Genomic DNA, 288,358 nt, shown 5'->3' with positions numbered 1-288,358 from the left:
ATGGTCAGAATATTGGGGCACATTTACTTACATTCCCGCTGTAGTTCCCCGAAAGTGCATTGTTCAACGATAATGCACTGTGCCTAAGATCGTGCGCCCAATAACCTGCATGATATTAGTAAATGAGCCCCATTGTGTTTTCCTTTTTCATCTCCTGTGTTCAGTAAATAGTCAAAGGTTGCTGCGCCATTAATGACCTTATAAAAAAAAGTTATGTTATGCGCAAATGCCACAGATAAGTAGCCATTGATCTAGAACTGGATTTCTGTCAGTCTCCTGTCGGCTTACAAATCCCATAACTTGCGGCTGTCTGTCATTCCTGTGCAGCTTATATAAGTAAGAGAACATAAATAGCCACAGCGCACAATGTATTTTTCATTTGTTTCTGGTAAAAAAGGGCTTTATGCATCCAAGGAAGACAGACAGTATCCACATAATTCATAAAACGTGATAAGAAGGAACAGAGGAGCTGAATCGTCATTCATTGAATTTCTCTGTACTACTTTTGTCACTCACTACAGCACATCTTGTTCAGAACGGTGTATAAGCTGGTAAATTAAACTATAAAAAAGGCAAGTTATAATTGAATGTCCTGGAGCCGCATAGTAAGAATTTCAACACATTCTCTCTTATCCAAGGTATTTCCTTTACCGATGACAATTCCTATAAAAATCAGCAGCAGAATTTCTTTGCCTATCACTTTCTGTCACCATGGTTTCCAAGGATTCTGAGCCAATTATTGTCAAGAATAAGAATACAATGTAGCCAAAAAATTTATAGGAGCCAAATAGAAGAATTGAAAAGAAAAATATATTTTATCATTTATCCTACATATGGTACAATACACACACTGTAACTCTCCTGTGTACACTGTAGTGCTGCAATATGGATGCTGACCAATGATTAAATTAAAGGGGCAATTCTTGCATTATAAATAATAAATTGGGCACATGTGACATGTGGAAGGGCGATCTGCAATGCCAATTACTTGGTATATTTTTTCTGCAGCAGGAAAATGTTCTTAAACAGATATCACCATTGTGTCCATTCACTGGTATGAGAAATCAGTATCAGTGGTATAAGACAGGAGAATACTGGCTGGCTGAAGTAGTTGTATATTTAAACCCGTCTATTGCAACCATTTAACCCTTTGCCTCCGATGCCGCTTTTTCCATTTTGTGCATCATTGGGACACATTTACTAAGGGTCCGCGGACCGCATTTTCATCGGGTTTCCTGACTATTTCCGGATTGCGCTGCATGTAACAGGGGTTTTGGTGCACGCGATCGGATTTCATGTGACACAAATTGGGGGGCATGGCCGTTGGACAACCCGACTGATTCAGACTAAGCGCGGGACATGCACTCACATACACCGGGAAGAAGTAGGTGAACTCCGGTGGACCTCAGCGGGGAAGCAACACATGCAGGTTCTCAGGCACATGATCTTGGTGATTTGCGCCAGGCTTCATCCTCGTCGGACAATCCGGATCGGGGATCGTGACAGGACCGGGTAAGTAAATGTGCCCCATTTTGTTTTGCTCTCCTCCTTTTAAAAGACATAACCTTTCTATTTTCCCATGCATTATCTGTATGAGGGTTTGTTTTTTCCCCTATATGAGCGGTATGAGGGCTTGTTTTCTGTGTAATTAATTGTGCTTTTTAGTGGCATCATTGTACATTCCATATGGAAAATAAATCTAAATGCGGTTAAATTGGCAAGAAACACATTTGCATTATTTTCTTCAAGGCTCTGATTTTAAAGCTTTCACAGTGTGCTCCACATGACACTTCCCCTTTTATTGTTTGGGTTGGTACAATCACAAAAATACCACAGTTATATACTATTTATTATGTTTTAATAAATATTTAAACAAATGGAATCTTTAGTAAAAATAAAAAATTCCCAGTTTTAAAATATTAAAACCACTTTTATTTTGATAGATCAAGTATGTAGGGGCATGGAGATACCTTAAATGTTTGTTTGTTTTTTTTTAAATTTTTAGTTCAGCTCTAGGGCATGGGGGTTATTTCAACCTCTATGTTTTTACATTTCTGCTTCTATATTAAATTACTTTTTTTTATTTCAACCATGTGGGGTCTTATTGCTTACGACTTATCAGTAAGTATTCCTCCGGTAAAACATACATTTGAATGACTGGCCTAGGTAACCACTGTCACTCCTATCATTCGGCACCCCCTGATGATTCCAGGCCAGTGGTGTAGCTAGGGTTACAGCATAGGGGCCAAAAACATCATAGTGGGCCCCCAAACAAATGTTTTTAACTGCAAAGGCACATACTAACATACTACTATGTGAGTCCTGCTAGTAACCGGAAGGTCCAATCACTCTGTGTGTACTGTTAACTTTGCCCTTTTACAGCGACATAAACATGTGGCACATCATCTCTAGAGCTTTGGGAGCAATTTTTAAACTGGGAAAATGAATGAAAATAGTCTAGGAAACTGCCAATGACACTATTTTTATACTGGACTTTCTGTACAAATAATGCTAAACCATGAAATTGATGAATCAAAACACAACTATATTGAAACAAAAGGCATCCAAATACTAAAAGAAAGCCTCAAAATAAAAGTTATCAAGCAGTTAAGGTATGTTTGAACCACAGCGTAGTCGGGGAAACACCACAGGAGCAACTACTGTATCCTGCATTACCATCTAACCCTGACTTGTATATCCACAAGCTGGTTAATCCCTTTGAGATACCATTGGTTCTAAAATCTATTCAAGCCATTGGGTCTGAGAGTATATAAGTTTATAGGTGGTGAGCACTGTATCTATAAACAGTTCTGAAATTCCGATCTAACAAGTGACTGTAACTTTACCAACTTCTGATTCTCTTTGATGTCATAGTCAGTTTTAAAGAAACGATGATTAGGACACACAGATAAATGCAGAAAGAAAGAGAGAAAGGGCAATTTTACTAAATAAAATATATTAGTTTACTGTTGTCACCTGCACCTTTAGTTTATGATATTAGAATAATTCAATAGAATCATTTGTTATTCCTTTAAAATGGCAAGGACCAAATGACCATGTAGGTAAGTTAAAATTTGGACATTCATAGCTCAAGTCTCTCCCTTTTATAGTTTCTTGAGTAGTATAATTGGAGGTAGTAGTTTAAGGTAAAAATAATTGCTTACAAAGTGAAATATTAAGGTTGAAAAAATGCCATCAAGTCCATCCACTATTTCTAGTGTCTTGATTCAAAGGAAACCAAAAGCTTCCTATAGGTTTATTACCAATTACTCCAATTTCTCTAATCAAAGAAAATATTTCTTCCCAACACCAAGTCCAACTTCCACAGCTTATCATGAAAACAACAACAGATCTGTTGTGACCAACATTCATTCTTTTATTAGTTCTAAGCTTGAATAACAGTCATTTGAAACTCATCTAGACGGCCATAAATTCTGCCATTAATATCTTGGGAGTAAGGCATTTCATAGGTTAACTACTTTCCTATGTAGATTTCTTAACCTTCTTTCTTCAGTCTGCAATGTACGTCCCCTGGTCCTTTGCAGACTTCTCAGGTAGACCACACATATATTTGTATATGTAGATCAGATAATCTCTTAGAACTTATTATTTTTGAAGTGACAAAAATTGTGATATGGATTGGAAATAAATGAGAAACACTGCCCCAAATGGCTCTGCTGCCTTTATGTGGTCTAGATAATAAAGCACAACATATCTAAAGCCAACTCAAGTGAAAATAGAAGATGCCACCACCACAGCCACTTTCAACTTTGCATTGAAAGGAGAGTTTAGGCATGTCACCTGTGACCTTGGCAGAGGTGAGTTTGAAAGAAGGGGGAGAAGGTGAGCCATTTCTGTAATTATTGATATTGGGAAAAGAAATATTAAAATACAATGTACACCAAAATATTTTAAACATAAAAACAGGTAAAGTGTCCATGGATTATTTTCAGCTGGCCCTAAACTAAATTCAATACCACTGTAATGTATTCACAAGAAACCTATTAGCATTTTATTTCAGCTACTGAAGACAATACACATTTGTTATGCAGTGGCACAAGATGAAAGAAAATAACAATTTAATAATAACCTTGTCTGTAGACAAAGATAAGAATAGTTTTTAATAAAAATAATGTACAAGAATATACAATACATTAATGATTAAATATTAGCTTTCAGACAGAGGCACTGACTGTTAAATATAAAATTTGTGTTTATGTCACATAGTGACCATGTCTTGATTGTCCATCAACTGTAACCATGCCATACAGTGAGTGGAATAAGTACTGAACATGTTACTAATTTCTAAGTAAATTTTAGGTGCCAATAGATGAATATTTTAGAAAATATTTCTAGATGTCAGTAACAACCCACCCAATCCACGTTAGATAAAACAAACTTTTCATGTCCATAAATTAAGTTATCTATAATAATAAAATTATACAACATGAGTAATTAGACTGGAAAAAATCATGATAATAGCTGAAATTTCTCAGTAATTAGAAAGCAATTCCTTCACTAAATGAAATAGCTGATTCAAATGATGGATTGTAAAAATCTCATTACCAAAGTGCCAAACTTGAAATATTATTCCCTTGTTGCAAAACATACTGATAGCATTGCTTATAGAAGAATTTCTAAACTATGGAAGGATCCAGTGAGCAGTGGTGGATCCATAATCCTAATGTGGTTCCTTTCACCATACACTGACCACAGTCAGGTGTTCCCAGCAGAGTTTTTATGACATCTGGTTAGGATTTCATGTCAAATGCACCAATAGAAATATTCCCCTAGAAAACTGGTGAAGTGCTGAATATTTATTTCACCTTTTGAACATATTGTCTGCCAGAATAATGCTCTGGAAAACAGTACCTCAAAATACTCATGAAATAGTTTGAGTATAGCCATTTAAAGGAAACCTACTATCAGGAATCTTCTTTTACTAAGTACCTGCGCTGACAAGGTTATATATATATCATACAACTTTTAGGTGCAGAGAGCCTACTGTGTCGCAGTCTGAATGTATGGTTCATGTAGTGGACTAACCTCTGTTCGGCAGCACTTTCCAAATGTTGGAGTGATGTCCAAGCGTGCTCCTTATTGTGCTCCTATTGCGGCAGCCCTTTGTGTATGGACCATCAGGACTATCAGGAATCTACCTATTAAGGCAGTTCCAATGGTTGGCTCCTCCTAAATTCCTCAGCCCTAAACTATCTTTCTCTAATCCTTCAGTACTGGCAAACCTGGTCTGAATAGCAATCTTGAAAATACAAAAAAAAATAGACCAGCACTTCAAAAGTCAACATGAAAAATATAAAGGATATTACAATGATTGAAAGGTAGTTTGGAAAGTAAAAAAGAACGACGGCGCAAGAAGAAGCAGGAATAGAAAGTCCAATGTCCTGTTCACAATAAATATAAAGATACAAAAATGTTCCTCTTTCATCAACTTAATTGATTAAGAACAGTACTTCTAGACTGCTTCACTCCAAGCAGAAAGCTATCACATGGGGGATTTTCACAGTATGGCGTTCGTCCTCCTGGAGTAGCTCACCCGTTCCTCAGCTAGAGGAGTATTGCGGTGTACGTGTATAGTCTCCCGGATCAGGAACCTGGTAGCTACACCGTTAGTTTCAATTGTTCCTCCAGAGATGACGTTCTGCCAGTAGGGGAGGAAAGGTTTGCAAAAGTGTAACCAGGTTTTGTGCTATTAAAATTATTTTTAATCAATATACTCACACTCAATCAGTAAAATACAAGCTTTAAAGAGGTTTGTGCAGTCAGCACTGCTTGCCCGACTCGAGTTTCGCCTAGGAACGGCTTCTTCCGGGGCTTGTCCACGCTAACGTAATCCCAGTTTTTATAGGTTCCAACTCAAAAGTTCTTTTTTGATGTTTCTAGAATGTTCACTGATTCGAGTTTTTAATTTTCTTATGGTCCTCCCCACGTATTTTAGACCACATGGGCAGATAACCATATATACAACTCTGCATTGTACACTATTGCAAACCTTTCCTCCCCCTACTGGCGGAACGTACGCTCTGGAGGAACAATTGGAACTAACGGTGGAGCAACCAGGTTCCTGATCCGGAAGACTGTACACCATGACACTCCTCAAGCTGAGGAACGGGTGAGCTACTCCAGGAGGACGAACGCCATACTGTGAAAATCCCCCATGTGATAGCTTTCTGCTTGGAGTGAAGCAGTCTATAGGTACTGTTCTTATCCAATTAAGTTGATGAAAGAGACGTTGAAGCAGAGGAACATTTTTGTATCTTTATATGAAAAATATAAAAACTACATTTTAATAAAAAGCATATAACAATAAAAATAATAATAATATATAATAATAGCAATAAAAAGAAATGACAATACAAAAAAGACATAAAACTGAGTGTGGAGTGGACAAAACCTGATCTAAACTTTATTTTAAAAATATGCAAATTATTGGCATTGAGTAGCCTCTCTGGACTGTGGGAGCAAAGGCTACTCCAGGGGTCCCAAAGCTACCGGACTGTTTCTATCTGGCCCCCACCGCATCCGACTAGGCTCTTGGAGCACCAGTGACGGCCCCCGTATCCGGATTTATTGGTTGGGGGCCCCCGGGCTGGCGCTCCTATAGTGCCAATGATTAGGCCCCTGCTGGGGCCCCCGGCAGGCCTTCGCCAGTCAGGCACGGGGCTCCGTCTGTCTGGACAGGAAATCTCCTGCCCGTCACTGTATAGTGCTTGATGCGGCCGAAAATTTCCGCTTGAGCACTATTACTGCAGGTGGAGCGACGTGACCAGAAGACAGCCCCACGCACATCGTTCTTTGAACCTGGACGAAAAAGCTACTGCGCATGTGCAGGGCTCCGAGGATGAGGCTGCAGTGTGAATACAGCTTGTGCGTAAGCATGAGGAGGCTGGCGGTGTGAATGCAGCTTGTGCACAAGCACAATCAGTATCAGCGGTATGCCAAGGATGTCACTTCCTTTTCTTCCATCCATGCCTCTGAGCCACCTCTGCTCAGGGAATCCCTGTGACTTCCTCGTTTATGTGACATAATCTTCCAATATTTAGATAAATGTGGAAACATCCCTACTGCATTCAGGTGCACTGCATTCCATATGAGCTATTTTTTTGGACACTGCTGTGATGGGATTATTGATATAGAGGATCCTACTGTGAGTGTCACAGCCTAACCCTGTTGGTGGCTCTGTGAGCATTAAGTAAATGAACAGACTACAGGCACAAAGACTAGTTCCCCATCCTATTAATTTACACAGTGTGGTGCAGAAAGTTATTAACCACTGTAGATATACCCTGTAATTGTGATACAGTAGATATTTCTGATGTTTCGTAGTTATTTCCCTGATGAAATTGCCTTTTCCTGCCATGATGTGAGCTAATGATAATGATAGAGTCAAGAACATTTGATTTTGTACTAATTTAATGTTAATCTGAAACAAATTCATTTTATTTTCCTTATATACAATCTGCCTGATCAGAATGTGCTGACATACAAATCAATTAACACAAAATCCAGAAAAAGTACTACAGGATAATTAGCAGTCAGTCCTCCCGAAACTGGCAGTCACTGGTGTGCAGCAGGATAGAACTGTACAAATAGTGTTTCATCAACAACACAGAGAAGTAGATTGATTTCTCTAACTTTAGTCATTTAAATACATATTCATATGCCTAGCGTAAAGTACAAATGAAGCACACAATGCCTTAATGTATAAAACCACCAATGCATAACTGTGCATAAAAACTGTCACCAATAATGGCCGATTGGATACTGGCTTTTAGGTTAGATCATAAAAGATCTTATTGGTGGGGACAATATCAGGTTGTGAGCACTCAATTCAAAGGGGGATTTTAGTATTCAGTTTTTCTGATCACTAGGGCAACCCCCAATAGCATATTTTTTTTTGCATATTATTCACATAACTTATTGATCATCAATTCACTCTAATGCAATGGATAAATACATAGGGGTAGGTTAAATACATAGGCTTAATGTTAACCCTGTCCGCAAGTCTCACTGGATATATTAAAAGTTTCCATATGATTATATCTGAAATGATATAAAATGATCATATGTTTACTGTGGGTACTAAAGGACTTTGGGATGGGTGCCATATTTTTATGGTGGCTTTACCAAAGCGTTGCACAGGTCTCACTTGCCGGGAACAGGATTTGCTCTACTGTATTCAGCAGCTGGAACCTGTTCTAAGACCTTAATAGGATGGGGACCCAATCCAGGCTGTTTAATATGGTAAATACTGATGAAATTCTCTTTGAAGGGGGATCCCTCTCTCTTCTCATTGTCCCCTGCAATTTGATTGCAGGTTATGAATAGTTAATAGTGCACCTGGAGTCCTTATTTTGGCTTCTGGATCCTGTAGATATGCCTATTCGGCCCCTGTAATAGGCTGCTTGTCAGTGTATAATACACTGCATTATAGAAGTATTGCAATATATTATACAAGTGATCATATGATTGGATGTCAAATAGAAACAAGTAAAAACTATCCAATTTCATTTTTTATGTAAATCTAATACATAAAGCTGAGTAAATGTATGTGTCTGTGTATGTATATCCACTAAAGGATCTGTACCGTTACGTTTATAATCGCCAAATTTTACACAGCCGCTCTCTGTGTCCGGGAACGTCATAGACCAGGTTTTGAGTCAAAACTTTCACCCAGCGCTTTCGAAAATACACTTATTAACCACCATGTACAGGAGCCATTGTCTACTTCTTCTGTGGCAGTTAGCAACCAATCACAGATCAGCTTCTATTTTGCCACAAGTTATTAATATGAGCTCTGAGCTTTGATTGGTTACTTTAGGCAATGAGTATAAAGCAACTTATATGTGAGGTAATACAGATAGAGATTGAGACAGTGACAGAGAGAGACACACACAGAGAGACAGACAAAGACAGAGAAAGACAGACAGAGAGACAGAGAGAAAGAGCCAATGCGAAATATCATTCTAGATACAACCAAATTTATTTTAGTAGTTTAATTTATATCATTTTATATTTCTAATTATTATACATTACTCAAAGGATATGTTATGGAGGTTTTATCTTAAGTTGAATTTGTATGTAAGTCAGAATGGGTATATTTTGTAAGTGTAACTCCAAAGTATTTTTTTTGTTGATGTGCTAAGTAAATTACCATAACTAGGAGTTGTCTGTTACTTGTAGTCATCTATAAGTTGGGAGTTCTTAAGTTGGGGACCGCGTGTACTATAGAAAGTCTTAAGTAAATTCTGTCCATTTTCTATTAGAAATGTATAATTTGAAATAATATAATTTTCGGCTTTCATATTAGGATACTTCCCATGTATTCTAAACAGATATTACACATGCACTAGGATCTTTCTTTTCTGTCTCACTTCTTTTTTTCCAAAAACTTAACTTTGATTTGCTATAGCATGAATTGTGTATTTAGAGAAGCTGCCTAAGGCAGACATCTGTGACTGATCTTATAATAACACAAATGAGATGTTGCTGCCAGTTAGTTATAAGGATTGTTCCTGTGTACTTATGACTCATGAAAATGTTCGGATACTGTGTGTACATTCTTTCGTTACATCTCATCATTTTTAATTTCATTGAAAAGGCAAATCGCAGATACTGGAATGAGACGAAATATGTTGATATGTCAGTAATATCTCAAGAATCAGGCATGATGTATTAATTCATGGCATTCTAAGAAGACTTTCGTATCCGGCAAGATAAAATGATAAAAGGTGTATTCTCATGAATTTATCTGAGAGAGGAGGCTCTAAATGCTACATATGGGGAGACATTTGGATTTCTTTAGCAGCCAATCAGATTTGTATTGATCACTGCTGAACATGCCAACCAAAGGAACGCCAAAAAGGGTTGGTATGTGATAAAAGAAATAGAGCAAATGACAAACCAAAAAAAGGGAACAATGAGTATTTACAGCGTAAATAAAGCAATCTTAAAACCATTAACGTTAAAGTGTAACTGTAACTGATTCCCCCTTTAAAAACAAACAGAACAATGCCTACTTTGTGCTGCTCACCCTTTTATTATCAAAGAAAAATGTTAAACTAAATGTTTAACAACAATCTTTCTCATCAGAGGTGAATGGGCGAAGACTAATGTCTGTCTGTCTGTCTATGCCCTCAAGTAAAGGCCAGTTAGCTTGCCCACATATCTCATGATGCCTTATATGCTCTCTCCTTATATGCTCTCTCAAAGTGATTTAGCATGAAATCCATTTCGTTTCCCACAAGTAAATCCACTGAACACTGCACAGTGTACATACAGGATATATATGGTGACTTGCCTGGCAGCTTCCATCACATGGAGGAGCAGGAAACATGCAATAAGTGGAAGAAATCAAAGTACACCAGTTACATGGAGTCTATAGCCTGTGGTGTGTGACCACTAAAGGTTATCTGCCCAGAGCTGATACTGTTGATGACAAGGTGGGGGAAGGGAGCAGCATGAGGTGCAGAGGGAGACGGACAAAGTTCTGTAGAATCACAATGGATAGACTGATAGGGAATAGGGGACATGTTGTACCTCACTATTCTGTGCAGGAGACATCTGTATCCACAGATCTGAACAAAATCAGCTGTGCTTCGTACACAGAGAGAGCTCTGTCACATGACCTCCTCCTCTGCGACAGAGAGCAGCAGCCCCTTCCCTCCCATGAAACCGACAGATAAACAAACTACGGGCTCCAGGGGTTATCAACACAGGGAGAGGAAGCAGCTCCTGCAGCAATGAGGTAATCTGAGGAGTATAGCAAAGAAACTGCTGTATTTAATTAACAAAGATAATTGGCAAAGTTGTTTTACATCCCAAGAGCTATCGATTTGTAAAAAAAAAAACCTTACTGTTTAACCTAAGGAAAAATTTCAACAGAGATTCCTTAATCATTTACCTACTTTACTCTATATACTTCTCTGCTTTTCCTATAGATAAAGCCCTTACCAAAGGGGGCTTTGTAGTAAATAGCCATGAGGGGGCTGTTTGGTATGATAAACTAGGGAATATTTTAGGAAAGTGGAGACTGTTTTAGTTTCTGAATGCAGTAATGTGACTTCACTGCATAGTGACCCACTGTGGCTCTGTTGCCCAGGGACCTACTAAAACCTGGATCCAACCCTGTTAGGAGACCTCTGCAATTGTGGAGCTGGAGATTTTCCAGGATTTCTGAAATAACCCTGAAGTAGATAGGTGCTTCAGTTGATGGGAAGGAAGAGTCAGAGAGTCACATGAAGAGCATGAGACTAAATTGTGTTTGTATAAAAATCTAGGGCCATGGATACATTTTGATCTCTGTACACACAAAATAGCTTAAAATCCAAGGTTAGAAAGGTATAACCAATATTGAGATTTTATGAAAAGAAGGGGAGTTGGCCTTTAACTCCATATGATAGGAATAAAATATGAGAACCAGCACTGCTGATTTTAAATTGGCAGATACAAAAGCCTTAACAGGCTGCCGCACATAATATAAAGCAAGCGGCCTCGAAGGTACGGTCTGTGTCTTAAGGTAATGGAATGTTCTATTCTGCTTCACACTTAGGTTTAAGAACTTGAAAAGAGGAGAATAAATACCTCTCCCATTTACAAAAATAATCAGAAAATCTTCTTACAATTTTACTGAAGTCTTGCCTGAAAAAGACACTTCTTTGATCTCCCTTACTAATGAAGGATTAAGTTACTTTATAGGTCAAGATACCTTTTTGATCCTAATGACTATGTGCACATCTGAAATAAATCATGCATTTATACATAGATTAAAAAATACTTTGCTATCAATAAAAGATTTTATTAAAGTTTTCCATTACTTAAAGGGGTGTGAAGACAATATTCTTAAATATACTCAGGATAAGAAAATAGCCCATTCTCTGATTCACTGTTATTAACAAAAATACAGCATTTCACACCAATCTCTATTTATTATTCCTGTTGTATACAATTTTAGATGTTCCTGGATACGACTGTAAATCTTATGACTATGGTTGGATTCTTCTCCTGAATAGCTTCTCTTGTCTGCACAATATAGCATTCTCTGCCTCCTAAATCACCCCCTGCATTACACTACCAGCTCAGACAAAGGTACTTCCTGCCGGCAAGCTACAGTGTGCTAAAACTTACTTTACAAGCTACAGACAGATAAGGTCTTTATAGCAGAGCTGACTGTGTAGTTTATTGATATCATGAGGGAGCAGAGCTGACTGTGTGTTATAGGTGAGTTAGGAGAGCTGAGAATGTCATTGTGTTTCATATCCTATAGATCTCATCATCTCTCACCTTTGATCTGTCTCATCTCTCTTTCTATGTGTCAGATGCCAGTAGAATGTTCAGAAGCTAAATGAAAGTGTAGATAAACTTTGTACCCTAATAATCTAAGTACATTGTCAGCACACAGCTCATAGAACAGATGAATCATGAAATGACTGCTTAGAAAGTCTCCTCCCACACTCTGGACTCTTACACTGAGCTGTCTATGGAGAAATAATACTAAAAACAGCAAGAAGGGGTAAAAAGTTTAAACATTGCTAGGAGATACAAATGTATAATAGGAAAACCCCTTTAATACACTCTTCTGTTACACTTCTACTTTTTGACGTATGGAGGACTAATATAGCAGTAGTATTGTTTATCCTCCTACAAGATAACTCCACCCAAAATACAAAATCCCATATATCGGTTTCAGTATGTATCAGTCTCTCTTGGATATGCATACTGTGAGGTTGGGGACCCTTATCCTGGATATCTAGTTATTAATGACAATATGAACTTGTTTCCACAAATTGTAATCAGTGGTGGTCCAATAACTGGGACCCTTACAGATCACAAGAAAAGGGGCTTCTAACGTATTAATGAAACAAAGTGTTGCTTGCACTTCATTACGCCACACAGGCTTGGCCACCCCTGGCCACTGTCATCAAGGACCATGTTCAAGTTTGTCTGGGACTCTAAGACTGACAAAGTGAAATAAATTATCATGTACATGGAGCCTAGTAAAGGGAGCGTTGGAATTACAGACATTTCCACCTTGTTATTGGATTTCTTTTGTTTATAACTGTTTGTAGGACTCTGAAGACTGCTAAATCCATGTCTCGCTTCTTCCTCCTGCCCCTTTGCAGCGGGACTGCTCCTTCCCTAAGAGTTGGGATGTCCCATGGTATAGCAAGGTTGCTCAGTTTGGGAAGAATATCATCTGGAGGGACTTAAAGGGAACCTGTCACCTACTTTTAGCTCACAAACTAGTAGCACTCTCAGGTAGGATATGCTTTTACCTTTCTAGCATTCTCTCTTTTATGTAAATTTTGACCAGTTTAACTATAGAATATTTCCCCGAAAGTCATGTGAAACTGAGCAGAAACGTTTCATCTTTTGAGTCAGGCTCATAGCCAGAAGGGACAACATCAATATGAATTTTTGTATCTTGGGCTCTACATCTACAACCATGGTTCTGGTTTCATATTAAACATGAAAATTTCAGGTTTGTAATTCTGTGAGAAAAAGAACTAGAGATATGGACAAGTAGAGTCATAGTCGGGAATGCAAGCTGCCTTTAAAGATCCAGCTCTAAACTATGGCCCAGATTTCCTAAAGCCCCTGCGCCAGTTTTCTGACGAACTTTGCATATTCTTTCATTTGCAAACTGCTTGCACATGTATTTAACAAGTGTCCGAGACACATTTCTGGCACACATGACGCAGTTGCAGTGCACGCTGCAGTATACCTGACGTGACACAAATTGAAATGGGTGTTTCCGTGCTTAATTTGGCCCAACACCCCATGGTAAAGCTGCAGCATCTGTCAGGGAGGGCCAGATTCAAGAAGAACATGCGCCATAAATCATAAATCTGGCGCCCCCTGCACACTACACAGGCAAACTGCACTTTTATTAGTAAATGCCCCCCCCAATGTCTTTGTTTCTCTGTCTTAGAGAAGGGTCTCCCAGAACCTGAGGCCTGATATGATTAAAAAGATAAGATACTCTTATTTAGTATGATACCAAAACTATGGTTTTTATGTTATGTCAGGCAAAGATGAGTCAGACTGACAGCGGGAGCTGCTATTGGTCCAAAGATAAAGGCATCTAATTTGACTCTCCCTCTTCAACCTCCCTCTTTGACTCGTCTCAGTCAAAATAACACTCCTCCCTGCTCATTTTCACATAAATATGAAGGAGATATTTTCCAGGTACACAGGTGAGATTTCACATAAAAGATGGAGCTGCTAGTTTAATGACATAAAAGTAGGTGACAGGTTCCCTTTAAGGCAGATTTGTGGACAAGACTATCTACAAAGTCATCAGAACCAAAGATGTTTTGAGTCTATTCCAGGGCTCACTGGTAGCACAATGGACATGCTTGCCTTTCTGGTAGTTCATGCATGTACTTGTATATGATACAGTACAGCTCCGGGTGCCCCTATAAGGATGAGACTTCTCGGCACCTCTTTTGGGATTCTCCTTTTGCCCAGGATTAGTTGGATGCTCTGGATTATGATATCAGAGATTCTGCATCCCGGAACACCATGACACGCTATGCTGTGCTTTATTGTCTGTTCCACTGGACAAATAATATTGAAGCTATACTGAAAATCTGGTGATTTAACCCCTTAAGGGCACAGGGTTTTTTTTCTCTCATTTCTCGCTCTCCACCTTCAAAAATCCATAACTTTTTCATTTTTCCATGTAAAGAGCTGTGTGAGGGCTTTATTCTGCATAACAAATTTTACTTCTCTGTGACATTATTTATTATTCCATGTCATGTACTGGGAAGCTGAAAAAAAATTCCAAATGTGAAATTGGAAAAAAATGCATTTGCATCACTTTCTTGTTTTTATTATAGTTTTTATATAGGCTTTATGGGGTTTTAATACACATTCAAAAATTAAACAAATGTGTGTGAAAAATCGTAAAAATTGCCATCTTCTGGTGCTAATAACTTTTTCATACTACGGAGTGCACAGAGCTGTTTGAGGTGTCATTTTTCGGCAAAATAAGCTGACGTTTTCATTTCTACCATTTTGAGGACTGTGTGACCTTTTGATCACTTTTTATTATATGTTTTATGTTTTTTTTATTTTTAAAGGCATAGACCTACCAAAAGAATAAAGGGGATGGGTAAGTTTGATTACACAGTGAAAAATGTAAAGACGAAGCCTGAAAGAAAATGGAAGCAGAGTGGCATTGGCACAAACTTTACAGGAATATAAACTGAGCCAAGAATGCTTCAGAGTGGATGAGTGGGTTCCAACAAACCAACCAGCAGTGGTGCTCAGTACTAAGCGGTATATTAAGCCACAATGGAGAAGCAGTACAGCACTCATGAGCAAGGACGGATTACGACTGCATTGGGTCCTGGGCTGTATCAATATTATAGCCCCCAAAAGTCTGGACTATACTTCCTACATATGGTACTAGAATCAGTTTCTTGGGGAATGAAGGATGAGTCCCTTCTGCCTGCTTTCAATCAGCGGTTTCAGGACCTTTGGAGATGCTTCAAAGGTCCTGAAATGGCTCTTATTTACATGTGTATTGAGAGCAGGAACAGATGTATGAGGATTTCATGGGTGAAGGTCCTTCTCAGTATACAGTTTGGTGGGTGGTTTGGGTAGCCATTGGCTCCCTAGAAGGCTTGGGCCCCGGTTTGGTGCCCAAACCACCATATTATAATCCACTTCTGCTCATGGGAGTGTGTTGGATACACTTTATTGAACATTGCAAAACTTTAGGGTATGAACTTTATGAGGTACATACCATGAGAACATGATTTCAATGCATGATATTGATTTTTTCAAGCTTATGATGCCACCTGTCTACGTTGCAGAGCTGAAATGCCTGTTTGCAGATGGGTGTAACCAAAATAACAGTAGACAGTGGGAGCTGTAACTTCCTCCAGAGTTACATACCTGTGTGAATATGTTCCAACGTGGGTTAAAATAAATATCCATGTTCCATTTTCCTGTATCTAATAAAAACAGAAGGCAAATTTTAAAAATGTTGTGCTTGATAGACCTCATTAAATAACAAATGTTACAAGGAATAGAGAAAAGAATCTGCATAGTCATATATAACATGACAGATAGATAGATAGATAGATAGATAGATAGATAGATAGATAGATAGAAAGTTAGAAGAATTAGAGAATATATTAGACTATATATTATGGACTGAAAATAGAGCTCTTCTGAGCAGTAGGTACTGTAAAACTGTATAACAAGTTAAGCGTGATTTCACACATTGGTCACACTCAGCAAGTGAGCACAATTGCAAGGATTTGGGTTTCATTTGAATCAAAATCTTGAAGTGTAAATTTGAAGCTGGGAATGGCGTTAATTTTTGACATCACGATGTGTCACCTTACCATAGGTGTTTAATATGACTTATTTTAAAGCAGATATTTCATGTTTAATTAAAATTCGAGCCATTTTAATGCTATGTGATCTGCTTTAAAATTATGCGCAACAAGCTATCTGTCCTTTATAAAGTACTGTTGTTGCTGTACTTTATCTTGTTTTAGCACATTTTAGTTAATGAAGGGAATCATCAAGTCATCCATTTTCATCCCACTTACAGTGAATACAGAAAGTATTCAGACCCCTTCAAATGGTTGACTCTTTGTTTAATTGCAGCCAATTGGTTATATGAAATAAGTTCTTTTTTTGCACATTAATGTACATTATGCACCTCATCTTGACAGAAAAAAACTGAAAAGTAGATATTATTGCTAATTTATTAAACAAACAAAACAAATATTACATGGTCATAAGAATTCAGACCCTTTAATGTGACACTCATATTTAACTCACATTCTGTCCATTTCTTTCTGATACTCCTTGAGGGTGCGCTCACACGTTGCAGCTTTGAGGTGGTTTTAGGTGCAGTTTTGTAAATTGAACAGGTGAAAGACATGAAATGAGCGAGTGAATGACATTTGTGGAGCAGCTTTCCCCTTCAAAATCAAATTCACTCATTCAGTTCATGTCTTTCACCTGTTCAATTGACAAAACTGCACTAAAACCACCTCAAAGCTGATTGCGATGCAGTTTTAACTGCAATGTGTGAACGCATCCTGAGGTGATTCTACTCCTTTCTTTGGATGCACCAAAAAAGGAATACAATGTACTGAGTATACTGCAATAACCTTTATTATACACATATAAAAATGTAAAACTTATGCCCCTATAGACATGCATGGGAACGAGTGGTAGACAATACAGGAACAACAAACAGACAAAAGCAAAGCTCTCTACCTTAATCAAAGATGCTGATAAATCCCTATGTACATACAGACATTAAATCAATACCAGTACATCCACATAAGACAATACAGTATATAGGGCCTGGGTAGTGGTAAAGTAAACAATGCCCAGGAAAAGCAAGGGAGGGTAGTAGGTACAAACCACAGGTAGGAGCAGAGACCCCTCCTTTGTTTGGAGTCCAGCTGTTCTTAATTTAACTGATTAGATTTCATTAGGAGAGACATACACCTGTCTATATAAGACCACACAGTGCATGCCAGAGTAGATGAGAATCAGAAGGTCTAAAGAACTGCCCAAGGAGCTCAGGAGCCCTCCACCAGTTTGGTCTTTATGGCAGAGATTGCAGACATAAGACATATGAAAGCCTGCATAGAATTTGCAAAAAACCCCAAAACGGACTCCCAGACTATAAGAAATAAGATTCTCTGGTCCGTTGAGACAAACTTTTTGGTGTTAATTCTAAGCGGTATGTGTGGATAAATCCAGCCAATGCTCATCATCTGCCAAATAAAATCCCAACAATGACACATGGTGGTGGCAGCATCATGCTATGGGGGTGTTTTTCAGCTGCAGGGGCAGGACGACTGGTTGCAATTGAAGTAATGATGAGTACAGAGATAACATGGATGAAACCTCTTCCAGAGTGCCCTGGACCTCAGATTGGGCCAAAGCTTCACCTTCCAACAATGACCCTAAGCACACAGCTAAAATAACAAAGTGGCAGCTTCAGAAAAACTGTGACTATTCCTGACTGGCCCAGCCAGAGCACTGACCTAAACCTGTCTCTGGAGAGACATGAAAATGGTGTCCACCAACATTCACATCCAACCTGAGGGAACTGGAGAGGATCAGCAAGGAAGAATCACAGAGGATCCCCAGGTGTGAAATATTTGCTGCATCATTCCCAAGATGACTTATGGCTAGAGATGGGTGAATTGATTCTAATGATTCTAACTTCGGTTAGAATTTCGGGAAAAATTTGATTCGTCACGAAGCTGATTCGCCGGAACGAAGTTGTTTTTTTCCCCTCATGTTTCTGCTAAATGGGCGCGAGAACAAGATGTTACATGGGGCAGAGAACTCTGGGAAGGAGAAAGGAACACCCCCGATGACATCTGCAGACCTGTAAGCCAATCTCCGCTCCCAGCTCCTCGGTCTCCGCTCCCAGCTCCCCGGTTTCCGCTCCTGAACTCCGCTCCCAGCTCCCTGGTCTCCGCTCCCCGCTCTCCACTCCCAGCACTCTTTTCCCCGGTCTCTGCTCTCCACTCCCAGAACCACGCTCTCTGCACCATGGTCTCCGCTCCCCAGTCTTCACTCCACGTTCCTCGGTCTTCACTCCACGATCCTCGGTCTCGGCTCCCAGCTCCCCGGTCTCCGCTCTCCACTCCTAGCACTCTGCTCCCCGGTCTCCGCTCCCTGGTCTTCGCTCCCCGCTCCTCAGTCTCTGCTCCCAGATCCCAGGTCTCCGCACTCGGTCACTGCTCCCGCTCCCTGGTCTCTGCTGTCCGCTCCCCAGTCACCGTTCCCAGCTCCCTGGTCTCCGCTCCCAGCTCCTCGGTCTCCGCTCCCAGCTCCTCGGTCTCTGCTCCCTGTATAGATGCTCTCTATGTATAGATGTGTATATATGTGTGTGTATAGGTAGGTGTGTGTATGTATGTATAGGTGTGTGTGTGCATGTATGGATATATATATATATATATATATATATATATATATATATATATATATATATATACATATGTGTGTGTGTATATATATATATATATATATATATATATATATATATATATATGTGTGTGTGTGTGTATATATATATATATATATATATATATATATGCATCGTGCCGCAGTATTTTAGTCCACCTTGGCAACGAGCATGTACCGCAACCCCCTTGGCAATGAGCATGTACCTCACTTCCTATGGCAAAGAGGATGTACCTCACTCCCCTTTGCAACGAGCATGCACCTCACTCCCCTTGGCAACGAGCATGTACCTCACTCCCCTTGGCAACGAGCATGCACCTCACTACCCTTGGCAACGAGGATGTACCTCACTCCCCTTGGCAACGAGCATGCACCTCATTCCCCTTGGCAACGAGCATGCACCTCACTCCCCTTGGCAACGAGCATGCACCTCACTCCCCTTGGCAACGAGCATGTACCTCACTTCCCTTGGCAACGAATATGTACCTCACTCCCCTTGGCAACGAGCCCTTTTTTTGTGTATGTGTTTGTTTTTTTGTCTTCCAGGACCATGCATGCAGTGGACTACTTCGGATTCAAAGGATTATGTCGATGACCAGTATGTTTTTTTTTACAAATAAAATGGTCAACGAGGGTGTGTGTGCTTTTTCAATAATTTTTTTTTTTGTTATTAAAAATGTGTGGGTTTTTTGTGTCACTTCGTATAATTTGCCATAGTAGTGGGGCTGTTTAGTTGACGGTGCTCATTACTAAGGGCTGGCCTCAGTGTTTGCCCTTTTTTTGGACAAATTTACACTAATGCCAATACTATTACCTCGGTACCCACCGCCACCAGGGGTGCAGGGAAGAGCCGGGTACAAACCAGTACCTGACCGTCTATAGATGGTCAGGTAGTGGGACGGCTGCAGGCTGTTATTGTTGCGCTGGAATAGCCCCCTAACAGTGGGCTATCCCAGCTCAGTAATGGCAGGCTGCTGCTGTTTCGGACAGGCTGATTCGGACAATAAGGGGTACCCCACGTAATTTTTTTGACCAATATATGAAAAAAAAGAATATGGATTTCCCCCTATTAGTAAGGGGAATCCCATGTCATTTTTCCCCCATTTTTGGCCAAAATATGAAAAAACTGTGGGTGTCCCCCTATTAAAAAGGGGAACCCCACGTAATTTTTTCCCCATTTTTTGGCCAAAAATTAAGAAAAAGAGAATGTGGGGTCCCCATTAATTAATTAGGGGAAACCCAGATGATTTTTTTTTAGTTCTGGCCAAAAAAAACGTGGGGCCCCTAGAATTGTCCAAATCAGCCTGATACAAAAAAAATAGCTGTAGCCTGCCATTACTGAGCAGGGATAGCCCACTGTTAGGGGACTATTCCAGCGTAACAATAACAGCCTGTAGCCGCCCCGGCACCCGGCACCCCTGGTGGTGGTGGGTACCAAGTTAATAGTATTGGTGTTAGTGTAAATTTTCCTAAAAAGGGCAAACACTAAGGCCAGCCCTTAGTAATGAGCACCGTCAATTAGCACCACTGCTATGGCAAATTAGACAAAGTGACACCGAAAAAACCCACACTTTTAATAACAAAAAGAAAGCTTTATTGAAACAGGGGGTGAAAGTGAACACCTGACAACAAATTACAGTTGTTTTTATGGATTTATGGATATCATTGTGCCACTCTGCAGGCACCTGCTGCTTCTGATGCCACCTTCACACTATATAATTATGCCACTCTGTGGCTTTCCCTGTTGCTGCCACCATGTTGCTGACAACTGTGGACTCCTGCTGCTGCTTCTTCCGTCGCCACCTCCACACTCTTATCATTGTGCCACTTTGTGGCCTCCTGTTGCTGCTGCTGCTGCCACCTCAACACTATATAATTGTGCCGCTCTGTGGCTTTCTCTGTTACAGCCACCATGTTGCTGCCACCTGTGGGATCCTGCTGCTGATGGCACCTCCACACTAAATCATTGTGCCACTCTGTGGCTATCCCTGTTGCTGCCACCATGTTGCTACCACCTGTGGGATCCTGCTGCTGCTTCTGCTGCCGCCACCTCCACACTCATAACATTGTGAACTTTGTGGTCTACCATGTTTCCGCCACCTCCATAATTTGTCATTGTGCCACTCTACAGCCTACTCATGTTGCTGCCACTGACCGCTGTCTCCCTGGAACACCCTGTGATTTCCATAATGCTGTTTTCACCCTCCATCACTCTATGACGTTGCCACTATGTTTGGTTTTCCCCTTCATTTCATCTGTCAGAAGGATGAAAAGCTTCAGGATTGATAGCCAAAAGCAGAAGTGGATACAGAACACAGAGGACATGCAAGTATCCCATTTGCTGCTCATCTCTATTCTGGATCAACTCCTGTTTGTTTTTGGCTTTAGCAATACTGATGGATTATTGACCAATTGAAAGAGGACACTGACGCGTGAAAAGAAGGGCAAAATGATCAGTGACGTTAATGCAAAATTACTGCTGAGATCCTCTGCACTCTTTTGGGGGGCTTTCCACATGTATCCGCGTTTAACAGAACAGGTTCTGTCGTAATCTATGGAATCATCTGATGTCAGTGTAAAAAGAGTGCACTCTTTGATGTTATAGTGGGATCTTGACCCTCTGCTTGGTCCTTTGGAGCTGGCACAGACGTTACCTTGTCAGGCTGCGTTCCCGCTTCGCTTATTTGGGGAAGTTGGCCTATGTAAGTGCACATGGAAGTGAAGAGTGAAGCGAAGCGATTCTAAGAGCCGCGGCTGTCATGTGTGTGTCATACTAAAACGCAGCATTGTTTGAAGACCAAACCACGCTCCCTATGCATATTTAACCCCTTAAGGACCAGGCCCTTTTTTGTTTTTGCGTTTTTATTTTTCACTCCCCACCTTCAAAAATCTATAACTTTTTATTTTTCCATGTACAGACCTATGAATATGGATTTCCCCCTATTAGTAAGGGGAATCCCACGTCATTTTCCCCCCATTTTTGGCCAAAATATGAAAAAACTGTGGGTGTCCCCCTATTAAAAAGAGGAACCCCACATAATTTTTTCCCCATTTTTTGGCCAAAAATTAAGAAAAAGAGAATGTGGGGTCCCCATTAATTAATTAGGGGAAACCCAGATGATTTTTTTTTAGTTCTGGCCAAAAAAAACGTGGGGCCCCTAGAATTGTCCAAATCAGCCTGATACAAAAAAAACAGTGTAGCCTGCCATTACTGAGCAGGGATAGCCCACTGTTAGGGGACTATTCCAGCGTAACAATAGCAGCCTGTAGCCGCCCCGGCACCCGGCACCCCTGATGGTGGTGGGTTCCAAGTTAATAGTATTGGTGTTAGTGTAAATTTTCCCAAAAAGGGCAAACACTAAGGCCAGCCCTTAGTAATGAGCACCGTCAATTAGCACCACTGCTATGGCAAATTATACAAAGTGACACCGAAAAAACCCACACTTTTAATAACAAAAAGAAAGCTTTATTGAAACAGGGGGTGAAAGTGAACACCTGACAACAAAGTACAGTTGTTTTTATGGATTTATGGATATCATTGTGCCACTCTGCAGGCACCTGCTGCTTCTGATGCCACCTTCACACTATATCATTATGCCACTCTGTGGCTTTCCCTGTTGCTGCCACCATGTTGCTGACAACTGTGGACTCCTGCTGATGCTTCTTCCGTCGCTACCTCCACACTCTTATCATTGTGCCACTTTGTGGCCTCCTGTTGCTGCTGCTGCTGCCACCTCAACACTATATAATTGTGCCACTCTGTGGCTTTCTCTGTTACAGCCACCATGTTGCTGCCACCTGTCGGATCCTGCTGCTGATGGCACCTCCACACTAAATCATTGTGCCACTCTGTGGCTATCCCTGTTGCTGCCACCATGTTGCTGCCACCTGTGGGATCCTGCTGCTGCTTCTGCTGCCGCCACCTCCACACTCTTAACATTGTGCCTCTTTGTGGTCTACCATGTTTCCGCCACCTCCATAATTTGTCATTGTGCCACTCTACAGCCTACTCATGCTGCTGCCACTGACCGCTGTCTCCCTGGAACATCCTCTGATTTCCATAATGCTGTTTTCACCCTCCATCACTCTATGACGTTGCCACTATGTTTGGTTTTCCCCTTCATTTCATCTGTCAGAAGGATGAAAAGCTTCAGGATTGATAGCCAAAAGCAGAAGTGGGTACAGAACACAGAGGACATGCAAGTATCCCATTTGCTGCTCATCTCCATTCTGGATCAACTCCTGTTTGTTTTTGGCTTTAGCAATACTGATGGATTATTGACTGATTGAAAGTGGACACTGACGCGTGAAAAGAAGGGCAAAATGATCAGTGACGTTAATGCAAAATTACTGCCGACATCCTCTGCACTCTTTTGGGGGGCTTTCCACATGTATCCGCGTTTAACAGAACAGGTTCTGTCGTAATCTATGGAATCATCTGATGTCAGTGTAAAAAGAGTGCACTCTTTGATGTTATAGTGGGATCTTGACCCTCTGCTTGGTCCTTTGGAGCTGGCACAGACGTTACCTTGTCAGGCTGCGTTCCCGCTTCGCTTATTTGGGGAAGTTGGCCTATGTAAGTGCACATGGAAGTGAAGAGTGAAGCGATTCTAAGAGCCGCGGCTGTCATGTGCGTGTCATACTAAAACACAGCATTGTTTGAAGACCAAACCACGCTCCCTATGCATATTTAACCCCTTAAGGACCAGGCCCTTTTTTGTTTTTGCGTTTTTATTTTTCACTCCCCACCTTCAAAAATCTATAACTTTTTATTTTTCCATGCACAGAGCTATGTGATGGCTTATTTTCTGTGTAACAAATTGCACTTCGTAGTGATGGTATTAAATCTTCCATGCCGAGTACTGGGAAGCAGGAAAAAAATCCTAAATGCAGTGAAAATGATGAAAAAACACATTTGCGCCATTTCTTGTGTGCTTGGTTTTTACAGCTTTCAATATGCACCCCAAATGACAGGTCTATTTCATTCATTGGGTCAATTCGATCATGGGGATAACAAATTTGTATAGGTTTTATAATGTTTTCATACATTTACAAAAATTAAAACCTCCTGTACAGAAAAAATTTCTTCATTTTGCCGTGTTCTTGCGCTAATAACTTTTTCATACTTTAGTATACGGAGCTGTGGGTGGTGTCATTTTTTGAGACTTCTGATGATGTTTTCAATGCTTCTATTTTTAGGACTGTGCAACCTTTTGATCACTTTTTATAGAATTTTTTCTATTTTTCAAAATGTCAAAAAGATGCCATCGGGCGCTATTTTCCGCTACGGGGTTTAATGCAGTGAAAAACAATTATTATATTTTGATAGATCGGGCATTTTCGGACATGGCGATACCTAATGTGTTTATGATTTTTACAGTTTATTTATATTTATACCAGTTCTAGGGAAAGGGGGGTGATTAGAATTTTTATGTTTTTTTAATATCATTTTTTTTTTTACTATTTTTCAGACTCCCTAGGGTCTGATTGATCCTACCCTATGCTGCCATACTACAGTATGGCAGTATATGGGGATTTTGCATACCATCTATTACAATGTACAGATCGCACGTTGTTAATAGATAGCCTCGATCATGATAGCCTTGGATCTTTGTGTGATCCGAGGCTGTCATGACAACGGATCGCCGCTCCCCGGTGACGTCATGTGGAATGACGATCGGAGCCAAGATGGCGGCGCCCACGCACCACCGGCTCTTTAATGCAAGCACCGATCGCGGGTATTAGCGACGGGCGTATTCTTCATTATGAAGCAAATGCCTGGTGAGTATGAAGAGCCCGTGAGCCCTCTTCATACTCCCCCATGCACAGCCAGACGTAAGGGTACGTCTTATTGCGCTATGGGGTTAAGCATGGCACAACGTTCTAAAACATCCTACAGGCTCTCTGCAGCCAGGAAATGCCTGTTTTTTAACGTGATTCGCTTTGATTCGATTCGGGTCGAAACCAATTTTTTCTGAAAATTGGGCGAATCAGGACCAAATGAATTTTAACAAATTCGCCCATCTCTACTCATGGCTGTACGAGCTCAGAAGCTGCTTCTACTCAATACTGAGCAAAGGGGCTGAATATTTATGACCATGTGATATTTCAGATTTTCTTGTTTAATAAGTTAAGCAAAATATCTAAATTTCTGTTTTTTTGCTGGGGTGCAGAGTGTACATTAATGAGCAAATGAAGAACTTTTTTGATCTTACCAAATGGCTGAAATGAAATAAAGAGTGAAAAATGTAAAGGGGTATGAATATTTTCCGTACCCACTGTATAATAAAAGAAGTCCTGAGGAAAATTATTTCTCAGGAACTTCTTAGTAGGACAACTCTAGCATCAGTAAACCAATGGTAGATGTGCTTCAAGACATATCACTGATGTTATACAGGTGATCTGGTGAACCTTGCCCCATCATCCGACTGATCAGACACATTTTTCCATATTACTGTATCTCTCCCTCTATATATCAGAATATTATATATGTATTTAAAGGAGATCTACCATAAAAAATAAACCAGGGGCACTTACTCATAGATCCATGCACCGTGACTTTAGTAATCTTCTTATATTTCTTATCCATGGCCTCCTTCCTTCTAAAATCAACTGTTAAATGTTAATTTTTTTTTTAAATCTAACATAGTATCAACATCTGGTACAGCATGACACAATTATTTTATCATTCCTTTTTAATGTTAAAACTTATTTGACTATAAAAATAGGGTTTGGTAGTAAATCTACTTTATAGCATTTGTACCTATAAAAAAATTAACTTAAAATCTTTTGGAAATGTGTCACTTTTAGAGATTGGAATGTGAGCGTCACTTCAGACACTTCAGACACCATAAGGTACCAAAGAGATATGCAATTGAAATTATGCACCCCAACCAGCTTCTAAAGGTCAACCACCCAACCACCCAGCCAGTAATGCACACAATAGGAGCTGGCACTGATCGGGGGTGTTAAATGTTCAAATGTCGCCGACCTTTAAAGTGATCTGGCACATACGCTCTGCCATTTTGGTTGGATTGGTGCTCCCTAACAACTGCATTAAAATGTTATCTGTTATGCTATGGGGGCACCAATCATGATTGTTACAGGGGGGGGGGGTTACCTTTTTACATCATAAACAGGATCATAATAAAATATTTAAGGCTTTATTGAAAACCTCATTATTGCATACACTTTTGACAGCAGATAATGTCACAACTTCACAGAAGACCCCGTTCTATAGAAAACAAATCCATGCTTCTACCAAGTTATAACCAAAGTTATATGGTTATAACTTCTCAGGACAGAAGCATTTTTAAGTTGACCCCCATTGATTCCTACTTTTTAAAACATTGGGATTGTCCATAGCACAACCTGTTCAGATGAGCATAAAACTTTGAGCGTTCTCCACACATGGTGGGTGTGTGCTCCATTATGCACCAAACACCTGCTGCTAACAACTGCATCGGCACTGTTTTAGTGTGTTATTTTTTTTAAGTCCATTGTATGAAATAAATAGGGGGACATCAATGGCGACACCACATGCTGCCATCTGGGATTCAATTGGTATCCCCATGACGTCATCAGGGGGCACTCATCGGTTGCTTTGATGGGTGGGACCAGAACCAAGAATCCCATGGCTATCATAGCAGGATCTTCCTCCGTTGGAGTTCGCTATAGATCTAGTAAACCTAGGGAAATCTATGGAACCAAGAATCCGATGGCTATCATTGCAGGAGATGCCTCTGTTGGGGTCTGGTTACTGCTTTAGTGTGTTACTTTTTTTTTAGTCTAACATATGAACTATGTCTCAGAATAAACCGATGTCAATTGCCGTTTAGAATTTTAAACAATTTTTCACTGAGCAAAACGGGTTATATGGATAAAACTTAGCTTTTATTGTGGCGTCTAAAACAAAATTGGAAGGGACAAAACCAATTTAAAATTCAGCCAAAGTCACATACTTCTCTTGACCTGGCTCTACAGAGTTAGTGGAATCCACGCTAGGTGTAGAACAATATAGAGACATCACCTTTATTTTCAATATAACAGAGTTGATAATACAACCAACCACTGTGCTAGACTTCCACTGCTCCTAGGAATGTGTTTGGTTAGGCAGAGAACATAAACAATGTGCATACATTCCCCAGCCCCAATGCTGGTGAGTACTTGGTTGGGAGTGTCAATTGTAATGTTAGTCTTGTCTGGTTACAAAACCAACACTGGGTGAATAGATAAGCTCGATTCGATTCCCTAACATATGAACTAAACAGAGGGACATCAATGGCGGCACCACATGCTGCCCTCTGGGATTCAATCAGTACCCCCCAGGACATCAACAGGGGGCACTCATTGTTTGACGGGAAGGACCAGAACCAAGAATTCCATGGCTATCATAGCAGGATATTCCTCCATTGGGGTTTGCTATAGATCTAGTAAACCTCCAATATATTGCAACATTGTACTCTAACTAAGTAACAGAAATAAAAAGTAAACATGTTAGGTATCCTCTTGTCCCAAAATTACCAATCACAATAGAAAATTGATTATTCACAGCAGTGAACCAGTTAACAGAAGAAATGGGGGCTTATTCACTAAGGGTCCCGCGGCAGACAATCTGACGGATTCGGACTAAATGCGGGATTTAACATTTAAATTTGTGTCGCAAGCCAAGCACTTACATGCACCGGGAAGAAGAAGGTGAACTCCGGCGGAACTGAGCGGGGAAGCAACACATGCAGGATACCGGGCACAGGATCTACATGGATCATCGGAGAGTCCGGATGAAAGATTGTAACTCGGACGGGTAAGCAAATGGTGTTTTTTGCCATTTTGCCATACATTATGTCACGGGCACCACCGCGATCCATACCACGGATCGTGGGTGCACCCGTGCCTCCGTTGCGGGCACCCCCGCGATCCATATCGCGGATCGCGGGTGCACCCGTGCCTCCCTCCGCTGCCCCGGTCCCGCTCCGGTGCACTCACCTCTCCTGGCTCCCGCTCCCGTCCGGACTAGGTCTCGCGCGCGGCCCCGCTCCCTAGGGCGCGCGCGCGGCACTGTCTCAAGATTTAAAGGGCCAGCGCACAGGTGATTAGTATTGGTAATTTCCTGTTTTGTATATAACCCTTTGTTTCCCATCATTCCCTGCCGGATCTTTGTGCCTCTTAGCCTTAGAGAAAGCTTCCTAGCGAGTATTCCTGTGTTCCTGCGTATTCCTGTATTCCTGCGTTCTAGTGTATTCCTGTGTGTTCCCGTTCCTGAGTCCTGTGTTGCCGTGTTACCTGTGTTCCTCACTGTTGCTGTGTGCCTGTGTTCCCGTTCCCACCTGCCTGGACCTCCTGTTGCTGACCCCGGACTTGAACCTGACGTTACATCTCTGCCGCCTGCCCTGACCCTGTGCCTGGACCCGACTACGAGTTTGTCATCCGCTAAGGTACCTCGACCTCGGCTGCCACCGTGGGCTGGTCACACCTGGGAACGTCCTAGTGGTATCCTGCCGCAGCAAGTCCAACCCGCTTTGCGGCGGGCTCTGGTGAAAACCAGGTGCTGCTAGGCTCCGGTTCCGGGTGTTGGCTAGTTACATCTCCCGCGGTGGTCCAGAGGATCCACTGATCCTAACACATTACAATTTGAATAAAAAGTTGCTAAAAAGCTGTATTGTTCCCAAAATGTGGAAATGTAAAGGTCAGCTGAACCCACAAAAAGTATGGTACACATTACACATTACACAAAGAAGTTTGAAAAAGTTATTGGCTTCAGAATATGGTGATACAGCAAAATTGACTTTCCTGAAAATTTTTATTTTTTTATAGGACAAAACTTTATGGCTTTTGTAAAACACAAAAACTAGAAAGGGCAAGGTCATTAAGGGGTTAATACTAACAAAACAAAATAGTTGATACAGTCCCTTTTAAAAGTATGGTTTAACTCCTTTTGAAAAAAGCATGTGATAGAGCCTTGACCTTACAATCTTATACTGCACCTGAGGTGCATTACCATACATCATGTCTTTAGGCCTTTTGGAGGTCATGCTTGATGTCAAGGGAGCTGCCTACAAGGAAGCTAAAAGAGGTGTGGTTTCCTTATCCTATCCTTGAAAACATATTTGCATATTTTCCCAGAATCCCCTAGTGGAGCGTCAATGGCTATAAGTCTCCACATGCCTACAAGGCAGCCTTAATTGGCAAAGTTTCTTTAAGGAGAACTCTTACTTCCCGATCCTAGGCAAAAGGCTCTCACTCAGCCAAACCCGTTTCCTACGAAGGCTCTCACTCAGCCAAACCCGTTCCCTACGCTGTACTGGAGAGATGCTACCACATCAGAGTAGTGCTGTCTACAGTTGGGAATCTTTTCCTCCTGGAATAGATATACTGATTTGGTTTTAATCGCACATCATGTCATTAGGTTTCCTGAAGGTCATGCTTGATGTCAAGGTTGCCACCTTACAAGTTAGCTAAAAGAGGCATAGGTTTCCTTATCCCATCCCGGAAAACATGTTTGCATATTTTCCCTAAATATTTCAAACACATTCAATACTTCTTATGATAAAACTACATGTATGGAATCAAAAAAATTGTGAGCAGCACCCGAAATGTTTTTTTATTATAGATAACATTACTACTTATCTAAGTATGTTGCTTATTGTATTATAGAGCTTGATATATCCAGTTATTTCTATAAGTAAGGTGGCAAGTAGCAACCAGCCCAGGAAATCCTTCTGGTTCTCTTAATAAGAATTACAAATAAAATATTGAGTTCTCTGAAAATCATTTTGGCTGTAACAAGTTTTCAACAAATAAATCTCCATGGGTATAACCCAAACAAGAACATTTTCAGCATGAGTCTGCTATCATTCATTTGAGTAAAAATTAAAGATTTGTGATTATAGTTACAAGCCAAGCCATGTACCAAATTTGAAGTATTTTACTTGTACTTATTGTTCGGAAACACAGTCTTCTTTTAGACTTTACCAACTGTGCACTTCCTCTCATACTTATCCCACATATATTCTGCACCTACTTCATGCATACAAAAAGTACAGGGCTTAAAATTCATTCAAATGTAACAAAAACTGTATTATTAACCAAGCTTTGTGATAGCAATAATTTGTTTCCTGAAATGACCAGTGCAGTCGGTTGTGCATTTTCAGACTGCCCCGTTCATCTGTATGGACCTGATGGAGTTGCTGAGTGCAGGGCTCTGCATCTCAGCTCCATAGAGATGAACAGGGCAGCCCTACCATGTGTGGCCAGCTGCTCCGGTCATCTTGGGTAGATTGGACCCCATCGGACTCCCGTTCTTGTGATGTGTGGAGTCCCATCACTGAGACCTATCGGCAAGTTAGGCCCTCTTCTGTAGGTCGGACTTGTTTCTTGTGAAAATCCCTCTAATGCTTTATATGCAATGTTAGAGGCTTACATTCACTAAGATGCTATGTAACTGGTGAATAAACATGAAAAGGAGACACATCTTGAGTGCCTGGACTGTTACTTATTTAGGTGGCCTAAATTAGTCATTTTGCTTCTGTGGGATTTGTAGTTTTTCTTTAGTCTATATGTATTCTAGAAAATATACATTAGATTTTTTGAAGTTTCTACATACTTTGCTGTCTGCTTTTGGATCTGTATTTTCGAGCATAGTCTAGAAGCAGCCATAAGCCTGTTCCCTATGTCTGATAAACTTGCTCCACTTGCTTGCTGGATTTCCTAGGCTGCACTTCTAATTACTGGACTTAACTTGCATGCTGAGTTCAATCCAGTCATTAGAGGTTCTGTCCCAGAAATCCCACATGATCACAGAGCAAGTTTCAATCATAGGCAATCTGCTTTATTTTGAGGTCTTTAAAGACCAGCGTTCAGAACACCAGTCTTAAAATTACCTGTGCTAGCAGTCCTGCAATCCAGCCTCTTAGTGGATACAGGGGCAGACTCGGCCGGTTCTGTCCTGTAGACCAGGTCGGAATTGGCTGAGTTTTCTACTATAGTCTCCGATTTAATCAAAAGAATGGATGCAGGTAATAGGGTTTTAGAGAGGATTGGGAACATCCCTCAATGTAAACCGGGGCCTAATGTGTAGCTCTATGTTCGGTCACCCTATGTAGTAACACACTTAGTCTTATTGATCCACAATAATCATATTGAACACAAACATACCCCTCAAACTGAGGGGAAAGAAAGGTAACACAGAAGGTGGGACACAGAAAGAAAAAGTCTCCGCCGGTTCACATCCTTGCCCGGCCTCTGCCCGACCCACTTCCTGCCTGCTCTCCATTCCAACATGCCAAAAGTGGCATGCGGGTTGAAGAATCCAGAAAACTGACAAGGAAGGGGGATATAAGCAGTTACTCTGCCAGAAAACTGGTAAAGAAGCCATAATGAATATCCAGCATTGTTTGGGGCCAAGGGCATGCAATTTTTTTTAGAGTTTATTTCCCTGTCATTTATACAGTATGTCCTTTACAAGTGACATATAAAAGTCTGCTGCCTCATAGAGAAAAAATGGCCACAAATAACCTCTAGAACAATACAAAAAAACTTCCATTATATTTCATTTTATGTTTCATTAGACTGGTGTTTGGCAAAAATTGCAATAAAAGTGCTTGCACTGGTTTTACTAAGTTACTACGTAATGATCTAGAATGTGTACAGTAGGTGAGTGACTAATAATAGCAATCACCTTCTGCATCCACTAAGATGTGATTGTGCACTACGCAATTAACATTGGGACCAAAATCATCCACACCTACAAGTTATAATAGTCTGTATATTTTTTTTTAATAGTTGGTCTTTTCCAGAAGTAACACATCAACAGCGCTTAATGTGTCCGCGCTTGATATTTACCCTGTCCCGGAAGTCACAACGAGTATATTAAGAGGCTCCAGGCTCTAAGTATATTCAGCACACAATTACATAGCCGGATAATTGTGCTATAACATGAACCAGGAACTGGGGCAGGCTATAGTCAATGCACTGCTACAAGGTGTCCACACTCTATCTCCTCCACAACCACATTTTATGAAGGTGGCCTAAGTGGCCATTCCTGGCCATACTACCCATGTGTCTCCAACCAATATAAAACATGTACACAGTTGTAGATAAGGTATGTCTTCTGCTGGACCCTTAGGTTTCAGGCTATGTCTTGTATATGTAATATATCAAAATAATTCATAAAAATAATAATACTGACAATACACATCATTTAATATTTTTATTTTCATCATTTTGTATTGACCATTTTGATAACCTTTTCTCCAAAACCAACCATCTCCCTTTAGCATTTATTATTGCTTCACAAAACTGAACATGAATTCACACCTTAAAGGGGTATTCTTGTCTGGGCATTCACATTCAGTTTCAATAATCTGCCATTAATAAACATTTCTTCAATTGGATGTTATTAAAAAAAATGTTCCTGTGTGAAGGTAATTTCTCATAAATGTAGTCATGTTGCCCCGGATACGGCCACCTCTGCTGGAGGGATTGCATAAAGAAACAAAAGGTTATTGTATATGAAATGTCCGCGAGTTACTACATGTCGCACAGCCGTCCTGTGGTAATGATTGCTGATGCAAGGAGGTCCGGCAGGACTCTATAGCATGTCTGGCCACCGCAGCCAAAGCGAGACGTGGTCGTATCCGAGGACGCTATCTGGTTTCTAAGGGACAACATGGCTACATTTATGAGAAATTATCTTCACACAGGAACATTTTTTAAATGAACATCCAATTGAATAAATGTTTACAAGTGGCAAATGAATTTAATTAAATGTAAATACCCAGATGAGAATACTCCTTTAAGGAAGAGGCCTATTTTGGCCTACAGGGCAGAGCACTTTTTTCCGTTTTTCATCCTTGAATTTGAAAAGACATAACTTTTGTTTCCAATCTAACATAGGCATAAGAGGGCTTATGAGCCCTCTTCATACAGAGATGAGCTTTGCTGCATATTGGTGTTAACCTCTTGTATACCGCCGGTAAAGACACATGGGCGCCGCCATCTTTATTTAGATGGCCACTCCCCCAAATGCATGGGGGGGGGGGCAGCGATCAGTTGCCATGACAGCCTCAGGTCTGCATGGTTTCTGAAGATTCATTACAGTGAGCCAGATCTCTGTGTCAGGGAGAAGCAGCAGGAAAAAGACAGCCTCCTGCTGCATGTCAAGATGCCACTCTTACAGTGAGATCCCGATCATCAGGACGAGAATGCACATCCTTTTGATGCAATGGGCTGTTAATAAGGACAAGCATTCTCGTCCTATGCTTTTAACCTGTTAAGTGTTCTTCATTATATTCTGAACATCTTTATTTTGAACTTGCATTGTATAATTGGCCATGATACCTGTAGCACTGCAGGGGTTAATGAGCAGGTCAGCTGATAAATGATAAATGAACCTGATAGGCTTCTAAAAGACAGAGAGACAACACAAAATACATCAGCATTGATAGGTCAGCAAGTTCTGCCCTCCTCTGTCAGGTCTCCATTTAGCCATTTTCATGAGTTTGTATGATGCACAAGTAAAGTGTTTTTCTAAAAGCTTATTCAAGCATGAAGATACTGTACAAATAAACAGAATGTGAACAATATATCTTATACTAGAAAGGGCATTTCGAGGGTATGAGTAAATCTATTTTGCTTGTCTGTAGATCCTATCAAGTAAGCAAAAGCTGGCTGAATAAAGCCCACAAATTTCTGATGGTGATACCAGCACTTAATGAAAAAAATAAACAAAAAAACATATATTTGTAATTTTAGTGAATAAAAAGTTTATTAAAGCAGTAAAGTATTTTTTTCTATGGATCCATACTAGAATTTAGAAGGGGGAACACATTTTTATGGGATAGTATTACTTAAAAGGTAACACCAACTTATAACAGCACAGCATGGACTACAAATTGTGAGAGGAAGAGATATACAACATATTGTTTCACATGTTGAATCTCACTCTGGAATAGAGTGCTGTGGCGCTGTAGTAGAAACTGAGCAGTATGCTAATCTGTATGTTTCTAACTGAATGTTAAACAATCTCTGGTGTTGAATTGGAGTACCTTAGGATGACCCTTCATCTTCCATCAGGAAAGAAACCCTAAAGGCTCTAAAATAGGCTGTATCTCTTGGGTGTTAGGTTAGCGCTTTTGCCTGCTGGTGCTCAGGTGGGACAACCTGACATTAGAAAGCTCTATGGTATACAGAGAGGGAAGGAAGGCACCATACAGCTATGTAGGTAGTGGTGTCCGATTATGAGTGATTACACTGGGATCCTGAATCTGCTTACAACTACCAATTTCACACTGCTCCACACATCCTCCTTCTATAAAGTGTTCATTGCCATATGTCCTTTTTTTCTTTTCATTTTGTCCCTGGTGTCCTTAGACAACTCTTTGGTGTTGCCCATGATGGAGAGGTTAGAGTGTGAGTAATTGACTGTGTGGACAGGTGTCTATTATACACTTGACAGGGTCAAAGAGGTGCAATGAATACAAGTAATGAGTGCAGAGTAGAAGGAGCTTTAGGAAAAACTAACAGGTCTGAGAGACAGGAGTGTTGCTGATTGTTGGGAGATCATATAGTTATTTCATGCAATAAAATTAATTCTTTAAAAATAATACTGTCACCAGTGCTCCTCCGACCCATCTCCCGGGTCGCAGGTGCACCCGTGTCCCTCTCTGTGCCCCCTCTCCCCTGCAGCAATCCTGCTTACCTCTCCTCGTTTCTGGTGGTCTACTCACTCCGGTGTAGCACTCAGCATCCGATATATCAGATGTAGGCGCTTCCTCCTTCAGCGATGACACTCTCACGACAGGGTGATGGCCTGGTGCTATGCATCAAGAACAATAGGGGACATCCCCCCTATGTAATCACAGGACCATTCTGCATCACACCACCATTCTGCATTTGGTGCTGTTGGGGAGCAGATGTTTACTGTTACAAAACACTATTACCCCCCTCCCCCCTCCCCCCTCCATTATCCATTTTTTTCCTTGTGTTACCCCGAGAACTATCCATTTTTCCTAGTATTATGCTCCCATCACCCCCCCAACAAGTGTGTTGTGATAGTAATAGTAAGAGAAGTGCACGCTGTGTGTGAAGTAGGTAGTAGTGCATGCCGTGTGTGGAGGAAGTAGTAGTGTGGAGGAGGTAGTAGTGCATGCTGTTTGTGAAGGAAGTAGTAGTGCATGTGTGTTTTTATGATGTAGTAGTGCATGCAATTTGAGAAATTGCTATAAAAAGTATAAACCTAAGATTCGTAATAAAATAAGTAAACATTTAAAAAAAACTATGGAAATAGAAAGGAGACAAATGGCAAAAGTTTTCTAAAAAAACCCATTGTGGTATGACTTTTTGTCTTAAAAATAGAACATTTGAAGCTTTGAAAATTGTAATTCTTTTAAAAATGTTCCTATGAGAAAACAATCTTAAAATCAGTTTGAAAAGTTATAGTGTTGAAAAATTATTACCACAGGAAGATACACTGGTCAGATGTGTTTTGAAAAAGGGCTTAAAGGGTTAAATAATAGTCCGGTACCCTAAATGGAAGAATACATTTTTTAATTTTCTAAGATCATTAAAAAATGAGACAGAAAGATTTATATTTTAAAAATGATTTTCGCTGTAAATTATTGTTGAGGGGACAGCATGGTATAAAGAATGACTTGAGATACAGTATTACTTATGTCTGACTTGGTGTGTGAAATAGTCCTAGCCTGAGGCTACATGTCTATAATCGCTGTCCATTTTACTACCAGAGTATTTCATATGTAGCACCTCAGCTTTAGAATCCTCACCATACAAATTCAATACAATATTAGGACATTGTAGGAAAACCGCCCTCACTCCTATTGTTCCATATGACTTTTTGTACTCTGTAATGTAATATTATATTTGTATATGTCCCCTATGATTTGTAAAGCACAATGGAATTTGATGGCGCTATATAAATAAAGATTATTATTATTATTAACCATTGACAGACTATAGTTCACATGATAACCAGTAGACAAGTGTGATAATATTACCACTCTACAGTTTGTTTGTTTTTTATTTTTCTTTCTTTTGTGTTGTTTCATTATGTGCTGTTATGAGTCATTAGGCTCCATTTGGCCAGAGCAAATGGCTGAAGGGGAACTTTGCTTTACAACCAGCCAGGAAGAGGGGCTGGGCATTGAGTCTCTGAACCCCAGGGAGTCTCTTACATGCTCTTCAATAAGTGGGGAAATTGACACCTTGGGCTAGACTGTGGTGGAGGAAGGTGGATGAAAAAAACAGCAGACTATGTGGTTTTTTCCCTCCAAAATTCAGACAATGGGAAATATCATAGCTGTCCATAACTGGGGCATAATTCATAATTATCGGTCCCCAGTTACACTGGACAGCTATTTGATCTAGATACGCTCCTGGATCGAGAATCAGAAGCCTATTTTCAGCCAATAGCAGAACACCCCTAAAATTAGGCTTAGATAACTCGAGTGTGGTATGGGGTGAATGGTAATAAGGTACCCAGTTGATTGGAAGAAATGGCACAATTGTGCCATCTTCCAATCAAAATGTATGGGATTTTAATAAAACCTATAACCCAGAAAGTACCTCTCTGATGGGAGGGGGATAGAAAAACTCCCCCTCACAGTGACATCACAGCCAGGGGTGGGGGTCGAAAATCCTCTGGGTTTGAATTAGTGAAGCGGCCACATGGATTTTGTTCAGTTTGAGGATTCAATTCACTAGAAGACTGGATCACTGTCTATGCCCTGTCCTCGGGCCAAAGAACTTCTACCTATTTCAATAGCAAGAGTTTTTTGTTTTCGTTTCCCTAACTGTTTGTAAGTATCGTGTGTGTATTGTTTTTACCTCTTTTGTATTTTTATCTGACAATATTGTTTTGAGTGTACTGTATTTTTTTATGTATATTAAAGTGTTAACTTTAGTAAACCTCTGCTTGTAGCCTTAAAGAATCCGAGTCTCCAAAAATAATTACGTTACCAGAGGTCATTTTTAGCATAGACTATGTAGTAAGCGATTGCATATTCTGTGTGAATTTATCATTTTAATGTAGTATTGAGTGTGTGTGTGCTGTGTAAATCATCAGTGTGCATTGTTTGTTTGGTTGATGTGTGACTCGGTGCCGAGATTGCGTGGAGTAAATTAAGTGTTAGGACGCTATTTTGAGGAAGTGGGGGGAGCTTAAGGGATAAAGGTGCCCCGCGTGTGTAAACTCCGGTGAGTGGGGTTTGTGACAACAAGTGTAGAGCATATGTTTACAAATACTTTCATCAAATTCCATTGTTGAAGCTGAAGGGTAAGATACCCTTGAGATTTTTATCTAAAACTTTTTATAATACCCTGTAACATTAGCAATGATATTGTCACCTTCATTTCTCATACATGGCTTAGGCTGTGATGAACATTTATGAATGAACATGAATATGTAACAGCCCCTTCACTACTAGCTAGTATGGGATGTGATTGCACTTGGCAGCGCTCAGCTTTCTTTTCCATCATACACTGAACCCCTAATGTCGTCTGGCTCCGAATATCTAGCATACTCTGGAGCAATGACAGCGAGATAGATTGCATTTTTTGTGCACCATTTCATTTTTCAAGAATCCAACATCCCTAAGAAAACATTCATCTGCAATCAGCACTTTCCTGCGGAGGATGATGCATGCAAAAGAAAGTATATTTAATATCAAAGTTCATCCAACGGAGGCAGAAAGCATTCTGTATACACTGGAGCATTAAAATGACTGCAGATAAACTAGGAATGATTCGCTTTCTAAAAGGTTCACCTGAAATAGAAATACCAATTAGGATATAGATTAGGACAGGCGTCAGTATTGGCCTTGAATGTCGCCACAGAAAAATTGATCAGCAGTCCGACCTTCAGCTTTAGCAAAAAGCTTCTCCCCAAAATGAATATTTGCCTTACTTTAGTTGTGCTAAATGGAATGGTTGTTTAGTTTCTTTTCTTCAAGTCTCCACAATCTAAGAGGCATGTAAGAGACAATACTATGCTGAATAAATGAATAAATTATATATTATAATTAGTCTTCATAGAGGCAGACGTGTTCAATTCAGTTCATTGTGTTCAAACCAGATATGTCGCCCAAATCTGCTACCCTGCAGCATATTATAGGGAATGGTCTGTTCTGCTGTTAGTTCGAGCAACATTAAAAAGTTATACATATTATGAGTCCCCTGAATGTCACAATCCAAGTTTAACCTAAAGTTGTGCAACACCCCTGCCAATAAACACACAAACAATAGATGAAATTGTGTGTAAACAAACAATTGCAAATAAAAAATATCTGTAAAACTTTGTATATGCATAAAATGAGCGTATATAGGTAAAATAAACTATATATTAAGTATTATATATGTAGTATATACATAACATTAAAGATGACAGATAAAGAGCATCTGTTAGTTAATAAACATATAAAATATTCAAAGATAGTATTAAAGTGGTATTCAGGGTAAATGAACGCCTCATACAAAAACCCACAATGCTAAATATAAATGAATATAACAAAACTCACTGTCATTAATCACAAATGGAGCTTAAATAGTTTGACTTTATGATTCACAAAATTTTATGGGCTTTCTAAAGTATGAGGAGTTATCACCAAGATGGCCACCAGAAACTACAAGTCCCATGATCCTTTAGTTCTCAGTAACTCCTCCTCCCTCTTATGCTCTGCTCCCAGTGATGATGTAACAGACTGTCCTGCTCTGATACCATAGTAATGATGTGTAACTGCCATCACCAAAACACTGGCCAAACTACAACCAAATATAGTGATGATCACATGACCTGCCCATGTGATGTAGACATGTGACCAGCAGTCATCTTCTGTGCTGTGTCTGCTCTGGGATGAGAAAATGGGACAGATTAAAAGCCAAGTAGCTTTTTAATTAAATTTATTGCAAATAATTTTTTTATACTAAGAAAAACCCTCATCTCCCTCTCCCCTGTTGTTAAGCTCGCTCTTATTTTGGTGTACAGCATGTCAATCTGTTAGGCTCCAATTTTTGCTCTCATATTTCTCTGATTATACACTGGATAGTTCCCAGCTGGGGTAGACACAGCAGCTCACCTCCTTTTTACATCTTCACTCCTTTCAGCTAAGTTTTTACGAACACACATACTCTGTGGAGAAATCTCTCTACATGGATACCCACACAGTCCTTTACACACACAATCCTTTACCCACACAATATGCTCTGGAGGCCTGTACCAATATGGCATCTGATCACTCCATATAGACCTGCTTGTTCTTTATACCTGTGCCTGCTATTGATTTTGTAACTCGCCGCCATCTTATTTTGGAACTCACCGCCATCTTATCCAGGTTAGGGACCAGTGTCCAGTTGCCGCCTGGGTTTTAGTACAGTGACGGCAAGTCACCAGGGAAAAAGGTTTTGGTAAGCTCAGGGTTGACAGTTCTTTCTTGTCTTGACAATTGAATTGGTTTAATGAGATTTTGGATTGAGTCCTTATCCCAATTTAACCTATGCTAAAAGCTGTCACGTGTATACATTTTTAGTGAGAGTAGAAAAATATTGTAAGATTATACATAGTTTACTATTCTTATAATGAAAGCAGTCCAACATTTCTTTAATTGGATTGTCTTGGATGAGAAGATAACAGATACGCTTGTTCTAAAAAGTGTCTATAGTATGGCAAAGTGGCAAAGTAACTTGGAATAAAAAGACAACGTGATTTTCAAAATCTTAACAATCGCTTCATGGAGTCTTGTCAAAGGGCAAAATTTCAAATCTGGTGAATGAACATCATACATCTTCAAGAATCTTAAATTTGATTATTAGTTGACAGACAAACCAGGTAAGAGCTCATAAATTCAGATTGCCTGTAACATATACACAAATGTGAGAATCATCACATTGGGGCACCTGCACCACATTGACCCTACAAGATAACCTAGTTCACAACTAGTCACTAGGCCAAATGTTTTCTCTACCCAACATCTGTGTTTCCTCCACCCCATGAATAGAATATGTTAAATAGAGTAGACTTAATGTCACTGAAGTATCCTTTCTCATAGGTTTGTATAAGTGTTTGTTTAGGATTATTTTAGGATCAAAACTATACTTCATAACCATCCTTGTCATAACTCATAGAATTTAACTCCTTGTGAATGAATCTATGACCAGCATTCTCCCATATTTCTAGGTTGTCAAACACCAAGGATTTCGGAGTCAGGAAGCCCACAAAATAGATTTTAGACAATTGGCTCAACGCGTCAAAATGATTTCCCTAACTCCACACCTTTGTACAGTTGTGTCCACAACCCTTTTACAACATTAGGGATTAGGGAGATAGTCTAAAAGAACCAGAGATGCAGAAACACTTTTCCAAAAATAAAAAACCTTTATTATCCTTTATTGAAAGTAAATACAAATATTATACATACATATCCCTCAAAGGGGAAAATCCAGTATGGTATGTAGGGGACACAAGTAGCCCCAGATAAATAGGACAGCACAGAAGACCACTGGCCACCCCTATTAGCCCAGGGTCAAAAAAATATGTCAACAATATTTTAAAATAGTCAGTCGAGAGGTAAGGGTAAAGTGGCAGTAGAGCAGTGAAAAGAATAATAAGTAAACCGGAGGTACCCTCCAGTATTTAAAAATTTCATTTTGCTATAGCACACTTACCCACAAACATGATGAAAGACTGACACTGGGCTATCAAAGGGAGGCCAGAGTACACCCTGACGCGTCTCGCACTGATGCTTTGTCAAAAAGAGTATACCAGCATCTAGACTGGGTCAGACTCAGGAGATGCAACACAGCTATGCAGATTATTGTTTTTTTTTCATTTTTTTGTAACAGTTTTCCTTCTCAAATTAAAATGTAATTTAATTGGTTTATTCCTTATGGCATTATAATTCAAATACCATTGCAGAGGCGAATTACCCAGTGAGAGTGTGTGTGCTAGAGATTTATAAGCAGTGTGTGTTCAGGTGATCTGTACGGCACCTAGAGTAGTGCGTATGTGTGTGGTCCTGATGTGGGCATCTCGTAGGACATAATCAGCAGGTATTGGCAGCAAAAAGTGTATGGAAAAACCCTGCAATATCGGTGAGCAGAGCGGCTCTTTGCACTTTAATTCCATAGACATGTCAGTAGTAGGTGGCTACGGAGTGTGGTTGTGTGCCCCCTGGGTTGTGTGGTGTGTAGTACAGGATAAGAAGAGATTCTCCTGCCATTCTTTTTACAGTCTTTTCAAATATACTGTACATTCAAGTGATAGTTACAAAAAATATTTTTTTTGTGTCCCAAATAATACTGACAACTACATGTACACAAAATTATTTTTTAGGGCAGATAGTGAAAAGGGTAGAATGGGCCAACACATCTGTCATTATTCTTTGCTACATTGTGTAAAACATTGAAGTAGCAATTATGATTTCCAACAACAATAACTAGATATCTTAGTCATTCTTTAAAGAATAATATTTTCTGTATGAAACAAGTGACTGCTTGGCAGTGCAGAGCTTATCACACTGTGTGACATTCAGGAGAAGCCTAGAGATGTTGATTTAATTGGAGCATTCTGTAGACTTTGTGGTTCCAGACCATTACTGAACAGTAAGCCAGTTTGCTCTCACAGTTGTCCACATTAAAGAAGAGCATCATTGTGTATGTTCTATGAACAGTGAGGAACATATAAGCTTTATAAGTCGTATGGAAAACAGAATATAGTAATAAAAGAAAACACAAAACTTTATATTTGTGTTGTTTTTATTGTGCATATTATGTTGCAGTATTTACCCATCATGTCTCACCAATTATGAATGACTAAGACAAATTAATTTGTACATGTCTAGAAGTTTACAGGTCTGAGAATTTTACGGACAATTCTTTCATATGCTCATGAGATTTATACAGAATTTGTGCCAAAATGGGTTTGCATTTTTCGCATTACATTTTTAACAGTTTCAAACTCTGGAACCATGGCTTATTGGGATAGTTGTGCAGCTGAGGAGGCCACACGAGAGTTTAAGATGTGGCAAAAAATAGATGATGTAAACTTACAAATAAGTGTCTATATATGCTCTAGGTTTTATAATCTTACATAAGACGAGGTAAAATGGTGCATTTTTAGACTGTGTAGCCTAAGTTACATAGTGGGGCACATTTACTTACGTTTCTGCTGGAGTTCACCAAAAGTATATTGTCCAATGATAATGCACTGTGCGGCGATTCACTAAGATTGTGCGCCCGATATCCTGCATGTGTCGCTTCTCCACTCAGGTCCGACAGAGTTCACCATCTTTTTAGTGGTGCACCTTAGAGCTAGTGCCTGCGTCACAATTTAAAAGTTAAATCCCGCACTCAGTCTGAATCAGTCAGTCGGACAACACCCCCCCAATTTGTGTCGCATGAAAGCCAGCGCAGCTGCACCAAAAAAAGGGTAACATGCGCCAAAATCCCAGCACAGACACTTCTTAAATACCTGTGCAAACCGTGTAATCCACGAAAAAGGTGCAGAGTACGACGAAAGTAAACAGCGTGACTTTAGTAAGTAAACAAGATTAATAAATCTGTACAAATATCCTTAAACCTAACAAGTCAGCTTTTTATACATCAAGAAATTAAAAAAGATTGACCCCTTCAATTACAAGAAATAAATAAAAGCAGCTAATCTGATAATCAGATAGTTGCTTATGGTCTCTTATGGAATATTTTTGCATTTTACAACACTCACTCTCCTAGCCTGTCTCTCATTCACTCTCCCTGCCGGTATCTCACTCACTCTCTCTACCTGTCTCTTTCTTTCTCACTCATCCTGCCTTTCTCCCTGTCTCTCACTCATTCACTCATTCATTCATTCACTCACTCACTCACTCACTCACTCACTCTCTTGCCTGTCTCTCACTCTCCCTGCCTATCTCTCTGTCTCTCACTCACTCTGTCTCTCACTCACTCTCTACCTCTCTCTCACTCACCTTCTCTGCCTTTCTTTCTGTCTCTCAATTAGTCTCCCTGCCTGGCTCTGTCTCTCACTGACTTTCTCTGCCTGTCTCTCTGCCCGTCTCTCACTCACTCTCCCTGTCTGTCTCTCACTCACTCTCCCTGCCTGTCTCTCTGTCACTCGCTCTCCCTGCCTTTCTCTCTGTCACTCGCTCTCCCTGCCTGTCTCTCTGTCACTCACTCTCCCTGCCTGTCTCTTATTCTCCCTACCTGTCTCTCTGTCATTCATTCACTTTCCTAGCTGCTCCATCTCTCACTCACTTACTCACTCTTCCTGCCTGTCTCTCTTTAACTCACTCTCCCTATCGGTCTCTTTGTCACCCACTCACTCTCTCTGCCTTTCTCTTACTTTCCCTGCCTGTCTATCTGTCTCTCACTCACTCTCCCTACTTGTCTCTATATCTCTATTCATATTGATCTTATCTCACACATAAGCTGTCTTATGCTCATTGCCTACAGTTACCAATGAAATCTCAGAGCTCATATTAATGACCTGTGGCAAAAGGTTAACCAACCACGGCTCAGTTGCCAACTGCCGCAGCAGACAATGACTCCTGTATATGGTGGTTAATAAGTGTATTTTGGAAAGTGTGGGGTGAAAACTTTGACTTAAAATCTAGTCTATGACATTCCCTGAGTCACAGAGAGAGACTATGCAAAATGTTGTGATTGTAAACGCAACAGTGCAGATACCTTAAACGGACATACACACAGCTTTATATATAAGATTTTTACATTTGACACATTTTTTAAATAAAACCAAAATTGTCTCTGTTGCCAGAACTGGTTGACGACTTATTTTTGTGAGAAGAGTTTTCCTTTATAGCATTATTTTTGTGAAGGGATTCGAAGAAAAATCATCATTCTTGTCAATTCTTTTCAATGACGTTCACTGTGCAGGCCCAGTAAAGGTTCAGCTTTTTTGTGCACAATGTTACATTGTTACACCAAATATGTGGAGTTTTTTTGTGTGATTTTATGTTTGATTTTTGTTTTTATTATTTTCTATTAAACAACTTCTTTCGGAGATGTTGGGAGGGGCGTTCAAAACACCATTCTTAATAGATTGTACTCCTGAATAAATTGTAATCCTTCAGTTTAGTCAATACAGTGTTTGGAATTTTGTTTTCACAGCTGAGAATCATTAGAAGATTTTTTATTTCTCTGAAAAGTTTTTGGGTCGTCCATTTCTATAGCTTGAAATGGTAATCAATTTTTTTTGTTTTGTTTTCTGGTCGAATGCAAAGAGACTTAGCGCAAGAGTGAACACTTTATTATTTTGTAACTGTAGTTATTGATCTGTTGCTTCACACTGTGCGGTCTCTACAAAATGAGCATCTTACATCACCTTAAATCTAGCCATCATTTCAAATTATTGATATAAAAAATAATGGCCTTTCACCTGTTTTGAAAAAGTACAATTACTGCCTCAATTTGTGTTGTTTTCTTTCTTAATTTTCTATGGCAAACAGACGGCAAAGAAGAATCTATAACTGATAAGCAAATCATGGAGCGATAGTCTACCGTTTATTAAATAAATGGCTGAATTTTTTTTTTACAGGACAATTTGACTAATTATTTCTTTTCCACGCCTTGAAGAATGTGTTTTGAAATGAATTCTGGAAACTTTCATTTTCTTGTTAACTAACTTCATCCGCCTACTGTTACTGCAAGCAGTCTAATTAAATTAATTCCATGGAATTACAGTATGGCCACACATTCAAAGCAATTAATGTTAATTCAATATGTAATCATCAGTAAAAGCCGGGTTGTAGAGCTTCATCCACAATTACAATTAGAAAATGAAAACTACATAGATAGCTTCATAACTAAATGAATTTGCTGTATCTTAGCCGGAACATGCAATCTAGAGGTTTTTCAATTAGCTTCTTCTGGACAGAAGACTAGTGGCAAGGAGTAAGTTAAACAGTGAACATTTTACGTTAGAACAAGGAACGCCATGTAAGTAAAATGATCCAAATTATTCGATATATGTATCCCATAACAGATGGTATTACAGACAGGAAGTCCCAGTATGTAAATATTCATTAACGGACCATTTCCTAAACCATAATAGCATAAAACATCTTAGGCAGATTATCATTTTACTTTCATATGTCCTCCATAAAGAGTCATTTGTCTGTGTCATTCCATCATCATCCCTTCTTGGACTGAATACTAAACCAGTCATGATGTCCTTGTGCGTATCTTAAGTCATATTCTACATATTTGTGGAACACAGAACCACACAATGGACTACACGGTCAAATATTGTTTTACAATGTTTGTTATGTATGTATGTATGCTGAATACATTATTCTACAAAATTTCGATGACAAATAATCAATATACCTAAGTTGTACTGAGAGAAATAAAATGTTAAAAGATCATTGTGGATACCAACCCAGAGGTCTCTACACCCTTACCCAGATATTCCAAGGACTCACACTAGGTCATAACTATGTAACAGCAGGACAGTCCTAAAAACAATGATACAAAGTATGTATCAACATAGCAGGAAATACAAGAAAAAGATACCTAAACAAAAGGTAACTTTAAAAGTAGGGTCATGATAAATTAGTGATGACTCAAACAAATAACAAATAATGGAGCAAACCTGTAACAAAAAATACAAGAATTGACCCTAATTATCAATTTGTAAATGCTGATCCAAAACCAGACACCACTGATACTTATAGTCATTAAAGGGGTTGGCCCCATGATTTTTGAAATGTGTGTGAGTGTGGAGGCAGGATATTAGGTAATTTACCAATACGCTACATTTATATATAGTTCTGCTCTACTTTTTTAATATGTAAAGTGAAGCCTCCTGTCTTTTACCTCATCAGCCAGACATTCCTGATCATAAAATGGCCGCAGATAGAGGGTCATGTGATCTCTAACAGGGGATTGCTCATGGACAGATCACATGACCCTCCATATGTGGCCATTTTATGGTCAGTAATGTCCGGCTGATGAGCTAAAAGATAGGAGGCTTCACTTTACATATCAAGAAAGAAGAGCAGAATTATTAATAGATGTATATTGGAAAATTACTTCATATCCTGCCCATCACATTTAGACACTACAAACCTGAGGTAAAGTGGCCAACCCCTTTAAAGATTACTCTAAATGGACATGCCCGTATTTATGAAATTCAAAGTTATGTGAATTCCAGGCCCGAGAAGCACATGTTTATGTTAGGTTAACTATAACAACACTTGAAATAGAACCAAGAAGTCAGATAAGGCAGATACAAAAAGGGAGAAAAAATAGACAACAACAAGACCCTAGACAAGGATTGCTGGTAGGGATTAGTGGACCTAGTTGAATTCTGGTTCTGTGAGTTCACGTAGTTGTATCATGTTGATGAGACTTGGTAAAATCTCGTTCTATATGTTACTGCTGTACAATACTGTGTTCAATTCATATGACCCCGGCCTTAGGGTACATTTAGAAGTCAGTACCACACATGTGTGCCGTACACAGGGAAAAGATAGAGAATGTGTACAGGCCATGCGCCGTTTTTTCTCTATGGAGGGCTGAGGAGTTGCCTGCTCCTCCTCTCCAGCGCACAGCGATATGCCCACCCAGCTGCGGCTGGGCGGGCATAATGCTGTGTGTATGTACCCTTAGATTCATTTTAAACTGCATTCGGGAATGATCACCCTCCATGTACATGTTCAATGAACGCCATTGATGCCTTAGGCTACATTGTAATACAAAAGACATATACTGTCGGACATTTCTTTAATGAATGTCTTTGTTTGGAATATTCTGTTTTATGATTCCATATTCCATACAACAACAAAAAAGACATTATACCCTGTAGTCCGGTCAAAGGAGCCCATAGCACCACTTGATGTAAACACTTGATGTCTATACCAGTTATCCATGCCTCCCCACAGAAAATTCTTGGAGAATATAGTTGTATAGAGTAATGTAGCCCATTAATAAGTTAATGAAGCATGGCTGTACAATATTCAAAGCCACTAGTAATACTTAGTTACCCTTCCATCCCTAGATTATATTATATACTGTATATATAATTGTAATCTACAGTACAGTAAATGAACTCTTTTTAAATAACAACTTAATTTACCGATGGATAAGTCTATGTCAAATATTTGATCCAATAAAACTTCTAATTTGATGAAAATTATCAATCATGATAAAATTAAGAGACCTCATGGATTTACACCAATATGTATTTTCTACTAAAATCACTTTAGTTAATATAATTTTGTAGGCATTTTTGATATAATTTTTCTTAGGAGGTCGCTCCTTTGGGTAATCAAAATTAGAAATGAATGTGAAATATTTTGTGCTAATTTTCACCACCTGTTTTATATGCATGAAGCAACCGGCTTACAACCAGGAGTGCTTTACTGAATATGCAATGATTGTGTAGCAAGAGCAAAAACAGATGTTTATTTCATATAGCTGCAAATTCCTACTATACATATATATATATAGTAAAAAACGGCAGCACTTCATATAATGAAAAACAAACGTGGTTTTTATTCCACCTCGTGCGACGTTTCGGCTGTATCCCAGCCTTTGTCAAGCCAAGTGTGTCATGATACATAGAGATATTTATAGTCACATTGTGATGACATCATAATCATAGTAAATAAACATAAGTGATCAGCATATAAATATAATACAGTGTGTGTTCTGTTGTGATCACATGCATATATAAAACATATAGATTCCACCTTAGTGCAGCAATATTTTACATAACCGATCATACAATCATTATAAATAAATTGCATATAATACAAAAAAGTGCTATAGTGGTTCACCTGTATAGGTACTTCCTCCTGGTATAATCAAACAAACAGACGCCGTTCGCGTCTCCAAAGCGCTCTGTGAAAAGTCAAGGAGAGCAGATGCTGTAGTGCACATGTCGCGCATGCGCATAAGCGTGCCCGGCATTGAAAGACGCCATCTTGGATAGGGGTATGTGTCAGCACAACCAATAGTTCTCATAAAGCGTATATAAATCCTGACTAGCTAAGAATAATGTCAGTGCTACTTGTTATCTTTATAGATAAAGTTGTGGCAGACTGTAAAAGGATGTAACGATACTGTTATATTATGTGTCCCAGCATACACAGTTAAATACACTAATCGTAGATCTACAGCTAAGTGTGTTCAATGAAAGGACGGTACCATAACACTAGTACCAGGCTAGTAACTTGCTAACCACCAAACGTGGGCTAAATAGAAATGTGAGAAATTGCTCAGAGGCTATAAAGGATACCACCAAAGAATGTGGGTCACAAAACTCAGGTACTACCCATTTATAGGCAGATCCTAAGTTTGTGAGGGGTATACGCAGGACTGCAGTGGAAATGTATCCATCTCCTACTCCGGACACTGCTATGACTCCCCCACTAGTGGATACAAAAAATGGAAAAAGACCTAGCGGTTTAACAAGTACCAATGCAAGAACAAATAGTCTTAGTCTAATAAATAATATTTTTCAATATAATTTTTGCGCTAAGTACATTGGAGAAGCAGACTTGAGAACTTCCTTCTTGGATATATTTTTCATGCCGCACAGGTTACTTATTCTCAGTGATAATACCCACTTACAGTAGTATTACAGCTTTGTTCTTGCATTGGTACTTGTTAAACCGCTTGTCTCCAATATATATAGTTATTTTGTTGACAGACTTGTCCTGTCTTTTGCTGTTTATTTTTCTCTTGGTTTGTATAAAAAACCAAAAGTTTAAAAATATGACCACAAATATCTGCTTCAAATTTAAAGGGAACCTGTCACCAGCCCCATTGCTTCTAAACCACCAAACATACCTTATACAGGCCTTCAACTGTTTTACGGCCATGTCTTTATAAACTGCCAATGCTGCCTTCATCTGGGAAAATAATGTTTTATTCTTGTACAGCTACCAGTCAGTGTCGTGGGTTGTGTGGAGCTGCAGTCAAGCAGGCAGCCACCCTCAATGCCACCTATTTGGTAGGCCCTGTCTCCTTCCTTCCATGTAGCTGTTTCGGGCCCTGCCCTCGATATTTGTCACCTCTCCGTCCTCCTGTGGTCACTTTTTAAATATCGCACATGGACAGTGCTGCTGTTATTTCCCTCCAGCTTTGATTGTACGTTGAGGAAGAAATCCACACCTCGCATGCGCCACTTGCTAGAGTGCACATTGTGGCAGCAGATCGGCCGGCTACCAGGTACGTGACACCGATGCCACTAGCAAGCAGCGCATGATTAGTTTATAAAGACATGGCCGTAAAACAGCTTACATATGGTATGCTTGGTGATTTAAAAGCCAACTACAGATATGCATGGAAAGAGAAATACGAACATGGTGGAATGTGGAAACACCTATGGGGATAAAAGCATGACCCCTTGGTGCTTAAGAATCTTCAAGAACCCTGCCCCCATGTATAAAGATGAATTCATGGAAGAGTTGAGTGACTCATCGAGCACATGGTCTAAATCACTCATGTGGTTAATAATCCAATATGAGCATATTGCTTTAAAAGAAGTTATCAAAGAAATTAGAGAAATTGAACAACAAATTAAGGATAATACCATTGATCTGAAGAAATTAGACTATGACATTAAAACTAAACTAAATGAGTTTGAGAGTGGCACAATGGACACTAAAAAACAGGAATACCAAAAGGAATTTCATGGATTATCTTAACAAACAAGTGTACAATTGGAAAGAAATTGGTGTTATTCTCTGTTCATACATGAGATGAAGATGCAGGCAACTATGCTGACAATGAGGATGGAAGAAGAAATAATCACCAGGGTGACGTGAGGAAAAAAATCTGCCTACAATAAAAAATATGTGTCAAAAAAGAGTAGGAGGTCTGGGAGGAAACATGGGAGAAGATTAAATGTTGACGAGACATTGACCTCCTCTGTTATCAATATGTCCGGACATGTATTATCCTTTTTTAGAAGGGTGATATTTTGATGCTATTTGAGTGTGCAGATCAATAGGTATGTGTCATGTAAATTAGCCCTTAAGGTCCACCCACTTACCAAAGCGTCTTACACTAATTTCTACTCCCAAGCACTCAGCATTTGACCAAAATGCACTTTTACAAAGTGTCATAACTAGCAGTGCTACCAACATATTTCAATCTCAGTGACATAAAAATGTTTATACAAAATCATAGATATTGATGGAAAACTTCCATTGACGTGCGCTATAAACATAGCTGGGCTGCGATTACTAAAATAATCAATTGCATCACGTTGTAGGCACTTTTACACCAAGCCATCGATGTTATCTCAAATGGAAGACGTGTTTCATTCCAATTTTATCTCTGTGAGTCACTTCTTTGCTTGGCAGTGCCCTAACAAGCCTAAATGTGATAAACAGGAGAACAAATCCAGCACTATACTATGCACTGATCCAATGCCAAAATGCTCGTATAATTAGCTTGGACTGCAACTACTGACATGCATCCAACATAGTATATATACTTAGCGAGTGTTGGGAAGGCTAGAATTTAAACTGAACGTCTAATTCAAGGAAAAGCAAGATACATTTAGATTCCTCTTATTCTAACTGTAATCATGTTAAACAAAAACTAAAATCCTGGTTTATGGTGCTTTCATTACAAATATGACTTATTTAATAACTTTAATTTATAATAAGTTCAGTTTGAGTAATGTTGGTTGCTTTAAATGAAATCTACAATTTGATTTCATGCATTATGAAGCAAACATACCTTGAGAATGCTTTAGCTACACTGATGCAGAAACATATCTTGTTTAATCTCTAAATTGAGTGTTTTTGCTGAAAAAATGATTACAAAATTGTGATAATGAGGCTCTGTTGCTCCTGTGGATGCTCTGGCACTCTCTTCACCCTAACTATGCTATGCTTCAGCCTTGTCCTGCCCAGCATAAGCCGAGAATACGTCATCACTGTATTGTCACTGACAGGCAGAAGTAATCAATTGCTGAACCATCCCCCAGCTGCTGTGTATGAGTCATCCAGCTCAGGTTGATTAGTCCTGTCTGGACAGTAGAGGCAGTTCCTGTGTATGTGGAAGTAATGTGTTTATGCACGGCAGCCAGTCTGCAGCCAGCTTTTCCAAAGTCCTGAATTTTATTACAGTTTTTTAGCAAAACCACTCAGTTTAGGGATTAAACAAGATATGTTTTTGAATCAGTGTAGCTACAGCATTCTCAAGGTATGTTTGGCTCACAATGCCTAAAAGTAAATGGTAGTTTTACTTTAAGCATAAGTAAACCTTTGAAGCAATTTTTTTTAGAAATGAAACTTTGCAATATACTTAATTTTATGATCCCTCTTTCTCCTGTAGTGAGCAATGCATTTATATCTTTACTGTCCAGTTCACTGTGCAGATCTATCTCTAGTAAAGATCATGAAAATAAAAGGGGAATATACCTTTTAGAGCAGAGGTCCCCAACCTTTTTTGCACCAGAAACCGGCTTTAAGCTAGACCAGTTCTCCATGGTCCGGTGGGGGTGGGAGCGGGGCTTTGGTCATATGGGGTGGGGTTATGGAGGGGTGGAGCTTAGTGCATACTTATCATATAATTATGACATTTATAGTGAGAATGCAATTCAACTTACCATAGGTTCAGAATGAGTGGGAGCACCAGGCTTGTTTCCCTGAATCAGTGGGAGCACTGGGCTTGTTTTCCTGCAATAAGACGGTCCCATCTAGGGGTGATGGGAGACAGTGAAACCCGAAGTGTGTTCCTTATGTCCAGTCTACTCCGTAATCTCGTTTTTGCTGTTGTCATGGCAGAAAACCCAGTTTCAGTGTACAGCACTGCTACTAGCACTGCTATATGCACCAGACAGCACTGTATTGGAAGGATACTGGCGGGACCTCTGTGTACAGCGCTGCTAAGTAGCAGCATTGTACATTGAGTGTCAGTGTATACAGCTGAACACACTGAACACCGGTACCGGGAGCCGCGTCACTGAAGCCAGTCTGCTGCCCCAGTACGCTCCACATAACATGTTCTGCCGGTGGTGTGTCAGTAAGGAGAGCCTGCCGCACCACCCGGTCAAGAACACACCATGCTGTGCAGGAGGACCGTGTCACTAAGACCCGCCCCGTGACGTACAACAGGTACCATGCTGTGCTGTGGAGGGCTGTGTCACTAAGACCCGCCCCACCCCGTCCTGCATAATGTTCTCTGCCGGGAGCTGCGAGCTGTCACGGCTATGGCAGAAAACATTATAAATCCACACAGAGCGAGCTCTGACCAGGCGCAGGGCCGCGGAACTAGCTGTCAGCGGCGCCGCGGACCGGCTGATAAACTCCAACGGCCTGGTCCTAGTCCGTGGACCGGCGGTTGGGGACCTCTGTTTTAGAGCATATAACAGTAAGATATCTGTCTCATTTGAGGTTTACTCATTTTAAGGACCATGTGTATCACTTTGTGACTCCTGATGACAGATCTTCCAAAGTATAGTAGGTGAATTGTATTAATATATAACATTAGCTTCTTCAGTGGTCACCATCCATATACATATGTTTACATACATATTATTCTCTTTTACATTACATAGAAGCACAAAAAGGAAATAAGAAAAAACACCTTCAATCTTTTCTAAATATGTTTACTTCCTCAGATTGTCTCTGCCCAATAAAAAACGGAAACTCTTACATCAATGTTAACTGACAACAGTGGATTTGACATTATACACTTAGTATCACTGATGAGTGAAAATGAAATTGTAAAAGCCGAAGGAGGTGATAACCACCATACACATTACTCACAGAAAATCAGAGAAATAAATAGAATATGCAACAGTATAAGAAGAATAGGAACTTTTTGCAAATTACTTTTTAAATTGAAGGTATATTTCCACTTATTTAACCCCTTCCCGTCGCAGCCCTTTTTCGTTTTTGCGTTTTTATTTTTCACTCCCCACCGTCAAAAATCTGTAACTTTTTTATTTTCCATGTACAGAGCTGTGTGACGGCTTATTTTCTGTGTAACAAATTACACTAAAAAATATTGGTATTTAATTTTCCATGCCATGTACTGGGAAGCGGGAAAAAAATTCGAAATGCAGTGAAATTGGTAAAAAAACGTATTTGTGCCGTATTCTTGTGGGCTTGGATTTTACTGATTTCACTGTACGCCCCAAATGACATGTCTACTTTATTCTTTGGGACGGTACAATTACGAGTATAACAAATTTGTATAGGTTTTATTATGTTTTCATACATTTAAAAAAATTAAAACCTCCTGTACAAAATGTTTTTGGGGGATTTTGCCGTCTTCTGGCGCTAATAACTTTTTTATACTTTGGTGTATGGAGCTATGGGTGGTGTCGTTTTTTGTGGATTTTGGTGACGTTTACAATGTTATTATTTTTCGGACTGTGCGACCTTTTGATCACTTTTTATAGAATTTTATATGTAATATAATATTTTTTTTTAAATGGCAAAAAAGTGCCATTTTTTACTTTTCCGTTACGGGGTTAACCGCAGTGAAAAACCGTTATCATATTTTGATAGATCTGGTATTTTCAGACGAGGCGAACGTGTTTATGATATACTTTTTTTTTATTTTTATTTTTACTATTTTCAGACTCCCTAGGGTACTTTAACCCTAGGTTGTCTGTAAGATCCTATTATATACTGCCATACTACAGTTTAGCAGTATATGGGGGGTTAACCTGAAGTATCCTCGGGTCTTCGTGAGACCCGAGGCTACCATGGCGACGGATCTCCGCTCCCCGATGCTGTCACAGGGAGCGACGATCCTCGGTGCATGGGCGGCGCCATGTTTTTGAAGCCGCCGGCAGCATTGGCACCCGCGATTGGTGCTGGCAATATGCAGCAAAGACTTACGGGCTATGGAGAGGGCTCTGCCCGCAAGCCTTCTTCATGCACCAGGACCCGCATGTGAAGTAATACTAAGTCACATGTCGGTAAGGGGTTAACAATATATTATGTTTGTATCTCAGGGTGCACTTTTTATTAATAACTGATATAGTTTACCATGTCTATGTCACATTTCTTTTATTTCAAAAAATGAAAAAAATGTTAATACAGAACTGTATACAGATTAGTTGTTTCATGTGGCATTTTAGTACAAACTGTTGTGTGGGTTCATTCTTAACCAAAACAGTATTTTTTCTAATTATTTATTGCTTCTGGCATGTATCATTAGTTTTATCCTCTTCAAGCTCTGCGGTCTCTATAAATTATTCCTTTAAAGCAGCTCTAAAGTGGATAGAGCCTATATACACAAAGAGAAGAGGTGACCCTGCTCTCCTATCACCTGCAGCAGCATGGGGGACATTATGCAGCAGTAGTGATTTAGAGCAGCTAATATAAACAGCAACAACTCTTTTAGCCCGTCTTTCTGTTTATAATGGCATTAGCTGTAACTATATCTTTTCTATGGTAAATCTCAGGATAAATAGCCTTTCTTATCCCTTTTTTGTACCTATTTTTTCCACCCTTCCATTATCATAGGTTGTAGCATAGCAGTAGACATCAATCATAGCAGTAATCATCTAATCATGGATTCAAATCTGTCACATGGGTTTAGTTAGCATTAGGGTTAGGGTACCAATTTTCAGAAGAATTGGAGTAACTACCGTTCGGACCCAAATCAAATCTTTTGAAAAATTCCCTGATGCTGTGGTCATACATTGGGGCACATTTACATACCCACTACTGGTACCTATTTATAATATAAATAATATAAATATTAATTTTCCCTCCATTTTTTTCCTTCATCTACTACCCTTTTTCTAGCATTGTTGTTATTTCAAGCTAAGTGTTTTACACCAAGGCTGTTTTCAGAGAGGAGACTGTGAGAGATATATCTCTCTACAGACGCCATTTTGGTCTAAACGGACGCCATTGTAGTATTAGCAGGGGGTCATGCTGACCACTGTCCAGCCATGTCATGATTTAACCTTCATTTTGTGTGAACTGTTTAGAAATTAGAATGCCCTTGCTGTTTACTTTAAATTTCTGAAGCTTCTCTGTTTGAAGGCCATGTTGTGACTTATGCAGAACTAACACAAGGACAATTAGTATAAACATTCTGTTTATATGAGCACAAGGCCTCTGAAAGAAATGGTGTATAGTTCATCTACATTTTGGAAGAATGTCTTGAAGGGGATGTTCTGGTATATTCAGCTGACCTATAGCATTGCAGTATTTTATAACCTTTTCACGCCTCTATGCAGATGATTTTCTGTGTTTTATATATGCAGCTGTGTGCTAATAAAGATTGTGAATCTGCATTTTCTAGGAGACTGGAGTGTGTCTTGGTGTGTGCTCTCATCCGGTACCGGCAGTCATTTTTGGCTGAAAGGGTTAATTCGAAAGTCACCTTACAACTGTAGGGCGGATTAAGCCCTAGATAATCTTTTACAGAGACAGTTATATCCATTTCTGATTTCTAGCATGTAATGTCCAACATTCAGCTTCCAGGCTACTAAATGAAACAGAAACCAATAGACCCAAGAAATTAATAAGGGCACATTTACTAGGCCAGTTTTCTGACACATTTTTAGGTGTCACCTGCACAGGTATTTAAGAAGTGTCAGGGCCATTATTGTGTCGCACACGACCCTGAGTGTTGGACTGAGTGTCGTATTTAACATGCAAAATCTGTCGCATGCTCTATGTTAAAGGTGCACCACAAAAAAGTTGGTATACTCTGTCGGGCCAGTGCAGGGAAGCGACAGATTCATGATTTCCAGCACACTTTCTTAATGAATCGGTCGCACCAAGCAAGATACATGGGCAGAGCACTTTTAGTGCAGTTTCCAACTTTCATATTAAATGTGCCCCATAATCTATAGTCCAAGCCACACTAGCTAAGACTAGCAAAGCTTGTGGTGTCACTTCTTGCTACTTATAGTGTTACTAGTAGACTACTCTAGCAGTTAATCCCAATGGCAATGAAACCAGCTTAAAATATAGTTTGTTTTTTCAAGATTTAGGATGCACATATTCTGCCAGAACATGTACCCTGTGTCCTATGCTTTCACCTTGTAATACCTTTAACGCTTAGTTAGAGCATTGAAGCATTTCTTTTATATTTAAGATAATAATTAATAGTTAGGATAAAATTGTAAACTGTATAATACTATACTATTTTGGAAAAAAAAAACTACCCAGTCCCATTAATAGACTTTTTTTAAACTTGTTTTATTGATATATCAATATATACCCATTAATAGTATTGGCAAGAAATATTGATTTCCAAAACATATATTTGTTCTTTGTAATATTAAGTACAATGTAAAGCTTGTGTTATATTTTGCCTCAGTGTTACCTAAACTATGCATCACGTTAACAATGGTCTAGAAATCTTTCTCTCCAATTGTTTTCACCTCTGGTCTCCTGAGATTTTTAATGAAACATGTTTAGAAATAATTGCTTCCATCCAGCAGAGTTTATGTGTGCTTCACATTACTTTCTAATTAACCTAACAATGCTTAGAGCTGGATATCCTGGGAGCCTAACCACTATATAGGAGAATAATAGCGATGGACAGAAGTTCTGACCTTCTGCTCCAGACCGCAAGTTATAAGTTGGTCTTTGAATATAAAGTTACATGTGAAGAGAATTAGGTTTGGGTATCCAAACCTAATGAAATAGAAAGATGGGCACCTCTCCCAACATGTACATTTTTGTATCTTCTGTATGGCGCTGGTTCTCTGTTTTTTTTTTCTAGAAATTAATGAATAAATTGACAACTAGATGTTACAAGCTGGCTGTCTAAGGCCTCATGCCTATGACCATGTTAGCGGCTAGCTCACGACCCCCATCGAGGTCTATTTTGCACAGACACTGTTCGTTGAGGGATGGTGCATGTACCATGTATCACTGATGAGTGGCTGCACTGCAAGATATAGAGCAGGTTCTATTCCTGCCCATATTGCGGCAACCCAGTTCATTTTGAAATGGGCATCCGGAGTGGAGCTCATCTGCCCATGTCCACTTGTGCAATATGGCCCACAAACTTTCCAACACGTATTACACATGCGTTCCTGTGCATGAGGCCTTATTGTGCGTTCATACATTGCTGATAAAACTGCATCCCAACTGAAACATAGGATACACTGGAACAAAGGATGCATCTAATTTTGATTCTTATTTTGGGTGCAGATTTTGTTTTTACCACTGAAACCTATTAAATAATAAGTTAAATGAAGGAACTGCGCAAAAAAAACTAATCAAAACGAAATGTTCTTTACCGTGCAGTTATGATGCATCATAGCCAATATCACACTTTGGAACAAAGGACATAATAGGTGTCAATTTATACACAAGGAATGCCACTTTGATTAAACATGTCTACTTTTTAAAGAACCATAGATGCTGAACATGTAGATTGAACCAGGAATGTGCTACCATCAGGGGTTCACCAATTCATTTTGGTGCCTGAGGCAAAAAGTTGTATGCCGACCACCAAAAAAATGCCAACAGCTGATTTTTGGAGAATCATAAAATCTGTTATTTATGGACAGACAGACAGACAGATAGACAAGATTCACATATCACATGCTTCACACTACCTGCATTGTATACACCTCCATCTATCACTTACATTAGTAATATCACAACGCGTTGAAGTCTCATTACTATATATATCAATTTTTGTTGCATTATAAATCGTATAAAGTATTTCAAGGCTAACCTCTATGGGGAGACATTCCTTTTTACGGCCCAATTCCCTTTGTGGCCCCCTCCCACACATACATAACCATTGCATGAGGTGGAAGAACTGAGGCCGGGGCACTGCTCCCTACACAATGAAACTAGGGTTCATAAGTTACTGCACTTTAGATTATGCAATTGCTACTTTACACACTTAAAGGACATCTACCACCAGGATGAAAAACTGTATGCAAATGAGCCTGATGGGCTCCTAGGCTCCATTAACACCCATGGAGCTTGGAGCCCCTCAGGCTAATTTGCATACAGTCTTTCATCCTGGTGATAGATGTCTTTTAAGTTTCTTATTGCATCTGTATAAGTAGCTGTTAAAGTGCTGCCCAAGAGACAAAAATTGTCCAGAGTTCGGAAGAGTTACTATCTTGTCAGTGAAAGTAACCTTTTATAGCAACTCTTACCTTACGCCTTCTGAAGTGCAGGTGTAGTAACCCAGAGGGTACCCCTATTGGCTGTTTATTATTACTACAGGCTGATGAGATCTTGATGGATGGGTACCACATCCTTATTGGTTTTGTTCAGAAAATGGGAGGAGTTTTTCCCATCACTATAACTGTTAGATATAGTCGTAGTGCAGTCTTATGTTAAGTTAGTCAGAGTGAGGTGATGTGAGAGGAACAGTTGAAGATGCAGTAAAGATGAGAGTGAGAGGAGAATTTTAGGAACAGTGGCAAGGTTATTGTGTGAGGGCACTGCCTAAGAAGACCCCATGTATATTTCTTTGAGTAGTTTTAAGGTTTAGTAAAAAGAGAGGAACCACAAGAGTTATTTGTCTGAATAGATCAACAACTCGCAGCTGGGAACTGTAGATGGTTAATTTTGGATGCCACAATTGCATTTTTGCAAGCTTAACAATACTATCACCACCATCATCTCCCTCCAGGTCTCAGCCAGCCATTTATTACCTTGTTACCAAGTATTGTGCCTTCATTTTATGGAAGAAGTTATTCCGTAAAGTTTACTACACGGACTCCTGCCTCCATCCATCCTTTCCCTGCTGCAATGCACTGCCCCAGCATATCAAGGGCCCTCTCATATATCATCAGGACAGAGATACAAAATACAGAGGGCCCCCTCGGGGTAACTACTACCACCACCCCCATCTAACACCAGTGCAGTCCGCTCATAACTGGCTTCTTCAGCACCCAGTGAGTTATAGAGGAGAGAGACCCTAGCTAGCCACCGTGATATACCAACAATATCCCAGCTGGGTACACTGGAAGAGCCTCCCTGTCACAAGTATAACCACCATCATCATCTCCTCATTCCTTCATTATACCATCTGCCCTATCTGGGCTGCTTGAGGCCTTGCTACTGCACAGGTGCCTGACGTCTAAGGAATTATTCTCAGGTTGCCTCACGGCTTGTACAGTCCTTGTTTATTCGGAAAATGTTCAGTAAAACATGTATCATATTTGTTTCCAGGCTAAAGAATCCATAGGGTGCTCCTAATCAATTATTGACAATCATCTCTTTTGGTGTAATCATAGCAAACATTTATTTTACCTTTATATGTGATGACTGAGGTGTTATTTAGAGAGAAAACCAACTTTTAACCCCCAATCCTCTGCAAGTGTAGTGTCCCCAATCATGGTACGAGTACATTACTCCCCACTATGTGCTCAGGGGCTTTAGTTATGTCCTGTGTGTGCACATCTTGAACTGGCCAATCAGGTCTTGAAGTTCTAACAATCGGGATGTAGGACTTATTTGCATGCTAGTTAAATGATGGTCTTCTCCCTGCATATTGGGTCCACATTAATAAATAGAAGGTATTTTCTACAGTGTTTCTCATCCCTTCCCAGTGCTGTAATTATCTTAATGGGGGCAACGACTCTAAGAGACTTCCTCTAATTTACTGACCATGAAACCAGATGGCTTTATCTTGAGAAACTTAGAAGGAAGCCTGACAACTTAGTAAACAGCAATGAATGCCATTGTTATGCGCAGAAACTGTATAATAAGGATGAATAAATTATAACCTCAGCCGCCAAGCGGTTTAGAGCATCTTCTCTTCCCATCTCTTACCAGCTGATTTTTACAAACAGCACAAACATTTTCATTCTAATCGGAACATAATTGCTTCTGCTTTTTGGCTTGGTTTAAGAAAGTATTAAAAGAGGGAGTCTGTTCAGTAACACTGAGGATGGAAGAATAAGAGATATAGCAAGCCGAGGGATTAAGCCAGGAAGAATTGGGGACATATCTTTCTAAATCAATAAATAGGGTGTAGGTGTAAAACACATTCAAATAACTCTTTTTTACCCCCTGTGTAATCCTCTGCATTTTTAACTGCATTGTTTCTATTTGTTAATAAACAAAATTGCCTTTTAATGCACATCAAACAAAGGAAATGTGCTGCTGGGAAACAACTTCTCAAATAGGAAAGTCAGCATTGAAATATTTCTCAAATATACTGCATTTCAGATGAAGGCGCTGTAGAGAACATATTTTATACTCTGAGCCTGAGGGTGCGTTCCCACGTTGCAGTTAAAAGAAATCTACCACTTGCGTGGTAGCCATTTAAAACAAATATACTTACCTGTCAGCCATATAGATCCTGGTTTACAGGATGACCAGGGCCCTAGACTGCATAGAAATTAATTAAAGAGGGACTCATTTTACTAGTATCAAGCTACTGGGGAAAGCAGGGGGTCCTTTTTGTCCACTTTTAGTTCTGCAGTTTGGGTACCTTTGGAGGAATTTGAAAGGTCCTGGAAAAAGCTTTGTATAGGTATGTTCAGTATCAAAGTTGCCGATAGGTTCAGGCGGTCAAGGGCCCTCTAGAAGCCTCAAACTCCAGGCTGCTGCCCAAACTGCCTATATTATAACCCACTACTGACGGTATGGGCGGTCCCCTACTTAAGGACACTCAACTTACAGATGAGCCCTAGTTATAGACGGACCCCTCTGCCCACTGTGACCTCTGGTGAAGTCTCTGGATGCTTTACTATAGTCCGAGGCTACAATGATCAGCTGTAAGGTGTCTGTAATGAAGCTTTATTGATAATCCTTGGTCCCAATTCATCCAAAAAATTTTGAAACTCCAATTTTTACTGGGGCAAAAGAAAATTTCGTCAGGAACTACAATTATAAAATATACAGTTTCGACTTCAACTTAAGAACAAACCTATGGAACCTATCTTGTACGTAACCCGGGGACTGCCTGTACATATCTTTTTTAGTCTTGAAGCGCAGGGATTCCTGGAAAAAAAAGTTAAAACAATGTTACTTAGCCTTGGCCACTCTGTGTATGTCACACAAGCACTGTTGACTAATAATTATGCACGCCTTCAGCGTGACATCACCAGACTCTCCAGCTAGGGAGAGGAGGCATGCATAACGCTCAAGGTTAAGTAACAGTTTAAAACTAATGAAGATATGTGACGATGTCTACATCCCGACAGGTAAGTATATTTAGTAGATTGCTAGTATACAAGTAATAGATTTTCTTTAAAAGTCCATCCCAGCTACATTGTAATCAGTTTTCATGTGGTTTTCATGTCTTTAACAAGTGAAAGACATGAACTGCACATGTGAATCCCATTTATTGAACAGGTTTACCCTTAAAAATCAAATTATTCTGTACAATTAATATCTTTCACCTTTTAAATTTAGAAACTGCACATAGAACCACATTGTGATGAAGATATAGAAAATACAGCCAGGGGGAGGGGGCACTTAGTTCAACAGTGCCAGTACACATGTCACTCACTTTCCCCTGTTGTGGTCTGGGCTTGTATCAAATGAGAGTTGGTGGCAGTCTACTGTACTGATAAACCACTCTCTCACTGAAGCTGGTGAAAGGGGACTTTAAGCTGTTTGAGCGAATGTTGTGCCTTACCTGAACAATAACTCACTAGCTGCAATGTGTGAACTCACCCTTAAGATGGCCATACGCTTTAGATTAATGTTAGGTAAACTGGCTTCTATATATTTGCCATTTTGCCAATTAGAGTGTATCTGTGCATTAGGGAAACACTAATTATTTTCCTTGAGGTCTTGTATAAGTCAAATGAACCCCATAGGGTACATATGCAAGCTAAAATTGGCTTATTTAACTTTGGAGCTCACCACAGGTCCTAGTGCACTATTGTTGTATACAGTCATCCCGTTTAGGGCAATCACATCTGTTATCAGGGACGGATTAGGCCCTGGGCTTTATTAATATGAATTCACTTACATATGGTACTAGAAACAAGCTTCTTAGGGAATGGAGGATGTGTCCCTAAGGACCTTCAAAGGACCTGAAATGGCTTATGTGAACATGTATATTGAGATCAGAAACAGAAGTACAAGGATGTCATGGTTGAAGATCCTCCTGAGTATGAAATTTGGTGGGTGGTATGGGTGGCCATGGGCCCCTTAGAAGGCTTTGGTGGAGAGGCTATTATAGGCTAGTGCACGAGCGCCGACCTATGATAACACCCACTCTCTGCAAAGTTTGCCCCCTCTATGATTGCATTTATATCTGATTAATCACATTAATACAACCACTATCCTAGTAACATTGGATGTTTCTAGTTTATATACATTGATACAGCATGACAAGGGCATTGCAGCAGTTAATACAATTCTCATAGAACGGAATATCCTAGGTCAGTGAAATCTGCATTTGCATTTTCTTGTCCTTGACACATTTTACCTATAAGTGAGAGGCACAGCATTGGGATCCAACCTATTATGCCAACTGTTACATGACAGATTTTGAAAAAAAAGTCAATAATTCCAACCAAGAATTCCAGGAACATGTCAATTGTTGGAAAAGGTATATCGACAATATCTGTTGCATGTGGGGAGGCATGATGAAATAATTGCTTAACTTCCACAAACGTTAACAACATTTGGTCTGAATTTAAATTCACCATTAACCATGATGGTCACAGTATACATTTTTTAGATACCACTGTCATAAAAAAATGAGACAGGATTAATATCTGCAAACCTTTTTGTCAAATATACTGACCGCAACAACTTGCTTCTGTAGTCAAACTGTTATTAACAGTCATGTAAGAAATCACTGCCTATTTCACAATTGGAATGGGTCAATCGTATCGTCTCTGACGACAAAGAAATGAGATTAAATTTGAACGTTAGATTACAAGAGAAGCACCAGTAGTTCAGAGACTGGTGTTATCCCAAAACTGTCCTCATGTTTGACAATACAGTGAAAAGCCGACACAACACCCAAAACAATAGAATTCATACATCAATACTATCCAAACATTTTTAGAATTTACAAATCTATACATTCCTAGCGGTTTACATAAGGGGTTCCCCAAAGGGTTCCCCAAAATGCCAGAGTTTAGACAATTTAGACAATTTTTTCTCCCATAAGACAAACACCCACTGAATTTGAAGGACAAGCTCATTAGAGAGGATGAAGGTCCCACCAAGCCTATCCTTAAACAATGCTTAGTACATCTAATAGAGGGACATTTCCCTGTCTCAGTTGTGTACAATGCAACAGTCTACAAAGGGGGGACCAGGTACAACACCGCCAAACAGCCAAACAAATTCTCATAAAAGGTTATTATACATGTGATAGTACTTGTGGTCTATCTAATTACATGTCCATGACCCCTGGCTTATGTTGGATAGACTATTCAACGTGTAAGAGATTGTATTTCCCAACACAAATCGGAAACATTATTGCCAGTTCCACATCATTTTCTTCAGGTCAAACACAAAATTTCCCAACTCAAATATCAGGTTTTGGATTCACAAATTGAATACATTAACCCCCTTAGGTCTTAGGATTATTATGTACAGAGTTTTGTATAATCACACTATTATTAGATGTCTTTTTTCATGTGACTTGTATACAGGCGACCCCCTACTTAAGAACACCCGACTTAACCCCTAGTTACAAACGGACTTATAACAGTGATCACAGGTGTCTGCAATTAAGTTTTATTGGTGATCCTGGTTCTGATGAGAATCCAACATTTTTAAAATCCAATTGTCACAGTCACCCAAAAAATTTTGGCTGGGGTTACAATTATAAAGTATATGGTTCCGACTTACATACAAATTCAACTTAAGAGCAAACCTACAGAATCTTGTACGTAACCTGGGCACCGCTTGTACTTTGTTTCCTCATATGTCTCACTTTTGTTTCTTTCATATGAAATAACATCGGATGATTGAATTTATCGGGTTATCCTTTTTAAAAATCTTTTCATATCTTCATTTTTCGCTTGTTTCCTTCCCTCTCCTCCTGGTCTCTCTTTTCTCTTCTTTTTCCAATATATCTCTACATACACTGCATTACATTTACCAAGTTCATCAAAGCACCTGTTTATTCCATCACAACATATTTTTCCTTTAACTGATAAGCCTTTTCCTGACTACTCCTAGATTTTACACATATCACTAACGTCCATTCACTAACATACAGTCCCAGCCCACTCATTATACCCAAGTGGGTTATGTAGATTCTTATGTATTTTTGTCAATGTATCGATTACAGGAATGTTAGGATTAGGTTTGTGAAGTAAGAGTTCTCCTTCTACAGACTTTCAATTAAGTCTGCCTTGTAGGCTTGTGGAGACTTATAGCCATTGATGCTCCTTTAAGGGATTCTGGGAAAAATGCAAATAGGTTTTCCAGGATGGGATAAGGAAAACCACACCTCTTTTAGCTACCTTGTTAAGGCAGCTCTCTTGACATCATCCATAGCCTTCAGGAATAATCTTGCATTGTGTCAAAAGGCTTCATGAAGGTCATGCTTGATGTCAAGGGAGCTGCCTTACAAGGTAGCTTAAAGAGGCATGGTTTTCCTTATCCCATAGTGGAAAACAAGTAAAGTAATACACAAGCAATTTTTGCTGTAAAAAGAAACTGTAAATACAAATAATCTACACAAAATGTGATAAAGACTGAATGGTTCTTAAAATGAAGAAATAGCTTCTTCCTTTAGGCCAGGGTCTGTAGTAAGATACAGGCTAGATAAACACAGAGACAAGTGCATGTAACGGCACACTCTGGTGTTCCCAGAGAACATCTTTATATATAATGCCTGTGCTTGGGGTCTGCCAGTGTAATGAATAGAAAGTCAGCCTCTTGGGCGACGTCCAGGAACTGGATAAATGACTTATCCCCAGTTTATCCATGGGTGCTTATACTTCCTCCTGTGACTTGTAGCACACGTTTGTATGTGTTGTGCTGGACCTGAAAACCTAAACCTGTATCTGAGCCTGTATCTAGCTTGAAACCCAGCCTTATCAGGAACCCCAGACCTATACCTGTACCTGGATCCTGCCTGAACTGGAACTTAAACCCCAAAAATGTAAAGTTAAAAGGCCCTTTTTTATTTTTAACTAGCCCTATGTGTCACGAAAAAAATGCTGCAAAATTAGGAACAAAAAAAGAAGGTTATACATTTTTAAAAAAATACCCCAGTAATTGAAGATCAGAAATGGGTTAAACCCAACCTTGCACCTTTTCTTTGCCAGATTATTGTACTCTCTGCCTGTAATCTAGCTTGTTCTACTGCTTATTGACAATCAGCTTCCTCTTGACTGTCCATTCCGCTGATACTGCTAAACTCTTCCTGTGTACTGACCTCTGGCTTCACTGTCCATGCTTCCTGCCTGCAATTACCCAAATAAGAGCAATACTTAGACTCCAAAACCTGATCCAGACCAATACACTAGGCTGCAGGAAGGGTGCAAGGCTGAATCAATCAAAAAAGCAAGGAAACCCATGTTCACTCTCAAATTGGCATACAAATGGCATTTGCTATGACTAAAATGAAAAATAAGAGTGCAAAAACTATGATTTCACTTAACCCCTTGTTGCCAAAGTCACTTTCACCATTGTGATAGAGCCCTATTTTTTAAAATCTTAAATAAGTCATTATAAGTGGTTATATCTTGGGAACGCCTCAACATATCCAAGAAATTTTAGACTGTTTTCCTGTGTACCATTGCACTTCATAATACTTGACCAATTTGGGTGATATTTAGAAAAAATTTTTTGAAAAAGATTGAGAATCTGTGAAGGTCCTTCACAAGTCTTTACAAGAATACACCAATGAATAAGCTGAATCTATAAATAATAATCTTTCTTTTATTTTTCTAAGTCCAACTTATACTTAAAAAATGAAAATGTGACCAAAGCTAAACACATGTAAGAGAGCTCAAAAGATACAATCATAAGTATAAGTGCATAATAATATATTTGATAAGAACTGGTTAAAAGATTATCTTTTTAATATTTTACATAGAATAATACCTTAGCTAATAAAGCAGCCTCTAAATTACAGCAAGTTTGGGCTTTGAAGTCAGACTCAAGTTTGACCCAAGTCAAACATATTTTGCAGTGTAACAGAAACAACTGCCATGGGAGAATACCAATGTCTTGAAGAGTATTTTGTAGTGTACAGTAAGAGATACAGTAACATCCACGAAAATGCCAGGATCCAAGGTTTCCCATGTCTCCCACTGCCTCCAGTGGTTTGTCTTCATCCTATACTGCATCCCGGTACCAAATCAGAGACATTAGAGCACGTCACCTTCTTCTAATACTATATATTATAGTACTGATCTGCACTTGCGATTGTAAGTGCTTCGAGTGACAGGTGTCAGAATGGGCACTTTAAATGGTCCTTGGCCATGCACTTCAATAATAATTGTTATATTTTCAGCTGGTATGTGATGGATAGTTTTGTTGTTGTAGCCGTCTGGATAATGGATGAATTATGAAACCAACAATTCATATGAACATTATTCAAATTAATGTAGAAATGACTTTGACCAAAAAAACCTTTCATAAAGGAAGTAATGAACATGTTTGTCTAAAACGGAAGCTTCCAAAAGTGTAAATTGAACAGATTAATATAATGGGAGCAGAGAAAGCATTTTAAAATACTTCAGCATGTGAGTTGTGAAACATTATTAAATAAACCAAAGTAAAGTTAGATTGCCTCAAATTATTTTGAAATGTTGATGTTCCCCATCGACCATCTATTACTAAGAAGGGAAATGCACAATGTTATTAAAGAGAAAAATCATTGAACCATTACTTGAATCCAGATGGATGTTATTATAAAGGTCTGTAATATAGAATTCTCAACATAGGAAATAAAAGGCCAATTATATGGTTAATATATGACTGATTTTTATCTGAATATATTGTTACATATTAGATGGGTTGTTTTTTTTAAACGGTATGACATCATGTCACATGATCAGCATTGGTTGGTTGAAAACTATTTCTTTTTGGTTGGGCTTAACTGTAATGTTGTATAAGATGTAGCAGGGTAGATAAAACAAATTTTGGCATGAAATGTACATTTGCTTAAAGGACATCTACCACAAGGATGAAAGATTGTATCAAATGAGCCTGAGGGGCTTCAAGCTCAATTAGTCCCTCAGGTTCATTTGCATACAGTCCTTCATCTCGGTGGTAAATGCCCTTTAAGGGAAAGCTGAGCAAAAGGCAGACCTGAGAAAGTTGGGTCTGTCTGAGTTTAATTAGCATCTATCTGGAAGTTCTGCATAAGAATCTGGTGCAAACCTCCCACAATGGCTCCACCCTGGGGGAGAGACTGGCCATGCCAAAGGCCTGTGGTGCCTTTGGCCTTTGGTAGTGAAGTGATATGCCATAAGTTTTTGTGGTGCCTGCAGTAGGCCAGTGCAGGAAATGTGCCCCTCTGCCCCAGGAGACAACAATCCCTTACATATGGTGCTATGGCAGAACTGTGTTGCAGCAGGATTTAAAGGGCCAGTAGCCCCATCTGAGAGACTGTCTCAAAAGCATGTGGTGTTTGCTGCTGGAAACACTACGGGTTGCAATAAGCCTAAAAAGAAGGTGTGCCTCTGAGGAGAGATGTAAGAATATTACCATAAATATTCTTTGAGGTTCTGGGATGATGTAGCAAAGAAATGAACACCACAAATTTATGGTTTTATAATTTATATAAAATAAAAGTTACTTTGAGTACAATAGGTAATAATAAACAGACACTTCTTTTCCCTACAACTACAACAAACAATTACTACATAAATTACAAACAATACACTTTATATCTCAGCCTTGTCCCTTGTAGATAAAGTTACATTTATACCTCTCCTTATTGGATCTTGTATGAAGCCAAAATGGTGCAAGATGACCTTCTCTTTGGATCTCTGGGTGATGGTCTTTCTGGTCTCCTCCTGATGGTATCCTTCTATCTTCCTCTCTGCTCTCCTTCCCTTTCTCTCTCTCTCTATATATATATATCCATGTTAAAATGTTCCAGAAAGTACTATCAGACTATTTGGCGGATTCCTATTGGTGCTTCATGTTTGGCTTCTAGTAACTTCCCGGTGGTTCCTCAGACGACAGGTAGAAACAAATGGAAATTACAGCTTCTAGTACCTTCTAGCACTTTCTCACAACTGGAGTCTTCATTAACTACAGACAGGGGCGCACCTGCCATGAGGCGAGTTGAGCATCTCGCCTCAGGCGGTGCGCTTCCTGCTTGGCCAAGGGGCAGCACCATGCTCCCACTCCCCGCCAGCCGGCATTGAGTTCCCCGCTGCTGCTGGACAGGACCGCGTTGCAGCCCTCCGTCCAGGACCATGCTCCCCGCTGGCACTGTGCGCTCACCCCCGCTGCTTCCGGCACTACAGTGCTCTGTCCAGCTCCGTGCTTCCGGCTGCTGGTCGACACTCCCACCCCCGCATACCTCCTTTCCCACCCCCACACTCTGCCGCTCCCCACACTGCTCTCGCTCCCACGGTCCCAGCTGCACTCCCCCCAATGAAAGCTCCCGCTCTGACCCCGCTCCCGCGGTCCTGGCTGCCCTCCCACCAGCCCAAGCTCCCAGCTCCGATCCTGCTCCCGCAGTCCCGGCTTCACTTCCCCCAACACAGGCTCCCGGCTCCAACCCCGCTCCCGCGGTCCTGGCTGCACTCCCCCCAAACTAAGCTCCCGGCTCTCAACCTCCAACCCTCACTGCTGGGCTGCTGGATCCCGGCTACGCCCCCCCCTTCCCCCCCTCCCGCGGTCCCGACTTACACCCCCCCCCCAACCCTCGCTCCTGGCCTGAAACCGCCACCGCTGGACAAGGCAGCAAACTTACCAAGACCCCAAGACTATAAAAGAAAGGTAATGGTATTTTATCTTTGCATATATATATATATATGTATGTATGTATGTGTGTGTATATATGTATGTATGTCTGTGTGTGTATATATGTATGTGTGTGTGTATATATGTATGTATGTGTGTGTATATATGTATGTGTGTGTTTATATATGTATGTATATGTGTGTATGTATATTTGTATATGCGTGTGTGTATATGTGTGTGTATATGCGTATATTTGTGTTTGTATGTGTATATGCTTGTGTATGTATATGTGTATATGTGTGTGTGTATATGTGTGTATATTTGCTATATGTATGTGCAGTGTGTGTATATGCTGTATCTACTGTTTGTATATGTGTATATATGCTGTGTTTGTAATATTTATCAGGACTTCTATTTTGTACTACATGGCGGCACGCTGTATGCATTTTATACTAAATGGGGGTGCACTGTATGCATTTTATACTACATATCGGTATGCTGTATCTATCTTATTCTACATGGCGGCAGGCTGTATGCATTTTATTCTACATGGTGGTACGCTGTATGCATTTTATACTACATGGCGGTACGCTGTATCTATCTTATACTACATGGCAGTATGCTGTATGCATTTTATACTACATGGTGGTACAATGTATGCATTTTATACTACATGGCAGTACTCTGTATGCATTTTATACTACATGGCTGTACGCTGTATGCATTTTATACTACATGGCGGTACTCTGTATGCATTTTATACTACATGGCGGTACACTGTATGCATTTTATACTACATGGCGGTACGCTGTATGCATTTTTTTCTACATGGTGGTACGCTGTATGCATTTTATACTGCATGGCGGTACAATATGCTTTATCTATCTTATACTACATGGCGGCACGCTGTATGAATTTTGAATTTCTTTATTTTTACACCAAACCAATATGATGGATCTGGTCCTGACGTTCCCTGATATATTACATATATATATATATATATATGTGGGGGGGGTGTCTCTCTATGGCTCGCTTCAGGCAGCAGACAGGCTTGGTACACTCCTGACTACAGGTACTACCAGCTATTGTTTCACTAAACAACAGACAACTGTTTACCCCCTTGAAGTGCTAATGAATTTGAGCCAGAAGAACTACATCTGAATAACTGTAGCTGTTGTGCTAATCAATGTAAATAGCAATCTATCCTTATCTAGAAGGCTCAAAGACTGAGATATTACAATAAGTACAATAAATCATGATATGATGGAATCATAACCAATCGCCATTTTAGGAAATCTAACAGAGAGACATACAGAAACTGTTGTTACCTCTGCTTGAATATTTGCAATGGGTCTAATGAAAAAATATGTGAGACACTTGTAGCAGATAAAGCAGGAGGAAGTCCTTGCAAAGCAGAAAGGTTATTCTGACTTTTGCCGAGGTTGAAGTTGAAGCATTAGACTGCATGGGCAAAACTACAGAGATCCCTGAATATACAGACTTCTAGCCAACATGGAAGTTTTACACATGCCCTACACTGCCTGATGCTGCTCGGAGGCCTGCCAAGCAGATGCCACTCTATTGTCCAAGGTGCCTGTAATATGTCTGCAAATCCAGTAAAAAACATGGTATATGCCGTTGCCAAGGACAACCAATTGGAACTGGTATGCAGATGCCTTAAAATGGACTATTGTGGGGCTGTATGTCCTGTAGCCAAGTGGCTGAGTGTGAAAAGTTATCTACTGGAGCACAAAGAGGTCTTTGCTAATGGCAACGAACACCATGTGACTGTGTCATGGAAAGGGTTGTGTTGGAGGTGCCAAAATATGGATGTATGTGCACCTCATTGTCCTCTAATCAGAAGGCTGGAAAACATGCCAAATAAAAGATGTGAGCTTTTGGTGGGTGGAAGTCCACTATTCATGTAGCTTAACTGTCTTTAGGATGTCTCAAGAGTGCATCCAGACATTTTGATGTTTTTGAAGACCGAACCGGGGACTTGTAAGACTGTACTGATTCAGTTTAAAACTGGTTCTGGGACTGTAGCATGTGCTCTTAAAATCTGAGCAGACCTGGAGATTGAGTTCATACTGGTCAAAGACTTTCTGGCAGCTGTGGGAAAGTATTCCAAATGATGGTAGAAGGTTCTTTTCCTGGAAACCCAAATTTCAAAATGGAAGTACAAAATCCTCTCAGCTTACACGACATAGGTGGACATGTATCACTTCTATTTGAGGAGCTCTACCGAAGCACATTCGCCTAATGCATCTAAAGCATACTTTTTGCATGGAAGGAGCAGCTGTACCATACAAACAAAGGTATGCATGGAGATAGCCTTACCTAACGAAGCTGCTATGTTATATAAGTAAATCATGGTGACCAATTCCCTTTAAAAAGTTTTCACTGTTTATTTCTTCTGCTTATTCCATGCTGCCTGTTCCTCCATGTAATGAAAGCTTCCACTTTATAGATTATGTGGAAGGAATTTATCAATTTAGTTGTGACGGTGTCCAAATGTCTTATGATTGCCTTAAATTCAGACTTTTGCAAAAATGTGTGACTTTTTTGTGACATTTGTCAACATACTTCCCTTTTCACTTTAGACTTCTTACGCCAGATTCACCAAGTGAACCCAGATGTGGTGGACAGATCTCTGAAATGCAACTTTTAAAAAAATCACAAATGCAGGTGCATATTAATTCCAGTCCCTTCCTAGAGTAGGAAGTAGTTGCATAAAAAGTTACAACTTTCTTTTGTGACCTTTCACGAAAAACGGCAAGTCCTGGTGTAGAAGTATCCGGCCGTGCATCAGTTATACTAAGAGTCTAGAGAGAATAACAAGCGATGTGCTATCGCTTGTTGAATTCCCCCTGTATGAGCATTGTTTCTTGTCCAAGCGGAAATCACATTTAACAATTTGTTAAAAATCATTAATCATTATGAAAGTAGCATAATACCAGCACATTACTTTTAACAGGATATGATAAAAACGCTTATAATAATGTAAAAGGGTGTGATCGAGATATACAGTAGCACCTGACTACTAATTGTACCCACAGGGAATGTCACATACAAAAATAGCAGGTATCTTGGCAGTCTGTAAGTCGTTTGGATTTGCATAAAGCTTTTAATTGCCTCAATGTAACATAATACTTGGTCTAGATTGCAGAATTAATTATGTGAGCAACTAGTTACATGTTTTTATTATGACCGTGCTTTCGAGGACTTCCATGATCTTCATCCCAACCACAATCACTTCATACTCTTCATTCTCTTCATTTGCTGTCTGACGCTGTGTGACTTTCCAACACATGGGGGCACATCTACTAAGGGTCCGCGGACCGCGATTCTGTCGGGTTTCCCAAATATTTCCTTTTTGTGCCAAAATTACCCTGGGGTAATTACTAGAGATGAGCGAACACTAAAATGCTCGGGTACTCGTTATTCGAGACGAACTTTTCCCGATGCTCGAGTGCTCGTCTCGAATAACGAACCCCATTGAAGTCAATGGGAGACTCGAGCATTTTTCAAGGGGACCAAGGCTCTGCACAGGGAAGCTTGGCCAAACACCTGGGAACCTCAGAAAAGGATGGAAACACCACGGAAATGGACAGGAAACAGCAGGGGCAGCATGCATGGATGCCTCTGAGGCTGCATAATCGCACCATTATGCCAAAATTATGGGCAACAGCATGGCCATGACAGAGTGACAGAATGAAGCTAGATAGCATCTAAAACATCCAATAATTGACCCTGACACTATAGGGGACGGCATGCAGAGGCAGCGGCAGCAGGCTAGAGAGTGGCATGGCGACATACCCTAAATGGACTCAGGCTTCAAACCAATGGGTGGCAGAGAGGAACCAAAGGAGGTGAGCAAGAAGCGCTCAAATAATATCGGTACATGATAAAAGTTTGCCAGTATATTTTGTGGATTACACAGCAGGGTGGCGACAAAGTTAACATGGAAGCCATGAAAACAACCCAAAATTCTGCCTGACACAGCTCGTTTGATAAGGGGACCATGTATGGAGGCAGTGAACTAGTAGTAGATTAAAGGTGCTGCAGTTAAAACTATGTTAGTTGGATCTTGGCATGGAGCTGGCGCTCCGCTGCCAGGCGAGCTTTCGCCAATCCAAGCCCCTGTCTCTAGGCTACTCCCCAAACAGCACTTCTAAGAACCTTTTGTATAAGATCAAGTGTAGTAGCGTTCTTATAAGTTTAGGATATGCCGGGTGAGGGGAATGTAAACAGATGCGCAAGAAGCGCTGAAATAATATCCCTAAATGGTAAAAGTTTGCAAGTATATTTTGGGGATTACACAGCAGGGTGGCGACAAAGTTAACAACTTTGATGTGGAATGCCCTGTAATAGCTCTTGGGCGGTGTGCCTTTTATCGCCTAGGCTCAGCAGTTTCAGCACCGCCTGCTGTCGCTTAGCGACGGCACTGCTGCTGTGCCTAGAGCTACCGACTGATGGCGCCATGCCCACGGATGGTAATTCGGAGGAGGAGGAGGTGGAGGAGGGGTGGGAGGAGGTATAGTAGGCCTTTGAGACCTGGACCGAGGTAGGCCCCGCAATTCTCTGCGTCGGCAGTATATGACCAGCCCCAGGGTCAGACTCGGTCCCAGCCTGCACCAAGTTAAGTGTAGTAGCGTTCTTATAAGTTTGGGATATGGCGGGTGAGGGGAATGTAAACAGATGCGCAAGAAGCGCATGATGCGCATGGAGCTGGCGTTCCGCTGCCAGGCGAGCTTTCGCCAATCCAAGCCCCTGTCTCTAGGCTACTCCCCAAACAGCACTTCTAAGAACCTTTTGTATAAGATCAAGTGTAGTAGCGTTCTTATAAGTTTAGGATATGCCGGGTGAGGGGAATGTAAACAGATGCGCAAGAAGCGCTGAAATAATATCCCTAAATGGTAAAAGTTTGCCAGTATATTTTGGGGATTACACAGCAGGGTGGTGACAAAGTTAACAACTTTGATGTGGAATCCATGAAAACAACCCAAATTTCTGCCTGACACACCTCGTTTGATAAAGGGACGATGTATGGAGGCAGCTATATGGACGACTTTTGGAGGTAGCAATGGAGACAACGTGTGGAGGCTGCTATGGAGACAATTTAATTTGGATAGTGCCTGTATGTGGCAGTCCCAAACATTTTTCAAACCAGAGGAGCAGGTAGGTGGCCCTCCAGTAAAATGGGATAGATTGAGTGCCTGTATGTGGCAGTCCCAAAAATGTTTCAAACCAGAGGAGCAGGTAGGTGGCCCTCCAGTAAAATGGAATAGATTGAGTGCCTGTATGTGGCAGTCCCAAAAATTGTTCAAACCAGAGGAGCAGGTAGGTGGCCCTGCAGTAAAATGGAATAGATTGAGTGCCTGTATGTGGCAGTCCCAAAAATTGTTCAAACCAGAGGAGCAGGTAGGTGGCCCTGCAGTAAAATGGAATAGATTGAGTGCCTGTATGTGGCAGTCCCAAAAATTGTTCAAACCAGAGGAGCAGGTAGGTGGCCCTGCAGTAAAATGGAATAGATTGAGTGCCTGTATGTGGCAGTCCCAAAAATTGTTCAAACCAGAGGAGCAGGTAGGTGGCCCTGCAGTAAAATGGAATAGATTGAGTGCCTGTATGTGGCAGTCCCAAAAATTGTTCAAACCAGACGAGCAGGTAGGTGGCCCTGCAGTAAAATGGAATAGATTGAGTGCCTGTATGTGGCAGTCCCAAAAATGTTTCAAACCAGAGGAGCAGGTAGGTGGCCCTCCAGTAAAATGGAATAGATTGAGTGCCTGTATGTGGCAGTCCCAAAAATTGTTCAAACCAGAGGAGCAGGTAGGTGGCCCTGCAGTAAAATGGAATAGATTGAGTGCCTGTATGTGGCAGTCCCAAAAATGTTTCAAACCAGAGGAGCAGGTAGGTGGCCCTCCAGTAAAATGGAATAGATTGAGTGCCTGTATGTGGCAGTCCCAAAAATTGTTCAAACCAGAGGAGCAGGTAGGTGGCCCTGCAGTAAAATGGAATAGATTGAGTGCCTGTATGTGGCAGTCCCAAAAATGTTTCAAACCAGAGGAGCAGGTAGGTGGCCCTCCAGTAAAATGGAATAGATTGAGTGCCTGTATGTGGCAGTCCCAAAAATTGTTCAAACCAGAGGAGCAGGTAGGTGGCCCTGCAGTAAAATGGAATAGATTGAGTGCCTGTATGTGGCAGTCCCAAAAATGTTTCAAACCAGAGGAGCAGGTAGGTGGCCCTCCAGTAAAATGGAATAGATTGAGTGCCTGTATGTGGCAGTCCCAAAAATTGTTCAAACCAGAGGAGCAGGTAGGTGGCCCTGCAGTAAAATGGAATAGATTGAGTGCCTGTATGTGGCAGTCCCAAAAATGTTTCAAACCAGAGGAGCAGGTAGGTGGCCCTCCAGTAAAATGGAATAGATTGAGTGCCTGTATGTGGCAGTCCCAAAAATTGTTCAAACCAGAGGAGCAGGTAGGTGGCCCTGCAGTAAAATGGAATAGATTGAGTGCCTGTATGTGGCAGTCCCAAAAATTTTTTAAAACAGAGGACCGGGTAGGTGGCCCTCCAGAAAAATGGAATAGATTGAGTGCCTGTATGTGGCACTCACAAAAATTGTTTCAAACAGAGGACCGGGTAGGTGGCCCTCCAGAAAAATTAAATGCATGAAGTACTATAGCAAGAGCCAGTGGGCCCTGTCAAAAAATAGCCATTTTCCTCTGCTTTACTGTACAAAGAGGAGGAGAAGGAGGAAAATGAGGAGGAGGAGGAGGAGTGGATCAATTATTCAGGTTGAGCTTCCTTCACCTGGTGGAGATTGGAAATTCTGAGAAATCCAGCCTTTATTCATTTTAATAAGCGTCAGCCTGTCAGCGCTGTCAGTCGACAGGCGTGTACGCTTATCGGTGATGATGCCACCAGCTGCACTGAAAACCCGCTCGGACAAGACGCTAGCGGCAGGGCAGGCAAGAACCTCCAAGGCGTACAGCGCCAGTTCGTGCCACATGTCCAGCTTTGAAACCCAGTAGTTGTAGGGAGCTGTGTGATCATTTAGGACGATGGTATGGTCAGCTACGTACTCCCTCACCATCTTTCTGTAAAGATCAGCCCTACTCTGCCGAGACTGGGGACAGGTGACAGTGTCTTGCTGGGGTGACATAAAGCTGGCAAAAGCCTTGTAAAGCGTACCCTTGCCAGTGCTGGACAAGCTGCCTGCTCGCCTACTCTCCCTCGCTACTTGTCCCGCAGAACTACGCACTCTGCCGCTAGCGCTGTCAGAAGGGAAATACTGTTTCAGCTTGTGCACCAGGGCCTGCTGGTATTCATGCATTCTCACACTCCTTTCCTCTCCAGGGATGAGAGTGGGAAGATTTTGCTTGTACCGTGGGTCCAGGAGAGTGAACACCCAGTAATCGGTGCTGGAATAAATTCTTTGAACGCGAGGGTCACGGGATAGGCAGCCTAGCATGAAATCTGCCATATGCGCCAGAGTACCAACGCGTAAGAATTCACTCCCCTCACTGGCCTGACTGTCCATTTCCTCCTCCTCCAACTCCTCCAACTCCTCTTCTTCTGCCCATACACGCTGAACAGTGAAGGACTCAACAATGGTCCCCTCTTGTGTCTCGCCAACATTCTCCTCCTCTTCCTCCTCATCCTCCTCCACCTCCACCTCCTCCGATATGCGCTGAGAAACAGACCTCAGGGTGCTTTGGCTATCAACAAGGGAATATTCTTCCCCCGTCTCTTGTGACGAGCGCAAAGCTTCCGACTTCATGCTGACCAGAGAGTTTTTCAACAGGCCAAGCAGCGGGATGGTGAGGCTGATGATGGCGGCATCGCCACTGACCATCTGTGTTGACTCCTCAAAGTTACTCAGCACCTGACAGATATCAGACATCCACGTCCACTCCTCATTGTAGACTTGAGGAAGCTGACTGACCTGACTACCAGTTCTGGTGGAAGTTGACATCTGGCAGTCTACAATCGCTCTGCGCTGCTGGTAAACTCTGGATAACATGGTCAGTGTTGAATTCCACCTCGTGGGCACGTCGCACAACAGTCGGTGAGCGGGCAGTTGGAGGCGGCGCTGCGCTGCCCTGAGAGTGGCAGCATCTGGGCTGGACTTCCTGAAATGCGCACAGATGCGGCGCACCTTCGTGAGCAAATCAGACAGATTGGGGTATGTCTTGAGGAAACGCTGCACTATCAGATTTAACACATGGGCCAGGCATGGCACATGTGTCAGTCTGCCGAGTTGCAGAGCCGCCACCAGGTTACGGCCGTTGTCACACACAACCATTCCCGGCTTGAGGTTCAGCGGTGCCAGCCACAGATCAGTCTGCGCCGTGATGCCCTGTAATAGCTCTTGGGCGGTGTGCCTTTTGTCGCCTAGGCTCAGCAGTTTGAGCACCGCCTGCTGTCGCTTAGCGACGGCACTGCTGCTGTGCCTAGAGCTACCGACTGATGGCGCCGTGCCCACGGATGGTAGTTCGGAGGAGGAGGTGGAGGAGGGGTGGGAGGAGGAGGAGGCATAGTAGGCCTGAAACACCTGGACCGAGGTAGGCCCCGCAATCCTCGGCGTCGGCAGTATATGAGCAGCCCCAGGGTCAGACTCGGTCCCAGCCTCCACCAAGTTAACCCAATGTGCCGTCAGCGATATATAGTGGCCCTGCCCGGCAGCACTCGTCCACGTGTCCGTGGTCAGGTGGACCTTGTCAGAAACGGCGTTGGTCAGGGCACGGATGATGTTGTCTGACACGTGCTGGTGCAGGGCTGGGACGGCACATCGGGAAAAGTAGTGGCGGCTGGGGACCGAATACCGAGGGGCGGCCGCCGCCATGAGGTTGCGAAAGGCCTCGGTCTCTACTAGCCTATAGGGCAGCATCTCCAGGCTAAGCAATCTGGAGATGTGCACATTAAGGGCTTGGGCGTGCGGGTGGGTTGCACTATATTTGCGTTTCCGCTCCAGCGTCTGGGGTATGGAGAGCTGAACGCTGGTGGATGCTGTGGAGGATCGTGGAGGCGACGATGGGGTTTTTGTGCCAGGGTCCTGGGCAGGGGGCTGACTAGCAGCTGACACAGGGGAAGGAGCAGTGGTGTGCACGGCCGGAGGTGAACGGGCTTGTTGCCACTGAGTGGGGTGCTTAGCATTCATATGCCTGCGCATACTGGTGGTAGTTAAGCTAGTAGTGGTGGAACCCCTGCTGAGCCTGGTTTGGCAAATGTTGCACACCACAGTCCGTCGGTCATCCGGTGTTTCCTTAAAGAACCTCCACACTTCTGAAGATCTAGCCCTCGCCGCAAGAGCCCTCACCACGGGAGCTTCACTAGTTGACAGTGGCGCTGATGCACCAGCTCTGGCCCTGCCTCTCCGTCTGGCCCCACCACTGCCTCTTCCAACCTGTTCAGGTCGAGGACTCTCCTCCGTCTCAGAAGCACTGTGTTCACCCGGCCTCTCAACCCAGCTTGGGTCTGTCACCTCATCATCCTCCGATCCCTCAGTCTGCTCCCCCCTCGGACTTCCTGCCCTGACAACAACTTCCCCACTGTCTGACAACCGTGTCTCCTCATCGTCGGACACCTCTTTACACACTTCCACTACGTCAAGAAGGTCATCATCACCCACAGACTGTGACTGGTGGAAAACCTGGGCATCGGAAAATTGCTCAGCAGCAACCGGACAAGTGGTTTGTGACTGTGGGAAGGGTCCAGAAAACAGTTCCTCAGAGTATGCCGGTTCAAATGCCAAATTTTCCTGGGAGGGGGCAGACTGGGGGGGAGGAGGCTGAGGTGCAGGAGCTGGAGGAGTGGCGATTTCGGTGACATGGGTGGACTGCGTGGAAGACTGACTGGTGGTGGACAAATTGCTCGAAGCATTGTCAGCAATCCACGACATCACCTGTTCGCACTGTTCTGGCCTCAACAGTGCTCTACCACGAGTCCCAGTAACTTCAGACATGAACCTAGGGAGTGTAGCTCTGCGGCGTTCCCCTGCTCCCTCATCAGCAGGTGGTGTCTCACCCCGCCCAGGACCACGGCCTCTGACCCCTGCAGTAGTTGGACGCCCACGTCCCCGCCCTCGTCCTCTACCCCTAGCCCTCGGGTTAAACATTTTTAAAATGAGAGTTATAACTTTATTTTTTTTTTACTTTTTTTTGTTTTTTTTTGTGTTTTTTTTTTTTTTTTGTGTTTTTTGTTTTTTTTTGAGTTTTTAAAACCAAACAATGCTATCCTATTGCTATGGCTATTTTCTAGCCAAGTATCAAAGGAAGCACAGTACTATGCCAGATGAGATGACACTGAGTTATTGCCTAATAGAAATCCAACCCCTACTGAATTTTGCCACTTCGGCCTTTGCTATGGATATGTGCGCCACTAAGCGCAGAACACAGCGGTCGCAAGTCCCACTACAAATTGCTCAGAATTGGCAAGTACATGCACTGCAGAAACTACAGCCACCAGCAGATCAACCAGAAATCAAATATATAGAACGCTACTGTAGGCTTCAAGATCAAGAAGCTGTTTGTATTCTCCTATGGCTATTTTCTAGCCAAGTATCAAAGGAAGCACAGTACTATGCCGGATGAGATGACACTGAGTTATTGCCTAATAGAAATCCAACCCCTACTGAATTTTGCCACTTCGGCCTTTGCTATGGATATGTGCGCCACTAAGCGCAGAACACAGCGGTCGCAAGTCCCACTACAAATTGCTCAGAATTGGCAAGTACATGCACTGCAGAAACTACAGCCACCAGCAGATCAACCAGAAATCAAATATATAGAACGCTACTGTAGGCTTCAAGATCAAGAAGCTGTTTGTATTCTCCTATGGCTATTTTCTAGCCAAGTATCAAAGGAAGCACAGTACTATGCCGGATGAGATGACACTGAGTTATTGCCTAATAGAAATCCAACCCCTACTGAATTTTGCCACTTCAGCCTTTGCTATGGATATGTGCGCCACTAAGCGCAGAACACAGCGGTCGCAAGTCTCACTACAAATTGCTCAGAATTGGCAAGTACATGCACTGCAGAAACTACAGCCACCAGCAGATCAACCAGAAATCAAATATATAGAACGCTACTGTAGGCTTCAAGAAGCTGTTTGTATTCTCCTATGGCTATTTTCTAGCCAAGTATCAAAGGAAGCACAGTACTATGCCGGATGAGATGACACTGAGTTATTGCCTAATAGAAATCCAACCCCTACTGAATTTTGCCACTTCGGCCTTTGCTATGGATATGTGCGCCACTAAGCGCAGAACACAGCGGTCGCAAGTCCCACTACAAATTGCTCAGAATTGGCAAGTACATGCACTGCAGAAACAACAGCCACCAGCAGATCAACCAGAAATCAAATATATAGAACGCTACTGTAGGCTTCAAGATCAAGAAGCTGTTTGTATTCTCCTATGGCTATTTTCTAGCCAAGTATCAAAGGAAGCACAGTACTATGCCGGATGAGATGACACTGAGTTATTGCCTAATAGAAATCCAACCCCTACTGAATTTTGCCACTTCAGCCTTTGCTATGGATATGTGCGCCACTAAGCGCAGAACACAGCGGTCGCAAGTCTCACTACAAATTGCTCAGAATTGGCAAGTACATGCACTGCAGAAACTACAGCCACCAGCAGATCAACCAGAAATCAAATATATAGAACGCTACTGTAGGCTTCAAGATCAAGAAGCTGTTTGTATTCTCCTATGGCTATTTTCTAGCCAAGTATCAAAGGAAGCACAGTACTATGCCGGATGAGATGACACTGAGTTATTGCCTAATAGAAATCCAACCCCTACTGAATTTTGCCACTTCAGCCTTTGCTATGGATATGTGCGCCACTAAGCGCAGAACACAGCGGTCGCAAGTCTCACTACAAATTGCTCAGAATTGGCAAGTACATGCACTGCAGAAACTACAGCCACCAGCAGATCAACCAGAAATCAAATATATAGAACGCTACTGTAGGCTTCAAGAAGCTGTTTGTATTCTCCTATGGCTATTTTCTAGCCAAGTATCAAAGGAAGCACAGTACTATGCCGGATGAGATGACACTGAGTTATTGCCTAATAGAAATCCAACCCCTACTGAATTTTGCCACTTCGGCCTTTGCTATGGATATGTGCGCCACTAAGCGCAGAACACAGCGGTCGCAAGTCCCACTACAAATTGCTCAGAATTGGCAAGTACATGCACTGCAGAAACTACAGCCACCAGCAGATCAACCAGAAATCAAATATATAGAACGCTACTGTAGGCTTCAAGATCAAGAAGCTGTTTGTATTCTCCTATGGCTATTTTCTAGCCAAGTATCAAAGGAAGCACAGTACTATGCCGGATGAGATGACACTGAGTTATTGCCTAATAGAAATCCAACCCCTACTGAATTTTGCCACTTCAGCCTTTGCTATGGATATGTGCGCCACTAAGCGCAGAACACAGCGGTCGCAAGTCTCACTACAAATTGCTCAGAATTGGCAAGTACATGCACTGCAGAAACTACAGCCACCAGCAGATCAACCAGAAATCAAATATATAGAACGCTACTGTAGGCTTCAAGAAGCTGTTTGTATTCTCCTATGGCTATTTTCTAGCCAAGTATCAAAGGAAGCACAGTACTATGCCAGATGAGATGACACTGAGTTATTGCCTAATAGAAATCCAACCCCTACTGAATTTTGCCACTTCAGCCTTTGCTATGGATATGTGCGCCACTAAGCGCAGAACACAGCGGTCGCAAGTCTCACTACAAATTGCTCAGAATTGGCAAGTACATGCACTGCAGAAACTACAGCCACCAGCAGATCAACCAGAAATCAAATATATAGAACGCTACTGTAGGCTTCAAGAAGCTGTTTGTATTCTCCTATGGCTATTTTCTAGCCAAGTATCAAAGGAAGCACAGTACTATGCCAGATGAGATGACACTGAGTTATTGCCTAATAGAAATCCAACCCCTACTGAATTTTGCCACTTCAGCCTTTGCTATGGATATGTGCGCCACTAAGCGCAGAACACAGCGGTCGCAAGTCTCACTACAAATTGCTCAGAATTGGCAAGTACATGCACTGCAGAAACTACAGCCACCAGCAGATCAACCAGAAATCAAATATATAGAACGCTACTGTAGGCTTCAAGAAGCTGTTTGTATTCTCCTATGGCTATTTTCTAGCCAAGTATCAAAGGAAGCACAGTACTATGCCAGATGAGATGACACTGAGTTATTGCCTAATAGAAATCCAACCCCTACTGAATTTTCCCACTTCGGTCTTTGCTATGGATATGTGTGCCACTAAGAGCTAAACACAACGGTAGCAAGTCCCCCTGCTAATTCCTCACAAAATGGTAAAATATGCAAATTAAAATAAAAAAAGTAGAACGTTATTGTAGCCCTAAGAAGGGCTGTTGGGTTCTTTGAGAATCACTCCTGCCTAACAGTAAGCTAATAGAACACCCTAACGCTTTCCCTGAGCAGCAGCAGCTCTCTCCCTAGCGGCATCCAGAGACAGAATGATCCGAGCAGCGCGGCCAGCGGCTAGTCTATCCCAGGGTCACCTGATCTGGCCAGCCAACCACTGCTATCGACGTGTAAGGGTACCACGTCATGCTGGGTGGAGTGCAGAGTCTCCTGGCTTGTGATTGGCTCTGTTTCTGGCCGCCAAAAAGCAAAACGGCGGGAGCTGCCATTTTCTCGAGCGGGCGAAGTATTCGTCCGAGTAACGAGCAGTTTCGAGTACCCTAATGCTCGACCGAGCATCAAGCTCGGACGAGCATGTTCGCTCATCTCTAGTAATTACCCTTTTTGGCGCACGTGATCGGATTGTGGTGCATTGCTTGCATACAACAGAAATCGGGGGCGTGCCGTCGGACAACCCAACTGATTCGGACAAACCGCGGAATTTAAAAACGAAATTGTGTCGCAAGATCAAGCACTTACATGCACCAGGAAGAAGAAGGTGAACTCCAGCAGACCTCAGTGGGGAAGCGACACATGAAGGAAATTGGATGCACAACCTTAGTGAATTGCGGCAGACCCGAATCCTCGTCGGACTACGCACAGTGGGGATCGCGACAGGACGGGGTAAGTAAATCTGCCCTATGATGTACTATTACATCCTGCTTCTGGAAATGGCTTCAGAACAGAGCCTGTAACCAAAGCTGCGGGTCTCAGTTGCATATTAACCCCTTACATGCCACGGAAAAAATGCATTCATTTAGCCAAAAAATTAAACAAACTTCAAAAAAGTAGTTTTACATACGTTGAAGCATATAGTTTCTTAGAATGGTGTAATTCATGAAGTTTTACTATTATTTAAGCCTCTCAAAGTGACCTTAATTCTAAACAGGTCCCTCAAAAGTATGATTCTGCGTTTTTATGACAATGTAAAAATTGCACCTCCTAAGTTCTAAGCCTCCTAACCTCCTATAAAAATGAGAGGACGCATAAGAAACCAACATAAAGCAGAAATTTGGCAAATGTTAGTTATCAAGTTATTTTGTTGTTATGACTGTCAAAAGTAGAAAATGTAGAACTTCTCAAAATTTTGCCAAAAATCTTTTATTTTTATAAACAATCGCCAAACATATCATCCACATTTTTCAACTAACATCAAGTACAATGTGTCACGAGAAAACAATCTCAAAATGTAATCATGTTGCATGCTCTTAGTAAATCTGGTATGTTCTCAGGATGTGGGCACAGTTACCCCTTTTTTTTACTTGGTAGACTTTGCTTCAAGGAGTATTCCCACAAAGACAAGATTCTTAAATATACTCAGGATGTCGGGATGACATAATAACACATTCTCTAATTCAATGTTATTCGCAAAAATATAGTATTTCATAGATATAATTCCTGGTGTATAGAATTTTGGTTGTGCTTGGAACCGACCACAAACTCTTGACTATGTTGGAGCAGATTTCTTTCATGAATAGCTTTTCATGTACTGTAGGGGGAGAGGCAGGAGGCAGAGAGTACCGCAGCACACAAACAAGACCAGCACTACAGACTACTGCTGTAGTCAAGCAGCATGCAGAAACCTGCTGTAGAAACTACAGACAAGATAAGGTCTTGATCCGGGGGTGGGGGTGGGGGGCATAGCAAAACTGACTGCGTGTTTTATAGGTGAGATTTCAGTTCTGAGAATGTCATTGTGTCTTATATCCTTATCATGTCTCTGATCTGTCTCATCTCTATTTCTATGTGTCAGGGCCTAGTAGAATGTTCAGAAGCTAAATAAAAATAAAAGTTAAACTCTGTACTCTGAAAATCTAAGCACATTGTCAGCATACAGCATCTCCTAGCACAGAGGAATAATGAAGTGTCTGCTAAGAGAGTCCCCGCCCGCACTGCTGAATCTTACACTGACCATCACTGAGTGATAAAAGATAAAACAGCTATAAAAATAAGTCAAATTGTAAAGTAAGGGAGTTAAAAATGAGAATGAGACTTTTCATACGTAAACCCCTCTCATACTGTTGCCATAATTGTGGCAAAGCACAGTAATAAATTGCAATATTGCGTATCAGGTCAACCTTTGGATATGTAGTTATCAGATGAAGCTTCTGTTATGCCTCTATGAATGCTAAGTATTATGATTAGAGATGAGCGAACATGCTCGTCCGAGCTTGATGCTCGGTCGAGCATTAGGGTACTCGAAACTGCTCGTTACTCGGACGAATACTTCGCCCGCTCGAGAAAATGGCAGCTCCCGCCGTTTTGCTTTTTAGCGGCCAGAAACAGAGCCAATCACAAGCCAGGAGACTCTGCACTCCACCCAGCATGACGTGGTACCCTTACACGTCGATAGCAGTGGTTGGCTGGCCAGATCAGGTGACCCTGGGATAGACTAGCCGCTGGCCGCGCTGCTCGGATCATTCTGTCTCTGGATGCCGCTAGGGAGAGAGCTGCTGCTGGTCAGGGAAAGCGTTAGGGTGTTCTATTAGCTTACTGTTAGGCAGGAGTGATTCTCAAAGAACCCAACAGCCCTTCTTAGGGCTACAATAACGTTCTACTTTTTTTATTTTAATTTGCATCTTTTACCATTTTGTGAGGAATTAGCAGGGGGACTTGCTACCGTTGTGTTTAGCTCTTAGTGGCACACATATCCATAGCAAAGACCGAAGTGGGAAAATTCAGTAGGGGTTGGATTTCTATTAGGCAATAACTCAGTGTCATCTCATCTGGCATAGTAGTGTGCTTCCTTTGATACTTGGCTAGAAAATAGCCATAGGAGAATACAAACAGCTTCTTGAAGCCTACAGTAGCGTTCTATATATTTGATTTCTGGTTGATCTGCTGGTGGCTGTAGTTTCTGCAGTGCATGTACTTGCCAATTCTGAGCAATTTGTAGTGAGACTTGCGACCGCTGTGTTCTGCGCTTAGTGGCGCACATATCCATAGCAAAGGCCGAAGTGGCAAAATTCAGTAGGGGTTGGATTTCTATTAGGCAATAACTCAGTGTCATCTCATCTGGCATAGTAGTGTGCTTCCTTTGATACTTGGCTAGAAAATAGCCATAGGAGAATACAAACAGCTTCTTGAAGCCTACAGTAGCGTTCTATATATTTGATTTCTGGTTGATCTGCTGGTGGCTGTAGTTTCTGCAGTGCATGTACTTGCCAATTCTGAGCAATTTGTAGTGAGACTTGCGACCGCTGTGTTCTGCGCTTAGTGGCGCACATATCCATAGCAAAGGCCGAAGTGGCAAAATTCAGTAGGGGTTGGATTTCTATTAGGCAATAACTCAGTGTCATCTCATCTGGCATAGTAGTGTGCTTCCTTTGATACTTGGCTAGAAAATAGCCATAGGAGAATACAAACAGCTTCTTGAAGCCTACAGTAGCGTTCTATATATTTGATTTCTGGTTGATCTGCTGGTGGCTGTAGTTTCTGCAGTGCATGTACTTGCCAATTCTGAGCAATTTGTAGTGAGACTTGCGACCGCTGTGTTCTGCGCTTAGTGGCGCACATATCCATAGCAAAGGCCGAAGTGGCAAAATTCAGTAGGGGTTGGATTTCTATTAGGCAATAACTCAGTGTCATCTCATCTGGCATAGTAGTGTGCTTCCTTTGATACTTGGCTAGAAAATAGCCATAGGAGAATACAAACAGCTTCTTGAAGCCTACAGTAGCGTTCTATATATTTGATTTCTGGTTGATCTGCTGGTGGCTGTAGTTTCTGCAGTGCATGTACTTGCCAATTCTGAGCAATTTGTAGTGAGACTTGCGACCGCTGTGTTCTGCGCTTAGTGGCGCACATATCCATAGCAAAGGCCGAAGTGGCAAAATTCAGTAGGGGTTGGATTTCTATTAGGCAATAACTCAGTGTCATCTCATCTGGCATAGTAGTGTGCTTCCTTTGATACTTGGCTAGAAAATAGCCAGAGGAGAATACAAACAGCTTCTTGAAGCCTACAGTAGCGTTCTATATATTTGATTTCTGGTTGATCTGCTGGTGGCTGTAGTTTCTGCAGTGCATGTACTTGCCAATTCTGAGCAATTTGTAGTGAGACTTGCGACCGCTGTGTTCTGCGCTTAGTGGCGCACATATCCATAGCAAAGGCCGAAGTGGCAAAATTCAGTAGGGGTTGGATTTCTATTAGGCAATAACTCAGTGTCATCTCATCTGGCATAGTACTGTGCTTCCTTTGATACTTGGCTAGAAAATAGCCAGAGGAGAATACAAACAGCTTCTTGAAGCCTACAGTAGCGTTCTATATATTTGATTTCTGGTTGATCTGCTGGTGGCTGTAGTTTCTGCAGTGCATGTACTTGCCAATTCTGAGCAATTTGTAGTGAGACTTGCGACCGCTGTGTTCTGCGCTTAGTGGCGCACATATCCATAGCAAAGGCCGAAGTGGCAAAATTCAGTAGGGGTTGGATTTCTATTAGGCAATAACTCAGTGTCATCTCATCCGGCATAGTACTGTGCTTCCTTTGATACTTGGCTAGAAAATAGCCATAGGAGAATACAAACAGCTTCTTGATCTTGAAGCCTACAGTAGCGTTCTATATATTTGATTTCTGGTTGATCTGCTGGTGGCTGTAGTTTCTGCAGTGCATGTACTTGCCAATTCTGAGCAATTTGTAGTGGGACTTGCGACCGCTGTGTTCTGCGCTTAGTGGCGCACATATCCATAGCAAAGGCCGAAGTGGCAAAATTCAGTAGGGGTTGGATTTCTATTAGGCAATAACTCAGTGTCATCTCATCTGGCATAGTAGTGTGCTTCCTTTGATACTTGGCTAGAAAATAGCCATAGCAATAGGATAGGATTGTTTGGTTTTAAAAACTCAAAAAAAAACAAAAAACACAAAAAAAAAAAAAAAACACAAAAAAACACCAAAAAAAACAAAAAGAAGTAAAAAAAAAGTTATAACTCTCATTTTAAAAATGTTTAACCCGAGGGCTAGGGGTAGAGGACGAGGGCGGGGACGTGGGCGTCCAACTACTGCAGGGGTCAGAGGCCGTGGTCCTGGGCGGGGTGAGACACCACCTGCTGATGAGGGAGCAGGGGAACGCCGCAGAGCTACACTCCCTAGGTTCATGTCTGAAGTTACTGGGACTCGTGGTAGAGCACTGTTGAGGCCAGAACAGTGCGAACAGGTGATGTCGTGGATTGCTGACAATGCTTCGAGCAATTTGTCCACCACCAGTCAGTCTTCCACGCAGTCCACCCATGTCACCGAAATCCCCACTCCTCCAGCTCCTGCACCTCAGCCTCCTCCCCCCCAGTCTGCCCCCTCCCAGGAAAATTTGGCATTTGAACCGGCATACTCTGAGGAACTGTTTTCTGGACCCTTCCCACAGTCACAAACCACTTGTCCGGTTGCTGCTGAGCAATTTTCCGATGCCCAGGTTTTCCAACAGTCACAGTCTGTGGGTGATGATGACCTTCTTGACGTAGTGGAAGTGTGTAAAGAGGTGTCCGACGATGAGGAGACACGGTTGTCAGACAGTGGGGAAGTTGTTGTCAGGGCAGGAAGTCCGAGGGGGGAGCAGACTGAGGGATCGGAGGATGATGAGGTGACAGACCCAAGCTGGGTTGAGAGGCCGGGTGAACACAGTGCTTCTGAGACGGAGGAGAGTCCTCGACCTGAACAGGTTGGAAGAGGCAGTGGTGGGGCCAGACGGAGAGGCAGGGCCAGAGCTGGTGCATCAGCGCCACTGTCAACTAGTGAAGCTCCCGTGGTGAGGGCTCTTGCGGCGAGGGCTAGATCTTCAGAAGTGTGGAGGTTCTTTAAGGAAACACCGGATGACCGACGGACTGTGGTGTGCAACATTTGCCAAACCAGGCTCAGCAGGGGTTCCACCACTACTAGCTTAACTACCACCAGTATGCGCAGGCATATGAATGCTAAGCACCCCACTCAGTGGCAACAAGCCCGTTCACCTCCGGCCGTGCACACCACTGCTCCTTCCCCTGTGTCAGCTGCTAGTCAGCCCCCTGCCCAGGACCCTGGCACAAAAACCCCATCGTCGCCTCCACGATCCTCCACAGCATCCACCAGCGTTCAGCTCTCCATACCCCAGACGCTGGAGCGGAAACGCAAATATAGTGCAACCCACCCGCACGCCCAAGCCCTTAATGTGCACATCTCCAGATTGCTTAGCCTGGAGATGCTGCCCTATAGGCTAGTAGAGACCGAGGCCTTTCGCAACCTCATGGCGGCGGCCGCCCCTCGGTATTCGGTCCCCAGCCGCCACTACTTTTCCCGATGTGCCGTCCCAGCCCTGCACCAGCACGTGTCAGACAACATCATCCGTGCCCTGACCAACGCCGTTTCTGACAAGGTCCACCTGACCACGGACACGTGGACGAGTGCTGCCGGGCAGGGCCACTATATATCGCTGACGGCACATTGGGTTAACTTGGTGGAGGCTGGGACCGAGTCTGACCCTGGGGCTGCTCATATACTGCCGACGCCGAGGATTGCGGGGCCTACCTCGGTCCAGGTGTTTCAGGCCTACTATGCCTCCTCCTCCTCCCACCCCTCCTCCACCTCCTCCTCCGAACTACCATCCGTGGGCACGGCGCCATCAGTCGGTAGCTCTAGGCACAGCAGCAGTGCCGTCGCTAAGCGACAGCAGGCGGTGCTCAAACTGCTGAGCCTAGGCGACAAAAGGCACACCGCCCAAGAGCTATTACAGGGCATCACGGCGCAGACTGATCTGTGGCTGGCACCGCTGAACCTCAAGCCGGGAATGGTTGTGTGTGACAACGGCCGTAACCTGGTGGCGGCTCTGCAACTCGGCAGACTGACACATGTGCCATGCCTGGCCCATGTGTTAAATCTGATAGTGCAGCGTTTCCTCAAGACATACCCCAATCTGTCTGATTTGCTCACGAAGGTGCGCCGCATCTGTGCGCATTTCAGGAAGTCCAGCCCAGATGCTGCCACTCTCAGGGCAGCGCAGCGCCGCCTCCAACTGCCCGCTCACCGACTGTTGTGCGACGTGCCCACGAGGTGGAATTCAACACTGACCATGTTATCCAGAGTTTACCAGCAGCGCAGAGCGATTGTAGACTGCCAGATGTCAACTTCCACCAGAACTGGTAGTCAGGTCAGTCAGCTTCCTCAAGTCTACAATGAGGAGTGGACGTGGATGTCTGATATCTGTCAGGTGCTGAGTAACTTTGAGGAGTCAACACAGATGGTCAGTGGCGATGCCGCCATCATCAGCCTCACCATCCCGCTGCTTGGCCTGTTGAAAAACTCTCTGGTCAGCATGAAGTCGGAAGCTTTGCGCTCGTCACAAGAGACGGGGGAAGAATATTCCCTTGTTGATAGCCAAAGCACCCTGAGGTCTGTTTCTCAGCGCATATCGGAGGAGGTGGAGGTGGAGGAGGATGAGGAGGAAGAGGAGGAGAATGTTGGCGAGACACAAGAGGGGACCATTGTTGAGTCCTTCACTGTTCAGCGTGTATGGGCAGAAGAAGAGGAGTTGGAGGAGTTGGAGGAGGAGGAAATGGACAGTCAGGCCAGTGAGGGGAGTGAATTCTTACGCGTTGGTACTCTGGCGCATATGGCAGATTTCATGCTAGGCTGCCTATCCCGTGACCCTCGCGTTCAAAGAATTTATTCCAGCACCGATTACTGGGTGTTCACTCTCCTGGACCCACGGTACAAGCAAAATCTTCCCACTCTCATCCCTGGAGAGGAAAGGAGTGTGAGAATGCATGAATACCAGCAGGCCCTGGTGCACAAGCTGAAACAGTATTTCCCTTCTGACAGCGCTAGCGGCAGAGTGCGTAGTTCTGCGGGACAAGTAGCGAGGGAGAGTAGGCGAGCAGGCAGCTTGTCCAGCACTGGCAAGGGTACGCTTTACAAGGCTTTTGCCAGCTTTATGTCACCCCAGCAAGACACTGTCACCTGTCCCCAGTCTCGGCAGAGTAGGGCTGATCTTTACAGAAAGATGGTGAGGGAGTACGTAGCTGACCATACCATCGTCCTAAATGATCACACAGCTCCCTACAACTACTGGGTTTCAAAGCTGGACATGTGGCACGAACTGGCGCTGTACGCCTTGGAGGTTCTTGCCTGCCCTGCCGCTAGCGTCTTGTCCGAGCGGGTTTTCAGTGCAGCTGGTGGCATCATCACCGATAAGCGTACACGCCTGTCGACTGACAGCGCTGACAGGCTGACGCTTATTAAAATGAATAAAGGCTGGATTTCTCAGAATTTCCAATCTCCACCAGGTGAAGGAAGCTCAACCTGAATAATTGATCCACTCCTCCTCCTCCTCCTCATTTTCCTCCTTCTCCTCCTCTTTGTACAGTAAAGCAGAGGAAAATGGCTATTTTTTGACAGGGCCCACTGGCTCTTGCTATAGTACTTCATGCATTTAATTTTTCTGGAGGGCCACCTACCCGGTCCTCTGTTTGAAACAATTTTTGTGAGTGCCACATACAGGCACTCAATCTATTCCATTTTTCTGGAGGGCCACCTACCCGGTCCTCTGTTTTAAAAAATTTTTGGGACTGCCACATACAGGCACTCAATCTATTCCATTTTACTGCAGGGCCACCTACCTGCTCCTCTGGTTTGAACAATTTTTGGGACTGCCACATACAGGCACTCAATCTATTCCATTTTACTGGAGGGCCACCTACCTGCTCCTCTGGTTTGAAACATTTTTGGGACTGCCACATACAGGCACTCAATCTATTCCATTTTACTGCAGGGCCACCTACCTGCTCCTCTGGTTTGAACAATTTTTGGGACTGCCACATACAGGCACTCAATCTATTCCATTTTACTGCAGGGCCACCTACCTGCTCCTCTGGTTTGAACAATTTTTGGGACTGCCACATACAGGCACTCAATCTATTCCATTTTACTGGAGGGCCACCTACCTGCTCCTCTGGTTTGAAACATTTTTGGGACTGCCACATACAGGCACTCAATCTATCCCATTTTACTGGAGGGCCACCTACCTGCTCCTCTGGTTTGAAAAATGTTTGGGACTGCCACATACAGGCACTATCCAAATTAAATTGTCTCCATAGCAGCCTCCACACGTTGTCTCCATTGCTACCTCCAAAAGTCGTCCATATAGCTGCCTCCATACATCGTCCCTTTATCAAACGAGGTGTGTCAGGCAGAAATTTGGGTTGTTTTCATGGATTCCACATCAAAGTTGTTAACTTTGTCGCCACCCTGCTGTGTTATCCACAAAATATACTGGCAAACTTTTACCATTTAGGGATATTATTTCAGCGCTTCTTGCGCATCTGTTTACATTCCCCTCACCCGGCATATCCTAAACTTATAAGAACGCTACTACACTTGATCTTATACAAAAGGTTCTTAGAAGTGCTGTTTGGGGAGTAGCCTAGAGACAGGGGCTTGGATTGGCGAAAGCTCGCCTGGCAGCGGAACGCCAGCTCCATGCGCATCATGCGCTTCTTGCGCATCTGTTTACATTCCCCTCACCCGCCATATCCCAAACTTATAAGAACGCTACTACACTTAACTTGGTGCAGGCTGGGACCGAGTCTGACCCTGGGGCTGGTCATATACTGCCGACGCAGAGAATTGCGGGGCCTACCTCGTTCCAGGTCTCAAAGGCCTACTATACCTCCTCCCACCCCTCCTCCACCTCCTCCTCCTCCGAATTACCATCCGTGGGCATGGCGCCATCAGTCGGTAGCTCTAGGCACAGCAGCAGTGCCGTCGCTAAGCGACAGCAGGCGGTGCTGAAACTGCTGAGCCTAGGCGATAAAAGGCACACCGCCCAAGAGCTATTACAGGGCATTCCACATCAAAGTTGTTAACTTTGTCGCCACCCTGCTGTGTAATCCCCAAAATATACTTGCAAACTTTTACCATTTAGGGATATTATTTCAGCGCTTCTTGCGCATCTGTTTACATTCCCCTCACCCGCCATATCCTAAACTTATAAGAACGCTACTACACTTGATCTTATACAAAAGGTTCTTAGAAGTGCTGTTTGGGGAGTAGCCTAGAGACAGGGGCTTGGATTGGCGAAAGCTCGCCTGGCAGCGGAACGCCAGCTCCATGCGCATCATGCGCTTCTTGCGCATCTGTTTACATTCCCCTCACCCGCCATATCCCAAACTTATAAGAACGCTACTACACTTAACTTGGTGCAGGCTGGGACCGAGTCTGACCCTGGGGCTGGTCATATACTGCCGACGCAGAGAATTGCGGGGCCTACCTCGGTCCAGGTCTCAAAGGCCTACTATACCTCCTCCCACCCCTCCTCCACCTCCTCCTCCTCCGAATTACCATCCGTGGGCATGGCGCCATCAGTCGGTAGCTCTAGGCACAGCAGCAGTGCCGTCGCTAAGCGACAGCAGGCGGTGCTGAAACTGCTGAGCCTAGGCGATAAAAGGCACACCGCCCAAGAGCTATTACAGGGCATTCCACATCAAAGTTGTTAACTTTGTCGCCACCCTGCTGTGTAATCCCCAAAATATACTTGCAAACTTTTACCATTTAGGGATATTATTTCAGCGCTTCTTGCGCATCTGTTTACATTCCCCTCACCCGCCATATCCTAAACTTATAAGAACGCTACTACACTTGATCTTATACAAAAGGTTCTTAGAAGTGCTGTTTGGGGAGTAGCCTATAGACAGGGGCTTGGATTGGCGAAAGCTCGCCTGGCAGCGGAGCGCCAGCTCCATGCCAAGATCCAACTAACATAGTTTTAACTGCAGCACCTTTAATCTACTACTAGTTCACTGCCTCCATACATGGTCCCCTTATCAAACGAGCTGTGTCAGGCAGAATTTTGGGTTGTTTTCATGGCTTCCATGTTAACTTTGTCGCCACCCTGCTGTGTAATCCACAAAATATACTGGCAAACTTTTATCATGTACCGATATTATTTGAGCGCTTCTTGCTCACCTCCTTTGGTTCCTCTCTGCCACCCATTGGTTTGAAGCCTGAGTCCATTTAGGGTATGTCGCCATGACACTCTCTAGCCTGCTGCCGCTGCCTCTGCATGCCGTCCCCTATAGTGTCAGGGTCAATTATTGGATGTTTTAGATGCTATCTAGCTTCATTCTGTCACTCTGTCATGGCCATGCTGTTGCCCATAATTTTGGCATAATGGTGCGATTATGCAGCCTCAGAGGCATCCATGCATGCTGCCCCTGCTGTTTCCTGTCCATTTCCGTGGTGTTTCCATCCTTTTCTGAGGTTCCCAGGTGTTTGGCCAAGCTTCCCTGTGCAGAGCCTTGGTCCCCTTGAAAAATGCTCGAGTCTCCCATTGACTTCAATGGGGTTCGTTATTCGAGACGAGCACTCGAGCATCGGGAAAAGTTCGTCTCGAATAACGAGTACCCGAGCATTTTAGTGTTCGCTCATCTCTAATTATGATCTAATGATATCTTTGAGTCAACTCACCCGGTAACAAGGGGCTGGAAGTTCTGGTTCCTTCTGAATAAAGTGTATTTTAATAATAATTGCACTGGTCAAATAAAATATAAAATTGCACCTAAAAAAGGAAGCATAAAATAACGTAGCTTCTGCTTTTTGGAACAGAAATAACACTGACTTAGCTGGGCTTGTTCAGTCACTTTACATTAATCTCACAAAATCAGCGGTTTTGCTGTTAAAAAAAAATGAGAGAAATGATAAACTTGGAATTGAAATCTTTGCTCTCCAACATATTCCCACAACTATTTGTTTTCTCCGGACCATTATTTTGTGGAATGACGCAAGTTGTTGTAAGTTAAACCTCAGTCTTAGGTATCTCAGTTATTAATAGAAAAAGCTAATAGTGCTTTCTTGCTTGGCCATCTGTGGTTAGACATTAATTGCTGCTGACTAGTTGAACTTTTGTTTTAATTTCATTGTGGAGAAAGAGACAGTATGTTGTCTTTTCCGCTATTTTATGCCCCACTTTGCACTGTGGAAAAGGCAGCCAGTCATTTCCTGCAGATATTTCTGCATACATAATGAAAATGTTAAAGACACATTTATCTTTAATGGCATTTGGTTTATGTGTACAATTGATTAAACATGCAAAAAATACAATGCTTTGCTGCTCAACACCTTACTCTAGAAAGTATTTTAAAACTTAAAAAAAAAATCTTAAATACTATTACTATTTTACACTCATATAAAAAAGGCAAAAGTCCCACCCTGACTGCAACTGCATATTAATGTCATTTGTTAAAGAAGCTAATTGCATCCATGTATGATCACTTTTTACCCAGAAACGCTCTATACTGGGAAAACTTCAAGCAGCTGCATTGCCTGAAGACAGTAGTGCAGGGCGAAGTGCTGGCAAAATAACATTGCTGATTCACTGACAATTTATACAGCACATCCCATTTCTTGCTTTGCCAGGGCATTAATTATCTTATAGTCAAGAAAAAGGTGTCTTGACTGTAAATCTGAAATAATTAGTGCTATTTTGGTGTTTTTCCCTTTTGCATTTTTCAACCCCTTAACGCCGAGGCCCTTTTTCATTTTTGTGTTTCCTTTTTTTTACTCCCCACCTTCAAAAAATCCATAACTTTTTTGTTTTTCCATGTAAACAGCTGTATGAGGGCTTGTTTTCTGCATAACAAATTGCACTTGGTGATGGTATTTAATATTCCATGGCATGTACTGAGAAGAGGGAAAAAAAAATCCAAATGCAGTGAAAATGGTGGAAAAACGCATTAGCGCAATTGGGCTTGGATTTTACAGTTTTTACTGTGCACCCCAAATGACATGTCTACTTTATTCTTTTGGTCGGTGCTATCATGGGGATATAAAATTTATATATGTTTTATAATGTTTTAATACATTTACACAAATTAAAACCTCCTGTAAAAAAACATTCCTCATTTTGAAATCTTCTGGCGCTAACAACTTTTTCATACTTCTGTGTACGAAGCTGTGGGTGGTGTAATTTTTTGCGACTTTTGATTACGTTTGCAATGCTACAATTTTTTGGATTGTACTGCCTTTTGATGACTTTTATTGATTTTTTAAAATATTTTTCAAAAGGTCAAAAAAGGGCCATTTTCAACTTTTATATTTTGACAGACCGGGCACTTGGGGACATGGCAATACCTAACATGTTTATGATTTTTGCTGTTTATTTTTATGTTATTTGATCTTACCATATACTGCTCTACTAACCTAATGAATAGGTTAATATCAGACATCGTCGGGTCTTTGGAAGACCAGAGGCTATCATGGCAACCAATCACCGACCCTGATGGCGTCAGATGGGGTGGCGGTCTCATCCAACACCCACATGCCGCCAGTATTTAAATGCCTCAAAAAGTATTGCCGGAAGCATTTAAAGGGTTAACACCCATGATCAGTGCCAGCACCGACCCCGGGTGTTACTGGTGGGTGTTTGCTGCAATATGCAGCAAATGCTGACCTAGTATGACGAGGGCTGAAGCCCTTGAGCCCTCTCCATACTCCACAGTTGTCATGTGACATATTAATAGACATTTTAATTAGATGTTATTCATATTCAGCTCCATAGGCCCATACTACAGGTACTGGATTAGTGACTTGTATAAGAGAGAGCTCTGGAACCTATTTGTTTACAAATCAACGTGGATTTCTAATAAAATATATTAGAACATTTTTCACGACACTCCACTCTACAAACTATTAAAAATGATGTCAAATGACAATGTTATGCTTTGATTGCATGAAATTTTAAAAATCTGGGAAAGGTCAAATTTAATGATATCAGAAAGGAGTATTTTGCTGCTATGTAAGTTCCCTTCAAAAACAAAACTGACAGAATGGAAAATAAATCTACATTCAGCAAAGCTTTATTTCTGTGGTCTGAGGATTAATTTTATCAAAGATCAAATATTAATAGAAACTAGAAAAAGATGAGAAGCTAGAAATGCAAAAGATTTGTATGAAAATAGTCTGGTTGAATGTCATAAAACCAGTTTGGATTGACAAGATATAGTGTGCGTTGTAATTGGAAACCTTGTATCAAATATCTCTCTATATGTCCTAAAATCATGGCATCTCTCTGTCTCTGATGAGGATTTCTGCAAAAAGCCAGTGATTGATGTCTAAAAGATCCCTGCCCTTTCTCCGCTACATGTTTGAATTTGAGGTTGCCACGGAAACGGTGGTTGTAACTGTCTGCAACTTTTTAGTTTTTAGATAAAATGCTTAGAAATTGCAATAATACCAGCTGAATACACAAGGCACAGCAGATAGTGAGCATGTTGATATTTTCCTCATATGTTTATATGAGGAAAGCAAGCTATCAGTAATAAAGCCATTCTTACAGGTTGCTTCGAGCCCAGTAACCAAGAGATTTGCACCAATAAAAGAAAGATGTTATTTAATATCTGATCACGTTCCTCCAGTGTTAGAGAACAACAAAAATTGCGCTGTTCGGTCCAAGTGCCCTATCACATTTCTTGCAGCTCGGAGAAGTCAAAAAGAATATAGAAAACACAATAGTTTTATTATTCCGAAGCTTCTAGTTTTTATTTACATTCCTTGGACACAAAAGCGGTATTTAGGGAAAAATAAAAACAGGAAATGGCACACAGTGCAACAACGGCTACTATGGCCTGGGGGCACTGTAGATATTTGGGAGTAATGGAAAATAAAGGCTGAATTGTTGTATAAAATCATTGCTGTAAATTGCACAATTAAAGGCATTGAGCTGACATTATAATATAGGGTTTGATGCTACGTACTGCGGCTTCCAAGCCATTTAATACAAGTTTCCCTTTGGCAGTGAGTGAGTACATGAGTGCCGATCCTGTCTGTTTAAGCTGAACACATTGAATAGCACTTGGCAATTCACCGCAGCAGATGCAATATTGGCCACAATACATTTGGCTTTAATATTTTTCAGGGCCAAAGAGGAGTTAAAAACAATTCTCTGTTATAAACCTGATAACTCATGTTTCAAATGATAAGTACAGTACATATAATGTTGCCTGAAACTTTCAATCATCTAATGTTTGAATAGTAAAATTAAAGGGTATTTCAGTCATATGCATTTTGTCAGCTTCTATTGACCACTTCATGCAAGTTTATTGCTGTGACATTTATCTGCCAATATTCCGCCAAGTGTCTTGGATCTAATGCACATCTCATAACCAAAACTATCATAATTTTTGTTGATATGCCCAATGACTTCCATTTAATTGTTCATGTATTAAAGTGTAATCGTTTAAAGGGGTTTTCAAAGACTCTGGAAAAGAAAACATACTTACAATACTCAGGCTCTGGCCGGATTTAGCCAATGAGTGTCTTCCTCAGACCTTGGAATAATAAAGAAACTGAAGTCCCATGGAACAGATGAAGTGACATTCAGTCCGTGGACACAGCTCATTGGTTATAGTCCCATAACCCCCTACAATTTAAAGGGGTTTCCTACGAAGGCATGTTAGGCCTTTCCGACCGATCCCTCGCCACTCATCAGAATAATGGAGCAGACGGCTGCGCATGACCACTCTGCTCCATCAATCTCTATGTAGCTGACGGAGATCGCCGAGCATCGTGCTCACAAGATTAATGGAGCAGAACGGTCATGCGGGGCCTTCTGATCCATTAGTCTAAGGAGCGGCGAGGGGTCGGTTCCCCTCGTTCTTGCGATCTGCGGGGCTCTCAGCACTGTAGAACTATAAGAGCAACAAGGTAATCTGAGGAGGTTGGTAAAGTATGATACCTGGGGTTTTCCAGGAATCTTTAACAGCCCCTAGTAGTATACAGTAGCCCCTAGTAGTATACAGAAAGCCCCCAGTAGTATACAGCCAGCCCCTAGTAGTATACAGCAAGCCCCTAATATTATACAGCAGCCCCTAGTAGCATACAGCAAGCCACTAGTAGTTTACAGCCAGCCTGCCTGTCCCCACGGCCCTAAAAAAAAATAAACTTAAATACTCACCCTCCGATGTCAGCGTGGCTCCCCGATGTCCCCGATGTCAGCGCGCCCCGTCTTCTTTCTTCTCCACGGCTCCTCTTCTCTCTTCTTTCTTCCGGCATGGACGCGGACATGTTTTCTTCTAGCAGGCGCATACTTTGATGCGGTCGCTGCTGCTGTCATAGTATGCGTGGCCACGAAGAAAACATGGCCGTGTCCATGAAAGAAGAAAGAAGAGACGCCGTGGAGAAGAAAGAAGACAGGACGCGCTGACATCGGGGAGCTGCGCCGTCATCGGGGAGCCGCGCTGACATCAGAGAGTATTTAAGTTTATTTTTTTTAAGTGGGTAATTTTCTTTTGTAATAGACTTATGTATAAGCCGAGGGGATGTTTTTCAGCACATTTTTTGTGCTGAAAAACTCGGCTTATACACGAGTATATACGGTATGTCTCTATGGCCGTAAGAAGAGGAGCAGGAGTGAAATGGCCGGTGCTTCAGTAGTATCCCTTCATGGTCTCCATGCTGAACAATTAACGGAAATCTACCAGTACCCTGATACCCGTGGTGGTCATAACTGGGCTTAAGTCTAAGTAATAACAACAGATGAGGACAAGACATACAAATGAAAAAGAAAAGTAGCCAGTGTTGAGTCAGAAACCTAAAGGACAATGAAGTACCGAATCGATAGACAAAGGGATAAACAGGAAGAATAGACAAAAGGTCAGTAGACACCAGATATAAGTAGAAAGAATACACACAGCTATGTCAAGTACTACAACAAGAACTGGGGATAGGTTTTCAGGACATTTTATGTGATTGCAGAATCATGGTTCCAATGCTGATAGGATAAGGTTAACTGTTTAACCTTTACGCCAGAAGATTAAGATGGAATAAACATTTTGAAAAACAAAAAAAAAAATTGAATAAAGAATTAGGTATACCACCTGATATGCTGAGCTAGGACTGCTAGCATGATGAAGGGCTATGGACCCTTCACATCACTAAAGAGCAAAAGTTGAAAACTGAGTCTCATTTGAAGATGCGTTTGTCATGGGGACTGGTTATTACCAACTGTACTAAATTTGAAACCCTTGTTTGACTGGAGGAGCTCCTGATGACAGATTGCCTTTAAGGAGAAGGATTGATGACCAACTGGAGGACATTACCAATAAGAGGCACAAACCACTGATTAACATCATCCCATACCCCAAGAGAGGTGGCAAGTTGGATAGAAACATTCTGCAGCCGGAGGCCAAGTGGATTTTTGGACACTGGACACACAGGCTACATTATGCTCTATTTGTATGAAAATTAAGTAATCTCTGCTGGCATCCTCTAATAGGTTCTGGTGCCTAAATACTGAATAGGGGTGTATAGTCATCTTATGCTTTGTATACCTGTATATGTTGGTGGTTAGCACATCAGTATTGCACTTTGATCACTGTGTAGTTGTGGACAGTAAAATACCCTTGGACTTGTATAAGATTCATTTTTAGGTGTTTGGTTTGAGTTATGTGTTGATAATACTTTATATTGATTTGGCAGTATGAAGTACGACTGTCTCAATTTATAGTTTAAAATACTTTTCAGCGACACTGAAATCTACACCTGGAGCCAGGTCACTAGCTATGACAGTAGATTTCTGTCATATAACATTTTCCATTTTATTTTGTCTGTGAGCTATGTAAGTAACTCATAAGATTGGCATATACGAATCTTTCTAGTTCAAGTAAAGTCCCTTTACTAGGTCATTATGCCATATTCACTCAATTATTGGGATTTTGATTGTTTATACTTACCCTAGGTTCCTGCAATGCTGAATATGGCACAGTGCATAACAGGGCTATGGCTATTGATCATCTGCTTGGCGACAAGTCCTAGGAGCTGCCCCCTTTACAACACGCATGGGCCAAGCAAATTATGCCATTGGTAAACATCACTTTTGGACTGATGACGTCAATACAGTGGAAGGACTTGTTGTGAATCTTATGGTGTCTGCTTTCATGTTTACACTCCCTCATTTAATTACACATCTAGATTTTAGACGAGCAATAGAAAATCTTAGTTGCAGTTTTACTTAATTGGAAAGCCAGGATTTCACAGTCAAAAACATGTCACAATCATTCTAGCTCAAACTGAATGAATTTAGGAACAGTGGGAGAGCTTTTATTCTAGAGTTCTAAAATAACAGGTGAATAGGTAGAGAACAAATAATCAAAGGGACCAAACATGACCCCACTTGGAAGCAGCGTGTGCCCAGATTCCTGGTGATAAGATTACTTTGTCAGTGAAGCTTTAAATAGTGTTCTCTATGATTAGACTGTCTTCTGTGTTGCAGAGCAGAGGACATACATTCTTATTTAAACGTATGGGGCACTTCATGTGCATTCAGTAGAAAGAAAGTGAAAGGGAAAGATAAATCACCTGTCATGTAACTTCAGAGTCACTCCGGAGGGATTTAACTACAGCTTATTCACTTTAAAGGAACATTCAGTCTCAGGTGTCACTTCTGTTCATACTAAATATTCATGATAGCTTCATACTATTAAGTAGTAAGTGCTATTTGTACTGAACAACAAAATGCAAATAGGACACAAAAAAAGAAATAAAAATAAAGGCAGATTGGTGAAGCATGTATGAAGGAATAACATATATAAAGCCAGACTAAGATTTGATTCATATTTCCTCTTTTGGAGAAGTTCATCATAAATGTTATCAAATCTACCTCCGTAGTTTCTAAATGTCCATAGACTTCTATTGTCTCAATATTTTGTAGGAAACGATAGGATAGTATAGTAGACTATCTTGTTACATCTGGCTTCCTAGTGGCTACCCTGTCACCAGAGCCCACTGCAAAGCGGGTTGGACTTGCTGCGGCGTGGTACCACCAGATCTCTCCACAGGTGCAACTTTGTCCTTGGTGTCGGCAAAGGCGTAGTACAGAGTCGTTATGCAAGATCGTAGTCGGGGACAGGCAGGAGGTTGAGACCCCGTTTCTGGGACGTAGCGGTAGGTAGTTACAGGCAGCACGGAATTGTAGTCAATAACGGAATCGGGCATCAGGAGCAAGATTTCTCAATGGCTATAAGGCACAAAGATCCAGCAGGGAGAGGCTGGTTTATGAGGAATTCTGGGAATGTCCAGCGCCAATCAGTGGTGCGCTGGCCATTAAAGTTTTAAGAAGCCAGAGCGGCTTCAGGGGCATGGGTGATCTCTGTCTGCTGAAAATGTTACAGGTGTTATAATGCTGGGATAATGATTTTTTTTTCTAAAAGCTTCAAATATTTTAAAGGTATTCTATTTAACAATGCTCTTGTATTAGTTGAATTTGTCATCGGTGGCTATTTATCTATGATTGTGTTCACCACTGTACTTTTTTTTCACGCTTCTATTCATGCTCTTATGGACTTATGTAGAGCTACAGGAACCAAAACTTAGAGAAAGTATAATGAAAAGTAAGCACTAAGGAATATGATGGCACACTATAAATAAAGATTATTATTATTATTAAAAAGGTATGCCTCACTTCTGTGCTTTGGACCTTCGATTTGGTTTGGCCAATGACAAATACTACAGAATATAACAGTACTGTGTGAAGGGGACCTTAGGATGAAAGTCCTGTCTTGTGCTCTTGTGTGCCCTATTTCATTATTTGATTTTTTAAATCAATGAATATTTTTTTTTAAGGAAATCAAAATCCATCACAATAAACCAGAGACACCTACTCGTAGATCCAGACACTGTGACTGTGGTAATCTTCTTATATTTGTTATCCAAGGTCAATCTAAAACCAATATGTTATCTAAAACCAATATATAAAAAATATGCCAATGAGCCTGAAAGGTTCTGGGTCGTTATCATCACATCCCCTATGTGCTGCAGATTCACAATCTGTTACACTATGCATTAGCAATTCCCTTTCCCACATGCCAAAACTTTCTCTTCTGCTGTGATATTACATTAGGCAGAGGCAGGAGGTAAATGATTAGGGAGAATATGGGAGGGGGGGGTAGCAGTCTATCAGTCTGTTAAAATGCAACACAGAGTGGTTCCTGTACCACCCCTGGGAGGCTCATTAGCATAATTTTAAAAGTTGATTTTAAAAACAAACAAACCGAGGGCTGACATTGAATGCGTTAATGTGGGGATCCACAGGTATGCATCAACGTGGCCAATGGGAGGGGGAGACAAAAAGCGCAGAGGATTCAAGTGTTTTTCAATTGATAAGGAAAATGTATAGTAGAATATTTCTCACCTTGTTTAGTGAAAATAGGAGCACGTCATAAAATAGACTGAGGGACTGCTGCCGACGGGGCTCAGGTACGGGCAAACCAGTGTTGGCGGACTCGGCTGTGTAGCAAAGATCCACAAGGAGACATCCCGTCCTGGAAGGCGCTGTCACACTCAGATAATAGACCGGGATGGTATATCCATAAAAGCAATTATAATAAAAAATAAAGGGTAAAACACTACGCGTTTCGGCTCCGGGCTGGAGCCTTCGTCAGTTGGAAAATTACATACGATATACATGGATTTACCATCACGGTCTATTATCTAAGTGTGACAGCGCCTTCCAGAATGGGACGTCTCCTCCTGGATCTTCGCTAAAAAGTAGATTTTAGATGTTAAGGAGGCTATGGATTACAAATAGAGATGAGCGAGTATACTCGTCCGAGCTTGATGCTCGTTCGAGTATTAAGGTACTCGAAACGGCTCGTTGCTCGGACGAGTATTTCCCCTGCTCGAGATCGAGCATTTAATTAAAAAAACACAGTGAAGAACAATGAAGAATAGAATAAAAACAGTGAACACAGTGACCACAGGATCATTTAAGTGAAAAACACAGTGAAAAACACAGTGAAGAATAGATTACAGATGTTCGGCACATCTGCTTACTTGTCGGAAGATACGCGCGGAACGGTGCAAACAAAATAGCATGTGAAGAACACATTGAAGAACACGGTGAGCAGCACAGAGACACCAGGGAGCAGCACAGAGACACCGGGGAGCAGCACAGAGACACCGGGGAGCAGCACAAAGACACCGGGGAGCAGCACAAAGACACCGGGGAGCAGCACAGAGACACCGGGAAGCAGCACTGGCAGCGGCAGGCACGGGGAGCAGCACGGGCAGCGACAGGCACGGGGAGCAGAACGGGCAGCGGCAGGCATGGGGAGCAGAACGGGCAGCGGCAGGCATGGGGAGCAGAACGGGCAGCGGCAGACACTGGGAGCAGAACGGGCAGCGGCAGGCACGGGGAGCAGAACGGGCAGCGGCAGACACGGGGAGCAGCACGGGCAGCGGCAGGCACGGGGAGCAGAACGGGCAGCGGCAGGAACGGGGAGCAGAACGGGCAGCGGCAGGCACGGGGAGCAGCACGGGCAGCGGCAGGCACGGGGAGCAGAACGGGCAGCGGCAGGCACGGGGAGCAGAACGGGCAGCGGCAGGCACGGGGAGCAGAACGGGCAGCGGCAGGCACGGGGAGCAGCACGGGCAGCGGCAGGCACGGGGAGCAGCACGGGCAGCGGCAGGCACCGAGACAGCGGGGCAGCGGCAGGCACGGAGAAAGCGGGGCAGCGCCAGGCACGGAGACAGCGGGGCAGCGGCAGAGAGACATCGGGAAGGGCAGAGAGATCGGGGAGACTTCAGTGGAAGAAGAGGAGCGGATCCCGGGACAGCGTATCTACCGACAAGTAAGCAGATGTGCCGAACATCTGCAATCTATTCTTCACTGTTTTTCATTTAAATGATCCTGTGGTCACTGTTTTTATTCTATTCTTCACTGTTCTTCACATCTGCTAACTTGTCGGGAGATAATATACGCGCGGAACAGTGAAGAATAGATTGCAGATGTTTGCATACATCTGCTAACTTATCAGAAAACATTCTTTTTCAGTTAAATAACACATTTTATTCCCGAACCATGGTCCCTTTGAAAAATGCTCGGGTCTCCCATTGACTTTAATGGGGCTCGTTATTCGAGACGAGCACTCGAGCATCAGGAAAAGTTCGTCTCGAATAACGAGCACCCGAGCATTTTAGTGCTCGCTCATCTCTAATTACAAATATAAGATGATTAGCATAGTGTCTGGATCTATGAGGTTGATTCTGATGGTAGATTTCCTTTAAAGTTTTTTTACTTATTCCAACATGGATAAACCATGCTTGTATGTTTAGCCATAAATTGAAACATAGATACTTATGAATTGACAATGTTATGTTAATGTAGTAAGTCAGCTGCCAACAAGACTGCTATCTACGCTGCTTGTTAGCTTCATCAAAGAGAGATACATTTTTTAAATAACTTATATTTTCTAGCTCCTGCTAAGAAATGTGCCATTTTCAGCTTTTACCGTAACTTCATAAGGCATATTTTAAAACACACTTACGATTTCACCACAGAGCAAATGCATTATGTGATGTATTATAAAATACATATAATGATGTGTGCTACAGTATGCCATAATAGAATACACCAGATGGCATGTCTTAAAAAATGTATAGACCTGAATTCAATATCTTTCTAGATTTTTTTTACAGTATTCATGTTCATGAATAGACATTCTATGGATCATGTGACTTATAGCCATTCTCAGTTTTTTAGGTAACAAGTCCAATAAAAATAGAATAAATTTACACTTTATTAACACAAGTAACTGACATTTAATATTAACACAATAATGAAGTAAATACAATACAAGTTGTATATTTGAAAATGATGGATATTTGTGCTTTTCATTAAAACTATATAAATAGTATAAGGTCATACAAGCATTTCATAGGGAACAGCTGCACAATGTGGGATATTCATCAAAAGGGCCACAAAGTAAAGACCATGAATTAGACAGTCTAATGCTGCACCAGAGTTATAACTGTATCATTCAACAACTCTGAAGCTGACAGAAAAAATTTTTATGCCAAAAAACTGTGTCAAAATGGCATTTTTGCATAATTTATGTTCCACTGACTTTCCCTTTCTGAAGGCCACACCCTTTTGTCCTTCTACTTGAAACAGTGTCTAAAAACTGCCCAAAAAGAGTTTTTTGTCTGAGGACTTTACATGAAAAAGGTCCAAATGGCGCCAATTTAAAAGTAAAACCAAACATCAAATTGAACACATTTAACATAGCAAAACATCCCTCACAATGAATAAGAACTCCAAAAAAGCACACCGTAAAAGAAAAAAACAAAAACAAAGAGACCTCACTATGATAAATGATGACCTTAGAGTTACAGCGGGACATTTATCAGGGGTTCAACTGTGCAAGTTGCCCGTGGAAATCAGGGCTCATTTTCCCACAGATGTTTATAATATTTAAGCCTCATTCACACAAATGCAATGGGGGCCGTGATCTGGTCACATGATTTGCGACCAGATTATGGCCCCCTATAGATTGCAATGGCTCCCAGTCAAGGCACGGCGAGTACACAGTGCATCACCGCACCATGACCGTGTTGGGCAACCTCTCTTCTTCCCATGGAAAGCGATGAGTGCTCACCACTCCCACCTCCTCCTCCTGGCCCTGTGCTTGCCCGGGATCTGGTCCGGGCGAGCACAGCCATGAGAATGAGCCCTGAAGCTGAGCTCCAATTGATTTTCTTGGGCAACTAAAACTGTTTTACAGCAGATTCTTTTGATAAATCTCCCCCACGGATTCTTTTTTCATACAACATTGCATTATTGCATAATACTCCAATGCTGCCACCAATAAAGTTTAGAATAGTACAATTCAATGCCAATCTAACAGTATTTTTATAGAATCCGGGGAAACGGTTGTGAAAATAATGACATACAGTTACTCAAGAAATCAAACATATAATTTTGCATATATTTTCAATATTTTCAAGTGTATCCACAGGAAAACAGCCTCACACACTTCCATTTTCATCTAATAGAGATACTGTTCCACATTGTTCTTCTTTTTGAATGTAATGCTGGTGATGGGTTCTGCCACGGCTCACATTTCTCGTCTCAAACTTACTTTCATGACTTACAATGACAAACAAGTCCTGTTCACCTGGACCAAGCTCCTCGTGACCCAACTAACACTAGGCTGCACATCAAGCCAGCCACTCAGGTACCAGAGGAATCCAGCTGCCCCCACACCCAAAGTCAGGGCCTACACTCATTTGCATCAGTCTTTACACAAACTACATGGAAGGGACTGAAGAAATAATTGTGATGATCCCTGTGATCACAGGGTGTTGTGATGCCAACAAACAATTTGTTTTGGTGCCACATAAAAGATGCGATCATCCGACAAATTAATGTTTGCTGATACAGTATTTTGGTTAATTACTGGCACCTTTTGTTGGACCCTTTATTAATGTTAAAATATGAATGTTGGTGCAGAATATCACTGTCCTGTTTAAAATGACTTTAAGGGATTTATCAGGCACTCTGCTGCACTCCCAAAAAGCCTTAACTCACATCTTCATGGATGGCTATGACACCTTTCTTTTAGCTAAAAATTGTTCACTTAGATTCCCATATTTTCAACTTTATAGTTTTACCTGGTATCAATGAGTTGAGGTGGGCGTGGCCTCCTCAGGCTGAATCCAGCAGATCCTCCCCATCCTATCTCTTTTTGCAGCTTTAATGTCATGTGACCAGGATGACATCATTGCAGGTCCTACAGCTTCTGTAGCATTAGAAAACTGTACACCACACATATATCTCACGAAATCACAGCATATTGTATCACGTGAACTAACAGCAGCCTGCATGGAGAGGAGTAGGAGTCCATAGAGGCTGCTGCGATTATTTTATGTGGTCAGATATGTACATGGGGTACAGTTTGCTAATTTTAAGTAGCTTAAGGACCCTTGATGATGTCACCCTGGTCATATGACATTGGGCCACGCCCCCCTCGACTCACTCCAAAGATGCGTAGATACCAGGAAATATTATAACTCACTACCTGTATTTTAGAAAAACATGGTGAAAGGTTCCTTTTAAAAAAATTCTAGCCCTGCAACCAAAATTTTCAAAATTTCTTTATATCTGGAATTTATTGTTCTCATCGTTTACATGTGCCAATACATGTTAGAAATCATCCTCAGCACATAGGGATTTGCAGAAGTTTTGTCTCATGTTAGATAACGGGCTATTTTATGCAGCGGTTGTGATCATACTGAATATAAAATGTTTCAGACAAGTATTTCCCTCATACTTATTGCAGATTAATGATTTGAAGTTCTGCTTTGTTGCCCACCTGTTCCATCCTTCCACCCACTGAGTTTCCTTTACTCCCTGTGCTCTGCTCAAAATATAATGAGAACCGTCCAAGTAATCTAATGAGACTCGTAAAAGGATAGGTTCAATCCATTGCCTCATATTCCACATCAATCAGCTCGACTATTATTTGCAAACTTTTTTGTATTCATGAGCACCAGTCTATAGGATCAGATAGATGAGGGGTGGACAGATGACACATGGAAACAGAAAGTGAGGGATGACAGATACCAGCAATACAGAGAATTACATAGAATAACTGAACACATGAGAAAAATCTGAAAATTGTCTCTTCTAGACTTTCTGCTTTCTTTCTACCTAACTAGGTAATTTGTAGTGTGCCGGTCTGGGGTAGGATGTATAAAATCAGATTTAGTTCACTTTGTCATAATGCATCACAACAAGATCTGGAGCTGCTTTTCTGCATAGAGTGCTGTGATGCAGCATTAAATGGAACATGTCACTACAGCAATAACATCCCTGCTAGCATTTTTATGTGTTTTGTGTGGAGCCATATGCGCCCCTGTCTACAAGTGTTAGTGTTTAACCAAGACACGTTTCCCAGGACAAACTTGTGAGGCAGAAAAGTAATGTCATTAGATGCAGAAACAACAGCATTTTAGCATCTACATCAAATCGTGGAACTGACTTAACCATTGTTGAGCTTTTCAAAAAGGAAAGGTTTATAAAAAAAACATTCATTTTATTTGAAACTACAGGCAGTCCCTGGGTTACATACACGATAGGTTCCTGGGATATATAAGTTGCAGGCATTTTTTTTTGTCCCAGTGACAATTGGATTTTCAAATTTTTTTGCTGTAATGGGAAGAAGGATTATCAGTAAAGCTTCATTACAGACATCTTACAGCTGATCATTGCAGTCTGGGACTAAAGTAACATCCAGAGAGTTTCACCAGAGGTCATCCGTCTGTTTCACCAGAGGGATCCGTCTGTAACTAGGGGTCGTCTTTAACCCCTTAAGGACGCAGCCATTTTACAGCTTAAGGCTCAGCCCGATTTTTTGGATTCTGACTTGCTTCGCTTTATATGGTTATAACTTTTGAACACTGTTACTTATCAAAACGATTCTGAGATTGTTTTTTCCCAACATGTTGTACTTCATTTTAGTGGTAAATTTTGGCTGATAAGTTTTGCGTTTATTTACAAAAAAAAGAAAATATGATAAATTTTTTGAAAAATTTGCCATTTTCGAAATTCTAAATCATTGCGTTTTCAGGCAGATAGATTTACCACCTAAATAAGTTGCTGAATAACATTTCCCATTTGTCTACTTTACATTTTCATAATTTCTGAAATCTCTGGATAATTTATTTTGACGTCACGCGGCTTACAAAAAGAATATCGCTTTTCCGGATTTTCAGAATTGACTATTTTGGGGATAAATACAGTTTTGAATGAAATTTTACATCTTTAGCATCAAAACCCCCTATATAATCTACCCATTTTCAAATCTGCACCCCTCAAGCTATCAGAAACAGCTTTTACGAAGATTGTTAACCCCTTGAGATCTTCATAGTAATTGAATCAAAATGGAGGTGAAATTTAGAATGGTCATATTGTTCCCTTATACGTTCATTTAGCACCAAAATTTACACATTTCCAAAATATAAAAAGAGAAAACCCACCATACAATTTGTTCTGCAATTTCTCCTGAGTACAAAGACCCCCCACATGTGGCCGTTACTTGTTTTATGGGGGCACAGCGAGGCGCAGAAGGGAAGGAGGGCGCTGCAGCTGCCAGGATTTTAGTTTCCTCATTGGCCCCTTTTGAAGGCTATAAAATTTTCGCTTTTTCGTTATTGGGGCCATGTGATGGCATTTTTTTTGCGGGATGAGATGCTTTTTCCATTGTTACCATTTTGGGGTTGGTATCACCTATTGTTGAAAATTTAGGAACTTTTTTTGAGGGCAGGAGTAGAAAAGCATCAATTCTGTACTGGATTTTTGACTTTTTTTTTTTTGGTGTTCACCGTATAGACTAATAGTCATGTTATCTTTATTCTATGGGTTGATACGATTACGGGGATACCAGACATGAATATATTTTCTTACGTTTTACTAAATTTGTCAAACAAAACCCTAATGTGGGAAAAAATCTATAATTTTTGTATTGCCATCTTCCAAGTGGCATAACTTTGTTACGTTTTTGGCTACGGAGCTGGTTGATGGCTTGTTTTTTGCGGGACATGTTGTACTTTGCACCAGTATCATGTCGGAGTACATATGGTTTTTTGGTCGCATTTTATATCATTTTTTGTGGGATTGAAAAGGTAAAAATCATAATTTTTGGAGGGTTTATAACAGTTTTTTTTTACGGCGTTTATCGTGGGGGTTCAATAATGATTTACTTTTATTCTACGGGTTGTTACGGACGCGGTGATACTATATATGTGGGGTTTGTGTTATGATTTAGACTTTTTTTTTGAGTTATATGTCTCTTTATATGTTTTGGGGGTTTGGGGCATTTTTAGTGATTTATGACTTTATTTTTTTATTGAATAACTTTTTTTTTTACTTTTTCACTTTTATACCATGGGACATGAAGAAGCAATCTTCTGATTGCTTCTTCATGATAATATTCTGCAATACTCATGTATTGCAGAGTATTATCAGTGTCAGCCTATGCACTTGCATAGGCTGGCACTGTGCCAGTAAGATGACGTCACAGACGCCATCTTACTGGCAATTCTTGCTAGTAACTCTGGGGTCCAGATCGGACCCCAGAGTTACTATAGCAACGATCGGCGCCCCCCGAAAACGGTTCGGGGGGGCCGATCGTGGGGGAAAGACCCCCCAGATACTTGTTAGATGCCGCGGTCGCGCTGACCGCGGCATCTAACGGGTTAAGCACCCGCGATCGGAGACAACTCCGATCGCGGGTGTTACACTGGGGTGCCGGCTATTAGTTACAGCCGGCACCCCGTGTTTCCCGATGCCGGTTCGGCTCTGATCCAGAGCCGAGCCGGCATAGGAGCCGTGGCGGATATATCCGCCACTGAGCGCTAAGTCACTGCGCTCCGTGGCGGATATATCCGCCGCGGAGCGTGAAGGGGTTAAGTTCGGTGTCCTTTAGTAGGGGACCGCCTGTGCTCATGGTGCATAACTTCATGCTTGTAGATTTATTTGATGACACAATATACATTTATATTCTTTCCAATACTTAAAGGAAATCTACCATCAAAATACATCATGATAAACCAGAGACACTTACTCATAGATCCAGGCACTGTGACTGTGGTAATCTTTTTATATTTGTTATCTATGGCTTCCTTCCTTCTTGAATCAACTTTTAAAAGTATGGTAATGAGCTAGAAGGGCTGTACTGGAGCTCTGACTGTTCAGCTACTTTCACACTGCAATATGCTAGCCCGACCTGCTCACCCCTCCCCGCTCCGTAGCAATGCATGGTGCCCGGCCATAAACACAGAAAAAGATAGAGAATTCTCCATCTTTTTTCCATGCATGAAAATGGAATATAAGCGGTCAATGGCAGGTTGTATTTTGCCACCTAGCCCTAAAATATTACAAAAATGCCAGATAATTTTACTACCAACTTGAGCTAGCAAAAAATCTGCAAAATAATTCTTACCTGTCTCTATCATTCCCTCTATTTAGCTTCAGGTTTCCCATGGATCCGACCATAAGGTCTTTACTATGGTCAGGCAGGTCTGGTGTGTGGGTGGGGTGTAGCAGGAGCTACACTGCCGTGCCTGCTCTTCTTAAATAAAATCTACCACCAGGATCAAGGATTGTTGGCAAAGCACAATGACATGCTGGTGTGTGCCCCCTCTAGCAGGATCTGCTCCTCTTTGAGCTTCCTATGCTCTTTTTTTTAAGAAAAATTATGCAAATGAGCTTGAGGGCTCCGAGCTTTATTAACATCTATGGAGGCTGGAAAAAATAATTTGCATAATTTTTAAAGCCTATGTTTCTTAAAAACCCTGCGCTCATCACTAATGACAGATGCTTATAATTCTGGAGCAGCTCCAGCTTCTCTTCATTCATCCCCCAACCTCTCTTCCCATGGACACCTGTATCTCTGATAAGATTTCAGAGCGCCCTTTCCTGATCCTGCTCCGTGCAGGTCTGACTATTAATGATTTATGTTAAACAGTTCTGGAAAACCCCTTTTATATAACTTATTTGTATGTGCTGTAAGGGTTCTGGCAAAGAAAGGTTAATATTCTGCTCACTGCTCTCACAACTCTGCTTCTTTCTCCATCCTCCCTCATGAAAACATTCTGTGCGGTGAATTAGGGTGTAATATGCTGAACAGCACTGCATTTATTTATACTACACTACCTGGATCATAGTCAGGCAGCTCATTAACAACCGGCCCCTGCAAATTATCGTTTATTATCAAAAGGTTACATGTAAATTACTTACTGGTGCCTGTTACAAGTCTACAGTATATATACATTATGATGACATGTGACAGTTCACCTAGTGCCTGAACACCTTGCTGAAACTTGCAATGAGGAACTGCTGCAGTGATTACAGAAAAAGAAACAAAAACTGAGTAAAATTACAAGGTAAATGGTTAAAAGTGTTTTATATCATTAGGGGCTTCAAAATTTGAGGACTTTCTTTCATGGGCAAACAACGTTGATGGGTTATCCATGGGCTATATCTTTCATTGCAGTTCAATTTAGGTTTATTAAACTGAGCTTCAACACCTGAACAGCCCAAGTCACTGTTCCACAAAAAACATCAATTTCTCCAATTGCAGAAAATCCCTTTAGATATTGGCCAAATAGATTTCGCCTACTTAAAAACTCCAGCAATTTTAATAGCAGATTAAATTCTATTCATTAGATTTTAAGTGCATCCTAAAAAGAATATTCTTTCTGATTGATCCCAATAGAGCAATCATCCAGTTCCAGTAAGAGAGTTGGTTGCCCTCAAACTATATTGAAGTCTGCAGAAATAGTATAAAAATATCATAGATATACATGGCTGCAGAGAGAGAAAACGATAAGCCCATACCTCCATCATTTCCAGACCTTAAAGTGAACCTGCCATCAAGATTTCACATTTTTACATAAAAACAAGATCCCATAGGACTATAAATACAAAGGGAGGTAGAAAAACTGTGAAAAACTGTGAAAAACTGTAAAAAAAATGTAAAAAAATTGCGTTGCATGAAGATCAATTGGTCAAATTGTTACCCAACAACCGACAGAGCAAGGAGGACCCCGGCAATAGTCCCTAAATTGCTTCTAAACAATATAAAGTACCGTTATAACCAAAAAGGAATAGAAATCGGAGAAGCGTGAGGACAAGATCCCACAAAGCTCATTGCCTTCCTTTCCCTTGAGTGGCACGCACTCCGCACTGACTGTGCAATGCTCGCAGCTTTCTCTCGGGGAACTGATCATGCTTCTCAAGGATTCCGCTTTCTAAGGTTGCAGTCTTCAGTTTGATCGTGAATTAGAAATGAAAGATGCCAACACTAGTGCACCACCATTTATAAAAGGTAAAAACAAAGTGCGCTTATTATACTCACAAAGCATATAGTTTGAGTTAAATTCTTAAAATCAATTAAAAGTTTCGGCAATTTTGGTTTCTTTTGGGGCATAGTCATTTCCTCTTCCAGTAAACCCCTTTTTACTATCCCATTGCAAATCAATCAGAAAAACAATCAAATTTATCCATACACAATGCTATTTACATACAAAAGTAAGTTCATATTACCATATATTACCTAATGTTGCTCTCAAAAATAAAGCAGAATAATTAGGTTAAAAACACTTCAATTCAAAGTCTGCATTTAGAACAAATGGTATTAAAGTTTTTATAATAAAAATCCAATAGCTCTTTCTCTCTGGCTCATTTTATTATATAATCCTTTTGTCGCCAATGTCTTTCTACTATTTCCAATATATAAAATCTGGTGTTTTTAGGATTATTACTGTGATATTTGTTATAATGTGCTGACAAAGTATTATCAATTTCCCTTTTTTAATATTATTAAAATGTTTTCCTATATGAGTTTTCAATTTGCGACACGTTCTCCCAATATATTTTTACCCTTAAGGGCAATCGTTCAGATATATAATACTGATTGTGTCACAAGTAGAGATAAGCGAGTATACTCGTCCGAGCTTGATGCTCATTCATGTATTAAGGTACTCGAAATGGCTCGTTGCTCGGACGAGATTTCCCCTGCTCAAGATCGAGCATTTAATTAAAAAAACACAGTGAAGAACAGTGAAGAATAGAATAAAAACAGTGAACACAGTGAACAGAGGATCATTTAAGTGAAAAACACAGTGAAGAACACAGTGAAGAATAGATTACAGATGTTCGGCACATCTGCTTACTTGTCGGGAGATATGCGCGGAACTGTGCGAACAAAATACTATGTGAAGAACAATATATATGTGTGAAGAACACATTGAAGAACACGGTGAGCAGGACGGAGACACCGGGGAGCAGCACAGAGACACCGGGGAGCAGCAGCACGGAGACACCGGGGAGCAGCAGCACGGAGACACCGGGGAGCAGCAGCACGGAGACATCGGGGGAACAGCAGCACGGAGACATCGGGGGAACAGCAGCACGGAGACACCAGGGAGCAGCAGCATGGAGACATCAGGGGAACAGCAGCACAGAGACATCGGGGGAGCAGCAGCACGGAGACACCGGGGAGAAGCAGCACGGAGACACCGGGGAGCAGCAGCACGGAGACATCGGGGGAACAGCAGCACGGAGACATCAGGGCAGGGGCAGAACGGAGACACTGGGGCAGCACATAGACACTGTGGCAGCACGGAGACACTGGGGCAGCACGGAGACATCGGGGCAGAGGCAGAACGGAGACACCGGGGCAGCACGGAGACACCGGGGCAGCACGTAGACACCAGGCCGGGGGCAGCAGGGAGACACTGGGGCAGCACAGAGACATCGGGCAGCACGGAGACATCGGGCAGCACGGAGACATCAGGGCAGGGGCAGAACGGAGACACTGGGGCAGCACAGAGACACCGGGGCATGGGCAAAACGGAGACACCGGGGCAGCACGGAGACACCAGGCCGGGGGCAGCAGGGAGACACTGGGGCAGCACGGAGACATCGGGCAGCATGGAGACATTGGGGCAGGGGCAGAATGGAGACACTGGGGTAGCACGGAGACATCATGCAGCACGGAGACATCGGGGCAGGGGCAGAATGGAGACACTGGGGCAGCACGGAGACACTGGGGCAGCAAGGAGACATCATGCAGCACGGAGACATCGGGGCAGGGGCAGAACAGAGACACTGGGGCAGCACGGAGACACTGGGGCAGCATGGAGACGCTGTGGCAGCACGGACACATCGGGCAGCATGGACACATCGGGCAGCATGGAGACATCGGGGCAGGGGCAGAACGGAGACACCGGGGCAACACGGAGACGCCGGGAGCAGCAGCATGGAGACACAGGAGAGCAGCAGCACGGAGACACCGGGGAGCAGCAGCACGGAGACACCGGGGAGCAGCAGCACGGATCCCGGGACAGCGTATCTCCCGACAAGTAAGCAGATGTGCCAAACATCTGCAATCTATTCTTCACTGTGTTTTTCACTGCGTTTTTCACTTAAATGATCCTGTGTTCACTGTGTTCACTGTTTTTATTCTATTCTTCACTGTTCTTCACATCTGTTAACTTGTCGGGAGATAATATACGTCGGAATAGTGAAGAATAGATTGCAGATGTTTGCATACATCTGCTAACTTATCAGAAGACATTCTTTTTCAATTAAATAACACATTTTATTCCCGAACCATGGTCCCTTTGAAAAATGCTTGAGTCTCCCATTGACTTCAATGGGGCTCGTTATTTGAGACGAGCACTCGAGCATCAGGAAAAGTTTGTCTCGAATAACGAGCACCCGAGCATTTTAGTGCTCGCTCATCTCTAGTCACAAGTAGTAACTTGTAACTTCCTTACTCTCATATTTAGTGCTATTATCTGAAGAAAAAATTGTATTAATCCCCCCTATATTATTCTGTGTACCTGCAGTTTTGCATGCTTTTCAACAAAGGCAGACGAAGAAACCATTTTGAGTGTGATTTCCATGTTTTTGTTGCATGATTGTGAATACTAACTATCTCATCTTTAATGCAACTTAATAATATTTGTTCCTAATCTGCTTTTATAATTAACATTACTGTTTCACTAACTTTTAAAAGTTGATAAAAGTATACCTTGCAAACTGTATTCATTCATGCAACCATCATTCATGACTGGGAGTACATGTGTCATCATCATTATCTTCTCTAGAGTTGTGACAGGAATGTACAGATAATTATGATGACTCTATGACTCGACCCAGTTTGCTTGCAGGGAGACAGGTATAATTTTTTTAAATTAAAAAAAAAAAAATTGTGGAACCATAAATGTTAATTATAAAAGCAGTTTATATAAGTACTGTAGAAACCTGTCATTAGGTGAAAATGTATGATCCTTAAGACAGGTTTCCTTTAAATGCCCATACTTTTTTTTAGCTCCTCTCTCTTCTATGGTCAATACAAGAGGGTTCTTAATGAGAGAACTTTATCTATGGCATCTCCAAAGCATATAGCCTCTCATGTTAATTTTTCAACTATTAGTGATCAGGGTTAATAAGAAGCATAATAATAACACTGCTAGTGGTCTATGACAGGAAAGTGGTTGATAAGATCATCTCTGATGGTCACAAGTGTTGGCAGACATATGCTTGGATGGGAACTTTTTGGAAACATGATAAACCTTGGCACCTCCTGAGACCCTTCTGCAGTTGAACATACTACACTGTGGGGCAAATTTACTTACCTGGTCCTGTCGCGATCCCCGATTCGGATAGTCCGACGAGGATGAAGTCTGGCGCGATTCATGAAGATTGTGCACCCGACTTCCTACACCCGTCGCTTCCCCGCCAAGGTCCGCCGGAGTTCACCTTCTTCTTCCTGGTGCTTGTAAGTGCGTGTCTTGCGACACAATTCTAAATGTTAAATGTTGCGTGTTGTCCGAATCCGTCGGGTTGTCCGAATCTGTCGGGTTGTTCGCATCCGTCGACGACCATGCCCCCGATTTCTGGTGCGTGTGAGCCGATGCCGATGCGCCAAAATCCGATCGCGTGTGCCAAATTATGCGCAAGACGGAAATCGCCGGGAAACCTGCCGAAAATATGCTCTGCGGACCCTTAGTAAATGAGCCCCAATGTGTTCAGTAGCTCCAAAATAATACTGTATATTAAAGAGTATGTGTGAAAACACATTTAGTGCCTTTAATATATAAATGCTACTCAGGAAATCAATTGCTGTGAACTACAAAAAGTCAAATAAAACACAGCAGAAGCTACAGAGTGGTGTCCACAGAAAAACTCTTTGTTGATGTGTAAGGCACCTTTCACATCGAGGTGGGGGTTTCGCTTAGAACTGCAGGCAGAATAAAATCAGAAATTGGCTTTGATCCTAAACAGCTCACATAAAAGAGGAAATCATTATTCCAGTCACTTGTCTGCTTCACATGCCACTAAATGATAATTGAAATGGTAATCATTCTGCACTAATAATCCTGTTTGTTTTAATTGATTTATAATAAATGTTAAAATAATTTTAGTACAAGGTGAATCATGACAAGTCGTTTATTGTCAGTAGGTCTCCTTATGCCAAATCACGTTACGCTACTTGAGCCTGCCTTGTCTTGTGTCTACTATATTTTTTAAAGTTTGGATCTTACGACTGTGCAACAATATCATGTACATGTAGAGCATGCAATGTTACACTTACAACTGATTGGATAGATCTTGGTTCCATAGGATGATTCACAACCAGTATATATATTGTAGTCAATCAGGGAGTCAAAACCCCTAAAAGCCAGTTAGTCTGTGGGGATGGAGGGAGCCAAATCTCTGCAGCTATTCTTAGAACTGCTATAGGAAGGAAAGGAAAGAACATGTACAGTAGAGGGGAAGATGTTTGCATCTGTTTATGATAGTGTATTATGGATTGCCCATGTTTTTTTTTATTACTTGTATGTTTCTTTGCAGCCCTAACCCCAAACCGTTCACCATCGCAGCCTTTAACCATTACTTTTAAAAACCAGGGGGAAGGTCACTTTGTACTAAGGTTCTACCCTTTATAAAAAAAAGCACAGCGCTACATTTTTGGATGTGTTATTTTTTTAAAAGCTGTCTTTATGATGTTTTTTCATTCAAAGAGCTTCATTAAACAACAGAATAGGATACATTAATACAGTAACATTGGTGTGACAATGCTGCAGGAACAATGCTGTGCCTTTTTGGGCATGATGAGCCAATAGCCAAGTAAAAGTCTTTGTAATATTTTAAAGGGAACACAAAAACCTCCCACAGTATCATTTAGATGTCATTATACATTTTTCACTGGTGGCTTTATTCACAGGATTAAAGACATCATTCTTCTAAAAAAGACTTTTGTTAATGCCCTATGTTACTAAAGATCCAGTTATGGAGGTTGGGGAGCTCCAGCATACAGGCAAGCTATCCTATCTCCTAACTGATGCTGACACTGCTAACTAATGAAGTACGGGGGGGGGGGGATTTTATAGAGAAGTTGCTGTGTGTGAATGGCTGAAGAGAATTCCTGAGGGATGGGTGAATGAGGAGTTTGAGAGAGACACAGGCATCAGAACTTCCTGGATAATTGGTTAAGAGTGATGCTGACTGTGTTGTGTTGTACTCGATGAAGATAATTCATGAGGTAGGGGACAATGATGGAGCTGATTTCTATTCACCATTGCACACAGACAGCAACTCTCTCAACTCCCTCATACCTCATTAGCAGTGTCAGCATCAGTAGAAGACTGCATTCCCAGTTAGCAGATATTGTTTGGTCTCTCAATAGTTATGGATTGTGGAGATGAGGCATTATGAGATTGGGAGCCAAGCATAGCAAAGAGAAAACAGGGGAAATCAAAAATCAAGATTAAGCAGAGGAAAGTCTGTACTGCAAAGTGCAGTATTTATAAGAAATGCCTAGCGGGGGCATACAAAAATGCGGGGTGTGTTCCACTTAGAGGTCTTCTCTAACTATGTATTGTTGTATAGTATGAAATAAAAAATGGAAAGATAGCTTTGTAAGAGAATAGAGTCCAGACAGGGAATTAAGTGAAGAATTTAATAATAGCTGGCTCATTGCTACTGAAAGGGGTTATTCCTTTTACATATTAGAAGTGCCAGCAGTGCACATTTCTAAAGCACCACCTTTTGAAATGGAAATAAGGCAGTCAATGTATTATCTATTTAGCAATTTCCAGCTTTCAGTGCAACGTTTTAAAAAGGAAGAAATTTAATCACACCCTTATTTTTAACATTTGAACAGAACAACCTAGGTCAAATATCTCACCAGCGTTTTGGATAACTTTCAGAAGCCTGAAATGAAGCAAACACCCTCCATGATCATTATCACTCTAATGTAAGAGTTTGATGTACATTAAAATTCAAATGAGATCTTATCAGATATGATATAGATAGAAATATAAAACTGAAATAATAATAGCAAATGCTGTGTTTTGTTTTCCCTGTAAAAGTGGAAAATTATTTAGAAGAACATCAGTATTAGTTGAGTCTAAGAATTCATTTTATAGGTCTCCCAAATAGGTCACTTATTATTTCCCATTCTTATTGAAATAAGGACCATACCACTGAGGTAGCCGGCCCAAATCTCATAGTAACATAGTAGAAGTATTCATAAAAATGTACCTGGCAGAGAGGAAGGTTATCCTGTATAAACATATGGTCAACCTCCTCTCAGTAACATCACAGTCTTTGGGGTACCCATATCATCTGGAGAGACTGCTTAAATCACTTCTGCTTAAGCCCCAAAGCACTGATAATACTTCTATTCAATAGTAAAGCTTTATTTGTTGTTTTATCCTTTTTATTTATGCAACTGTTTTCATTGTACTTTGTGTATATTCTTTTTTCTTCTTTTTGTGACAATTGTTTATTGTTTGCACTGCACTCACTTGTATTACATTTAAAAATCTTAATTAGGCTCTTCTTTCTAGTCTTGTGAACTTGTGTTTCTGAAGGGATAATGTTACCAATATCAATTCAGGGAATTTAAGATATATTACTTGCAATCTTTGTTATTAGATTGTGTTAGGAACTTGTAAAGGACATACCCTTATTGCAGCAAAGTGTAAAAAGTATGTGGATTTTCAATGATAGAAGAGTAGACTTAGCATACAATACATGCTTCATATAGGATAGGTGGGCAGAGATAAATGTTATATTAAGAGGTTTCCTAGTGTAGAATCACCTTCTGACATGACCTGAGAGTGGGAGCACATCACAATGGCCAACAAAGGGGGAATTTCATATAATAATTTGATAATGCTTTATAATAATTATTTACCATTTAAAGGGGCTCTACCAGTAGATTTTACCCCATTAAACCACTTACCATATATGAAATGTTCCTTTTAGAATTACAAAGTCATGTGAAAGTGAGCAGATAAATGTCATATCAGAGGCTACAGGGGAGTTGTCACTTCAGGTGCCCCTATCTTCAGTTCTATAATACCTAGAGACATCTGGTGTCATATTAAAGATAAGAATCTCATCTTTCAGATCTCATCATGCTTGTGGTTCTGTGATCTACAGAACTGGAGATACAGGCAGTAAAATACTATTGTATCTTTATCTCAACTCACATTCCCAGTTTTATATGTAACGACCTGCATCCCTGGTTCTGTAGTTAACAGAACCACAAGACTGAAATTCCATACACTACCTGAGGTGGCTAATGCTTTAATTGGGTAAAATCTTCTGACATGCTTTCTAGAGATTGGTCAAATCATGTAATCCTAATACATGTAAAGATAATATTGCACCACTGTACATTTATTTGTGTTTCATTGTATTTCATTTTTTCTCTTTCATTGCGTCTCCTTAAATTTATGACTGGCTACAGTAGAAAATGTGAATTACTGTTACAGCTGGACTAGCTGTAGCCAACACCACAGGATACTTCTCTGCGACCAGAGAGCAAGTGCAGAAATTCACACCTCTGCTAGCTCAGCTCTGGGGACAAAGAGATCAAAGGAATAGGGGACCTGTGTGTTGCTTTCCCTCCAAAATTCAGACAAAGGGAAATATCATAGCTGTCCATTACTGGGGCATATTCATAATTATGGGTCCCCAGTTACACGGGACAGTTATAGGATCTAGATACACTCCTGGACCAAATATCGAAAGCCTTGTTGCAGTAGAAACCAGCCAAGTGCAGAACACCCCTAATATTAAGCTAAGACACCCTAGTAGAGTTTGGTATGGGATGAAAAGTAATAAGCTACCTGGTTGATTGGAAGCAATGGCATGGTTGTGCCATCTTCCCATCAAAAGTTATGGAGTTTTAATAAAACCTTAGACCCTGAGAGTACCTCTCTGATGGGAGGAGGATAGAAAAAACTCCCCCTCACAGTGACATCACAGCCTGGGGTGGGGGTCAAAAACCTTGTGGCTTTAAATTAGTAAAGCAGCCACATGGCTTGGTTCAGTTCTGAGGACTGGATTGCTCTCTATGCCATGTTCTCGGGCCAAGGGACTTCTATGTATTTCCATATTTGTTTCCATTTCCCTAACTGTTTGTAAGTATCATATGTGTATTGTTTTTATGTATAATAAGTCTTAACTTTAATAAGCCTCTGCTTGTAACCTTAAAGGATCCAAGTTTCCAAAGGATTAAATTACCAAGTCATTTTAATATAGTATAAGTAGTAAATGTATTAAGTGCATGTTCTGTGTAAATCATCAGTGTGTATTGTCAGTGTGGTTGAGGTGCCTACGCCCTTCTTTGAGTAAGTAACTGCGTGGATGGTGGTAGTTTGGACTGAGTGCCAAGATTTCATGTAGTAAATTTAGTGTTAGGATGCCATATTGCGGAAGTGGACGGAGCTTAGGGGCTGAATTCTGGGACTCCATAGAGTAGGTACACCCTGTGTTTGGACTTGTCACCCGCTTGTGGGGTTTGTCACATAGGCAATAGACTTGTGCTTCTTGTAGAACAGCAATGCACTCTATAGAATTGAGTGCTATACAGATGTTTTAGTATGCTTTCCTGTTTTCTTGGAGAATTTTCTAAAGAAGTCAAAGTAGAGTTTTTCTTAATATGTAACTGGTATTACTCATAATTACTTGCAGCAATCACAGTGATAATCAGCTCTTCAGTTTTTCCCTGCTAATTATAGCAGCTTTTTTCTTCCTCCGAGGACTAAACATGAAATAAAACTTAGCATAATATACTACAGTATACACTTATGCAGGCGCTCATTCATTCTCCTATGTATGATTGACTAGTGAAATGTAGAATATGCTGCTGAGTTGTACACAGGTTCCCAGCACTGGGATGCATAAATTAGAAATGGTCTAACAACTCTGTAGAACTGAAAGCAATGGACATGGTGCTACGTTATTTGGACGTTTAGATTGGTCTTTTGTTGTTTTGATCCCTGTGGATATAATTAGCAATGATGCATATATTTCCAACTGGCATAGGCTAAGTGTGGTGAGACCCTTCAAGATAATGAACAGAATCATTACTGAAGTGGGAAGTTATGACTTTACCATATCTACATATGCAAGTCATGTGCCTCTATGGAAAATAAACAGAAATTAGTTGTATTTTTGATTCATTATAAGGGGTCAACAAATCATATAATGTTTATCTATGTGGTCGTTAGGCAGTATGGAATCAGAAGAAAGATACTTTTCAGATGTTAGAGCGACTATAAAAAATATTACCACTAATAAATAATACATCTTTATTTCATGGTGCTTTAAAGACTATTGGTACAAATACAAGTAAAATAAGAAATTACAGAGAAATAACATAATCAGATGAAATAATGGGATTGAGGGTCCTGCTCACAAGAGCTTACAGTCTATGAGGATGAAGGGGAGACAGATGGTGACAGTGCTTGTACAAACGTTTTTTAAAAGAGATAATTAATTAAATAAATACATAATGCTGAATGAGCCAGTGACCAGCAACTTCCAATATTTACTTAAACGAGGGTGCATCTGTCTGCAGTAACACTGCTGTAACCTGTACAATGGTATCAAGTGGTGGGAATAACAAAGGTTGGGTAGAAACCTGCAGAGGTTAGAGAAAAGAGAGTAAAGGTCATATGCCGTTCCTAGGTGTGTTAAGTTGGTCTTTAGAGCATGTTTGAAGCTTTGGTAGTTTGGTATTAGTCTAATATTTAAATGTAATGCATTCCAGAGAAAAGGTGCAGCTCAGGAGAATTCTTGGAGTTGTGAGTGGGAGGTTTCGAATTAAAGAAGAAAACAATCTTAGATCACTGAAAGATCGAAGACCTTGGGTTGGGCGATAGACAGAATGTAGAATATATAGTAGTCATGAGAGTTTACTAAGTGGAAGACCAATTCTATGGTTGGAAAATAGCGGACACTACAGATCAGCACAAATTTAACCCATCACAGCAAATAACTGTTTACATTACTCAGGGATGGACATGTAGTATATGCAGCCTGTTTATCTTGACACGGATAACACTGGCTCAGTAAGCTTTTGTACAAGCATACTCCTAGGACAATTCTTGTCCACCAGGGAGGTTCCTAAGAACCTCTATACTGCAAAAGACCACTAGCAGTGTCTAAATCACAAATAATTATAAAAATAATAACTTGTTGATAGATTATTTGCTTTTTTTTGATGCTTTATGGGCATCATTGAGAAGCGCTATATATCAGTCAGAGTACAGGGAGCAGCAGAAAAAAAAATTGAGAGGGGGTTCATAAATTCCTTAAAAAGGAGCTCTGAGTTTCTGGGTCCACTATTGGGTTAAAAATTGGGCTCACTGGAGCGATGTTTAGTTCTGTGGTTTCCTGTACAACGCTGTCTAGACATGCTAGACATGTCTCGGGATGAGGAATGGTAATACTGTATAACATTTCTGTAAAACAAGAGATGAGCTAGCACTAAAATGCTCAAGTGCTCGTTATTCGAGACTAACTTTTCCAGATGCTCGAGTGCTCGTTTCGAATAACAAGCCCCATTGAAGTCAATGGGAGACTTGAGCATTTTTCAAAGGGACCATGATTCGGGAATAAAATGTGTTATTTAATTGAAAAAGAATGTCTTCTGATAAGTTAGCAGATGTATGCAAACATCGGCAATCTATTCTTCACAGTTTTGCACGTATATTATTTCCCGACAAGTTAGCAGATGTGAAGAACAGTGAAGAAAAGAATAAAAACAGTGAACACAGTGAACACAGGATCATTTAAGTGAAAAACGCAGTGAAAAACACAGTGAAGAATAGATTACAGATGTTCGGCACATCTGCTTACTTGTCGGGAGATACGCTGTCCCGGGATCTGCTCCTCTTCTTCCACTGAAGTCTCCCCGATCTCTCTGTTCTTCCCGATTTCTCTGCCCTTCCCTATGTCTCTGTCCTGTTCCACAAACTCTCTGTTCACTGTTTTTATTCTATTCTTCACTGTTCTTCACTGTGTTTTTTTAATTAAATGCTTGATCTCGAGCACGGGAAATACTTGTCCGAGCAACAAGCCGTTTCGAGTATGCTAATACTTGAAAGAGCATCAAGCTCGGACGAGTATACTCGCTCATCTCTAGGTATAACCCATAAATAAAAGCAAACATAATGCATATCAAATATATATCCATAACAACATCATAGAATATTTATTTTAACTACTTTGAACTAATTTAACTAATTTTCTTTTGTCAAAAAAAGGTGTAGAGATTATTTAATCCATATTAATAGAAAACATACATTGCACATACATTTAAAAAAAAAAAAAGTGTTAGCAACTAGAAGTCAGGCTGCATTAACATGAAAGAAATGGGGACCCATACAGTTGACGCCTATGGAGCCGGCCGTGGTGAAGTGAGTACATGTTGGCACACCGCACAGTCGCCGTGGATGGAGAAATATAGAATATGTCTAATATTTTGACGTGTTATGGTGCGGCCCTGAGCTTTTCATTGGAGAGAGGGAGGCGTGAGCAGCGTGGGCTCATTCACAAGTTGTCTAAATGAGGCCTTAAATTGTGCCAATATATGCAAATGTCGTAATTTACTAGATGGATATGGCAAGAATAAGTGCAGTGAAGGCAGCTAGGACAACCATACCACCTGCTTAATATCAGGAATCAAGGAGTCATCTCCACACTTCAGCTATGTATATCCTTTATAGATGTGGAGTTCATGTTGAAAAAATGGACCTGGTGCTACCACACCAAGACCATAGCTTATCACATGCAGTAGATTGAACAATATTCTCCCAGAGATAATACTGAACATCGAGTTTCTTTTTTCTTATGATAGATCTATATTTAATTTTTCACAATACAAATATATAAAACATACACTTATAGTGCTCTATACAGTATATATTACTACATAAATATAGACATCCAAAATTTACACATTTAACACAACCCAAAAAAATAAAACTTTGAGTTGATCCATGAAAGCTTCTGCCAGAACTAAGTAAATAGAAATCTAGTGCACTGTATGCTTCCGGTAAGTGCATTTTATTACTTTTCAATTAAAAGATAAACAAAATTACCCTGAATCGATTTCATTTAGATTTTACATTTGTAGCAAAGTAGTCATCAGGGCTCCACACAGTACTTTCCTTGGTCACTTCTTTAATGTATTTTTAATGACTTACAATGTGAACTTAATGTGAACTAAAAGTGTTATTTGTCATGTAAGGCTCTTAGCTCATTGCATAATGTTACATCTCAGCATAAAATGTTCATCTTGATATAGAATATTCTATGTAGGTGATAAAATGTAATGCAGGTAAGTACAATACATGTTACAATATTTATAAAAAGGAATGAATGACTGATTTTAAGTTATTTTAAAGCATTTTGTGGAAACAGTCCAGCCTAGATTGGACTACAAGATCCCTAACTATCATTATGTTTGTATCACAGTACATACAATATGAACTTGGGATGAATTTGCTGAAACATTCACTCCTGTAAAGATTGTTAGTTGTCTCAAATGTTTTCCACTTGTGAATAATCTTTCTCACAGTAGAATTCTGGATTCTGGATTTCATATTGTTCATCTGACATTGCCTTCTGTACTAATTTCTCTCTAGAACAGTTGCTGTCATTTATTGTGAAGCTCCATTGCTTACTTCCAGTAGATAAAATCCAGTCCATGATCATGTGATGTTACACAGGTGCACTCCTTGGGGAAGTTTATCAGAAGTGTCTGAGGGCAGGACTAATCTAGTTGTGCATGGCAACCAATTGGAGCTCAGCTTTCATTTTTCCACAGCTGTTTATATTATAGGATTATAATATAGGTAATATGGGGGGTAGCCCAGGGCCTAAGCTTTCTACGGGCCTGGGCTTCCCAAACCACCCAGCAAATTCTATACTCAGAAGGACCTTTGCCCATAAAATTCTCATACACCTGTTCCTGCTCTCAATACAAACATACACAAGAGTTTTTTTAGGAACTTTGAAAGTGCTGAAATCGCAGATTCAAGCTTGATTCCACTACCAGATGTAGGAAGTGACTTGTAGGGGCTATAATATGTATATGAACCTGAACCTGAACTCTGATTGGTTGCTATGGGCAACTAGAACAGTTCTGCTCTAGAATATTTACACAGTGGCTGTCAGAGCAGAAAGCTGTCAATAACCACCGGGCTGCTGCCATGATCAGCAATCACCGGACATTGCTATCATGGCCGTAAAGTTGCCATAGCAATTGCTATGCACCTGATCAATTTGGTATTCTATTTAAAGTCCATTGACACATTCAAATAATTTGGCCCTCATAGATTTGTTTGTAAATTAGTTTCTATTAGCCAAGGGGGTAGTAATCTATTATTTCCTATCAGGGTTTTGGTGTGCCAAAAAATTATAATGTCAGCTAAATTAAACTTTACAAATAGATTGCTAGAAAAGTATCTAACGAACTTCAAGAATTTACTTGAAATACAACTTGAAAAATTGTGCCATGGTGTTGACATGTATTGTGAGCATATCCAGCAGCTGTTTTCAAATGATTTGTTTTTGGAAATGAGCCAGAACAATTAAGATTAATTTTAGATGATTAAAATAGTCTAAGCACTGGAGAGATTTTGAGAATGGACCATTTGTGATTAAATTATGTTTGAATTATACTAAATTAAGACCATGGTGATAACTTTAGTAGTTCAAACTTACTTCTTAGTATTAAAGAAACATTCTGAAAGTCAAGACCGATGCTAGTTTATCAGATTTTATGATTTATTGGACTAATATTTAGCCAAATTAACAGCTACTTACCAGGAATTCAGAGGAGATAAAATCTTGCTGATTAAATGAGTCAATGCTCCATCATGTTAATACATTTACTGGTTCATATCAGGTATCATAACAGCCATTTGCATGGAGCCAGTATAGAATCGCATGACCTTAGGCAGCACATGAGTTGTTAACTTCTAATTTAAGTCTGTCCTAAAATAGACAGCCATTCTCTAACATATATCCAGCAAAGAGCATGAATTCTTATACTGGGTTAATGGTTAAGGACATGCAAAGTGTAATTTTATTTCTTTAGTGGACAACTATTTATGGCTGATATATATTGGGTCATATAAAACTTTTCTATCCACTACAAATTGTAAACATTGTACGTATTTGCCTCCAGTGCAAAATGCAAAACTTTAGTTCTATAGGGGCAGGTCCAATGTAGCACTAATTGGAGTCATCTTAATTTTTTACCTCCAACTCAAATGGATGTAAAGACAAGCAAAGAAATGTTAAACTTCATGCAAACCAATTGAAAACTCAATATTAGGCTACATGCACACTGCCGTTGCCCGGAGGAAGTGAGTGCTGCTCACCCCCGCCCCTCTCCATAGTAAGATATGGTGCACGGCGCCGTAATACGGGAAGAGATAGGACATGTCTTTTCCCGGGATACGGAGCGGTACGGTGCCGCATGTGTGCTGCACCATACCGCTACCGTAGGGCACCGTGCACCAATTGCCGTCTATGGGGGGCGTATAACGGCCGAATATACTTCGGCCATGCAGCAGTGTGAATGCAGCCTTAAATGTACAATATTCTTGCTAACTGGGAAATGGTTTTGCAATCGATAAAGCTAGTAAAGGAAGTAAAACTTCTGAGCTTCAGGCTCATCATTTGCCAAGTGTAAAGGCTTAATCTGTACACTTTATAGCTCCTCTAATACTGCTTTTGACAGAAGACAGATAAAAGAGCACTGGGAAGTGGCAATAGCGAAAATAATATCTCAATCATCTTCAGTTATAACCACATCTATCAAAAATACTAAAAGGAAAATAGCTCTTGTAATAATAAATCTATAAAATGTATAACAATATCAATGATACAAAAGATGCGTCTAATATTAAATCTCGAAATTCGAAATTTCATAGACCACGAAAAAAATACCAACATTTCTATTTTTTATGTAAAACACAGTATGCAGTGCCTTGTGAAAGTATTCGGCCCCCTTGTACTTTTCTTCCTTTTGCCACATTTCAGTCTTCAAACATAAAGATACAAAATTGTAATTTTTTGGTGAAGAAATAATAAAGAGTGGGACACAATTGTTAAGTGGAACGAAATTTATTGGATATTTTAAAGATATTTTCAAAAAAATAATAACCTGAAAAGTGGGGCATGCAATATTATTCAGCCCCTTTACTTTCAGACCACTGCAAATCTACCAAGACGCGGCCGTCCCTCTAAACTTTCATCTCAAACAAGTAGAAGACTGATCAGAGATGCAGCCAAGAGGCCCATGATCTCTCTGGATGAACTGCAGAGATCTATAGCTGAGGTGGGAGAGTCTGTCCATAGGACAATAATCAGTCATACACTTCATAATTTTGCCCTTATTGGAAGAGTGGCAAGAAGAAAGCCATGTCCTATGTGGAAGAAGGTGATCCAGTCAGATGAAACCAAAATCGAACTTTTTGGCCACAATGCCAAACAATGGGGCAGATTTACTTCGTTCACGATCCAGCAGCGCGTTCTCTGCACTGGATTCGGGTCCGGCCGGGATTCATCAAGGCAGTTCCTCTGACGTCCACCAGGTGGCGCTTCTGCGCTGAAGTTCCCTGAAATGCACTGAAGTTCAGAATCCTATCCTGGATGAAGGTGAGTGCAAGCTCCGCGACCCAATTTCCTTTTTTAAATGCGGCGTTTTTTCCGAATCAGTCGGGTTTTCGCTCGGCCACGCCCCCCGATTTCCGTCGCATGCATGCCGGTGCCGATGCGCCACAATACGATCGCATGCGCCAAAATCCCGGGGCAATTCAGGTACAATCGGCGCAAATCGGAAATATTCGGGTAACACGTCTGGAAAATCGCAAATCGGGCCCTTAGTAAATGACCCCCAATATGTTTGATGTAAAAGCAACACAGCTCATCCCTATGAACACACCATCCCCATTGTCAAACTTGGTGCTGGTGTAATGGGAATAATAGTTACAATTCCTAGCCATGCTCCAGGAATTATGACTTTATCAAGATAAATCCCCCATTACAGTTTATATGCATTTGTTTTTTTGTGGGGTTTTTTGCAATTAATTTAATATCAAGTAAATAATGGTTAATAATCATATTTCATAACATCATGTTTCTTATATTATTTTAAAAGTTATAATTATGGATATCTTTAATACAATGTAAAGGCTGTGCAGGCATTGTAGTGGTGTTAAATCATGCCAATGCCTACTTAATTGCCTTCAATTTTAAACATAGAATAACACATAATATACCACAACAAGGAACGCAAAGTTGATATAAATATTGTCATTTATAGAGGACAAACACAAAGCAAATGACCACTTTGCTGCTGCAGTGGAAAAAAATCAAGCAATTGTGTGGAAAGAAGACCTTCATTGTGTTTAAATAACGTGTTAGGTTGCTATGGTAGCGTTAAAGATGGGATGAGTTTTATTCCGTCTTTTCTATTGTGTGTATTCTACTGCAGCCTTGTAAAGTAGAATGCTTAGTATGGATTATCCACATGACATTTTTGTAGTCATTCATCCATAGTTAATAAGTAAAATAAAATATTAGTATGAGAACAATGAAGCGCATTGATAATCCAAAGATGTTTGAAGGATTGACATGCAGAATTGTCAAGAATATTTATATAAAACTTGGATCTGGCTCAGTCGACCCAGATATGGAACTTTTATTAAAAATAAATAAACAAATAAAGCATAATAAAAAACTTACAACTTAGAAATAAAAAATAATACAAATTTGAAAAAAAAACATCTTTACTGTGTGATAGGTTATTGTCTGATACAACATTCTGAAATGTGTGACTCATTTACCTGCTCCGTCCTCAATATCCATAAACATAGAATTTAGTAATTTTATTAAAAACAGCGTTAGAGCTTTTCACATTATCACTGCTGACTGGGCCAGTGAGGTGAGCATTATTAAGATCTTATGGTAATATAGTGTATACTTTGTATCTGTATAAATCAAAGTGAAAATTAGATATGACGTATCCACTATCCCCTATGGTTTGGAAAATATTTTTGAAAACTAATGACTAATAACCAAATAATGGTCAGGTTTTTTTCCCTATCGTCCCTCACATTTACTGGTTGGATTTACAAGTTCCGAGCCCAGGAAAATATATATATGCATGTGTGTTGAAGGCTTACCTACAATTTTTGTCTAGTTTACTATGTTCAGGACACAGACTTCAGTCAAAGTTGTGTAGACCTTTTTTTTTTTTTGGGGGGGGGGGGTATGAGTAATATCCCTCCCACAGCAGGCTCTGACGCTGACCTGTGTGTACAATGGGACCGTGAGCCTTCCCAACAGGGAAGAATGGGAATGTAATAGAGTAAGTTAGTTCCTCCACCCAGGATAGAGCACAAAGGATGTGCATTCAATAATTAACGCATTGACCTCCTGGTCCACAGGACATGGAATGTCATAGAGGTCCTAAAGATTATAGTACACATTTTTAACCAATAATAGATTTTTGTAATTATAATAATTATAATATAAAAAATATTATATATAGTGTTATAAATTCTTACATTTTGAACTGTATCTTTTACTAGAAATTCTTGAGATGGAAATATAGGGTCCTTACATAGGTCTAGGTTTTTAATATAAATTTGGTTGCTGGGGCCTCTTTTATTTGTTCTTGCAAAAACTGCGTCCAGCACCAACATTAAATGATGGTGAAAATCAGCTTTTATTGTAAAATCCAAGGATAAAATACACAGTCACATCTCTGATAAACTCACAATTATTAACCTACGCGTTTCAGACACTAGCACACATCCTTAGTCATGATCCAACGCTACGTCAATGACTAATGACGCATGCTAGTGTCTGAAACACGATAGTTCCTAGTTTGTCAGAGATGTGACGGTGTGTTTTATCCTTGGATTATACAATAAAAGCAGATTTTAAACATTATCTAAAATTGGTGCTGGACTTGATATATCTCTGTGTTCATAAACTGATCAAAATGAAAATGGACTCTTTTGGTTGGTCTTCCCCAAGTTGGATATAATTGTTCAGTAGAAATGAGTGGCCATGGCTAGTAGATCGAGGTGTCAATTTGCCCGATTGGCAGCACAGCCGCCAATCTGACAATATATCAGAGTAGCTCAGGACGCACCCGAACCTTGGACCCGAACTTAAAAGCAATCCCACCCATCTCTACTGTCCATACTGTACAGGCACATTGACAACATACACATGCATCAATATATTACATACTGTAGATGTTTTATTTAATTTATTTACATTTACAAAAAGGGAGTGGCTCGGTAAACTGCATTAGTGACAAATATTCAGAAAAAAAATTACACTTCTAAACCCAAAAAGATTCTTTTAAAATTTATGTAAGGGACTTTTATAAGACACACTGAATATTGTCTTACATTTGGCAGTGAATCAAGGGTTTATTAAGTATTGGTATAAAATGGCCTAGTTTAGTCAGAAACACTGACCTAATTGCACAGTGAGAGGAAAACATTTCCTTCTTTTCAGTCCACTTCAGTAGCTCAAACTCCTTTACTGCCAGGAAGTTTTGTTGATTATTTAGAAAGCTGGCAAGAGTTAAGCGAGGAGCATAAAAAGGAATCCAACATAAAAGGAAACACTGCAAAACATCCTTTTTTTCTAAATTCAGCATTAAATTGCACATTTAGCCACGTTGACTGTTTTGAAATTCCAGTTACAAATGCACAAAGCCTTTATCTTGTGCTGACTGATGGTTGGCGAGGGCTCAGAATGTCACCCTGATACAAAATTGTGTGCACTATTATTACCACTTATTACTGTTGTATGTTTTATACCAGGGCCACGCATGGTTCAATCGCTCCAGGTTATCCACTGGCAGCTAACCCACATTTATAACAAACTCCTCTGTGCATAACGATCTATAGGTAGAAGTGATTTTTAACATTTAAATCATGCCCATTTGTGCTGTGAATTTCCTAAATTTCATCACTTTAGAAGGTGCAAATGATCTATCACATCCGATTTCAGGATTGCAGGTAGAGGATCCTCTGGACCACCGTGGATGATGACGTAAGCCGACACCAGGGACCGGAGTCTAAGGTTGTACTTGTTGCCGCGTGGTACCTAAAGGTCGTTCCACAGGTGCGACTTTGTCCACGGTGGCAGCCTAGGTGTAGTGCAGAATCCTAAGATAAACTTGTGGTCAGGAACAGGCAGGAGGTCAAGACAGGCAGCACGGGATCGGAAGTCGGGAAAGGAATTGAGGTCCCAACGGAAAATCAGGATAATTGCAGAGGGCTTGGAATATAGCATTCTCTTAGGCACGGAAGCACAAACATCCAGCAGGGGTCAGAGGAAGAGGTAGGACATTAATAGGATTCAGATGGCCAGCGCCCTTTATGTGCGCTCGCCCTTTAAATCTCAGATGGCCACCGGCGCTGAGGCAAAGAGACCGTCGCTGGAGTGCGGCAAGGTGAGTGAGACTGTCGGCACGGGGGAGAGGGGGCACACAGATGCGTTTGTGACCCAAGACATGGGTCGCAGGAGCACCTCTGACAGTCGTCAGCATACAAAGCAACGCAGACAGAATTGTCTGTAGTTGTTGGATGATTTGAGTGATGGGTGCCCAAGCCGCATACATTACAAACTGGCATTCTCACCAGCCCTCCTACACTTAAATTTGATCTCTTTTCCTCATAGACAAATAATGCTATTATGCAAATGATTGACAGCTGCCAGACTGCTCCTGGTACTCCACTGGTACTTCCACACTTGGATTGCGGATCACGTCAGAGTCTGATCAGGGTGGAATCAGGGTTTGGTCAGTGAAAAACTGACATTTATCATCAGAGTTCAATCAGTTTTCAGTTAGAGTTTGTTCAGTGTTTTAGTTTTTCACACACATTTTCAATGCATTTTCAATGCAATTTCAATGCGTTTTTCATGCGCAGATAACGCGCATGAAAAGGACTCAGGATTGAGCTCTATCTTTTCTATGGCAATTGATGCGTGAAAAATGCATTTTGCAATGTAATTGCAATGCGTTTTTGATGCATCTCCATAGACTTGTATGCTGTGTTTTTCAGGAGCGTGACTTGCAAAAGTAGAGCTTGTTGAGATTTAAACGCGCGTTAAAAAACATAATGCAAGTCTGAAAAAGCCCATTGATTACCAATGGGTCAGAGTGCAATGCAAGTTCTGCGCGTCAAAAGCACGCGCAGATCACGCATGTGAAAAACTCAAGTGTGAAAGGGGCCTAAGGGTACCCACACCAGCAGAGTTTTCTAAAGAAATAGATGTGATCTGTGGATATAAGAAAGCACTAGCCTTTGGGTTACTGTCGCATCAACCCAATGAAAAAATATGGTAGTGGTAGTCGTAAGACAGGCAATAGCTGGATACCACTTAATAGGTGAACCCACAGACATGGACCTTACACATTAGCTTTAAGGATAAATCTAGACCTGTGATAAAGTTTTGTTTAATGATATTGTTTTGTTAAGTTTATTGGCTCGCACTCAAGGTGAGAGAAGAGGGCTAAAGGGGCAACATAAATATGTAAACTATCACTTGGTGTCTTGAGTCATGGCTATGTTGTATGTTCGCATTGTTATATATAAAAAATGTTGAATAAAAAGATTGAAACATACGATTCTGCTGCCCCTTACGGCTCACCATCTGCCCTGAGGTGAGATGCTTATCTTGATTCATGGCAGATGTGACTGTGGGTAGATCGTATTATGCTTTTCTCAGGACGCTGGGCAGTCTGCTATAATTTTTCATCGTGTTTCCTGCTGGACACAACTTATACTGAGCAGATGGAGGCAATACACTTCAAGTATATGTCTATGGGCACATTCATCACTTATACTGGGAGCTTCGCTGGTGTGCAACACTGACAGTGTCCAAAAAATGTAATGTGGATACAGCCTTAAGGTGCGTTGACATATATCAGTTGCCATAGTATTTTTTTCTCAACCTTTTGCAAAACTTATTATTCACCTGCTCATCTGTGGTGCACATGAATTTACTTTTTTGGCTTGGCTTTTCTTTATGTGCAACTTTTTTTTGAGCATGTGAACTTTTGCGCCTTTTTGGGCTTTTCCTTTAAAGTTCATCATGGGCAAGTTTTCTACAGTGTTCCCTGAATTATCACTCAATTTCAGATGTGTAAGCTGCAACTTTATAGAAAAAAAATAGGTGGGAGCTGTTTGCGACTTTTCAGAGACTTTTTATAACTTTTGTTAAAAAAGTCACAAATTCACCTTAAATCCTCAAACACCAAATGTATTAATTGGGAAGAACCACTAAGATACATCTGACCAGCAGAAAAGCCCCCAAAAAATGGAGGTGCACAAAGCCAGACTTAGAATACTTGTGCTCCAATATGTGCTTCTTTTTGGAGTTGCAGTAAAGGTGAAGCAGGCCAGCGTATAGAAGATATCAAGATGCAATGTGGAAAGTCAAATCCACACTTTAAAGGACCTACTATTGGATTATATAGACAATTTGTTGGTCCATGGCAACGACTCATTTCAGAAGCCACGTATTGTATGTGACACAAAATTTGCACCTGTCAGTGTGGTTAGAAATCCTCTTTTATAAGAATTCTCTTATATTTTCAACATAAAAAGCCAAGCTGAAAGGAAATACTCTGGTCATTACTTTGGTATTATCTGCTTCTGCTTTATTTTCAGCAAGTGTTAGAGCACGAAAACAAACACTACCCTGTTTATATAGAGAAAAACATTAAGGCGTGGTAATTGCTATGCTGCATGCTTTGATGGAGTAAAATTAAAGTGTGTCAACCGAATACTGTGGAATTAGCTATTTTATTCAATTATTCAGTTTTTATGGGGGATGAAGCCATCGTTTACCCTCAAAGAATGGAAGTCATAGCCATCTATTCATTGTGTAACTAGAAACTACCACAGAACCTTTGGGATTACCGCACCGACCGTCAGCATACTGTTAGCACTTCTGCAATAAATATGTTGTGTATTCATTCTTCTTCAAATAACCCAGTGCTTAATTAAGTTCAATTTCTTTTTTTTTTTTTTTTTTTGCATAGTAATATTTATTGTGTAAAACTTATTTAACATCTGTGCTTGTTCAGGCTTCAGCTTCATCCTATGTCTATAAAATACGGCTAAGGATGCACTGATAAGTGTCATTTTGTTTCATTCTAGTTTTCTTAGTCTGAACACAGGTTTACTCATTTCTTAGCAGCCTTACTTTATTTCCATCCCACTTGTCCATCTCTAATGGACCCTGCTCTGCTTTTCAAACAGGCAATCTGATGTGATTGACAGAATCTTTCCACACTCATATTTCTACCCTCTCTGAATGTCAGAGAACTGGACCAATCGTCTGGTCCCAGGCTCTGACATCTCATAAAAGCAGGGGCATAAGAACAAGTGTAGCAGTCACCTGTAAATATCAAAATGGCAATACTAAGAATCTCATACCTACTTCCTACCGACTACTTCCCTGATGTGGTCTGCGCTTCTGGCCTGAATGAAGTTATATCTGTGGCAACTGGGATCAGAAGACCACCTGACAGTGAGTACATACAGTATATGTGTGTATGAGGTTATAAATGTATGAGTGTGTATTTGATGTGTGTGTATGTGTGCATCTGCTGTATGAGTGAATATGCTGTATATGGTATGTACATACTGTATGAGTGTATATGCTGTATACACTGGATCAAAATGAGAGAACAATGTTTAATAATGTTTAAGGACGAGGTCCAGGCTTTATATTAGCCTGATGTCCTTGTCTGGCTTAGCCAGTTTCAAGAGAGCCTGGGCCCTTACTGAGCTCAGCAATTGTAATGACGCTTCGTGTGTCTTTAGTGGAAAATTTAAGGCGCCTAGAAGAGAGAAACAAAGAAAACACAGATATAACAATAATGGACCCAAAAATAAAAACTAAAATCCATTGCTGATTTACAGAAGATGTGAAACACTATTGGGGACAGGAGCCTCATATAACCCTCCATCAAGGTGAAAGTTACTGCAGCTACAATATGTCTCAGGGGTGCTATTACACAATGACATTTAAGCAGCAACTACTGTACTAATTAAAATAGTCAGAGTAAGTCATCATCATAAGAATTAGCTCTGTCTACTTAAGATCTGTATGTTTCCTAAATAAAAGTGATGAATAGATGAAAAATGGTCAGTTCAGTGCAACAAAATAACAATTATCGTTGTCTATCAGTACAAGGCATGTACATACATAATTACCAGAACATGTTAATGAAATAAATTGAGTAAATTGATTGTGATGTTTTTGTCAATCTTCCTAAGCTTGTCTAATGTCATTGCCCCAGCAGATGAGAAATCCCCGGTAGCTAGAAGTGTACCTGTAAGTATTCCAGAAGAAAGGATTTACAAAATTAGATATGTTTTGGGGATGTCTTATTGCAGTGCTTTAGAACACTCAACATGTCAACATCACTATTCACATCTGTCATGTAAAGTTCAAGTCATTCACTGTCAAGGAAGAAGAATATCTTTTTGCTTAATGAACCAAAAGTAAGTGTAACTAGAGTGTTGGAGTGTTACTTGTATTTTACCCTTATAGAAATTATCTATATTCCTGCACCTTGCAAGTTCTGTACATAAGCCTAGTGTGTACTATGGAGCAGCCACAAACATGACTGCCTTTATGCGCTGTTACCAGTGTGTTAATAGTTATGTTTCTGCTAAAGCTGAGCAAATAAAAGAAAAAGGAAAATGTAGGCTTTAAAGGGGTTTGCAGGATGCTGAAAAACTTGGCTGCTTTCTTCCAAAAACAGCGCCACACCTGACATGGTTTGTGTCGGTATTGCAACACTGCTGTATAGAGATAAATGGAGATCCAGCCAATAATATGACTCGGTTTGTAACTTTATAGCTTTAAAACAGGAGATCGTCTGTTTTACACAGAGATAGCTTCATGCAGGGAAGTTTAAAGGGGTTGTCCACTTTCAGCAAATAATTGATATGATTTGTGTAAGGAAAAGTTATACAATTTTCCAATATACTTTTTTCTCAATTTTTTACAGTTTTCTTGATTTCTGCTTGTTTTCATTCTATTGGAAGCTTTTATGTTTATTTCCAGTGGATAGAAATCTGTCCATGGTCACACAGAGGCCCGGCTCATTGTATTACACAGCATTGAGAAGTGCACCTGTGTGACCATGGAAAGATTTAATTCCACTGGAAGTAGCAGGAAAGCAAGCAGAGATAAGAAAACAATGAGGAATTCATACAGAAAGCATATTGGAAAATTGTAAACCTTTTCCTTACACAAACCATATTCATTATTTGCTGAAAGTGGACAACCCTTTTAACCTTAAGGAGAGACAGAAGCTCTGAACAAGACCTCCATGTATGGAGGCCTATTATGCCCAGTCCAATATACACTCACCGTCCACTTTATTAGGTACACCATGCTAGTAACGGGTTGGACCCCCTTTTGCCTTCAGAACTGCCTCAATTCTTCTTGGCATAGATTCAACAAGGTGCTGGAAACATTACTCAGAGATTTTGGTCCATATTGACATGATGGCATCACACAGTTGCCGCAGATTTGTCGGCTGCACATCCATGATGCGAATCTCCCGTTCCACCACATCCCAAAGATTCTCTATTGGATTGAGATCTGGTGACTGTGGAGGCCATTTGAGTACAGTGAACTCATTGTCATGTTCAAGAAACCAGTCTGAGATGATTCCAGCTTTATGACATGGCGCATTATCCTGCTGAAAGTAGCCATCAGATGTTGGGTACATTGTGCTCATAAAGGGATGGACATGGTCAGCAACAATACTCAGGTAGGCTGTGGCGTTGCAACGATGCTCAATTGGTACCAAGGGGCCCAAAGAGTGCCAAGAAAATATTCCCCACACCATGACACCACCACCACCAGCCTGAACCGTTGATACAAGGCAGGATGAATCCATGCTTTCATGTTGTTGACGCCAAATTCTGACCCTACCATCCGAATGTCGCAGCAGAAATCGAGACTCATCAGACCAGGCAACGTTTTTCCAATCTTCTACTGTCCAATTTCGATGAGCTTGTGCAAATTGTAGCCTCAGTTTCCTGTTCTTAGCTGAAAGGAGTGGCACCCGGTGTGGTCTTCTGCTGCTGTAGCCCATCTGCCTCAAAGTTCGACGTACTGTGCGTTCAGAGATGCTCTTCTGCCTACCTTGGTTGTAACCGGTGGCGATTTGAGTCACTGTTGCCTTTCTATCAGCTCAAACCAGTCTGCCCATTCTCCTCTGACATCAACAAGGCATTTCCGCCCACAGAACTGCCGCTCACTGGATGTTTTTTCTTTTTTAGACCATTCTCTGTAAACCCTAGAGATGGTTGTGCGTGAAAATCCCAGTAGATCAGCAGTTTCTGAAATACTCAGACCAGCCCTTCTGGCAACAACAACCATGCCACATTCAAAGGCACTCAAATCACCTTTCTTCCCCATACTGATGCTCGGTTTGAACTGCAGGAGATTGTCTTGACCATGTCTACATGCCTAAATGCACTGAGTTGCCGCCATGTGATTGGCTGATTAGAAATTAAGTGTTAACGAGCAGTTGGACAGGTGTACCTAATAAAGTGGCTGGTGAGTGTATGCTGTACAGAAGTACAGGCAGTCCCATGGTTATATACAACATACAGCATTTATGTATCACAGAAAGAAACTAAACAAAATACTGACATTTTGAAACTTGTGTCATCTTTAAAGCGGTTAAACATACCAGTCAGAGACCTTGATGATTTCTGCTTGTCCTCTTGTCATTCCTGTACTTTACTATATTGCTGTCTCTCCTCCGTTTGGACTGTCCTCTTATTTTTGATTGAACTCAACGTGAACTGACCCTTGGCGATGCCTGAGTCTGATCCTCATCACATCTTCTAGTTTGACACCTATAGAAAACCTTTGTATTGTAACATAACATTATCTCAGTATTTTGTACAGCGGATAAGCTTTTCTTTCGAAGCATTTTCCTAAAATCTATTTTTATCCTTATTTTTAAAATACAAAATTCAGCGATTTTCAATATTTCGATTGAAAAAGGTGCAGCCCCCTCAGGCAGGGTATGAAATATACTTTTTTCCCTCTTTTTGGTTGAAACTTTCCCATTTACCTAAAATAAATATGCAAATGAGCTTAAAAGATCAAAGGGGTTGTTGTCATATTTCAGCAAATATTTGATATGGTTTGTGTAAGGAAAAATTATCCAATTTTCCAATATACTTTCTATATCAATTCCTCACAGTTTTTCTAGATCTCCGCTTGCTGTTGTTGTGAGGTGTGAGGTAGTTGTGAGGTGAGAAACAAAAAAAAGATTTTTTAAATGTGAGATTAAAACACTTAGTTTTATTTATGTGATTTTTTGACTCTTCTTTTTTGCTTACACTGATACCAAGATTTGAAGTCCTCTAGTTAGGGAAATCACTATTTTTCTATTGTTCGACAGCTAAAACCCCGGATATCCAAAATTGTTGTAACCTTTTATTTTGTTAAGCTTACTGCCCTCTAGGCTAGTATGAACTTACGGGGACTGGATGGATTGAAAACAAATAACACCAAATTAATAAGGGACATAGAAAACATCACATGATTTTGTCATTCAGCAATTTCTTCTTGACAAATTTTCAATGTTGGATGTTCACAGCCATTTCTGCAAATCAAGTATTGTCTGTGAATTTTAGTTAACATTGCTGCTCTACATCTGTACCTTGTTAATGTTCCAGTTTTGACAAGTATTAAGTATTCTGTTCTGCTTTGTTCTATGTGCAGACTGTGACATGGCCTCCACTTTCTATACCATACTGACCTTCTCTTTTCTATACTAAGCAAGAACTCTCTAAAACTAAGCAAGAACTCATTTAAGCAAGAACTTATACTTATATATACACAACCGAAATTGTGTACACCAGGACTATATTGTTAGCTGCCTTTCTGTCTGTTTCTGTAGCTCACAAAGCCATAAGCCTGATAAAAAAATAAATCCTTTTCTTTAATATGACACAAAAAGCTGGTTTCTTGGTTCTATAAAACAGATGACAGACGCTTCTGACATGATCCCTGAAAACCACTAAACTTGAATCATTGTAGGTGAAAAAGAGGTGAGAAGAGTCATATTTGTCTGACTTTGGAGGGATATTTGGGGTAAATGGGTGAGATTTCACATAAAAGAGGGAATTCTAGAAAGGACATTTAATTCTCTACCCGAGGGGACTAGTAGGTTAGTTTGGTAAAACCTGGTGATTGGTTCCCTTTAAGACTTGTATTCACTGTCTGTCTAGGGATCACTATAATGCAGAATCATGCCAAGTACATGATTAGTTACAAAACATGTCCATTACTGGAAATCTTAGAAGAGATGGTGAATGCTGTACTGAATTGTGCCCGGAGCTGATTCTCAGTGGCAGTTTGTGCGATTCTTCTATCTAAAGATATTGGACTACATGTAGGAAACCATGCCGTTACTTAATGTTCGTCTCAGTGGAAAAAGCTTATTCCTCACAGTTTCCCTTGGGCTTTTAGAAAAAGGAAATGTTCAGTGAACTCACCTACAGGACATATGTGAAAGCTTAGCTCTGCACTTTGACGCACAGGATAGAATGTAGCTGCAGATAACTGGACTGTTAATCACTCATTGAAATAAAATAAATATGATAACTTTACTGAAATATTGTATCTTTCTGCCTATGAATTATATGTGGTGATACATTTATACAATTGTTATATAATGAAAAAGCTTTGATATAAAACTAAGGGCTGTGGGATTGCCGTATAAAATTTCTCAAATTTTCTTAGATTTTTTTTTAATAATTTAAATAAAACTGTACGATTGTCTGTACTGCTAACATGGATGCATAAGTATGTAGGATGGAAACGTTTATAAACTATAAACAAACCATTGTAAAATTGGAAAGTCTAATATGCAGATGTAGATTTTCTGCAAAACATGGAGAGTCCGCAGCAGAATTGTGGCTAAGCCTTTCTACCATGGGGTTGGGGTTACCTTTGTCGGGAGACAGAAAAAAGTACATTTTGTGTTTTATTATTTTGCACTGCGTCATATTTGAAACTGAACTAGTGAAGGATCTTAATAAATCAGGAGCTATATTATAATAAATATTTAAAATAAATCACAAAACAAAACCTACAAAATGTAATCCCAAAAGGAGCAAAGCTCCTAATAACAATAGTATGTACTGCACTTCAGAGCAAACTCATGCCCAGACACAGTAATCATATACCATAAATGAACATGTATATGGTAGTAGTAATAAATATTTTAGTTTACATAGTTTCATTGAATTAGTAGTGGTCGCTAGAGATGAGCGAGCACTAAAATGCTCGGGTACTCGTTATTCGAGACAAACTTTTCCTGATGCTCGAGTGCTCGTCTCGAATAACGAGCCCCATTGAAGTCAATGGGAGACTCGAGCATTTTTCAAAGGGACCATGGTTCAGGAATAAAATGTGTTATTTAATTGAAAAAGAATGTCTTCTGATAAGTCAGCAGATGTATGCAAACATCTGCAATCTATTCTTCACTGTTCCGCGCATATATTATCTCCCGACAAGTTAGCAGATGTGAAGAACAGTGAAGAATAGAATAAAAACACCCCCGCTGTCTCCGTGCCCGCCGCTGCCCCGGTGTCTCCGTGCCTGACGCTCCCCCGCTGTCTCCGTGCCTGCCGCTTCCCCGCTGTCTCCGTGCCTGCCGCTGCCCCGGTGTCTCCGTGCCTGCCGCTGCCCCGCTGTCTCCGTGCCTGCCGCTGCCCCGCTGTCTCCGTGCCTGCCGCTGCCCCACTGTCTCCGTGCCTGCCGCTGCCTGTGCTGCTCCCCGGTGTCTCTGTGCTGCTCCCAGGTGTCTCTGTCCTGCTCACCGTGTTCTTCACACATATATAGTGTTCTTCACATACTATTTTGTTCGCACCGTTCCGCCGTATCTTCCGACAATTAAGCAGATGTGCCGAACATCTGTAATCTATTCTTCACTGTGTTTTTCACTGTGTTTTTCACTTAAATGATCCTGTGTTCACTGTTTTTATTCTATTCTTCACTGTTCTTCTCTGTTTTTTTTAAATTAAATGCTCGATCTCGAGCAGGGGAAATACTCGTCCGAGCAACGAGCCGTTTCGAGTACCTTAATACTCGAACGAGCATCAAGCTCGGACGAGTATACTCGCTCATCTCTAGTGGTCGCCTTTTAATAAATGATGTGAATGCTGTACAAAAAAATTAACTTGTTTTTCAAATGATGGTTATTAAAACCAAAATGCTACCGTAATAATGTAGTCTTGGGTCAGGAGAATGGAGAATTGAGCTGATCATAATGTAATTTAAGAGGTTTTGCAGTTGCTCCTTCTTTTCAAAAAGAACAAACAGAACCTCAGTGTATAGTCAAGAATATCTATGTGGTTATTCCATATAATGTTGAGTGTATCTGAACTGCAAATTTCGGGTTCTTACTAACTTTGTGAGTTCAGTCCCAAAACCCGGAACCGAACTTCAGTCTATTTGTGTCTAGGTTTGGCTCAACACCGCCACTAATAACCATGATTGGTGCTGGCACTAATTGTGGGTGTTATCTATTTAGATGATGCTGGAAAAGTCACCAGCAGCGTTTAAATTTATGTGGACCACCATTTTGGGGGAGGGACAGAGCTCCTGTATGACTTCAACAGATCCTTATCAAAATGGTGTTACGTATGTTGCCGCTGCTGGTGGCAGCAAATGTGTGCAATTTAATTGCTGCTAGTGGCTTTTCCAGCAGTATTTAAAAAGATATCGGTACCAGATCGGTACCAGAACCCATCCTGGGTGTTACTTTTTGGGCTTCAGGTCCTTAACTTAGGTGTAGCTTGGCCGAACCCAAATTTAATAGGGTCCCCTCATCACTAATTACATAGAATAAGTTTTACCGTGGAGTAGGTTATGACTGCAAGAACTACTGTATTTTTCAGACTATAAGGCGCACAAAAAAATCCTTTGATTTTCTCAGAAATCATAGGTGTGCCTTATAGTCCAGTGCACCTTATATATGAACCATACTTAGAGACAACTCATACTTTATAACATTTAAGAGTGTTTAAGACCTCCGTGCCAGCAATATCCTGCACAAGCCCACAATATATACACTGGGCACAATACCCTCACACTGGCAGTACCACCAGTGCTATAGTGCCGACCATGCAGCAATCCTAATCGGCTGCCTGAGTAAGCAATTTTACCCCTATACCTGTCAGCCCTGTAACAGGGGAAAGAGAGGGAGCCACAGAGAACCCAACAGGACTGAGGACGAGTGAAAGAGAAGGGGCAGAGTGAGACAGCTCAAGCCCTGCAGCATTACCCTTACAACATTAACCCCTAACAGCCCATAGCTCTAAGATCCAAGCTCTGTGCACTGGAGACACGTTTGCCTGAATCTGCAGCTGCCTTGAACTGTGCACAGGTTTGCCAGCTGCTGGTCATTCATCCTTATAATCAGGTGTGCCTTATAATCCGGTGCGCCTTATGTATGAACCGAGACATTTTAGCAGGCATTTATTGATAGTGCGCCTTATAATCCGGTGCACCTTATAGTCCGAAAAATACGTTATAAGCACAAAGACAATCATCAAATCAGTATCTGACATTATAATGTGGTTGAATCCATTTGAAATACATGTTCACTTTTTGTTTAATCTTTGTGAGGGACACAAAAATATATAAATAATCATTAAAGGGCTATGTAAAATATGCAATGCTGCCTTATTCATTACTCTATGTTATATTCCATACATGAAACAAGGAAATGGTTGCAAAAAGTGCATACAGCCAAACAATAAGGTGTCACTTTGTAAAAAAAAAACAAAAACAAAGTATGTAAAACATGTTTCCTCTACAACAAACACTTGTTCTTATTCAAATGACACATTTGTGATGCAGATTTATGCATGTTCTTTCTGGATGGTGTGTTCTGATATCTGAAGTTTCTCCTTTGAAAACAATGCAATCATCCATCCTAATCATAATAATACCATGACATTCAATATCACATTGCTGCCACTCCTTCGTCAACAATGGTCTATTTTTATTTAAGAATATTTAATAATTATATAACCAAGTATAAAAAACAAATATTTAATGCTTTGTTTACCTTTGCACCATAATTTCCTTTGACAAGAAGGCTTTGATAACTGTCAACGATTTCTTTCAAGGGAACCTGTCATCAGCAATTGGCCTATTATACCACTACCAGCACCGTAACACCTTCTAGCTTTTGTTTCTGTCATGTATATTGGTTGTATATAGAGATGAGCGAGCACTAAAATGCTCGGGTACTCGTTATTCGAGACGAACTTTTCCCGATGCTCGAGTGCTCGTCTCGAATAACGAGCCCCATTGAAGTCAATGGGAGACTCGAGCATTTTTCAAGGGGACCAAGGCTCTGCACAGGGAAGCTTGGCCAAACACCTGGGAACCTCAGAAAAGGATGGAAACACCACGGAAATGGACAGGAAACAGCAGGGGCAGCATGCATGGATGCCTCTGAGGCTGCTTAATCGCACCATTATGCCAAAATTATGGGCAACAGCATGGCCATGACAGAGTGACAGAATGAAGCTAGATAGCATCTAAAACATCCAATAATTGACCCTGACACTATAGGGGACTTCATGCAGAGGCAGCGGCAGCAGCGGCAGGCTAGAGAGTGGCATGGCGACATACCCTAAATGGACTCAGGCTTCAAACCAATGGGTGGCAGAGAGGAACCAAAGGAGGTGAGCAAGAAGCGCTCAAATAATATCGGTACATGATAAAAGTTTGCCAGTATATTTTGTGGATTACACAGCAGGGTGGCGACAAAGTTAACATGGAAGCCATGAAAACAACCCAAAATTCTGCCTGACACAGCTCGTTTGATAAGGGGACCATGTATGGAGGCAGTGAGCTAGTAGTAGATTAAAGGTGCTGCAGTTAAAACTATGTTAGTTGGATCTTGGCATGGAGCTGGCGCTCCGCTGCCAGGCGAGCTTTCGCCAATCCAAGCCCGTGTCTCTAGGCTACTCCCCAAACAGCACTTCTAAGAACCTTTTGTATAAGATCAAGTGTAGTAGCGTTCTTATAAGTTTAGGATATGGCGGGTGAGGGGAATGTAAACAGAAGCGCAAGAAGCGCTGAAATAATATTGGTAAATGATAAAAGTTTGCCAGTATATTTTGTGGATAACACAGCTGGGTGGCGACAAAGTTAACAACTTTGATGTGGAATCCATGAAAACAACCCAAATTTCTGCCTGACACACCTCGTTTGATAAAGGGACGATGTATGGAGGCAGCTATATGGACGACTTTTGGAGGTAGCAATGGAGACAACGTGTGGAGGCTGCTATGGAGACAATTTAATTTGGATAGTGCCTGTATGTGGCAGTCCAAAAAAGTTTTCAAACCAGAGGAGCAGGTAGGTGGCCCTCCATAAAAATGGAATAGATTGAGTGCCTGTATGTGGCAGTCCAAAAAAGTTTTCAAACCAGAGGAGCGGGTAGGTGGCCCTCCAGAAAAATGGAATAGATTGAGTGCCTGTATGTGGCAGTCCAAAAAAGTTTTCAAACCAGAGGAGCAGGTAGGTGGCCCTCCAGAAAAATGGAATAGATTGAGTGCCTGTATGTGGCAGTCCAAAAAAGTTTTCAAACCAGAGGAGCAGGTAGGTGGCCCTCCAGAAAAATGGAATAGATTGAGTGCCTGTATGTGGCAGTCCAAAAAAGTTTTCAAACCAGAGGAGCAGGTAGGTGGCCCTCCAGAAAAATGGAATAGATTGAGTGCCTGTATGTGGCAGTCCAAAAAAGTTTTCAAACCAGAGGAGCAGGTAGGTGGCCCTCCAGAAAAATTGAATAGATTGAGTGCCTGTATGTGGCACTCCCAAAAATTGTTTAAAACAGAGGACCGGGTCGGTGGCCCTCCAGAAAAATTAAATGCATAAAGTACTATAGCTAGAGCCAGTGGGCCCTGTCAAAAAATAGCCAGTTTCCTCTGCTTTACTGTACAAAGAGGAGGAGAAGGAGGAAAATGAGGAGGAGGAGGAGTGGATAAATTATTCAGGTTGAGCTTCCTTCACCTGGTGGAGATTGGAAATTATGAGAAATCCAGGCTTTATTCATCTTAATAAGCGTCAGCCTGTCAGCGCTGTCAGTCGACAGGCGTGTACGCTTATCGGTGATGATGCCACCAGCTGCACTGAAAACCCGCTCGGACAAGACGCTAGCGGCAGGGCAGGCTAGAACCTCCAAGGCGTACAGCGCCAGTTCGTGCCACATGTCCAGCTTTGAAACCCAGTAGTTGTAGGGAGCTGTGTGATCATTTAGGACGATGGTATGGTCAGCTACGTACTCCCTCACCATCTTTCTGTAAAGATCAGCCCTACTCTGCCGAGACTGGGGACAGGTGACAGTGTCTTGCTGGGGTGACATAAAGCTGGCAAAAGCCTTGTAAAGCGTACCCTTGCCAGTGCTGGACAAGCTGCCTGCTCGCCTACTCTCCCTCGCTACTTGTCCCGCAGAACTACGCACTCTGCCGCTAGCGCTGTCAGAAGGGAAATACTGTTTCAGCTTGTGCACCAGGGCCTGCTGGTATTCATGCATTCTCACACTCCTTTCCTCTCCAGGGATGAGAGTGGAAAGATTTTGCTTGTACCGTGGGTCCAGGAGAGTGAACACCCAGTAATCGGTGCTGGAATAAATTCTTTGAACGCGAGGGTCACGGGATAGGCAGCCTAGCATGAAATCTGCCATATGCGCCAGAGTACCAATGCGTAAGAATTCACTCCCCTCACTGGCCTGACTGTCCATTTCCTCCTCCTCCAACTCCTCCAACTCCTCTTCTTCTGCCCATACACGCTCAACAGTGAAGGACTCAACAATGGTCCCCTCTTGTGTCTCGCCAACATTCTCCTCCTCTTCCTCCTCATCCTCCTCCACCTCCACCTCCTCCGATATGCGCTGAGAAACAGACCTAAGGGTGCTTTGGCTATCAACAAGGGAATCTTCTTCCCCCGTCTCTTGTGACGAGCGCAAAGCTTCCGACTTCATGCTGATCAGAGATTTTTTCAACAGGCCAAGCAGCGGGATGGTGAGGCTGATGATGGCGGCATCGCCACTGACCATCTGTGTTGACTCCTCAAAGTTACTCAGCACCTGACAGATATCAGACATCCACGTCCACTCCTCATTGTAGACTTGAGATAGCTGACTGACCTGACTACCAGTTCTGGTGGAAGTTGACATCTGGCAGTCTACAATCGCTCGGCGCTGCTGGTAAACTCTGGATAACATGGTCAGTGTTGAATTCCACCTCGTGGGCACGTCGCACAACAGTCGGTGAGCGGGCAGTTGGAGGCGGCGCTGCGCTGCCCTGAGAGTGGCAGCATCTGTGCTGGACTTCCTGAAATGCGCACAGATGCGGCGCACCTTCGTGAGCAAATCAGACAGATTGGGGTATGTCTTGAGGAAACGCTGAACTATCAGATTTAACACATGGGCCAGGCATGGCACATGTGTCAGTCTGCCGAGTTGCAGAGCCGCCACCAGGTTACGGCCGTTGTCACACACAACCATGCCTGGCTTCAGGTTCAGCGGTGCCAGCCACAGATCAGTCTGCGCCGTGATGCCCTGTAATAGTTCTTGGGCGGTGTGCCTTTTATCGCCTAGGCTCAGCAGTTTGAGCACCGCCTGCTGTCGCTTAGCGACGGCACTGCTGCTGTGCCTAGAGCTACCGACTGATGGCACCATGCCCACGGATGGTAGTTCGGAGGAGGAGGTGGAGGAGGGGTGGGAGGAGGAGGAGGCATAGTAGGCCTGAAACACCTGGACCGAGGTAGGCCCCGCAATCCTTGGCGTCGGCAGTATATGACCAGCCGCAGGGTCAGACTCGGTCCCAGCCTCCACCAAGTTAACCCAATGTGCCGTCAGCGATATATAGTGGCCCTGCCCGGCAGCACTCGTCCACGTGTCCGTGGTCAGGTGGACCTTGTCAGAAACGGCGTTGGTCAGGGCACGGATGATGTTGTCTGACACGTGCTGGTGCAGGGCTGGGACGGCACATCGGGAAAAGTAGTGGCGGCTGGGGACCGAATACCGAGGGGCGGCCGCCGCCATGAGGTTGCGAAAGGCCTCGGTCTCTACTAGCCTATAGGGCAGCATCTCCAGGCTGAGCAATCTGGAGATGTGGACATTAAGGGCTTGGGCGTGCGGTTGCACTATATTTGCGTTTCCGCTCCAGCGTCTGGGGTATGGAGAGCTGAACGCTGGTGGATGCTGTGGTTGATCGTGGAGGCGACGATTGGGTTTTTGTGGCAGGGTCCTGGGCAGGGGGCTGACTATCAGCTGACACAGGGGAAGGAGCAGTGGTGTGCACTGCCGGAGGTGAACGGGCTTGTTGCCACTGAGTGGGGTGTTTAGCATTCATATGCCTGCGCATACTGGTGGTAGTTAAGCTATTAGTGGTGGAACCCCTGCTGATCCTGGTTTGGCAAATGTTGCACACCACAGTCCGTCGGTCATCCGGTGTTTCCTTAAAGAACCTCCAGACTTCTGAAAATCTAGCCCTCGCCGCAGGAGCCCTCGCCACGGGAGCTTCACTAGTTGACACATTTGGTGCTGATGCACCAGGTCTGGCCCTGCCTCTCCGTCTGGCCCCACCACTGCCTCTTCCAACCTGTTCTGGTCGAGGACTCTCCTCCGTCTCAGAAGCACTGTGTTCACCCAGCCTATCAACCCAGCTTGGGTCTGTCACCTCATCATCCTCCGATCCCTCAGTCTGCTCCCCCCTCGGACTTCCTGCCCTGACAACAACTTCCCCACTGTCTGACAACCGTGTCTCCTCATCGTCGGACACCTCTTTACACACTTCTTCCACTACGTCAAGAAGGTCATCATCACCCACAGACAGCGACTGGTGGAAAACCTGGGCATCGGAAAATTGCTCAGCAGCAACCGGACAAGTGGTTTGTGACTGTGGGAAGGGTCCAGAAAACAGTTCCTCAGAGTATGCCGGTTCAAATGCCAAATTTTCCTGGGAGGGGGCAGACTGGGGGGGAGGAGGCTGAGGTGCAGGAGCTGGAGGAGTGCCAATTTCGGTGACATGGGTGGACTGCGTGGAAGACTGACTGGTGGACAAATTGCTCGAAGCATTGTCGGCAATCCACGACATCACCTGTTCGCACTGTTCTGGCCTCAACAGTGCTCTACCACGAGTCCCAGTAACTTCAGACATGAACCTAGGGAGTGTAGCTCTGCGGCGTTCCCCTGCTCCCTCATCAGCAGGTGGTGTCTCACCCCGCCCAGGACCACGGCCTCTGATTCCTGCAGTAGTTGGACGCCCACGTCCCCGCCCTCGTCCTCTACCCCTAGCCCTCGGGTTAAACATTTTGAAAATGAAAGTTATAACTTTAATTTTTTTTTAACTTTTTTTTGTGTTTTTTTGTGTTTTTTAGGTTTTTTTGTGTTTTTTAGTTTTTAAAACCAAACAATGCTATCCTATTGCTATGGCTATTTTCTAGCCAAGTATGAAAGTACACTGCTATGCCAGATGAGATGACGCTGAGTTATGAAAAAATAAACGTAAAATAAAAAGGAAATGGCAGACTGTGCCTAATTGAAATCCAACCCCTAATAAATTTTCCCACTTCGGTCTTTGCGATGGATATGTGCGTCACTAAGCGCAAAACACAGCGGTCGCAAGTCTCACTACAAATTGCTCACAATTTGCTAGTAGATGCACTGCAGCAAGGACAGCCACCAGCAGATCAACCAGAAATAAAATATATATAACGCTACTGTAGGCGTAAGTAAGCCGTTTGGATTCTCCTTTGGCTATTTTCTAGCCAAGTATGAAAGCACACTGCTATGCCAGATGAGATGACGCTGAGTTATTAAAAAAATAAACGTAAAATAAAAAAGGAAATGGCAGACTGTGCCTAATTGAAATCCAACCCCTAATAAATTTTCCCACTTCGGTCTTTGCGATGGATATGTGCGTCACTAAGCGCAAAACACAGCTATCGCAAGTCTCACTACAAATTGCTCACAATTTGCTAGTAGATGCACTGCAGCAAGGACAGCCACCAGCAGATCAACCAGAAATCAAATATATATAACGCTACTGTAGGCGTAAGTAAGCCGTTTGGATTCTCCTATGGCTATTTTCTAGCCAAGTATGAAAGCACACTGCTATGCCAGATGAGATGACGCTGAGTTATTAAAAAAATAAACGTAAAATAAAAAAGGAAATGGCAGACTGTGCCTAATCGAAATCCAACCCCTAATAAATTTTCCCACTTCGGTCTTTGCGATGGATATGTGCGTCACTAAGCGCAAAACACAGCGGTCGCAACTCTCACTACAAATTGCTCATAATTTGCTAGTAGATGCACTGCAGCAAGGACAGCCACCAGCAGATCAACCAGAAATCAAATATATATAACGCTACTGTAGGCGTAAGTAAGCCGTTTGGATTCTCCTATGGCTATTTTCTAGCCAAGTATGAAAGCACACTGATGAGATGACGCTGAGTTATGAAAAAATAAACGTAAAATAAAAAGTAAATGGCAGACTGTGCCTAATTGAAATCAAACCCCTAATAAATTTTCCCACTTTGGTGTTTGAGGTGGATATGTGTGTCACTAAGAGCTAAACACAATGGTAGCAAGTCCCCCTGCAAATTCCTCACAATATGGTACTAGCTGCACTACTAGTGCCAGCAAGCCCAGCTACAAGCAAACAAAAAAAAAAAAGTATAACGTTATTGTAGCCCTAAGAAGGGCTGTTGGGTTCTTGTTGAATCACTCCTGCCTAACACTATTCTAATAGAACACCCTAACGCTTTCCCTGACCAGCAGCAGCTCTCTCCCTAGCGGCATCCAGACACAGAATGATCCGAGCAGCGCGGGCAGCGGCTAGTCTATCCCAGGGTCACCTGATCTGGCCAGCCAACCACTGCTATCGACGTGTAAGGGTACCACGTCAGGCTGGGTGGAGTGCAGAGTCTCCTGGCTTGTGATTGGCTCTGTTTCTGGCCGCCAAAAAGCAAAACGGCGGGAGCTGCCATTTTCTCGAGCGGGCGAAGTATTCGTCCGAGCAACGAGCAGTTTCGAGTACGCTAATGCTCGAACGAGCATCAAGCTCGGACGAGTATGTTCGCTCATCTCTAGTTGTATAAAGTCACGGAGGTGGAGATTTTAACGCTGAAGTCACGGTGTCGAGCTCTGAACGCCACCTCCTCTGTAAGTGACATCATACATCAGACTTCAGCAGATCTGTTTAGTGATGTCTCTGGATGAAGGACCATAAATGACAGTGAAGGAAGGACTTCAGTGTCAAAATCTCCACCTTCTTGACTTCATACAAACAATTTACATCTCACTTCAAAGTTGATTTTCTGGATGATCCCATCATATTGGGGCATGAAAGAAACATGATCTGGAATGTGTTCAGCTGCTTAACAACATACTGGTAGTGGTTTATTAGGTCAATTTCTGCTGAAAGGCTCCCTTTAAAATTAAATTTGACTAACTTATAATGGGCACATCATATTTTCTATCTTTCTATTTTTAGTGAATTCTAATAGAACAGATTTCAGCAACATGTCAGAGGAGTTTGGTTTTCTTGCATTTTTGATTCACTTAAAGCCTAGCCCCAAAGTTATAATGATTTTTACCAAATTCTCATATGTGATTCCCCCTTTAAAAACAAACAGAATGATGCCCATATTTCTTTCCAAAGTTATGGCATTTTCTGTTCTGAAATTGTTTGACAAAATCCTTTCTCACCAGAGGTGAAGTGGGTGGAGACCAACCTCTCACTTTCCCTTACTCTATGGCTAAGATAGTCCCTTCCCCCTTCTCCTTTCTTTTTTTCTGTGTGAGCAGGGAGCAGAAGCTCCTCCCCTGTTTCACTCCATATTTTTTTTACAAATGTATGGTTCATACGAGAGAGACCAGCAAAGGCAAGAGAGGACCTAGTGCAAGAGCCAGGGTAAATTAAACTAGGATAGCAAATAAACTGCTGGACATAGGAAATCAGGATAATAAGCAAAATAGTTATACATACCAAGAACTTTGATTTGTCAAAAACATTTTTTTACAGTTGTGCTTTAAGCACTCAAGGTTCTTTGATGAGGCATGGGAGCAAGGTAATGAGGGGTGATTGCTGTGTAAGAATCAGGGGATATTGGAGTGCAGAATGTCTAAAAAGGTGCTATAGGCTGTGTGAGAAGGAAGTGGGGAACATGAGTATGAGGCATTGTATATTCGGATCTTGGAAAGAATTTTTTGGGAATGACGGCCTTGTAACTCTTTCCACAATACTAGGCAGAAATAATTGCTTCTTTAAGGTCACTGCTAATTGTAACTTTTATGTTGGGGTCATCCTCTGTCCATGTAGTGCTGCAGGTCAGGCACTGATTGTGTCTTTATGTGTCAGTGTTACTTGCGTTGCAGATCACGTCAGAGTCTGATCAGGGTGCGATCAGGGTTTGGTCAGTGAAAAACTGAGATTTTGCATCAGAGCTCAATCAGTTTTCAGTCAGAGTTTGTTCAGTGTCTCAGTTTTTCATGCGCATTTTCAATGCAATTTCAATACGTTTTTCACGCACAGATAAAACGCAAGTGTGGAAGGGGCCTTAGGCTTACTGGCTGTTTGGAATAATTAGCAACACACCCATCACTCTGGTTCATCGATAGTTAAGGCTCAGTTCACATCACGTTATTTGTATACGCTAAGCATATACGTCAGGAGAGCACCTGACATATACGCTTACCGTAATATAGTTGTTGCATCTGTCGGGCCAATAAACATTCTGTTTGTCAAAAAATGCATCCTGCAACCTCCGCCATAGAGACTTGTGCACTTAGAGGAGGCAATTGACGGCTATGGGGAGCATATGAAGCGTATTGTATCACTCCTCACAGCCTCGCCAACCACATACGTTGTTCAGCAGGAGGGAGGACCTGGTGATGTCATTGTCTGTATTATGACAGTGACATCATTGTTGGAACACCCCATTTATCGGGAGGGGGATCTCAGTGCAACTTATGTCACTGTATAGGAATACAATGGGATACGTCTGTGCTATAAGTTGTGAGGACACTTCGGTATCATCCTGACGTGTCCTTACAATGAATGCCAAATAACTTGATGTGAGCCCAGCCTAAGCTGCTGTTATTGACAGGTTTTTCCTCTACTCACATTACTCCCTTGCTCCTCAATTTTGTCTGGATCTCTGAGTTTTGGGGCCACAAACAATCACTGTTTGGGGCCGTGAGTCTGTTATTCCATAAGAGTTCCGCCCAACGTTCTAATGGTGCTTGTTAGAGGTATCTTGGTAAGCTCCAGACTTTTCTTGTGATTCTGTCTCCTGTTATCCTGACTTATAATGCCTAATCGGAAACGCGTCACCTTACCTGAGATTTTTCTGTACATCTTTTTGTTCTAAGGCCATGTCATTGGTTGTCATCCACTTTTAACTTTTTGAAAATAAAATGTAGTTTTTAAATTTTTGAAATACTATTTATTGGAGTGCTAGATCATCACTCGTATTCCTGCTTCGTGATGTATTACACCTGGTAGTCGGAACAGTGTTCTCTTTTGCTCCGTGCACTCCATCTCACCATTAGCCACCTGGGGGCAACTGCCAGTGGTAAGCTGAATATTTTTTACACCTTATCTTTTTTCTATATATGATCCTGACTTTTCGCGCATGCTTTGACCATTCTCTGCTCTTGTGATTTTGCACTGCATCCAACCCAGTTTTGCTAGCTCCCCTTGTTTTTATTGTCTTGTCCTGTCTTTGCTTTTTGCCTCTTTGCCTAATTGTCCCTTACTGTTTGCAAGACAATCAGGTGGGAAAAGCTTGGAAGTGAGTTTAGGGTTAGGGTCCACTGTCTTTGTCTACTGTTCTAGTGTGTTACCGGAGTATGTATTATACTAATATTCTATATTATATACTATTATATTATAATATACTAATATACTATAATATTCTATATTGTATAGAGGTTGTTCTTATTTACTGATAATCAATTTATCATGGGCATTGGAGTAAGCCCAACATGGTTGCTACTTACCAATGAATTTCCTATTGAAGCACGATGGGTGTCCCTTATTCTTCAGACATTTTTTCTAGTTTTTATCAAATAATGATATTGTACAGTTTATCATTTGTTGTTGTTCAACTTAGGTTATTTCTTTACCTAATTTTAAGACTTTCTAAGGATCAGGTGATTTTTTTTTAGCAGTTCCTAAAATAGAAGGTGTGCTTTCATTTTCTCAGAACTGTACATCAACATGTAAACATAGTTAATTTCCAATGATAACATATATTTAATTAGTAAATTAGAAATATTAAGTCATTTTATTTTTTTATGACTGTCCCCATTGGTTTCATCATGAAATATATTAAATTCAAATAGTTCTAAACAAAGCTTTCATTTGAGAAGTATAGAAGCTTCCTCATGACCACACAAATTAAAGCAGAATTATGCCATTAAAGTAATATTTAATTAAGAGCAGCAGGAGGATGAAACTGAAACTGGAAACTAAAATTCTTTTAATCAGAAAGAGCTCATACATATTTTGCCTTTAGCTTTGAGACTTGTTAAATTATTTACAAATCTGGAGTATGAAGCTCTTTTCCCTCTGATATTTCATGTTACAGAGATAACGTCTTCTGACTGGCCATTTTAAACCATCAGAGAAGTGACTATCTTTTTGGCCCACCCTGCAAACCATTGATTCCCCTGTGGCTCTCAAATATTAGAAAATATTTTTACATAAATTATTTATGTATGTCAGATCACACTGTGGGAAATCTACAATCACATGGAGCAAATATTTATTTAGGGTTTGTTGTACAGACACATAAAACTTGGTAGAACTTCAGAAATAAAACAACAAATCTTACAATTTGTAGAACAGCATTTAGTGTTCCACATTCCTACAATTGCAATGTAATGTAACATGATGGGGAAGTAAATATGCCCATACACATTAGATCAATACCAGCCAAATATTCCCCTTTTTAAGCCCTGTTCTCCTAGCCCTCACCTCTGTGTAGGTCTATCAATGTCCCAGAGACCCCCGAGGATTAAGTGCTTGGGAGATGGAGTTGAGCAAGCCATTATCAGAAGTAGATAGGTCTAAAGCATGCCTTTATTTCACTTGCAAGTTACTGATGGGGCACTGGAAAAAACTATAACATTCTGACCAGGGGATATCAGTGCCCGGCTCTTCTGCCCAAAGTGTTGTTCCTGTGGTTTCTGCCGACAGTTGTAAGTGTGGGACACACGAGGGGGTGGGGGCATGTTACATATGTGAAACTGTCCTAAACTACCCCCTTTGTTGGACTCAGTGTTCCACTCTGGAACGGTGCCAACCTCCTCCCTTGGTTGAGTTTATTCAGTAAATGAATTGCATCCAACATAAAGAGTAGCTCTGAGACTCTTCTCTGTAGACTCTGCTGTTACTACCCTGAGACTCTACAGACACCTTTTTAAGTAGTTTGATATTTTATTGAATTTATTTCACAGGAAATTATCTTTGGTCAAAGTTCATATTTGTAAGCTTCTATCAGAGGTGTCTATAAGATACACTTGGCTGAACTGAGAATGTGAAGGAAAAGGGGGTCTTACAGTACTCCGAGCATAGTGTGAGTGCAGCCTTAGGACTGGTGTACCCATTAGACAGCTTTTGCCTTAAGCTCACATCTGGCAACTATGGGGCAGATTTACTTACGCGGTCCATTCGCGATCCAGCGGCACATTCTTAGATTTCCGTCGCGTGCATGCCAGCGCCGATGCGCCACAATCCGATCGCATGCGCCAAAATCCCGGGGCAATTCAGAGAAAATCAGCGCAAATCGGAAATATTCGGGTAACACGTCGGGAAAACGCGAATCGGGCCCTTAGTAAATGACCCCCATTATCTCAGAATGTGCACTATCAATATAAAGTATGAACTAGACAGCCACATATATTGTGCCATCTGGAAGTAGGGTGAGAATCCTGCCACTAGATACCTGGGCACCCTGATGGAAGATTATCCAACCACTAACAAATAAATTGTACACATTAAAAACCTGTATCAGAGTAAGTAATGAAAGCCACCCATACACAGAATACAGTTGATGTGCATAGACCACTTTATGAACCTTGTTCCTGCCCCTAAATGAGCTGTGATGAGAACTATTTTGGGTATTAGTTTTCCCTAACAACACAGAGGACATTGAGAACTGTCACTGGTATGACCTACCACATTGCTCTGATCATTGTAATGTGTGCAATTATAAGGTTATCACTCTATTCACTTGTGTGAAACTAATGAATATTGGACTTGGAAATGTGCAAATAAGTCTCCAGAAGGAACAGACTCCTAAACTATAGACAAAACTGTTTCCACATCGTTTCATCTCTTGAGTACAGCATAGGGAACTGGTTTTGCTGAGTGAGAGGCATTTGACTAGGGTCAGGGAGTTAAAGTTCTCCTTATGGAGACTTTGCCAATTATGGCCACCTTGCAAGCATGTGGAGACTTATAACCATTGATGCTCCACTAGGGAATTCTGGGAAGATGAAGACTGCTCTATCAGTCTTGGAAGTTGCCAATATGTGGGAATCCCTGAAGTCAAATAAATCACTTAACCCATAAATAGAAGATAAGTGTTGATAGAGGAGAAAATTATAAATGGCACTGTTAATACTTTATTAATGTCAATTTTAAAATTTTATAATAAATCATAACATTCTCCAGGACTTCTCATTTGCATCCCCATATTCTGGAACTCTTTACCAAAATGTGTCAGACTATCCACCAACTTTCAAACCTTTAAAGGTAAGCTAAAAACCCATCTATTCAGGATCACCTACAATACACAATAATTGCACTGCTCTGCCCCCCCAAACCTCATGTCTCCATCCGTCCACCCACACAGTCATCACGGCCAAGGTCCTCCTTTCACTTGTTTCAAGTCACTGCAGTTTTTGTGCCATGTTGTGCCATGCTTAAATATGCATAGGGAACGTGGTTTGTTCTACAAACAATGCTGTGTTTTAGTATGAACCGCACATGACAGCCGCCACTCTTAGAATGGCTTCACTTCTCAATTCCATGTGCACTTACAGGGGCAAACTTGACCAAATAGGTGAAGCAGGAACACAGCCTGACAAGGTAACGTCTGTGCCAGCTCAAAAGGACTGAGCTATCTGAAAAAAGAATGGAGATGGGGCGCTCCTATAGTGCAGTATCCTTAAAACCGGTTTGGCAAATACGAGTAGTAGTGGAACTGCTCACCTGGTAAAGTTGTGCTGGCAGGCACAACTCTGTGTATTCGTTTTTTGGTGGCAAAAGCCGTTGGCGTCCTCATGCAGCCTCGCTCCCGGTGTCAATCCTTACTCCTTTTTAGGATACACGACTCCGGATAAAAAGTGGACAGTGGAACGCATCAAGGATGGTTGTGGCGGAGCGATATAATGGCGCTAGGACTAATTAGTGTAATAAAAAGTAATTTAGTTTATTTGGTAATATAATATAATAAAACCAATGGGGAGGGGGGGGAGAGATAAAACAACGCGTTTCGCGCTCGGACTGAGCGCTTCGTCAGGTTCCTATGGTGATGTTGCGTGCAGGATGTCACTTATAGCCGCGGGCAACCTATAGTCATTTCCGGTTAAGGATGAAGTGATTTAAACATAAAATAAGTCGCAGTAGAATAACTCTTAAAAACAGACAATAAATGCTTAGTGGAACATATATAAATACAAATCTCTATAAAAAATATAAATAAATAGTTAAATGAGTAAAAAGCAATATTGTGGTACGACAGACAACATCCGGTACTGGACTGTAGGAGAAGATGGGCATCCCAGAGTTGATTGGTGCCGGGAACTACTGAGACTACAAGTACGGTGGGAGATATGAGTCAAATGCAATAAGGAGACATAGGGCTACGGAAGCCGATGTGGATCAGAAAGGTATCAATGGGATTTGTGAAGGCTGGAAAGAACAGAGGGACTGGCGCGTGAGTATGTTGTGAAAATCTATGTGTTACAAGATCGTTTCGTTAACATCATTAGTGTGGAGGTGGCAGCAGCTTGAGGTCAGAGAATGGCACGATGACAAGTTGCGGCCACACATCAAGTTTGGCTGCCCAGTAGCCCAGGAGATCCTTTACCTGGGGTGGTAGAGGTATGTCCATGTAGGCCACCACATGCTGGTGCAAGGTCTGCTCCATGTCCTGCTGGTGGTGGCTACACTCCTCACAAGGTGGGTGAAGGAAGCTGCTCATTAAGTACTCCAGACTTAAGCTGCTGCTGATTCACTGAGGACTGGTTATGTTCCACAGGACAGGAGCATAGCAAATGTGGTACCAATATACAAAAAAGTATCAAAAATCGATCCTGGAAACTACAGACCTGTGAGTCTAACTTCTGCGGTGGGGAAAATATTTGAGGTTTTTTTTTAGAAATGCTATCCTTGAGTATCTCACTGTATAACCTTATAACCCAGCGTCACCATGGGTTTATGAGAGATCGGTCCTGTCGGACTAATATGACAGAGAAAGTAATCTACGAGAAAGTAAGTTCCAGACTGGATCTGGGGGACGCTGTGGATGTTGTACATCTTGACTTTTCAGAGGTTTTTGATATCATGTTGCATAAATGGTTAGTACATAAAATGAGACTGCTTGGACTAGGTGAAAATCTATGTATTTGGGTAAGTAATTGGCTTAGTGCTAGAAAAAAGAGGGCCGTCATTAATGGCACATTCTCAGATTGGGTTGACGTTACCAGTGGAGTGCCACAGGGGTCAGTTTTGGGGCCACTTTTTAATATTTTTATTAATGACCTTGTAGTGGGTTTACACAGTCAAGTTTCAATATTTGCAGATGATACTAAGCTGTGTAAAGTAATTAATACTGAGGTCAATAGTTTAGCATTACAGAGGGATTTGTGGAAGCTTGAGGAGTGAGCAGAAAATGGTTGATAAGGTTTAATGTAGATAAATGTAAACAAAAAGTATAATGATCTTCTAAACAGTCAATTACTTAGTAAAACTGGAGCTGAAAGGACTTGGGGGTATTGGTGGATGGTAAACTTAATTTTAGTGACAAGAGCCAGGAGGCTGCTGCTAAAGCAAATAAAATCATGGGATGTATCAAGAGAGGAATTGATTCTCATGATAAAGACATAGTTTTGACTTTTTACAAATCCCTGGTCAGATCACATATGGAATATTGTGTACAGTTTTGGGCACCAGTGTATAAAAAGGACATAGTAGAACTGGAACGGGTGCAGTGGAGAACAACGAAGATTATTAGGGGAATGAGAGGAACTAGAATACAAAACAGATTACAAATTTTGTAATTATTCAGTTTAGAAAAAAGACGACTGAAGGGAGACCTCATTACAATTTACAAATACCTGAAAGGACAGTACAAAGATCTCTCCAAAGATCTTTTTATACCTAGGCATGTGACCAGGAAAAGGATCATCTGCCTAGAGGAGAGACGATTCTACCATCAACATAGACAAAGGTTCTTTACTGTAAGCGCAGGAGGTTGTTATGGCGGACTGTATGTACATGTTCAAGAGAGACCTGGATGCCTTTCTGGAAAGAAAAACTATCAGAGGCTATAGGGATAAAACATTTATTTAATTCTTAAAGGTTGGACTTGATGGACCTGCGTCTTTTTCCGTCCTTATACTATGATACTATTTGGTATGATGGAGCAGCACTTAGACTTGTGGAGGCTGAGGTGGTGGTGGAGATGGAGCAAGAGGCGGACATTGGTGCAGGAGCAACAGTTTGACAACGTGGAGGAAAACGCAACATCTCCTGTTCAACTTGTTGGTGTGGATGGGCGGGAGGCACATTCACCCAGTGGGCCATAAAGGACATGTACTAGCCCTGACCGTAGTTACAGCACCACATGTCCGCACCGCCGTGCACCTTGGAAGAAACCGATAAGTTCAAGGACTGGCCCACCTTCTGTTCTACATATTTGTGAAGGGCTGGTACTGCCTTTGTGGAAAAGAAATTTGGGCTTGTAACTCTCCATCTCTGTTTGGCTCAAGCCATTAGTTCTCTGAAGGGTGCAGAGTCCACAAGTAGGAAATGGAGGGACTGCAGTACCAACAACTAGGACAGGAGCATGGTCAGCTGTTGCAACTTAGGATGGCTGGACGAATACAGTTGTTTCTTTGTAATTGCCTGCTTTAACGACTGCTGACGCTATGTGTACTGAGGAGCAGGAGCATGTGGACAGGGAGATAATGTTAAAGGCAAAGAGCTCCCTCCGGCAGAGGTGCTGGAGCAACAGGGGTGCAACTAGGTGCTGCTGCTGCTGTTGCTGCGGTGGCAGGATGTGCCACCACATCTGAGCCATGTTTCTCCCAGGCCATTGGATGGTGACACTGCATGTGTTGGCGCAGGGCCATGATGCCAATGTTAGCTCCCTGGTCACACTTCACTTTCTGCCCACAGATTCTACATATACACATGCTCGGCTCCTCTAGTGTCTTAACAAAAAACTGCCACACTGAGTTAGTGATTTTACCGCCAACACTCTGCACTGAGTGACTACTAACGCCACTGCCTCACTGAGCCCCCTTGCCACTGCTAATTGGACCTGTGAAGCGGGTTTTGTACTCTGCGGCCATTTGGCTCCCGTCCTCGCACTGCTGCCACCCTGCTGACTCATGTCCACAGTAGCAACTTTCTGCCTGCTTCGCTGCCTAAAGCGCAAGCTGACACCTTATTCTCCTGATGATGAGGATGAATCCCTTACTGTAGCCTGGAGTCCCTAAGGCTCATTTGCATATTTGTTAAAGCCTTTTTTTTGGTAAAAAATAAGCATATGAAGCTAAATTAAGATCGGATCCTGCCAGAGGGGGCACACACCAATATATCAATGTGCTTGGTTTACATTCCTTCATCCTGGTGGTAGATTTCCTTTACGCATTGAGGAGCTAAAATGAAAAAGTAAAGCATACTGAAAAAAATAGCCGGTTGCTAATAAATATATATGGTTCCTATATGTTGGTAAAAAATGGTTGGTGTAATGTATAATGTATTCTTAAGTGTTCCTAATTTTCACATAATAATTGAGGCTCTTTCTATATCTTATTCTTCCCAAAGTTGAAACTTTGTAAAAAATCCGCTTTATTCCAGCAAGAATCTCTGTCAACTTTTTATGATTGAGTCTTTTCATTTATGATTAAAAAGTCATAATTATCATTCTGCCCAAGAGGTTTTTTATTCTCCACCATAACAGAAATATTCTTTCTCCTTTGATGTGCAGAAGAAGGAAAATATATCCTATCTCTGACAAGATTACAATCTCTATTGCTTCTTAAATAAATTCTTAACTACTTTCTAGGGAAATTGTCTGACCATCTAGTTTAAGCAATGCAAATATCCAGCTTTCTGCCACCTTATAGTTGTACCCATGTTGTTAGGTTTTTGGCCATTTTAGCAGCTAATTAAAAAATGAAATAAAACGTTTAGAAAACCTTTTGTATCCTCTCATAAGTAATTTTGAAAGGTGCCTTTGAATACAGATAGGACCAAAGTTTTCTGTTTTCCATAAATACATATATATTGCTGTGTTTATTCGTCTGAAACATGCGCTTGTTTTGCATACTCAGAATGTGGAGTGTTTATTACAGAATCATAGCTGCAAAGCACAGGGATACCAGATCAATTACCGCAGACTGAAATTTACAGCTGTTACCTGTAGAGATTAGAAATGTAAAACAGCATTTTTAATCTTCCGCATCCCTCTGTATTATAGAAGCACCAAAAGAGATTAAGAAAAATAACAAAAGACAATGGAGGCATTTATCATTGAAGTTACATTACTTTTCTGTCTTCAAAATGGCACAAATTTGTCGCAACTGATGATTTGTGACTTTTTGCCAACCCAATCAACTTTCCACTTCAGAAAATGTAATTCAGATTTATCATGTGCACCCAGATGTAGTAGACAGATTTATGAAGAGGAAATCCAATCATGTCCCCCAGTGGCAAAGGGAAAACTGTTTTGCAAGTTCTTAGTCAAAAAGTGGCAAATCCAGACATTGACACCATAGGAGTTATTTATCATACGCCAGCACTCGTGCGGCCAGCGCAGCCGTATACATCAAGAGGCTTAGACCTCTTGATAATAATAACAATAATTCCTTTACTTATATAGCGCCCACAGATTCCTCAGAGCTTGCCAAAGCAGTCCCTATCCGGATGGGGATCACAATCTAATCAATAGAGATGAGCGAGCACTAAAATGCTCGGGTGCTCGTTATTCGAGACAAACTTTTCCCGATGCTCGAGTGCTCGTCTTGAATAACGAGCCCCATTGAAGTCAATGGGAGACCCGAGCATTTTTTTGCTAAAATAGAACAGTAAAAGAACAGTGCTTAATTAAATATTCTAGATGTTTCCTGATGTTTTGCTTGTAAGAACACATTGAAATAACACTATTCTTCACTTTCCAGGTGTGCGCGTGTGTTTCCCGCTAAGTTAGGAGATGTTCGGAACATCTGGAATGTGAAGAATATTGTTCTTCCAATGTGTTCTGCACTTAAATTGTCCTGTATTCACTGTTTTTAATGTTTAAAATCTATTCTTCACTTTGCAGATATGCGTGCGTATCTCCAAACCTATCTGAAGACAAACACCTGCAATGTGAAGAATAGTGAATACAGTGAATACAGGACCATTTAAGTGCAGAACACATTGAAAGAACAATATCTTCTTCACATTCCAGATGTTCCGAACATCTCCGAACCTAGCGGGAGACAAGGGCGCACACCTGCAAAGTGAAGAATAGTGTTATTTCAATGTGTTCTTACAAGCAAAACATCAGTAAACATCTGGGTTATTTTATTATGTAATAAAAATACTGTTCTTCACTTAATTTAATGCTCAATTGCGAGCAGGGGAAATACTCGTCCGAGTAACGAGCCGGTCCGAGTATGCTAATACTCGACCGAGCAGTATACCCGGACGAGTATACTCGCTCATCTCTACTAATCAACCTTCCAGCATGTTTTTTGGAGTGTGGGAGGAAACCCATACAAACTCTTTACAGATATTATTCTGGATTGAACCCAGGACCTGAGTGCTGCAAGGCTTTAGTGCTAACCACTGCGCCACCGTATCTGGCAGGGGATTGCGTAGCATATATTTCTGGTGTTCAAATAAACGCACCCGGGGAATTTTAACATATAAAAATTTGCCGGCTGTAGTGAGTGCGCAGGCATGGGGAAAGGAACGTGACATTGCACAGAAGCCCTGATAAATATTGCCCTTATGTGAGAAAAAGAAACTGCATTTTGAAGTTATCTAATACTCTATAGTAAACTAGCTGTGCCAAATACAACAAAAAAATTTGGCGCTTGGTCTTCAATTATCTGCTCAGAAAGTATGTGCCAACTTTTTTTAGGTGCACCTTTAACATACAGCTCTAGTCCCCCCCCCTCTGCCTGAGCCAACTGCTTTAGCCACAAAACTATTCCTTGCTGAGGTTTGTAGTAAGATCTATCATTAAGGTCAATGGTTGCATTAGCAAGTTGAGACAAATAAATACCTGCTACTGTTGTTGCTTAAAGGAAATCTACCACCAAGATGAAGGATTGTAAACCAAGCACACTTACATAGGAGTGTGTTCCCCCTCTGCCAGGATCCACTCTTCTTTTAGCTTTTTATGTTATTGTTTTTAAAAATGGCTTTAAAAGTTATGCAAATGAGCCTGAGAAGTTCCAGGCTCTATAGCTGTTAATTGAGCCAGGAGCCCCTCAAGTTCATTTGTGTGCTTGATTTGCTTTCCTTCATCCTGATGGTAGATTCCCTTTAATGTTATATTGTATGTGTTATATACTGTACAAGCTGTACTTAAAGAAGTTTGCAGATAAAACATTTTAAGTAAATAGAGCAATGAAAATCGGCAAGCCGAAACCTTTTGAAAGTCCTTTTTTAGGTAAAGGTTGGTTAAACATATTGTTAAATTCTGTAATAACTTACAAATCTCTTTGTAGTTTTAAATTATTGAAATGAATTGCAGAAGATGAGCCATAAAAATCAATAAATCTAAACACCTCAAATACAGTGAAAAGAACAAAAGATTTTGTTGTCAATGGGAGAAAATTTGCCTAAGGACAGATTAGTCTCAGTCTAACTTTTATCTCCAAGTAAAATACAAGGGCTTCACAAGGCCTCACTAAGGATTTAAAGTGTCTTTCACATAAGTCATATGTATTATTCAGATAGATCAAAAAGACAAAAAAAGACGAAAAGGAAAACTTCAACCAACTTCTTGTTAATAACAATTAAACTTGAAAGGGGTGAGAACTTTTCTTGTGCTGTTATTCGTCAGCTGTGTATTTCTAACATTCGGTAAAGCTACTTTATAGTGTTATGTAGCTTCTTTATTTGTCCCAAAGTCACACTGGCTACAAAATACTAATTTGTGTAGTGGCTGAACTGAGTCATTGCAGCTTAGTTTCCATTCCAATTACTGGAAGCTGAACTGCAGTAACCAGGTCTGACAGAGAACAGAACTGTCTGCTTCCTGTTCTATAGGGATGGAACCCAGTCTGAACCCAGACTTCAGCCAAAAGTTTGGGCTCGCCCATGGCAGTAACATCTGCAATTAATGATTGCACTGATCATGGGGCTTAAACCTATAAAAATCACCAGTACTTAAATGTTGGTATTTTGTGCTGCCATTTTTCTGAGGACGTTAAGGGGAATGTCTATCCTCGCTGCTGGTGTTTAAAGGGTTAACATGATCGGTGCCATCATCGATCAAAATTGTTACCAGCATTTCTGGCTGAAGTCCGGGTTCAGGTTTCAGGACTTAATCCCACAATGGCAGGTGTTTGTGTTCAGTTACGGATTGAATTGAATTTTTGGGTTTAGCCAAACTTGGGGAACCCGAACATGAACAGGTTTGTTTGTCACTACTTTTCTATTTTTGTATATATGTATATGCTGCCATGACTTTGTTTGCAATAGGTCAGTGCTTCTGAGCCTACATGCATAGATTTCTACATTTTAATGAAGTGCTGCAGCATCCAAAAAAAACTGTGTTACAATATACTGGTAGAGGTTTATTAGGACAATTGCTAATGACAGGTTCCCTTTAATTGGCTTAATGGACACAGCTCAAAACAATCAACAAATTGTAAACAGGCACCTACAGAAGTCAGTAGAGTTAAACTATATGTGTGTAGTCTCCAATCTAATGTAGAGGCATACTGTATGAATTATGCCAAATCCTATAGAACATAACCATTTTCACCAAGCAGCGTAAAGAATTGCACGAAGCCCTGAGCTACATGGTGTGATAAACTAAGTATTGATTTACCATGAAATAATGAAATTAAGGACCATCTTTCTCAGGGTATAACATCATCTAGATCCCTTGCAATAATCCTGGGTACCTGCATGTCTAAATGGCAGAACATAGAACAAGTAAAAAGGCAAACACACATTTGCTTTTACAGTGTTTCATGTAAGTGGTCCAAAAAGTAGTGCACCTTTTGGACGTGCATGAATGGTTGCTTTACATGATATATATTATTTAATGGACATACACACCATATCAGAAGGATACAGGGCTCTTTGAAAGATAACAGTATTATCCCATACAGTATTACCAGAATGCTGATTCCTATGAAGAGGAGAGATCCCTGGGGGTAAGAAGAAGTCTATAATCCTGTTTTCACTGGGCAAAAATGCAGACAAGTCGTTTCTATCTCAAATCCATTGACCTGGAAATACAGTGGATGAAGTTTTGTGATATCAAATAGTTTATCTTTCAAATAAGACCCATACAGCTGTATTGTAAGAAATGAGATAAAGTTCTCAACACATAATTTATATCCAGCTTTTCTTATTAACAATAGTTTACATTGTTTTATGTATTTATTACTCTGCATCCTCCCACCACTGCAATATCCTTCAACTTCAGCACATTAATTATTTCACTGTAATATTAAACTGTGTAAAATTGTTCTAAACTTAGTTTTATTCCCAAATAAGTTAATCATTACTTTGTGAAGTCCACATACAAATATACAGCATTGTTGATAGTGATATGGGATCAGGGACTGGTAGTTATAAATGTTATTGCACCCAAAAAGTCGTATGTCAATAATTTACCAAAAATGGTACAATCGTGGCACGTGCACCATTTTCAAACCCAAAAAATAATGGAAATGCAACGTTTTGGGCACAAATCATGTCTCAGAGTTGTGATAAATGTTCCCCTATGCGTGGAAATCCATTTATTAATTCTAATCTAGTCCCTTTTATTAAGAACAGTATTTATATGTATATACACACATTTTTATCCTTCCCCTACTCCCTAGCACTTGGAAGCAGGGGGAGGGGGGAGCTAGTGTAACAGTCTGTAAAGCCAGATCACAGAGGGGCTAGTTAAACCCCTCAGCTGAATTAGCATAATTTTATAGGTTGATTTTATAAGAGAGAAGGATATGGATAACAAATATAAGAAGATTAGCACAGTCACGATGCCTGGATCTATGAGTAAGTGCCCCTCGTTTATCATGATGGATTTTGATGGTAGATTTTCTTTGAGACAACTATATAGTTATGTACTCCACAAATGTGTCTTTTACAGAAGGCATAATGATTGCAAAAAGCAACTATAAGGAAGAAAGTACTTTAGTCAGATGAGACCAAAATTGACTATATTCTTACTTCTAAAGATTACCAAATATTGCTTTCAAGTGGTTAAAATAGAGATGAAAAAAAAAATGAAAGAATGATATGGGGATGTGTGATGCCCATAGTGATTTGCTACGGAGGGTTTGAAATCCCAATGTACAAACTTTAAATGACTAAACTTAAGAAAAATTAAAGTTATCAAGAGGCTGGAGAGAAGCCTTGAGCGACTCAGTCCCTGTATTTGTGCCGTTGCAGAGAGACCACTATAAAGGCATACTAATTTCATTGCACATGAGAGTAATTTCACTAATTTAGACACACAGATTTCTTATGATTTATGCTAAATAATTTTAACTTCAAACACAAAAATGGACTCATTCCCAAGCGTGGTATGTTATGTTATGGAAGGATGGCAATGAATCACCAATCAGTTCTTCAGAACCATGCACACTGTACTAAACACTATCCAGAGCATATACAATATACAATAGAACAACACTCATCTCCACAGTAGTTGTCTCTAAACTCTTCTCCCTTCAGGTAAGTAGAGAATTAAGTTGTCGCAAAAACAGCCAAGTGTGGTGCCATTAGGAAGCGAGCGCGATACATTCAGAGATAGATAGACAGATAGACTTTGATTTCAACTGCAAAATAATCACTTCTGCTTCTCACTTCCACATCTCTCATTTGTTTTATGCAATAAGTTCCTATAACATTATTCACTTCCTCTACTACTAGGTTCTTTCAATTATGACTAATATTAACTGGGAATTTTCAGTGTTTTTGTCAATTTATCTTTAAAGATAACAGTAAAATGCAACAACTGCTATGATGTCTGTGGTTAAATGTTCTGAGCCTGTTAAAATATTTGACAGGCCCACTAAGGTATATATTGCATAGTGTGGGTGCCCACACCTGGTGTCCACCTGGCCATTCACAGCCATGCCTAGTTGCTAGAGTCGTAAAGTTCCCTGATTGGTTGCTCTGAAGCCCATCAAGCAACATGTCTGAGTTAGGTGGAGTTCAGGTCTGCTCATCTGTAGTCTCAGTCACTTTTGATATACCAGGAACTATTTAATGTGCAGCATGGCTGAAGAGCCAGCCATAGTGTTTCTTGAGTTCGTAACACATTATATTAAAAAATTACAGCTTTAAAGGGGTTGTCCCATCATAGCAAGTTAGGCCCTATCCACAGGATCACAAGAACAGGGCCCAATGTTCTGCCATCGCACTCCGAGATGACGGGAGCATGGCTATCTTCTTTGGTTCCATTGATTGCATGACCCGCTTCCTTGGTCATCTTGGGGTGTGATGGGGGTACATCGTACACCCGTTTTTGTAATCTGTGGGCGTCCCATCACTGAGACCCCCGATGGTCAGCAAGTTACCCACTATCCTATGGATGTGGCCAAATTTACTTCAATTGGACAACCCATTAAATTTGTTCTACTACTAGCCAAAAAAGCAGTCTACACTGCTCTATGACCAATTGTAGTGCACCCCAAATGACACCATAGTTTAAGTTCAAAAATACCCAACATATAATTAATATCCCTGCACAAATTCGTAATGCTTTTCTTCTGCAAGAACCTTAGTGATGCATGATAGAACAGGCATCCGCTATCTCTATATAAAAAGTATATGCAAAATTATTTATAAGACTTAGAAATATGTCAATATAATACAATTAGAAGGAAGAGCAATCCACATTTTCCCATGTATTTATTAAATCAGCTGTGTCCTTAAAGATAACCTGTCACCACATTTTTACAAATACAGCTAGTGACATATTAACTGACACCTTTCTTTTAGTTACAACTTGTTTTTCTTTCATTCCCATAAATGAACTTTATCTTATATTACCAAGTATCAGAGGATGTGTGTCCTGCATAGCTGACCCCTCCCTTTTGTTTCTCCCCATGTCTTATGCCTCCTGACTACCACCAGGATTATGTCATCTAAGGTCCTGTACCATTTACATTAGCAAAATGTACCCCATGTATGTATCTGATCACATGAAATCACAGCATATCTTCACGGACTTCTAATAATAATAATAATAATAATCATCAGTGATCTTCAAAGGATATTAAAAGAAATTTTAAAACAACAGATTGTTATAAGGGACATCGTATTTAAGATGGGACTGCAATAAAAAAATTAAAAACCTGTGAGGTGAGGCACAAGAGCCCTGGCTCTTATCTGCTTGTGGCCTCCAGGTCAGAGGTAGGAGGTCATGAAGCTGGCATGAATGTTGTAAGGTGTTGAATCTCAAAATTAATTTATACTCCCATTCTTTCCTTTCCCTCTGTGTCTTGAAATGTGCCATTACAATAGTTATCTGCAAGTCTTCCATAATGTGGTCCTCTCTGGAGAAATGTCTAGCCACTGGGAGATCTTTCCTTTCATTTTTAATATCAGATCTGTGCAAGTTCATACGTGATGGAGTCTCAGGCCTGTTTCCCCAACATAAAGGTCTGTGGTTGGACACTGTTGACACATAATAAGGGAGACCACATTGAGGTATCTGGATAAAAAACAAGGGGTGTACCCATTACTGGTTAATAAAGAGTTAAAGTTGCAGGCAGTTAGTGAGTGTGATAGACCTGCCTAAATAAATGGTGACTTCTACTCCTCCCCATCCTCCCTGGAGGCTGCTGTGATTTCATGTGATCTGATGAGGTGCATTTTGCAAATGTAAAGGATATAGGACCTTAGATGACCCTGGTCACATGACATGGATGCAACACAAGGCACCATGTAGTTGAATATTGGCAGACAGTCCCTAAGTACAACAAGGTAAAGCAGCGATTTGAAGAGATACAGAGCTGACAGTCAAGATAAGGGGGCATGGTTCTCTGGCAGCCTGGGAGAAAACAAGAGTCATATCTTGAATACAAGAGTCAAGTCTGCTAATTTGCATATCAGAAAAATGGCTGTAATTAAAGTATAGTACTGCACTGGCAGTTAATTTTAGGTGATATGGGGAGGGCTTGAAACCCTTTATCAGCAGCCATTGTTGGTTTGGGGGTAAAAGTCTGGTGACAGGTCTTCTTTAAAGGGTTAGTGGAATAAAATTTGGTTATAGTGTCCCTTTAACTTCATTGATGAATTCACCCCATGCTAGCTGATAAAGTTATTAAGGAATAATCAGTACAAAATATTACTTACAGTGGAGGCATGGACAAGCCTTGGACAGGAGTTTAACTCTCTTTTGATAAGAAGTGTTCTACACATTCTATTTATTATATTTACAGTTCTAAAAATAGCAGTCTATCAGCTTCCATTTATAGTGTCATCAGGCAGACATATCTTAAGTAGCTGTAATAACTGTACTTACCTACCTTTGAGTTCATGTCCTCAGTACTCTACTTCCCACCTGTCACCAAGGTGCCGTGATGATTGTATAGGTTGATTGATTTATACTAATTATATAGTACTTGTGTTTTAATGAAATATGAGGTTTAGCTCATTAAATGCTATTCTAATGTATTAGTTCATTCATAGGTACAAATATTGGAGCATTATAAGGAAACTATTATATGGACACTATTATTATTCCACTTATTATTCCACTTACATATCATTGAAAACTAAATGAATTTTTGTTACAACAAAGCTGTTAAAAAATTGTAAAAGTCTTTTGTATTAATAAAAATAAGAAGCAGGCATATTACACATTTAACCTCAATCAAAATAAAAAATAATTTAATGAAATAATAATAACATAATAACTTCAGCCATCCTGATTCAATTTAGAGATGTGAGTTTTGCATTGTGTCACATGGTAGAGCGGAAAAGCAGAAGGATTGGGCTAGTGATTAAAATTGATGGCAACCATTTGCAGATTCATCAATGTTATGTAATGTACGTGCTGCCAGGAATGTTTATTGGTCTATTACAGAAGCCCCTGCTGCAAAATTTGGGTGGAACTTCTAATTGTGAAATTAAATTGATATTTTCCACAGTAAATTAAGTTTTATTGGGTCATATTATTTTATTTTATATCAGGTAGAAGCAGATTACATTTTGTTACTCTCAACTCCATTGTAACTAAATAATTGTATAATTTGTTCAATAGTTGAAGTGTAATTAAACATGTTTCTGATTTTTAATAAGGCTGTCCAGTTTTCAGGTACCAGTGAAAAGCAATGAGGTGGAGCTTGTGGGTATTATAATAATAATTGTGTAAATATAACAGTTCAGAGTAAATTCTATTTTCATTCCAATACTTTCCTCGAAAGACATTAATTGACAGCTTCATGATATATTATGGGGGTAAATTGTACTGATAAAAAAACAGGATAGTAACCCATAGCCAGATGTTCCCTGGATAACCTTTGTTACAAAAAAACATTGACCATACAGAGCAAAAAGAGGAAAGAGTCTTTTTAAATCCTGTTAAATGTTTCATTAATATTTGCATTTTACAATCTTTTCTTGTCTATTTTATTTTTAATCTATGCATCTGTTGTTCTAATTTCACAAGTAATCTCAAGCAATGGTCACCATGATTGGAAGACAATTTTCCTCACGGCCTCAACACTGACGGAAAGTTACATGGATTTGTGATTACGGTAATAACTGTCCAGGCTCTGCGGTTTGATATGATCTAGACATTATTTTGAAAACAATGGGGCACATTTTTCATACACTGGCACTAAGTGAGCCAGTGTATGATGGTGCTCTCAGCCCCTGATAAATGCCGGCGGGCATTTGCGATGGGCTGCACCAGTGGGGCACTTCTACTTGAAGTCTGACCTAGTATAGGTCCTAACAGCCTGGCATTGGCCACTGTTTTCAGGTGTACAAGCTAAGATACATTGCCCCAGCCTAAAAATTTTTTAGATATTAATTAGAGCAGACATTCTTCTGTAGTACTAATGAAAAGACACAACCTTCAATGTTTGGGTCTGCGCCGAAAATTGAAGGTCCACATGGGTGCTCGCATGTTAAATGTTGTATTTAAATGCAGGCAGTGGCTTCCCCGATTTAAAGATTGAGACCAGTGATCGGTGTCAGCATGGATCTCAGGTGTTACCAGTGAGACTTAGCATTCAGGTGAACCCGGTTGAACACAAACTTGAACGAGTCCACTCATTGTAAGTAATTGTATGTATGTATGTGTTTGGAGAATTGGAGGTTGTCTATTGCCCTGTTTAACTTACCCCACCTTCTCTGCACCCTTATCATTCAGGCTCTTTCCATTTTTAGAAAAAATGGTGCGGCCTTGTAACACCATGCACCAAAAATGCACCAAAGTTAGTGTGCAATTTTAGATTATATAATTCAATCTGTCCCATATCTTATGGGTATATACAAACATCACAGATCTGATACATACTGTATTTGTTAGCTTATTTTGCTGTTTATCCTGGTTTTATTACCTATAAATAGCAACATGGCCCATATGCTTGTAACCCTTCACTACAGTACATTTTTAGTGCTTACAACCCCGCAAAAATGGGCACTGTTGGCAACATGAATATATCTTTGCATAGATTTTGGATTTTTGCTGACTCTTCATATAGCAAACTGTGAGATCAGCAGAAAAAAATCTAACAAAAAAGTTAATACCGGAAGGTCAAGATATACTGAAACATACTGACAACACAACAGATTTATGTTGCAATGTGCTAATAGTGAGCTGAAAAGCCTCATTTACGTGAATTGTAAAATTTGATTCTTTTGTCATTTCGATTTTGTAATTTAACTTGTAGAAGTAGAAAATAGCCCAGTAAATAATAAACTTCCCCTATTATAAATGCAGTGGTCAGCAATGTGTGGAGCTGTAGTGTGACCTCATCTAGTGCTGTAATATCAGAGACATCTCTATGCATGGTCATCCAGTATTTCCTCTGCAGATAATCATTAACAATAAATACACACACTCTGTAACTTACTCTTGTCAAGATGTTAGGTAAACTCCAGCACAGTTGGATTGTGTATTTCTTATTTGTCTTTTCTATTACACCTTTGGACAATCCCTTCTCAAACAGTTTATGTTTGTTCCGTTGTGTTTGTACCTCTTATAGGCTGCATGGCGGGTTCTCCATTCTCTCTTTGCCTGGATGTGATGGATAGATGTAAGGGAACGGATGCTTCCAAATTAGTGGAGATCTCAGATTTAGTGTTCCAATTCATCAACCGTTTTATAGATATGACCTGAAGATTGTTAAATCCCTTTAACCTGGAATTGGATTAGTAATAAATGCTAGAAATGTAAACCAGAATCTTAGGAAATGGACAAGAATTAATGTATACACAGTAAAATATAATACTTTCAAGGAGATCAAAGCGTTACCTGAAGAACCAGTCATCAAGAAGATTCTTCAGCAATTGTCTCTAGGGGGGGATTCAAGTTCTTTTTTTTATCTTGCATTTCAATTGCATTTTGAAACAACATTCAAATGCAATGGGGAGGGTCTTACTTATATTCAAATGACTAGGGCTGAGCTGTAATACCAAGCACAACCAATGCAATGTATGGCACCGGGCTGAATAAAGTGAACAAAACCCTTGGGTAACAGGCATTGTCAATATCTTCATTGATATTAACCACCCATACCAAAGACAATTGAGCGATCAAAAAATTCCTGAATACCCCTTTAAACTGTTTACATTTTCAAGTGTCGCAAAATCACAAATAAATTAGAGAATTGAATCAAAATGACTTCAGATGAAAGATGTTTCCTTCCACAAGATAATTTTCAGTCATTACAAAATGCTCTGTTTTTTCATGCTCATTTCTCAACACTGACAATTGCACAAGAAAAAAATAATTGAATATTGTTGCTATATCTGGAAAAATATGAAACAAAACTATAGGAATATCTTTCTCTTCACTGGTTACCAACAATTTCAGTTTAAAATATTAACAATGACTTACAAAGCTGTCCACAGCCTGTCCCCTCCATATATCTCTGACCTAAGCAGTCATTACTGTCACACACATAATCTCCGTTCTTCACAACACCTTCCTCTCAACTCTATAATAATAATAATCTTTATTAGAGATGAGCGAACACTAAAATGCTCGGGTACTCGTTATTCGAGACGAACTTTTCCCGATGCTCGAGTGCTCGTCTCGAATAACGAACCCCATTGAAGTCAATGGGAGACTCGAGCATTTTTCAAGGGGACCAAGGCTCTGCACAGGGAAGCTTGGCCAAACACCTGGGAACCTCAGAAAAGGATGGAAACACCACGGAAATGGACAGGAAACAGCAGGGGCAGCATGCATGGATGCCTCTGAGGCTGCTTAATCGCACCATTATGCCGAAATTATGGGCAACAGCATGGCCATGACAGAGTGACAGAATGAAGCTAGATAGCATGTAAAACATCCAATAATTGACCCTGACACTATAGGGGACGGCATGCAGAGGCAGAGGCAGCGGCAGCAGGCTAGAGAGTGGCATGGCGACATACCCTAATTGGACTCAGGCTTCAAACCAATGGGTGTCAGAGAGGAACCAAAGGAGGTGAGCAAGAAGCGCTCAAATAATATCGGTACATGATAAAAGTTTGCCAGTATATTTTGTGGATTACACAGCAGGGTGGCGACAAAGTTAACAACTTTGATGTGGAATGCCCTGTAATAGCTCTTGGGCGGTGTGCCTTTTATCGCCTAGGCTCAGCAGTTTCAGCACCGCCTGCTGTCGCTTAGCGACGGCACTGCTGCTGTGCCTAGAGCTACCGACTGATGGCGCCATGCCCACGGATGGTAATTCGGAGGAGGAGGAGGTGGAGGAGGGGTGGGAGGAGGTATAGTAGGCCTTTGAGACCTGGACCGAGGTAGGCCCCGCAATTCTCTGCGTCGGCAGTATATGACCAGCCCCAGGGTCAGACTCGGTCCCAGCCTGCACCAAGTTAAGTGTAGTAGCGTTCTTATAAGTTTGGGATATGGCGGGTGAGGGGAATGTAAACAGATGCGCAAGAAGCGCATGATGCGCATGGAGCTGGCGCTCCGCTGCCAGGCGAGCTTTCGCCAATTCAAGCCCCTGTCTCTAGGCTACTCCCCAAACAGCACTTCTAAGAACCTTTTGTATAAGATCAAGTGTAGTAGCGTTCTTATAAGTTTAGGATATGGCGGGTGAGGGGAATGTAAACAGATGCGCAAGAAGCGCTGAAATAATATCCCTAAATGGTAAAAGTTTGCCAGTATATTTTGTGGATAACACAGCAGGGTGGCGACAAAGTTAACAACTTTGATGTGTAATCCATGAAAACAACCCAAATTTCTGCCTGACACACCTCGTTTGATAAAGGGACGATGTATGGAGGCAGCTATATGGACGACTTTTGGAGGTAGCAATGGAGACAACGTATAACTTTATTTTTTTTTTTACTTTTTTTTGTTTTTTTTTGTGTTTTTTTTTTTTTTTTGTGTTTTTTGTTTTTTTTTGAGTTTTTAAAACCAAACAATGCTATCCTATTGCTATGGCTATTTTCTAGCCAAGTATCAAAGCACACTACTATGCCAGATGAGATGACACTGAGTTAGTGCCTAATTGAAATCCAACCCCTACTAAATTTTCCCACTTCGGTCTTTGCTATGGATATGTGCGTCACTAAGCGCAGAACACAGCGGTCGCAAGTCTCACTACAAATTGCTCAGAATTGGCTAGTACATGCACTGCAGAAAGTACAGCCACCAGCAGATCAACCAGAAATCAAATATATAGAACGCTACTGTATGCGTAAGTAAGCTCTTTGTATTCTCCTATGGCTATTTTCTAGCCAAGTATCAAAGCACACTACTGTCAGATGAGATGACACTGAGTTAGTGCCTAATTGAAATCCAACCCCTACTAAATTTTCCCACTTCGGTCTTTGCTATGGATATGTGCGTCACTAAGCGCAGAACACAGCGGTCGCAAGTCTCACTACAAATTGCTCAGAATTGGCTAGTACATGCACTGCAGAAAGTACAGCCACCAGCAGATCAACCAGAAATCAAATATATAGAACGCTACTGTATGCGTAAGTAAGCTCTTTGTATTCTCCTATGGCTATTTTCTAGCCAAGTATCAAAGCACACTACTGTCAGATGAGATGACACTGAGTTAGTGCCTAATTGAAATCCAACCCCTACTAAATTTTCCCACTTCGGTCTTTGCTATGGATATGTGCGTCACTAAGCGCAGAACACAGCGGTCGCAAGTCTCACTACAAATTGCTCAGAATTGGCTAGTACATGCACTGCAGAAAGTACAGCCACCAGCAGATCAACCAGAAATCAAATATATAGAACGCTACTGTATGCGTAAGTAAGCTCTTTGTATTCTCCTATGGCTATTTTCTAGCCAAGTATCAAAGCACACTACTGTCAGATGAGATGACACTGAGTTAGTGCCTAATTGAAATCCAACCCCTACTAAATTTTCCCACTTCGGTCTTTGCTATGGATATGTGCGTCACTAAGCGCAGAACACAGCGGTCGCAAGTCTCACTACAAATTGCTCAGAATTGGCTAGTACATGCACTGCAGAAAGTACAGCCACCAGCAGATCAACCAGAAATCAAATATATAGAACGCTACTGTATGCGTAAGTAAGCTCTTTGTATTCTCCTATGGCTATTTTCTAGCCAAGTATCAAAGCACACTACTGTCAGATGAGATGACACTGAGTTAGTGCCTAATTGAAATCCAACCCCTACTAAATTTTCCCACTTCGGTCTTTGCTATGGATATGTGCGTCACTAAGCGCAGAACACAGCGGTCGCAAGTCTCACTACAAATTGCTCAGAATTGGCTAGTACATGCACTGCAGAAAGTACAGCCACCAGCAGATCAACCAGAAATCAAATATATAGAACGCTACTGTATGCGTAAGTAAGCTCTTTGTATTCTCCTATGGCTATTTTCTAGCCAAGTATCAAAGCACACTACTGTCAGATGAGATGACACTGAGTTAGTGCCTAATTGAAATCCAACCCCTACTAAATTTTCCCACTTCGGTCTTTGCTATGGATATGTGTGCCACTAAGAGCTAAACACAACGGTAGCAAGTCCCCCTGCTAATTCCTCACAAAATGGTACTAGATGCAAATTAAAATAAAAAAAGTAGAACGTTATTGTAGCCCTAAGAAGGGCTGTTGGGTTCTTTGAGAATCACTCCTGCCTAACAGTAAGCTAATAGAACACCCTAACGCTTTCCCTGAGCAGCAGCAGCTTTCTCCCTAGCGGCATCCAGACACAGAATGATCCGAGCAGCGCGGGCAGCGGCTAGTCTATCCCAGGGTCACCTGATCTGGCCAGCCAACCACTGCTATCGACGTGTAAGGGTACCACGTCATGCTGGGTGGAGTGCAGAGTCTCCTGGCTTGTGATTGGCTCTGTTTCTGGCCGCCAAAAAGCAAAACGGCGGGAGCTGCCATTTTCTCGAGCGGGCGAAGTATTCGTCCGAGCAACGAGCAGTTTCGAGTACCCTAATGCTCGACCGAGCATCAAGCTCGGACGAGCATGTTCGCTCATCTCTAATCTTTATTTATATAGCGCCATCAAATTCTGTAGCGCTTTACAAATCATAGGGCACATATACAACTATATTACATTACAAAGAACAAACAGTCATATGGAACAATAGGAGTGAGGGCCCTGCTCACAAGAGCTTACAGACTATGAGGATGAGGGGGTGACACAAGAGGTTGTATAATGGTCCAGCCATTCTTTATAAGGGAGCAATATAAAATAATTTAATAAATAATTTAATAAATAAAAATTCTTCTGCTTGCACCAGTCATCAGCTGTCATCTTATTTACAGGGTCTTAGGTGAAAAAGACATGCAGAGAAGTCTGGAGCTTGGTAAATATCTGCTGCTTGACAAATAACAGACGGGAGATAAGACATAGGATGGATTAGTAAAGGGAGAGATGACCTTATTATGCAGTTAGTGAGTGTGATAGGTTTGCCTAAAGTGATGGGTTTTAAGAGCACGTTTGAAGCTTTGGAGGGTGGGTATTAGTCTGAGAGTCCGGGAAGGGCATTCCAGAGAATAGGAGCAACTCGGGAGAAGTCCTGGAGACGTGCATGAGAGGTTCGAATTAAGGTAGAGATTAATCCAATGTCACTGGAGCATCGAAGAGCAAAGGAAGGATGGTAGACTGAGATGAGAGAAGAGAGATAAGGAGGTGCAGCATTATTCAGAGCTTTGTGGATGAGGGTTATTATAGCCAGTGCAGTGATTGGCACAAACTGGAGGCATCAGTGTAATACCATCCGCTCTTCTCATAACCATATACAGGACTTCTCCCGTGCATCTCCCATACTCTGGAACTCTCTACCAAAGTATGTTAGATTGTCCCCACCTTCCAAACTTTGAAACAAAACCCACCTATTCAAGATTTTCTACAATACACATTAACTGCACTGCTCCATCACATTGTGCTTCCATCTACCCTCCCATATAGATTGTGAGCCCTCATGGGCAGGGTCTCCTGATCTCTGTAGAGATCTTGCATTTGTTCTTGTCTTAATGTCACCATGGAATTAATGGTGCTCTATAAAGAAATAATAAAAAAGAAGGGAAGCATGAGCTCTGCAGCTGTTTTGCCAGTAGTTAAAAATAACAAGTAAGGAGCTAAAAGATAAGAAAAGCTACAATAAGGATGTAGTGTTATATTGTCATTATCATTAATTTGGGAAATATTTCTCAATATCAGGAAAGGTAAAGTGGCAGTAGCACAGCAAGTTTTTCAACAAGTATAAAACAATTTTCTTATAACAAAGAGGTAAAGGAAATTTGTTCCAACTAATTTGGATCTAATTTAGGCCCTGAACATGAAACACACAAAATTTCTTGGCCTGTGGAAACTGACCCTTGCGCTCTTCAGATTTCATAGATCAAGCACAATGCAGTGGACTGGGGTTCTTGCATCATGGAGAAATATGATGCAAGGAGTCCCAGTTTGCAGACCAAAAAGAAGGACGGAAGTGGGGTTTCCTCACCCGTTTGCCTGAGCCTGGTATTCCTGAGGAAAAACTCAGAGCAGGTCCTATTCTTGTCCCTGTTTGTGGCTCTGCCTTCCTATAGAAGTTTTATAGTAATGTAATAAATACTGATGCAATACAGATGTTATATGTGTGCTGTCCATATTTGTGGATCAGTTGGTAATGAAACCTTCACTTCAAATGGACTGTGGGATTTGTCAGGGGTGTTTAGCAGAGGGGAATCTTCAAGTGAGGGGGTGGGGGCGTTCACAGGGGTTACCTAAGACCACCGCTCATCCCCTGACTGCTGTAATAGAGACCAAGTGAAGCACAAATGAAGCATTCCACCCAATCTCCTAGATAGCAGAGCAAAACTTCCACACTGCTCTCCTTTCATTTCCCAACAAGTTTTTTCCTGGACTTTGAGTAATGTAAGAAGCTTGTGACTGATCAGATGCTTCCTACCTCACAACAAGGTCTCTTGTGCTGTTGTCTCAGGTAGAAAGAAATTTCTGTGTGTGTGTCTTTGTGTCAGCTGTCTACTTTTGGAGTGGGATGGGGGTGTATCCTTGTGACTTTTTAATACTCTGGGGGGATGAATTTCGGTGACTTCTACTCTGTGGGTTATCGCTGTGACTGCTGGCTACTCTAGGGGACATTCCTGTGATTGGTGGCTACTCTATGGGGTATTCCTGTCTTTTGGGCATCATTGTGACTGCAGTTTACTGTGTGGGTTATCGCTTTGACTGTTGGCTACTCTGGGGGCATCTCTGTGGCTGCTGGCTACTCTGTGGGGCATCCCTGTGACTGCTGCTCTGTGGGTTATCGCTGTGACTGTCGGCTACTCTAGCGGGCATCCTTGTGACTACTGGCTACTCTGTGGGCATCTCTGTGACTGCTGTCTACTCTGTGGGGCATCCCTGTGACTGCTGGTTCCTGAGGGGGGATCTCTGTGACTGCTGTCCACTTTTTGGTCATAGCCATATGCTAATGTTTTATCATTAAAGGAGTATTCTGGAAATATGAACGTCTAATAGAAAAACACATGATGTTATAAATAAATGAATGTAACAAAACTCAATGTCATTAGTCACAAAATGTAGCCTAAATAGTTTGATTTTATGATTCACAAAATTTTATGGCCTCTCTAAAGTACGCAGAGTTATCACCAAGATGGCTGCCACTGGAAACCACAAGTCCCATGATCCTTTAGCTCTTAGTAACTTCTCCTTCCTCTTATGCTCTGCTCCCAGTGATGATCTAAAGGTTTTCTTGCTCTGTTACCATAGTAATGATCTAAAGGTTTTCTTGCTCTGTTGTGATGTGTCACTGCCATCACCAAAACACTGGCCATACTGGATGCACTGCAGCCAACCGACTACAGCCAAACCTAGTGATGATCCAATGACCTGCCCAGGCAGGTGCAAGATATATGATGTGGACATGTGACCAGCGGTGATCTTCTGCCCAGTGTCTTCTCTGTGCTGAGGAAATTAATGGACTGATTAAAGGGCCAGTAGCATTTTAATTCTTCATTAAAGTGTATGTCAACAGCACCCGCGTAGCCTCGGGGCCGGACGCTCCAAAGAGGGAGCCTGGGTCAAGCAGAACCGGACAATCAGGCAGATCTGCTGCTTTAACTGACAGCGGGGCTTTGGCTTCACCACCCAGGACTACACCGGATGGAAGGCCTTCATTCCTCGCCGGTCCGTCAAAAGGCCTGACCTGCCAAAGCCACTCCATAACCTGAGGGCTTGTGAGTTCTCCCCGCAGACCTTGGGCGGCTGGAGTCACCCGGATCCGGAGGAGGACGACTTTGAGAGCTCCTATGCAGAGCTCTGCTCCTTCCCAGGCTGCGAGTCCCCGGGGCGGTGACCCACGTAAGTGCTCCATAGACAGACAGTGATCGTCAGCACGGGTCCCATTGCCATACATGGGCCAGGCCTGGTCCAGGGGAGTACCCCAACTGCTTCTCCTGCCGCAATTGTAGCTGGATCCCGGGGATCCTCGGTGGCAGAGGATGGCCCGGCTGTTGGGCTGTAGCTCTTAACATGTACTTTTACATTGTAAATAATGTCAACGTCTTCAAAGGATTCTGTCCCTCCACATCAAGAGGAAACCCTTTGTTTGCTGCACTTTTCCCCACGTCAAGGGCTGTGCCCAAAACATGGAGTTCACCGAGCCGGGCTGAGTGAAGGTAAGTGCAAGCTCCGCAACAGATTTTTTTTTTTAAATGCGGCGGTTTTTCCGAATCCGTCGGGTTTTCGTTCGGCCACGCCCCCCGATTTCCGTTGCGTGCATGCCCGCGCCAATGCGCCACAATCCGATCGCGTGCGCCAAAATCCCGGGGCAATTCAGGGGAAATCGGCGCAAATCGGAAATATTCGGGTAACACGTCGGGAAAACGCCAATCGGGCCCTTAGTAGATGACCCCCAATGTGTGTTAAATAATGTCTGCACAACTGTCATTTATTGCCAGTCAGCTTGCATTTAACTGTTTCATATGCTTTGCAGGATTGTAGGTATGGCTGTGTTGGACCGTCTTAAATGTAAATCCTGATCTCAGGCTTATACCTCAAACCAAAGCTTTGTATGGTATGGTTTCTGTAAACTGCAGGTCCTTTGGGGACCGGGGGTGTTCATTTAGTAGCACCTAGATGCCATTAACCAAGGGTAAGACTGTCAGACGGCAGGTAAACTGTACTGTATGTATTGTATGCACTACATATACTGCTATGTGTATTATATTTGTCGCCAGGGACGAAGTGTTTGCAAACAAATGATCAGGCCTTGGCGCAAGGAGTTGATTACAAGACATGACATTACACCTTTCCCTCATAACAGTTGGTTTAAGGGCGTTAGCTGCCAACTGTCACATATCTTCATTGTATTTTGTGTATCCAGTCAGACACCGACCCAGGTGCCTATAGTCAGGACCATGGGCGGTTTGTCCCCTACACTGCACTGCACAGCACTTCCAACAAGTGCAACCTTTACCATCCATATCCCTACCGGCTGTTACATGCATGGACCCCCTGGAGACCATACGCTGCAAATTTTAGTTCTATATTTTTTCAGGTAGCCAAAATTTTGTTTTGCTATATTTTTTTAATGTGTTTACGCATTAAACAAGTACTAAAAAAAGAACTGAAAACAAAAACAAGAAGATGTCCTATGAATATACACATTAGTTCCTATGAAGCATATAAAAAGGATTATAGACTATAGGAAATAACCAATGCAGTTTGCTTTTAGCACTGACCTGATGCCTCTAGCCCTCACAAGAAAATTCCAAGTACATTATTATCCTACATGTGCAAGCTGTGCATATTAGTTGTACTTGTACTTTGGAGGGTCACTTTATCTGTCAAAGTCTGAGTTTTCATATATGAGTTGACATATTTTGTTCTATATTCAGTTGATGTGGAAACAAAGGAGATTAGAGCAAAATTTCATGTTTGTAAAACACTCTGTCTGCAGAAATTGGTTATTTGCTTGAAATAAATGGGTTGGTATAGAGGGAATTATTTAGATGTACTATTAGCCCCTGCTGGGAGCCCAGGGGACAAGTGCAAAAGGAGACACATTTTCATTATTTGTCACTGGTTTCCCAATTTGGACAAAGGCTTTTAATAACTGCAATAATACCATAAATATGCTTTATCCATTATTTATGTGGTTGTTAAAAAGTATATATGTGATAATAAAAATCATGGCTACATTCATACTAGATCAGATTCACATGAGATTCTGTTAAATTTAATGGATCTTTCCATTATTGACCAAGCCTGAAGCAGCCTTAAAGGGAGTCTACCAGCTTTTATGTCATCCCTTAAATAAATGTGCGTTATGAGCACTTGCTACATAAATCTATATAGTTTTTTTATATAGTTTTCCAGAGGCCTGTAAATTTTGCAAAAATACCATTTCTGTCTCTTTTCAAATGAGCTTCTTGGTGCAAGTGGGTGAGCCCGCTGATGTGCCTGTTGACTTATATCCCCAGTTCTACCAGGGTTGTCGATAATTGTATAAGGGGCAGCAATGGTTGGGGATGATTTATAAAAAATAATTAAAATTGGTGCAAAATGGTAGAAACTCCATTGGAAGTGGCATTTCCATCTCATCAATACATGCATGATGCGTATATATTCATCTATGTGAACTATTTTACACTGTCATTGACTCACATGCAAATCTGTACATTTATGATTCTGATAAGACCCATTAAAGGGAACCTGTCACTAGTGACCTCATTTTCACTAAAGACAGGTTGCAGAAGCCCATCACACCTGCAGTGCACATATGTCTTTCTGCTTTCTCTAAGCATTTGCATTACACTATAATTGTGTGTTTTTACTTACCTGGCTTCATGACAAAATTATTTGTTTAGTCCCAGGCTTTGGTTTGGCTGCATTACAAAAAAACACAGTGACCTGTGTGTGCTGCTCACTCCTCAGCTCTCAGCCCTTTGTGCTCCTTCACAGGAACAGAGCTCACCGACGGGTTAGCTGACTTCAGTGGGGGAGTAGCTGTACAGGAGCACAAAAGTGGGGATTGAGAGCTAAGGAGTAAGCAGCACACACAAGTCATGTGGTATTTTTTTTTTTATTTGCTTCTAAACTAAAGCAAACCCCTGGGACTACACTGAGGATTTTGTTAGGATGCCAGGTAAGTTAGAACACACAATTAAATTGTAACGCAAGTACTTAGAGAAGGTAGAAAGGCATATTTTCACTGCTTCTGCAACCAATCTTTAGGGAAAAATGAGGTCCCTGGTGACAGGTTCCCTTTAAAGGACCTTCAATTATAGATCCAGGCTCCATGACTGTGATAATCTTCTTATTTTTTTTTTACTGTGGCCTCCTTTTTTATAAAATCAACTTTTAAAATGATGCTAATCCGAGCCTCTCGGTGCTGTCTCCCTGTACCATGCTGACACTTCCCCCTCCCTCTGCCTGATTTAATCTCACTGCCATGGAGGAAGTTTCAGCACACAGTGGGAGGGGGAAGTGCTGGTAACAACCCAGGAGCCCTTCTGATTAATTAGCATAATTTTAAAAGTTGAACCTGGAAGGAAGTGGACCATGGATAAAACATATATTGATTGTGGGCGGGGGGGGGGGGCATTATAAACTAGGTGCTATGGAGTACATTATATACTGGGGGTTGTGGGGGGCATTACTTAATGTGACTTGAGACTTATTTTATGTGAGAGAATTATTTAGTGTAGGGATGGGGGCACTATTAAGTGTAGGTATTATTAGGTGGCTCAGTTCACTGCACATGCTTAGAAAGTGGCCACAGTCAAGCGGAATAAAGTGGGGATGTTGCGGGGCATAATTCAATGTAGGGTCACATTTAAGGGGCATTATCAGAGTACTCGAGTATAAGCCTAGTTTATCAGCACAAAATAACGAGCTGAAACCCCAAACTCGGCTTATACTAGAGTAAAAAAAAATATAGGTTTTACCAGGTTTTTGTGGTAACATTAGGGGCCTCGGCTTATACTTGGGTCGGCTTATACTCGAGTATATATGGTATATATATGGGTTATTCTTAGGGGGTTATTTTGGGGTGGGGGTCAAACTCAGGACAATATAATGTACAATGCTATAATTGCAGGCATTATAAATTGTGACATTTCTATTAAGTCATATTACAGGGGTTATTAGGGGTAGCAGAAGGTTAACAACTCTAGGGGACCACAACGTAGGTACAAGAGGATGTGGATTAAGAGGAGACATGGTAATGCCGGGCCTAATGGAGAAGATAGTGAACAACTACAGTCCGCGGACACGTCACCTGCAGTCGATGGATGGAAGGGTAGGGATTTCTCCTGTGTTTTCAGTTGGTTTCGGCGGAAACTCATTTGAAGAGGGTTATGTACAGGAATGGTCCCTAGTGAAAATTCAATACATATGCAATGCCCCTGCTTACCTAGATATTGCTTTTGCATATCAGCGAAACAAGCATACATTATTTATTTGGAAGAGTGGCTGCTTCCATTTGTATGTACAAACATAGCTAACTGTTCAAGATTAGAGATGAGCGAGCACTAAAATGCTCAAGTGCTCGTTACTCGAGTCGAACTTTTCCCGATGCTCGAGTACTCGTTTAGAATAACGAACCCCATTGAAATCAATGGGAGACTCGAGCATTTTTCAAGGGGACCAAGGCTCTGCAATCAAATTTGTCATTTTATTGAGAAATAAGGGAGTCAGTCCTGTTTCTTCGTTTTTTTTATTCAATGGAATATTTGTGGAACTTCAAAATGGAGAATGATCCGTGTTAAACATCTGCAATGTGTTCTTCACACATATTGTACTTTACATACTATTGTGAAGAACAGCTTTCTGCACTCATGTCTTCTGATACGTTAGCAGATGTATGGAAACATCTGCAAGGTGTTCTTCACTGTGTTCACTGTGTTCTGCACTGTGTTCATTTACTTAAATGATCCTTAAATTTCACTGTTCTTCACTGTGTTTACTTAAGTGAAGGCTCGTTATCAAGTAGGCGAAATACTCATCCGAGCAACGAGCCGTTTCGAGTACGCTAATACTCGAACGAGCATCAAGCTCGGACGAGTATACTCGAACATCTCTATTCAAGATGTTTAAGTCTAGATCCAAGCCATGTTGTATGTTGTAGATAATATTCAATTAAATTAACAACTCCTAAACCAAAACAACAATTCCTAAAAATCTTATAACTCTAAATTTAGAGCACATAACCATTTTAAGTGCCTAATTGTTTTCACAATTGCTTTCAAGCAGTTTTCTCTACATTGCAGCAATTTATCTAGTTATTTATCTATTTAAAAAATATACCATGTAAATAAGGATGTGGAAATGTGAATGAAGTACAATGTTTGCCTGTGAGATTTCCCTGCATGCTGTTCCTTTTGCATTTTGGAAACTTCCCCTTTGAAATCCTGAGCTTGCCCCTCAAGCTGTTACAGAGCAGCTGTAAAAATTCATGTAGCATCACAATGGCATAGGAAGCAGATCACTTGGATGGCAGATTTGTAACAGATTAATGAATTTTGACATGCCGAGAAATTATCCTTAATATATTAGAAAATGGGCTGTGTACTTCACATACACATTTCAGAGGATGAATACGAGGAGTCATACTTAGTTTCATGTAAATTTCAAGGCTTTTCATGAGTCTTAATTAGGTCTGTACCAGAGGTTGCACTAAATATTTTCCAAAAGAGTAATGATACTCCTCTTACCATTTTAAGGAGTATTTTTCGCCTATGAGGAGTATTATATTTTCATTAACACAAATAAATAGGTGTAGGTTGTTTAGAAGATAATGTTAATATACGGCAATCCATGCAAGACAATCATTACTGCACACAAATATCGCAATAATGATTGTGCAACTCCTATTGTATGTGAGGGCATAGGAGATTGAGTAACTTTAGTGACTCATTATACTGTTTGGGGGGAGGGGGGTTGTTATACAGTTCAGAGGGATTGAGATTATACAGTGCAGGGGGATGGCCATTATACAGTGTGGGGTGGTGGACATTATACAGTGTGGGGAATGGACATTATTAGAGATGAGCGAGCACCAAAATGCTTGAGTGCTCGTTATTCGAGACAAACTTTTCCCGATGGGAGACTCAAGCATTTTTCACTGAAAGAACACATTGAAAGAACACTAAAGAAGAACACATTGCAGATGTTTGCAGATGTTTTCGCTGAAAGAACACATTGAAAGAACACAGTGAAGAACACGTTGCAGATGTTCCGTACATCTGCTAACTTATAGGAACACATGCGTGAAGAAAGATGTTCTTCACAATGGTATATGAAGAACAATTCTCGTCCGAGCAACGAGCCGTTTCGAGTATACTAATACTCGAACGAACATCAAGCTCGGACGAGTATACTCTAGAGCATCTCTAGACATTATACAGTGTGGTGAGGTGGACATTATACAGTGCGGGGAATGGACATTATACAGTGTGGGGAGGTGGACATTATACAGTGTGTGGGGCGGACATTATACAGTGCAATTGGATTATACAGTTATACAGTTATAACTTATTATACAGTTATACAGTGATGGACATTATACAATATTACGGTGGGGGGATGGGCATTATACAGTGCAAGGGGATTGACATTATACAAATATACAGTGCTGGGGGATGGACATTATACAATTATACGGTGGGGGGTGGGTATTTTACAGTGCGGAGGGTGGACATTATACAGTGTGAGGGGATGGACATTATACAATTATACAGTGCAGGGGGATGGACATTATACAATTATACAGTGTAAGGGTGGGCATTATAAAGTCATAAAGTGTAGGGGGTGGCATTATACAGTGCATGGGGGGATTGGACTTTATAGAGTGCAGGGAGGACGGGCATTATACAGTTATAATACTAATTTATACTGATTTATACGCATCAAGCTATTTTCAAGTGGTAAAACTGCCTCTACGTGCATCAGAGATGCCTGTAGAGGCGTTAATGCGGTCTCTGGTCTAGACACTTATGTTTTTGCAATGGAAATTCTTTTATGCTTATTTTTTAATACAAATTATAATTTTGATAAGCATTAAATTGATTAAAGTACTGCTTTCAGTATCCACCAATATTCTATAAACCAGTAAGGATGAGATCCCCTTAAGATTGTTTAAAGAATTGTTCCTATGAGGCCACAACAAAACTAAGCTACAGATAAGGTGAATAAAGCACTCTGTTACAGCTGAGATGTTGGAGAGCTGGAAGTCTGCATTATAGCTGAAATTTAGCTCAAGTATGTTATTGTGTGTTATATCCATCTCATAGATCTCATCATCTCTCATCTCTGATCGGTCTCATCTCTCTTTTTCTATGTGTCAGATTCTAGTAGTATATAGTATATCAGAAGCTAAATAAAAGTGTAGATAAACCCTGTACCCTGATAATCTAAGAATATTGTCAGCACACAGTATCTCATAGCACATAGCATAATAGAGCAGCACGGTGGCTTAGTGGTTAGCCTTGCAGCGCTAGGGACCTGTGTTCAAGTCCTAGGGTTAACATCTGCAAAGAAAAGGTTCATCCAAAGCAAATCAGAAAATATAATATACTCAGATTCAAATTAGTGGCTGAAAATAGGCAGATTTGTATTGAATCGATAAAAAGTTTCTCATCTCTAAATGGGTGCATTTGTCAACGATTTTAAATGAATGAACAACATATTTGAAGCTGGACACCATGTTATAAGTATGGAGGTCCCCTGACTTTACCATCAAGGCAAATATCAGAGGAAGATTGATATGGTTGTTTTATTTAAACATGCCTGACCCTCTTATTCTAAGGGGTGATAAGCCACCACTAACTGGCTACTGTGGCCAGTGTATAGCCAGAGAAGTGATGCCTAGAATTGTCACAACACAATGGCCAAGATGCAGAGAATGGCTGGGGACCTGGGACACAGTTGAACAAGCTTTGAAATTGATAAAGTAAAGAATCACTTTTAGCATTTTAAAATTTACCTTTTAAAATTTTATACATGTTTTATGAGTTTAGTGATCTACAATCATAATATGGTTTACAAAATGAAGGGAAAATAGCTAGTATGATCACAATAGTCATCCAAAGGTTAATGAAATCTATGACTGTGAAAGTGTACTCAGTAGATGTTTATGTGATTTTTTGACTTAAGAGGTTAACTCTTTATATATGTTATTGTGCCGGGGACTAGCTAAGGGCTGTGTTGTTCAATTATAACTGTATGTGCCTTGGCACATTTAAACAGGATTATGTAGATAATTACCCGTACCCTCTAGGGTTTTGCAGCAAACAAATGTTGCAGTGCATCCTTAAACCTGAGCAGCCACCATGTCACATGGTATGTTTGATATTCGGTATTGCCATGTCCTTGTAATGAGAATATATATATCTTCATGTATAAGGTTAGTAGAAATTAATTTTGAGAGCCAGAAGGAGGAGGGGTAGGAGGCAGAGAGCACTATAGACACTCCTGGTTCATCAGCCGTGCTTCTACACAGCATGGAGAGGACAAACAAGAAAAGATAAGATAATTTATTGTGCCTTATAGCCCTCTCATGACTATGTCTTATCTCTTTTTTTCTATGTGTATCAGATGCTATTATACTGTTCAGAAGCTAAAGTGTAGATAAACCTGGACCATGATAATAATCTAAGCACATTGTCAGCATACAGCCTCTCACAGCACAGAGGGATCATGAAGTGCCTTATTGTTTGCTCATAGAGTCCCCGCCCACACTCTGTAATTTTACACTGACCACCACTAAAACAGCAATAAAACTGAGTAAAATTGCTAAATAAGGGGTCAAAAGTGATAAGTGTTTGTTTGATACATTGGGAACTCCAACCAATCAGGTCAATGGGATTTACAATTATATATATTATACAATTATATAAGAAGTTTGAAAAGCTTATTACTTGACCTTTCAGCTTAGTTAGTGGCACCAAATTAAAGACTTGTTGCTGAAATGGGTGACAAAACCATACAACGGGTTATTCTTTTATATGAATTTATCAAAAGAAAATGGAGATTGTCTATTTCCATTAAAAAAATTAAATTAAATTAATAACTGCTACAAAATCTGCTCTCTACACAATGGGGCAGATTTACTTACCCGGTCCGTTCGCGATCCAGCGGCGCGTTCTCTGTGGTGGATTCGGGTCCAGCCAGGATTCACTAAGGCAGTTTCTCCGCCATCCACTAGGTGGTGCTGCTGCGCTGAAAAGCATCTGAACGCACTCAAGTTCACCGGGCCGGACCAAGTGAAGGTAAGCGCGTCCAAAGCGACACTTTTATTGTTTTAAATGCGGCGGTTTTTCTGAATCCATCGGGTTTTCGCTCGGCCACGCCCCCGATTTCCGTCGCGTGCATGCCGGCGCCGATGTGACACAATCCGATCGCGTGCGCCAAAAACCCGGGGCAATACAGGGAAAATCGGCGCAAATCGGAAATATTCGGGTAACACGTTGGGAAACCGCGAATCGGGCCCTTAGTAAATGACCCCCAATGTTTATCTGTGGTTTTCACCTTTAGAAAAAGAAATTAACACTGGTTTAAATTATGTAACTAATATGCTAGGAAGGTGAAAACTGGATAAATCAATAATCTTCTTTTAGTAGAGCTCGTGAAGATATTATATCAATGAAACTATCTTTTTCTCATAAAAGGTTTATGGTATATCCTTATATAATATGCACAGTTCTAAGTGCAAGCTTCCTTTCAGGTAGTCAACTCCTAACCTCAGATTAAGCTAAACTTAATATACTTAATAAACTTAAATATACTGTACTTGTCTAGTTATTTTCAAAAAGGTGGTCTCATAATTTGCAGTACTTTCTTATGATATTGGCCAAGGTTACCATCTTAAGTGGTTTGCTCACCTGTCACTCAATTATCTCATCAGCATTCTATAAAACAATACTGGAGCTGAATTACTCTGCCAGAGACAGTCTTCTTTGGGTCATTCACTACTACCATGTTCTGTGTGCGGTTATCTGGTTTTTTTTGCTTGTTGTCTGACTATCCTATCATATATAACTTTTGTACCTCCTGTAATATCTTGTTGTGACTTTGGACTGAATCCCTACCTGTAGGCCAATTCATCTACCTGCAGTTGCCAATCGAAAGAATGTTCAGCTTATTCCCATGCAGGACCATTGAGCGGCGAAGTAATTTGTACCTGATGTCATTCATCACATTTATAAAGGGTTTAGACAATTTTCGGGCATTTCTTTGACTTGTACGAATAGGGGACGTGGTCTCAAGAAATTGGTCTTGTCAGTACCCCAAAAATTCAGTTGGTGAGACAGAAAATTCAGTCAGAAAAAAGTTGGTCTAAAGTAGACTTCGAAGTCGTTAACTCCCCCAGATAAATCATCCAGTGTGAATAATTAGGCACAGCATACGACTGTGTATTCTTACTTTGCACTGGCCTATTTCTTTGACCAGTGTGGGCTTGCCTGTTCTAGGCAGGGTTTTAGTCTCCAGTGACATCACATGGTGAATGTGCCAACAACTTGGCTAGTCTGACAGCTTGTGCCAAGTCTGGTTCTGGGTGCGTTTTTTTCCAGTTTTTTAACAGTATTATTACAGATTCTCTGGCAAGAAAAAATATATTACTGATCAATCTGTATAACGCCTCAAGCTATAATGGATCTTTTACAGTCTGAGCTTCCTAAGCCTGGATGCATCCACACCCTCTGTTAATCTTAAAGTTATGCCCTTGATAAGAAATTTACTTTGTATTTGTAAATAGGAGAAAGCTACAAAATTTGCATCAGCTGTTAAGTAATTACACTTATTCCATTGTTATTGGTAATTACAGGCACACTATCAATATTGAAGCGGTGAAGTCCCAGTGTTCTGCATACTTACCTTTCTAAGTAACCTCAGCTATTATTCTGCATTCATAGTTAAACAGCGGTAACGTGTCCTGGATTGTTCTGACTAATAAGATGTGCAGTGAAGTAGAATGCACGCTTAATAGTAACTACAATAATAATTGCAGGAGGAAAAATAATAACAATGATGACTTGATTATACATGTCCAACGATTTGCAAAAGCCAATAGCAGCCAACTAGTCTCGCTTCATTTGATTTTAATCCAACTGCTGGGTTGGAGAGATGATTCCTGGAGCTCTTTGCATAGAGATGCAAAAGAAATACAGAAAATGATGAGCTTACAAAGACTGATTAAAATTATTGAACACCGGAGAGGGGAAAAAGGACAAACTTCAGATTCCTTGCTCTTCAGAATATGTAAATCTTTGAGAATTTCATGTATTATCACTAGGTTAGAGTCTATATAATATAAATACCGAGATTTACTACAGATAGCTTCTAAAGCACCTTATGTGTAATAAGGATAGAGATCGGGGGCCTGATGTTCCCGGGCTAGGCCCATCATTGCCATGGCTAGTCCGAGGGTTGTTAATTGGCATGGTTGTCCATCCGGCCAATCCAGAATATGGCTGGGACACACAGTTGAACCCGAACGGGAACTTTGAGCCTGTTCATCTATAAACAAGGACATTAACCCCTTCCCAACATTTGACGTAATAGTACTGCACGGCGGGAGGTGCGTTCCACAAAATTCAGTACTGTTACATCAAGCTTCTGGCCAGAATCTGCGGGTGCCGGCTATATAGTATAGCTGACACCCGCCTCTAACACCCGCGATCAGAGATTTCTCCGATCGCGGGTGTTAACCCCTAACACGCCGCAGTCGCGCTGGATCGCTTGTTCAAGCTTACTCGTAAAAGTGATAAAAAACTGTTAAAAACATTTAATAAAAACATTTTTAATAAAAAAGAATTCATTAAATAAAGTTAAAGTCCCCTAAACACAAAGATTTCCTATACACATGCAATAAAGTAAAAAAAAACACAAAATCGCCAAAAAAACCCACATATTTGGTATTGTCGCGTCCTTAACAATCCGTACAATAACTCAGAAACATTATTGGGCCCGCTCAGTGAACGCCGTATTTTTCATAAAATTGATCAAAAAAGTTATGTGTGCCAAAATGGTACCACTGAAAAGAACAACTCAACACGTAAAAAATAAGCCCTAAACCAGCTCTGTCAACAAAAAAATATTAAAGTTACGTCTCCGAAAAGATGGCGATGCAAAAACAAATGAGATTTCCTCTATATTAGTTTTTTTTCCAGTAAAATTGTAAAAATAAATGAAAAACTATATAAATGAGGTATCACCGTAATCGTAGTGACCTATAGAATAAAGATAATATAGTATTTTTAGTGTACGGTGTACAACCCCCAAAAAATACAAAAAGAAATGAAACCAAAATTGACAATTTTCTTTTCACCCATACATTCAAGAGTTAATAAAATCTCATCAATAAGCTAATGACCCACTAAAATGAAGTATTTGTAAAGTGCATCTCATGTCGCAAAAAATAAGCTCTTATATGTCCAAATTGCCAAAAAAATAAAGATTGTATAGCCAATAAAAAGTGACAATGCATAATCTGCTCTGAATGGCACAGCTTCCCTTTGATGCCCTGGCGTGTGCCCATAGAGCAGGTTATCACCACGTATGGGGTATTGGGTATCAAATTTTGTGGAACGTTTTGGCATTTTATCCACTGAGAATTTGTAAATTTTTTGAAAAACACATTACTTTAGCCAAAAAAAATGTACTTTCAAAATTGTATCTGATTTTGTTTTAACCCCTGTAAAACAATTAAAGGGTTAACAAACTTCATAAAAGTTGTTTTACATACATTGAGGGGTGTAGTTTCTATAATGTGGTCATTTATGGGGTTTTACTTTTATTTAGGCCTCTCAAAGTGATTTGAACACTGAGAAGGTCCCTCAATAGCAGGATTTTGCGGTTTTTATGAAAATGTGAAAAATCGCACCTAACGTTCAAAGCCCCATAACATCCTACAAAAATAAGAGTATGTATAAAAAACCATGTCCACATAAATTAGACATTTGGTGAATGTTAGTAATTAGTTAGTTTTTTTGCTGTTATGACTATGTGTGGAAAAAGTAGAACATTTTGAAGTTCGAAAATCGAGAATTTTTCCATATTTTCACCAAATATCTGATTTTCTCATAAATAAGTGCAAAACATACCACCAGAATTTTTCAACTAACATGAAGTACAAGGGGTCAAGAGACATTAATTTTAAAATCACTTGGATATGTTAAAGTGTTCAAAGTTATAACCATTTATAGTGACACAGGGCAGATTTGTAAAAATGGGCCGTGCCAGGAAGGTGAAAAGTGGCTTCGGTTTGAAGGGGTTAAAAGAATATTCTATACAGTGTAACTCAAAAGATGGATTACAATGACCATATTGTACATTTATAATGGACATGTAATAAGTAATCTTTATATCGCTCTTATCATCAATATCATCAATACATAAGCGTTAAATATAACCAAGTCAGGCTACTTTACACAAATTCATGACTTCATGACTCTATTTTTGTGTTTCTGTTTTTTACTCCATCGCGATGTACTCGAAAGCTGGCAAAAAAATATTCAAAGTGCGGTAAAATTGACATAATTGACATAATGACATAATGTCTTTTATTATGTGCTTCAAATGACACCTCCCCTTTATTCTTTGGCTCCAAGATACCAAATTTATTTAGGTTTTAGTAGATCTTTAAAAGTGTACAAAACAAAAAAAATACCATTATGCCAATTTCTGTACCCAATAACTGTTTCATACTTTGGTGTATGGAACTGTGTAAGGTATATATTTTTCTGGTACACACTGACTTTTTAATTATATTAAAAGATCTTTTTTTTAGTCTTTTTTTTAATTTAAATATTTATGGATGGAAAAGAATAATCTGTTTTAAATTTTGATAGAAATGTTTGGGGTATTTTGGGATATGTTTTTTTTTTATTTTTACTGTTTATTTTTATATGTGTTCTTTGGAAAGGGGGGGATGTTTAAATTTTTACCTTTTTAAAAAAATTTATATGATTTTAAAATTTTTATTAATTCAGTTTTCACTATTATTTTAGACTCCCTAGGGACTTTAACCCTAGAGTGCTTGATCACTTATACTATATACTGCAATACTATTGTATTGCAGTATATAATAATTTTACTTCCATCCGCAATCTATTAGAGATCACTATATATGGCAAGCCTACATGGCAAGGCTGCCATGGCACCCAATCGACGCCCTATGATTAGGTTACAGGGGAAGACAATCGGTCCAAGATGGCGGCTAAAAATGCAGCTCTTATGGGTCACACGGTTAAGTTAGACTGCGGCACTTAACAGGTTAACTTCTGCGATCAGTTCTGGTACATTAACAGTCAGGTGTCAGCAGCGTTATACAGCTGTGTATGGAGAGAGCTGAGCCCATTAGCTACAGCATCTCTATACAACCCCTGCAGCACCACAATATTATAGTAGGTCCTGGTGCACAAAGGGGTTAATCCAATATAAACTGTACTTAAAATTTGATTGTTTATATATAATTCATTTTCAGAATTGTGTTGCGGACTGTGACATGTTTCCCGCTCTGCTTTTTACATGAATGTCACAGCTTTGGCTACTTCAAAATACAACAAACTCTAAAATAGTGATGTTAAAAAAGTAATGGTTATGAATTTTTATGGGGTAATGTGCGCATCCATTTTACATGTGTTAGTTATCAATTCCCTTGAAATTTTACAGTGCTTACATTTTACATTGTTATATCATAAAACATTGATGCCTTTTTTCAGCTTGTAATGTGTCTCAATGTGGCTTTTCATTGCAAAAGGAATATTGCTTATATACACCAATTATGTCAAAAAGCTGTTGAACATTTGCTTATATAACTTGCTTAAGCAATGGATGGCATTAAGTAAGACTTTAACCTTTAAATGACAGGCCTGACATGTTCTCTAACCCTGTAAGGTGTAAGCTTATGGGCTGAGCTGTGTTTATGTCAGCAGGTGTCTTCTGTATTATAAAGAAACCTCCTACCTGTATGCCATCCTTGGTGCTCACCTTTTAAGTTCTATGGGTGTCACAGGTAAGAATAGAAAGTGTATAGGTGAATATAGTAGAAATAATAATGCAGCGAGAGATATGTTGTCACTTAAAGGGTTTGACCACTTTACCTCATGTTTTTGTAATGTGTATGTAAGTGTGGGGGGCAGGATATTAGGTAATTTACCAATATACATCTGTTACAAGTTCTGTTCTGCTTTCTTCATAGGTAAAGTGAAGTCTTTTACCTCATTAGCCGGACATTCCTGATGGCCGCAGATGGAGGGTTAGGGTGATCTCTAACTGGCGATTGTTAACGAACAGTTAGAGATCACATGACCCTCCATCTGCGGCCAATTTATGGACAGGAATGTCTGACTGATGAGGTAATTGACAGGAGGCTTCACTTCACATATAAAGAAAGCGGAGCAGAACTTTTAATAGATGTATAATGGTAAATTACCTCATATCCTGCCCCTCTTCCCCCACACATTACCAAAAACGTGAGGTAAAGTGGCCAGCCCCTTTAACCTCTTAATGACCGCCGTATCAGCTTTTTACGGAGGGCATTAAGGGTACTTCTTCTGACGTGACGCCTTTCTACGGCGGCGCGTCAGAAGAAGATTTTGGGACATTGGGTCCTGCAAGTGCTGGTGTCGGGCTGTGATATCACAGCTCAGACCCGGCACTAATACCCGGGATTGGAAAAACGGACCCCCCTGGTGTGCTTACCGGGGGATCGGATCCCTCCTGCCTTAGCCCTAGTTCAGATGAGTGACCCGGGGCTGTCGGCTCCTCTCTGTGCCGGGTTCCGCCTCCTGGCAGGACCCGGCTGTGTGTAACAGCATGCTCAGCATGCTCAGTTACTTACACTATACACTGCAATACAAGTGTATTGCAGTGTAGGGGCTTGAACAAGCAATCGGATGATCGCTTATTCAAGCCAAGAAGTAGAAAATGTAAAAAAGTTAGAAAAAAAAGATTTTGTCATTTTAGAATATAATTCAATAAATAAAATAAAAGTCCCATAATCTCCCCAGTTACACATAACATGCAAATAAAGTATATAAAACACAAAAAGACGTACATATTTGGTATCACCGAGTCCGTATCAGCCTGTACAATAAATCTAAATCAATATTGAACCCGCTCGGTAAACGACGTAAAAAAAACCTCGAAAAACTTCCCGTAATATACAATTTTTCATCAAACACCATCACTAAAAATGTTCTAAAAAGTGATCAAAAAAAGTTACGTTCCCTAATATGATACGACTGAAAAGAACAACTCTTTTCACAAAAAATAAGCCCTCAACCAGATATGACAACAGAAAAATACTGAAGTTATGGCACTAAAAATTTGTTAGTAGTAAAAACAATGCGATTTTCTCCAATATTGGTTTTGCTCAGGAAAATTGAGCAAAGATGAGAAAAACTATATAAATGAGGTATCACCACAATCGTAGTGAACCAGAGAATAAAGATAAAATATTATTTTTACATTACAGTGAGCGGGGGGGGAAAAAATGCTAAAAATCCAAAATAAAAATTGATGGTTTTGTTTGTGTCCCCCTTGAAATAGTTAATAAAATCTCATGAATAAGCTATAGACCCCCAAAATGAATTATCTATACATTGTATCTCAACCCGTAAATAATAAACCTCATATGTTCGCATTACCAAAAGAAATAAAAATTTATAGGCCATAGAATGTGACAATACAAATCTGCTGTGAAGGGCGCCTCCATTCATTCTATACTCGGCCGTGCTACCGTACAGCAGGACACCACCACATATGGAGTATCAGTACACTCGGGAGGAATTGGGTATCAAACGTTGCGGAGCGTTTCATCATTTAATTTATTATGAAACTGTCAGTTTTGGCCTAAATGAATGTATTGGTCCATATTGTTTTAACCCATGTGAAACACTTAAAGGGTTAAGAGACTTAATAGAAGTTGTTTTACACATGTTGAGGGGTGAAGTTTTTATAGTGGGGTAATTTATGGGGTTTTACTATTATTTAGGCCTTTCAAAGTGTGAGTTTTGGCAATTTTCAAGAAAATGAGAAAAATCGCACCTAAAGTTCTGCGCCTCATAACATCCTAGAAAAATGACAGGACGCATAAAATATCATCTCAACATAAAGCAGACATTCCATAAATGTTAATTATCAAGCATTTAGGGTAGTTTTACTTCCTGTCTGGAAAGCAGAACATTTCAAACTTGGAAAAATTGCAAATTGTGGCTTATCCACCATGAGCAGGACATAACGGCGCTGATCTCCTTTCCCCAATTGCTCTAGATGGAAAGGTATGTCAGAAGACCTTTATTCTATTCTCACACTTGGCCATGGGTCTCAGTGCTACCAGCCTAGACAATAACCATAGAACCAGTAATATAACAAATTTCACTGAGCACCGGTGAATAGTCTGAAGCAATCTCTGCCCTTTTTGCCATGCCAACACTGTTCTTCACAAAAAAAAACTTAGGTTGAACCTAAAATCACCAGCAAAGAAACAGAAACACAGAATGAACAATAAAAGGATATGATCAACACTACAACCTCTTTTCACAGGTCAGCAAGGCTAATGGACAACCAATGGTGGGCAGTAGCTTTCTAGTTTTCACTCCCATCCCCAGCAGATGGACTCTTTACACCTGTACGGGGTGTAGAAAATCTACTATAAAAATCAAAAATCCAGAGACAAGTACCCATAGATCCAGGCACTGTGACTGTGATAATCTTCTTATATTTGTTATCCATTGCCTCCTTCCTTTTAATAACAACCTTTAAAATTATCCTAATGAGGTCGTTACCAGAGCTCATCTGTGCTGCAGATTCTAAGGCTGTTACAATGAGCAAAACATGTCTTACCCAACTTCCTGCCTTCTCCATCCTTACTCTGCATGTGTAATCAAGCAGCAGCAGCAGGAAGTTCAGGGGAGGGGGAGACCTGATCTGCTCATTGGAATAGTCTGTGAAGCTACAGTACTGAGGAGCTCTGGAAAATAAAACAGAGCCCTACAGGTTCAGTAGAATAATTATTAAAGTTGATTTTAGAAGGAAGGTGGCCAAGGATAACAAATATAATAAAATTTACCACATTCACTGGGCCTGGATCTATTAGTAAGTGTCCCTGATTTATCATGATGGATTTTTTTTTGATAGTCCTTACAATAAGCATTCACTTCAATGGAACTATCACTTTTGAAAAAGGCGCATCAATCTTTGTATATTATTTTATCCGCTATATGAACTGCATTAATAAGGCTGGATCTTATCAAAGCACAACGCTGTGCTGGATTTCCTTGCATGCACCATTCCAAGTTTAGGTAAGTCAATGTTTGCAATGAATCCATGATTGCTCTCCATGTCTCTTTCCATGTCTTCACATATTGGGGCACTGGTTCTAAGACCAGAACAATAATATATGTTAAACTCTACTAAAGATATTACAGATGAGCCCATTATCACGCAGCAGAAAGTATGCAATAATTCCAATAATCTGCATTACTGCCATTAGCACCGCTCTGTGTTTCATAATACATGCTGCTTATACGTATGACATGGCTCAATTTGTCTCTCTAGCAAAGTTCATGACACCACACAGAACATGTTAAAGTTCCCTGCTTGCATCAAAGCTGTGCTTCCTTCTGTCATTGCCAATGTTGTCATTTTCTGCAGAGTCAAGGCCTGGGGCAACAGATGAATCATCTGATCCAGGTTGAACACCAGCTCATAAGACAATGGCGGCAAAGTACCAGTATGTGGTATGAACAAGAACATTAGAAATCAGGGTGTTACCTTTAATATTTATCATATTCTTCATCAAAACCTCAATTGTTTCACAGATGTATGAGTTCAAACCAGAAAAATCCAGGAAAGAGCCAAGAATCATGGAGTTCCCAGATAACATAGCTTTTACTCTGTCTGACGTACCAGCAAAGCAGATTTTATTTATAATGTAGTCCCGCAGCTAAGCTACTTGACTTATGATGTATTAATGACTTGGAACAAATCTGGAGCCTAATTATGGACTTCATGATTTGCATGATAGATTATTGAAAAACAAAGACTTTGAAGATTGAGAATTCTTAGGCCCCAAGTACATGTAACGCTTGTAGACTTGTAGAATATGACCAGTGCTATTTTTCAACAATAATATTTGCATTTTAAATGCTTTAATATGTTCTGCATTTGCCACTTTCAATCAGGAGATGTCTGGATGATTTGAGGTCACTGTGCTGCGCCTACAGCTATCAACTCCTGTCATTAATTAGAGGGCAGCGAGCAGAGAGTCGTTAAAGGAAAAGAGGTCTAAGCACGACCATAATTGGGAGCACACAAATCTGAAATGTTTTCTATGTTATCGGATACTATCTAACACCACCTGAATGATAGTTTGAAGCCAACACTAACATTAAGGTCACATACATGCATTGGAACTAGCCTGAGAGTCAGCAATATGAATGTTTTATTGGAGTTTTTCCAAAAAGGCACAGGATATGCCTCAAATGTCTGACATATGTAGATTCCACCTCTAGGACCCATTTATATCTCTAAAAAATACCCCCAACACCAATTCCTATTAGTGGATATTATGGAAACATAGTTCAATTCTTTGGGAGTTAAGGAAATAGCATAGCTCAGACTAGACCACCGCTGAGAGCCTGCATTTGATCATTAATAGAGATTGGAAGATACAGGTGGTACCAACAGGGCCTCATTTTAGAGATGAGTTCAAGCTTCAGGGGTGGGACTCACATTTTTCAGATCATAGTTGTCTTTCCTACAAAATGTAAATTTTCCTACAATATGTAAAGTTGACAAGCAATTTTGTTAGATTTCACACACTGAATTCTGTCCCAAAATTTGGGAATCCATCCAAACATCTTCAAAATGTATCAGAAATGATAAAAGATCTCCATAGTTCCAGGTATTTCACGTATTCCATCTTTCAAGTAATCTGAAACTGTACTATAGTGTCACTTGTTCAACTGCTTATCTTTGATTGGTAGTAACTAGTTGTGTCATTAGAAGGAGAAGCAAGTACTTCTGCAGTGAAAACACAAGTATACAGGTTGACCTACCCAAGCAAGTCAAATAATTTCAAACTCAACTCAATTAACCCAATACCATGCAGGGGAGATGGGCCTATTGTCAGTTGCAGTAAGCCAACGCATGGATTACGCTTTATGAATGATTTGGAATGACAGTAAACTTGGTGAGCATAGTGGAAATGCAAGGCTGTACTGTAGAGCTCTGAAACCTATAATTAGCTTTAGCAGAAAGCCTGAATAATTGGGCATCCAAATGTTGAGATTCACTGGTGATCAGCTGCCAAGGAACCTTGAGAGAAGATACAAATGTATATTTCCTGCTACCGTTGTCGGTTCTAGGGGGTTGGCCCACTGTTGATTGGCCCAACAGTTTAAAAGTAAATCCTTTCCCTGTTGATTTTTGACATACATAAAATAATAAAAATCATAAAAGTACATAAACTCCACAACTACAAAATTAAATGTTGGTTTGTATGTAGATTGTAATACCAGGGCCAGATAATAAGGAGGGCACCCAGGGTGCAAGCCCCAGGGCCTCCACCCCTTTACAGAAGGCAGGGTCCTCCACTGGAGCTTCAGATTTGAATTTACAAGCCTATTGATTCAGCAACATCCAAACATCACCTGTTCACAATGACCCTAATGCAGTAGAAAATAGGGAGTGGTTACAGAGCATCAAGAAAAAGCTTCAGGTTTTCTCAAGTTAAGGTAAGGAGGTGACAACATTGATCAGCTATGTTACTTCTTGCTAGCAATGCAGTGCATACAGCCAACAACATGGAGGAGCAGCATCAATGGGATGAGGAGAAGTGGTTAATCTGCAGCCCTCCATCTAGCTTGGAAATATTCAAGGGGCTGCTCTCCTGTTCCCCACCTTTCTCCTTGCAACCCACAGATTGTCCCTCCCAAAGAGCCATAGCTACTGTCTCTCTCTGTGTTCTCCCGTTATAGAGACTGTCCTGTTCATATTACTACATACACTTTGATTGCCCACGTCACAAGTAACCGTCCCCTCCTCCCGCCAAGTTGACTCTTCTACTCCTATCACATGCTCCTATTCCTATGCTCATGGATGGCTGTTTCACTCCATATACACCATATTAAACTGGTATATAATGCATATCTTTATAATTCATTTCAAACTGTACGCTTAAAAATTTTGAAAAGTAAAAACTAAAAGCAAAAATATTTCTGCATTTAATTAAGCAATATTCTAATATTTTGAAGGAAGAGCTCAATTAAATATATAATATTAATAATGAGGACACAGAAGTGAATAGAAAATAGGAATTTTATATCCCAAACCAAAGAGATGTGTAACAAATATTCGAGCTTGATGACACATAATTTGTGTAGTAAGTCTATCATGTTTGATTTAGGTAGCACAGGGGCTCAGCTGAAATGAAGCCAAGCAGCTTGACTGGTGTCTAAATACCATACATCACCTGGTTGGGGAATTACTAAAGAGCCCAGCTGCTAATAATTTAGTTTGTGTTGGAACATGAAATCTCATTTGACTGCATTAGGATTATGCTAAACAGATCTGCTAACAGATTTTATTGAAAATTTACCAGTGTCGTTTTAATGATGAGAGAAATTAAAACAAAATAAAAATGAAGTGTTAATTACATGAGGCTGAATTTAATGTCTCTAGATGCTTCCCTATTCATGAGTGTATATCATGTTACATATGTAAAAACTGATACTGATAATTATGAAAGAAATCATACAATAAGAGGCATAGACTTTGTCCAGCTTAGGAAATCTACCATCAAAATCAAGCACGGATATACCAGGGACATTTCCCCGTATATCCAGGCACCGTGGTAATCTTCTTATATTTGTTATACATGGCCTTCTTTCTTCTAAAATCAACTTTTAAAATTATGCGAAAGAGGCAGAAGGGATATGGGTCTGTTACTGAAGACCTCTGTGCTCTGCAGAAGGAAGGAGGATAATGCCACTGGAGGATGGTGGCATTATCTGCCAATGCTTGCGCCCCCTTGAGAGCCTTCTTACCTTTTCATCTTCTTTTCTATGCAATCCTGTGTCCGAAGAAGGTCTACCTGACCGAGATGTCACATTATTTCTGTGGATTTCTATCAATATATCACAATAAAAGAACTGAATGAATTCAAGAGAGCTAAGTTATCTTTTCACAAAACGTTATGAGATGAAGCGCTCCGAGAGCCCCAGAATGATTAGCATAATTTTTATAACTGTATACAGGCAGCCCCCGGGTCACATACAAGATAGGGTGCGGAGGTTTGTTCTTAAGTTGAATTTGTATGTAAGTCGAAACTGTATAGTTTATAATTGTAGATCCAGACATAAAAAAAAAATTTGCCACAGTGACAATTAGAGTTTACACATTTTTTGCTGTAATGGGACCAAGGATTATCAATAAAGCTTCATTACAGACACTTTACAGCTGATTATTGCAATCTGGGACTAATGTAACGCATTCAGAAAGCTTCACCAGAGGTCAGAGGGGTCTGTCTGTGACTATGGGTTGTCTGTAAGTTGGGTGTCCTTAAGTAGGGGACCGCCTGCATAGCCAAAATAGAGTTATAATATAGAAGAAGAACAGTTCCTTCAAGAACTGATTAGTAGGACATGTCTAAATGCAGGGATGCCACAATGTTTCTGGTGCTCAGGAGCTTTATATAAATTAACAGTTCTAGCAAAAATAAGAAGCTTTTTGTTATGTATTACAATAAAAAATGGTTCCATTTCAATTCTTTGTATGAGACTCTTTTATTTAACTCCAAAAGACATTTGTCCATAATAGTACAATGAAGAAACAAAGAGGCACAATGGGGCACATGTATCATAGTTTCAGCTAGCCAAATTGTCTAATTTTAACCACTTTTGCCGTCTGCGCCATTTTTGCGACTTTTAACTTTGTTCTTTTTCAAGTACGCCTTAGTCTGCACCTTGTGCAGTGTGCCTCATGTATCTTAGTTTTCCAGATGTTCTGTGCGACATTTTGCTGTTTATGCACCAATTTTGCACCAATTCTGGCGCAATTCTGCACCTGGTCCAGGGCAGGTGCAAAGTAATTTTTTTTTCATAGACCCAATTTTAACATGTAAATTGGAATTATTTCACATCCTTTAAATGTTTAACATTTTGCACAGTAACCTCTTTTGTCAACATTTTTACATTTTAGCATTTTTTTTTAATTGGTGACTTCTAAGGGTGAGGTCACACATAGCAGTTTAATTTAACATTTGCATTTACAAAACGCAATATAAATGCCACGTTAACGCATGTGTTAACATTTTGTTTACTATGCTTTTTGTAAATACAAATGTTAACAGTAATGTAATTAGGAAAATCCACTCTCCTCAGCATGTAATGGGTTTCAAAATGCATTAAAAATGCAACATGTTAAATCCCAAATCAACAGTAGTGTCCACTCCTGTATATAACCCCCTCACGTGACTTGTGTCCACTCCTGTATATAACCCCTCACATTGCTTGTGTCCATGTGTATTTGAGACATTTGCAACAAAAAGTCTCAAAAAGAAGCCAAAATTTGCACCTGCCAGGATAGGAAAAACTGAAAATGTATCACAAGTAAAAAGACAGGATCATACATAAGGTGCAAAAACTAGCCTCCAAATGTCTCTAAAATGCACCTCAGAGAGACCAAACTATGATACGTGTGCCCCAATCTATCATAAGTCTGGCTTTGTCTCCCTGTTTTTTGGGACTTTTTTTGGCTTTTCTGCTGTTCAGAGGCATCTTTGTGTTTTTTCCTTATTGATACATGTGCTGTTTGGTCTGTAGTTAATTTGCCACATTTTAAAACAAAAATCTCCAAAAGTTGCAATCAGTTCCAAGCCAATTTCTATGCCTGGTCAGGGCTAGCCGTATATTTGCAGCAAAATTTGTGACTTTTTTTGTGACATTTTCAAATAGTCGCAACTTTTACATCTGGATTAAGGTGATAACTCAGGGAACACTGCAGAACACTGTGCAAAAGGACTATAAAAGTCTCAAAAGATAAAGAAAAAGCCAAGCCAAAAGTTTGATAAATGTGTTCCAAAGAGAGATAAATTCTCCAGTCAGCAATGCTTCAGTAAACCAGAAGATTCAGCATTCAGGCTCAACCCCCCAGCAAGTGGCACTGGTCGTGGTTGCTAACTCTTTAAAGGTCATCTACCACCAGGATTAAAGGCTGTATGCAAATCAGCCTGGGGGGCTCCAGGCTTCATTAAAACCTATGGAACCTGGAGCCCCTCTATATGGGGAACTGTGTAAACAGTATTATTCAAAAACAAGTTGGGGAACAGACATTTGTTTCTGCTCATCCACAGGAAAGAGTAAGTAAATTTTTATCATTATGCTATTTTTACCCTAAAAATTAATCTATTAGAAAATGAACCTGTTGCCCCAAAATAACCAAGCCCATGTCAGTAAAAAAAAAAAATCCAGGTGAGGATGCAGTGCAGGACTTTTATCCCGTACATTATATTTTTACCAAACATATAATAATTTGTTGCTTTTTTAATTCTACATAGAGCAGTAACAACGAAGAAGACAAAAATTAATGTGTGCACTTTCTTTTTTCATTGAAAAGGAAAGCCAAATTAAATGCAAACTATTTCTCATCTCCTACCGTTAAAAAAAAAGGTCATCCAGAGAGAAAACTTTCATGGAGGAACTCATTTGTAGAAGATATGATGCTGGAATTGTGTGCACAGATAACTGCAATTATCTGAAAATAGGTTTTGGTTTTTAATAAAAAATGAGCGGCAATAAAATCTGAAGAAAAAGATAACTATGTGGTTAAATATAGAATGTAAAGTTCAAGTAAATATTCGAGATGGTTTGCTCTTTATAAAATAAAATTTAAACAAATTAAATTATGAAAAAACACCACACGAAAAGCATGAAATAATTTGGAACATATAATGAGTTACTGGGAGTTTTAGCAGTCTGCAAAGTAATCCTCTGTGGACGTAGAGTAGGTATCATTTATCTCACAGGGCTGGCATATTAATAGTGTTCCCTGAACCAGCATTCCTATTGGTTATTTTAAACCAAACATTTGGCTGATTGCCAAAAATGGCTTAGAATTCAAAATTATGTGTAGAAATTATGTGTAGGCTTAGAGGGGAACCCTAAATATCTGATTGTTTTCAGAACCTAGTCCAATACATGTCTTCCAAAAATATTAGAACTGTGCCTAAGAAAGTGAATGGGGTATATGAAAAGGTACTAGAATTTCAAAACAGATCTTGTATAGGACATAGAATATGTCATCCATGTGTGATAGTAAGGGGAACTACCTCGCTTGGTAGGAAAGTGGGTGCAGGGGAATGAGAGGAAGAGGAGAGCAGGTGACCAAGGTGTTTTTACACTATGAGGACATATGCAGCACATAGAATATGTCTGCTTTGTCCCACTACTGTCCAGAAATGCTAGCATAAACATATTACATACAATTTAATCTCTTACACGGTCTGTTGCTCAATGTGCCACTTTTTCCCACATGCCTTTACCCTTATGTCATTTTCTTTTTGACACAGCTTGCAATCCCAGCCCACACCTCAACTCCCTACTGCTCAGACAGCCAGCACCTCAATGTCCTCCACCTCCTCTTCAAACAGCCAGCACCTCCATGTCCCCTCTCCTCCTCTTCAAACAGCCAGCACCTCCATGCCCCCCACTCTTCCTCTTCAAACAGCCCGCACCTCCATGTTACCCATCCTCCTCATACACTCAGCACCTCCATGTCCCCCATTCCTCCTCCTCATACATCCTGCACCTTCATGTCCCCATCCTTCTCAAACAGCCTGCTCCCCCATGTTTCCCTCCTACTCCTGATATAACCATCACCTCCATGCCCTCCTCCTCATACAGCCAGCATCTCCATGCCCTCCTCCTCATACAGCCAGCACCTCCATGTTCCCCAATTCTACTCCTCATACAGCCAACACCTCCATTTACCCCACATCCTCATACAGCCTGCACCTCCATGTCACCATCCTTCTCATACAGCCTGCTCCCTCATGTCCCCCTCCTCCTCCTGATATAAACAGCACCTCCATGCCCTCCTCCTCATACAGCCAGTACCTCCATTCCCTCCTCCTCATACAGCCAGTATCTCCATGTTCCCCAATCCTACTCCTCATAAAGCCAACATATCCATGTTCCCCAATCCTACTCCTCATCCAGCCAGCCCCTGGGAGCAACACATGTTTGAGGAGAAGGGGCACATGGAGGTGCTGGCTGTATGAGGAGGAGGAAGTGAAGGTGCAGGCTACATGAGGAGGAGGGAGACATGGTGGTGCAGGTTTTATGAGGAGGAGGGGGACATGGACGTGCAGACTGTCCAAGAGAGATGAATGGTTTGCTCAGCTACCCCTTAATCAGCTCATTAACCAACTACAAAACTTTTTTGGGGTGGGAATTCCCTGCAAGCTATTTGACTGTTAATTTGGCATTACTTTCGGACCATCCTTTGCTTTCTGATTTTGTACTCTGGTGTAATTTGGTGACTTTGGTTTAACACTAGAGATGAACGAGTATACTCGTCCGAGCTTGATGCTCGTTCGAGTATTAAGGTACTCGAAACGGCTCGTTGCTCGGACCAGTATTTCCCCTGCTCGAGATCGAGCATTTAATTAAAAAAACACAGGGAAGAACAATGAAGAATAGAATAAAAACAGTGAACACAGGATCATTTAAGTGAAAAACACAGTGAAAAACACAGTGAAGAATAGATTACAGATGTTCGGCACATCTGCTTACTTGTCGGAAGATACGCGCGAAACGGTGCAAACAAAATAGTATGTGAAGAACAATATATATGTGTGAAGAACACATTGAAGAAGACGGTGAGCAGGACAGAGACACCGGGGAGCAGGACAGAGACACCGGGGAGCAGCACGGAGACATCGGAGCAGCGGCAGCACGGAGACATCGGAGCAGCGGCAGCACGGAGACATCGGGACAGCGGCAGCACGGAGACATCGGGGCAGCACGGAGACATCGGGGCAGCGGCAGAGAGATTGGGGAGACTTCAGTGGAAGAAGAGGAGTGGATCCCGGGACAGCGTATCTCCCGACAAGTAAGCAGATGTGCTGAACATCTGCAATCTATCTATTCTTCACTGTGTTTTTCACTGCGTTTTTCACTTAAATGATCCTGTGTTCACTGTGTTCATGGTGTTCACTGTTTTTATTCTATTCTTCACTGTTCTTCACATCTGCTAACCTGTCGGGACATAATATACGGGCGGAACAGTGAAGAATAGGTTGCATACATCTGCTAACTTATGAGAAGACATTCTTTTTCAATTAAATAACACATTTTATTCCCAAACCATGGTCCCTTTGGAAAAGTTTGTATCGAATAACGAGCACTCGAGCATTTTAGTGCTCGCTCATCTCTATTTAACACCTTTATTGAATATGATTTAATCTCATTTACTCTCTTTTATTTTATTTACTGAACTTGGCATTCCCTTCTACTTACCCCTCACACTACTCAGTGTGAGAAATGTTGCCCTGTGGGGTTGTGTCTTCTAGGGCGATTGTCAAGTACTCAAAGATAATGGAGAGAATTCTATCTATTGTTTTAATTGTCTGATTTTGGGTTTACATATTATGTATAAAGTGCTCCTGTCTGTCTCTCTGTACATGACTGTCTCTGTCTGTCTCTAGCTGTCTCTCCATATGTGACTGTCTCCAACTGTCTCTCTGTATGTGACTGTCTCTGACTGTCTCTCTGTTTGTCTCTGGACTGTCTCTTCGTCTGTCTCTGGATTGTCGCTCTGTCTGTCTTTCTGTATGTGATTGTCTCTCTGTCTCTCTCTGACTGTTTCTCTGTCTCTATACTGACTCTCTGTCTGACTCTCTGTCTGTCTCTCTGAATGTGACTGTCTCTCTTTCTGTCTTTGACTGCCCCTCTTTCTGTATCTGACTGTCTCTCTGTATGACTATGTGCATGACTGTCTCTGTCTGTCTTTTTGTATGTGACTGTCTTGGTCGCTGAATGTCTTTCTGTCTCTCTGTGACTGTCTCTGTCTCTCTATCTGTCTAGGGACTCTCTCTGTCTCTCTGTATGTAACTGTCTCTGACTGTCTTTCTGTCTGTCTCTGACTGTCTGCTGACAGTACTTGACTGTCTCTGACTGTATATTTGTCTCTGACTGTCTGTATGTCTTGGACTGTCTCTCACTGTCTCTCTGTCTGTCTCTGGATTGTCTCTCTATCTGTCTTTCTGTTTTTGACTGTCTCTCTCTGACTGTCTGCCTGTCTCTGCCTGTTTCCCTGTCTGTATCTCTGTCTTTCTTTATGTACTGTGTGTGTATCTCGCTATCTCTCTCACCGAGGGAGATTTATCAGAAGTGTCTAAGAGTAGAACTGGTTTAGTTGCCCATGGCAACTAATCAGAGCTCAGCTTTCATTTCCCAACATCTCTTTATAAAATTACCGCTGAGTTCGGATTGGTTGCAATGGGCAACTGGAACAGTTTTACCTCAGACACTTCTGATAAATCTCCCAAATTGCCTCTATCCATATTACTTCACACATATGTGTCTTATACTCATTGCCTATAATAATCAGTCAACGCTCCGAGGTCATATTAATGACAGCAATCAATGACGGCTCTGCTTCTAACTGCCACAGCAGCAGCAGACAATGGATCCTGTATATGGTGGTTAATAACTGTATTTTGGAAAGCATGGGGGGAACATTTCTGCTCAAAATCAAGTCTATGCCATTCCCCTGAGACACAGAGAGTGGCTGTGCAAAATTTGGTGATTGTAAACGCAATGGTGCAGTTTCTTTTAGCAGACATACAGTACATACACACGCATACATTCATACATACACATACACTCAGCTTTATATTATACTAGCTGTAGCTCCTAGCATTGCCTGGTATAGTAAATAACTGCTCTTAGCTACAACAAAATATATTTTATATGTATCTATAGACTGTCTCAGACTGTCTCTGACCGTCTATGTCACTGACCATCCTCTTTTTATAAATTCTTTTGATCGTCTCTGTCCCTTTTTTATGAACTGATTTGACATCTCTGTCACTAACAGTCTCTTTCAGTGACTGTCTGTCACTGGATGTCTCGTTTAGTGACTGTTGCTGGCAGTATCTTTCAGTGTATGTCTGTCACTGGTAGTCTCTTTCAGTGAATGTCTGTCACTGGCAGTCTCTTTCAATGCCTGTCTGTCACTGGCAGTCTAATTTTAGTGACTGTCTGTTGCTGGCAGTTTCATTTCAGTCACTGGCTGTATCTGGCACTCTTATTCCAATGACTGTCTGTCTCTGGCACTGTAATTCCAGCTACTGTCTCTGGCACTCTCACTCTAGTGACTGTCTATCGCTGTCACTCTAATTCCAGTGACTTTCTGTCTCTGGCACTCTCTTTCCAGTGACTGTCTGTCTCTGACACTCTCATTCCAGTGACTGTTTCTGATACTCTCATTCCAGTGACTGTCTCTGTCTTCGACTGTCACTTTGTCTATGGGGAGAGTCACAGGCTATGACTGTGAAAAATTTGGTGATTGTAAACGCGACGGCACAGATACCCATACATGCATACCTATACACATATACTCAGCTTAATATTTTAGATATAGAATTAAGGCTATGCCATTGTGCATAGTAGTAGGTAAAAATCTTAGCCTCTATATTGGCAGCAAAGTGGATCCAGCCAATGGGAAAATCAGTGTTTGAATATGACACTAGGGTATTAGGTATCAAAGAACAGCTTATGTGTAACCAACACTGAATGTAAAAATTTTAGAAATTGTAGAGGTCTCACATAAAAGGAATTTGTTGTATCTACATTATATATTCTTCACTGTACTTTCACATGCATCTGTATATTCTTGTACAGTACCGTGCCGGGCATGTACCATATGAAACCAGTCCCATGTATTGTGTTTTGAAGCAGACACGTGTTTGCATTCTGATTGCATAACAGACGTCTAAGTGGAGGTGTTGCACTGCAATGTATAATATACTAGCAATGTCAAGAAATGTGTTCAGATCACACGCTGTAGATTTACCTACTTGGGCGTGTTTCCCTTTGCGCTCGGAGCTGCATGTGCTTTCATGTTGAGTCTTGCGTGCATGTTTGACTGATTTTCAATGTAGAGGGAGATTGCATTTTACTTGTGTTTGCAGTAGAATGTTTGCAATTATCTGGGATTACTTCCTGTGAAAATTGCCATATAATAAAATCATTAAGGAAACAGGCATCAAACACTATACTGCATATAAAAGTCAGCCTGTCTGTGACACAGATGCTGTAGCTTTTACCAATGCCAGCAGTGAACCTTTTGACGTCTACTTTATGCTGTTACTCCCATAATTTGTGTGTCTGGAAATTGAAACATAACCACAAAATATGTAGGAAGACGTCAATGTAGGACCACTGGTTATCAGCCCCAAATCTCCACTTCCAGTGTTGGCAAATAAGCTTGCAGGCCATGGTTTGGCAGACATACAGTATTTGCACACACTTACCTCTCTGGAAGGTGCACCAGCTCCAATGCTCCCGGTCTCCAGTCCCGTCTTATTGGAGGAGTTCATTCTACATGTGACAACTGAATCAATCTCTGGCCTTAGAGGTCACATCTGTATAGACATCTATATAGACATGATGTTAGCATGATGTAGAAGTTATGGCGGCCGATCTGGGGCCCAAGGTGTCAGAGGGACGCAGCAACTTAAACGTAGTCAGCACACAATATTCATGCCTACAGGACATGCAATGTTATTATATGAAGAGCATCCTCCACAATCCATTTATTGGAGCATAAACCACTAGTGGGAAGTAAACAAGAGAACACCCTTTAGTTTATTATGGTGCATGTGGAGGTAAATGTATGAGAATTGCCACCACTACAGTCTGACAATTAGTAGTAATTTCACATGCATTAACCACTGCCGGGATATATTGGGGCAAATTTACTTACCCGGTCCTGTCGTGATCCCCGATCCGTATGGTCCGACGAAAATGAAGTCCGGCACAATTCACGTAGCTTGTGCGCCTGATTTACTGCATCTGTCGCTTCCACGTCCGCCGCAGTTCACCATCTTCTTCCAGGTGCTTGTAAGTGTGTCTTGCGTCACAATTTGAATTTTAAATCCCACGCGTAGACCCAATCCGTCCGACGGCAACACCCCCCGATTTGTCGGCACGATTGCGCCAAAATCCGATCATGTGTACCAAAAACCCCTGTTAAATGCGGGCCAACACGGAAATCGACTAAAATGCGGTCCGCGGACCCTTAGTAGATAAGCCCCATAGTGTGCGACTCTCTTACACAGACTTGTAACATCATGCATTTCACCCTGTGATGTAGCAGGGGGCACAAGCACAATTATGCAAGGAGCCTAGTCTTTGCTAGCTATGTTCCTGTATTTTCTAATGACTTTCATGTTTGCCAGAACAAACTTTAAAGCATAAATAAACATATTTCAAAAAATAAGACCATGTGATAATAGTAAACATGGAAAATGCTTCTTTATGCATTTTCTCTGCTTCTGTCTCCTACAGTAAGCAGTGTTTCAGAAAACCTTGTGAGGTTTGTCATCTTCAGACCTAGAACATATCTTCCTGGATCACTCAGCTTTCTGATTTAGGTTATTAGACACTTTATCAGGATCCTTTATCTCTGAGCTGTTGGGGGATGTAGGACAGAAAGCTGCTTATAGGAAACCTACCATTTCAAATGGTAGGGGTAAGCTGTAAATACCGAGCACCAGCCGCTCGCGCTGTACCTGCTTCGGCGCTGCGTGCGCACACCTACATAGGAAATGCCGGAGACGTTGCGCGCACACGGTCGCGCGCAGCGCTGAAGCAGCTTCTGCTATAAACTTTAAAAAGTGTTAAAACCGCAATACAGCGGTTTATAACTCTAACGAAAGTAAGCACCGGCACCAGCTCACCCTGAGCTGGTGCTCGGTATTTACAGCTTACCCCTACCATTTGAAATGGTAGGTTTCCTTTAAAGGGGTTTTCCAATAAGAGAAGTTAGGCCTGATCCACAGGAAAGGGCTTAACTTGCTGATTAGTGGGGGTCTCAGTCCTGCACCCCCACACAACACGAAAACAAGTGGTCCGATGGGGTCCCACATACCTCTGTCTTACCCCTCGTCGCTCTGTCAGACTACGGAGCAGATGGGCACACATGACCGTTCTGCTCCATTAATCTCTATGGAGCTGAAGGAGATCGCTGAGCGCAGCGCCAAAGGACCCTTCGTTTTGGTGATCTGTGGGGGTCTCAGCACTGACTCAACTTTTGTTCATGGGAAAACCCCTTTAAATAAGGAAATGAGGCAAAGGAGAAAGGACACAGGAACAGATGTCTTCAATAAAGTATATTACAAAGTTTACTTTTAATATCTGCACAATTCAGTTACAAAATTTTATGAAGTTTAAATATGCTATGAATATAATATTTTCAGCACTTAAATGAAAAAAAAGAACATATAAACACTGACCCTACTATTGTAACATGCTGCTGACAGTCTTTTATACATGCCCTCCCTCTCCCTCCAGTGTTAAACAATGGGGCCTCATGATCACAGCAGCGCAACAATATAGCGCAAGCTGCTCAGTCCCGGATGCCAGCAATGAACCAGTACATTTCCCCTTGCTATGTGTTATGATGGAGCAGTGTGCCCATACTTGCTTGGAACTATTCACAAGGGAGCTGCTTGTTTATTGTGGGTCAATGGCAATTTGTATAGGCCTAGTGTAAGTGAATTTGGCATTTGAAGATGCTGCCCAGATAGGGGTGAGATAAATGTGCTGCTGTTATCTGATAGCCTGCTGGAAGGAATACAAGGAACAGTGCTTCTGTATAAGTGTGTATATGACGGTGGAAGTGGGAACATCAGGGGCATTGATCCCTCATGAATTAAATGGTCTCAGAACTGTCTGCTACATCCCAGTCAGCTGCAATATTAGACAGATAGCAGAATATCTTTTCTTTGTGCTGTTGGCATAATACCTCAGTGGACATCTATTTATAATATGCAGCCTTAACTAGGCCAGAATATTTCAGGACAGATCCTCGTTTTACAAAGGTAAAGTTATATACAGGTATGGATATTCCTTTCACAATTCCACCTTTCTGCAGGAGTCTTTTTATCTAGATTTAAAGGAAATCTTTCTTCAAAATCCATCATGATAAATCAGGGGCACTTACTTATAGATCCAGGCACCGAACACTGTGGAAATCTTCTTATATTTGTTATCCATGGCTTCCTTCCTTCTAAAATAAACTTGTAATATTATGCTTATGACCTGAATCTCTTTATTGGATGTCACTAAAGACCTCCTGTGCTGCAGATTCAAAGACTATTACATTATGCAAGGAATGTTTTCCCGCGCCTACTGAAACTTCCTCAGCTACAGTGGGATTACAGCAGGCGGAGAGAGGAAGTGCTGAGGGAGCAGGGGGGGAAAGGAAAACAGTATAACAGCCTGTTAAGTTACTGCATGAAGTGACTCCTGTAATAACCCCAGAAGCTCTTCAGACTCATTAGCATAAGCTTAAAGGAAACCTACCATGAGGAATCTACCATCAGAAGTAGACCTGATGGTAGATTCCTCCTGCCTGCCTCTGCCCTAATCTGTAATTTAATAATCCCGGAACCTAACCTCAATTGCTAAAAATCGTTATTTAACTGCAGAGGCTCGTGGGGCGTGTACTAGCCTGGCAGGGCACTGGGAGCTAAAGCTACTAAACACCCCAGTAGTAGAATCCCCATAGTAGGTTCTCTTTAAAAGTTGATTATAGAAGGAAGGAGGTCATGGATAAATATAAGAAGATTACCTCAGTCATGGTGTCTGGATCTATGAGTAACTGTCTCTGGTTCATCATGCTTAAAGTTGATGGTAAATTTCCTTTAAAGGGAAATTGAGCAAATAAACCACTACCAGTATGTTGTAAAGCATCTCAGCTCCTTCTTGGTCATGTTTCTCTCATGGCCCAGCATGGTGGCATAATCCAGGAATTCAACTTTGAAGTGAGATGTAAATTGGCTGTTTAAAATCAAGGAGGAGGAGAGTTCAGTACTGAAGTCAAGCTCTCTCAGCCCCTATATGCACACTTTGCAGTAATTGATGGTCCCATGTCCAAAGACATCAGTAACCAGCTCTCCAGAGGTCTGGTAAATAATGTCGATAAAAGGGGGCCTTCTAAGGTGGCAATAGCTTGACGTCAGTGCTGAACTGTAAACTTTATACATCTCACTCAAAAGTACATTTTCTGGATGATGACACTAGACTGGGCCATGAAAGGAACATGAATGGATAGACTTGGCTCTTTTTTATTTTTGTTTTTCCAATTTTCACTTCCCACCTTTAAAAATCTTTGTAGTGATGGTATTTAATATATTTAATAGTGGATGAAAATTCAAAATGCTGCGAAATTGGTGAAAAAAAACATTTGCACCTAGTTTTCCAACAGCTTCAATTATGCTCTCCAAATGACATGACTCCTTTCTTCTTTGGGTAGCTACGATCATGGGGATATTACATTTATATTGGTTTTATTGTGTTTTTTTCTTACATTAAAAAAATGTAAACTTTCTGTACAAAAAAATGACTTCATTTTGCTGTCTTTCCTACCAATTTGGGGGACTGTTTGACCTTTTCATGACTTTGATGTGTTGCAAAATGGTGAAAAAGTGGTGTTTCAGACATTCGGGTGCTATTTACTGTTACAGTATACTAGTATATGGAGAATTCTCTATAGATCTGTTAAAGTGCCTCTGGCAGCATCTTGCAGATCTGTAGCATGACAGTCCAGGATATCATGGCAAATGATTGTCGCAACCCGATGATCCGTGTGCATGCCAAAGTGTATATCATGGTACCAGCTACCTCTGGGAACCCATACACACGCCACACAGGGCATACCTGTCCATTAACAGGCATAGCTGGACATGCACACAAGTATCTTGAAATGGAAAAACTGCATACATTAACATCACAATACAAAAAACCCATACCACGTTACTAGATATATAACATGTATATAACAGAAACTAAACACTAGAGACTAGGACATAGACAAGCGCATCCATCCATCCATCTATCTCAAAGCAAAGATTGGAAAAAAGCAGCACAGCTATACGAATAGATTATAGATTGTATAGTATTGAGAAGATTGTATTGCTAAACCTAAATGTTGCTATATGGGTGAATTAACCTACAAATTTTCACTTTTCTAAAGTTGGAGTGCTGCTTATTTTTGTTTTATCTATGGATCTATCCATGTCTATCAATGGAAATCAGCAGAGCTCCAGATTGAACATGCCAACCTGATCCTTGGTAACATAGTGATAGGTATATAAGAAGGTTCCATGCTTTGTCCATGTAGTCCAATGTGATATGCTTTGTTGGCTCATCTTATGTAATATTTCAGTCCACATTATGCTTGAGAAGGGCCCTGTATTGTGGACTTAATTCTCTTGATTTTTTAAATGAACTCACCTATTTTGGATGTGGATGAGCTGCCACTCTCTCTATAGATAGCTATATATCTGTTTAGCTATTTATCTATCTATGGTAATTTACAATTTCAACCAATATGGTATAATATGATCTGTGTCGCCCCAATTTAATTTTATGCAGCACTATGCATGTTAGGTCAGTTCAGCAGATTGAGGTTCAGACCAGTAAATGTGACCAACACAGAGGAAAGTTTCACAATGTGAACACGGCCATGTAGACAGCCCTTACTTCACAAGGCGTCTCAAATGTCTCAATGGAGGCAAAGATCTCCCATTTCCAATTAGTAAACCAGTCTGCATATTGTTATTCCAAAATCCTTAGTGGAGCAAGTTTAGCCTTTATGTCTTCTTCTGTCTGCAAAAGTGGTCTTCTCAAGGAGACACATCCTTGCCCTGCCTTGCTCCTTTCTTGGTAAAGCTATTAGGCAGAAAAGACAGACTGATGATGGATGACATAAGATAGGTAGAGGTAGGTCACAGGATTTCAGCATCACTGATCTATTACTTGCTTCCCTTAGATAGGGCAGAGCAGACCAAATACATTCCGAGGAAACTATACTTCCTCTGTCTCGATGAGAAATGGAAGCTGTCTAAGCGAAATCAGATGCAAAGAAGAAACCAAGGTGGTAGAAATCCACCGTAAATGGAAACACAAGTTGGATATTTACAATGTAAAACATGTAAGACGTATATTAAGCCTAAAATAATGTTGTGTCTGGTAGATAAAACAGCAGGACATGGGAAAACAAAGTGCAACAAAATAAAAAGCAATTGTGTACAAGCCAGAGAGCATTCTGCAAACATAAACTATTGCACCAATTTGGCTGCGTGCTGCGTAATCTGTGTGCGCCATATAAATAAAGAATTATTATTACTCCGGGATCTTTCATCTCTACAAGAAGGGCATTGCTATATATACACTCATCTCTAATCAAACAACCCATTAAATACCGCGACCTGTGTTACCCATAAGGTCTTCAGATTACCCCTAGTTATTTCTTTACGTTTAATTTATTAATCTTTACCTGTGTTAATTTGATTTGAAATAATAGTAATTACATAAATAAATTGTATTTTTTCCTATACTTCATGTTTTATGAATGTAACTGCAAGGCAGTATCTGAGAGGACTACACTATTAATATATTTTTATTTGTAGGGGGGGGGGTTAGCTCGATACAATGCTCTCAGTAGAAAATAATTTCATAAAGCTTACCCAATGGACTTGCTGCGGCGTGGTACCACTACTTCGTTTCACAGGCGCGACTTTGCCCACGGTGGTGACCAAGGAATCGTGGTCAGGGACAGGCAGAAGGTCGAGACAGGCAGCACAGGATCAACATCAGGAACAAAGCAGGAGGTCAGGACAGGCAGCACCTCAATGTCCGTAATGGAACCAGGGTCACAACAGAAGATCATCACATGGAATAGCTATCTCAGAGGCACTAGGCACAAAGGTCCAGTGGGGAATGCTGGGAGATGCCGACTTTTATCCATTTTCCTGGAAATAGCCAGCACCAACCAGCGGTGCGCTGGCCCTTTCAATCTTCGAGCGCCAGGGCACACGCGCCCTAGAAGGTGGGGACACGCACGCCGGGCTGCTGGAGCAGGATCGTAGACAGGTAAGACAGCGGGATGGGGAGCTGGGGACTGTAGAAAGATATGGGTGTGCCCGCGACCCGGGACGTGCTTCAGAGTTGATTTTCTGGATGATGCCACCACACCAGACATGAAAGCAATATAATCTTGAAGCTGCTCAGCTGCTTGACAACATACTGCTAGTGGTTCATTAGACCAATTTCTGGTTCTCCTTAAAAAAAAAAACAAATAATCTGACCATAGGTAACATAAAACAGTGTGCTGACCTTTCAATGCTACATCCCTGCTGTCTTCATTATGGTATAGAAAAAATCGTGACCTCCTGATTTTTACAGAAATTTGTCAAATGTTTTGTCCAGATTTCACATTTGCGTTTGAACAGCTTCACATCATTGCAGCTATAGTAGATGTTGCTTTGTGTAATGTAACATTTTTACACTACAACATGTGGCATGTTTTATCACTCCAATAACTTTAATGAGGTGAACATTACAATGATGTCTGTATATTAAAACCACAATCACTGAGCCATTATAATATATGAGGCTTGTAATGTACATTGCTATAGCTCACATTTTGTAGTGCCGTGCTTTACTGGATGCCATACTGTAAGTACCAACATACATATTACTAGGGAAGTATAACTCTTTACATATTGCACCTGACTGAGCTTGTACAGCAAGATCAAAATGGCTTGAAACTCTACTATGCCATGCAAAACTCTACTATGCCATGCAAAAAATAATAGGGTAAAATATGATCTAGTATCTGATCGACTGGCACGATAAAAATCCTGCATTCTTGTAGACTAGAAGTTTTTCAATTCGAGGGTGAGATTAAATGTATCACATTTTCTGATGAATAGATCACTGGATCAGACTGTGGTGAATGTTGCCTCATATAGGAAGATTTTAGGTTTTTACTGGAACACTTTATACCATACATGAGCCCTCCTGTGTCTGTGCACAGGCTGCTGCCACCAAGTACTTATTACACATCCCCCGCTCTCACCTTCAGAGCTGAGCTCATTCTCTGAAGTGGCAAACCTGCAAAAAACAAAAGGCACGGGGATAACACAAAATGCCTCAGGATAACTGATAAAAGGCTTCTCAAGTGTTGTTTGCGTATGGAATTGCACAGTAAGACCTTACTCTCAGGTACAAGTCCCTTCCTCCTTGCTTGTCCTCAATGGACTTCAAGCTCAGAGTAAGGACAGATTCATGCTATGTTTTTTTGGATGATATTCAGAGGCTCTTTTCTGCTCTCATCGAGGTCCTGACATGTGCATTAGCCTACTACATTGGGGCTTTACTGTGTCACCTACCACAGTTGAAGCTGTGAAACAGGACACAGGGTATTTAAGCAATTGAGGTTGTTTTGAGTTTGGATTTTGAGGAAGAAAGACGCCTAAAAATTTCATCCTGAACTCAGGCCCAGATTTATTGAAAGTGAAGCAAACTGCACTGTGAAGTTTGCCTCATGAATGTGCAGGCTGCATCGGATTATTGAATACTGGCGCACAGCCTTCAATTATCTGGCGCCCCCTGGACTGCTCGGGAAGTCTGCACCTTCTTTATTTTGGTGGACCTTTAACATACAATGTACGTCACAATTCTGTAAAGTCGCTGTATTAAATGTGTCAGAGACACCGCCTAAGGTGCACAGTGCAGCCCCGACACAAAGCTGGTAAAAACATTTCTTAAATTAGGCAGTCTGTGTAGTGATCATGCCAAGCTGTAGTAACAAGGCACATCTTAGCACAATGTACAGTACAAAGCATACCTGCCTACGTAGAGGATGGACCTCTACCAATCTGCTACTCATGATCTATCCTAAGGATCAATAGTAATAACTCTGAAGACTACTTTAATTCCTGCCCCAGGAAACCATGCAAGAATGCACTTGGGTTTGATAGACCATTCTCCATTTTCAGACCAGGACACGCTTCATTTGTCTGAATTGCAAGCAGTCTCTGATTTTAGATTACTCAATTGACAAATGACTCTGGTAAAGCTCTCTAACTGCTGGTAACTTACTGTACTTACAGTAGACCAAGGCTGCAAGGGTCAACCGTTAGAGTTATCAAAAGTGTCTGTAATAAAGCTTTTTTGTTAATCTCTGTTCCCATGACAACCCAAAATTTCAAAAATCCAATTGTCATGGTGTCTGGGGTTACACTAACACAATATACCTGTTCTACCATCCAAACTTTGTTACCACTGTCTGCCTATAAACCTGGACAAACATTTCCGAACAGTTGGCAAGATTGATACTTTATAGGGCACATTTACTAAGGGCTTTGCACCGCTTTGTGACGCACTTTAGTCAGACTGTGCACGTTCTTCTTGGCTAAAACGGCTTGCACAGGTATTTAAGAAGTCTGTGTGCCACGATTGTGGTGCACGCCACATTTTTGTGGCCTCCATGCGACACAAATTAGGGGGCCTGCCGTCCGACAGTCCGACTGATTCAGACCGAGCGCCATATTTAACATTCAATGTCAATGCCCCAATGTCTGTATAAACTCATTTACTGCTTTGTTTTACTAAGATCATCTTCACAGTCCACTAGAACTGCTTCCAGTAAAGAAAAGTATCTGTATTTCAGTACCAAACAGAGAAGCAAAGCATAGCAAGGGAGTGTAGGGATTACATGTGCCATTGTATAGGCTCTTCCACCTACATTTATAGTCCATGTTTAGTGGGAACGAGCAATTTGTATATTTGCATAAAGTGCCAGTTGTGAGGGACACAAACTGCATATTTGCTTAGGTTTTCACACATACTACAATGTATAGTACGAAACCTTTTAGCACTGTTGTACTTGTATCCATATGTTTCACCCCTGTTTTCTCCATTTCGCCTCCGAGGACAACGGTGCTACTGTATATAAATTAATGTCAGCACTCTGAGGACAAGAGATTTAGAGCATGTTCCAATACAGTGAACATTCCCTCTATGTATAAAGATAGTATAATGTAATGTTCTCCATATAACCTGTAGTAAGGGTAAGGCCTGAGAATTAGACAGAGAAATAATGTAGTATTATTAGACGGGTTAAGCGTTGAAGTATCTGGCCATCACTATGGAGCTATCCTCTGCACGTGTCTAGACCAGACACGACACTTGTGGGGTTAATGCACTGAGAGCTGCTTACTATATCAGTGTGAGATAGACACCAGCGTCTTTATGAAGTGTTCTCGTCGGACTCCTCGTCCTGTGTTTGCTTTGTCACTTGTGGCTCTGTATTCCTGGTGAGGATTGCGTCCTTGTGTTCCAAGTCTTCCATAGTGACAGCAACTCGTTGCCATCCTCACCGCAGTCACACTCTTCTCATCTGCATACGTCTGATCAAAAACCAAATACAACTGATTTTCCGTTTCCTGCTGGCGAGAAAACCTTCTTTCCTTCACTACAGTTGTCAAAAAGGATCATAGGGAATGGCAAGCAGAGAATAATGCAAGCCTGTGGGAACTACTTCTTATCAGAATGCATGTTGTTTTAGAGGGATGAGCTGGAGACCACGCCTGCTGCTGCCTGTGACAAGTTAGTAAGGAGGTTGAACTGTGCTCCCACCCACCATCTCTCGCAGCCTCCCTCCCCTTCTCACTGTGTCTCTCTCATTCTCTGGAGAAGTAGTGCCGTACACTTTCTCTGTGTGAAGGAATCAATGTGGAAAGGCAGACTCTTGCACGGGGCGTCCGAGGCAATGCAACTTTTTGCACGCTCTGTCTTGTGGTTTATGGGTTCCTGAGATGACAACGGCAGTGGTTTTCGATTGCAAAGATCAGAGGGACAACGCTGTGAGGTAGGCATGGCTTGTGAAAGACGAGCAGTTGTACACACCCGTGCAATGCATGTGGGTGGAAGTTTCTTAGATTGTGCCCTTTGCACTTCCTTCCATGTTAATGAGATGACCCCCGCATAACTTTCATTGCTTGCTACTAGGCTGCAGCTTGCATCGGTTCGTTGTCAGTCGGTTTTCTGTCCTGACATCTGGTCACTAGAGATGAGAGAATCGATTTGCTAGTGAGGATTCGCCTCCTAGAAATTCAATGGAAAAGAGATTTTCTCTGAACGATTGGCTCATCTCTACTGGTCATCTGCATGGTAGAGTGCAGGATGAGCTGGGAAGTTTGCTGGTTGTCTAGCTGTGTGTTGTAATTCAGTATTAGGGGCCATTCTCAGCTCCAGTCTTTACCTGATTACTAATGTAGTAACTGCTACCTCCTCCTTACCTTTTTCCTTTTAGATGATTGCAGCCACCAACCTCGTTGTTTTCCACTCCCTGCCTGTTTTGACTTGAAAAGACCATGACAGAAGTCTTTCTATCAGCTCTTTTGAATGTTACTCAAAGCACTTTGCTGGCAAGTGGCTCATCTACTGGGAATGTCACAAAATGCTCTTTGACAAAGACAGGCTTTCAATTTTATTACCTCCCCGCTGTGTATATAGTGGTTTGTATGACAGGATTCATTGGTAACAGTGTGGCAATATGGATGTTCATTTTTCACATGAAACCATGGAGCAGTATCTCTGTCTACATGTTCAATTTGGCACTTGCAGATTTTTTATATGTCCTTTCCCTTCCAGCACTGATTTTTTATTATTTCAATAAAACGGACTGGATTTTCGGGGATGCCATGTGCAAATTGCAAAGGTTTATATTTCATGTGAACCTCTATGGAAGCATTCTGTTCCTGACTTGTATCAGTGTCCACAGATACACAGGAGTAGTGCATCCACTCAAATCACTCGGGAGGCTGAAGAAGAAAAATTCCATCTATATCAGTGCTCTCGTCTGGTTCATTGTTATCGCTGGTATCTCTCCCATCCTGTTTTTCTCTGGTACTGCAATGAGGAAAAATAAAACCATTACATGTTTTGACACATCTTCTGATGATTACTTAAGAAGCTACTTCATATACAGCATGTGCACCACCGTCTTTGGCTTCTGCATCCCTTTTATACTAATTCTGGGATGTTATGGATTAATCGTTAGAGCTTTGATCTATAAAGATATGAACAACGCCCCCCTGAGAAAAAAGTCTATTTATCTGGTCATTATTGTCTTGACTGTCTTTGCGGTCTCTTATCTTCCTTTCCACGTTATGAAGAATCTGAATTTGAGAGCCAGGCTGGATTTTCAGTCCCCCGAAATGTGTTCTTTCAATGACAGAGTATATGCCACCTATCAAGTGACTAGGGGTCTTGCTAGCCTCAATAGTTGTGTGGATCCCATCCTATATTTCTTGGCAGGAGACACCTTTCGACGGAAGCTTTCAAGGGCAACTAGAAAAGCATCTAGAAGAAGTGAAGCAAATGTGCAATCAAAGAGTGAAGAGATGACTCTCAACATCTTATCGGAGTACAAGCAGAATGGAGACACAAGCTTGTGAAGACTCAGAATTGGATTGCTCCAGACACCCAACTGTTAGCACTATGGGGATGCATTATCTAAGATTAGGGCTGTTTCCTTCTTGTAATGATTTTACGGGTAAAAGTCAATTGAAATACTGATGGGATAGAACTATTTATCCGAAAGAAAGCAGAAAGTTCTAAGGCGTCTTGAAAGACATTTGCATTCCCATCACTGTCTGAGGAACAAAAGGGGTGTTTTCCCTCTAGGATCATTTTCTCTCCACAAACTTAACATGATAAATGTATTCTTTTTCCAAATTATTCCAGATTTTACTGTGAATAAGTTTTAACTACTGCTAACACGGTGAAGGAATGTATCTCAAAAAGTTGTAATGTGCTGATATTTAAGAAAAAAGTATTAATAATTAGGTGACTCTTTATTTTTTATGTGTACCTGCTTTCCTTTGAAGCGATGGACATTTGAAAAAATTATTTAACTGGAGAGACATTTGATTTCAAAAAGAAATAAATGTGGCAATAGAGATGTCCTTATAAGGAGGAAGCCATCTCAATTCGAAAGCTTAGCTACAGATATTTACTCGATACTACTGCCCTACCACCATTTACCTATGTTGTTTTGAGGCAAGGAAGGAATAAAAAGGCAAAATGGAGTGACAAAAATCCTTCCAAATATTTGTAAATCCATCGAGGTTATTATCCAAAAAGAGAGGTTACTGAGGCGATGGTCAAAGGAGGTTATGTCCTTGGTCATATCAGTGAAGAGTGTAGAGAAGCACTTGAGTACATGACAGCTGAATTACCACTCTTTAGAAGAGTGTCAATTGTCTATGACAGTTTAATTGCACAAAATGGATTATTTTTTAAAAAAACATTTCAATATATTAAACAAAGTTAAAGAGATATTTAAAAAATATATATAAGAAAAAATTGGATTCCTTCTATACAAGGGCTTATTGTGGAAAAGGTCAATACTACCTACCCTAAGCACTAGACTACCATATCTGTGAGGTGTATGATGGAAGACTATGAGAAACACAATATGATGTATGAGATTAGGTGTTTTTATTTGAGTTTTTTTTCCAGGCTAGACTGTATGCCTGCAGGACGCAAGGGTGTATATCCCCTTGACCTCCACATCCAGCTCTAGCCTGGTACCACTAACTACTGAGAAATACAATAGATGTAGACATTTCTCAAATCTGGGCATCAAGATGTTTTTTCTATTTAGTGCTCAGCAACTAACAGTACAATAATGTTCTTGAAATGTGGCATGATGTATCTCTATATCATGTCAATAGATGATATGAAGGGATAAATGTGATTTCTATGTTAAACGTACTGTGTATGTTTGGAATATAGTACTGTATGTGTTTAATGCTTATGTGGAAAATGTTTTATTTTTGTACCATTATCTGTAATTTAATATAGTTCAGTAAATCTGTTTTACCTGTGATTAACAGTGCCATTGAATTGATTTGCCTATGGAGACAGTGTTACTTGACATTAAAGCCTCTCTCAGGTTTTGTAGTTCAATTACTAAACGTGTTTAACTTTCATAATAAAAGGGGTATTCATTTCCTTCCGGCGCTGTGATGTTTGCATGCAGGATATGTGTACAGCATGGTAGTAGTTCATAGATACAGCAACAAAAACAGCAACCTTTGACCCCCGAGTGTGTCTGGTATTGTACTTGGCCATTTCAAACTCAAAGAGATCCAATAAAACTATGAAATATGTTCTGCGGTTTTTATATTATTAACGATGAGACTTGAGTCTTCTAGATGTAGAATGAGCAGGCTACAGATGGATAACCTACAGCCATGTGATAACCTGGGTATAGTAGACCTCTTACTGTGAGAATATGAGAGCTGTCAGATTGGCTTAGTGGTTTCACACATCTTCAAGGGAGGGAAACTAGTCTCTGTCTATTTCTATTTGTAGAATGTGTCTAAATGCACACGAAGGGAAAAGGTTCATAGGTTTCAATGCATATTAGAAGATGGACCCCTATGCAAATGCAGCTTTAATCTTTGTGCCATTGCTTTCTCCGCCATGTACACAGTAGATGGCAGAAGAAAGGTTCCAGTCATTACCCTTGATTACAGTACATGCTTTTGATAGAAGAAGTTTTTCAGGACAAAACACTATGCAAATTTATCCTCATCGCCGCTATGTTATTATAGCATGACATCCATCTAACCTACGTTAATGTGTTTTCCAAACACAGCATAAACAAGAGAACACGGCTCTGATTGAATGGTAATGTGCATCACCATATAGAAAACCATGCATTTAAATAAGCCACGTATGCACAAATATTTGGACATGCATACATACTACATTACCATTAACATTACTCCTTGTTTGCGAGTCAATTTATCCAACATCACAGCTCATTATTCCGTTTTATTGCAGAAACATTGGTTCCACTGTATTGTGATTTTTTACATGTGTTTACATGTTAAATGTAATATTTAAATCCCACTATTATAATGGTTTTCTGTTAACAATGTGATTGCAAGGTGTAGCAATCACCTACTCAATTGTTCTCTTGGGTTGTGTGGAGTTTATTGTAAAGCTTTATCTTATCTCTGTCTCTAGAGGACCACCAATTACCTTTGAAGTGAGTGCACAGTTGGACTGTTGGAGGAATTTGGTGTAGAGATTCGGCAATTTTATGTACATGTCATTTATGTACAAACTAGTGGTTTCCGCCATTCGAACCACTTTGTAAAAATGGGGCAAAATGTTGGCGGGATCACCAAGGCCTGACACAATCATCACAATCAACATCAAGAAACTTGTATAAATCATAGCTAAAATATTTCTTAGCTCCTGGGGGGAGTTTATATCAATTTCAGAAGCATGAATATCCCAAGGTGTATGCCCAGAATAGACATGTCTTAATTATTTTTGCAAATCTCATGGAAACCTAGCTAGTGTACTACTTACCTCTCTTAAAACATGATTTTTTAATTATTAGTCAGTTAATACAGATGGCACACGGACACATACAATTCTATGGACTCATAAAAATGGGCGTGGTACCTAATGCAAAACTCAGCAGGTCCTATCCCTGGCTGCATTTGTGTCTTGGACAGTCTTTGTTGCAGACATTGGATAGAAAGCGGACTTAACACAATGTACCATGGCTCCTTTATTTATGGCCTGCGAAAACCTTGCATGCAGCTCAAGACAGACATTTTGGGCTCACTCCTTCTTGTAGCATTCTCAGCAGCTGTGAAGGATCTAGCTTTTCCGAGCTAGAGCAGAGGCAGTTTACCATCTTGGCTCATTGGCACGTTTTGCTGCAGTTAGCGGTTTTGTCCACTTCATAAGTCAAGTAGTTTAATAACTCTGATTTAATTTACACAAATAAGATCTTTTCACGAGAACATATGGCAGCATGACTGTGTCTGTATAACTATCATGCTCCAGGTGGTGTCTATTTTTACCATGCTAGAATTAGTTTGTATACAGCACAGAAGACCCCACACATCTTTAAAGAAAACACATTTCAGGTTCCAGTTTATCTCAAACAAACAAGATCAGCCTTAAATATCTCTTGATTTGAGGATGTATAAAGTCTAGTAGACCAGGAATATAGCTGATCATATAATAGCTTCTGTGCTTTTATAACAAAACCATAAAACAATAAGATCCATCCAGGCTGGTGAAGGCCCCCGGTAGTTCCATCCCAGTTGTAGCCTCACATGATGTCCAGAATTGTTTCAGGATGGCCTCTCCTGAGAATATCTCAGGATATCTGATACATGGCTTCTGCATTGAGCAGCTGTTTGGTTCTGCAGGTGGCCTGGCGCAACACGGAGCCAGAAGCAGGTGGCTCCCATCTATGTGTAGTGGGCATACATCATTACGGTTTCTCACTTTAATTTGATTCAAGCCTGCAGTAACTGTGCATGACCACTACATAGACCCTGGAGTCATTTTGAGTTTCCATTCACTGTGTTGTGGTAGGGCGAACAATTTTGGCACTGACTGATCAGATATTGCAAACCTATGCTAAAGATCAACCAGAAAAATAATTATGGACAAACCATCATCTCTCATGACTTGTCTGTTTTAGTAAGTAGTTATATTACAACATATTTTATTAGAATTCAGCATCGTTCAACTATTTTTGACTAAAATAATGGCAGTGCACACTAATTGATTAGTGCACAAACTAATTGACACAACAAGTTGAGTAATGACACGATGTAGAGTTTTGAGAAAGGGTTGCCTCTTGGGGTAGAAGCTCGCAGAGCAGCTGAGCCCATCTTGCTATTAAGGGTGTCTGTAAATAGCTTGAGAAAATTTGGTGGAAGAAAATGGAATCCCAGGACACGTGTTTTCCCTAAAATGCAACCCTTGGTTTCTCCATATACTGGGCTCCATGTAGGAAACCTATTACAGAACAGAAGGATAACTGGTGCCCATAGAGACATAAAGTAATCCAACTGCAACTGTATACTGCAGATAAAATCAGCAAATCAAATAATATATCCATCTTTTAACTATATATACATGGAAATATCACAAATAACTATTAATAAAGTGGCAAGTGTCTTAATAATCCAACCATACTTTAAGCAAACTTAGCAAACCAAACAATGGCATGGCTTATGTGGGTTTGATTAGGGTTTTCTATTGCAAGTCCTATTGTGCTATATTCTTATAGCCCCATACAAGTCCCTTCTACCCTTCTTTCAATCTGTGATTTCAGGACATTTGGAAGTCTAAAATTTGGTGGATGCTTTGGGTGACTACAGGCCCCCTACAAGGCTTGGGTCCAAGGCTACCGCCAAAAGCGCCTATATTATAGTGGGGGTGTTACTTATGACCAATCTGATACATGCAGCTTGTCTATATTCTCTCCTTTCTGCTTTAAAGGGAACATTAGAAATTATAACATCTGCCTTCTTCCTTCCTTTCTTCATATCTTCCATTTTTCAATCTGATCCCCATTGTATCATCTACCCAGCTTAAAACGATCTGTATTTCACTGTTATTTGGAATTCGCTCCATCTCCAAATTCTTTTTTATATACTGTACATAGACAAATCTTTCTCATTTTGTAATCCTCTTACTAATGTAATGTACATGGCTTTATAATCTGAATTCTTTTAGTGAATTGTTGTATTGTTCTTATAAATCCACTTTTATTTTTGCGGCCATGACTCCCTTCCACTCTCCCTTTTTGGTCTTTTTTGAAATCACATGTTAATTCATGGATTTTATTCCCATTTGCATTGGGAAAATTGCCAATGACAAAATAATGAAATGCTCACTGGACGAGACGATCCTATAAAATCTTCTCTGTGCTATTCAGACTCACTCTATATTTAGACTTTTCATTAATTTAAAGGATTACTTTTGTTTCAGTTTCTACAATATTCCATCATTTTGGATGAATTTCATGGATAAATTGCTACTACCATCTAAGTTATGGGTAAGCCAAAGGTTGTGAAAATATAAAATTGCTGGCCCATGATAGACTTGCTTATAATTGAGCCTGCAGCTTAGCACAGTGTTATATTAAAAGACCGTCTGTGTTTCTTTTATCTCAAAGAAGTTATGATAGCGAGAAATAATGCTTGTAAAATAATAAGAGATGCCTGTTGTGAAATCCGTGGTTAAGTCTCAGCACAGCAGGGGAATTACAGTGCATTTGCCCCCATTCCTCTCCTGCTGAAAGAAGAAATAAGTAAACGCTCAGTGTTCATGTCTATTGTGAGATTCCACAATTTGTCTCTGTTAGAACAATTATTACAGCCTCAACCATGACGTTCCATGCAGCTGAATCCACCCTTAAAATAAACCCACCAAAGTCTTCTTTTGCAGAATGCTGTGATAAGCATTCCCATTCATCCACACTGCCGTGGTGGGTTTTTTTTTTCTTTACAGTATTTGAGCAAACATGCTTCTGCTCTCTTCAGCAACTCCTTCATTCCCTTCAATCTTTTTCAACCTAGTGTTAAGACATGTCCTCATTTTCCCTGCAAAAATCATCACTTAATAGCTTTCAGATGTTGAAATGTGAATACATCCTCCACACTGTGATGTAAGGTGTCACAATAACAGAGACATTATACGGCTCAATGAGTTTGCGCTGATTTATCGCTTATTCGGAATCAAGGTCACCAGTTTAAAAGGACCTCCGGTTATTACTTTGGGGGAGAAAAGGGTAAACTTGGAAATGCAATTAAAGACTGACATGGTAAACGTGGGGTGATTTGTTGGCTTTATGAATACTAAATTCCTATTGTAGATTATACAGTACTAGAGCTGTATGTTACATGATGTTCAAATAATATCTCGTAAACCATTTTAGCAATATCTCAAGGACAGCAGTTTTGGAAAAAAAACAAAGGTCACACATAATAATAATTCTTTATAACAATTCTTTATTTATATAGTGCCTACAGATAACACAGCGCTGCACAAAGCATGGCAATTTGGTCCACACATTGGGAATTACAGGGCTAGTCATTTTACAATGTAAAATTTCATTAAAGGAAATCTACCACAAAATCAATCATGATAAACCAGGGACACTAACTCATAGGTCCAGGCACCGTAACTGTGGTTATCTTCTTATATTTGTAATCAATGGCCTGCTTCCTTCTAAAATCATCTTTAAAATTTTGCTGATGAGCTAGAAGACCTCTGGGGCCGTTACCAGAGCCCCTAAGGGCTGTAGATTCACAGGTTGCTACACAAAGCAGGAGCACTTCCCCCTTCCACTGTGTGCTGAAATTTGTAAGGCAGCATGGGGGGAGACAGTGTAACAGCCTGCAAAACTGCAGCATGGAAAGGGCTCTGGTAATGCCCCCAGAGACCTTCTTGCTCATTAATATAATTTTAAGAGTGGATTTTAGAAGGAAGGAGGCCATGCATAACAGATATCAGAAGCTTACCACAGTAACTGTGCATGGATCTATGAGGACTTATCCTGGTTAATCACACTTGATTTTGATGGTTAATTTCCTTTAAGTAGTTGTCAACAGTGGAAGAAAAAGACTGATATCCATTGCATTTTAACATATAATAAAAAAAAAACACAATAAAAATGCAATCTATATAGTAGATACTGCACCAGGTTGTTTTTTGAAACATCTTACTGGCAGGTGTGTTAAAAGGGCTTTTGATGTGTGCATGGACTAGGTTAAAAAAATGATCATCCTGTTCTGGTCCCCTGTCACTGCCATCTGTATGCTATTGGGGCTCTTGATGTGCTAAACCTCCTGTACCTGTTCCAATGATACAGTTAATTCCTATTACTACCCACTAGGACTGCGGTCATTGTATACAAGCAGACCTCAAATAAAGGACACCTGAATTACACACAACTCCTAGTTACAATTGGACCTCTGGGTGCTGGTAATATACTGTACTTTAGGCCTAGGCTGCAATTATCAGCTATGAGTTATTAGAGGTGTCTGCAATAAAGATTTATTGTTGATCTCTGTTCCAACCCTCAGTTTTGAAAATCCCATTGTCTCAGGGACAATTATATTTTGCATCACCCTTACACCCTTACCCTGTTCCGACATGGATACAACTTCAACTTATTGACTGAGTGGGTATTGGCAGCTAGTACAAGAGTAGGAAGTGGAGCGCAGTAGGGATTGGCACACATTTGAAACCTAGCAGCAGCCAAGGATTGGTAAATTGCTTCATTACTTGCTTCATCACTTTAGGCAGGGAAACACGTATATAGGCAATTCATTGGCTTGCTTTAACCCTTAGCAGCCAGATATAAGTCCTGGACGCTATTCAGACAATCATAGTGCTGAGGTTGGTGTACTCTAGTCCAGTGTGCGATCCCAGAACCCTTGGTGGCTCTCAGCACCTAATAACAAATAGAGGGTTAAGGATGGTAAGCCTGAGTCCAGTTAAGATACGGCTATTTAGTAGCCCAAGGTTTTAATAATTGTTATACATTAAAGTTTTTGTTTTTAAACGTTCTATTCAGGCAGAAATCTTTAAATTGCTTCATTTGCAGTCAACTGAAAACTATTTTTTATGATTTTATTTGGTAAAACTTTTTTTTACTATAAGGTGCATCAATAATTCTCAGGAAAAGCTGGTCAAACAGATGATGCTTCTTGTTGCATTTGTTACTATGTAGTAGTCCATTTCTGGCTAGTGTATGGTAAAAAAAATAATGCATGAACCAGTATCAAGACCCTCTACTAGAGAAAACATGAAAACAAAGAACTGGAAATGTATGCATTATGTAAAACTTACAAAACTTTACTGTTTTAAATATAATTTTCTATGTAGTACTATAGCCATGGAACATATGAATACACATGGGATGTTCTACGTTGTTTGCTTTTTTACACGTTGAACTTGCTGCACTTATGTCACTCTTTATGGTTCCATCATGATCTGAAAACATCTGATATGATCTGATATCTCTAGTGTCCAGCAATATGGAAAGCATTTGCAAGCTGTCTTACTGTATCACTCCGCAGAGGTAAAAACAGAGTAATTCAATATACAGAATATATAGGACTAGGACACTAGCAAAGAATTGTTCAGGGGGATCTAACTCTCTTGTTAACCTAACTTAGAGGTCCCAAATCCAAAATACATCAGGAAAGAAGAAGCATCGATATCTGCAATGTTTTACTGACCAGTTTGGATTCTGTTTCTCTGCTTGGATATCTGAGTGTAGTATGTACAGTATAGCGGGAGCTAAAGCAACTGATCGATGTTCGAGAATTAGTTTTCTTGTTCATGCTTATCCATGGGATCATCAATGCTTGCAAATGGCCTCTATTTGCCATTTGTCAACTTGCAAAATAAATCTACTTAATCATTTTTGGGTAGATAAGCAGTTGCTAGGCTCCACCACTGCAAATGATTAAATAAATCTGGGGGTCCATCTTCCTTCTATACAGAACATGTACATATTTTTAAGTATTTTTTACTACAAGAAGAGTGCAACTGGGGGAATATGTCCCCATTCATCATGGAAGGTGCCATTTTTATCAATTTAGATGGAGAGTAAGAGAAGTCAAATGAAGCATTGCCCTGGGTAAATGAAAGCTTAATTACAACATTGTTCTGTAAACCTTGAGGTTATCATTGTGTATTCTGGTTATAACATCCAATATTTTATTTGTAAATCAACCCAAATTGTGGAAAGTGAATGGCTCCATACTAGGTCCATACTTAGAGATGTTTTCCTTCTGCTGGATCGGTTCTACCTAACAATGGCGGGCCCGTTCATTTCTGCCAGTTTCTAATGATGGCACAGAAATTGGAATGAACAGGTAAGCATTGTCACTGATTAGTTTTATTTTTAATCATGTACAATTTATAATGAGTAACATATTATACTTTAATCATGCTCCTTTATGGAATAGTTACATAATATTATACATAAAAATATACAGAACTGAACCATGACCCACGAAGTGCTTCATCATATTTCCATATGTACAAGTATTACAGTCACTGTAATGACTCTCTGGGATACTGGCAGTCTGGCATTAGCTTCAATGTGCCCAAAATAACAGCCTTCCTGTTCATTGACAAGAGGAAACAGCCACTTACAGTATGGGTGAAGGATCCTCCATGAGAGGTCAGCTTGTTCGGCTAAGGAGCTCCCTTGAATTGTACAGCTGGTGTAATAGAGGCCTGACCTGCATTAAGAGCTGAGAATCAGATTAAGACTAATATAATAGAAGCCTTACACAGCAATGAGGCAGTAATATCGTTTATCGTTTTACTATTATTGTTGCATAATAATCTTCCTTGTAGTCAGATATCCTGTCCAATTGTAAATGCTTTTACACTACTTATAGTGGATTCGAAAGAGATTTCAGTAAGAGTCATAGGCACTTAAGATTGAGTACAGTATTAAGGTACTAATTGTGATTTCCGGCAATTAATTTCATTGTGTGATACACTCATTCATTGATCACTTCCCTTATAAGATACAGGAAATACTTTGGCCTCTTAACATTATTATTTTATATGATATGTTATTATATATTTGCCACAGGAATTATTAGTGATTCAAAGGAAACCAGAGACATATTGATATCCCCGCAGATTCTCTCATTACCTACCTACTATAACCACAGCACATTGTACCCACAGGAGCTTTGATAACATCCCATTCGAAATCTATAGGTATTATTATGGAACTGCAGCTAAAACAGCTTCCATTTTTCTTGCAAAGAGTTCTGGGAGATTCTTCATCCATAACAGTGAGGTTAACCCCTTAAGGACCAGGCTCTTTTTGGTTTTTGCGTTTTTATTTTTCACTCCCCACCTTCAAAAATCTATAACTTTTTTATTTGTCCATGTACAGAGCTGTGTTATTTTCTGCATAACAAATTGCACTTCGTAGTGATGGTATTAAATATTCCATGCCGTGTACTGGGAAGCCGGAAAAAAATTCTAAATGCAGTGAAAATGATGAAAAAACACATTTGCGCCATTTCTTGTGGGCTTGGTTTTTACAGCTATCACTGTGCACCCCAGATCTACTTCATTCATTGGGTCAATACGATCACAGGGATACCAAATGTGTATAGGTTTTATAATGTTTTCATACATTTACAAAAATTAAAACCTCCTGTACAGAAAAAAAATTCTTCATTTTACAGTGTTCTTGCGCTAATAACTTTTTCATACTTTAGTGTACAGAGCTGTGGGTGGTGTCATTTTTTGCAACTTCTGATAACGTTTTCAACGCTTTTATTTTTAGGACTGTGCGACCTTTTGATCACTTTTTATAGAATTTGTTCTATTTTTTAAAATGGCTAAAAAATGCAATTTGCGACTTCGGGCGCTATTTTCCGCTACAGGGTAAAACGGTTATTATATTTTGATAGATCGGGCATTTTCGGACGCGGCGATACCTAATGTGTTTAGGATTTTTACTGTTTATTTATATTTATACCAGTTCTAGGGAAAGGGGGTGATTTGAATTTTTATGGTTTTTTAATATAAATTTTTTTTTTTACTTTTTTTACTATTTTTCAGACTCCCTAAGGTACTTTAACCCTAAGCTGTCTGATTGATCCTACCATAAACTGCCATACTATAGTATGGCAGTAAATGGGGACTTTGCATACCATCTATTACAATGTGCAGATCGCACATTGTAATAGATAGCCTCGATCATGAGAGCCTCGGATCTTTGTGTGATCCGAGGTTGTCATGACATCGGATCGCCGCTCCCTGGTGACGTCACGGGGAGTGACGACCGGAGCTAAGATGGCGGCGCCCACGCGCCGCCGGCTCTTTAATACCGCCAGCAGCTTTGCCGGCGGCGATCAGAGGGTTAACACCCATGCGGGTGTTAGCGACGGGCGTTTGCTTCATTATGAAGCAAATGCCCGGTGAGTATGAAGAGGACTCAGCCCGTGAGCCCTCTTCATACTCCCCCATGCGCAGCAAGATGTAAGGGTAGGTCTTATTGCGGTATGGGGTTAAACACTGATCTTGAATTAGAGGATCTGCTCTTCAAAAAGTTATTGGCCCACATTTATCAAAAACAGTACAAACACCACTAGAAGCATTTTGTCTGTGAAGTGCGCAGGGTGCACCTGATTCATGAAATGTGGTGCACGTTCTTCATGAATCTGCTGCTCCCTGCACTGATCCGGCAGAGTGCACAAACGTTTTTGGTGCACCTTTAACATAGGACATGCAACACAATTCTGTCGGACTCTGCATGATAACACATATAGGTGTCACGGACACTTCATAAATCACCGTGCAAGCAGTTTGCACTGAAAAGATCATGCAAAATCTGACAGAAAACTGGCACAAAGCCTTTAATAAATCGGGGCTATTGTATTTAGGAAGGTAACATTCTTCTGCCATTTGCCAAGCCCAAATTCCTTCAAAAGTTTGGGTTACTTCTCCATCTTATTTTTGCAGCAGCTCAGCCATGGAGACCTATACAATGCTGCTCCTTGTGCACAGTTTTGGTGCTCTGGGGTTACTGAGTTAAAGCAGTGGTGACTTTTGTGGTGACTATGTGCCTCAGCACCCATCTCTGTAGCCAACCTCTACATCGCAACCTTGAGTTGCTGTTATTGCTAAACTTTTTAATGTTGAACAATACCAGTTATATGGGGAGATTAATCAAGGCTTTTATGTCCGGTTTCTGGCTTACAAGCCTTGTGATAAACCCGCTGCACAGTCAGGAATTGCAATAATTTCCCCCCATAAGACATATCCAAGACAAGTGGGTGTGGAGGGGAATGAAGGGGGCCATGCTGGATGGCCGTTCCTGGCCACAGCTGTGTACTGGCTAAAGACTGCAAACATTCAGACGCAGGTTATAGCACAATTCTACTATGGATAGGACCTGGTGTAGAACTGTACATCAGCACGGCTGCCTGCTGGACTAATCAGAAGGCTGGAACCTCCAGAGCAATGGGAGGATCAAGGTTCAATCATAGGCTGGTGCACAATGCATATGATAAATCACCCCATAGTTGATTGTGTTATAACTAAAGGAGAAAATGTAAGAACTTGCTTGATACAGTAGTGCCATATGACAGTACCACACTGGAATTCACACAGATCTTTTCACCATCCAATTTTTTTAAAGAAACTGTTATAAAGACAGGATGAGGGGCTTGAAATTTACACCTGTATATTGTAATGAAAGGAGTGAATATAACCACTAAATTCCCGAATGCTTAAGAGGTGTATTCCAATACTTTTTACACTATAAACCATTTTTAAATTGATACCCTAATTTAAGTATTCTTTGTACACCTACCAGCCCCCCTCCCCCTGTACCTTGCTCTTTGTTCCTCCATTAAGCCTTGCACGCCTATCTTTCCCTATATGTGGCAACTGTTAGTTTAGTGGAGACTTTTCCCTTTTGGTAGCTACAGCCCATCCATGTGTTAAGTCCTGCACTCCTGGAACACCTTAATTATTCAGCTTAATTGTGATTCAGGACAATACAAGCAAGGATAAGGGGCAGGTGCGGTTGTAGCCTTCAGCATCATGTAACAAATTCTTTAAAAATGATCGCTCCTCACAGTGTGTGTGATATACAAGTCGGGGTGAACCTGCAAAGACCATCAGTAATTTGATGGACTGCACACTATGGAATCACTGGTTTGTTAATCCAACGGTGCTATGTGGGGAACACTGCACAGCCAACTTCTTGAACCTGGAAATCTTTGCTTGGATTATATTTAAAAATATCTTTACTCCAAAACACCAGAACATCACATGAAGAAGTGTTCTTCCTTCTAAGCAGACTACAGTACAAAGGTAACATTATTCCTCTTGGAGTAACCGTCCCTGTAACTGTCATGGTGATGATTTCACTGTTGTCGTTCTTACAGTTTCCTGTGACTTTTAGTAAATACAAATTACTAATATGTTTATATTTTAAGTGAAAATAATTGCTGTAAAATCATGTTCTATTCATGTGGGTTATTTTTCTGTAATGGATTTGCAGCAATTCACCACAATTGACTACATTCTAAATCCCTAACCTTATACAGTGCTTTGCTACAGCTACTTCTTTTAAAGTATGAGGAATACACACTGTCCTCACCATAAGAATTGCTTCCATTCCTGCAGTCCTGACATCTAATGCAGTTTACTTCACATGTAGGGTATACTGCATTTCCAAGAAAAAGCAAAGAGGAATTGAGTTTCAAGGAAAAATACATACAGCTGGGAAAACCTAAATGATTATACCAGGAGTTGTGTAAGAAATGAGGAATTGCCAATTATGATGCCACTACATGGAGACAGTTTGACATTAAATGTTAACGTGAATAACTAAGAGCCAATACAGTTTTAATAATTTAAAAGGTATTCTCTATATTCATTCTGATGTTACCAAAGATAAGAAGTAAACTGCCTTGGAAGACTCACCGGCAGCATTTATTAATTAGGGCGCAGGGTGGAGCAGGAAACGTGCTATAATTTTCAGTGGGATGCAAGGGATTAATGATTTGGCGCATGAAGGTGAAATAGAACTTCCTAGACCCAGGGATGGAACTTCAGAGGTAGTATCCATATCAGCTGCTATGGGGCCCACAGTGTGAGGGGGCCGCGGGATCTGGGATATTTCATGTGAATATGCTGTATGTGTCTATATGTGATGTGCATATGATTTAAGTGTATATGCATATGTGATGCGTATATGCTGTATGTCTTTGTATACACTATACAAATGTATATTCTTTGAGGGTTAGTGGGGCCCCATTCAGAAGTTCACTATGGGGCCCTGCCTCTCCTAGTTACGCCACTGCCTAGAACAGCTTTTATGTGCTCTAATTTTGAGTCAAAAATTTGCCACAAAACGAGTCCAAAATATAGAAGCACCAGAAAAGTGTCGGATTGACAAGCAACGCCACAATTTTGTGCCCAAAAGGAATAAAAAGTGTTGTGAGTGTCAGAAAAGAATCAATATTGTGGTGCCAACACTTCATAAATAAGGAGTAAGAGTCACAGCAAGGGGGAAAAAACTGTTTGAAAATCGATAACCCCCCCCCACTATGTGCAGTACATGCAGAATGTAAAATTGAATAACAATATTGTGGGGTTATTGGTTCACTTATAATTGGCTTATAATGTTGCTAATATAGTATGAAGGTAAGTCCTCTAGACTCCAGAGAATTCTGGGTCAGAAAGATGCCATTTGAGAGAGCATAAAACATACCCCTTTCAACTAAGATCTGTTTCCTCCTCCATGTATGGCTTTGTGCATGGGATTGAGGCAAGAGTTCAGTGCTTTCATCTCTGCATCGATAATGATGGCTTCACAGTCCCCTCTTGAAATAGTTTTTGGTTGCAACCACAATTATTACACCCTTTGTGTCATGTTTAGTGATGAGTGGACAAAGTTTAGGCTCGGCAAAATATGAAATTGAAAAGTCTCTGCCGGACTGGGTTCAGCACCTCGTATCTCGGCTATTACCCCACAAGTAACACACGAGATTGTTGCTGGCACCACTCACTAGAGTGGTAGCTCTATAAGTGCTAAAAGCAAAGCTGTCAGCGTCCATGTAGACGTCATCAGGTAACATCGATCATCATCATGCTGCTCAACATTGATTTAAAGGCATCTGGTGTTTAAAACACAAACAGTCCGATTGTGGAGCAGCACAGTGAGTATAATGGATCAAGTGCAATGGTGGGTGCACACCTCCAACAAACCCGATCCACCTGTTTGTAAGGGTAGATATCTAAAAAAAATGCAAACGAGGCAGCACTCTGGTAAGAATAAAGGTGATCTTTATTCACCCATGGCAAAATAAGGTGCAGCATTTTTTTGGTTTAAAATGTTAACACCATTGAGGGGGAATTACTGATGGGGAGGTTGAGCTGAACACTACTGATGAAGATTGTGTTGGTGTCCTCGTGACCTGACCTGACAAACTTCAGCACAGACCCAAGCAGACCGCTCAACACTAGTCATGATATTCATAACTGTATATATTCAATTTCCAAGAGCTTTTTTTTGTAGACTTCCAGAATGGGACAAGAAAAACAATGCCTCTTTTACTACCTTGAAAGGTGGGTCCCTTATCATCAAGCATGGCTTTCAGGAAGCCTAATAACATGATGTGAGATTAAAGCCAAAACAGTATATCTATTCCAAAAGGAACTAATTCCTAACCGTAGACTGCACTGTTTCAATGTGGTTGCATCTCTTCAGTTCAATGTAGGGAACTGGTTTGCTTCAGGGAGAAGCTTTTGACTTGGGTCTAGTAGTAAGAGTTCTCCTTATGTGCCAATTAATGTGGAGACTGTCAGCCATTGAAGCACCACTAAGGTATTCTGGGAAATATGCTAATCCATTTTGATGGGGAAAGGAAAACAATGCCTCTTTTCCCTATCTTGCAAAGCTGCCCCCTTATATAAAAATCTTGAAGCCAAGCACATACAGTGGACATACAGTTGTACATTTGATCAATTTATCATCTAGAACTTGCTTGCAGAATCCATTGGCAAATGCTAAGGATTAGTTTACCTCATTGCTACATTTCAGAGCATGGTTTTCTTGTACTAGCAGCTGGATATATTCTAAGGGATTAATCCAGTGTATTGAGTGATGATAGATTGTACATAAAACACTTAACTGCCTAAAGTGCTGTATCTATACTGAAGCAAGTTGTAAGAGCATTGCATATACATATGAATAATATTTTAATTCAGTAAACAACATATGACTAAGCCACTTGATTTAAAACATGAGGCTGACTGCGTAGGCAAAATAGACTAAAAAATAACAAATCCTTTAAAAATGCAGATTTTTTTTTCTGTTAATGCAACAGCACTTTATAATAGGTCTTTGCAGGCTATTGGCACAATTAAAATGGACATTAAAGTCCTACACATTATCTAGTGTTGCTTCTTTATCTTTATTTATTTGTCTGTCCGGGCTGCATATCATTTACATCCATTGATTCAACGTTAACTGAACTGAGAGTCACGGCCATCGTTGCTCAAGTGCTGACTCATATTATTGACTTTCATTGGTTATATAGTTTCTTCTGAGGCTTTCTACTAAGCTATATCAACCTGAACATAGGTACTTTCTGCTCTCTCCCCACAGGATCCTGACATAAAGTGTGCCCATGCATCTGACAGAAGCACTGTGTAGACATTACAGGCAATACATATAAACTTCACAATTGGATGGAAGAAAAGGTTTAGGATTAAAATGTCATTTTTAGCTGACAGGCTCCAATATGCTATGCTGTGCTGATTTTAAAAATGACATTTTCTGCATTTTGAATCCTTTCAGTACTTTATGAAAATGTTATTTCACATTATTTGGCTGCCTGTCAGTAGCATGGGGTGAGTCCTGGGGAGTAGCTGCTCCTAATTAGACTGCTCATTCAGTCTAGTGGATGGGGGCTGTTTTTTAGACGTGTTTATTCAATTTTATTAACAAAATATAAACATGTTAAAAGTTCCGGAGGTGCTCAGCCGGGGAAGCCGAGAGGTGCTCGGCCGCCATGAGCCCGACTGCTTCCGGCACTTTTACAAAGTTAATATTTCATTTATAAAAATCCATAAAAACGTCTAAAAAAAAGTCCCCCCCATCCTCTAGACCAAACAAGCAGTCTAATTTGGCGCTCTATAGCCAGTAATCTGGTGATAGATGTCCTTTAACGCATTCTTCCTCCACTATACATTCATCCAGCTCCCTTCTCTCCTCCCCAGCCTGCTCAATGCACATGAGAGGAAGAGGGAACCTGCAGTGGTGAGTTGAGTGGTGGAGGGAGTTTGATGACAGGAAGAGTACATCAAGGAGTCTGAAACACAGGATTTTCGCTTTAAGGGTACATTTAGATGGGCGTCTGTGGAGATGCAAATTTGCAGCAGCATATACTTCCCCATAGATGGCAATGGCGGCCCGGCAGCGGTACACATGTGTGGCACGATCCGCGCCGTACACGGGGGAAAGATAGAGCCTGCTCTATGTGTGTGCGGGCCATTTGTGCATCACCTCCTCTCCAACGCACAGCGGTGGGCGGCATATGGCTTTGTGTATGTACCCTAAGGGATGGGACACACAAGTGGAATCACCTGATGCCAAGATCCTTGTTAATGATTTGGAGACAAATAAGGACACTATTTTTCTTAAAGACTATGTTTAATTACTTTTACTATTTACTTAAAGCCATTTATTTACTGGCCCACATCAAAGATAAAAGATAGAAATCAACCGTGCAGATAGATTTTATTAAACATATTCTGCTGTTTTGTTTACTGTTTATGCCCGACTGTGTGTCTTCATATGTACAGAAGTGTAGTCTTGTGTCAGGATCCTCTTAATGGACTTTGGCTGCTGAGTTCAGAACTTGTGAGCCACACCCAGAGCTGCCTTCCTGGGAGTTGATTGACAACTGCCTTGCAGTATCTGTTCCCTGTAAAGTCAGCATGTTCATTGAAGAGCTCAGGTCACGCGGTCTAGCCAGCCAGGTGCTTGGGTGCCATCCAGAAACTAGAAAAATGGCTAATCCTCAGTTCATTCAGTGCTATATTTTCCTGTGACATGTAGTACTACAGTCAGTTTCTGTTTTGCTGTATCTGAAACTATGAACTAACTTGTATCCAGCCTGAGCCAGCATCCTGGACCCCTGTATCTGACGCAGTATCCTGGCTGACCTTGAACCCTGTATCCTGGCTGACCTGGGACCCTGTATCCTGCCTGACCTTGAACCCTGTATCCTGGCTGACCTGGGACCCTTCATCCTGCCTGACCTTGTACCCCGACCTAAGTAAAAACCATATGCCTTGCATCTTGTCTGATTCAGAACTCTTGAATCCATGAGCCTGCACCAAGTACACAATTCCAGACCCTGTCCCCTAATTCCAAGCTTGTTTATTTATACTATTGTGTGTGCAAATTTATGCAGCCGTGACACTCAGTTTGGAATATTTCTGTATTAACATGTGGTAGCTTAGTTCATTTTTGTATTGGATCCTTTGGTGGTCCCAGAACTCCCAAACAGTTTTTTAAAGCCTACTAGTACAGCGAAAGGCAACCTTATTTGATAGCTACTAGGATCTTTATTTTAGGTGTTTGATTGAATGAGGGCTCAATAAGAAACCACAGTCTAAGGTTATAATCACACGACCATCTGGGGGATGTATTTATGGCCGTAAGCTTGAGGCCGTACCTATGTCCCACATAGATGGAAATGGACACACATAGCGATATACACTCACCGGCCACTTTATTAGGTACACCTGTCCAACTGCTCGTTAACACTTTATTTCTAATCAGCCAATCACATGGTGGCAACTCATTTAGGCATGTAGACATGGTCAAGACAATCTCCTGCAGTTCAAACCGAGCAACAGTATGGGGAAGAAAGGTGATTTGAGTGCCTTTAAAACGTGGCATGGTTGTTGGTGCCAGAAGGGCTGGTCTGAGTATTTCAGAAACTGCTGATCTACAGGGATTTTTTACGCACAACCATCTCTAGGGTTTACAGAGAATGGTCCGAAAAAGAAAAACATCTAGTGAGCGGCAGTTCTGTGGGCGGAAATGCCTTGTTGATGCCAGAGGTCAGAGGAGAATGGGCAGACTGGTTCAAGCTGATAGAAAGGCAACAGTGACTCAAATCGCCACCCGTTAAAATCAAGGTAGGCAGAAGAGCATCTCTGAACACACAGTACGTCGAACTTTGAGGCAGATGGGCTACAGCAGCAGAAGACCACACCGAGTGCCACTCCTTTCAGCTAAGAACAGGAAACTGAGGCTACAATTTGCACAAGCTCATCGAAATTGGACAGTAGAAGATTGGAAAAACGTTGCCTGGTCTGATGAGTCTCGATTTCTGCTGCGACATTTGGATGGTAGGGTCAGAATTTGGAGTCAACAACATGAAAGCATGGATCCATCCTGCCTTGCATCAACGGTTCAGGCTGGTGGTGGTGGTGTCATGGTGAGGGGAATATTTTCTAGGCACTCTTTGGGCCCCTTGGTACCAATTGAGCATCGTTGCAACGCCACAGCCCACCTGAGTATTGTTGCTCACCATGTCTATCCCTTTATGACCACAATGTACCCAACATCTGATGGCTACTTTCAGCAGGATAATGCGCCATGTCATAAAGCAGGAATCATCTCAGACTGGTTTCTTGAACATGACAATGAGTTCACTGTACTCAAATGGCCTCCACAGTCACCAGATCTCAATCCAATAGAGCATCTTTGGGATGTGGTGGAACATGAGATTCGCATCATGGATGTGCAGCCGACAAATCTGCGGCAACTGTGTGATGCCATCATGTCAATATGGACCAAAATCTCTGAGGAATGCTTCCAGCACCTTGTTGAATCTATGCCACGAAGAATTGAGGCAGTTCTGAAGGCAAAAGGGGGTCCAACCCGTTACTAGCATGGTGTACCTAATAAAGTGGCCGGCGAGTGTATAGCTCCGTACAAAGGCAAAAGATAGGACATTTCTGTGTTACGGCGTCGTGTGCCATGCATCGCTATGGAGAGGGGAGGAGTCACCCTTCTTCCTCTCCATCGCGATGAATGTATACCTGCCGGGCTACAGCCTGGGGGGCATATGTTTGTGTGAATGCAGCCTTAGAAGCAGAGAACAGAAGGAATCTTATGACTGCAGATACACAAACTTTGTTTGTAATTTGCATCCACCATAGAGAAACATTGGTTTTAATATGAGCTGTTGAAATAAAACAAGCTTAATTTCAATGGAAAAAAAAAAATGATATATTTCTGAGTTTTACTGATGTTATCCTGCATGAATACAATACCTTATTAAATTAATAGCTGAATAAAGTTAATTATAATTACATTCAAAGATTTCAGAGTTAGTGTTTAGAGAACATGGAATAATATACTCAAATATTAGGGATTATTATGGATAATTACTTCAATATAGTGTTTAACTTTGAAAAAACATGCGAGCAGTCCCAGCATTCAGACCACCATCAATCAGCAGGTACTTCTTTGCCCCAACCCTTTTATGTATATTATTATTTCCCTGCAAAAACCCCTTTAAGGAAAATGGTAACAGCAGACAATATATTTTACAGAATATGAAAAGGAATAACCTGTTCTACAACATCGTGAACAGATTTTTATTGTTCGTAGATTGCTGTTGTATTTTTAGTGTTTTATGATCATAGCTGTCGGTGAAAATTGTAGAAATGTGAACTATGCAATCTATTAATAAATGTTGTTTCTGTACTGTGACGTCACCCGCATACTTTTGCTTTGTGTTTTATGGTACAGATTATAGTAAACCTCCCTTGTGCCCATTTTATTAAAAAACTGCAATTGGGTGTGCCAGGAATTGTGACTTTTCCAAGACTGGTACGCCGAAACACTAGGCATGATACATTTGTCAAAGGATGTTTTATTTGGGATGCAGAATCAGGTGGCGGAACACCGATTGGTGGCAGTTGGGCTTGGCATGTGTTATAGTGAAGAGAAGGCAAACTGCTGAGAATTTACATAAGCCTCAATCGGCATACAGTGATAACAGACTGTAGTAATTCTACTTTTATGGCAAAAATAAAGACTAGAAGACGTCGGAGGGATTGGTGAATAGAAAGCTACAGAGATACAACATAATTAAAAGTAATACTGCTGACCTTTTCCTTATGTCCTCATTAATGCTTATCTCAAACCCAAATACTTGTAATGTAAAACCACTCTAAAATATGGTGTGGCCTTTGAGCCTGAACATATTTCTGTAGTTTCTACGGATCTGTGAATCATGGTGCTATGAGTTTCCTGTTTAGAGTTTTGTGAGTCTCTCTCCTGTTCCCGTAGACTCTGACTGGGCTGCAGTTCCCCAGAATGACATTCTATACTTGACAAGGGTAAGGCTGCCCTTTTATAAACTAAATTCTATGTCTACTAAGCAACTAAAGACCTACTCTGGCTCAGAGACTTAGTTGTTAGCATATCTGAGCCTATATTTTGTTTCTACACCGCAGCATAAATGCCCCTCAAATGTGGTCAAGGGTGTAGACCAAAGACTCTTTTAGAGCCTCCATTGCTGTTTATCCCTAATCAGTTTGATTAAATGGTTCACTATATCTATTATTGAATTATTCAGGAAAGATGCTCTTCAGAACGTACCCTCTTGGTGCTTTATTAAGATGACTGATGTTGGGAAGAAGGGAATCATTTGCTTTTAATGGTATTTATGAAAGGCAAATAATTAATTCTGGGCTGCGAAGTTAGGACTTTTCAATTTCCAAGACTGCAACTCAAGAAGACACAGGCTACTATTCTTCACGACCAACTATTTCAACATTCCTTCCTCCGTCAGCCTAATGTTGGGTCAGTTGCTGAATCTGCAATCTTTGGTAATCTTTATTTCACTTCTCCTTGTCAAGCAAAACAACATATAATATGGATGAGCACCACAAAATCTAGCCCAAGTGTTAGTCAGTGGGGGTCATTTACTAAGGGCCCGATTCGCATTTTCCCTACGTGTTACCCGCATATTTCCGATTTGCGCCCATTGTACCTGAATTGCCCCGGGATTTTGGCGCACGCGATCGGATTGTGGAGCATCGGCGCCGGCATGCGTGCGATGGAAATCGGGGGGCGTGGCCGAACGAAAACCTGACGTATTAGGAAAAACCGCCGCATTTAAAAACGGAAAATGTGTCGCTCGGTACACGCTTACCTTCACTCAGCCGGCCTCTGTGAATTCCGGCACGTTCAGATGCTTTTCAGCGCAGCAGCGCCACCTGGTGGACAGCGGAGGAACTACCTTATTAAATCCCGGCCGAACCCGAATCCAGCGCAGAGAACGCGCTGCTGGATCGCGAATGGACCGGGTAAGTAAATCTGCACCAATGTGTCAAATACAAGAGATATGCAAATAAGCTACAGCATGGGCATAAAATTTTGTGATTTTATTTTAAAAGTGCACATACTCTGAAATTATCCTAAGAAAACATATATGCTAAATGGCCACTGTAACAAAGAATAAACCACCATGAAGCCCATGAAGGGCTGGATCTATGAGTTAGTGTCCATGGTTTATCATGCTTTATTTTGATGGTAGATTTTCTTTTAACGGGTTGTCTGGAGGTTGAAAAACATGTCTGTTTTCTTCTAAATACAGCTCCTCCCCTGACCACCTGAGTAGTGCATGGTATTGGAGTTAAAGGGGTATTCTCGTCTCGGCATTCACATTTAGTTTCATTAATCTTCCATATATAAACATTTCTTCGATTGGATGTTATTAAAAAAAATGTTTCTGTGTGAAGATAATTTCCCATAAACATAGCCATATTGTCCCTTAGAAACGAGATGGCTTCCTCGGTTACGACCACGTCACATTTAGGCAGCAGTGGCCAGACATGCGCTATTGAGCCCTGCCTGACCACCTGGCTTCAGCGATCATCACTACAGGATGGCTGTGGGATATGTAGTAATTCTCAGATATTTCATATACAAAAACTTTTTGTTTATTTGTGCAATCCCTTCAGTGGCCGTATCCGAGGAAGCTTTCTCGTTTCTAAGGGACCATATCACTACATTTATGGAAATTTATCTTCACACAGGAACATTTTTTTTAATAACATCTAATTGAAGAAATGTTTATTAATGGCAGATTAATCAAACTGAATGTGAATGCCCAGACGAGAATACCCCTTTAAGCTTCAATCATTTCTAGACTGAGGTGCAATACCGGCAAAAACCATGGTCAGGTGTGACGTAGAAAGCAGCCATGTTTTCCAACCTCTAGACAACCCCTTTAAAGGAAATCTACCAACAAAATAAAGCGTTATAAACCATGGAGACTTACTCATAGATCCAGGCACAGTTCCTGGATCTATGACTAAGTGCCCCTTGGTTTATCATGCTTTATTTTGCTGGTTAATATCCTGTAACTGCATAATACACATGAAATGAAAGACAGAAGATCTTTTGTTTCTTTTATTCCTTTCTCTATCTCAATTCTGGATTGTATAAACATATGACCACAAGTTCAAGGACATAACTGCACAGGAGACATGTTATTAGAAATTTATGATGCTATTGTATATAGATTTATTGAATAGGTCATCGAGTGTAAAAAGTATCATCCATAACATCTGTGACTTTCCTTCACCTGGTTGGTTTACATTTCCAACTTTGCCTGAGGCTGAGTTCTGGGGAAAATACAATAACAATTTTTCCTTATAGACATAAGGTGCTTGCCAGAAGCTGGCAGGGAAGGACTGCCTGATCTGAGACATATAAAAGAGTTATAACAGCAGATCTCTAGCAATGAAGGTGGAAGAGTACAATATACTATAGACACTTAAAGGCTTGCAGACATTTTGCTCAAGTGTTTGCACAAATGTCATCTAATGTCTAATGTCATCTAATGTTCACTTACATAAAGGGAGTAAAGTAAATTGACCTACACAATTGTGAAGAAAATAAACCATTGAAAAATAATCTTTGTTCAGAATGTTGCAAAGCTACTTTGGGACTCTACATATCAATCATTTCTGTTTTAAGGACATATTAGTTTATCGGTATGTGAGGTTCACCTCTGCCCCCTAGCACATTAAAACGCATAATTGTGAATAGGACTTTTCTGGATGAGTAGTCTTCTCTTCACATTGGCTAAGATATTGTGATACAACAATCACACACTCCAATTCACCATTGATTTTAGATATGCACTTTAATCACATCCCCAACCCCCACCAACTGTCTCATAAGGACTACCTTCTCAGGGTATGCAGTTGTGCGGTTCTATGGTCTATAGGATGTAGCTAGGGATGCTAGTTCTCATTTAGAGGGATTCTGGAGATTAATAAAGATTGATTTATAGTTAGGGGACTGTAGATATATAGGAGGGCATATATTATTGAATTTTCACCAGTATTGTTGTTTTTCAAACCATTTTTATTAAGTTTTAACATAAAAACATGAATGTCACGCAGAAATATCAAGCTGCTTTGCTGGGCTGCAGAAGATGCAAACATCTTCAAGAATCATCATGGGACTCTTTATGGGGCATTTATCAACTTTGGTGCAGGGTTCATATGTTTGGCGCATGAATAGAGCTTAAATATTTACTGGGATGTTAGATGGTGGCGGAAGGGGGTTAATGAATTGGTTAATGAAAAGGATTAGAACGGTCTCCACACTCATGAAGGTCAAATAGAAATTTATAGACCACCTAATTGCAGCTCTGAGTGTGATCCAAAAATTGCGGCAAAAACAGTGTCAGGAAACTAAATGTGGAGGAAAAGTATTGGATTCCCAAGAGGCACCCAAATTTCCTGCCCAAAAAAAGAAGATTTTTGAACGCCCAAAAAGCACCCATATTGTGGTGATGACGTGTGTGGAGGGTGGGGAAGCTCGGTGCCAGCTACCAATAATCAAAGGTAAAAGGGAGATATGGGGAGAGACTGGAGGATGTTTACATGACTGGAGGATGCTCTAAGAATAGTTAGGCTGTTTAGAGTAGTTCCTCAGGCTCCCTAAATCTTTTGTAAAACTCCCCTTGTTCCTTGATTCCAATGCACAGCTTCTTCTAAGCAGCATCATTCCTCAACTTTAGATCTCCATCTACCTTGAGACTGGAGTTCTCCAGAAGGTAAGTATTAGAAGTTAAGCTGCCATTAAGAATGGGGTTGGTAAATCATTCTTCTTGGGGAAGAATCCCAGGGAGGCTCGACATAGGAGGATGACCCAGTGATCATTAGGAACATTACTAGAACAGATTGTACTAATCTCTTTCAGTACTTGTTCCCAGAAGGGTTTAATTATGTGACATGTCCATCAAATATGGAGGACAGTTTCCTTATCAGCATCTCCATCATGTACTAAGCTAGGATGTAAATTGACTGGATTTTGGCTTTCAAATTCTGATTAAAATACTACCAGAACAAACTGTCTCTGTAGGTGTCTGGGACAGGATAAAGGGGTTTGCCGGATAAAGGGTGTGTTCATACACATATGTGGCAACAGTTTGGCCGATTCAAGGATAGAAAAAAACTGATGAATTCCAAATTCCAAAAATGCCCTATTAGTGCCAAAGTTAGATGTTAAAGGGAACCTACCACCACAAATCTACCTATAAAGGTAGATCGGGTGGTAGGTGGATCAATAGGACGAGAGGATAGCCCTTTTAAGGACTAATCCTCACGTCCTCGCACTTTTTTGGAAACTTTTATTCGGCACATATGGAAATTTTTTTATGCGGCTACTGGGGCGTGGAGTAGCCGAATCTGAGGTTACACAAGGCGGCTACTCCACGCCCCGGGAACCTCTTTTCTCCTTCTACTTACAATCTTCGGCGCGCAGCTACAAGGAAGCTGCGCGCCCTCGGCCGGCGATCCTGCCGTCCGCGCCTGTGCAGCTTCGGCTTTGGAACAGTGACCGTGCGGGCCTGCTGTTCTGCACAGGCGCAGACTGCAGGATCGTCGGACAAGGGCCCACAGCTACAAGCAGCTGCGCGCCGAAGATGGTAAGTAGGAGGAGAAAAGAGGCTACCGGGGCGTGGAGTAGCCGCCTCGTGTAACCTCAGATGAAATTTACATATGTGCGAATAAAAGTTTCCAAAAAAGTGCGAGGACGTGAGGATTAGTCCTTAAAAGGGCTATCCTCACCTCATATTGATCCACCTACCACCCGATCTACCTTTATAGGTAGATTTGTGGTGGTAGGTTCCCTTTAATGTTTACTGAAATTAAAATATGGCTAGAATCAAAAATTCTCATATAATTGCAGGTTATTTTTTTAGCAAAAGCAAGAAATTTATCTAAATTGAACAAAACATTTTCAAGGTAAGATTAATATTTCTCCTATGTACTTCTGTGTCCACTCAAAATTTACTCTATAAGCTGCATCCAAACCTGCTGCAAAAGTCCTGTGTGCATTTGCAGGACACCTTATACAAATGTACAGAAAAACAAAAGGAATTATGCTGCATGTAGCAATGTTTCCGAAAATAAGAAACTCCTAGTTCTGCCAAAGAAAGTTTCCAATATGTTGACAACAATTGCCGTCAGCATCTGAGAGCACGTAGATGTCTCACTGACCATAGGCAGTCAGAGCTGCTGGCGTGGACAGTTGTCTAGGAAACATCAACAAAATATATGTGCAGCTTGTCCTGCTAGCAGCCTGAGAACATGGTGAAAAGGAAAGGTGACCTGTTATACACTTAGAAATGGATGGAGAACAACAGGGAGACATTCACAACCTGAGCATCCACACACAGAAGACAAACACTAAAATATCTTTAAACAGCATGTAAAGACTGTCTCGGGTGCCCCTGCAACCATTGTTTCGGGTTGCAGGTGCACCCGTGTTCCTCCCTGTGCCCCTCTGCCTCACATACCTCTCCGGGTTCCAGCACTATCTCCCGCAGCACCGCACGTCCCCACCTCCAAGGGCTCTCTGAAATTTAAAGGGCCAGCACTCCACTAACTGGTGCTGTCCACCCGCTGACCTATAAATGGTCTACTTCTTCCTGTCACCCCTGCCAGATCTTTGCGCCTCGTTGCCATTGAGAAAACTTGTTTCCTATGCCCTGTGCTAATATTGTGATTTCCTGTTGTGTCCCCAGTTCCTTTATTGACTTTAATCCCATGCTGCCTGTCCTGATCTTCGCTACCTTTCTGACTCCGATCCTGTGCTGCCTGTCCTGACTTCTTGCCTGTCCCCGACTACGATTCTGCTATATGACATTGTAATTCGTCCTGGATGCCACCGCGGACAAAATCACGCCTGTGGAGGGACCTGGTGGTACCATGCCACAGTCCAACCTGCTTTGCGGCGGGCTCTGGGGAAAACCGGGTGCCACTTAGACTCCGCTACCAGGTGTTGGCTTAAGTCATAGTCCGCGGTGGTTCAGTGGGTCCACTACCCCTGGAGCCTGACAAAGACCAAGAAAATAAATGGAAATACTTGTCATTGTTACATTTGGATGCTGAGCACTGTCTTTGTTGAGTTTGCAAAGCCATTTCTAAACCCTCCAGGCATCCAGAAGCACCAACAGAAACAGCTATATAACTCATCCTCCATAGGTTTTATTGGAAGCTGTCAGCAGTTTGGACCACTAAATAACCAGCGTGCCTTTTTTAAAACTGAACTCCCAAACTGATTAACCTCACCTGTGCCGTTGACGCATAAAGACATAGAAATCTGGTAGGAATAGTCATGGATCTGCTGAGAAGCATCTGCATAGGTTACAGGCGCATGAGCAGTGCACCTGGTAAAGACGAGGTGAGGGTAAGGGTGCCGTCACACCTTGCAGTTAAAGCTGCATAACAACCAGCTGTGAGGTGGTTTTAGGTGCAGTTTTGTTCATTTAACAGGTGAATGACATTTGAGGAACAGGTTTCCCCGTCAAAATCAAATTCACCCATTCAGTTCATGTCAAGTTTTTCTGTCTAACCTAGAAAGAAAGGGGGTTTTGAGCAGGTACAGTTGTTTCTCAATATCAAGAGGTGGAGGTTTATAGTTCAGGTCAAATAGTCAGATGGGATCTGCTTCTTGCTTAATACATTTGATGTTAAAAAACAAAACTGAAACTAGAACCAACTCAAAACTGATTGCAATGCAGTTTTAACTGCATCGTGTGACCGCACCCTGAATCCAGGCGGGCAGGCAACGCTCAATAGAGCATCTCTGGCCACAGCTGCCGCTATACCCGACGTTTTGGCTGCACTATACCCAACGTTACACAAAATTCTGCACTGAAAGGGGTGCACAGTTCAGAGTCTGACAGAATTGTGTCACATGCCCTATGTTAAAGGCGCACCAGAAAAAGTTGGTTCAGTATGTTGGAGCAGTACAGGGGGCGCCAGATTCATTAAGAACGTGTGCAACAATTCCTGAGTCTGGCGCCCTCTACACACTACACAGGTAAACTGCACGTGGTATCCTTTTTTCCCTCAATTCCGTTCAATATCTTTCTTTATGGCATCAAGTTTCTGTATATTACTAATGTGCTGCTTTATTTAGTGTAAATATATACATACATGTACAGAGTGTAAAGAGAACTCTCACTGGAAGCAGACTTCTCTTCGTGTAATCTAAGTCACCTTATCTCATGTTGCTTCAGGCAACAAATTAAATGCCAGAAGTTCCAGAGCGTGATTACTGTGTCCAGCGTAAAACAGTGGTATGGAAGTCATCCTACACCACCAGCTCTAACACACCAGGATCTGTCTACATCAACCAAACATGCCTGTGCAAGGGTGCTAAATGCCACCTTAATACAAGAAGAATACAAAAGCACAACTTGTGCACAGTAGACTTATTGCATAGTGAGTAATTGTTGTATTAAAAAAAAACTTATGTAGACAAATTGTTAAACTTTCTGTTTTAACTAAATTTGTACTAGTACATTGTATATACACCGACCATGGGATATATGGTACTTCTACCATCAGAATCTCTCAGTGCATCAGTGGGAACAATCTGGTAGCGCAGATGAGCAGCAGTAGGACCCTGCCCTTACCTTGTAGGAACATCAGCATAATTCTAGCCTATGGCATGTAGACGCTAATATAGTGAAACAGTCTGCTGAGAAGCTGCAGGGATGCCGCAGGGAATTGCATTTACTTCTTTCTTTTCTATTACAGAATCACAAGCACTCATAAAGAAAGCATTGTAGTAATAACAGTACATTAATGACACTTTAGATGTACTTTAACATACTTTTGAATCATTCAAGTAAAACTACATTTTATTTGTGTGTGTGTATATAAATGTATGTGTGTCTGTGTGTGCGCATGTGTTTGTGCTCATGAGAAGCAGCTTTTCCCAATGCGTATAGATATCATTAAACACCAGCACAAGCAGAATGACAAACAGTACATGTAGTATCGGTAATAAGCACTACAGTATATGTGGTACAGGTTGAGTAGTTCAGGTAGAGAGCAGCACAGTACATGTCCTACAGGTATAGAGGAGTACCGTACATGTAGTACAGGTAGAGAGCAGAACAGTACATGTAGTACAGGTATAGAGGAGGACAGTACATGTAGTACAGGTAGAGAGCAGAACAGTACATGTAGTACAGGTATAGAGGAGGACAGTGCATGTAGTACAGGTATAGAGGAGGACAGTACATGTAGTACAGGTAGAGAGCAGAACAGTACATGTAGTACAGGTATAGAGGAGGACAGTACATGTAGTACAGGTATAGAGGAGGACAGTACATGTAGTACAGGTAGAGAGCAGTAAAGTACATGTAGTACAGGCAGAGAGGAGGACAGTACATGTAGTACAGGTATAGAGGAGGACAGTACATGTAGTACAGGTAGAGAGGAGTACAGTACATGTAGTACAGGTAGAGAGCAGTACAGTACATGTAGTACAGGCAGAGAGGAGGACAGTACATGTAGTACAGGTAGAGAGAAGGACAGTACATGTAGTACAGGCAGAGGGCAGTACAGTACATGTAGTACAGGTAGAGAGCAGTACAGTACATGTAGTACAGGCAGAGAGCAGTACTATACATGTAGTACAGGTATAGAGGAGTACCGTACATGTAGTGCAGGAAGATATCCATAGAGTACATGTAGTGTAGGTAGAGAGGAGTACAGTACATGCAGTACAGTACATGTAGTACAGGAAGAGAGCAGTACAATACATGTGGTACAGGTAGAGAGCAGTACAGTACATGTAGTACAGGTAGAGAGCAGTACAGTACATGTAGTACAGGCAGAGAGGAGGACAGTACATGTAGTACAGGTAGAGAGAAGGACAGTATATGTAGTACAGGCAGAGGGCAGTACAGTACATGTAGTACAGGTAGAGAGCAGTACAGTACATGTAGTACAGGCAGAGAGCAGTACAGTACATGTAGTACAGGTAGAGAGCAGTACAGTACATGTAGTACAGGCAGAGAGCAGTACTATACATGTAGTAAAGGTAGAGGGCAGTACAGTACATGTAGTACAGGAAGAGAGCAGTGCAATACATGTGGTACAGGTAGAGAGCAGTACAGTACATGTAGTACAGGTAGAGAGCAATACAGTACATGTGGTACAGGTAGAAAGGAGTGCACTACATGTAGTACACGTAAAGAGCAGTACAGTTCATGTAGTGCAGGTAGAGAACAGTACGGTTCATGTAGTACAGGTATAGAGCAGTACAGTACATGTAGTGCAGGTAGAGGACAGTACAGAACATGTAGTACAGGGAGAGGACAGTACTGTAGATGTAGAGGTAGGGAGGAGTACAGTACATGTGGTACAGGTGGAGGGCAGAACAGTACATGTAGTAAAGGTAGAGAGCAGTACAGTACATTGATTAAGGTAGAGGGCAGTACAGAACATGTGGTACAGGTAGAGAGGAGTACAGTGCATGTAGTACAGGTAGAAAGGAATACAGTGCATGTGGTACAGGTAGAGGGCAGAACAGTACATGTAGTAAAGGTAGAGAGCAGTACAGTACATTGGTAAAGGTAGAGGGCAGTATAGTACATGTAGTACAGGTAGAGGGCATTACAGTACATGTATTACAGGTAGAGAGCAGCACAGTACATGTAGTACAGGCAGAGAGGAGGACAGTACATGTAGTACAGGTAGAGAGAAGGACAGTATATGTAGTACAGGCAGAGGGCAGTACAGTACATGTAGTACAGGTAGAGAGCAGTACAGTACATGTAGTACAGGCAGAGAGCAGTACAGTACATGTAGTACAGGTAGAGAGCAGTACAGTACATGTAGTACAGGCAGAGAGCAGTACTATACATGTAGTAAAGGTAGAGGGCAGTACAGTACATGTAGTACAGGAAGAGAGCAGTACAATACATGTGGTACAGGTAGAGAGCAGTACAGTACATGTAGTACAGGTAGAGAGCAATACAGTATGTGTAGTACAGGTAGAGAGCAGTACAGTACATGTGGTACAGGTAGAAAGGAGTGCACTACATGTAGTACACGTAAAGAGCAGTACAGTTCATGTAGTGCAGGTAGAGAACAGTACGGTTCATGTAGTACAGGTAGAGAGCAGTACAGTACATGTAGTGCAGGTAGAGGACAGTACAGAACATGTAGTACAGGGAGAGGACAGTACTGTAGATGTAGAGGTAGAGAGGAGTACAGTACATGTGGTACAGGTGGAGGGCAGAACAGTACATGTAGTAAAGGTAGAGAGCAGTACAGTACATTGATTAAGGTAGAGGGCAGTACAGAACATGTGGTACAGGTAGAGAGGAGTACAGTGCATGTAGTACAGGTAGAAAGGAATACAGTGCATGTGGTACAGGTAGAGGGCAGAACAGTACATGTAGTAAAGGTAGAGAGCAGTACAGTACATTGGTAAAGGTAGAGGGCAGTATAGTACATGTAGTACAGGTAGAGGGCATTACAGTACATGTATTACAGGTAGAGAGCAGCACAGTACATGTGGTACAGGTAGAGAGCAGTATAGTAAATGTAGTATAGGTAGAATATCAGTGCAGTACATGTAGTAAAGGTAGAGGGCAGTACATAAAAATGTAGTACAGGTAGAGGGCAATACAGAACACGTGGTACAGGTAGAGGGCAGTACAGTACATGTAGTGCATGTAGAGAGGAGTACAGTACATGTAGTACAGGTAGAGAGCAGTACAGTACATGTAGTACAGGTAGATAGCAGTACTTTATATTTGGTACAGGTAGACAGCAGAACAGTACATGCAGTACAGGTAGATAGCAGTACTTTATATTTGGTACAGGTAGACAGCAGAACAGTACATGCAGTACAGGTAGAGAGCAGTAAAGTACATGTGGTACAGACATAAGGCATTACAGGATATAAAGTCCAGGTAGAGAGCAGTATAGTACATGTAGTATAGGTAGAGAGCAGTACAGTACATGTGGTAAAGGGGGCAGTACAGTACATGTGGTACAGGTAGATGGCAGTACAGTACATGTAGTACAGGTAGAGAGGAGTACAGTACATGTAGTACAGGTAGAGAGCAGTACAGTGCATGTAGTACATGTAGAGAGTAGTAAAGTACACGTAGTACAAGTAGGGAGCAGTACAGTGCATGTAGTACAGGTAGAGAGCAGTACAGTACATGTAGTACAGGTAGAGAGCAGTAAAGTACATGTAGTACAGGTAGGGAGCAGTACAGTGCATGTAGTGCAGGTAGAGAGTAGTAAAGTACATGTAGTACAAGTAGGGAGCAGTACAGTGCATGTAGTACAGGTAGAGAGCAGTACAGTACATGTAATACAGGTAGAGAGCAGTAAAGTACATGTAGTACAGGTAGAGAGCAGTACAGTACATATAGTGCAGGTAGAGGGCAGCACAGTAGATATTGTACAGGTAGAGAGCAGTACAGAACATGTAGTACAGGTAGAGAGCAGTACAGTACATGTAGTGCAGGTAGAGAGCAGTATACTACATGTAGTAGGGGTAGAGAGCAGTGTAGTACATGTAGCACAGGTAGAGAGCAGTGTAGTTCAAGTGGTTCAGAGAAGTAAAGCATCCATGACCCCTGTAACCACGTGCCACACCCTTGCCCCTTGTAGCCATGCGCACCCATTACATTTTTTATCTTTTTGGTTTTTTCCCTCTGCAATCTAATCCATCTCCTAATGCTGGATCTTAGCACATGACTGGTATACGTGGGAGAGCTGCACATGTATACCAAGTACATGCAGTTTCTGAATGCTGTTACGGATTCGGTACGGTAAGTATTTTTTAAATTAATTTACATATATAGAGATCAAATTACCTTCTGCAGGGTAAAGGGAATGCCATTTTACCCTGCATGACACCATCCATGCCATGCATGACTTTCTGCAGGGTAGACGAGAATGCCTTTCTAAAGGTCATCACACCACCCATGTACCCCTGGCATGCATGGCCTTCTGGAGGGTAGAAGGAGGTGACTTTGTAACGTGCATAGCACCATCCATATACCCCTGGCATGCATGGCCTTCTGGAGGGTAGAAGGAGGTGACTTTGTAACGTGCATAGCACCATCCATGTACCCCTGGCATGCATGGCCTTCTGGAGAGTAGAAGGAGGTGACTTTGTAACGTGCATAACACCATTCATGTTCCCCTGGCATGCATGGCCTTTAGCAGGTTTGTTTGTTTTAATTTTTTAAAATTTTATTGTTTCCAACAGAACCCGGAGGACACTCAACCGACAGAAGGAGTGACCCAGGGTACTAAGTGTGGGGCCTGCACATGAGGAGACAGAGGAAATACCACAAGCTCTCTCTGCTGCGACCTTAGCACAAGCAACACCACCACCCCTCTCTCATGAATGTAAGGGGAAAGACGCTGCTCCACAGACTGTCATTATCTTAACTTAAATCAAAGTTGGAGCAGTTGAGGCAGCAGAAGGAGGATACACTGGAGGTTGTGTTTATGAGGTCCTTGACTCCTGATCTGACACAAGTCCTAGAAGAGGATATAGAATGAACTACAGGGCCGCCATTTTTGGAGAGTTACGCTTTTCCGAAAAATAAAAACTATAAATATAAAAGGGACATGACCCTGACCATTTAACAGCACTCCTGCCTCCCCCCCCCCCCCTACCATCCTAACACAGACAGCCAAAGACAGCTCCTAATGTTTTAGGGAAGCCAATTCCAAGATGTCCAACTTCAGTCAGCTAGGTTATTTACCCATGAACTTTTTGAGTTGTAAATGTTGTAAATGTCGGAGCAGGGTCTTCATGGATAAGGTGCACCCTGCGGGCCCCAATTGCTTACACTTAAAGTCCAGGCAGGAGGAATTTACCATTAAACCTACTTATGATAGTAGATTTGTCATGGTAGATTTCCTTTAATAAATGTGGGTCAGTAACCTTAACAGCCTCTTACATGACCAGAGTAGGAAAACATGTAAACATACATATTCTGTTCCCAGTTCCTACTTAACTTTTGTACTTATAGTTTTTGGTACTGCCTCAGCAAGAAGTATCGGGTGTCACGGGACACACTTTGCCAATGTATGCCCTTGGACAGGATGTCATTACCTTCGGGACCTGGAAATATTGCCTTGTTTGTTGTCGTGAAGTGGGTCCTATGACCCCTCAGAACTTCATAACAGGTCCCAACGTCTAGAAACAAAGTACCAGAACAATGCAGAAAACAGGAGCAGGAGCAGTGTTAGTATGGTTTCTATTCTTTCTCTTAGACTCCTATAAAACTCCAGGGAATGGGTGATGATCTTCAACAGTGATAGTATTATGACTTTTACCTACAATGTGCTAAGATGAAGCCTAAACTTCTTGTATACCTGTCCTCAGCATGAGATGGAATTTTGTTTTTAATTTTATTAGAATGGCAGCTTTTTTTATGAGCTATCTGCCATTCCTTCGGGTTCTGTCTCCAGCTGCAAAGTTTCCTTGGAACTGGGTTTTAAGCGCATGGTTTATTAGCTGACTCGTCTCCAGTGCAGTTATGTCACAGATATTGATGGAATCCTTGAAACAATAAAATAATTTAAAATAAAGGTTGGAGAGAATTTTAAGCATCTCACTTGTGACAAATATGTAGATAAGCTAATCTGCATATTCTAAAGTTATTGTTAGTGATTCTGAAAAGAAGACAAGAGGATATATATTTAAAATAATGGGGCAGATTTACTTACCCGGTCCATTCGCGATCCAGCGGCGCGTTCTATGCGCTGGATTCGGGTCCAGCCGGGATTTATTAAGGCAGTTCCTCCACCGTCCACCAGGTGGTGCTGCTGCGCTGAAAAGCATTGGAACGCGCAGGAGTTCACCGAGCCGGACTGAGTGAAGGTAAGTGCAAGCTCCGCGACAGATTTTTTTTTTAAATGCAGCGGTTTTTCCGAATCCATCAGGTTTTCGTTCGGCCACGCCCCCCGATTTCCATTGCCTGCATGCCAGCGCCGATGCGCCATAATCCGATTGCGTGCGCCAAAGTCGCGGGGCAATTCAGGGGAAATCGGCGCAAATCGGAAATATTCAGGTAACACGTCGGGAAAACGGAATCGGGCCCTTAGTAAATGACCCCCAATGTCTTTTGCTTAGGCTGTAATTGCTGTGGGAAATGTGCATTACACTGTATTGTGAGGGTATTCATGGCTTAAGCTTTTATTTAAATTAAATTACCAAAAATGTGGGATGAACTTTGGTGGCTCCATTGTTTCTCATGCTTCAGGCTTTACTTTATTCTTTAAAAAATGGTCTTTTGACTTTTATATATGCCCTTTATAGTCATTTGTCAGGGGGTTCATCAGATTTAGCAATGAGGCGAGACTCTTAAGAGCCGTCACGTTGATAACATTTAAATGCAGAGAATTAAACATTCACTTTGATTACATTGACTCAGGTCACGGCTGTAACGTGATATCAATGAGAGATCTATTGTAAAGTCATCATATATTCACAGTTAAATAGAATATATTATTTTCTTGTATAAGGGAAGGCATCAGAATACATTACTGTGATAAGTAATATGTAGATAGATTGAGATTAAAATTCTCTTTGAAGTTAAGTTTGTCTTTAAAAGGTAACGTTCCTGGAGTGAGACGTGTCCATCGCTTTCTGACCTCCTGATGATTATAAATGTCTGACAGGTCAGAAAACAATTGTGCTACGATGTTAAAAACCATCAATGACAGACATGACACATTTTAGGCAGTGATGGGTTTTTACTGGTTCTGCTTTTCTCTGTATACACAGAACTCAGGGGGATCCTAGTGGATCAGTCATGATATCACTAGGAGACGGGTGACTGCAGGAGCTGCTGGGACCACAGCAAAGACTCAGACCGAACCTTTCAGTTAACGTTCCAAAGCTTAACCCTAAACCGTATGACGTTAAAAATATACATATTAACGTGATGGGGGTCTTTTAGGCCTCCATGCACATAATGTAAAAAAACACACTTAAATAACTTTCACAAGTTTATTTCAAAATTGCTCAATAAAATATGAATAGTGGAAAACACCAAAAAATCTTTTTTTTTTCCCCAAATTTCACTCAAAGACATGAAAAAACACAAAAATGCATAGAAATCTATAGCAAACTAGCTGCAGCTACATTTTTATTATAACTTTCTTTTCTATTGTATTAGTCTTCTTACAAGTGGAACAATATCGCTCAGTTTTCCTCTCTATGTTTTTTGGACACATGAAACAACGCTTTCTCCTGGCTCTGGAATAATCTAAAACTGTATGCCACACCATTTCATTGCTTCTTTAGTTTGCTTTGGCAAGCATTTTAAGTCGCTTCTCTCTATCATGTGAGGCATTACAAGTTCCTGACAAAGGTCCTTCAAGAATAAGCGTCTCCTGTCCTTCCTCTGTGCATGAAATTCCGGATGAGTTTCTGTATAAATAATGAATGAATTCAGGGCTGCTACATCAAGCATATTTGAAAATAGTACTAGAGGCCATCGTTTTGTTTGCCTCTCACACAAATATTCTTCCACCATCTCATCCATTTGATCTACACCTCCTTTTGTTCCATTTTAATGCAGGATGATTTCTGGTTTCAATTTTTGGTTATTGCTGTCAACACTGCAATCGTGATGCATGGTACTGAGTAAAATTACAGATTTCTCCTTCTTTACCTTGTAAGATACCAAAGTCGCTTTGTTATTGAATCCAAAATCCAAAATACACTCTCATAAAGTGCTCGCTGACGATTGTGTTTGAGTGCTGCTGGAATTTTTGTCTGTTTTTGCTATATAGTACCAACAAGTGTAACAGCTTTTGCAAGCAGAACATTGCCTAGTTCAACATTGGTGAAATAATTGTCCATGGTGATGTTTCTACCTGAATTGAATATTGGAACAGCAAGAGTTTTGACTATTTCAGACCCCAGATCCTTCTGTGTATACTGTGTATTCAGTGTATACTGTCAGTGTATACTGTATATTTAGTGTATACGGTGTATTCAGTGTATGCTGTCCTCAGTACACTATACACAGCTCATTACTGTGTTCAGAGGACCTGAGTTGATGTCATGATTGCCTTATCACTCCCTCCAAAAATGACATGACATCCTCACATGTTATTATCCACACCCTGGCCCCTCCACCAGCATTACTGAGTACAAATAAAATAACTTGCGACACAAACACTTCTGAGAACATGATAAAAACAGCAGTGGCCTGAAAGGCCCCCAATTTGTACAGATGTAGTTTTCACCTAACAAGCATTGGTACACCATAATGCCTATGAAAAAAATTATATGAAAAACTGGATATTATCAACAATGACATACTTGAGGAATACCTGGAGTTTCAAAATTCTAACTAAAGTAATTTTGCCGATAATAGCAAAAATTTAAGCATGGGGGCCTGAAAGGCCTCCAATATGCGTTCTGGGGTTAAAAGGAAACCTGGAGAAAGATGTGCCCATCCACTCAGAGCAAGGCTTTCAGAAAAAGAAACATGCATTTTATATAGATTTGTCTTGTTATTAACTGGGAAAAAGGGATCATCTTGAACTGGTTCAAGGAAAGGTTCGGATTTGCAACCAATAATAATATGCAAAACATGCTGCACAATCTCATAATGCACACCTCAGCTTCTGCAGAACCTCTTAGTACACATCTCAGCCCAAATGCAATTCAAATACAACATATAATATTTCTGCTGTATTGTCACACATGTGGCTCTAATGAAACAGAGTTTCAGTGTGTATTAAGTGTAATTCAAAGGCTTGTCCAGTAATTTATGTGTTTCCACGTGTAAACAATGCAAAACACATGTTTACTATGGGCCATAGTGAGGTTATGAACATAGCCAACAGTGTATAATAATAACCTTTCTCTGGTGCTATGGTGCGGCGTGCCACAGCCTATATACAGTTCATATAGATATGTTTCTGCATCAGTGTAGCTACAGTATTCTCAAGGTATGTTTGGTTCATAATGCATCAAATCAAATGGTAAGTTTCCTTTAACGTCTGTACTCCCCCGCTGCCAGAGATAAAGGCAGTCAGACAATGATGTGAATAAGAATTTGCATGTTTTATTGGAATAACCTCTGACAGGCAGGGGAGTACAGGCATTGTTATTTATTATAACTGATTTGTGATACATTTATACACCATTCAGTGTGTTTTTAGATATTTTCAATGCATATCTAATAAATAAAATTAATATGTTTTATTTGGAATATATCAGACCCGCTTGTTACACCAGCACTTTGTGTTTTTTTTGCTTAGCTAATTATTTCTGGTGTAGGGCATTTATATTTAGCAGTTATTGTTTTGCCTGCGTGTTGCATTCTTACCCTTTCTGGTCCGCTTTTCATGAAGAATTCCAGTCTCGTTTCATTAATTTTTTAAAAAAAATTTCATTGCCCTTGTCCACCAACCAATCTCTAGGATTAATGACAGCAGTACCACCATTATGACAGATTCAACCAAAGGTTTAAAAAAGTTGCTATTCCTGTTACACGCTGGAAAACTCGCATAGGCTATAGCTGAAATCTTTTCTTTTACTATCTTTTAGGATACTTTAACACTGGGGAGTCTGATTGCTCCTAACTAGAGATGAGCGAACATACTCGTCCGAGCTTGATGTTCGTTGGAGCATTAGCGTACTCGAAACTGCTCGTTGCTCGGACGAATACTTCGCCCGCTCGAGAAAATGGCAGCTCCCCCGTTTTGCTTTTTGGCGGCCAGAAACAGAGCCAATCACAAGCCAAGAGACTCTGCACTCCACCCAGCATGACGTGGTACCCTTACACGTCGATAGCAGTGGTTGGCTGGCCAGATCAGGTGACCCTGGAATAGACTAGCCCCTGCCTGCACTACTCGGATCATTCTTTGTCTGGATGCCGCTAGGGAGAGAGCTGCTGCTGGTCAGGGAAAGCGTTAGGCTGTTCAATTAGAATAGTGTTAGGCAGGAGTGATTCTACAAGAACCCAACAGCCCTTCTTAGGGCTACAATAACGTTATACTTTTTTTTTTTTTATTTGCAGCTAGTACCATATTGTGAGGAATTTGCAGGGGGACTTGCTACCGTTGTGTTTAGCTCTTAGTGACACACATATCCACCTCAAACACCAAAGTGGGAAAATTTATTAGGGGTTTGATTTCAATTAGGCACAGTCTGCCATTTACTTTTTATTTTACGTTTATTTTTTCATAACTCAGCGTCATCTCATCTGGCATAGCAGTGTGCTGTAATACTTGGCTAGAAAATAGCCATAGGAGAATCCAAACGGCTTACTTAGGCCTACAATAGCGTTATATATATTTTATTTCTGGTTGATCTGCTGGTTGCTGTCCTTGCTGCAGTGCATCTACTACCATATTGTGAGGAATTTGTAGTGAGACTTGCGACCGTTGTGTTTAGCGCTTAGTGACGCACATATCCATCGCAAAGACCGAAGTGGGAAAATTTATTAGGGGTTTGATTTCAATTAGGCACAGTCTGCCAGTTTCTTTTTATTTTACGTTTATTTTTTTAATAACTCAGCGTCATCTCATCTGGCATAGCAGTGTGCTTTCATACTTGGCTAGAAAATAGCCATAGGAGAATCCAAACGGCTTACTTACGCCTACAATAGCGTTATATATATTTTATTTCTGGTTGATCTGCTGGTGGCTGTCCTTGCTGTAGTGCATCTACTACCAAATTGTGAGGAATTTGTAGTGAGACTTGCGACCGCTGTGTTTAGCGCTTAGTGACGCACATATCCATCGCAAAGACCGAAGTGGGAAAATTTATTAGGGGTTTGATTTCAATTAGGCACAGTCTGCCAGTTTCTTTTTATTTTACGTTTATTTTTTTAATAACTCAGCGTCATCTCATCTGGCATAGCAGTGTGCTTTCATACTTGGCTAGAAAATAGCCATAGGAGAATCCAAACGGCTTACTTACGCCTACAATAGCGTTATATATTTTATTTCTGGTTGATCTGCTGGTGGCTGTCCTTGCTGTAGTGCATCTACTACCATATTGTGAGGAATTTGTAGTGAGACTTGCGACCGTTGTGTTTAGCGCTTAGTGACGCACATATCCATCGCAAAGACCGAAGTGGGAAAATTTATTAGGGGTTGGATTTCAATTAGGCACAGTCTGCCATTTCCTTTTTATTTTACGTTTATTTTTTCATAACTCAGCGTCATCTCATCTGGCATAGCAGTGTGCTTTCATACTTGGCTAGAAAATAGCCATAGCAATAGGATAGCATCGTTTGGTTTTAAAAACTAAAAAACTAAAAAACACAAAAAAAAAAAAAAAACACAAAAAAACACAAAAAAAAGTTAAAAAAAAATTAAAGTTATAACTTTCATTTTCAAAATGTTTAACCCGAGGGCTAGGGGTAGAGGACGAGGGCGGGGACGTGGGCGTCCAACTACTGCAGGGGTCAGAGGCCGTGGTCCTGATCGGGGTGAGACACCACCTGCTGATGAGGGAGCAGGGGAACGCCGCAGAGCTACACTCCCTAGGTTCATGTCTGAAGTTACTGGGACTCGTGGTAGAGCACTGTTGAGGCCAGAACAGTGCAAACAGGTGATGTCGTGGATTGCCGACAATGCTTTGAGCAATTTGTCCACCAGTCAGTCTTCCACGCAGTCCACCCATGTCACCGAAATCGGCACTCCTCCAGCTCCTGCACCTCAGCCTCCTCCCCCCCAGTCTGCCCCCTCCCAGGAAAATTTGGCATTTGAACCGGCATACTCTGAGGAACTGTTTTCTGGACCCTTCCCACAGTCACAAACCACTTGTCCGGTTGCTGCTGAGCAATTTTCCGATGCCCAGGTTTTCCACCAGTCGCAGTCTGTGGGTGATGATGACCTTCTTGACGTAGTGGAAGAAGTGTGTAAAGAGGTGTCCGACGATGAGGAGACATGGTTGTCAGACAGTGGTGAAGTTGTTGTCAGGGCAGGAAGTCCGAGGGGGGAGCAGACTGAGGGATCGGAGGATGATGAGGTGACAGACCCAAGCTGGGTTTATAGGCCCGGGTGAACACAGTGCTTCTGAGACGGAGGAGAGTCCTCGACCAGAACAGGTTGGAAGAGGCAGTGGTGGGGCCAGACGGAGAGGCAGGGCCAGAGCAGGTGCATCAGCACCAAATGTTGCCTGTAGTCAAGCTCCCGTGGCGAGGGCTAGATTTTCAGAAGTCTGTAGGTTCTTTAAAGAAACACCGGATGACCGACGGACTGTGGTGTGCAACCTTTGCCAAACCAGGATCAGCAGGGGTTCCACCACTACTGGCTTAACTACCACCAGTATGCGCAGGCATATGAATGCTAAACACCCCACTCAGTGGCACCAAGCCCGTTCACCTCCGGCCGTGCACACCCCTGCTCCTTCCCCTGTGTCAGCTGATAGTCAGCCCCCTGCCCAGGACCCTGGCACAAAAACCCCATTGTCGCCTCCACGATCCTCCACAGCATCCACCAGCGTTCAGCTCTCCATACCCCAGACGCTGGAGCGGAAACGGAAATATAGTGCAACCCACCCGAAAGCCCAAGCCCTTAATGTCCACATCTCCAGATTGCTTAGACTGGAGATGCTGCCCTATAGGCTAGTAGAGACCGAGGCCTTTCGCAACCTCATGGCGGCGGCCGCCCCTCGGTATTCGGTCCCCAGCCGCCACTACTTTTCCTGATGTGCCGTCCCAGCCCTGCACCAGCACGTGTCAGACAACATCATCCGTGCCCTGACCAACACCGTTTCTGACAAGGTCCACCTGACCACGGACACGTGGACGAGTGCTGCCGGGCAGGGCCACTATATATCGCTGACGGCACATTGGGTTAACTTGGTGGAGGCTGGGACCGAGTCTGACCCTGCGGCTGGTCATATACTGCCGACGCCGAGGATTGCGGGGCCTACCTCGGTCCAGGTCTTTCAGGCATACTATGCCTCCTCCTCCTCCCACCCCTCCTCCACCTCCTCCTCCGAACTACCATCCGTGGGCATGGCGCCATCAGTCGCTAGCTCTAGGCACAGCAGCAGTGCCGTCGCTAAGCGACAGCAGGCGGTGCTCAAACTGCTGAGCCTAGGCGATAAAAGGCACACCGCCCAAGAACTATTACAGGGCATCACGGCGCAGACTGATCTGTGGCTGGCACCGCTGAACCTGAAGCCAGGCATGGTTGTGTGTGACAACGGCCGTAAACTGGTGGCGGCTCTGCAACTCGGCAGACTGACACATGTGCCATGCCTGGCCCATGTGTTAAATCTCATAGTTCAGCGTTTCCTCGAGACATACCCCAATCTGTCTGATTTGCTCACGAAGGTGCGCCGCATCTGTGCGCATTTCAGGAAGTCCAGCACAGATGCTGCCACTCTCAGGGCAGCGCAGCGCCGCCTCCAACTGCCCGCTCACCGACTGTTGTGCGACGTGCCCACGAGGTGGAATTCAACATTAACCATGTTATCCAGAGTTTACCAGCAGCGCAGAGCGATTGTAGACTGCCAGATGTCAACTTCCTCCAGAACTGGTAGTCAGGTCAGTCAGCTTTCTCAAGTCTACAATGAGGAGTGGACGTGGATGTCTGATATCTTTCAGGTGCTGAGTAACTTCGAGGAGTCAACACAGATGGTCAGTGGCGATGCCGCCATCATCAGCCTCACCATCCCGCTGTTTGGCCTGTTGAAAAACTCTCTGATCAGCATGAAGTCGGAAGCTTTGCGCTCGTCACAAGAGACGGGGGAAGAAGATTCCCTTGTTGATAGCCAAAGCACCCTTAGGTCTGTTTCTCAGCGCATATCGGAGGAGGTGGAGGTGGAGGAGGATGAGGAGGAAGAGGAGGAGAATGTTGGCGAGACACAAGAGGGGACCATTGTTGAGTCCTTCACTGTTCAGCGTGTATGGGCAGAAGAAGAGGAGTTGGAGGAGTTGGAGGAGGAGGAAATGGACAGTCAGGCCAGTGAGGGGAGTGAATTCTTACGCGTTGGTACTCTGGCGCATATGGCAGATTTCATGCTGGGCTGCCTATCCCGTGACCCTCGCGTTCAAAGAATTTATTCCAGCACCGATTACTGGGTATTCACTCTCCTGGACCCACGGTACAAGCAAAATCTTTCCACTCTCATCCCTGGAGAGGAAAGGAGTGTGAGAATGCATGAATACCAGCAGGCCCTGGTGCACAAGCTGAAACACTATTTCCCTTCTGACAGCGCTAGCGGCAGAGGGCGTACTTCTGCGGGACAAGTAGCGAGGGAGAGTAGGCGACCAGGCAGCTTGTCCAGCACTGGCAAGGGTACGCTTTACAAGGCTTTTGCCAGCTTTATGTCACCCCAGCAAGACACTGTCACCTGTCCCCAGTCTCGGCAGAGTAGGGCTGATCTTTACAGAAAGATGGTGAGGGAGTACGTAGCTGACCATACCATCGTCCTAAATGATCACACAGCTCCCTACAACTACTGGGTTTCAAAGCTGGACATGTGGCATGAACTGGCGCTGTACGCCTTGGAGGTTCTTGCATGCCCTGCCGCTAGCGTCTTGTCCGAGCGGGTTTTCAGTGCAGCTGGTGGCATCATCACCGATAAGCGTACACGCCTGTCGACTGACAGCGCTGACAGGCTGACGCTTATTAAGATGAATAAAGCCTGGATTTCTCATAATTTCCAATCTCCACCAGGTGAAGGAAGCTCAACCTGAATAATTTATGCACTCCTCCTCCTCCTCATTTTCCTCCTTCTCCTCCTCTTTGTACACTAAAGCAGAGGAAACTGGCTATTTTTTGACAGGGCCCACTGGCTCTAGCTATAGTACTTTATGCATTAAATTTTTCTGGAGGGCCACCTACCCGGTCCTCTGTTTTAAACAATTTTTGGGAGTGCCACATACAGGCACTCAATCTATTCAATTTTTCTGGAGGGCCACCTACCTGCTCCTCTGGTTTGAAAACTTTTTTGGACTGCCACATACAGGCACTCAATCTATTTCATTTTTCTGGAGGGCCACCTACCTGCTCCTCTGGTTTGAAAACTTTTTTGGACTGCCACATACAGGCACTCAATCTATTTCATTTTTCTGGAGGGCCACCTACCTGCTCCTCTGGTTTGAAAACTTTTTTGGACTGCCACATACAGGCACTCAATCTATTCAATTTTTCTGGAGGGCCACCTACCTGCTCCTCTGGTTTGAAAACTTTTTTGGACTACCACATACAGGCACTCAATCTATTTCATTTTTCTGGAGGGCCACCTACCTGCTCCTCTGGTTTGAAAACTTTTTTGGACTGCCACATACAGGCACTCAATCTATTTCATTTTTCTGGAGGGCCACCTACCTGCTCCTCTGGTTTGAAAACTTTTTTGGACTGCCACATACAGGCACTCAATCTATTTCATTTTTCTGGAGGGCCACCTACCTGCTCCTCTGGTTTGAAAACTTTTTTGGACTGCCACATACAGGCACTATCCAAATTAAATTGTCTCCATAGCAGCCTCCAAACGTTGTCTCCATTGCTACCTCCAAAAGTCGTCCATATAGCTGCCTCCATACATCGTCCCCTTATCAAACGAGGTGTGTCAGGCAGAAATTTGGGTTGTTTTCATGGATTCCACATCAAAGTTGTTAACTTTGTCGCCACCCTGCTGTGTTATCCACAAAATATACTGGCAAACTTTTACCATTTACGGATATTATTTCAGCGCTTCTTGCGCATCTGTTTACATTCCCCTCACCCGCCATATCCCAAACTTATAAGAACGCTACTACACTTAACTTAGTGCAGGCTGGGACCGAGTCTGACCCTGGGGCTGGTCATATACTGCCGACGCAGAGGATTGCGGGGCCTACCTCGGTCCAGGTCTCAAAGGCCTACTATACCTTCTCCTCCTCCCACCCCTCCTCCACCTCCTCCTCCTCCGAATTACCATCCGTGGGCATGGCGCCATCAGTCGGTAGCTCTAGGCACAGCAGCAGTGCCGTCGCTAAGCGACAGCAGGCGGTGCTCAAACTGCTGAGCCTAGGCGATAAAAGGCACACCGCCCAAGAGCTATTACAGGGCATTCCACATCAAACTTGTTAACTTTGTCGCCACCCTGCTGTGTAATCCACAAAATATACTGGCAAACTTTTATCATTTACCGATATTATTTCAGCGCTTCTTGCGCATCTGTTTACATTCCCCTCACCCGCCATATCCCAAACTTATAAGAACGCTACTACACTTGATCTTATACAAAAGGTTCTTAGAAGTGCTGTTTGGGGAGTAGCCTAGAGACAGGGGCTTGGATTGGCGAAAGCTCGCCTGGAAGCGGAGCGCCAGCTCCATCCCAAGATCCAACTAACATAGTTTTAACTGCAGCACCTTTAATCTACTACTAGTTCACTGCCTCCATACATGGTCCCCTTATCAAACGAGCTGTGTCAGGCAGAATTTTGGGTTGTTTTCATGGCTTCCATGTCAACTTTGTCGCCACCCTGCTGTGTAATCCACAAAATATACTGGCAAACTTTTATCATGTACCGATATTATTTGAGCGCTTCTTGCTCACCTCCTTTGGTTTCTCTCTGCTACCCATTGGTTTGAAGCCTGAGTCCATTTAGGGTATGTCGCCATGCCACTCTCTAGCCTTCCGCTGCTGCCGCTGCCTCTGCATGCCGTCCCCTATAGTGTCAGGGTCAATTATTGGATGTTTTAGATGCTATCTAGCTTCATTCTGTCACTCTGTCATGGCCATGCTGTTGCCCATAATTTTGGCATAATGGTGCGTTTAAGCAGCCTCAGAGGCATCCATGCATGCTGCCCCTGCTGTTTCCTGTCCATTTCCGTGGTGTTTCCATCCTTTTCTGAGGTTCCCAGGTGTTTGGCCAAGCTTCCCTGTGCAGAGCCTTGGTCCCCTTGAAAAATGCTCGAGTCTCCCATTGACTTCAATGGGGCTCGTTATTCGAGACGAGCACTCGAGCATCGGGAAAAGTTCGTCTCGAATAACGAGTACCCGAGCATTTTAGTGCTCGCTCATCTCTACTCCTAACATATAGTATAGCATATGGAGAATTGGCTATAGATCTGGAAAAGAGATTTTCAGCGATGACAGGTTCTTGGGTCTTTGCTGGCGACAGTCTAAGGGTTAACACCCATGTTCGGTGACGGCACTAATTGTGGGTGTTTGCAACAAACATGCATCTTGCATGGAGAGGGCTTAGTCTTTTAGGCCTATTCATACTCCTTTAACAGACTTGCGATGTACAAGTTAAACTACTAGCCCCCTCAGTTATGAAATGCCCTTTCTAAAATTACCTCTTTTATGTGAAATCTCAACTGTTACCTATAAAAGAATATCGTAAAAAGCCATATAGAAAAGAGCAGAAAAGAGTCATATTTTGCCTGAGATGAGTCAGGTTTAGAGGCTGCAGGAAGAGGTCAATTCAAACGCCTTTATCATAGGTTCTGTAGTACATAGAAACATGATTTTGGTGTCATATTAAAGATGATCAGCTCCTCTTTTAGATTATATCAGGCAGCAGAGCCAGAGATTCAGCTAAAGACATAGTTCCATATAAAAATCCAATTCTCTGGGTACTTAGAGGCAACCTGAGATATGAGCGATAAGATACTAATAGTTATGCCAAATAATTTAATCTATAAATTGCCAAGGCATAGGGCATAATGTACACAGCAGATTGTACATAAATATTGCATGGATATTCTATATGAAAAAAACAGATAAATGTAAAAAATATATATATATATTAAGTAATTTCATTATTTATTTTTCCCCTCACCTTGAAATTAACCAGACTGCTATAAAAATGATTATACTAAATTCTCCTGATGGTAGCATTTGGGTAGACGCATAGTGCCCTGCTTTCACAAGCTGCAGCACTCTTTAAGATAATTTACTATATTTAGTAAAATGAACTCATTTTATAGAAGATCTCTTCCCCACATATTCTCTGTACATGAGAGAAAGTTATGCCAGAGCAGTGTTATTATTGGCATATTTGTCACCTAGGAATTATATTGTATTATTGTCATGTGTTTTCATTTTAAAACAAAACATTAGTAAGAATGTGTAAAATCCCAAGATTGTTGTGAGCTTAAAGGGGAGAACCAGCCAGCAGGTCTGTAGACACACCTTCAATTGTCATTATTGCTGGGAAGTATTGCTAGTATGTTAAAGGAAATCTACCATTTGCTTTTGTGCATTGTGAACCAAACATACCTTGAGAATGCTGTAGCTATGCTGATGCAGAAACATATCTTGTTTAATCCCTGAACTGGTTTTGCTGAAAAAACAAATATAAAATTATGATAATGAGGCTCTGTTGCTCTTGTGGCTGCCCTGGCGCTCTCTTATTACTCTATTTATGCCCTGCTCCAGCCTTTTTCCGCCCAGCATAATCCGAGAATACGTCATCACTGTTTGTCCCTGACAGGCAGAAGTAATCGCTCTCTGCACCATCCCCAAGTTGCTGTGTATGAGTTGTCCAGCTCAGGGTGATTAGTCCTGCCTGGACAGTTCAGGCAGCTCCTGTGTATGTGGAAGTAATGTGCTTGTGTCTGGCAGCCAGTGCACCCAGCTTTCCCAAGGTCCTGAATTTTATAATTGTTTTTTCAGTAAAACCACAGGGATAAAACAAGATATGTTTCTACATCAGTGTCGCTACAGCCTTCTCAAGGTATGTTTGGTTCTCAATGCAAAAAAACCAAATGGTAGATTTCCTTTAATCTGTTAGTGCTCAACGTCCGATATATCGGACGCAGCGCTGATGTAGGCAGTGCCTGAAAGATGGCGTCTCTGACGTTATCTTAAAGGCACATTGTCAGCCTATGCATGTGCATAGGCTGACACTGCTAATACCATGCCATACATCAGTATTGCAGAATATTATCATGAAAAAGCAATCAGATGATTGCTTGTTCATGTCTTAAAGTGGAAACTGTAAAAAAATGAAAAAAAAGGTTATTTAATAAAAAATAAATCAATAAATCAATAAAAATGCCCATAAGCCCCATAACATATAAAGAGACATCAAAAGGTACCAGGAATCTCGGCACTCACATGAAGCCACCAGGTTTCCTCTTCCTCTTTATTCACACCTCCGGAACAACATGCAGTTACAGCTTAAAAGATCGACGCGTAATTGCATGTTGTTCCGGAGATGTGAATAAAGAGCAAGAAATTTATTTAAACCAAACCTGGTGGCTTCATGTGAGTGCCAAGATTCCTTGTACCTTTTGCTGTTTTGGGACCCGGGGGTGGTCTTTCCTTTTTCGTGCACCAAGGCTGATACCAGAGGACTGTGGACCATCACACTGTGGGGTGAGCTGAACACGCACCTGTTAGGGTGCTATCTGCACATATAAAGAGACATATAACACAAAAAAGTCTAAATCATAACACAAACCCCACATATACAGTATCACCACGTCCGTAACAACCCGTAGAATAAAATTAAATAATTATTGAACCCCCACAGTGAACGCTGTTAAAAAAATACTGTTAAAAACCCCACAAAAAATGCAATAAAAAGTGATAAAAAAAGGATGTATTCCAAAATGATACTGTAAAGTACAACATGTCCCACAAAAAACAAGGCATCAACCAGCTTTGTAGCCAAAAAAGTAGAAATGTTATGCCACTTGGAAGACGGCAATGCAAAAAAGATAGATATTTCCCCACATTGGGGCAGATTTACTTACCCGGTCCGTTCGCGATCCAGCGGCGTGTTCTCTGCGCTGGATTCGGGTCCGGCCGGGATTCATCAAGGTAGTTCCTCCACCGTCCACCAGGTGGCGCTGCTGCGCTGAAAAGCATCTGAACGCGCTGGAGTTCACCGGGCTGGACCAAGTGAAGGTAAGCGCGTCCCAAGCGACACATTTCTTTTTTAAATGCGGCGGTTTTTCCGAATCCGTCGGGTTTTTCGCTCGGCCACGCCCCCCGATTTCTGTCGCGTGCATGCTGGCGCCGATGCGACACAATACGATCGCGTGCGCCAAAATCCCGGGGCAATACAGGGAAAATCGGCGCAAATCGGAAATATTCGGGTAACACGTCGGGAAAACGCGAATCAGGCTTAGTAAATGACCCCCATTAGGTTTTATTTAGTAAAATGTAAGAAAAAATATTCATGTATGGTATCCCCATAATCGTACTGACCCATAGAATAAAGATAACATGATTATTAGGATATACGGTGAACACGGAAAAAAAAAGTAAAAAATCCAGTACAGAATTGATGCTTTTCTAATCCTGCCCTCAAAAAAATATTCCTAAATTTTTAACAATAGGGCATACTAACCCCAAAATGGTAACACTGGAAAAAGCATCTCATCCCGCAAAAAAATGCCATCATATGGTCCCAATAACGAAAAAGCAAAAATTTTATAGCCTACAAAAGGGGCCAATGAGGAAACTAAAATCCTGGCAGCTGCAGGGCGCTCCTTCCCTTCTGTGAAGAAAATAACACTTTCTATAGATTTCTGGCAAAAGTAGTTTTTGACATTTCAGGAAACGCCAAAGTCGTATTGTTTTTCATCTCATTTAAGTAAAAGCAAAAAAAAATTCTTCCTTTCTAAAGGAGTTGTCTAGCTTAACAACTGTAAAAACCCTTCAATGTAAAATAATAATAAAATTCACTACTCGATTCTTAGTATAAAAGGGAAAATGCTCCTTTGCTCTTCTCAGAGCTCTTGGCAGTACAGCTATTATGCTACTAAGGCTACATTCACACCTCGTCTTATGTAATTACTCAGCATATAAGTCAGGAAGGCTCCTGGAGGATACACTGAGCTTATACATAAACATATACTGCAGACGGAGGCCATAGTCAAATGCTGCGCAAAACACAGGACGGAAATAAACTGCAAGCTACGTCTTTTTATCCTGCTCCCTCCTGTTGAGTTACATATCTCAGCGGAGGCCATTGGACGCACTTGGGAAGGAATGCAATGTATACGTTGCTCATACTTTGAGTATATGTCGCTCAGCAGGGGGGATGTCCTGTGTGATGTCGCTGTCCTTATAAGTGACATCACTGTGGGTAAGACCCTGAAAATCGACAGCAACCAAATACTGGCTGCTGATGATGTTCAATCTTCCTCCTACATTCAAGGGGAAAGGGGGTTGGGAGGAGTAAGAGGACATTCTCTTGATACGTACTTACAGACCATTATAAGGGTCATTTTTTTTTTGTATTTGACAACCTTTAACATTATTCCTCCACCTTAGAGGGGTTGTACCAAATTTGATTGTTATCCCCTGTCCACAGCATAGAGAGAAATAATCTGATTGATGGGGGCTTGGCGTCCCCGATCATACAAACGGACCACCATAGATCACTGATCTCCAAAACTGTTATAAGACAGTAAATGGGTTTGTCTCAAATAGCCAAGCGAGTTGCTAAATATGCTGCCTATTCATGATCGGTCAGATCAGCAAAGTTAACTTACGATGCCCTCACCTATCACCTCTTCCAAGCTGCCAATTCTGTAATCCTCAGAGGGTGTTGGTCCACTGCTCCTGCCCAGCCTCCATCTTCCCCTCTTCTTTTATCTTTTCCCTCTCCAATTTTCCATTTTTTCTTGTAACCTATATGATTGGTTGATTTTGCACTGTCCTGGATTTCTTATGATACAATGTTACTGATCTCTTGATTGCGCTCAAACGATCATAGGGGGAAGTAGTAATGCCGCAAGCTTGCAGCCATACATACGTCCCCCATAGGCCGGCAATGGGCGCACCATACCACCCCGTACACGGAGTAAAGATAGGACATGTTCTATCCTTCCTCCTGTTACGGCGCCATGCGCTGTGCATCCATGTGGAGAGGGGAGGGGTCAGCTTTCCCCCTCTCCATGGTGGCGAACACATGTTCATCCTGCTATGGCCCAGCAGGCATGCGTTTGTGGGAATGTAGCCTTATAGATATGCATTACTTATTTGCACAATTCTCTGCATCTGACTCTGACGCTTTTCCTAACTTTACTCACTTGAATTTGCTGTGCTTTATCCGACGAGGATTCAGGTCTGGCGCGATTCACTAAGATCGTGCTTCCAATTTCCTGCATCTGTCGCTTCCCCCGCTGAGGTCCGCCGGAGTTCACCTTCTTCTTCCTGGTGCACGTGAGTGTGACACAATTTGTTTTTTAAATTCTGCGGTTTGTCCGAATCAGTCGGGTTGTCCGACGTCCACGCCACCCCCGATATGTGTCGCATGCAAGCCGGCGCCAATACTACACAATCCGATCGCATGCGCCAAATACCTGTGGAAATTCAGGGCAAAACGGAAAAAAATCGCAAGACCTGGCAAAAATGCAGCATTCGGACCCTTTGTAAATGTGCCCCGTTATGTTAGTATGAAAACAAACACTAATGTATCACAGAATACCAAGATATTGGGGTCATTTACTAAGGGCCCAATTCGCGTTTTCCCGACGTGTTACCTGAATATTTCCGATTTGCGCCGATTTCCCATGAATTGCCCCAGGATTTTGGCGCACGTGATCGGATTGTGGCGCATCGGCCCTGGCATGCATGCGACGGAAATCGGGGGCGTGGCCGAACGAAAACCCGACGGATTCTGAAAAACCACCGCATTTAAAAAAAAAATTGCGGAGCTTGCACTTACCTTCACTCAGCCCGGCTCGGTGAACTCCAGCACGTTCCGATGCTTTTCAGCACAGCAGCGCCACCTGGTGGACGGCGGAGGAACTACCTTAATGAATCCCTTCCGGACCCGAATCCAGTGCAGAGAACGCGCCGCTGGATCGCGAATGGACCGGGTACATAAATCTGCCCCATTGCCTATTATAACTTATATGTAATGAATATACGCACCATTCAGCATTTTAAGATGTTTTTAATGCAAAGCTAATAAATGTACAGGCAGTCCCCGGGTTACATACAAGATAGGGTCTGTAGGTTTGTTCTTAAGTTGAGTTTGTATGTAAGTCGGAACTGTATATTTTATCATTGTAATCCCAGACAGAACTTTTTTGGTCTCTGTGACAATTGGATTTTAAAAATGTTGGATTGTCATATGAATCAATATTAACACTAAAGCTTCATTACAGACGCCTGTGATAACTGTTACAGCTGATTTTTGTAGGCTGGGACTAAAGTACAATAAATTACCAATATCCAGAGGTCCGTTTGTAACTATGGGTCGTATGTAAGTTGAGTGTTCTTAAGTAGGGGACCGCCTGTATATGTATTATTTGGAATAATCAGACCTTATCAGGCCTATTTGTTATACCAGCTCTTTGTGTTCTTTTGCAGGATTACATAGGGTCACATACCAATTTAATAATATTAATCTTTATTTATATAGCGCATACATATTCTGTAGCGCTTTACAAATCATATTGACATATACAAATAAAAATACTCCGATAGGATTAAGGGCCCTGCTCCAAGAGCTTACAGTCTATGAGGAATTCCGAGGATATTTATTTTAACCAGAAAGATTCAAAACCAAGCAAAATCTCTTGCAAAACTTGACAAGGTTTCTACATATTGAATGTATGGTGATAAACCCATGTCTATCACTGATATATAATATAGTGAAATGTTGCAGTATTTTGGTAATAAACTGCTTTTTCTGGCATTCTGTAATACAGATTATCAAGTGACAGTCCACTTTAAAAAGATTGTTCACTTTAAAAAGACGTTTTTTTTTTTACTTTTAAAGTTAAAATTTGTTCACTTTATTCAAAAGTAAAATGACATGCATGGAGACCTATTGGGACCATTAAAATCTAGGGGGTCTGTCTTTAAGCCAAAAAGTCTATAGTATACATAAAAAGTTTCTGTATACAATATTGTCACAATAGGGAAGAATTGTGATCCTTGAGCTCTCCCTATTTAATTTCTCAACTTAACTATGCCCCTACCAACAAATGGGCAGTGGTCCCTACCCTACATAAGCGCACAGTACAGATGAATAAAAGACAACTGGCCACAGTCAAACAAACCAGGTCAAAACCAAGATGGCAGCGAGGTACAAAATCACAAAGCAAAAGAATAGTCCAGTTACAAGCAAAAGAGGTAGTATAGTTAATTCCAGGCACAGGTATATGTTGGTATATGGGTGGTATAAATGGAATGGCTGGATATCACCCCAGAATAAGGATTGTACAGCCCTCCCACAACCCCTGTTCAAATGGGCTGCTGACCTCACTCTAAAAGCCTCCTGCAGAACATTGGTGTATACCTAAGCCAGAGGTACTGAGGTGCAAAAAATTGCTCCTACACAAAATCCAGGTGTAAGGAAGGGGCAGAATAAGTCAAGTCAAAGAGTCATGACAAATATGTGTATGAAGGTAAAACAGTAATGTGTGCCTGGAATGGAGGGGAAAGAGGGGGCAGGGGCAATATTTGCCTGTATGTAACTCACAAATTCCTTATGTGGTTAAATTACATGTAGGTATTGTTCTTAAAGGATTAAACTGTAGAATTCAGAGCTTGCACCATTAGTACTTGAGGCTATATTAAATACATAGTAAGTTACAGAAGTGCAGTAGTCAGAAATCTGCCCCCAGAATTCCAGTGAACAGCATTTTCATTACTACCCAATGATACCACACATGGCTTACCCACCTCTAGACAATACATGGCACCCTGTGCCCTAGCCATAGTTTGTGAAAACTATACATAAAGCTTTTATGGCTTTATCCTCAATGTTCACTTGAGATGGGATAATCCACATTTCACTACTTAGTAGTAATCTCTTCTTTGTGTTTTTTTTTTATTAAAATAGAAGTAAGCTATAAAAAGCTGAATATTGTGGTTTGCATTATTTTCTGAATATATAAGCTAATTATTATTGGGTTTCGTGCAGTAAATAATCAGCAGGCACGGCACGGGCTTGAGGGTATATATTGAATCAGGCAAAGACAATTAATTAAACTTCAAATGCAATAATTGTAAAGTTCAAGAGCAGCGCAATTGCTACAACATATTCTAGATTCAATATTCTGTAGCTCTCACATTGGATATTTTGAAGAAATCCTGACACTCTTTTTGCAGTGTTAGATGCTTTGGTTAATTCTGTTTATTCAGAGTTAAGTACTGTATATTTTAATCCAGTAAAGACGTCAGAAATTAAATACATTAGAATGAATTCTAAATCACATTTTAATAGACTAGTGGATGGAAAATGCCCACTGAAGCATTAAAGGGAACCCGTCATCAGACATTAACCTCATAAACCACTAGCAGTATGTTGTCTAGCAGCTTAACTGCTTCTAGATCAAGTCTCTTTCATGGACCTGTGTGGGGGCATCATCCAGAAAATAGTCTTTGAAGTGAGATGTAAATTGGTTGTATAAAGTCAAGGAGGCCTACTGCATCTCTATAAGAAAGATGTATATGACGTAAGACTATAGTGCCGTAACTGTGCATAAGTAAAGACCCATGTAGCCCCCAATAACCAATAATAAGATGGAGGTATACATAAAAAGTTGTGCAGTCATCGGTTACTTGAGTGGGCAAGGCATTGGCGGCATCTAGATGTACCTTTAAAGGAAATCTACCATCAGAATCAAGCATGATAAACCAGGGTAACTTACTCATAGATCCAGGCAGCAGTTATCTTCTTATATTTGTTATTCATTGCGTCCTTCCTTCTAAAATCAGGTTTTCAAATTATGTAAATTAGCCAGAAGGGCTCTGGTGGCATTACCAGAGCCTCTTTGTGTGGTAGCTTCACAGGCTGCTACACTGTATAGGAGGTGCAGAGAAAGCACGGGGAGGGAAGACAGTGTAGCAGTCTGTGATGCTATAGAATTAAGGGGCTATGGTAAACCTCTTTGGAGTTTTACCATACCCCTTCTGGATTACTAGCACTGTCATACACCGACATACTCTATGAGCATGTGCCCCTGGTTTATCATGCTGGATTTTGATGGTAATTTTCCTTTAAAGCCATTAATTAATATCAATATGTAAAGCGTAACTGTAAAGCTATAGTGATTTTACCGAATTATTATATGTGATTCCTCCTTTGAAAGCAGAACGATGCCTACTTTGTGCTGCTCGTCCTTTTCTTTACAAAGTTATGGCATTTTCTGTTCTGAAAGTGTTTGACAAAAAGCTTTCTTAACAGAGGTGAAGTGGGCGGAGACTAATGTCTGTCAGTCTATGCCCTCAGGCTGAGGCCAGTAAGCTTGCCCACAGATCCCATGATGCCATGTGTTCTCTCTCAAAGTAATTAAACATGAAATCCATTTAGTTTCCCACAAGTAAATCCACTGAACACTGCACAGTGCACATTCAGGATGTGTATGATGACAGCCTGACATCTTCCATCACATGGAGGAGCAGGGAACATATACAGTGCACATACAGGATCTATATTGTTCCATCACATTGAGGAGTAATACGAGTAATTAGTAATAAGAGGTAGAAATCATTAGTACATGAAGTATATAGCCTGTGCTGTGTAAGCACTTAGGGTTAATAGCTCATCTGCACAGAGCTGATACTGACAAGGGGGAGGACGTGAGCAGCACAAGGTGCAGAGAGAGACCGAGAAAGTTCTGTAGAATTACATACTGGGATGGAGGGACTGATAGGGAACAGGGAGATCTTGTACCTCACTATTCTGTGCAGGAGACATCTGCATTCACACATCCAGCTCTGCTTCATACACTGTCACATGACCATCTCCTCTGTAAGCAGGGAACAGCAGCCCCTCCCCTCCCATGAAACCATCTGATTAACAAACATCAGATAAACAAATGTATGGACACACAGGGCTTATCAGCACATGGAGAGGAATCAGCTGTTGCAGTTCTGAGGAAATCTGAGGAGGATAGCATAGAAACTATTGTAAATAGGTAACAAAGATAGTAGGCAAAGTTGTTTTACATCCCAAGAGCTATTGATTAATAGAAAAAAAGAACCTTTACACTTACTCTTTAACCACCTTTTTTGAAGTAAAGAGTAAAAGGTGCAGAAATTAGTAGCAGTAGTTATTTTCCAATGTATTTATTAAACTAGAATTATTACACAGATAACTTCAATCAAATCTCTCAATCTTTTTTCTTTTGTATGATGATTAATCTGGTTCAGTTTAAGGACTGTTGTACTTTGCACCTCCATTTATTTGGTTTTCTGTGCCACAATATAGAATTTTCTGGTGTACATGCTATTTCTTATTAGGTCATGCCCCCTTTTATACCAATGATAGGCTGCTATTTCTGCATTTTTCGTATGCTTCCTAGAAAGGGTCTAAAAACCTCAATTATTATGGCCCACAGCATTGCAGGTGCACATTACAAAAAATTACTGGCGCAGACATAGTAGGGCTCATTTACTTACCTGTCTGCTGGAGTTCACAGAAAGTGCATTGTACGACGATAATGCACTGTGCCACGATTCAATAAGATCGTGCGCCCAATATCCTGTATGTGTTGTGTCCCCGCACAGGTCCGCCGGAGTTCATCTACTTCTTCATGGTGCATGTAAGTGCATTGTGACACATTTTGAAAGTTAAATCCTGAACTCAGTCCAAATCAGTCAGATCGTCTGACGGCACGCCCCCTAATTTGGAAGCCAGCTCAGCTGTGACAGAAAACGATTGGGTGCAACACAATCCCAGCGCAGACATCTGTTAAATACCTGTCAAAGCAATCCCTGAAAAAGACGAACAATCCGACAAAAGTGCAATCCGTGACACTTAGTAAATGAACCCATTGTTTTATCTCCACCAAAGCCACAAACCTTTTGCTAGTGATCAGTGTAGCTCTCCCAGTGTTGGAGTAAATGTTAGGATACATTTGAAATAAACCTTGTTTACCACTCTCTTAACACAGTAAAACCCATCTTTAATATTTTGTAGTAGATTATGGATTGAAAAAGACAAATTGTTTTAGTTTATCAAAAACAAAGAGTCACGTAAGTCCACGGAACATTTAAGAAGTTGCTACTGAAGGAAAGATCCTATAAGGATTAGAGAAGCTTGACCTAGATTACCCTGAGGACAGTTCCATAGCTTCCAGTATCGGCAGCCAATGAGACTAAGAATCAAGATGCTAATCATACAGCCAAATGTTCTTCTGATTATGATACATTGCACAGCTTGGCATCTGGATGCAGCTTTTAAACAGTGAATATATAAGGCTCCGTGCATTTTTATTCTGTTTATCCCAAGCAACTAATACATAAGGGAGAGAGAATATTCATTTTACAGGAAGTGGTTCCACATCGTACATTTTTATGTCAGTAAAGTTCAACCATCAGCTTCGAGGCAAATCTAGTGGCAAGCATCTGTCCTCAGCAGCCCCAAAAATATGTAAATCCTTGAAAAGAGGCACCGCTTGACTAGTTCAGGATCTGTCCAAAACAATGAAATCATCATGATAGATAACCATAAGGGGAAGAGGGCCGTATTTGCACCTGGGCACTGGGTGGGGGGGGGGGGCGGGAGAGGGCATGGACCTATGGCAGCCTGGCTAGGAGGTGTTATCTAAGCACTGCCTGCCCACTAGGGGAAGGGGGAGGATTGGGTGTTGTTGGAGCAAGCACACTGGGCCCATCCACTCGGCTCCTTGAAGGCCGCACTTGCTACTGGGGCATGGGGGCAGCACGGACTACTGGGACATGGGGCAGCTCTGTTACAACCTGGGGGCAGCACTGACTACTTGGTCATGGGGTCAACCCTGTGACTACTTGGCGTAATCACTGGCTACTGGTGCATGGGGGCAGCACTGTTTAGTGGTGGATGCAGACAGCGCTCTAACTGCTTTGGGGCAGCAATGGATACTGGTACATGGGGGCAACGCTGTGACTACTTGGGGCAGCACTGCATACTGGGTACAGCCTGTTGCTACTTGGGAGCAGCTCTGGATATTGGGGCATGAGGGCAGAACTGTGACTACTTGGGGGCAGTATGGGCTACTGGGGCATAGGGGAAGCATTATAACTGTTTGTGAGCAGCATTGATTACTGGGGCATGGGGAAAGCACTGTGAGAACTTGGGGTAGCACTGTGGCTACTGGGGGAAGCCCTGTGACTACTGGGACAGCCCTGTGACTACGGGGGGGGGGGCAGCTCTGTGACTATTGGCTACTTGAGCATTAGTGGCTACTTGGAAGAATCCTTGTGACTAGTTGGTGGAAGACCTGTGACTACAGGGGGTAGCTTTGTGACTACTGGAGTATTATTGGCTGCTAGGTGCAGCCTTGTGACTAATTGGTGGGTAGCATTATGACTACTTGGTGGCAGCACTGGCAACTGGGGGACAGGTTATAACTGTATATGGGCATAAATGAATACATATATATATGCTGGCATGTGTAGGTGGTGTAAAGGGGGAAATTATCACAATTATGGCAGTACCCAAGTAATAGTGAATATTTCAGTGCTTGTATGCCAGAAAACTTGCAAATAAGTGCTGATAAATCTCAACCATTGTTCTTGACTAACCCAGATACCGTGTAATATTTTTTTTTCATACTTTTCAATCAAAAAGATTGGGAGGACTACAGTCTTTTAGATGTCTTGCAACCTGAGTCAATATTCACACACTGCAGTTGTTGGCAAATTATTACCGATAATAGGAATTCATCAGTCATTTCTACATAAAGCCTTTTTATAATCTAGTTAGGTGCTGTTACCTTAGATGATGAAAGCTTGTTCCTCAGTAGATGGTGTCAGCCCGCAAACAATCTAAAAAACTCAATAAGGTTCATTTACATAGCGTAGAAGATGCAAGCCCACACTGCTCTGTTACTGGCGCAGGCAGACCTAATAGACTGCCAAGCACAGAGTCAAAATCTGGATGCATATGCTGCATATTCATTTAGTAAGTAGATTATACTTTGTTTCTTTACAATTGGCACTCCAAGCTTATATAAAAGTGATAATGATCACCAGGGGATCCAAAAAAAACTGCAATCACAGGCAATGCATTGGATCAGTGCAGAAAGCAATATATTAAAGAGGTTGGCTACTTTTTCTCATGTTTTTTGTGTTGTTTGTGTAAGTATGGGGGGGAGGATATTAGGTAATTTGCTAATATACATGTATTATTAGTTCTGCCCTGCTTTATTGATATGTAAAGTGAAGCCTCCTGTCTTTTACCTCATCAGCCGGACATTTTTGACCATAAAATTGCCACATTTGGAGGCCCATGTGATCTCTAACTGTCCATGAGTAATCGTCCTGCCAGAACCTTATGAGAGTATTCATGAATACAGGCGGTCCCCTACTTAAGGACACCCGACTTACAGACAACCCATAGTTACAGACAGACCCCTCTGACCTCTGGTGACCTCTCTGGATACATTACTATAGTCCCAGGCTGCAATGATCAGCTGTAAGGTGTCTGTAATGAAGCTTTATTGATAATCCTTGGTCCAATTACAGCAAAAAATGTTTAAACCCCAATTGTCACTGGGGCCAAAATTCTTTTTGTCTGGTTCTACAATTATAAAATATACAGTTTCGACTTACATACAAATTCAACTTAAGAACAAACCTCCAGACCCTATCTTGTACGTAACCCGGGGACTGCCTGTATTAGATCGAGGTTCTGGCAGGACGATTACTCATTGACAGATAGAGATCACATGACCCTCCATTAGCAGCCGTTTTATGGTCAGGAAAAGTACCAGAGACAAAAAAGGACAGCACTCATAGAGTGATATTGTCCAGTATCAGATGTGTGATATAGTTAGTTGGTGCTCACCTGGTGGAGTTGTGCTTAATTTAAGCCATAACTCTAGTTTAGGCGTGTAGGAAAATGGTCAGAAATGCAGCTGGTACCTTTGAAATCTCCAAGCTCGGGGTGCTGGACCGGTTGGAGTCAGGCAATAGATTCAGAGAGATAGGATAGGAGGCACACAGCAAGACCAGTAGTTCTCCAAAGGGTTTTGTTAATATTAAAAGGATTGTACAGGTACCTGCGCATTTCAGGGATCAAACGTCCCCTTTTTCAAGTGTCCTCGTCATTTACAAATCAACAGATCTATGTTGTCACTTGAAAAAGGGGAAGTTTGATCCCTGAAATGCGTTGTGTATCTCGACGATCCTTTTAATATTAATAAAACCCTTTGGAAAACTACCGGTCTTACTGTGCGCCTCCTATCCTCGACCCCCCCTGAGCCCCCATTTTATGATCAGGGATGTCCGGCTGATGAGGTAAAAGACAGGATGCTTCACTTCACATATCAATAAAGCAGAGCAGAACTATTAATAGATGTATATTGGTAAATGACCTCATATCCTGTCCCCCACACAAAAAACATAAGTTAAAATTGCCAATCCCTTTAATCATGTCACTTAAAAAAAATATGTACCGTATATTCCGGCGTATAAGACGACCTGGTGTATAAGACATGATTAAGGACCTAATGGTCTGAAACGCGTAAGATGTAATCTGTGTACAGCACCTTATTTTTGTACCTGCCGTTATGTGTATTGCCCTTATCTTGGATTAATAAAACCTCTGAAGAATTTTAAAACGGACCCAGTGAGTGCCGATCTACCTTCCTTTGCTTTCTTCCTATTGCCTGCTACAAGAGTGGAGACCCTCTTTGGATTGAGCACCTGGTGGTGAGCGAGCCTGAAACTTTCCTTTGTTTTCGTTATAAGACAACCCCCCTACTTTCCTGTTTAAAATATAGAGTTTAAGATATATTCGCCGTATAAGACTACCCCTTTTCCAACGCATACAAAACACCGGTAAAAATTTAAAAAAAAAAACAGATTTGAATTTAACATGGTCCTTTTTTTAATTTAAATTCTTATGACATGCAGGTATATAGCAGGAAAACTGTCGCTCATAAACATAAGGCATACAACAACAACATTACCATTACAGCACAGCCCCCAGTAGTATACAGCACTGCCCCCAGTAGTATACAGCACTGCCCCCAGTAGTATACAGCACTGCCCCCAGTAGTATACAGCACAGCCCCCAGTAGCATACAACACAGCCCCCAGTAGTATACAGCACAGCCCCCAGTACTATACAGCACAGCCCAGCATTAAAAAAAAAAATAAACTTATATACTCACCCTCCGGTAGCCCCGATGTGCTGCGCGGCTCGTCTTCAGTGTTCCGCGCCGTCTTCTTTCTTCTGCTGGGCACCGCCATTGATCTTCCCCGGCAGGTGCCTAGTATGACGCGCCGCTGCTGACGTCATACGGGGAAAAACATGGCGGCGCCCAACAGAAGAAAGAAGACTGCGCGGAAGACTGGAGACGAGCCGCACAGACATCGGGGCCACCGGAGTGTCAGTATGCGCCCATGCGCCGCTATCTTTTTGAGGCTGCCGGCAGCTTTGCCGGCAGACATCACTGTGAAAATACCCGCAATATGCAGCAAAGACTTACCGGCTATGGAGAGGGCTCAGCCCGTGAGCCCTCTCCATGCAGCGCGATCCGACCGCCGCCATGAATACACGGCGGGCGGTCGGGAGCAGGATCTGCTCTTCTATAAGCTTCATATACCCTTGTTTTTAAGGAAAAAAAGGCTTTACACATTATACAAATGAGCACAAGGGGCTACAGGCTACATTAACATCTATGAAGCCCACATTTAAAAAAATCTAGCGATAGATTTCCTTTAAAGAGAACCCTCCTAATAGGAAATATGTATGGCAAAGTAAATATGTTTATTCTCTCTGAAATAAAAATTCTGGTGTATTATTTGATTAAAGGGGTTGTTCGGGTGTTTAAAAAAATACACTCACCGGCCACTTTATTAGTTACACCATGCTAGTAACGGGTTGGACCCCCTTTTGCCTTCAGAACTGCCTCAATTTTCCGTGGCATAGATTCAACAAGGTGCTGGAAGCATTCCTCAGAGATTTTGGTCCATATTGACATGATGGCATCACACAGTTGCCGCAGATTTGTCGGCTGCACATCCATGATGCGAATCTCCCGTTCTACCACATCCCAAAGATGCTATATTGGATTGAGATCTGGTGACTGTGGAGGCCATTTGAGTACAGTGAACTCATTGTCATGTTCAAGAAACCAGTCTGAGATGATTCCTGCTTTATGACATGGCGCATTATCCTGCTGAAAGTAGCCATCAGATGTTGGGTACATTGTGGTCATAAAGGGATGGACATGGTCAGCATCAATACTCAGGTAGGCTGTGGCGTTGCAACGATGCTCAATTGGTACCAAGGGGCCCAAAGAGTGCCAAGAAAATATTCCCCACACCATGACACCACCACCACCAGCCTGAACCGTTGATACAAAGCAGGATGGATCCATGCTTTCATGTTGTTGACGCCAAATTCTGACCCTACCATCCGAATGTCACAGCAGAAATCGAGACTCATCAGACCAGGCAACGATTTTCCAATCTTCTACTGTCCAATTTCGATGAGCTTGTGCAAATTGTAGCCTCAGTTTCCTGTTCTTAGCTGGAAGGAGTGGCAGCCGGTGTGGTCTTCTGCTGCTGTAGCCCATCTGCCTGTGCGTTCAGAGATGCTCTTCTGCCTACCCTGGTTGTAACGGGTGGCGATTTGAGTCACTGTTGCCTTTCTATCAGCTCGAACCAGTCTGCCCATTCTCCTCTGACCTCTGGCATCAACAAGGCATTTCCGCCCACAGAACTGCCGCTCACTGGATGTTTTTTCTTTTTCGGACCATTCTCTGTAAACCCTAGAGATGGTTGTGCGTGAAAATCCCAGTAGATCAGCAGTTTCTGAAATACTCAGACCAGCCCTTCTGGCACCAACAACCATGCCACGTTCAAAGGCACTCAAATCACCTTTGTTCCCCATACTGATGCTCTGTTTGAACTGCAGGAGATTGTCTTGACCATGTCTACATGCCTAAATGCACTGAGTTGCCGCCATGTGATTGGCTGATTAGAAATTAAGTGTTAACGAGCAGTTGGACAGGTGTACCTAATAAAGTGGCCGGTGAGTGTATAAAGGTGGCCGGCGGTGGCTGTAAAGAAATAATAAACTAATGCTTACCTTCTATTGCATTGTGCTTTTCCTGTGTTATTTTTTCTGAATATATATCTGCATACATTGTTAAATGGGTGTTATCCTGCCTAATTCCAAACAGATGAGCCCAAAGAAAGATTCAACTTTTAGAGAGACGTCTAATGATGACATCTAGGGCAGTGACAATCCTAACCAAAATGGCACCGCACATGCGACACAATGATTAAAATGCTACTGGTGCCTTTTAAACAGTTTACAGTTACTGATGTGGTAGTTGAGCCAAACCCGGACCAGAGACACCAAAGTTTGGCATGAACCAAAATCATAGACTTTAAGCTCTTGCAAGCAGGGCCCTCAGTCCTATTGTTCTATATAACTGTTTGCACTCTATAATTTCTTATATTATTTGTATATGCCCTCAATGATATGTAAAGTGCTATGGAAAATGATGGTGCTATTTAAATTAGGAATATTATTAAACTTTGGGATTTGGGTTTGCTCAGCAGTTGTGCCACTTGTGCTTTCAGAAGGAAAGAAAGACATTGTCCAATTTACAGCCAAGGATTTTAATAGCATGCTACAATATTATTATATTACATTGATTTCCAGTCCAACTTACCAAATTAGAGCACAGTTAAAGGGAACCTGTCACCACATTTTCAAAAATACAGCTAGTGAAAGGTTCCTATAGAGCTCTATTAACTATTTTATTCCTTAGGCCCCCATAAATTAACTTTATGTTATATTACCTGGCCTCAGAGAGGGTGGGGGCCATTCACTAAGGGCCCGATTCACGTTTTCCTGACGTGTTACCCGAATATTTCCGATTTCCCCCGGGATTTTGGCGCACTCGATCGGATTGTGGCGCATTGGCGCCGGCATGCACGCAACGGAAATCGGGGGGCGTGGCCGAACAAAAACCCGACGGATTCGGAAAAAACGCCGCATTTAAAAAAAAAGTGTCGCGAAAATTGCACTTACCTTCACTCAGCCCGGCTCGGTGTATTGCAGTGCATTCCGATGCTCTTCAGCGCAGCAGCGCCACCTGGTGGACGGCGGAGGAACTACCTAAGCTAAGTTAGTGGACCTAGAAGACTGTTCAAGGTGGCATAATAACAAGTTTCAGGGTATATTAGAAATTGTGCCTCAGGGCAAACTCACCTCTTACCTACAGAGCATAATTAAAGGGGTATTCTCGTCTGGGCACTCACATTCAGTTTGATAAATCTGCCATATATAAACATTTCTTCAATTAGATGTTATTAAAAAAAAATGTTGCTGTGTGAAGATAATTTCTCATAAATGTAGTAATTTTGTCCCTTAGAAACGAGATTGCTTCCTCGGATACGGCCACCTCTGCCTGAGAGATTGCACAAATAAACAAAAAGGTTTTTTATATGAAGAGTCCTAGAGTTACTGCAGGTCCCACAGCCGTCCTGTGGTAATGATTACTTGATCCTGGTGGTCCCGCAGGACTCTATAGCGCAAGTCTGGCCACCGCTGCCAGAGTGTGACGTGGTCGTATCCGAGGAAGCCATCTCGTTTCTAAGGGACAGAATGACTACATTTATGAGAAATTATCTTCCCACAGGAACATTTTTTTTAATAACATCCAATTGAAGAAATGTTTATATATGGAAGATTAGTGAAACTGAATGTGAATGCCCAGACTAGAATACCCCTTTAAGTCTCTCTTACCTAATTGCTCTACTCAAAACCTCTGCATAGACAGGACTGCCGCATCCAAAACATTTAGACAAATCCGTCCCGACAGACGTGATTGCCAACATCCACTATTACACTACCAAAGAACGTCTGATGGAGGCATCCCGTAGACATGGAAAACTTCCCCATCCTAACCAGGACATCACGCTACAGCGTGGTGTTCATCCTTATATGACATATATAGAGCCCAACGTTGCTAGGAAAGAGACTATACATTCTATTCAGTAGACATAACTTGTGTGGTGAGCAAAAGATAATGAGATTTTTATTTCATTAAGAAGCAATACAGAAAATATGTTTTGAAGTTTCAGTCAATCTCTGACCTTCCTTAGAAAATGGCTTGCTGGAGGGAAAATAGAGCAAATATAGCAAGTATAGCTCAGCCCATGGCCCCGTTAGTGCGATTAGCATTAAGAGTAGTGTAGCAAGCACTGCATGTGAAACAACGCTCCCTTCACTCACCACCCAACCCAGCATGAGATTGACTCATTCCTGGACAAGCTCCAGCTTAATACATGGCCCAGTCTATGGGAAATATTCCCTTGGGACTAAAGTCTTGTGGACTCCCTGGACCACCACGGGAGATAAAGATGCCAGCCGCAATGCGGGAGCGGAGTCTAAGTAGTCTTCGCCAGAGCCACCAGGTCGCTCCACGGGTGCAACTAGGCCTGCAGTGGCAGCCAAGGTAGGGACACGGGGCAGGCAGGACCACTGGAAGGCTGGACCATGGGATATCAGGACCACGGGATGACAGGACCTCAGGATGACAGGACCTCAGAAAGACGGCTGGCAGGACCTCGGAAAGACAGCTAGGATACCGGACCACCACAGGATTGCAGGACTGCCACAGGATTGCAA

General features: G+C 41.2%; 1 protein-coding gene across 1 annotated transcript; it reads left to right on the top strand.

Moving 5' to 3' along the window:
- Positions 1–220,753: 220,753 nt before the first annotated feature.
- P2RY1 (purinergic receptor P2Y1) lies at positions 220,754–224,081 on the top strand. Its single transcript, XM_072143029.1, has 2 exons — positions 220,754–220,980; positions 221,425–224,081. The coding sequence occupies exon 2, from the start codon at positions 221,486–221,488 to the stop codon at positions 222,569–222,571; it is 1,086 nt and encodes a 361-aa protein (XP_071999130.1). The 5' UTR covers positions 220,754–220,980; positions 221,425–221,485; the 3' UTR covers positions 222,572–224,081.
- The last annotated feature ends 64,277 nt before the right edge of the window (positions 224,082–288,358 follow it).

This window comes from Engystomops pustulosus, chromosome 3 (assembly GCF_040894005.1).
Source record: "Engystomops pustulosus chromosome 3, aEngPut4.maternal, whole genome shotgun sequence".
Lineage (NCBI taxonomy): Eukaryota > Metazoa > Chordata > Amphibia > Anura > Leptodactylidae > Engystomops > Engystomops pustulosus.
The sequence above is the reverse complement of the archived record's forward strand: the minus strand, read 5'-3'. Positions and strand labels throughout refer to the sequence as shown.

Excerpts from the sequence above, each read along its gene's own strand:
- P2RY1 (XM_072143029.1), top strand. The coding sequence starts at position 221,486 with ATGACAGAAGTCTTTCTATCAGCTCTTTTGAATGTTACTCAAAGCACT.